Genomic DNA, 285,794 nt, shown 5'->3' with positions numbered 1-285,794 from the left:
CCCAACACCCCCAGACAGTTCCCTGAACACAGAGCCAGGAGGAAGCCCTGGGCTCTGAGCATTGGTGGATGTGGCCCAAAAATATCAATAAGAAAGGAGATTTTTTTGCCCCTGTGGAACTCATCCTCTTACAGGTGACTGTCAGTGGCTCCATCTATGGAGTCATTCTGACACTGTTCTGAGGTGAGAGCATCATCCCATCTAGAAGAAGAAAGACTCAGAAGTGACAGAAAGCCAAGGCCACCAGCTCATAAGGAGAAACATGGCTCAGCTTCAAGTCTGAGTTCTCTGTCTGCCTGACAGAGGGGTATGCCCCCATCCCCAATGTTGTTTGGAGGGGTTCTTGAGTCCCAGCTGCTCTGTCCTATCTTCCCTTTTTTTTTTTTTTTTTTTTGGCTTTTGGGTCACACCTAGTGATACTCAGGGGTTTACTCCTGGCTCTGGGCTCAGAAATTGCTCCTGAAAGGCTCTCGGGGAACCATATAGGATGCCAGGATTTAAACCACTATCCTGGGTCTGCTGTGTGCAACGCAAAAGGCCCTTTAGCTGTGCTATCTCTCTGGCCCCATTTGTCCTGTCTTTCCCTTCTAGCTTGCTTTCGATCCTTCTTGAAAATTTCTTCCTTGGAGTCAGAGATTTCTCTTGGGCTCTAGCCTTGCCTACAGCTGACCCTAGCTCCATCCCTGCCACTGAATATGGTCCCTTAAGTGACCTGTAAGCCAAAAATAAGCCCTGTAGGGTAAATAAAGGCAAAACAAAAACAAAAGGAAGAAAGACATTCCTACCCTTAGGCACTGATGTTTAAAGAAGCTAATAGCCTCTAAATACCCTTTGCCCATTAGACTTTCAGTCCCAGAAAGACACAGAATAAACTATGGGAGATGGTGAGTTGTCAAAGTCGGGGTTCTAAAGGGAAAAGACCAGAGGGATAGATAGAACTGCAGGTAGGGTGCTTGCCTTGCACTAGACCAACCTGGGTTCTCTTTTATCCCTGGCCTCCCATATGGCCCCTGAGCACTGCCAGGAGTGATTCCTGAGTGCAGAGCAAGGAGTAATTTCTGAGTGCTGCTGGGTATGTCCCTAAACCCAAACAAACACAAAAACTGTTTTAAGGCTAAGAGTATGGAGGTTTCCAAAATAACTGGGGAAGTGGCCAAACTCCCAAACCAGCCTATTTCTCTGAGCTGGGCTGGCAGGTGGAGAAGGCAAAGGAGGGCTGCTGTGTGGTCCCCACCTTAGCAGGCTGTGGAGCTCGTGTCCCCACTCAAAAGTCAAAGTGATTGTTTCTACCTAACACAGTTACTGGCCTCAGGCCCAGTCCTACCTGCCTGCTGAGGTATCTGAGCCCTACAGTTGGGAACCCTGGGCAGATTCAAATAAGGTGATTGGGGGGAACCACCTTTCTTCCCACTCCGTTGCAGCCTGACCAGGCTTTTTTTTTCCCAGTGAGAACTCGATCCTCCCATCCCCGTTTTCCATGGGCACTGGGCACCACAATCTATCTGCTTCTGGAATTCCAAACCTGCCCAGTCCATGCCCCACTCCCCTGTGCTGCTCTGCCTTCCCCAACACCCCCAGCTCCCTGCCCCTCCAATTACCCACATAGCACTGAGCACCACCCCTCATTTCCAGCTCCCCGCCACCTACTTTCTGAGGAGTGGGACTGAAAGGCTATTAGGGATCCTTAGTTACTGATTACCCTTAGGGAATGCCTTATTGGTGGGGTCCTGTATTAAGCTCTTTTACCTGTTCCCCCCTCTCCCACAAAAGACAATCCAGAGACTTGCTTTAGCTGCTCAGGCCCTTTTGATATGAAAAGGCCTAGCTAGGTTAGATGACCAAAGACAGGCAACTGTGTGTTAATGTTAACTCTTCTTCCAGTGTTTATAGGTTCTAAACAAAAAAAATTTTCGTGGAGGACAGTCAGGGCTCTCAGTCCTTGAGTTTCTCAGTCCATGAGGCTTTTCTCTCTGATCTGTCCTTTCTTTCTTTCTTTCTTTCTTTCTTTCTTTCTTCTTTCTTTCTTTCTTTCTTTCTTTCTTTCTTTCTTTCTTTCTTCTTTCTTTCTTTCTTCTTCTTTCTTTCTTTCTTTCTTTCTTTCTTTCTTTCTTTCTTTCTTTCTTTCTTTCTTTCTTTCTTTCTTTCTTTCTTTCTTTCTTTCTTTCTTTCTTTCTTTCTTTCTTTCTTTCTTTCTTTCTTTCTTTCTTTCTTTCTTTCTTTCTTTCTTTCTTTCTTCCTTCCTTCTTCCTTCCTTCCATTCTTTCCTTTCTCTCTCTTTCTTTATTTCATTTTTTTTGGGGGGGCACACCTGGTGACACTCAGGGGTTTAGTCCTAGCTTTGTACTCAGGAATCACGTGGGGGGGGGCATGGGTTGGCTACATGCAATACTGTACTATTGCTCTAGCCCTGTTTATACCCTTTAATCAAAGGTGGGCGAGCACTTCTGCATTAATCTCCAAAAATGTGATCATAAAACACGGGATGATTTACAGTTCTTGTCCAAAGTGATTAGCTCCAACTCTCATTTCCTAATGCTCCCTTCTCTGCTCTCACTGCACCTCCTGCTCTTTGTGACACACTTTCTCCAGTGGACTGGTCCTTCTTGGCCCTTGTCTCTATTGTCTCTGGATACTATTACCATACTATCTTTAGATCGAAGTCAGCCTTAGCAGCTACAGAACAAAACAGAATTGGGTTCAAACTCTTCTGCCATAGCTCAGGAATCAACTCACACAGCATTCACTGCCCTGAGCTGGACAGAGTGTAGTTCCTGGTCTGTAATGCTCTGGAATGAAAAGATTGTGCCTGAGTTCAGATCAGGGTCCACCGCCCAGAGGTGTGTGAGGTCAGTGGCAGCAACCAAACTGGAAGCAAATAACACTATAAAGCCTCCATCCCTCTCTCACACTCCCAGATCTGACGGTTCACCCCCCTTCCACTCCCTCCCACCTAGATGGCAAAGTCCTTAGTGCTCAGAGTCCCTTGTGCAGGACCACATTTCAAGCACATCAGAAGCAGTGGTGCTTTGTAGCTGCCTTGTCAGGGAACACAAGACCAACAGCAGAGGAGAGAGGACCTCAGGGTAAGTAGCCATCCACCTCCTTTCTCCCTGACACATGCCAGTTTCCCATTTTGGCATTAGCTTCCCTGCAGACACCTTTGGAGGACCTGAAGATAGGGGGCAGTAGAGAGCAAAGATCTGAGAGGGTTGGGACATCTGTGGGGCCTCTGTGATCTTGGTCATCTTGAATGCTCCTCTCTGTTTCTGCAGGTGTTGGGAAGACCAAAGGTTACCCTACCACTTAGGTTCATGGAACTAAGCACCTGGCGGGGCTGTTCCTTACATTTAAATAAACCCCACCTAGGCAAATCTGTCCAGGGATGAGAGTGTGCTTGCACATGTAAAAGGCAAGGAAAAGCAGCAGGGGAGAAAGGGAAGAGGCCTCACAGCACAGGGCATTCCTTCCATTCTTCTTTCCATTCCCCCAAAACTTCAGCTGGGAAGTAAAGGAAAGCTGGGCAAGTGGTCGCCTCTGAGGCTGGGTGACGACTGTCAGTGAGAGTTCGTGATTCCTTCCATTCTGTGTGTGTGTGCTGGAAATTGTCCATGATTTAAAACAAGCTTGAAGACAATGAGCTCCTTGATTACTTCATGCCCCAAGGAGGAGAGAAGGAGTAAGGGAAGGAGGAGAAGAGGATGAGAAGAATGAGGGAGATGAGAAAGAGGAGCAGAGAAAGCATAGCAGGCTTATTCTCTGGGCCCAGCTCTGGGGAGGGAGCGAGGAGGCCTCGCCCTTCCTGATGTCTGTTTATCTCACCGGCAACCCGAGCCTCTGGCCTCTCAGGTGTTCCTACTCATTCCCTGTGGCAGGTGGTGGCCCTGGGTGTTGGCCCTGGGCCAGGCTTTTGGTCGCCTCTTGGTTCTGGCTCAGAGTGTGGAGCCTGAGAGGACTGTGCCCAGAGACTAGGCTGGGAATAAGGCAGTAAAGAGTTCTCTCCTCTCTCCCTGCCCTGCTGCCCCCAGTCCCCCCAGCCCCCACTGCAGCCCCTTTCTGGCCACCCAAGTCTTCAGGGCTCCCTGGGCCCTTCTCACTAGGGCCTGCAGGTTGCTCCAAGCACTTGGGAAGGAGAAGAACTCACTCTGAGGAACCAACACCCTCCTGGGTGTTTCTTCTCCTCCTGGGTTGGGGGGGGGGGAGACACTGGTCTGGCTGCTACAAATGCCTTGAAGGGAAGGGGCTGAACTATCACCTCCTGACTGCCTTTATTCCCAACCCTGCAATAAACCTGAAGATACAGCCTTTCTACTCCCCACAATACAGAGCCAGGAGTAAGCCCTGAACACTGCCAGGTGTGGCCCCCAACAAAAAAGCTGGAGTCTGGGAGGGGTGCTGAAAGAAGAGTGTGCAGTAGAACCAGGGTCTGGGAAGGTGCTAGGGGAGGGGTTCGAGGGGGTGCACCTGGCTGTGTGGTCCACCATGCACTTACTCTTGCCTTAATAACATGGTTCTATAGCGGTTCAATCAGAGAGGTGTGAGGTAGGATCCAACCAGAAAGGTGTGAGGTAGGACTGAGAAAATGCAGGCGGGGATGAGTGGGGACTGCCAGGAAGGCACCAGGCTGTGGGCTGCCTGCTGGGCACAGAGCTTTGACCCTAGCAGACAAGGTTGCCAAGTTTTTGCCTCCCCCCCTTGGGGTTCACTGCCCCCCACTGCTGCTGACCCCCGACAAGATGCTCAGTCTTGAGCCCCTCCCAATGGCCCCACCATCTATCTGGCAGTTTCTTCCCAAGGGCTCCTCTCCCATCACACTTTTTTTAAAAAAATATTTTATGGAAACCACTATGATTCGCAAAGTCCTTCATGGTTGGGTTTCAGGCATACAATGCATCAGGGCCAATCCCACCACCAGTCTTCACCTTTCTCCACCAATATTCCCTAAGTACATCCAATACCACTCACCACCACCACAAACCCTCCCAAACCCCTGCTCCCAGCCTGCCAGTATAACAGGCCAGTTTTAAGTTTAGATTGTTAGTTTGGGTCTCTTGATTCTATTGTTGTTGCTTTTGGCTTAGATATTTAGCTCTGTCCTTTTTTTTGTTTGTTTGTTTGTTTTGTTTTGTTTTTGAGTCACACCCGAGGGTTACTCCTGGCTCTGTGCTCAGAAATCACTCCTGGCAGGCACTGGGGACCATGGGATGCTGGAATTCAAACCAATGTTGGTCCTGGGTCAGCAGCTTGCAAGGCAAACACCCTACCACTGTGCTATCTCTCTGGCCCCAGTTCTGTCCTTTTTTTAACGTCATCACTGCACCTGAGGCCACTTGGCCTCTGGCCCCCATCCTTTCATATTTACATTTCTCCTCCTCCACTCAGTTTCTTTTTTTCTCACTATACTCTGGGCCCAAGGGTGTCCCTCATTTTTGTTTCTTAAAATTCTGTCTCTGATTTCCCACTGGATCTGCACCGCTGTCCTTTGAGCACCCTGTCCTATTTCTCTGTTTGTCTGTCTCTTTCGGCCTCTGTCTCTCTGTCTCTCTCTTACTCCTGTCATCCTTGAGCCAGCTCTCCAGCCTGGGGCTCAGAGTGTATCAGGAACAAGGACACAGATCCACCTGGAAGGTTTTGTTTGTTGGTTAGTTTTTTGTTTTTTTTTTTTTTTTGTCACACCCGGCAGCACTCAGGGGTTCCTCCTGGCTCTGCACTCAGAAATCGCTCTTGGCAGGCTCGGGGGATATATGGGATGCCAGGATTTGAACCACCATCCTTCTGCATGAAAGGCAAATGCCCTACCTCCATGCTATCTCTCTGGCCCCCCACCTGGAAGGTTTTGTTTCTGGCATTGGAGTTGGGCCCACATGCGCCTGGCAGTGCTCAGGGCTTACTCCCAGCTCTGTGATCAGGGCCCATTGCTGGGCAGGGCTCAGGGAATGGTACCTGCTCTGGGCATTTGAACTGGGCCCAGCCTTCTGTGTTAAGTTTCATATTAGCGGGCCGGGCGGTGGCGCTGGAGGTAAGGTGCCTGCCTTGCCTGCGCTAGCCTAGGACGGACTGCGGTTCCATCCCCCGGTGTCCCATATGGTCCCCCAAGAAGCCAGGAGCAACTTCTGAGCGCATAGCCAGGAGTAACCCCTGAGCGTCACAGGGTGTGGCCCAAAAAAACAACAAAAAAAAAAGTTTCATATTAGCTTAAAGGCAGTAATTTTTCTACCAAAATCAAGATGTGGGCCTTCTTCAAGCAAGCCTCAAGATCAGGACTACTCATTCTGGGGTCCAAGGACATGATGCTTCAGATGCCCCTGAGAACCCCAAGTAATGCAGTGGTGTGCGCAATAATCTTTGTTCGAAGGGGCATTTCTCTGAAAAGAGGGGCTATAGCACTGCAGAGGACTCTCGGAGTTCTGATGATCTCAAGGAGATGGGCCACAGCTCCAGTCTCTAGGCATATCCTTAGAGATCTGAGCTGCTTCCACACAGCCCTTGCTCATCTCACAAAACCTCCTCTCTGCCCCTGGGTGTCTGCAGTCAACATTTATGTCAAAACATCTCAGAGTCAAAAATAGAACTTCCGCATGACCCAGTGACTCCACTCCTTGGTATCTAATCCCCAGAGCACAAAACCAGGAATTCTTCAAGCTCTCCACACACCTAGGTTCACCGCAGTGCTATTTACAATAGCCAAGATTTGAAAATGACCCAATGACAGATGAGTGGATAAAGGCCTAGTGATATAATTATACAATTTATACACACAACACACCAATAATACTAGTCTGCTTTTTGAAAAGGTGAAATCCTATCTTATGCTACCACTAAGAATGAGGGGTGTCTTGGTTAGTAAAACAAGTCAGTGAGAGGACAAATGCCCCCATGATCTCATGCCTCTGTGACACAGAGAGAAACAGAGAAAGGAGATAGACAATGGCCAGTGAAAGCAAACCCTGACACTATGACAACAGAACTGGGGTTACTAAGGAAGGAATATGTTTGAGGAGAGGAGGGTTGGTGGGAAATCATTAACTCCACGGGGAGAGAAAATAAAATGAAACCTGATGTCTCACTCACACACACTCCCCCCCCCCCCAAAAAAAAAGGATAGAAATAAAGAAGACAAAAATGGGCCCACCATTAATTTCAGACTTAAGTGAGAACAAAAACTCATGCTCTGAGTGTTGACATTGGGAAGAAGCTAATGGGGTTTCCACAGGAGGCTGAGCATGTGTTGGCAGGAAGAAGGGTTTCTAGAACATTCATTCTTTCCCAAGGAGGAAAGAGGAGGCAACATGTGCTAGTGCTTTGTAAGAGCAAGTTCTGGAAACTGTGACAGAAGAATCCTGTTAAGGCACTTGCCTTGCATGCGGTTGACTTAGGTTTGATCCTTGGCTCCCTGCAGGGCCTTCTGAGCATGGCCAGGAGCAATTCCTGAGTGCAGAGCCTGGAGTACAGCTAGATGAGCCCCCCCCCCCCCCAATTAAAGAAAGCTTGAGAGAGTGACAGAGTGGAGTTGTGGATGCAGTATTTTGGGGAGACATAGATTTGACTAATTCCTACCCACAGGATCCTGCTTTACCCCTATGTACATCAGCAATATAAATCTGATCTTTCTACTCAAGACCTCCTTCAAATGCTTTCCCTCTGAAAATTTTCAGAGACAAAGGAGAGGAGGGCTGGACGTTATAGCTGACCTCATGAATCTCACCACAAAAAAGGGATGAGTTTAGTTAGAGAAATAACCACATTGCGAACTATCCTAACAATAAAAATATATGAGGGAAGTGGAAAGCCTGTCTAGAGTACAGGTAGGGGCGGGGAGGGGAGGAAGGATATTTGGGTCGTTGGTGATGGGAATGTTGCACTGGTGATGGGGGGGTGTCATCTGATATGAGTGAAACCCAACCATAATCATGTTGGTAACCAAGGTGTTTAAAGAAAAATATTAAAAAAAACAATATTGCAAACCATGGTATCATAAAGGAAATTTTGCAAACCTCAGTGTCATAAAGGAAAAGAGAGATAGAGAGAAAAAAAATTCTTTCCCTCTGTGACAGGTTTTCTAGATAATTACAGCACAGAGTGAGCCTTTTAGAGTGGCCCAAGAGCCAAGTGTTCTAAAGGTGGACTGAACCAGACCCTGGTAGCCTTAGCTAACATCTTTTATCCCTCGATGGATGTCACATTCTGTGGGTATAGATCTAAAGATGATTTCTTCCTTTCTTGTTCAGTGGACAGGGATTGTATCCCACAGTCAGAAGTGGGTTGTGGCTGGCTTAAACCCCTTACAGAAATCCTAGTCTTGGATTTTAGCTCAGTCAACGAGGATGTAGGTCTGGAACCCAGTTCATGAGGGAAGAGATTCGGGGATGCTTCTGAGAAAGAGACCCTAGCTGGTTCCACATCTGCGGTAGCTGTGGGCATCCTGTCACCCAACCCAAGCATGAGACCAGCCCAGGAGGACTTGGGATCCACGTCTTAAAGACAGGCACCAATGCTCTGAGCCTGCCCTTCCTCTGAGCCCCTGGAAGGCCAGGCCAGGAATTTCCTCAAAACCGATGCCTGTTTGAGTTGAAGTTTTGTTTTGGAGGCTGTTTTCTCTTTTTTTGGGTACTTGCTGACAGAAACATCATGGCTGAGAGTCTCTGTCCCCTTAACACATGGTGTCTGGTTTGGCTGCCAGACAGGTATCACATCTTGCCTTGTCATTGTTGTTATGTTGTTTAGCCTTTCCTGAATTTATATCTCAAATGAGAAGTATTCTAGCCCTCAGAGATATGCTCTGAATTCTTTCTTATAGAGTTTCTGATATAGTCAAAGCTGTCATCTGTCTCATTCAATAATCTTTATTGAGCTTCTGTTATGTGCCAAGCTCTGGGCAAGGGCTGATACAGCAATAGGTAGGACAGCTATGGTCCCTACAGCTAGGCTTCTACTCAACTATGAGACAATGTTTGTGTCCCTGAAATTCATAGGTATAAAAAATTTTTTATTTGGTTTTGGGTTTGTTTTTTGGGACATGCCTGGCTGTGCTCAGGACTTACTCTTGGCTCTGTGCCTAAGCATCATTCTTGGCAAGCTCAGGAGATTGAATTCATGTCAGGTGCATGCAAGTGCTCTGCCTGTTGTACTATCTCTCCTGCCCTCTCATAGGGGAAATCTTAACCTCTAAGATCATCTTAGGAGTGGACAGGGAGATAGCACAACAGGTTTACCTTGTACATGGCCAACCCAGGATCTATTCTCAGCATCCCATATGGTCCCGGAGCACTGCCAGGAATGACCCCTGAAGTAGAGTCAGGAGTAATCCCTGAGCACTGTTGGGTGTGACACCAAAAAACAAAACAAAACAAAAAATTATATGAGGAGATGAAGTCTTGGGGAAGCAATTAGGTCATGAGGGCAGAGTTCTCCTGAATGGATTAGAGTCCTTATGAAGGGGTCCAGAGAGTTCCCGTCTGATTCTACCAAGTAAGGACACAGTAAACAAACAGTTGTCTGTATTCAGGATGCCAGTCTGGTTGTTTCTAACAAACAGCATGCTGGATCATGTGGCAGAATTATTATAAGTTGACATCTAAGTGCTCTTACTATAAGTAATATTTAAAATTTATGCTTTTAAATTTAAATATCTCTCCAGAGACTGGAGAGATAGCACAGTGATAGGGCATTTGCCTTGCATGTGGCCGACCCGGGAGGGACCTGATTTGATTCCTGTCATCCCATATGGTCCCCTAGCCTGCCAGGGGCGATTTATGAGTACAGAGCCAGGAGTAACCCCTGAGGGTGTGATCCAAAAACCAATCAATCAATAAATAAATAAAGTTTAAAAAAATAAAGTAAAATTCATGCTTTAGCAGTTTGAGATATCTCACCTGCTTTTATTATTCTGCAGGCTAAAAAAGAGGGAGAGGGAATAGACAGCTACAGATTGAAGCAAGTCAATTTACAGCATTTTTGTTAGAGCAGCCCTGAAGGCTCAGAAGCAGATCAAATGAGACAATTTCATTCAATAGTCCAGAAATACAGCTAGATCCTCACTGGAGATGGTCCAGAATGGCAACGCAAAAGAATGCCTTAGCCTGCAGGTAGAAAGGGGGCTCCTGAGCATCAGGAGGACCAGTACATGGTAGGAAGCTTGCCAAAAAAGAGTGGAGAGTGCCGGTAGAGTAGAGAAGGGTCTACTGTGTAAGGGACATCTGTGGTACTCCTTCATTTGCAATAGTACAAAGCACAATGTCATAAAAGAAAAGAGGGAGAGAAAGAGAGAGAAGTAAAATGTCTGCCCCAACGGCAGGCAGGAGAGGGTGGGTGGGAGGGAAGAGGGCATCAGAGAGGTTTAGAGGAAAATTGGGGACATTGGTGGTGGGAAATGTGACTGGTGAAGGTTGTTATACGCTGTATGACTGTAACTCAATCATGAACAAATTTATCTGAGGGAGAAATAAACTATTATGAACAACCTTGTAACTATGGTGTTTAAATAAAATTATACTAAAAAATAAAAAAGGGGGGTCTTGGGGACAAAAACAGGGAAATTAAGCTCATGTACTGCCCTTGTCTTCCAGCTAGGAACTAGGGTTCTCAACAGTGGGTCATCTGGCGCTGGACCCCTGAATATCAAGTGCCACCTCATATCCAGCCTGCCCTCTGGAAACATTCATTTTGTTTTCCTGAGTCCTTCTCATCTCACATCCTCTAATATCAATCCTGGTGCATGGCAACAAACAGGAATCTGTGCCGTCCAACATCCCACACCAGGTGGTTTTGAGCAAGCTCTCACGCCTCAGTCCCTGGGGGTCAGACCACGTCTTAGGTTCTCAGAGCCAAACCTTTGATGAGCACTCAGGGAGAGCATTCCTTTGTGAAGGAATAAAAGGACACATGGAGAAACAGTTGAGCACTTTCCTGCTGGGCCCTGGGGATCGATGCACAAGTCTGATCCCAACATGAGCTGGATCCCAGCAGCCCACATTTACTATGAGATCTCTGCTGTCTGGGACCTTAACTGTCCCCTGCCAGAGAGCGTGAGGGGCCTAGCCAAAGAATGTTAAGGCCCCCCAAACTGAGATGCAGCCGCTGCAGAACACTGCCAGTACTGGCATGTGAGCACCCTGGGCTGGAGTGGGACCCCCTGGTGATTACAAGTACTGGAGGAAAAGGCGGGCAAAGAAAACCACTCAGACATTTCCCTTCTACCTCCCTGCTTGGGAAATTGCTAATGAGTCCAGCTCCTGCTGAGGAACTCCATGCTTCAGGGCTGCCCCCCTGGAGGAAAGATTTCCCAGACAAGTGAAAATGGATGGGAAACCTCCCCATGTCTCTGCCTCCCTGACACCTTTATTGTCTAAGTGGGGTTTATCCTCCTGATGGAGGGGCTGAAGCAGGGAGCGGGTATTGAGGGCTCCCAAGGCATGGGAGGCCCTGGGGCTTTCTCAATCCGTTGGAGATTCTCCTCTGCAGAACACGCCTGCTAATGGCCTGAAGAGCTCTCTCTCTCCTGCAGGCCCTAACTCCCAGGACAACTCGGGAAAGGCCTAGGTCTGGAGACAAAGTGCAGATGATCCCTGGGGCTGGGCCCCCCACTTCTGGTTCCTGGATACCAAGCAAGTGTGGTATCTCTTAGCTCCTGAGAAGCCCTGAATGCTCATTGAAAGCCTGTAGTTGGAGAGGGAGAGTGGAGTCCCCTGCAGAATAGCCCTTAAAGATTATTCAGCCAGGCCCAGGGCAGGGGGCATGAGGCTTTGCACCTGTGGGAGGAGAGCTCCAAAGGACCTAGTCCCACAGCTGGCCTGGCCTGGCCCATCCACTGACCCTGCAGTTGGTGCAGTGGCTGCAGTTGGTCTTGGGCATCTTCTTTCTTTTTGTTTGTTTTGTTTTGTTTTGGTTTTGTTTTGGTTTTTGGGTCCACACCCAGCAGTGCTCAGGGGTTACTTATGGCTCTCTGCTCAGAAATCACTTCTGGCAGGCTCAGGGGGACCATATAGGATGCCGAGATTCGAACCACCGACCTTCTGCATGCAAGGCAAACGCCTTATCTCCAAGCTATCTCTCCAGCCCCGGGGCATTCTTCATTCTGAATGAGACCAAGCACTTCCTTTATGGGACATGCAAGCTGAAACTGTCCGAGTCTGGTCAATGGATCAGGGAGTATAAACCAACTGGGGGTCCAGTGAGTGACCCATAGTCCTCCAGGAAGCTCTGCAGAGGGCTGCAGGAGAAGAAGACAAGCTTGATCAACAACAGCTCTCTGGGATGAGCAGCATGTGACAGGAAGTTTGAGCTTCTGGCCTGGGAACACGCAGTTCTGGAGAAGCTACTAAGGTTGTGAGTTTAAATCCTGGGGCCTGCATGTGCTCATGTGATCAGGAAGTTCTGCTGTGGGAGCCCTGCACTCCAATGTGATCTTTTATGTACACACATGATACCTTCACACACATTAACACACACACACACACACACACACACACACACACACACACACACCACACAGCTTGTTGCTTTGTCTTTGGGAGGGGACTCGCACATTCTGAGCTGCCATTGTGTGCGTTGTCACAGGGGGTAGGGGGCGCTTCTCCCCACCACGGTACCTGACCTCAGGCTTTTCTCCCTGGGAGCTTTGATTTAAGGACTGGAAGGAGTTGGGGGCACTTTGCTCCTTCTCCAGTGCCCCTTCCTATGTGATTCCTCCAGAGCTGGGGAACCAGACATGTGGACAAATGGGCCTGGCATACAATGCCTGGGAATGCAAGTGTGCAGGGTTTGAGATACTCAGGGGTAGCTGTGCAGGACAACTTCAGGGCTCTCGGGAGTGTGGTGAGACTGTGCTGGGGGCCAGGCCAAAGCATGTGGTGTGTGTGTGGGGGGGGGACACTCAGGCCTAGCCCCAGGTGCTGTCTCCCCCACCCTGTGTGTAGATATCTGTTCTCTCTTCTAGTGTTCCTCAAACCCTTGGGCTCTGCCCACAAAGGCCTCTTTCTCCTTGAATTGGCTTTTGGGGGAGCTGACTGGGGAGTGGTGCTCCAAGCAGCTTCCCACGGCAGCAGCTTTCTCTCTCCTGGAACCCTACCCCTTGCTTCCCTCTTTCAGTCAAACCCTAGGATGCAGAGCCAGCAGCCACCTTTTAAAATCTGGGCTTGAGATGCCTGTCTAGCCTTCTCTCCCTGCTGGATAGAGTCACTGCAGGGCAGGTTAGGAAGAGGAAAAGCGGTCAGAACCCCCAGCAGAGGTCCCAGAGGTCTGTCTGGTGTGTCGACACTGGCTACTGATCCTGAGCTCAAGCCAACATTGTGATCAGATTCTGCGGCAGGAACCCAGAGATCACAAACTGCAGCTCCCAACTAGTGGAGCTGGGACTCAGGGGGACCCCACCTGGTTCTTGAGGGGTCCTCGGAACTGGCCTACAGAGACATTTCAGGAAAGCTGGCAGGGCTGGGGTCTGGGTCTAGCCCACACCCGTCCTTCCAGCCAGCCCCCTTGCCTGCTGCAATGCACCACTAATTTTCTGAAGGCATCAGCCTCAGCCCTTGCCGCCTCACTGCTGCAAGGAAGGGCTCCCCCCACCACCACCACAGATGGCTTTTTAAAGTGATAAATTGCATTAGCCAATTTCAGAGGCGCTGCTGTCAGGAGGGAGAGCCCGCCGCGTTAGCTTCTGGGGCTGCTGCTGCAGAACTTACCGGGCACTAATTGCCATGCCAAGGGCTAGAGGAGACGCAGAGGCAGAGACTAGAGAGGGGTGTTGGGCTGTGTGTGGGGGGGTGATCTACAACCCCCTCCTGTGGGAGGTAAGCCAAGGCTACGCTTTGGTGCTGAAGCCATCTCTGAGCTGGCACTGCGGGGGTTAAGGAGCAGGTGCCAAACTGCCATCTGGAGAGCATGGTTCAGGCTAGGCTTCCCCAACTCCCCCCCAACCCTCTCCCTGCACCCCCTGCAGTGCCTTGGGGATCTGGCAGCATGGAAGCAGCACCATATTCTTCCAGCATCTTCCAGAGCCTGTACTACCTCCAGAGAGCCGCCTTTGGTGCTCTCCCAAGGAGCTCACAGCTGAACCACAGCTCTGGCTTCCCCAGAGCTGACTCATGTCTCCTGTTCCACCTTCTCCTGGGGACTCTGGGACTCCCCCCCCCCCCAACCCCCCAGCCTGGATGGCCTCTAGTTTCCCTTTCTTTGACACCAGGAATTGCATCAAATTCAAAGTCTACTGAAGAGCAACACGAGGAGACTGTTTCCATTTCTCCTTTCCTTTTATTTATTAATTTAATTAATTTATTTTATTTTAGAATTTTTATTGGTGACTCTCCTTTTTAAAAAAATTTTGTTCTGATCGATTTTTGGAGCATACCCGGTGGTGCTCAGGGGTTAGTCAGGGCTCTGGGCTCAGGAATCACTGTTGGGCATTGGGAGCATCCTTGGTGCAGGGGACTAAACAAGAATCGAAGGGGTACAGGACAAATGCTTTATCATATACTATCTTCTCTGGTCCTATTTTCATTTCCATTTTACTGTTGCCCCAAAACCTGCCTGGGGTCCTGGATACAGGGGCACAGCATCATCCCAGGGCCCTGCATGAGACTGGCGGCATCATCTCTGGGACCTAGAACCATAGACTGGAATGGGGGTTCATGGCAGCAGAGTCCATGCAGACAGATCTGAGGGAGCTCTCTTGAGAAGCCAGTTCCTGGGACTAGGAGCAGCCTGTTGTAGTAACATTTCTCTGTCCTGGAGTACTCCTGGGGAGAGAGAGAGCGGGGAGGAGGAGGAGGAGAAGGTGGAGGAGAAGGAAGGAGGAAGAAAAGGAGGAGGAAGAGGAGGAGAAGCAGAGACTGCAGCAGAAGAAAAGAAAGTTCTGAAATGGGGTGTGGAGGAGGGTGTGTGTGTGTGTATGTGTGTATGTATGTGTGTGTGTGTGTGTGTGTGTGTGGAGAGGAGAGAGAGAGAGAGAGAGAGGAGAGAGAGAGAGAGAGAGAGAGGTGGGGGGGGCAGAAGAAGCTCAGGGGATGATGAAAGATGCTGAATTCCTCTTTATTCAGTCCAAAATGACACTGGGGGAAGGGGAAGGCTCTGTCCTTGCTCACACACGGTCTCCACTGCTGCATCAATCCTGAATATTGGCTGGGAATCATGTTCTGCTCTGCAAAGGGGAAAAAGAAAAATCAACTCCCTGAGGGAGGAAAGGGTGGGGAAAGGGTGGAAGCTACTGGAAGACCAGAGAGACCAGACAGCACAAACATCAGGGAGGGTGTTGGCCTTGCATGTAACCAACCTAGATTCAATCCCCAGCATGCCAGAGGGTCCCCAAATCCCTCGAGACCCTAGGAGTGATTCCTGAGCTCAGAGCCAGGAGTAACCCCTGAGAATCACGATGTGATGCTCATATCCTTTTGGGGGTGCTTTGGGGAAGGAAGTGCCTTCTCTGAGTGTGGGAGACCCTGGATACCACCCCAGCAGGTCTAGGCCCCCTCACATCTCTCCCTGCCCCCTCACCACTTGGTTCTTCACGGCTCCTTTCAGAAACAGCTGCAGCGCTGCTTGGGGGCCCTGCTCATTGGGGTTCTCATGGGTTTGGTTCATCTCTGAGGCCTCTCTCCTGGGCTTTCAAGGTCTACCTCACAGCCTTGTCTGCAGCATCAACTCCATGGTCCAGAAATGGGGACACTGCAAGCCACCTGGTCAGCACCTCCACTTTCTCCTCACTCCCCATTTGGATTGACCATTGTCCAGCCCCAGACAACACAGAACTTCCACAGATGTCTGTGACCAAGGAAGAGGTAGGTGAGTGGTGCAGATTCTCAGAGAACCACTGGGCCCCGGGTTCTTCTCCTGCCATAAGGACTGTCAGAGGAGCCAGTTAGAGGACTCTGCACCCAGGAGACTTAGTGTCTTGAAAGCAGGTCAGACTTTGGCTAAAGGCAGGGACCTTTGCTTGGATCTGGGAGGAGCTTCTGGTTAACTCAAGAGAGTTAGAAACATGGAACAAGATTCTCTAATTTTCTTTCTTGGAGGGGTGTGTGTAGAGAGGGAGTGTTTAGGCTGTACCTGACTGGTGTTCAAGGCTTAGTCCAGGCTCCTGTGCTCAGGGACCACTCTCAACAGTGCTCAGGGAAACCATTATAGGTGCCAGGGATCAAACTGGGGGTCAGCCTTATGCAAGACCAGTGTTTTCCCACTGTACTGGCTACCTCAGCCTAGAATTCTGTCAGCTTTGCACCTGCCTCAGTGACTTTGCTAATGCCACTCCCCATTCTGAAAGGTCTTCTCTTGTCTTCTCAGGGTTAGCTCCTCCTGCATCAGCTCAAATGTTATCTCTTCAGAGAGGCCTTTTTCATTGCTCTGGATTTGGGATTGGGTGTCAGGATCATGGGCTACTCCTGGCTCTAGGTTCATGCATCATTTTCTGTCTGTGAAAGGAGGAGCATTTGGTGATGGGGATCAAAAGAGGGCTGGCTGTATGCAAGGCAAGTGCCTACCCAAGGGTGCTAGCTCTCCAGTCTCTTTTCTGTTTTGTTTTGCCACATCCAGCAGTGCTCAGGGAGTTACTGCTTTTGGCTCTTCATTCAGAAATCACTCCTGGCAAGCTAGGGGGACCATCTGGGGTGTTGGATATTGAATTTGGGACAGCCTTGTGCCAGACAAACACCCTCCTGCTATGCTGTTGCTCTGCCCTCTGTTAGTGTTAGTTAAAGGAGCTTCCTGCCCTGCCCACCCAATCTCTCTGTGTCCCATTTCTGTGCTCCTGCTCCAGTTATTACTCTTGTTGAGGCTCTAATCAAGATATTCTGTTTAGGGGCCAGAGAGATAGCATGGAGGGTAAAGCATTTGCCTTGCATGCAGAAGGTCGGTGGTTCAAATCCTGACATCCAATATGGTCCCCTGAACCTCCCAGGAGCAATTTCTGAGCATAAAGTCAGGAGTAACCCCTGAGCACTGCCAGGTGTGACCCAAAAACCAAAAAAAAAATTAAAAGATATTCTGTTTATTGGTGCATCTGTCTCTAGAACCATTCATTTCCTGCTCTCACTCCCATTCATGCTACTTCATTGGAGGGGCTCTTATTGAACTCATGTTCCCAGCACCCCAGTACATTGCCGGGCTGACAAATACCATGTATGTGACCATTTGTGGCATCATAAGAAATGGAAAGAGCAGAGAAGCTATCAGGTAGATGGCAGAGAATGGACACTCATCACTGTCCTGTTCTTGGCTGATGAGACTTTCCAAGACCAGGTTGGTTGTCTTGATGTCTGCAGGTCAAATTCTCCTTTCTCTGCTTATTTCCTGCCAGTGCCATTTTTGCCTCCAAGGTTTTAGCTTCTCCAGATTGTCAAATGGTGCCCACATTTTGGTTATGTTTCTCATGGGAACACCTTTTTAAAAAAATGCATTTAAGAGTTAAAATAACCGCTTTCTCTGGTGACCCTGAGGATTAGAGGGTGTGAGGTAAATACAGGGAAAGTTCTTTGCACAGATCTTAGTTCGATGGAAACCTTCAGTATGTGTTAGTGAACCAGCACCTTTCCGCTTTCTCTCATTTTGGGACAATCATCATACAGCCCCTCACAATCCCTGTATACCCTAGGGCTTGGGTCAGTTGGTCATCCCAGAAACTGACAGTGCTTTGTCCTTTACATACGAGACATACGAGGGGGTCTGTTTTTCTAAGCCATTTCCCAGGGCAGAAGCATCTATATATATCCTTTGGGGTTACCATGCAGTGGGCTACTGAATGTGGGTCCACTGAAGAACTAGAACTGGAGTGTTGGTGAGAGCTTTAACAAGCCATCTTTGGTCTGCTCATCTTTCTGGGAGCCAGAGCACAGATCCCTCATGACACCACTGGGAAGCAGGTCAATATCTGAGTCAGATTAGGCTGGGAAACCTGGGAGAAGTAGGAGGGAGAGTACCCCAATGCCCACCCCTCCCCCTCAGACTAATCAGCCATCTGGTCTACCAGACCTTGAAATCAGACTCCACATCCCAGGCACATTATCCCATCCAACTTTCCATCAGTGGAATCTTCCCACTGCTTTGCCAGCTCAGCTCTGGGGCTGGAGGAAAGTGATTCCTAGCTCCTCAATGCCCAGCTCACAACACCCTGTCTGCCATCAGGGCCAGGCCTTTATTATCCTTCCTCAGCACCTTTATACATGCTCTGTGAGCCCAGTCTTTCAAATCAGGGCAATGTTTTCTTCTCCTCCCTGATGAGCCAACTCCACCCCTCATATCCCCAAGGACCAGCACCCTTGCCAGTTCTTGTTTAGACACAGCAGGGGGTCTCTGGGGCCCACGAAGCATCTGGACACTGACTTTCCTCAGCTCCTCTCAGAGGTCACAAAGATGGGATTACTTCTGATGCAGAACTGAGGCTTTGGCTCAGAGTAGCAGCTTTTTCCCTACCACTTTGGGGGTCCTTGTGAGCTTGGGTGCTTAGTAGAAAGTAGGAATGGAAGTTTCCAATGACAATGATTAGGTGTTTCTTTTTTGGGGGCCAAACCTGGTGGCTCACGGGTTACTCCCTGGCTCTCTGCTCAGAAATCGCTCCAGGCAGGTTTAGAGGATCATATGGGATGCTGGGGGTTGAACCCAGGTAGGTCCTGGGTTGGCCATATGCACGGCAAACACTCTACCACTGTGTTTTCACTCTGGCCTAGTGACTAGGTGTTTCTAGGGATCCCATCCAGACCCCTTCTTCAGTCCTTATTCCTCCTCTAGAACACTGCAGGGAAGACTGGGGCTAAATAGGCAGTCGTTGTGCCTGTGCTAACTCCAACTGTATGAGTTTAGCTGGAGACATTCTGAGATTGCCATGGGGCACAGCCATGAGCTAAAGGCAATATAAGGGCAGAGTTCTGATTGATTCCTGAATAAAGCAGGCAGGGAGCTCTTTCCTGAAGCAGCTCCAAGAGAGGGTATGATGGAGATGCTCAAAATCAAGCTAGTGTTTATACACAATGATTTCTTATTGAATATGACCTCAAGAAGGTGAGGCTCGTGCCCTCTGCAATAAGAGATTGAGGAATGGAGAGAGAAAGGGGTTTGTGTTCAGAATCAAGCAAATGGGCTTGAATGCAGACTCTGGTTTATATTCAGTGGAGCACCACAGCTTGATTTTTACTTCCCCTGAACATATATGTCCATAGGCATATCATGTGTCTGTGCGCATGTGTTATACTCCACCCATATATCACCATTTGAGCCACTCTTTGTGTACTAAGCACCCTGTGAAGCATTTCCTTTTCAAAACCCTTATTTCATGTTCAAAACAACACTAGCAGGAAGATATTATTCCCCACCCAACAGTTGAATAAACAGAGGCCCAATCAACCCTAATACACATTTGCTGCAGAACAGACCTCAGGTTCAATGCCTGGATTCCTAAACACTATAAGACTTTGTCTGCCTGAAAAACTGAACAAAAATATTTTTCTTTGGAATGTCTGAGATGTGAGATTTAGAAGGGCGAGTCTTGTGCCCCAAAGGGGAAGATGCTGGGGGTCAAACCCATGGCCTGATGCCCTTTAGGCAAGCACTTTTACTATTGAATCACACACCCTTACCCTGATCATCCAGGGCTTTATAATATGACTGGGGCTTATCTCTTAGCTAATGTCACCTACTGTCCAAGCGTACAGCACACCTTTGCCAAATGATGCAACTGAGCTTGATGACCAACAGGGTCCATAGACATGATGCACCACACCAAGATGCCAAGCGAAGGGCACTGCATCAACTACTACTATTACTATGACCACTACTAGTCGAAGTAGTACTAGCAGCAGCAACAGCAGCAGCAGTAGTAGTAGTATTGCATAGCATAGCATAGCATAGTACAGTCATGGTATTGTAGATCTATTGTTATGATAATGTAGTAGATGGTTGCAGTAGCGGTGGTAGTGGCATAGTAGCAGTAGTGGTGGTAGTAGTGTAGCTGTGGTGGTAGTAGTTGTGTAGAAGTAGTGTGGTGGTGGTGGCAGTTGTTTAGTCAGCAGTACAGTAGCAGTTCTGATTAGTAGTATTAGAAGCAGTAGTATAGTACTAGTAGTGAAGTAGTAATGGTGGCATTAGGAGTGAGTAGTAATGTAGTTAGTAGTAGCAGTGGTATATTAGCACACTCAGTGCTGCACACAGGCTACTCCCAGGATGCTCTATGTTCAGGGTCCACACAGGCAGTGCTTCACAGTAGAGCCTAATGCAAAACACTCACCCTTCGTAGTCTATTCTCACCCCCAAATATTTAGTTTTGAATCAAGTCAGAATAATCCACAATGTGTGGGACATTGTACAAAACAACTTGCCTGGGCTCTTCAAAAATGCAGATAATATCATAAATAACAAAACCAAACCACCCACAACTAAGACAGGGAGACTGTTCAAGACGAAAGTAAATCCAGAGAGACATGACAACAAAAAGTGTGGCAAATTATGATTCCTGAACTGCTTTAGAAATCTGTTAAAGCAGAATTTTAAAAAAAAGTCAGTACTGTCAGCTAATAGTCACTGTGTCAATGGACCAGTTCCTCAGATGAGGTAATAATATGGTCAGAGGAGCTTTATTCTACTCCTAAGCATTTGGGGGGTGAAGTATCGTGATTTTCTAATGCCTTTCAAGAAGAAAGTGAATGTATGTACATAGAAATATGTATTATGTATGTATGTATTTATATAAGAAGAGAAAAAGATGCAAATGAGAAAATGTTAACTCTAGGCAGATTTTGATTAAAGGCTTATAGAGTTTGGAGGTGCGCCTGGGTTCTCCCAAGCCAGGCTTGGGAAGCCCAGAGCCCCATGGACAATTCTCAGCCAACTGGTCCGAATGTTCATGGCCTTACGGATACTTCTCAGGTCTTGTCATGCCCAGCAATAATAACAGGGCCACCTCTGCAGTGCTTGGGCATCTCCAGGGCTGCACCCAGTGATGCCAAGTACTTAGGGGACAATGAAGTGCTGGAAAGTGAGCCCCAGGTTAAGCTTTGTAGATGATTCCTCACACCCCAATCCCAAAGGGAAAGGGAAGCAGGTCTGGAACAGGGTTGAGCACAAGTTGGAGAGAGATGAAATGGGTCTGGGATTCCTTCTGTCACAGAGAGCAAGAGTAAGATCCACTGGAGCTGCAGTCTTTATTGGGAAGAGTAGGGACCACCCCATGGGTGGAGAACAGGTTGGGATAGAGAGTCTATCCAGAGGTTCTTCCACACAGGTGGGATTTAGGTATGTTAAAGAAGAAGGCATCTTTGATTAGGGAGAAGATCGGTTACTCCAACAGAGTTTATGCTAGACATACATCCCGATTGCTGTACTATCTCCTGGCCCCTATAGGGTTAGGGTTCATGTTTTGTTTTGTTCTTTGCTGGTTTCGTGAGGCTGGGGACCTACTGCAAGGCAAGCCCTCTCTCTACCAATGGCCAACATCCCTGGCCTGAGCGGTTCCTAAGTGATTTTGCAACTTTCCTCTGAGCTCAAGAAGTTCCCAGTAAAAAGAGAAGTTAAGCAAACAGAGGTTTTAATAGAGAGGGCTAATAACCAGCCATAAAACACAATTTATTAAAGGGCATGTTTGCCATTCAGTGTTACAGTGCTCTAGGGAGTGAGAGCTATTTAAAGGCTCCTAAAGCAGAGCACTTCTGGAATATCAAAATCTTTCCACCAAACTTATTCCTTTGTTGGCTTCACTTTTTAATCAGTGGGGAAGCTCCAGGGAGGGCGGTCCCAAGTCCGAGGCAGAGATGATCTTGTCTCCTTTGACTCTGGCAGAGTCACAGCAATCCAGCATTCAATTCCTAGGAGACCAGGTTGAAAGATTTCAGGGGAGCCAGGAGCCCACAGTGGCCCCTGGTTTCCATGGTGCAAACAGCCCAGCTTTACCCATGGGAAATGTGCATGGGCCACTTTACTATCACCTAAGTGGCTAACTTAAAAAGCCCCCTACCAAAAAAAATCAATAAAAAGCCCCCCTACAGGGGCCAGAGAGATAGCATGGAGGTAAGGCATTTACCTTGCATGCAGAAGGTCGGTGGTTTCAAATCCCGGCATCCCATATGGTCCCTTGAGCATGCCAGGAGCGATTTCTGAGCAAAGAGCCAGGAGTAACCCTCTGAGCACTGCTGGGTGTGACCCAAAAACCAAATCTGACAGCAGTTGTGAGGACCCTGAGTGTGATCACTGGTACCATATTGAAGAAGTTATTTAAAATCCCACACTGACTGGGGCCTAGCCAGTTTCATTTGAACGACCATATGGAATGCCAGAGATCAAACCTGGGTTGGCTGTGTGCAAGGCAAATGCCTTCCCCACTGCTATCTCTCCTGGTTTGGTTTTTATTTGCTTGTATTTTGGTGGCACTAAGGGATTACTACTACTCTGGCACTCAGGAAATTATACCTGGCAGGTTGGGGGACCAAATGGGAAGCCGGGGAATCAAACCCTGGGCATCTGTGTATAAGGCAAATGTCCTAATTGCTATGCTTTTGCTCTGGCCTTCCAATTTAGGCTTTTGGGCAGCCCCCCAGGCCTTCCCTGGAATCTTCCACTCCTGTCCATGGGATGCTTCAAAACCTGGATAAGTCTCAACTACCCTCCGGCACTTCAGCTGCCCCAGTCCACACTTCAAGGGTGCTTCCATTGTCCGATTTCCCTCAGTACTCAACTGGCAGCACGAGATGGATTTTTTTTTTGTCGGGGTTCACACCCGGCAGCGCTCAGGGGTTACTCCTGGCTCTACACTCAGAAATTGCTCCTGGCAGGCTTGGGGGATTATACGGATGCCGGGATTCAAAACCACCGTCCTTCTGCTTGCAAGGCAAACACCTTACCTCCATGCTATCTCTCTGGCCCCGAGATGGATATTTCTAACTACACATTCCACTATATTTTTTTCTTTCTGAAGGCCTCATTCCTGACCACATTCGACACTGTCCTCTTGCCAGTCTATGAAGTTGCTCCAGACAGGGACCATACCTTCATTTAAAAATTAAGATTGGGGGGGCCGGAGAGATAGCATGGAGGTAACACATTTGCCTTTCATGCAGAAGAATGGTGGTTCGAATCCAGGCATCCCATATGGTCCCCTGTGCCTGCCAGGGGCAATTTCTGAGTATAGAGCCAGGAGTAAGCCCTGTGCACTGCTGGGTGTGACCCAAAAAAAACAAACAAACAAGCAAACAAAAATTTAAAAAAAATTAAGATTGGGGCCGGAACAATAGCACAGCAGGTAGGGCATTTGCTTTGCATACAGCCAACCAAATGGATTCCAGGCATCCCATATGGTCCCCTGAGCCTGCCAGGAGTGACTTCTGAGAGCAGAGCCAGGAGGAACCCCCTGAGCACGAACAGGTGTGACCTAAATCCAAAAGATAAAAAAAGATTTTTCTTTTTTGCCTCAAACCCACATCCTACTGCTGCCACTATATAAAAAATGGCATAGTTTTACAACTGATCTCAGATGAGATGTCAAGGCAAAACTTAGGGAAACTTAGGAACTCTGGTCTTTGGGCTGAAAGCTCTGGGGACCCCTTTGGTGGTGGGGCAGAACAAGAATTGTACCAGTTCTACAGATCCTGAGCTCCTGGAACATGTGGTTCTGACAACTCCAAATTCCATTGAGGTGACAGCTCTATAGGGCAAATTAAATGAGAAAGTAGCATAGAAGCCAACTAAGCTCAATAAACAAAAACAGGTACTGTGGGGTCCTAGGTTCTCAACAACAAGGGCTGCCATTTTGTAAGGACCATATGTTGCAAGAGCAAATGTTAGGCTTTCTCAAGTCTCTGGAAACACTGCCCAAGTACCTGGCCATACTAGGTATGGCCAATACCAGGTAGCCTGTCTGGAAAGGACAAGAGAGAGAAGTAGGAAGGGACTCTAGACAACCACCAATCATTTTAAAGATCATGAGAAGCTAGAACCTCCCAATTTTCCCCTCCCTCTATAATCTGATTTGTGACCTAGGGCACTCTTCTGGGAAAGGCCCTGAGTTGTCAGTATGGGGCTTATGGCTGAAGGAATAAAGTTTTGTTTGCTTTTGTCCTTTCATCCTTCAACTCTCAGTTTTTTAACTCTTAACAGTTCAGCTAGCAATAAGTAACTCAGTAAAACATCCATGACTTTAACAACCTACCACTAACTTTCTTTTCCTAAACTATTTTTTGATAACTCCTTTTGTCATTCTGTTGCAGTGGTCCTCAAACTATGGCCCGCGGGCCATATATTGTATTTGTATCTGTTTTGTTTCTTCATTCAAAATAAGATATATGCAGTGTGCATAAGAAATTCGTTCATAAGTTTTGTTTTTACTATAGTCAGGACCCTCCAATGGTCTGAGGGACAGTGAACTGGTCCCCTGTTTAAAAGTTTGAGGCCCCCTGTTGTTGTAACAAGCAAATATGAAATGATCGTGCTGTGCCTGCCAAGGGGGCAAGCTTGGGGGTGGGTGGAGGGAAAATCACACTGGAACATTGAATGCTCAAAACAACTTCATTGTGAACAGCTTTTTAAACCAGTGTTTAAATAAAATTTAAAAAAAAAGTTTATCCCTTTTGGGGAGATTGAACCCAGGAAGGACCTCCTCACACTTGCCAGGCAAGAGCTCTACCTCTGGGCCTCTAGAGAGAGAACTTACTTATCTTGCATGCAGCCAGGTTTGCACCCACATGATCCCTGAGCCCATCCTAGGTGAGTGTTCCATGAGTGTAGAGCCAGGAGTGAGACCACTGCACAAAACCCCATAAAAACAAAGAGCACTGTGGGCCTTAACTGCCAGAGTTGTGTGCAGTGATCCAATCTTTTCCTCTGGCTGCCAGTCCCCTCTCTCTGGACCATCTTTTGAATACCTCTGCCAAGGCCAGGGATGTGGCTCAGTGGTAGAGCATCAGTCCTATAGGGGTGCCCATCAACAGATGCAACCAAATAAGTGTAGCATAATCAGCGTGCAGGGAAAAGCGGGGATTGTGAGTATGGGGGTGGGGAGGGTTGAGGCAAGAGGAGGTGGGAGAGGAGAGTGAAGGAGAGGATGGAAGAGAACTCTCTTTTTTCTTTCTCTTTTCTTTTTAACTCTCTTCTTTTTCTTCCTTCTTCATTTCTTTCTCTTTTCCTTCCTCCCTTCTTTCTTTTCTTTCTTTTCTTTCTTTCTTTCTTTCTTTCTTTCTTTCTTTCTTTTCTTTCTTTCTTTCTTTCTTTCTTTCTTTCTTTCTTTCTTTCTTCTTTCTTTCTTTCTTTCTTTTCTTTCTTCTTTCATTCCTTCTTCTTCTTCCTTCCTTTCCTTCCTTCCTTCCTTCCTTCCTTCCCTTCCTTCCTTCCTTTCCTTCCTTCCTTCCTTCTACCTTCTTTTCTTTCTTTCTTCTTTCTTTCTTTCTTTCTTTCTTTCTTTCTTTCTTTCTTTCTTTCTTCTCTTTCTTTCTTTCTTTCTTTCTTTCTTTCTTTCTTTCTTTCTTTCTTTCTTTCTTTTGGTTTTTGGGCCACCACCCGTTTTACGCTCAGGGGTTACTCCTGGCTATGCGCTCAGAAATCTCCCCCTCGGACATGGGGGGACCATATGGGACGCGGGGGGATTCGAACCGCGGTCCATCCTAAGCTAGCGCTTGCAAGGCAGACACCTTACCTCTTGCACACCCTTCCCGGCCCCTCTTTCTTTCTTTCTATCTTTCTTTCTTTCTTTCTTTCTTTCTTTCTTTCTTTCTTTCTTTTCTTTCTTTCTTTCTTTCTTTCTCTTCTTTCTTTCTTTCTTTCTTTTTCTTTCTTTCTTTCTTTCTTTCTTTCTTTCTTTCTTTTTCTTTCTTTCTTTTCTTTTTCTTTCTTACTTTCTTTCCTTTCTCTTTCTTTCTTTTCTTTCTTTCTTTCTCTCTTTCTTTCTCTCTCTTTCTATCTTTCTTTCTTTCTTTCTTTCTTTCTTTCTTTCTTTCTTTCTTCTTTCTTTCTTTCTTTCTTTCTTTCTTTCTTTCTTTCTTTCTTTCTTTCTTTCTTTCTTTCTTTCTTTCTTTCTTTCTTTCTTTCTTTTCTTTCTTTCTTTCTTTTCTTTCTTTCATTTCTTTCTTTCTTTCTACTTCTTTCTTTCTTTCTTTCTTTCTTTCTTTCCTTTCTTTCTTTCTTTCTTTCTTTCTTTCTTTTTTTCTTTCTTTCTTTTTCTTTCTTTCTTTTTCCTTTTCTTTCTTGTCACACCTGGCAGTGCTCAGGGGTTACTCCTGGCTCTATGCTCAGAAATTGCCCCGGCAGGCTCGGGAAACCTTATGGGATGCCATCCTTGTGCATGAAAGGCAAACGCCTTACCTTCATGCTATCTCTCTGTCCCCCCTTTCTTTCTCTCCCTCCCTTCTCCCCCCTCTCCCCTTCTTCCCCCCTCTCCCCTTTCTCCCCTCCCTTCCCTCCACCTCCCTCCCCTCCCTTCCCTCCCTCTCCTTCCTTCCTTTCTTCTTTCTTTCTCTCTCTTTCTTCCTTCCTTCTTTCTTTCTCTCTCTCTTTCCTTCCTTCCTTCCTTCTTCCTTCCTTCCTTCCTTCTTCCTTCCTTCCTTCCTCCTTCCTTCCTTCCTTTCTTCCTTCTTCCTTCCTTCCTTCCTTCCTTCCTTCCTTCCTTCCTTCCTTCCTTCCTTCCTTCCTTCCTTCCTTCCTTCCTTCCTTCCTTCCTTCCTTCCTTCCTTCTTCCTTCCTTCCTTCCTTCCTTTCATGTAGAGCCCTTAGGGTTGCCTTTCCTAGCCTTCCCCTGTTCCTGTCACCATACCTGTTTGCATTCCAGCTGGGCTGTTCTGAGATTCCCTGCCCACCCTGCATTTGCACCTACAGTTTACATAGACTTGAAGAGCTGGAGAAGAGAGGAGGGAAAAAGGCTTGAATGGAGCCTTCTAGGGAGAAACTCGCTGGTCCCCAGCTCATTCAGAACCCTTGAGAGCAGGAAGTCTCAGCAGTGGGGAGTGGAGCAAGGGACAGCAGACCTCAGTGTGACCCGCATCTCTCCCATCTGGCCAGCAACTGAGGGTGGTGGGGGCTGTGCTCAAGGTTTCCAGAGGCAGAGGCAGATTCTGAACTACAGTGGGGAGGACACATCCCTTTTTTCGTGGCTGACTGAGGTTTTATTCCCGGCCTCATAGGGTTGTGAACCCCACCTGAGTGAAGAGCCAAAAGTGAGCCCTGAGTACCACTAAGTGTGGCCCTAAAATAAAAAAAAACACACCAAATAAAACAACAAAAACAAAAACCCTGGATCCTCGCAGGGGTGTGGGATGTGCGAGGACAGTCAGTCTTCTACAGGTCAAACAGGCTGCAAATTATTGGTTGTCAGAGGGCTGGAGGCCTTGAACCTCCTAACTAGATGCCCTTCGGCCTGATGGTCCCTGCTTGCGTGCTGAGATGTTGCAGTGAGGCTGAGGACCCCCTGAAACTGCGCCTGCAGAGAGTCCGATCGGGTCAGTCACTGGGCATCAGGCTAAGTTCAAGAACTCAGGCGGAAACATCAGCCCTGTTTGGACGGGGACAGGCAGGAGCCATCGGGGCAGCTCTTAATGCAGGAAAAATGGAAAAAGCAATCAATGATGCAGGAAGCTTCTAGGGGTGCGTTCCAGAGATGCGATCATTGAGACTGCAGCCCGTATCCCTGACTTCAAGGTCCCCTCATCTGTCCCTGAGCTAGTTTCTTGCAAGACAAAGGGTGCTGGGGAGGCAGCCACGGCATGCTTTGTGAGGGACCTCCTGTAGCCTGTGGAAAGTCCCAAGCGTTCTAGACCTGCACCAAAGTGGCAATCTGACCACCATACCCAGGGCCCTTTGCCACTTTAGTTGTTACTTATTTAAAAAACAAGCTGCATGCTCCTGGAATCCGTAAGGCTGAGCTTGGCAGTCTGTGCTCATCATGTCTCTAGCTTCCATTAAAAATATCTCTGCTTTTCTTTGGCTCAGGGAGGGTGGGTTGGGATAGAATATTAATGTGCGGCTTTTAGATGAGGTTCTTCTTCCTTTGAGAAGAACGTAAGAATTCATGCCTGACTCTAATCGGAGCCCCAATCACCGCGGCTAGGATTTTCCCCCTCTTCTCCTTCATCAATTTCCCCCTAATTAATTCTTCTGTGACTGAGTCTTGTTACATTCGATCGTCTGCTGATTATTTCCACAATCAGGCAACTGTATATTCATGCATTTTTAATAAGGAGCGGCGGCATCCTTTTTCATAAGGTGATCCTGCCGTTTGGCAGTGGCAGCCGCTGAAATAATTATAGAGCAGATTACTTACTTTTGAAACAGTTTGCTGTCATATTCACTCAAGGTGACAAGTTGGAAGGGCTGGGGAGGCTACTTGCTGTTCTAGGGCCAACGAGCAGGGGACTTCATGGGGGCAATTTTCAGTATCAAGCGCTGTTTCTTCATAGGTCAGCACCTTAAAAAACTCAAATAAACACAAAGGTAATTTGGTCTTGTGAGCTGATGAAAGGTCATTGTAATGCCATACTTTGTGTGGAGTCTTTACTCCTGGAAAGAACAGACTTCTACCCAATACACTCTTTTATTCCTCTCTGGTGCGGGGTGCGGTCAATGCTCATGGCTGACCATCACTCAGTGATGCTCTTGTCTTGACAACCATGCCTCCAGACGGCTTGCCACAGACAGCACAGAAGGAGCAAAGTCTTGGTTGTTTTCAGCTAAGCAAGAGGAAAAGGGCAAATCCACCTCATAGAGGTGGCAAAAATAAATTTGCTTTTTGTTTTGTTTTGAGAAAAACACTGGGCTTTTTGTTCTGTGCTGGCTGACTCTGGAGTAGATTGGCGATGGGTGGTATCTGGAGGCATCACTGGCCAGGCATGCCAATGGGGGTGCTGCCTGCTGGGGCCAGACCCAACTCCTCGCTGAGAAGGTCTCCCTGTGCCACTGAGCAGAAGAGAGATGTTTCTTTTCTCTCTAGGGGAAAACTGAGAGCTGGGAACTGGGGCTCCCAAGTCCCTCCTGTCTGGAGGGGGGGGAGTAAGTTCACCCTGAGGGCTCATCCTGTAGATGAGTTGGGAAGCCAGAATGCTGGAAAAAAGAAGAGGCTATTCCAGGCCAGAGAGTGTAGGGCATGGGGTGGTGGTGGTGGTGTGAGTTTCCACGGGCCTCTGTGCACAACTTCAGATAGTTTTAGGGATTTTGTTTTCTGAACTTGCAACTCTCCTGGCCCATCTCACACCTTCCAGTCTGAGGGAAATACAGAGAAGAGCCTGTATTTCCACACAGAAATGGATGGGGGGTGGTTGACTAGGGACAGCATGTGCTTCCTTCCTTAAAGCCTATTCAAGCGCGATATTGGGTTCCTGGAGGACCTTTGTTGGTGAGAGGCCACTGGGAAGGAGAAGATTAGGATCCTGCAAAGAAAATGGCCTCAGGCCCGAGGCTTTGGGGGTGGGTGGGTGAGTAAGGCGGAAGTAAAATAAGATAAATGTACTTTGTCCTTCTCTATAGATGAGAGAGAGAGAGAGAGAGAGAGAGAGAGAGAGAGAGAGAGAGAGACAGACAGACAGACAGAGAGACAGAGAGAAAGAGACAGAGACAGAGAGATGGAGAGAGACAGAGAAAGAGACAGAGACACACATGGAGAGACAGACAGACAGAGAGATGGAGAGAGACATAGAGAGAGAGAGCTTCAGAAGGGGAAGTCACAGCTTACAGGTGACTTGGACCTTGGTGTTTGCGAACAGGCCAGGGCTGCCCTTAAATACACATGACAGTTCGCTAGAGTAGGCGGTTGTTCTGCCCTCTCACTGCCCCGCCATCCCAGCTGTTCAAGGCCAGTGCCAAACTGCAGCCAAGCCTCCAGTTTCCTCTGCCAGGAAGGTCACCCCAGCTGCTCTGCAGAGTGCAGATAGCTAGAGATACCATGGAACCTTCTAGGTCATCTCTCCCCCCTACTGAGGTGAGAAAACAGACTGAGTCTGCCTACAGAGAAAAAAATAAAACATGATAGCCAAGGTTACTGCCCTGCCCAGGGACCGAGGGGCAAGTCCTGAGCAAGGTCTGTAAGAAGGGAACTAAGCAGCAAGCTGGCTGTCCCCAAACCCCCCACTTCTTCGGTGGGGAACCCAGATTCAGAGAAGTCCTGTGACTTGTCTAAAGCCAATCAGAAATGGGCCCAGGACTTAGATCCCATGTGTACTCTTTTGGTTATGAGTAAGGTAATTGAGCCCAACCAGGCGATGTGGACCATGCTTAGCAGGTCAGAAGCACAGACATTGCTTGGACTTGCCCTTGGCCTCCCAAGGGAAGGCACATCTTGTGGGACTGAATTCTTTTTTTTTTTTTGTTTGTTTTTTGGGCCACACCCGGTAACGCCAGGGGTTACTCGTGGCTATGTGCTCAGAAGTTGCTCCTGGCTTGGGGGACCATATGGGACACCGGGGGGATCGAACCGTGGTCCGTCCAAGGCTAGCGCAGGCAAGGCAGGCACCTTACCTTTAGCGCCACCGCCCGGCCCCCGGGACTGAATCTTACCCTGAAGGGGTCAGGGCAGTCTCTAGGTAGAGTGTTGGAACGAAGCCCCCGATTTGTAGGATGCGCAGAATTGTCTAGTGGTGGAAAACACACACATGTGTGTCAGATGCTGAGACATTTGGGGAATGTACATGTTTCCTTCACACCCATGAGGTAGAGTTTCTCTGCATAAAGCTCTTTTGGGGATGGGGGTGGGGATCAGGTCACACCTAACAGTGCTCAAGGATTACACACAGTTCTGTGCTCAGGGGTCACTCTTGGCAGTCTTTTGGGGACTCTTTGCAGTGCTAGGGATCGAACAGAGGTTGACTATATGCAAGGTTAATGTGCATATAGGTTAATGACCACCTGCATTCTCTTCCGTCTTGCTGGAAACACTTATCTACTAGCTCAGACCATATTTTTGCTCTTTTACAGCTCTCTCTGATCACAAATGGTTATTTCTCACTCATTTTACATGACTCTCTCTTACTCTGGTCTGTGTGTTTTTCATTGTCAGCCTAGTTAAGGTGGCAGGACCTCTCTGGGAAAGCCTAGCTAGCAGCAGAGACTCAAAACAATGCTATCTACTTGGTGACTCTCAGATGGTCCCATCCTCTGGGAGATGAAGTCATTTGGCTGGTGCTGATGGGAGGAACCCCAGGGATGATATGTACAGGAGGGAACAAACATTTCTCAATAATAATACAATCTACTCCAGAGCAGTTTCAGAGAATAAACATACCATGGCTTTTCAATATCATACCATCGTAACGGAATGATATATTTTATCTTGCAGATTTGGCTACACATTAAATTGAGGTGACTCTTGTCTGACCTGACTTGACATTTGCCTCTTTCCTTGTGTGCAGGAAAAAAATGCCAGCCCCTCCCAGCAATCTTCTTTACTGGTCACACCATTATATAGATATTTTTTGAGTTTAACTTTCAGTTAGTTATATAACTACTTTATTTAAGCACTATGGTTACAAAATTGTTCAAGGTTAATTTTCAGAAGATGTGGAAAGGTTGAAAACCACTGGTCTGTCACCTGGATTATAACTGGATTATAACATCCTAGGTGTCCTAGTTCACAGGTGTGGTGTGAAAGGGTGGATTCCTGCTCAGGGATCACTTCTGACAGTGCTCAAGGGACTATCTGCAGTGCTGGGGCTGAATCAGGGTTGACCACATGCAGTGCAAACGCCTCACCCCTATTCTCTCTCTCGAGCCCCCTGAACTTTGGAATACCATATAGTCATTCTTTCTCTACTCTACTTGCACTCACCACTCTTTGTGGCAAGCTTCCTCTCCTGGACTGGTCCTCCTTCATCAGCCTTTATCTGGCAGTTGATCTAAATATGTCTGATCTCTTCTAGTAGATTAGAAGTCTTGGGGTACAGGGTCTGCATTCTGCTCTCCACTGGGGCCTTCAGTTCCTGAAAGTGAGTGAGATGGACTACTCAGAGGGTGGGAGATCCCTGAACATCATTGGAAGCCCCTGGGCATTGTTTGGCTGGTCCAGGTACACCCTGACCCCATGCAGTGCTAATCACTCTGCATTCTTTATTTTTCTTGTTTATTTTTGGGGGGGTCACTCGGGTATCGCTCAGGGGGTTACTCCTGGCTCTTGCCCTCAGAAATCGCTCTGACAGGCTTGGGGGGAACCATATGGGATGCTGGGATTTGAACCACTGCCCTTCCTGAATTGGCTGCTTGCAAGGCAAATGCCCTACCACTGTGCTATCTCTCTGGCCCCTCACTCTGCATTCTTGAGCCCTACCAATTGAATACCCCTGTCCATTGACTGAGATCACAGGTTTCCAGAGCACTGTACTGCGAGCCATTTCTCCTAAATGAATACTTAGGAATAAAATTATAGTTTTAGGGAGCAGTTGCCCCTCCACTAACGTGACATTATCTTTTATTTGACAGGTGGGAAATTAAGGGACTGGGTCTCACACAGTCAGGATGGTCCCCCCAGATCTGTGTCTGAGTCACAACTCTCATGGTCCAAGCTCTTGAGAGGGAAGCGAGTCAAGAACACAGTTAATGCCAAGGATCTTTGCTAGGACCATTTCGGGTATGTCTGTGGAGTGTATCTTTGAGGGAAGAGAAATGACAGGCACTGGAAGGTCAGCTGCTGGAGATACTGGGTTTAAAGCAGAGAAGGAAAGTAAATCACCCCATCAGAGAACTTAGAAATGCCACGAGCTAAACTCCAAGCCAACCAGGATTTCATTTATTTGTTACCAAGGTCACAGCTGTTTTTACTGCATACTAATAAAAGCCCGAGCTCTGTGGCCAAGTTTCAAGGGAAATCCTCTTTGTCATTTCTCTCTGCTGGTAAGAAAATGGAGCCAGTTGAATCAGGAAGGCAGGAGGCAAGAGGGAGGAGGGAAGAAATGGGTTCCCCACCCTCTCTCTGTGACTCTGCACCTCTGTCCAGGACAGGTAACATTCCTCTGCCTTCCTGAGCAGTCTCGAGGCAGCCGGAGGAACACAGATCTCTTGGTTTGGTTATTCTTTTTGGGCCACACCTGGCAGTGCTCAGAGATTACTCCTGGCTCTGCCCTCAGGGATCACTGTTGGTGGGCATGGGGGACCTTATAGAAGTTGGGGATGAAACCCAGGTTGGGGTTACATGCAAGGGCAAGTACGATGCTAGAACAGAGATCTCTTTCCAATATTTCCTCTTAGTGGAACCAGAGCAATAGCAGAATGGGGAGGGTGTTTGCCTTGCATGGAGTTCAAACTGGATTTTGATCCTCTGCATCCCATACGGTCCCCTGAGTTTGCCAGGAGTGATTTCTGAACACAGAGTCAGGAAGAAACTGCTGAGTGCCACCAAGTGTGGTCCCCAAACTAAAAACAAACAAACCCAATATTCTCCTTTTTGAGTGACCAAAAGCTTCGGGCCAGATGACCAACTCAAGAATTTGGTCAGATATAAAGCTTTAGGGGGACTTCTATGTTGTAGACCCTGGGTTTCCCCATTCTCACTGCCCAAGATGTCTGCCCATTTTCTTTAGCTAGCAAAGTCACTTTTGATGCAACATATGTCCAGCTTTCTTCATTTTCAGCTTTCTTTGATTCTTGGGGTGAGGGGCACAGCCTACTGTGCTCAGAATTTATTCCTAGTTCTGTATTCAGGGATCATTCCTGGGCATTGTTTGCAAAACTAAATGCATGTGGGTATTGAACCCTGATTAGCCGCAGGTGAGGAAAATCTCTTAGCCACTGCCCTATCTTTCTACCCCCCCATCAACTAGGGCCTACTGGCTCAGAGTTTCTCATGTAACTATCAGCCAAAAAATGGTTCAGGTAGAACTAAAGCTGTCTCAGAGTCTTCCTTACCTTGTGTGATTGTTAATGCTATTTGAATCCCAGTTGGACCAGCTTGGGGCCCCAGGCCTCCTCACAACCTTGTAGCTAATTCTCTAATATAAGTCTCTCCAGAAAGGCATCATGACATTTTGATGCCTTAGTCTTGGAAATGCAAGTAGCTTCACTTCTCACCTTTACCTTCTAAAGAAGGCAGTCAGAGACCTACACTGGCTCAAGAGAATCTCACCCCTTACATGTCAACTGGAAAGTAATGACTATATGGTGTTCTAAAAAAGATCAGGGGGCTGGGGAGACAGAAGAGGAGTAAGGCACTTGCATGTGGCCAACCCTAGTTCATCCTCAGCATTGTATATAGTCCATTGAGCACTGTCAGAAGTGGTACTTAAAAAAAAGAGAAGTGATCCTTTAACATAGTCAACCCCTTTCACACCTGTGAACTGGGGCACCTATAAATGTTATAATTATAATCCAGTTAATACGAGGTAGAGACCTAGTGGTTTTCAACCTATATAAATCTGCTAACCACACTGGCCTCCTAGGCTATTTCTGGTTCCAATGCTTGAAGCCCATTGGTCTGTTAGTGTTCTCCATGTTTCAAGGATTTTGAGCGTTCTAAAAGGTACTTGGCCCAAATCCTTGTTGTTTTTGTTTGTTTTGTTTTTTTCTGGTTTTGTTCTCTGGGAGTCACACCCATTGATGCTCAGTGGTTACTCCTGGCTATGTGCCTCAGAAATCGCTCCTGGCTTGGGGGGACCAAATGGGATGCTGGAGGATCAAACTGAGGTTTGTCCTAGGCTAGCGCTTGCAAGGCAGACACCCTTACCACTAGCACCACCGCTCTAGCCCCAAATTCTTGTTGTTTTAATTTGCATTCCCTTAAAGCCACCTATTGTTGGGCATTTTGGGGGGTTCATACCCAACTGTGCTTAGGGCTTACTCCTGGTTCTGTGCTCAGGGATGACTCCTGGTGGAGCTTGGGGACCATAGGCAGTGAGGATTCAACGAGGCTGGCTGTGTTCAAGTGTGCAAGTGTGTTGCGCATCTTTTTATACTTGTTTTCATTTGTATACTCTGTGATGAGGTTGCTATCTCCTCAGCTCTTTTGTCCAATTTATGAGTTGTTTGCTTTCTTACTGTTGGTTTTTTTAAGAACTCTCTGTATATTTTGTTTTACATTTCAGATACAACCTTTGTAAATATTTTCTCCCCAGTGTGTGCCCTCTTTTCTAGTTCCTGGATGGGTATTTATTATCTCTCAAAGCAGAAGGTATGTTCTGTGAATTTAGAGTCTATGCCTTATTTATAGCTGCCTGCCACATTAATTAGGAAGGAAGGAAGGAAGGAAGGAAGGAAGGAAGGAAGAAAGGAAGGGAGGGAGGGAGGAAGAAAGGGAGGAAGAAAGGGAGGAAGGGAGGAAGGAAGGGAGGGAGGGAGGCAGGGAGGGAAGGAGGGAGGAAGAAAGGAGGGAAGAAGGAAGGAAGGAAGGGAGGAGGAGAGAAAGGGAGGAAGAAAGGGAGGAAGGGAGGAAGGTAGGGAGGGAGGGAGGCAGGGAGGGAAGGAGGGAGGAAGGAAGGAGGGAAGGAGGGAGGAAGGAAGGAAGGAAGGAAGGAAGGAAGGAAGGAAGGAAGGGAGGAAGGGAGGCAGGAAGAAAGGGAGGTAGGGAGGTAGGAAGGGAGGAGGGAGGAAGGAGGAAGGGAGGAAGGAGAGGAAGAAAGGAAAGGAGGGAGGAAGGAAGGAAGGAAGGAAGGAGAGGGAGGGAGGAAAGGAGGAAGGAAGGAAGAAGAAAGGGAGGTAGAGAGGGAGGAAGGGAGGAAGGAAGGGAGGGAGGGAGGAAGGAGAAGGGAGAAAGGAAGGAGGGAGGGAGGAGAGGAAGGAAGGAAGAGGAAGGAAGGAAAGGAAGGAAGGAAGCAAGGAAGGAAGGAAGGAAGGAGAGACAGAGAGAATTAGCATTTGTCTATCACATTCAGTCTTTGTTTTTTCCCCTTCCCCCTTTTTTTGTTATGTTTTTGGCTTGGGGCCACATCTAGCTATACTTAGGGGCTAGCCCTGGCTCGCACTTAGGGGACCATATGGATGCCAGGCCTTCAAACCCTGGTCAAGTGCAGGCAGAGCAAATATCTTCACCACTGTACTATTGTTCCAGCTACCCTCTTTCCCTCTTTGACTGTGAAGACCAGGACTAGCGTGCCTGGTGCTGCTACTCATTGAAGTTCTCTCCATTCAGACACAGTACCTGAGCATGTATGCTATGGTCCCCACTGAGCCTGCTGAAGTGCTCACATCGTGTGCTCACCAGGGTTTGTCCACCTGGTTAAACTCTCCCACAGAGTTTATTTGCTACACTTTGGGTTATGACTTTCTGCCCGTATAATAAGTTCTCATGATGTGAGACTGCAGCTCCAACCCCAGGTGGACAGGTCTGAAGAAGCAGGGTAGCGGCAAAGGATTAATAAAGCAAGCCAGTTAGGAGAGAGCCCATGGAGTCAATTGCTTCTCCCTAGTGGTATCTCTGAGTGAGTCAAACCAAAACTGCTCTGTCTTTATTAAACCATTCTGATGAAAGCAAATGATTTTTTTTGGCCATACCCGTTTGATGCTCAGGGGTTACTCCTGGCTAAGGGCTCAGAAATTGCCCCTGGCTTGGGGGCGGGGACCATATGGGAACGCCGGGAGATTGAACCGTGGTCCTTCCTTGGCTAGCGCTTTGCAAGGCAGACACCTTACCTCTAGTGCCACCTCGCCGGCCCTCTTTATTAAACCATTCTAAATTTACTAGGAGGGAGAAAGTTGAGAGAGAGACAAAAGTCTGTATATAGGTGGGCTTTTACTTATCAAAGAATAGGTTTTAAGGAATGAGGAAGATGAGGAATGCTTTGTTTTGGGTTAATAGCTGGGTGTTATCTTACAATTCTAATCCTTTCTGTTCAAAACAAAAAAAAGAAAAAATGAGGGGCCCCGGGCGGTGGCGCTAAAGGTAAGGTGCCTGCCTTGCCTGCGCTAGCCTTGGACGGACCGCGGTTCGATCCCCCGGTGTCCCCATATGGTCCCCCAAGCCAGAAGCAACTTCTGAGCACATAGCCAGGAGTAACCCCTAGAGCGTTACCGGGTGTGGCCCAAAAATCAAAAAAAAAAAAAATGAGAAAAGCTACAAAAGTTTTGTTCTACAGTTTACTGCCAGAGGTGGGAACCCCAGATGAGAACCTTATTAAAGTGATAGTTATTTTTGCTCAGACACAGTAAAAAGTTGGTTGTAAAAGCATCAAAAGTCAGATTGTGAATACCAATCAATCTCAAAACAACCAGGCTTTTCCATATCTTTGTATTATATACATATCATAAAAACATTTTTTCATGGACTTCTCTGAACATAAAATACCTGCCCATTTTTCCATCACCAGATGCCCATTCCCCACTGACTGCTCATCTGCTTGGTTTCCTCAGCTGTTACCAAGGATGTTGATGCATATTGCTAATGTTTGCTATTCCTCAGCTGCTGGTACAAGCCCTTTACAATACCAGGTGGCAACAGCACCACACTATCGCTATCTGTACTTGGATGGACAAGCGGTTTGATCCCCTGGCATCCCATACGGTCCCAAAGCCAGGAGCGATTTCTGAGCACATAGCCAGGAGTAACCCCTGAGCGTCACTGGGTGTGGCCCAAAAAACAAACAAACAAAAAATCTCAAGGTGAGGCAAAGGTGGGCAGCTACTAAGTCATCCAAAGATCTTCAATTCCAACCTCAGACCTCCAGAGCCCAACACCCTAAGCTACCATCATGGAAAAGCCATGCTTTTTTTTTTTTTTTTCAAATATTTTCTTGCATTATCATTAACATGCTATTAACATTATAAATTGAAATAATTATTTGATGGGTTTTTGCCCTGTTTATCATACAATCATTGCTGCAATTTAGATAGTGACTGTCCCCATCACTCCCAAAGCTTTCCTATTGCCCTTTGTACTCCACCCTGGTCCCTGCCCTGTTCCTAGGCCACCAATTATCTGATTTGTTCCTGTAGATTATGTTGCCTTTTGTGTTGGATTTGATCTATGGGAACAGTAAAGGCTGGTGGAGGCTGCCTTCTTTCAGCAGAATTATTCTGAATTATACCTGTTACTACTTGTAATATCAATAGTTTGTTCCATTTTCCTGCTGAGTAATATTCTATGATATGAGTATATTAAAACATATTTATCAGATAATTTGTTTTTCTTGAGGATGGAGAGCCATATAACTGGTGGCACCTAAGGGTTACTTCTGGATCTGCACTTAGGGATCACTCCTGCAGGGGATTTCCTACTATATGAGGTGCCAGGGATCAAACCCAGGTCACTGTACTCTGTTTTTCAGCCCCCAGAATTGTTTTCAGTTTCTGGTGGGCACAGATAAAGTTACTATGCATATTCAGTTATAGGTCTTTTGTGGTTTTGTGCCTTCATTTTCCTCAGGTAAATATCTCAACATGGTACATAGAAGAGGGGACAGGCTTATTCATATCATAGGGGTCAACTATTTTTGTGGGTGTACCATTTCCCCTCTCTCCTCATACCCCCTCAGCTCAATCTGCTCCAGTTCATTCCTCTACCTTGTAAAAACCTCACTGGAAAGTTGTGATTTAGTCAATCTAGAAGGCATATAGAGTTCTCACTGTGACAAAAAACAAACAAAAAAACAAGGGGCTAGAGATATAGCATGGAGGTAGGGCATTTGCCTTGTATGCAGAAGGACAGTAGTTCGTATCCTGGCATTCCTATGATCACCCTGAGCCTAGCCAGGAGCCAATTTCTGAGCATTAGAGCCAGGAGTAACCCCTGAGCACTGCTGGGTTGTGACCCAAAAACCAAGAACAAAAAAACAAAAAACAAAAGAAAACGTTCTCATTGTGGTTCCAATTAAGTTTAATTATGTTGGGTATATTTTAAAAGTAAATTAACTGCCATCTATCTATATATTTTGGGGGGAGCCCATGTTTATTATCATGTGTAAGATTTTTTTAGTGTCTAGAATCTTCTCTATCAGGCATACTTTTGGGTAACTTTTCATGTTTCGTTTACATGTTTATATTAGTGTCTTTTTTAGTTTCTTTTTGGGTCACATTGACTGTATTTGACTCTAAAACTCAGGGATCACTCGTGGTGGGTTCAAGAAACCATAAGGGGTGTGGGAGATTGATTCCAATTCAGCTGTCTTCAAGGGAAGAACTTACTCACTGTACTATCTCTTGGACCCCTTTTCAGTGTCTTTTTTTTCTTTTCTTTTAAAAGGAAAAAAGGAAGGGAATGAGAGTGAGGAGAGAAAGAGAGAGAGAAGAACAGAGTTCCTCCACCCAAGGGGAATGTGGGAGGAAAATTTTGGGACATCTTTCAGGTCTTTTAGAGAAACAGAAATTCAAAATTGGGGCCGGAGAGATAGCATGTGAGGTAAGGCATTTGCCTTTCATGCAGAAAGATCATCAGTTTCGAATCCTGGGCACCCATATGGTCCCCCGAGCCTGCCAGGAGTGATTTCTGAGCATAGACGCCAGGACTAACCAAACCCCTGAGCACTGTCAGGTGTGACCCCCCAAAAAAGAATTTCAAAATTTTGATGTAGTCTAAAGTATTTATTTTATTTCTTTTTCTTCCTCTTGAATTATTTGCAGGCCCTTTTTCTCTTAGAAACTTTCTGAAGAAAAAACATTAGTTTTATAATTTGTCTTCTTTTTATAGTATTATTTTTGTGATTAAACTATACATAAAGAAATTTATCATTTTAACTATTTTGAAGGTGTTCAATTGAATAATAAAATGGTATACTATACGAGCTGGAGTGGTGGCAACAGAGGTAGGGCATTTGCCTTGCACGCCACTGTCCTAGGATGGACCGTGATTCAATCCCCGGCATCCCATATGGTACCCCCAAGCCCAGGAGCGATTCCTGAGCACACAACCAGGAGGTAAACCCTGAGTGTCACTGGATGTGGCCCCAAAACAAACAAACAAAAAACAACCAACCCCCCCCAAAAAAACTGTTATACTATATACTATTTAATAAGAATATTCATACCTGGGATGGAATGATAGCACTTGCTTTGCATGTAGACAATACTGACTTAATCCTGGCATTTCATATGATTCCCCCAGTAATAAAGCAGTGATCCCTGAGCACTTGGAGTCGGGAGTAAGCCCAGAGCACTGGTCGGGGATGATCCTCCCCACACACCATTTTTCCCCTACTATTTTTTATTTTGTTTTAAATTCTCCTTCCCCCAACTCTAACACTTGACTGGCTGCTTCTGTTTTCCATGTGTGCTGTTTTAAGACACACCCTCTCCAGCCTTGGTGCAGGTCTGGCCCCTGATCTCATCTCCTTGCTGTTGAGTAGATTCCTACCAGTCTTTGCTAGGCCCAACCAAATCCCTTGCCTCTCCCTCATCTGCATTCAGCCTTGCTCTTGCTCTCCTGCTCCAGGCTCTGTGCCCAGCACCTGGGTCCTGCTGCTGTTCAACAGTGATGGACCAGCATCACAGAGGACAAGAGCTACACATATGCTCTGCTACCACCCCAAAGATTTTGAACACATTTCCCAGTCAAGATGCCAGAAACACTTCTCCCAAGACCAGAATGGCAGCTTGGCCACTGGGCCTTAGGATGTCGCTGACCATCGGCATAGCCTCATTCTGAACCCTCAGACTCATGTCTGAGTTTTGGCAGAAAAAATACCCAAAGAGGGGCTGGAGCGATAGTTGAGGTGGGGAGTGCATTTGCCTTGGATATGGTCAACCTGCGTTTGATCCTTAGCATCCCACATAATCTTTCTGAGCACCTTAAGGCTTGGACCCCCTGAGTGCAGAGCTAGAAATAACCTCTGACCTCTGCCAGGTGTCAGCCCAATTTGATCCTGCAAGGGTTCTGTGAGCATCACTGGACAGCCTAGAGGCCCCCACACCACCCTGTGACCCAGGTAACCCCTGAGAATGGCCGCCTAGAGTTAGTACCATAACTTATACTTTCACACTAATGTCTGATGGCCAAGAATCAGTAAGAGGGTCCCTCTTGACCTTGAGAGACAACCCCCCATACAGCCTTAATCTACCCCCCCCAAAGTGGGGACAGTGCAGAACCTTGTAGTTCAGAGATATGGGTTCTCTGACAAAGAAAGCAATCTTTAAAAACCAGATTTCTGGGGCTGGAGAGATAGCGACAGCAGGAGGGGTTTGCCACTGCATGCAGCCGATTCAGACAGACAGTGGTTCGAATCCTGGCATTTCATATGGTCCCCTGTGCCTGCCAGAGCGATTTCTGAATGCAGAGCCAGGAGTAACTCCTGAGTGCCACCAGGTGTTACTCCCCCCCCCCCCGAAAAAACCCACGGACTTCCTCATGGATACATGGAGACCATAATGTGGTCTAATGACTTAGAGGCTGGACTTCAGAGAGGTAATCTTCTGCTCCATGAGCCATCACATCTGCCCAAGGTGAGGACTAGGACTCCTCTGAAGACTCAGAGTGTTGGAAGAATTACTGGGTCTGCAGCAGAGGGGCCTGGGATATCAATAAGAATTGTACATTCAGCTCCCAGCCTGATTCAAGCTAAAAACTCAAGCTACCTCAGAAGAGAATATCTTCTAGGAGGCTTTCATCAGACTCTTGCTCAATTGGGGCAGAAGGCTAGGATATTCAAGTCGAGGGTGGTACAAATATCTCTCCCAAGGGGACTCGGAAATCTCTAGTGGCAGCACCTGTTCAGGGAGAGCACTTGAAGAGGATGTGCCGTCCTATAGGGGTTCAAGATTACTACCTGGTCTTGCCATCCCCCTTGGCCCACACTGGGTTTTTGTCTCTGGGGAACCAATGGCTCGAGTGTGGGAGATGTTCAGACCTGAGGATAGAGAATTTTGTCAGTGTTTTTTCCTACCAGAATCATTGAAGGAATGAGCCCATCAGCAGCACATCGTGATCAAATCCCCTCTCAAACACACACACACCCCATGACACAGTCACAAACCTACATTGCTGGAACTACCTAGAGCTGCCTCTTGAGGGGGCTGTGCCAACAGACAGAACTGGGGAGACATATACATGAAAGGAGGGAGGGACTCATACCCCATGTGCTTATGTCCTGTGCTCCTGGGTCTTGTGCTAGAAGGCAGTGGGACTTGGCTCCGCTTTCTCCCAGACCAAAGTGTGAACTGGGGGGAAATAAGAGATGAAGGGGCTGGAGAGCCATAGCACAGTGGTAGGGTGTTTGCCTTGCATGCAGCCACCTGGGGACAGGACCCGGGTTCGATTCCTGGTATCCCATATTGTCCCTGGCACCTGCAGGAGCAATTTTAGAGCACAGAGCCAGGAGTAACCCCTAAGCATCTCTGGGTGTGGACCCACCCTTCCAACTCTTCCCCCCAAAAAGATGAATACTGAAGCTGGTTTCTCCCAGATGAGGACTTTAAGGATTTTCCCTGACTTCCTAAGCAAACATTGACTCAATAGTCAGGTGCATGGTTAGGTGGGAAAAAACATGCTTCAGTTCTCTAGAAAGAATATGGTAAGAAAGTAGATTGCATCTTAAAATATCTTATTAGAAATCAATGAATTTGAGGCTAGAGAGATGGCACAGTGGGAAGCATGTTTGCCTTGCAAACATGGCCCAAGTTCCAATCCTTGGCATTCCATATGGTCCCCTCAAGCACCTCCAGGAGTGATTTCTGAGTGCAGAGCCAGGAGTAAGTAACCTCTGAGCACAGGTAGGTGTTATCAAATTATAATATAAACAAATAAGCAAAAAACCCACAGAAAACAAAAGAGAAACAAGTATTTTAGGGTACTTTTCCCAGGGAACCAAGTGCCTGGCCAGACTCACTGGTAGGCGGATTATGTGGAGGCTTCTGTGACTTGGAATAGAAACTGGGAGGAGCACAGCTGGAGAGCTGGTGTCTGATCCAATCCAAGCATGGAGCTTCTGAGGGTGGGAAATCAGCTGCGCCTGTTTTCTCGGCTATAAAAGCGAGTTCTAGGGACCAAAGAGATAGCATGAAAGTAGGGTGTTTGCCTTGCATGCAGAAGGATGGTGGTTCGAATCCCAACATCCCATATGGTCCCCCGAGCCTGCCAGGAGCGATTTCTGAGCAAAGAGCCAGGAGTAACCCTTGACCACTGCCGGGTGTGACCCCCCCAAAAATAAATAATAAATAAATAAATAAATAAATAAATAAATAAATAAATAAATGAAAGCAACTTCTACTCATCTCTGTGGAGTTTTATATTTTTATTTATTTGGGGGGGGTCACACCCAGCAGCGCTCAGGAGTTACACTCCCGGCTCTGTGCTCAGAAATTGCTCCTGGCAGGCCCAGGGATGATATGGGATGCTGAGATTCGAACCACCATCCTTCTGCATGCAAGGCAAACGCCCTACCTCCATGCTAGCTCTCTGGCCCATATTTTTTTTTTTAGGATTATTTTTGTTTTTTGTTTTTTTGGGGGCCACGCCCATTTGATGCTCAGGCGTTACTCCTGGCTAAGCGCTCAGAAATTGCCCCTGGCTTGGAGGAGACCATATGGGATGCTGGGGGATCGAACCGCGGTCCTTCCTTGGCTAGAGCTTGCAAGGCAGACACCTTACCTCTAGCGTCACCTCACTGGCCCCTCATATTTTTATTTTTAATAATTGATTTTGTTTTGTTTTTTTGTTTTGTTTTGGGGCCACACCTGGTAGCACTCAGTGGTTACTCCTGGCTCTGTGCTCAGAAATCACTCCTGGTGAGTTCGGGTACCATATGGGATACCGAGGATTGAATCCCTGATCAGCCGTGTGCAAGGCAAACATCCTCTCCCTCTGCTATTGCTCCAGGCCCAAGTTATATATTTTTAAATAATTGTTGCAGAGGATGGGGTGCTTCCGAGCTGTGTTTAAGGGAACCTGGGGTTTCTCTTAATGATTTTTAGTAAAAAGGGCAGGACAGCTCAGACTCAGTGAACTGGGGGCCAGGGCTACTGCAGTGGTGGTAGTGAGATGGTGGGAGATGGAGTGCTTGGAACTGAACTTAGGTTCAAAGCCCTGAGCTATCTCCAGGGCCTGATTAAAACTACATTTTTTTTGTGGTTTTTGGGTCACACCCAGCAGTGCTCAGGGGATACTCCTGGCTCCATGCTCAGAAATTGCTCCTGGCAGGCACGGGGGACCATATGGGACTCCGGGATTCGAACTGATGACCTTCTGCATGAAAGGCAAACACCTTACCTCCATGCTATCTCTCCAGCCCCAAAACTACATTTTTTTAAAGCATGGTGGATATGCAATTGTTCATGATTGAGTTTCAATTATAGAAAGTATACCACCCTTCACCTGTGCACATTTTTTACCATCAATGTCTCCAGTTTTCCTCCCACAACCCCACACCCTACTGCCTGTCTCTGGGTCACACATTTTACTTCTCTTGCTTTCCTTTTTGACACTGTGATTTGCACAATTGTTAATGAAGGGATACCATGCATATCACTTTATCCCCTTTCTTGTCCAGAGTTATCAGTTCCAACTGTCCTTTTCACAGTGGACCCTTCTCTGCCCTAACTCTATTCACCACTTGTTGTGGCAAGTTTCCTCCTATGGACTGGTCCTCTTGGCCCTCATCTCCATTGTCTTTAGATATTACCATACTGTTTTTTTTATTTTTCTTATATCTCACAAATGAGTGAGATCATTCTATGTCTACCCCCCTCTCCGACTCATTTTAATGAGCACAATAATCTCCATGTTCATCTAGATAAGCAAATTTCATAATTTCATTTTTCCTAATAGCTGCATAGTATTTCATTGTATAGATGCACCACAGTTTCTTTAGCCACTCATCTGTTTAGCACTTGGGTTGTTTCCAGATTCTGGCTATGATATATAGTGCTGTGATGAACATAGGAATGAGGAAGGAATAAAATCTATTTTTAATAGACTACTTACTATGAGCTAAGCACTGTAATCAATCACTCATCTGGATTCATTATTTCTGGCTGTACTCAGGGATGACTCCTGACATTATAACCCTGAATCTAGGTCCTGAAGCTATGAGTTCTAGGAATAGGATCTATCCTGGGATGGACACCTCAGACATACCAAGAGTCCTGTCCTCTCAGAGCCTGTTCTGAAGTGTTTCCTTCCGATCTGTGTACATTCCAGAAAAATATTCCCCTTGGCACTCTGCAACCTTGCATAAGCAGGAGTTGATGTTCTCTGTCCTCAAACCAGGAGAAAGAATATTTGTCATAAAAACAGTTCCTGCAGGTCAGAGCCTGGAAGATGGGGCCCCTTCTATGAGCTCCTCTCACCAGCCGAGCCTGTAGAGTCCACCCAAACTGGATCGAGGCCTCTGCCCAGTACTGCCAGTCTGGTCCAGCCACCACCACTTTCCCTGAGGCTCAGACCATCATATCTTTACTGGAGGCCCTCTCCCAGGGGTTCCAGGCAGGTTTTGTACACAGTTAGAGGAACATTCTGTTTCTCTTAGGGCCATGGTGTCACACCTCTGTAACCCAGCTGCCAGGATCTCCCAACCTCACTCGGCCAGGACTGTGTGACCTGTGTGTTCCTCTAACTCTTTGACCTCTGCTGCTGTGCCTCCTTTTCCCAAAAACACGAGCCCCACTCCATGCCTAGCACCCTGCACCTGCCCCACTAGCAACTGCCACAAGGCGGGACTCCGTCTGATGATAAGTGAGTGAACAGGTAGAAAAAGGAGAGCTGGGCATGTCACCCTCCTTTCTTCCCAGGCCTCCCTAATGTGCAGATCTACCGACAGCTGGAGAACCTCGAACCAATGGTTTGAATGCTCTTTGAGTCTCCCTGGAGCTGGCGGTTGCATTATTGTTGGTGTCATGAGACTTGAAATCACTTTACTTTTATTTAGTCATTTCTTGGATATAACATATTTTTGGGCCACACCCATTTGATGCTCAGGGGTTACTCCTGGCTAAGTGCTCAGAAATTGCCCCTGGCTTGGGGGGACCATATGGGACGCCAGAGGATCGAACTGAGGTCCTTCCTTGGCTAGCGCTTGCAAGGCGAAACCTTACCTCTAGCGCCACCTCCCCGGCCCCTATTTAGTCATTTCTTAAGTTATTTATTTTGTGGGAGACCATACCAGGCTGTACTCAGAGTTATTTCATGCTCTGTGCTCAGGGATTACTCCTGCCAGGGCCCAGGGGAACATATAGGGTACTTGAGATAGACAGAACCTGGGCCTGCCATGTATAAGGTAATTGCCTTGACTACTAACTCTACTACTGCTTTGATCTCCCCAGGAATCACTTTTTTTTTTAGAAAAGATTTTTTTTTGACAGAAATTTTAGATTTATAACACAATTGAGAAAGATACAGAGAAATCTCATATACTCCTACCACACCCATGCCCAGTTCTCCATTAGCAGCAGCCCTCCAACCTAGAACATGTGTCGCAGCCTGTTACCCTTCCCCAATGCCATATGCTAATCTTATCTGGATGGTCAGACCCACCCACAGCTGAGAGGGGCCTGCTGTTGCCTGTGGGGAGGGGAGAGGGCAGCCACAGCAGGAATCATGGAGGGCGGCTAGGAGAAGCTACATGAAAATCTTAGCATAGAAGCCATGTGAGAAATGCACATGGTGATGAGGGCTGTGGAATAAAGCTGGATTTCTCCTGAAACTTCAACTGACTGTTTTGTGAATTTCTCCATTGGACAGAAAGGCAGGAACGAGCTGAGAAAGGCACCATCCGCCCCCCCTCTAAATCTAGGACTCTATATTTTATTTTTAATCAACAGCAGCCAATGAACCTACACAGTCTTTTCATCCAAAATCCATCTTTCACATCAAGACTCACTCCTGATGTTGTATGGATTCAAACAAACATAATGATATCACCTACAACCATGGTCTCAGGCAGACTAATATCACCATTCTGGAAAGTCTCCCAACTCCAAATATTTGTCCTCTCTTCCCCAGTTTTTCCAGTTTTGCTTTTCCGGAGCATCATCTTGAGTCATGCTGTGTGAGGCCTTTTCACATGTGCTCCTTTCACTAGTAATTGGCATTTACGTTTCCTCTGTGTCATTTCATGCTTGAGAGCTCATTAATCTCATCCCTGAACAGTGTTCCATTATCTGACTCTACCAGTTTATTTATCTGTGCACCTGCCCACGGTTGCTTCCAAGCTTAGACAATCAGGAACAGAGCAAATAAATTTCTAGAAAGGTCTGTGTGTCTTTTGTGTGGACATAAGTTTTCAACTCAATTAGGAAACTATCAAAGGGCTTCCCTACTAAATAATACACAGTAAGAAATTGTTTTGTTTTGTTTATTTATTTTAGGGCCACACCCAGCCATTGCTCAGGGCTTATCATTTCTGTCAGGCAGAGGGGACCATATGGGCTGCCAGGCCCAACTTGGGTCCGCCATGTTCACGGCTTTTGCCTTTCCAGCTGTACTAGCTCTCTGATCCCAAATACGCTTCATTTTGTAAGATATCATCAAACTATCTTCCAAAGCGGCTATTTCATATTCCTGCCAATAAAGAGCAAGTATTATTTATTTTCTTGGTGAGAGATGGGGAGCACACCCGGCAGCGCTCGGGGGTTCCTTCTGGTTCTGCACTCAGAAATTGTTTCCTGGCAGGCTCGGAGGGGGGGAACATATGGGATGCCGGGAATTGAACCTGGTTTAACCTGGGTCTGTTTTGGATTGGCCACATACAAGACAAATGCCTTACCTGCTGTGCTATACTCTGGCCCAAGTAAGTAGTTCTTGGTTGCCTTACACCTCACCAGCTATTTAGTATTATCAGAGTTCTGGGTTTTAGTCATTTAATTAGTTTTTTTTTTAAATCTGTCTATTTACGCAATAGTTTTTTAATACATTTCCAGGTGTGAAAATTTAAAACCATAGAGATAAAATTCTATATAATTTGTACATATGTATATGCTAAATTTTAATCAAAGAAAGCAAAATAAAAAAACATTAAAAGGTGGTCAGGGGCCAGAGAGATAGCATGGAGGTAAGGGCATATGCCTTGCATGCAGAAGGATGGGTGATTCGAATCCCGGCATCCCATATATTCAGTTCCCCTGAGCCCTGTCAGAGCATTTCCTGAGCTTTAGAGCCAGGAGTAACCCCCTGAGTGTGGCCGGGTGTGACACCCCCCCCCAAAATAAAAGGTGGTCAGATAGCATAGCAATAGCTAGTGAATAAATTGTTGCCTTAGGTGCAGTCAACCTGGGTTCAATCCCTGGCATCCCAGATGATCTGGAAAACCACTAGGAGTAATCTCTGAGCACAAAGGACAGGTGTACCCACTGAGCACCACAGTATATGGTCCACAAAAAAAAAAAAAAAGAGAGAGAGAGAGAGAGAATAAAGTGATATTAACTAAGGTTAAGACATTTGCCTTACATATTACCAACCCTGGTTTGATCCCTGTCAGGGGTCTCCCTGTGCACCTTCAGGAATAACCCTGAGCACAGAGTTCTGAGCAGACCCTGAGCCCTGCTTGGTGTGGTCCAATGCCCCTGCCCAGGTGTGGCTGCAGTAGGAACAAACAAAAATAAAGGTCTTCAAGATATCCTTTGCTGGGTCAGGAGTCATAGTACAGCTGATAGGACATTTGTCTTGCACACAGTGGACCAATGTGACCCCAGCATCCTTGAGTACTACTAGGTGTGGCACAAAAACCAAAACCGAAAACCATAGACAAAAGATGAAAGATATCCCTTGCTCACTGTCACCTTGAATTTCCTGCTGGCAGGGAAGAAGTAGAGGAAGTTGGAGAGATAATAAGGTATAGGAGAGGGGGTGGCCCCGAAGGCTGAAAAGTCAATGCAGCAGATTGCACAGAGTCCCTCTTCATTCACATCCAGTGCACCCTGTGCTCCTGGGAGCATCCACTTCTGTCCTGTCCCCCATGAATTAGTCTCAAACTGTTCTCACGGTTCACTCTGTCCTTTCGCCTACCACTTGCACTTCCCAGGATGCTGGTTCTGACCCACTCACATCCCCCATAGCTGCTTTTTTTTTGGGGGGGGGGTCACACCCGCAGCTTTCTGCTCAGAAGTCACTCCTAGCAGGACTCGGGGTGGGGGGGGGGACCATATGGGATGCGCGGAATTCGACACCACCGTCCTTCTGCATGCAAGGCAAATGCCTTACTTCCATGCTACTTCTCCGGCCAAACTTTTTTTTTTAATACATTAGGTTCTACACCTGCTTTATGGCCCTCCCCATAATAGTACCACCCACCCCGAGCTCCTCGGCACTCCTCAACAGCAACCCGGCACCCATGTCCTGCTGCCCCAGAATGTCGGGCTCCTCTTCCACTCTGACATCTGGCCCCTGGCTTCCTGCTAGGACATCACCTCCCATGTGTACTGGTACTACTATCCAGCCACAGCAGCAGCGCCAGGCCAGTTGGCATCCGAAGCCCTTCTCAGCACCCACCCACCCAGGGATGCGTCCAAGCACATCTCGCTGTCTGCAAGAGTCCCTCACCTGAGCCCACTCACTGGTTCTCTACACCCCACACCTGCTATGCCATGGGATCTCTTGTCAAGGCCCAGAGCTCTTGAGAGCTCCCACCTCTTAGTACATCCTTGGCTTCATCAGTCCTTCTGGCACTTATGAACACATCTTGCACCTTCATGCTGGGATGCCACCTCCCAGCCTCAATTCTTCAAGGTCTTTGTCACATGAACAAGGTTTTCTGCATCAAGTCAAGGCCCCTGGTGACAGGCCCGATCCGGTTGGCCCTCTTCCTGCTTCTCTGCTTTGTCCTGCTGATCACACCTATCCACTCCCTTGGCCCCTGTTTCCCTATTCAGACACCAGCCTTCTTAGAAGCTGCTCCTCCCTTGGAGCATTGCCAGTTTTTAGGATGACAATGGGGGGCTCCTCAACACAGCAGACAAGGTTTCTCTGATGGTCACCTTTGACTCACTCTACCTTGCTCCATCATTGTAGCTCACCTGCCTCCCCCGGGCCATTGCTTTCTTTCTTCTCGCCATGTCTTGGTCTGGAGCATTTCTCACCCCGTCTGACCTCACCAGGAGACATTCTCTGTCATTGTTTGGGTCAACTCAAGGGTTTGGCCTATCCATCCTCAAGGCAGTCCTTTTTATGGTCAAACTTCATCTCAGTTTCTCAAATGCCCTCATCTAAGCACATTTAAGACTTGGCCCTTATCACATTCAATTAAAGGGATCTGTTGGTTGGAGGTCTGCTTCACTGTCTCTCAGCTCTCAGGAGGCTGGGACTAGACTTGTTTGTTTGTTTTGGTCTTTGGGCCACACCTAGCGGTGCTCAGGGGTTACTCTTGGCTCTGAGGCTCAGAAATCACACTGGCAGGCTTAGGGGACCATTGGGATGCCGAGAATTGAACCCAGGTCTGTCCTGGTCAGCCACGTGCAAGGCAAACTCCTTACCTCTGTGCTATCTCTCCGGTTCTGGGGGATTAGACTCAACTCCCAGATGTTGATATTCTGGCACAGATTAGCATGAAATAAGTGAGGACTTTGATTTAATTCCATGCTTGCGAATGAGGTGAATGTGTTTGTTATTGCTCCTAGCCTGGTTGTTGAGGATGGCAAATGTGATGCATCTTCGCAGACATTTTCACGTGATAGGGTATATCTTTATCTAATCTAGAGGGTTGTGGTAAGCACATATAATAAAAATATTTAAATATGCCACTTAGTAGCATTTGGTACCTTCACAATATGGTATAACTATCATTCCTTTCTAGGACCCAGGTTCTTTTTTTTTTTAAATCCCACCCCATTAAGGGGTCTATCATCATTTTCTTTTTTTTAACCCCCCCTTCATCATTTTCTACCACCACCATCACTCCCTTGTCTTCCAAAAACCCTTAATTTTCTGTCCTCTCCTAAGATTTATCTTGGTCTGGTAGTTCATACCAATCAAGTCATGTATCAAAAATGGTGGCTTTATGGGCTGGAATGGGTACCACAACAGTAGGGGCATTTGCCTTGTACATGGCTGAACCAGGACAAATGCGGGTTCAATCCCCAGCATTTCCATATGGTCCCCTCAGCTAGGAGTGATTTCTGAAAAATGGGGGGCTAGAGCAAATAACACTGTGGTGAGGGGTGCTTACCGTGCATGCAACTGACTGGGGTTTGATATCTGGGCATCCCACATGGTCCCTGGAGTCTGCCAGAATGACTCCTGAGCACAGAGCCAGGAGTAACCCCTGAGCACCATAGGGTGTAGCACTCAAGGAAGAAAGGAAGGAAGGAAGGAAGGAAGGAAGGAAGAGGGAAGGAAGGAAGGAGGAAGAGAAAGAAGAGAAGAAAGAAAGAAGAAGAAAGTAAAGGAAAGAAAGAAAGAAAAGAAAGAAAGAAAGAAAGAAAAGAAAGAAAGAAAGGAAAGGAAGGAAGGAAGGAAGGAAGGAAGGAAGGAAGAAGGAAGGAAGGAAGGAAGGAAGGAAGGAAGGAAGGAAGGAAGGAAGAAGAAAGAAAGAAAGATAGAAGAAAGAAAGAAAGAAAGAGAAGAAAGATAAGAAAGAGAAAGAAAGGAAAGAAAGAAAGAAAGAAAGAAGAGAAAGAAAGAAAGAAAGAAAGAAAATGTGTGCAAGAATCTATACTAAGAAATATTCTACTATCTGGCCTGTTAAGCTCCTTTGCTCATAAACTTATTTTTAGTAAATAAAAGTCTGGTAAAGAGACCTGGGGTTTCTGGGTTTAAATTCCTGCTTTTGATCGCCAGCACCACATATGGTTTCCTGAGCCCTACCAAGAGTGACTCCTGAGCTCACTCAGGAGTAAGCTCTGTGCATCATCAAAACAACAGCAACAATCGCAAAAACTTGGGCAAAGGCAACTAAGTTCTAGGTATTTTCACGACCTATAGGTCTTAAGAGGAGCCCCCAAACAGTAGGGCACAAACACAGGCTCTTGAAACCCAGTTTCTATTTTGGCTTGTCCTAAAAATTATATATTGGCTCTTTCCGTAACCTCACCCGTGCCCACCAATCCAGTGCAAATTTGAAGGCAAATCTAGCGCATTTCAGATCATCTAATATCTATGAGGCCTCTCAGGGCCAAGTCAAGCACTTTGCTACCAACCTTGATATGTACTCTTGGCCACTTCTTCAAGATTCCCCAGTCCCCCAATAGCAGAACCCTTTGGTTTTGCTCTTCCAGACTATGCTTCTTGTTTTAATTTATTATCACTCCTAACATTTCCCACTCAGAAGAGCTTTTCAAGGGCAGCAAGGTATAAGGTTTGGAGGAAAATCGATTCAGTGGGGAATTTTGAAGAACCAAATTCTGGTTTTATTCCTGCCTCTCGCTTGCTCTGTAATGCTGAGTAAATCAGTGGACTCTCTTGATCTGTTTTTCCCATCTGTGGAAGTGGGAGAGAAAAATAATACTTTCTCTGCCTACTTCCCAGAGTGGGGGGGGGGGGGGGGGGATGTGAGCTAAAATTAGGTCTTGAATGTGAACATTCTATGAGGCAAAAATATATAAATTGCTGTAGCCATAATGAAAAGATTCCCTTGATTTCTACCCCACTCCCAGACTCAAGTTCAAGGTCTTCACTCAATAATTACTTGACTATAACTCTACTTTTCTCCTTTTAAACAAAAATAATTTTTCCTTAGGGCCATACCAGCTGTGCTCAAGGCTTACTCCTGGCTCTGCATTTAGGGGGTCCCAGGGACCAAATTTAGGTCAATTTTGTACCAGGGAAAGCACTTTACCTTCGTATTTTATTCTCTCCAGGACTGGCTTGCTTTTCTTTTTTCTTTTATTTTTATTTTGTTTTTGTTTTTGGGTCACACTCGCAAGCTCAGGAGGTTACTCTTGGCTCTATGCTCAGAAATTGCTCCTGGCAGGCTCGGGGGGACCATATAGGATGCCAGGATTCGAACCACCATCCTTTTGCAATGCAAGGCAAATGCCCTACTCCATGCTATCTCTCTGCCCCAAGGCTTCTTTCTTTCTTTTCTTTTTTTTGTTTTTTGTTTTTTGTTTTTTTTTTGGGGGGGTCACACCTGGCTGTGCTCAGGGGTTACTCCTGGCTTTATGCTCAGAAATCGCTCCTGGCCAGGCTCAAGGGACCATAATGGGATGCCGGATTCGAACCAATGACCTTCTGCATGAAAGGGCAAACGCCTTAACTCCATACTATCTCTCCAGCCCCGGCTTCTTCTTTTCTAATGTGACTCTTTATTTCAGTTCTCTTGGGCATTGATAAATGCTTTTAAATATTATGAAGAAAAAGAAATGAGAATTCTGTACCCCTGTTCTAAGATACACAAATTTATGCCATTTTTATGGGCCAAAACCAAATTTATTTATTTATTTTCATTTTTATTGAGACCATTGTGAAGTACAAGTCCTTCAACAGTTGGAGTTCAAGCATAGTGACAGTGGATTAGGGACCATTCCCACCACTAGTGGTTGACCACCCTCCACCAAAGTTCCCAGTGTGTATCCCATACCTGCCAGTATAACAGGGTCTATTTTAAGTTTAGGATTGTTATAATTTGGGTCTCTTGATTCTATTATCAGTTTTTTTCTCCATCAATGCACCTGAGACCACTTAGTCCTTAGGCTCTCTATTCTCCCCCTTCTTTTCTCAATTTGTAGAAAGAAAAATGCAGAAGAATGAAGTAAAACAAAGTAATTCATGTCCCAAGGTTCTATTAAAAAGGAAAGAGGCCCCTATCTAGTAATATACAAATAGAATATTAAAAAGGGGGATTGGGGCCAGGAGAGATAGTACAGTGATGTGTTTGCCTTGCAAGCAGCCGACCCAGGACCTAAAGTGGTTGGTTCGAATCCCAGCATCCCATATGGTCCCCCGTGCCTGCCAGGAGCTATTTCTGAGCAGATAGCCAGGAGTAACACCTGAGCACCGCCGGGTGTGGCCCAAAAACCAAAACCAAAACCAAAAAATAAAATAAAATAAAAAGGGGGATTGGGCCGGAGAGATAGCACAGTGGTAGGGCGTTTGCCTGGCACACAGCTGATCCAGGACAAATGGTGGTTTGAATTCTAGCATCCCACATGGTCCTCAGAGCCTGTCAGGGACGATTTTGAGCCCAGAGCCAGAATTAACCTCTGAGCACTGCCGGGTGTGACCCAAAAGCCAAAAATATAAATAAATAAATAAATACATAAATAAATAAATAATAAATGGAGGATGGCCATTTTTCCATAAGTGCAGCAAATGTTGGGGAAATTAGAAAGGAAATACCCTTTTCCTAAAAAAAAAATAAAATAAAACAGGATGTATCTACCCATGAAGCATCTTGTCATAAAACCAGAGGCTCTAGGCATACTAATTGTCCAGCCCTGAGTTCTTTCTTTATGGATCCAGAAAAAAGTTCTACTCAATTGTGTTGATCACAGTCAAGCTTCTATTATTAGAGATCTTGGTTTTAGCACAGATCCTATGTCAAAAGCTGGGTTGTCACAAAGCATCTTCTGATTTTATCTCACCATTAGGTGATAAGGGAGGGAACCTACCCTGGAAAGCAAGTTGTTGCTGTTTCTTGGTCAAAGGGTATCATATGAGCCTACCTTGGAGCAAGTTGGTGCTAGAGTGTGGCATTAGGGCCTCCCCAGGTGGAAGTTTGATTTCTAGTTGTGCAGAAAAACCGTGCTGGTTCCAAGGATAGAATCTAAGATTCGGGGTTAGGTGGTTTGATGTTTAATGTAGCTGAGGTCTAAGTCAAGTCACTATGAAAAATGTTCAGGGTGAAAGATGCACCTATATTAATAAAATTTATGAGTTCCTATCCCTATTAGATAAGAACTTTCTATATATAATATTTTCCCATTTTAATGTGTCTATGGCAATAAGAACAATTGCCACATGATACTACTGGTGCATAATCTATACCATTTCTTAATAATGACTATATTTCTTTTCCTTTAATCTCCTTTGTCATTTATTAAAATGTCTCCACCAACTTGTATTTAGCCAGTAAACAATAGCTCTCAATCCTGTCTGCACATTGGAATTCAATGGGACAGCTTCCAAGAATTGCTAATGTTTAGCTTCTACCTCTAGAGGAGGATGATGTCATTGATCTGCAGTGTGGCCTGGACTTTGGAAAGTTTAAGAAGTAAATTCAAATGTGTAGCCAATTTGGGAGACTCCTGCCATTAGGGTTCTTCTTCAACAATCCAATGCTAAGTAGCTTGAGATTAATGCTCATCTAGGCTCTATCTCCTTATAAGTTGCTGAGGGAAGTAACAAGAGGTTTCAATCCTAATTCATCTCCTTTCCACCATTATTGTCCAGCTCTTCCTCAGGATAATTGAAATCCCTCCTGAAACAAGCAGGAGAAGTTCATTGAAAGAGGTTCCTCTTATCTGCATGAACATTTCCTGTTGGCTCGAATCATTTAGTTAAACTTTGCATTATGCCTCCTCCTCCTCTTCCTTTTATTCCCCCCCCCCATTCAAATGACCTTTTGGTGAACTTGAGAGCCTACCTGCTTTCTTCACTTGGGCATGGAACAAAGCTTTCTTCTCTCCACTTCTGAGATCTCCATCTTCCCAGAGAGGAAACCTTGCACAGTTAGGGGCCTGGCTTAGAAAAGCTATTCTAGGCATCAGGATCATAGAAATTATGAATGCAGGTGGGCGTAGGGAAAGATTCGCTATTGTTCCCTAAGACAAGACAAGCCAATGATAGTTACCATCCAACTTGGCTGTAGTCAGGGCCCTAGGGCAGGATTGAACACTAACAGCAAAAGCCCTTTAGTGGATCATCACATACCCAGGTACGTAGCTGAAACTTTCTCTCAAAGTGGTTCTGAATTCTAAAGTCTAAATTGGAATTGCTGGACTGGAACAAATAGAATAGGAGGCAGAACTCTTACCTTGCATGTGACTGACCTGGATTCAATCCCAGCATCCTCTGCGATCTCCTGAACACATCAGGAGATAATGTCTTAATGCAGTGCTAGAAGTAAACCCTGCGCACTACCCAGTGTGGCCCCCCAACCAAGAACAAACCAAACCAAATCAAAACAAAACAAAACAGCATACCTTGGGACTGCTGTTTTACAGGAACACACCCTGACTCTGATGACTCACTGTTCTTCTCAATCTGTCCTGGTTCTCTGGGTCTCTGCACCATCTGATTTCCAGGGGAGTGGGGAAGGCAGAGAAATAGAATAGAATAGAATAGCCAAGCAAGCATTACTAAGTACTGCTGGGCTGGTTTGGGCCATCTGGTGCCTCAGTCAGGGACGATCCTTCTTCCTTCCCTCCCTCCATTGCTTTGATCCTGGTCATCCATCCCAAACCAGAATGAGAGAGAGAGGAGAGAGAGAGAGATGAGAGAGAGAGAGAGAGAGAGAGAGAGAGAGAGAGAGAGAGAGGGAGAGAGAGAGAGAGAGAGATGAGGTCCACCACATCATTCTTTATCAGAAGTGTAAGAGCTTCCTAATTCAGTTAGCAATGTAATTTTTCTTCTCTGCGACCTCTGAAGACAGCAATTTTTATATTAAAATATAATTCGAGGGGCTGTAGCGATAGCACAGATGAGAGAGTGCTTTCCTTGCATGTGGCCAACCGGGTTCAAATCCTGAAATCCATATGGTTCTCCAAAAACTGCCATGAGCAATTTCTGGGTGCAGACAGAGTAATTTTTAAGCATCTTTGTGTGTGGCCCAAATAACAAATAATCAATCAATAAATATAATTGAGGGGCAAAATAGGGTTCAGTACACACCTCCTACATGTGAAGTCTGATATCCAACACTACAAAAAACCATTGCTATTTAGTTATTTTTAAAAATAAGGTTTAGGGGCCGGAGAGATAGCATGAAGGTAGAGCATTTGCCTTTTATGCAGAACATCATTGGTTTGAATCCCGGCATCCCATATGGTCCCCCGAGCCTGCCAGGAGCGATTTCTGAGCCTGAGCCAGGGAGTAACCCCTAAGTGTTGCCAGGTGTGACCCAAAAACAAAAACAAACAACAGCAACAACAACAACAAACCCCCCAAAAATAAAAATAAGATTTAGACGTAACATTAAAAAATAGAATCTAGGGACCAGAGTAATAGCATAGCAGGTAGGGCATTTGCCTTGCACACAGCCTACCTGGTTCGATCCTTGGCATCCCATAGTTGGTTCCAGAGTAACAGCAAAACCAGGAGTAACCCCTGAGCAATCGCTGGGTGTGTCCCCCAAAAACAAAAATATTTAAATATAATCTGTATGTTATATAACTCATGGTAATATGCAGTTTTGTGTGTAATAGCGTATTGAAGTACAAATAACTTGAGCTTTCCCTGGGTGCCAGCTCAGATGGCCGGCAGAAGTTGGGTTCAGGTGGACTCTTAGGGATCCTCAGGCTTCCCCCCATCCCTCCATACTCCAGAGGGGAGGTGCATGGGGAGGAGGGCGGGCAGATATCTGGCTTTCCTATTTCCTCTTTGATTCTGGAGACCAGCTCTTGCCAGGTATGGGGTTTGGGGAGGGCCCCATGCTGGAGGTCTTCTTCCTAGCCTGGGGAGTGCTAGGGAGGCTTGGCAGGCCCCCAGCCATCCCCCTCTTTCTCCCTGGATTCCAGGCCTTCCCTGGGCGCCAGTCCAGGTGGACTCTGTAGGGGTCATCAGACTTTCCCCCTACCTCTCCCTACATTAATAGGAATGCGCTTTATGAGGAGGGTGGGCCATTCTAGCACTGGGTTTATGTTGGGACAGTCACAGACATTTTTTTCTCCTTGGTCTCCTATTGATAGTATTGTATGCATATAGTTTATATATGCAGTAATATCCATCTTGTATTGTGACCTTAATACTGCCCTACGAAGCTCATTCTAATCTTTTTTTTTTTTTTTTTTTTTTTTTTTGGTTTTTGGGTCACAGCCCGGGCAGTGCTCAGGGTTACTCCTGGCTGTCTGCTCAGAAATAGCTCCTGGGCAGGCACGGGAGACCATATGGGACACAGCCGGGATTCGAACCAACCACCTTTGGTCCTGGGATCGCTGCTTGCAAGGCAAACACCGCTGTGCTATCTCTCCGGGCCCTCATTTCTAATCTTTTACTACCGTCAGGTCCCAACCCTTATTTCCCCCCGATCTTCCCATGGTAGGTGCAGCTCATGACATGGAAGGCTCACCACATAGAGTGATGAGTGCAGTTAGAGAAATAACTACACCGAAAACTATCATAACAATGTGAATGAATAAGGGGAATTAGAAAGCCTGTCTTGACTACAAGTGTGGGTGGGGTGGGGGAGGAGGGATGATCTGGGAAATTGGGTGGTGGGAAATCTTGCACTGGTGAAGGGGGGGTGGTTCTTTACATGACTGTAATTATACAACTACAATCATATTTGTAATCACTGTGTTTTAGAATAAAGATAATTTAAAAAAAAACAAATAACTTGAGCTATTTGTTGTTTGTTTTGGGATCACACTTGCATCACTCAGGGGTTACTACTGGCTCTGCACTCAGAATTCATTCCTGGCAGGCTCAGGGGACCATACCGGGATGCCAGGAATTAAACTGGGGTCTGTGCAAGGCGAACACCCCACCTCTGTCCTTTCGCGACATCTCCAACTTGAGCTATTTGAAAAGAAATAGAACTCTACTTTGAATGATTAAAACATAATGGCTTTTTATTTTTTTCATCTTGGTTTCAGGGATTCCAAAGAAGAAGCAAAATGCGTGTATTATCTATAAGGCTTCACTAGCTTCTATAGATAGGGCAACAAAGGCCATGTCCCTTATGCATTATTAATAGAGAATCACTAGTCATAATAATGCATCTATTGGGGCATCTTATTCCCATGCGAAGGGCTTTCCCTTACTTGTTTCAATTACTTCTGGGCCCAGCCCTATGAGCTCAACATTAGTTATTTCTCTATTTTTCATTGAGTGCCATAGAAAGGGGCCAAAACTTGCAGCTAACTCACACATCAATGTCGCATGGGAAGGGGAACCTGTTGGGATCCCTGCACAAAGCACCTCCTGCATCATATGTCTTCCTTCCACAGAAAGTTGATGCTGACTTCCCAGTCAGGACAGCTGTCTTTCATTTGGAAAGTATGGGCCAATATCATGATTGGGGCTGGAAATGGGAAAGATCAATAGTTTTCGTGCACGTAATAGACACTTGCAAAGTGCTTACTGTTATTTTTTTTTGGGGGGGGGGCACACCCAGCGGTGCTCAGGGTTACTCCTGGCTGTCTGCTCAGAAAATAGCTCCTGGCAGGCACGGGGGACCATATGGGACATCACAGATTCGAACTAACCACCTTTGTCAATGGATCGCTGCTTGCAAGGCAAAACGCTGCTGTGCTATCTCTCCGGGCCCGTTTATTTTTAATTTTTTTTGTGTGGTTTTTGGGGGTGCACAGCCCGGCAGTGCTCAGGGTTATTCCTGGCTCCAGGCTCAGAAATTGCTCCTGCAGGCACGGGGGACCATATGGAGACACCGGGATTCGAACCGATGACCTCCTGCATGAAAGGCAAACGCCTTACCTCCATGCTATCTCTCCAGCCCCTTACTGTTATTTTTTGAGGGGGGGTCACACCCACTGGTGCTCAGGGGATATTTCTTGGCCTCTGCACTTAGAAATTGCTCCTGACTGGCTCAGGGGACATATGGGATGCCGGGGTCTGGACTCGAGTCAGGCCACGTGCAAGGGCAAAAGCCCTACCCACTGTGTTATTTGTTCTGGCCCCTTACAGGGATTATTATGGGCTTGCTGGACAGAGAGCCCTGCGTCCACGTCAGAGGTTAAGTAGAGTGACTGCAGGGGGGGCCGGGCGGTGGGCGCTGGAGTTAAGGTGCCTGCCTTGCCTGCGCTAGGCCTAGGACGGACGGCGGTTCGATCCCCCGGTGTCCCATAGTGTCCCCCAAGAAGCCAGGAGCAACTCTGAGAGCGCATAGACAGGAGTAACCCCTGAGGCGCACAGGGTGTGGCCCAAAAAACAAAAAAAAAAAAAAAAAGAGATGACTGCAGGGCTAATTCAGTTTCCTGGGGGATGTGCCAATCATGCCTATACTTGTCACTGTTCAGTCTCCATTGACTCTAAAAGGTCCCCTAATTGCCCAGACCCCTAATATAAAAGCCATGAACTGGCTGACAAGGCTGAGGACTGCAGAGGCTTTTTGAATGGCAGGCAGTAATTTCCAGAAAATGAAACCAGAATTTCAGAAAACGATTTCAGAAAGAAATCAGTCAAACTTAGGCTCTTCAGCTTATTTTGTTCTATTCTATTTTTTTTAGAAGGAAGGAGGGAGAAAAATTGTTCTCATCACAAAGAAAACCCTTTCCTTAGACCAAGAAAATCATAGTCTATCCAGAAAACTTACAGTTCTTGGAGATACCCTAGATTTTTAGAGTTTAAGAGAAAGCCATTAAAGAAGAGCTGTCCCGTTCTTGGGAGCCGGGAGTCTAGCAGTGAGGGGGTTTGGCAGGCTCCCCGGCCATGCCGGAGGCCTCCCATAACCAGGCCTAGGGGGGGGTGCGGGACTTGGGGTAACCCCAGCACCCCTCTACCACCTTGCTCCAGATCTCCAGGGCTTCCCCGGGCCACATGGCCTGGGCAAGACGGTGAGTTGGGCCCCTTGGTGGGAGCTTGAAGGTACCCTAGGCTTTCCCCCATTAACCATTCAGCTCCTTAAGGGAGAGTTTGGGTTGGGGCCCCTGGGCTTCTGGCCTCCCAGCTTCTTGAGGGATCTCTCCCTCTTGGGAGACCGGGAGTCCTAGCAGGGGGAGGGGGTTTGGCAGAGCTCCCTCCATGCCGAGGCCTTCCTAACCAGGCCTAGTGGGGTGCGGGAACTTGGGTAACCCCAGCACCCCTCTACCACCTTGCTCCAGATCTCCAGGGTTTTCCCCGGGCCACATGCCTGGGCAAGCCGGTGAGTTGGGCCCCTTGGTGGAGCTTGAAAGGTACCCTAGGCTTTCCCCCTTTAAGCCATTCAGCTCCTTAGGGAGGGTTTGGGTGGGGCCCTGAACTTCTGGCCTCCCAGCTTCTGAAGTCACTGGTAATCTCGTCCAGTCTATATTTTAAAAATCGCGCGGGGGCAATAGGCCCCCTCGCGCACAAGAAACATAATAGTACCCACTATCATTAAGATTATGATTTTATATATGCAGAATGTCCATTTTGTACTCTGCCCTTTTTGCATACCCCTTCATAAGATCATATTTCTCTTTAACTTCCTTAACTCCTACCATCATTTCTCCTCATTTACTCTTTTCTATCTTAGAGTACTGTAGAGTCCTAAGTCACAGATCAAAGTGGTGCCCTGGAGTTAACACCCACCCAACTAGTTTTAAAAGGCATAAAAAGGACACATATCTCTTCATAATTTTATGGGTGTTTTTTCTTTGATCGCTATAACTTTTGCTGAATATATTCTTATACAGTGATGATCCCCCCCATGTTTTTTATCTTCTCTTTGTGAACTGCTCAATATGAAATTTGATGTGGATAGAATCCCTCAGTTTAATGCTTATGTTTTGAGCCAAGTCATGGGTATTGTTGGAAAAGTTCTGACGCCCCCATATAGTCTGATAGCACCACGTGCTTTATTACTTTTTGCTTAGGCACACTAAAATGGAGAAATACTATACATACCAATAAGGTTCTTATCTAATAGAGATGGGGAACACACAAATCTTGTAGTGCAATGAGACCTTACACCCTGAACATTGACAGAAAGACCTGGTACAGGCCTCAGAAAAATGGGCATTCCTCCATTCACCCCTGATCTAGAGAAGACATCTACAAAACATCCAAGGTTGTATATAACATCACCTGGAGGCAGTTCCTCTACCAGGGAAGACCCTACAGCTGCTCTGACATCGATCTACTCAAAAAAAGACTTCCCTTAACACTAAGAAGACTTAACAAAAAGCAATGACCTGCTTACTGGACAGGGCTTGCTGTATTGCCCCTTAATTGTGAGGTTGTCCTATAACATCTCCTGGAAGCAATCCTCTACCACGGAAGACCCTACCAATGCTCAGACATCGTCCTGACTGAAAGAGACTTCCCTTAACAATGAGAAGACTTAACAACACCTGCTTACAGGACAGGGCTTCCTGCATTGCCCTTTCATGGTGAGGTGAAACGAGAAGACACTCCAGCATCATGACTTCAACTTAGGATATGCAGATTCCAGAATCTTTAATACAGAAACTGATACCAACACAGAGACTGTGTGAAAAGAGTGTTGGCACTACAATGTCTTGGATCGGACGATAACTTGCCTGAAGCCTAGAGTTGGTCTATGCCAGGAAACTTCAGGGGTAGGATCTCTTTGTAGTTTAGGCCCTAGGTTATTCCTTTCCATGCCTCTCATATTTTGGTGGGGCCTAGTGCAAACAACAATGTGCCACTCTAACACCGTTTTTATACTGTGCTCCTTTGACTCTAATCCTTAAAATGCACCCACTTAAAATTTGAAGTTAAAAGCATAACACTTAAAATTGAGGTTAACTTAAGCTAAATGCATGTACATGGGAAATGTAAAAAATACTATCCTCTAATGTTTAAGGAGTTACTTAAGTTTTATGGCTTTATATGGCCTTGTGTGCTGTTAAGAAATATAATAATGTACTACAATCTGGGGACTTGAGGACAAAGTAATTGTACATGGATTCTGTTTTTATTTATCTTAATGTTCTTTGGCTGAAAGTTCAAAGTTAAGATATCAGCAAGGGACTTCTTCTGAGAAGTAGTGATATGGTGATTGTCCTTCCACTGTAACTTTACCTTGTCCTCCTTTTTTGCATCTTTGTTCTCATATTTCAAAATAAAAAAAATTAATTAAAAAAAAAAAAAGAGCTTGTCCCACCGCCACTCTGAGTTTTGAATTTTTTTTTGTTTTGTTTTGTTTTTTTGGGGCCACAGCCGGCGGTGCTCAGGGGTTACTCCTGCTGTCTGCTCAGAAATAGCTTCCTGGCAGGCACGGGGGACCATATGGGACACCGGCATTTGAACCAACCACCTTGGGTCCTGGATCAGCTGCCTTGCAAGGCAAACGCTGCTGTGCTATCTCTCCGGGCCCGAGTCTTGAATTTTTTGTTTTGTTTTGTTTTTTTTTTTTGTTTTTTTTGGGGGGGGGGGGGTTCACACAAACCCGAGCACTGCTCTTGTTTACTCCCTGGCTCTATGCTCAGAAATCGCCCCTGCAGGCACAGGGGATCATATGGGATGCCGGGATTCGAACCACCGTCCTTCTGCATGAAAGGGCAAAGTGCCTACCTCCATGCTATCTCTCCAGCCCTGAGTCTTGAATTTTATAGAAAGGAAACTGAGGCCCTGGAGAGAATTTGGGGGACCACAGCTAAAGTCTTTTCTATCGCCTTTTTAATTTTTGCATTTTTAAATGACAATATCTTCACCAGACCAAGGGGGAAGAAAAACAAGGACAGTTTCTGCTTCTTCAAGAAAGGTCAGCGAGCGCTCAAAACTCCTAGTAAGGATAGAATAAGATTATTTAATCTAATTTTCAGAATAGTCTTGATCTGGTTAGCTGAGGGACTGAATAAGGAGGCAGAGGCCCAACAAAGCAAGATTTATTATAGTTTTCCATGAAAGCAGAGGGGAAAGGGGGATATGTGGCTTAATGCGATTGGGGCCTATAATTTTAATTCTTTGTCTCGGCTTAGAGAAACAGCCTCCAGACAAAAGGTCAATGGATGCTAGAAACAATCTTCTGAGCGACTGAGGGAAGGGGTCACCTGACATTTATTAATCCAGGGGATCTCTCAAGATAAGAAATTCAGGGCTAGAGGAGATAGCACAGTGGGGCAAGGTACTTGCTTGCACACAACTGGCCTCGGGTTGATTTCGACACCCTGAGCACCATCAGGAGTGATCCCAAAACCTAACAAACAAGAAGTCAACTCTGTAGTATAGGATGGCAACCTCTCAGGGCCTGGAATGTGGTGTTCCCACCAGGGAAGATAAGAGTTTCTTAGTGACAAAAGCATCTGCAGAAGATGTGGGTCAAAGATATTCATACTAATTCCTGGGGGCTAGAGATTTAGGTGAAAAGAGAAGAAAGCTGGGCCTGTATCAGATTCTATAAACATTTGTTGGGGGGTTCTATCTCTAGATCAGATGGTGCACAGGGGTAATCTTGTCCTTTGGGTTTCCCAGAAATGTTTTGGTGGTTCTTTCGAACAGATGACCACTACAGATTGGGTTTCGAACGGTCATACACAACCAATAGACAAAAGGTCCCTGGCAAACCAGTAGCTCATTTCCATTTAGAAATGAATGAAATGACTGGGTGTACAGCTTACTCCCTTGGACTTATCCTGGACTATGATGTTCCCCAACTACTTAGGCTGCTCACACACAGATGCCTGGTCTCTGTGGTGCTGTAAAGATGGCCAACATTCACCCAAAGTCGGGACAATGTTTAAGGAGAAGAGAAGAGAAGCTGATTGATTGATTGATTGATGATTGATTGAGTGGAGACATACCTGGCTGTGCTCAGGAGTTACTCTTGGGCTCTGTAACTCAGAAATTACTCTGGCAGGGCTCGGGAAATTCTCGTGGAAGTGTCGGATTCTATCCTGAACAGCTGCATGCAAGGTGAACACCCTCCCTGCTGTAGCTATCTCTCTACAGCTCAGAAGGAGAAATTTTGAATTAACTAAAGGCACTTCAGTTCTCTCATATTCCACCCCTACCCACAGATGTCATTGGTGCCAACAGACATCAAGCCCCAACCCCAGCAGCTCAGAGACACTGGTCTTAAAGATGTAACAATGCTCACTAACCAGACCTGTCACTGAGAAAAAGATCACCTACTTGCCCTGTGTTACAAAAAGCATATCCATCATGGGAATCCATCCTGGCCACAGCCAGCTGAAGTCAAGTCAAAACTTGTTCAAAGTGCTCTTTAGGATAAAATATTCAGCTACAGTCATGAATAAAGATGTGAGGAGAGAAAAAATAGTACCCTGTTTACAGCGGATAGCAGGGGTCTAAAATCAAAGTGCGATGTTGTGTTAATCTTCATGAACCCCAATAGGAACGGAGGGAGATTTGTCTTAAGTGATTCTGTTCAGATAAATGAAAGAGATATTTTCCCTTCCCTAGCTTTGTTGTTTGTAGTTGTGGAGTGTGTGTGTGTGTGTGTGTGTGTGTGTGTGTTGTGTGTAGGGGGTCACAAGTGTTTGGTTACAGCATCAAAGATCACACTCAGCAAGGACGGGGCAGTGCACGGGACAACCCCCTCTCCATTCCACCCAAGTATCCAATCACTGGGTCCTATCTTCATAACCCCTGTCTAAAGTAAAGTAATCATTTACTTTGTGAAGGTAAGAAAGGAATTAACATCTTCATTCCCTGCTGGCGAGGAATGTCAAATGCTCCAGCCTTTTGGGAAAATGTGGGCACTTCTCAAAAAACTAGAAATGAGCTGCCATTGGACATATCAATTCCATTTCTTGGCGTCCACTCCAAGGGCCCAAAATTTTATTCAGAAAAAGACATTCACACTTCTATGTTCATCATAGCACTGTTCACAATAGCTAAAATCTGGAAAAAGACCATGTTCAAGAATATTTGGCAAGAAAAAAATAAAATCCTGGGCTGGAGAGATAGCATGGAGGTAGGGGCATTTGCCTTGCATGAAGAAGGGATGGTAGTTCGAATCTCGGCATCCCATATGGTCCCCCGAGCCTGCCAGGAGCGATTTCTGAGTGTAGAGCCAGGAGTAACTCCTGAGCACTGCTGAGTATAACCCAAAAAAAAGCCAAAAAAAAAAAAAAAAAGAGAGAGAAAGAAATCCTGCAATTTGCTGCTGCCTGGATGGATCTGAAGAGTATTTTACTGAGTGAGGAGTTGGATGAGGGGTTGATGTTTTATATAAAGCTCTATCAGTGCCTTATATATCTTAGATGTTAACTTCTTATCAGATGGGTAATTGGGTGAATACTTTTTCGCATTTCATAGGCAGTTTTTATATCTTGGCCACACCTTCCTTTGAAATGCAGAGCTTCTTAATTTAATGTAGTCCTATTTGTTTATCTTTGCTTCCACTTGAAGCTTAGTTCTTAATCTAGTTTCCTTTTTTTTTTTTTTTTTTTTGGTTTTTTGGGCCACACCCATTTGATGCTCAAGGGTTACTCCTGGGTATGCGCTCAGAAATCGCCCCTGGCTTGGGGGACCATATGGGACGCCGGGGGATAGAACCTCGGTCCGTTCCTTGGCTAGCGCTTGCAAGGCAGATACCTTACTTCTAGCGCCACCTCACCGACCCCATTAATCTAGTTTTCATTTGGCACCTACCATGGCATGAAACTGGGTGGTAATATATTAGAATAAGAAAACAATGGGGGGGGGGTCCCGGAGTGGTGGCACTAACCTAGGACTGACTGCAGTTCAATTCCCCCTGCATCCCATATGGTCCCCCAAACCAGGAGCAATTTCTGAGCACATAGCTAGGAGTAACCCCTGAGTGCCAACAGGTGTGCCACCCAAAAAACAAAAAACAAACAAACAAAAAGAAAACAATAGGGGCCAGAGAGATAGCACAGCAGTAGGGTGTTTGCCTTAGATACAGAAGGATGATGGTTTGAATCCTGGCAAGCCATATGGTCCCCCGACCCTGTCAAGAGTGATTTCTGAGTGTAGAGCCAGGAGTAACCTCTGAGCACTGCCAGTGTGACCCAAAAAGAAAAGAAAAAAAGAAAACAAATAAATTGGGGAAGGAGTGATAAAGCTGCAATAGACATGCATGTGGCTGACCCAGGGACTGACCGTGGGTCAATCCCCCCTCCATGTCCGTTAGGGTCCCTCCAGCCAGGAGTGATTTCTGAGCACAGAGCCAGGAGTAACCCCTGAGCTTCACCAGGTGTGCCCCCCAAAAAAAGAAAAAGAAAAAAGAAAAAATAAGTTTTTGGTGCTGAAGAGATGGTATAGCAGTTTGGGTACTTGCCTTGCACATGGCTGACCTGGGTTTGATTCTAGCATCCCAATAGGGTCCCCTTGGTGCACCACCAGAAGTGATCCCTGAGTACAGAGTCCCTGAGCAACATGGGGAGAAGAAAATGAAGAAAGAGAAAGGAAAGAAAGAAAGAAAGAAAGAAAGAAAGAAAGAAAGAAAGAAAGAAGGAGAGGAAGGAAGGAAGGAAGGAAGGAAGAAGGAAGGAAGGATGGAAGGAAGGAAGGAAGGAAGGAAGGAAGGAAGGAGGGAAGGAAGGAAGGAAGGAAGGATAGGAAGGGAAGGAAGGAAGGAAGGAAGGAAGGAAGGAAGAAAGAAAGGAAGGAAAAAGAAAGAAGGAAGGAAAGAAAAAGAAAGAAGGAAGGAAAGAAAAAGAAAGAAGGAAGGAAAGAAAAAGAAAGAAGGAAAGAAAGAAAAAAGAAAGAAGGAAGAAAGGAAGGAAGGAAGGAAGGAACAAAAAAGAAACAAAGAAGGAAGTAAAGAAAAAAGTCCCACATAAAGTGTGTGAACTGACGGAGTTGTCTTGAAGGTGTGTTTTTCTCCTGGGGTCAAGGAGGCACAGACCTGGGGCGTGCTGGGCAGAGGCCTGAGGGCGTCAGGGGAGGTTGGCTGGGGTTTGCTCATGCTTTTGGTCCAAAACCACTCACTCAAAGCAAGCTACTGGATAGGAATTCTGAATGGGAACAGGCCTGGCTGAGGCCCAACTTCAATCCTGAGTGTTGAGCCCTGATGAAACAGCCATGAGGCTTGCAGAAGCTGCAGGGGGAGAAATGGGAGCAGGTCCTCCTGCTGTGTCCACTGAGGGCCTAGTCCCTCTGTCGTCTCCACTGCTGGAAGAGAGAACAAAGGCTCTGGCCTTGCTCTTCAGCAACTGTGGAGCCAAGTCAAGTTCTCAGTGAGCTCCACGAGGAGGGGGAAGCAAATATTCTCTGGTGCAGGGTGACTTAATTAGCCATTTCAATAATTCATGAGTCTTTAAAACGTTTGCCAGAAGATTCTGAGCTCCTGGTGTTTAGCATTGGGTTCTTTCTCTTGGTCACACATTGTGCTGCAACACGGAGCAGAAGCTGGAGCCAGGCTGAGAATGTGATGCGAGTTAATCCCAGAGTGGGTGGTCTTGGGATTCTGGGGTGTGTGTGAGCAGGGGTCTGGTGAAAGGTGCAAACTGACTGAGGAAAATATGTCTCTGCACACTGCACCCCTGGGGGGCCTCATTCATGGATTCCAGCTCCGGAAGCCCCGATTTAGATGGTTTGGAATCACTCCAATATTCCTCTCCCTACAGACCCCCGAGCTGGTCCAGCCAGCCGGGAGCCCCTGAGAATCAGAGCCTTTGGGGAATGTTTGGAAAGTGAGAAACTCAGTATTGGTTCATCTCATAGGGCTGAAGCCAGACCAAAGCAGGAAGGACAGTGAATGAATCAAAAGCAGTGAGTCAGCTCCCCACTGTCACCTGCCCCAGAACTGAGGGGGTGCGTTCTGGAGTCTCCTGGCAGGTTTGGGGGTGGCAGGCTTCATCCCAGCCCTGTCACTCACTCTCTGACTGGAAATGGAGAGAGCTGCAGAGCCTCTCAGTCGCCTGGCTGGTGAGGAGGGATCTGCCCTCCCTCTCCCTCTTCTGCCATGAACAAATCATTTTGCAATGTCTGGGCTCCCTGAAACAAGTCTTGTTACCCTAATCCCCCATGAGGCGAGCTGGGGGTGCTAGGAAGTGAGGGACTCCGTGAATTTAGGGGTCCTCCGTGGGGAGGGGACAGGTAGTCAGTCCTGCACCTGTGGTGTGATCTCCTCTCCTTCATCCCTAGAGCTCCCCCGAGGGTGTGGGGGTGTGGGGGTGAGTCTGGGCTGCCATCCAGCTCAGCTCACGAGGCTGCAGAGCTGCCTTGGGGACTGGGGGAGTCTGGAGCCGCTCTCCATTTCTTCTCCATCTCCTCTGCTGCTCTGTAGTGGGGAGGCTGCAGGGAGGCTGGGGGTGGGGTGGCAATCTAGGCTTTTTTCTCAGCTTGCTGCTCTGACTTCAGTAAAAGCAGAGGCAGGAAGGGAGGGAGGGAGAGTGGGGGAGAGAAAGAAGAAGAGAGGAGAGAGGGGAGAGAGAGAACGAGAGAGAAAGAGAGAGAGAGAGAGATGCAGAGGAGGATCTGTCTGCTTCTCTGGCTCTGACCTGGCATCTTCGTGATCAAGTTGGGGTTGGCTCCCCCAGGGACAAGCAGAGCCCGGCCAGATGACACACCTGCTTCCAAGGACCCTTCGACTTGGCCTTGGCCATGGCCACAGCCCTGGGAAGGAGGAGGCCAGCTGGGAGCCAGGCCTGCATTGCCCTATGTAAGGAGGGACTGAATGTCCTAGGCATAGGCTGAATGTCCTAAGCCGCAGAGTCCCTGGGAGGAAGGGAGGAAAGAAGGAAGGGAGGGGAAAGAAACCTTCACCAGGTGCCCCGCTCTCTCTGGGCACAAACTCTCATGCTGGCGGCCTCACCCAGGAGAGAGGCTGCGATTATCTTTCACTCTCCAACAAGGAACCAGGCATGGCTCTGAGGATTAGTGACTCACTCAGAAGCAACAGCTGCTTCATAGTGTGGCCGCATTAAGCAGGCTGCCAGGCTCCCAGGGCTCTTCTCTCTGCTCCCATCCTGCAGGCTTCTCACCTGGAGGCCTGCTGGGCTAAACTGTGCCCTGAGCCCAAGAGAGACACCCATAATTTACTGGGTGGGTTGAAAGGAGGCCTGTTGGTGCTGGTGGGCAGCTCTAACCACTTCCCCCACTCTGTTTACCTTATTCCCTCTGCTAACCTCTAAAAACCAGGCAGACAGGCAGGGTGCAGTGACTGGTCTCTGGGGATCCCCTCTCAGGCTCTTTCAGGAGCAACCCCAGTGGGAAAATTCCAGCTGCAAGGTTGTTCCCAAGGCAGCTCCAAGCTGCCTCCCAGGTCTGAGTCCTTCACAGCCTAACTCCAGTTTAGACTGCAACGGGGCAGGCTGGGTTCTCTGCGGGGTGGTGGTGGTGGGAAAGCAGGCAGTCCATACTGACTGTGTGGCCCCAAAAAGCCCACCGAGAACTGGCAAGGCAGGAACAGGCCCTCCTGGAGGTTTTGGGCCTCTGCCAAGGCATGTGTCCTCTCCTGGGGCTACCTCCTGGCCTGATTTATAGCTGGGATGTGAATGCATCAGAGCAAGATCATCTCTTTGCTCCCTTCAGCCACTTCTGTAAAGATGTGGGGGACTCTGGTAGATGGAAAGGGCATTGTTCTGGTGGTGGTTCACCAAAATGGCAGTGCCACTCTTTATGCCCTGACCAAAGGCTTTGGGATCCTTTTCAACATGCTGGGCAAGATCTAGTGACAGGGTCAGCCTTTTGCTTCCTGGCCATTGTGAGAGTATCAGATCATGAGGCTAGAACTGACATCTAAATAATAGATTGTGGGAAGTAAAAGGCTGCCTTGTTACTTACACTTAGCAAGAACCAGAGTAATGTTCATTTTTTTTTTCTGGCTGTCACTTGACAATCTGAATTGGTTTTGTGTAAGAACCAGAAGCTCATTGGATTAAATTTTGGGAAATGGGTAAAATAAATTTTGCTTCAGCAGGTTTGAATGATTACAATGTAATAAGCATAGAAGATCCACAGAGGCTCATTTATCTTTGCTTTCACTTTTATTTATTAAAAACACTAGATAACCAGGCTTTATGAAGATTATGAATTCAATTTCCAAATGAACTATAAATGACTTTCTGCAGAGTTTCCTTGATTTGTTGTTTTCCTGAATAAAACTTGTTTTTGTCCAGTGGCGCTATGCACCCTTTATATTAATATCAAATTATACTGTTGCAGCTATGATGTGCAACGTCTGGATTGTTCTCGGATCTATTTTTCTCCACTCTCTTTCATAAATACTGACGCTCAGTGCAGAAACTCTAAAGGAAAGGCCTGGACTTCGGTGAACCATCAAAGAGTGTCTTGTGCGGGTGGTCGATCAGTTGAATGATAATTCCGATTTCCTTTTATAATGTTAACACTTCTTGCTCTTCAAATTAGACAGTGGTGAGAGACATGGGGTCACTGATGGGGAGTCTGAACTGCCCTTAGCTTTTGTCAATGGCTGAGGGACTCTCTGGGGATTAATAGGTCATCGCACACCACCTCTCAAGCTGCCTCTCAAGCTGCTCTCATAGCCAGGGGAGAGGGCCCGGAGAGATAGCACAGCGGCGTTTGCCTTGCAAGCAGCCGATCAGGACCAAAGGTGGTTGGTTCGAATCCCGGTGTCCCAATATGGTCCCCCGTGCCTGCCAGGAGCTATTTCTGAGCAGACAGCCAGGAGTAACCCCTGAACACCGCCGGGTATGGCCCCAAAACCAAAAAAAAAAAAAAAAGCCTGGGAAGAGACAGAGAGCAAGAGGTTTAGAGAACTGGACAGAGCAACAGATCCTGAACAGGCCAACAGCCTTCAGTCTGTAAGAGACTCTCTGGGAAGGTGGCCTACTGTGGAAAACCTACTCAGATTTTATCCTTTCATAAGGATTTCGCTGTCACAAGTTGTACTGCTGCAATCATGCACCCACATAAATGACAGCATCGAAGGGGAATTAGTATTTCCAAGAAGTCTCTCAGAACCAGAGACAGAGCTGGCTGAGGCTGGTGATGGGAGAACCATGCGGAACCTTTTGACTCTCTCCAGCCCAGTTAACATAGCGTAGTATCTCTAAGTTATTGTCTGAAAGGCTCCGAAAGGTAAATGCCTGCAGAAACAGGATCCAGCACTCTCCTGGCAAACTAAACTGTATGCTGCTGTCTTTGTCGATGATGTACATCATATAAGACCAAGTGTAGAATGCAGAGGTCTAGTGCACAGGAAGGTATGAGCCAGCATCAGTCTGGGAGGAAATGATCCCACTTTTAAAGGTGATCAGTGCACTCATCGCTGTCAATCTCCAAAGAAGAGACATGGGAAATCTCAGACCAAACAAAACAGGGCCATTGGGATCAGAATAATAATACAGCAGGTGGGCATTTGCCTTGCATTCGGCCAACCTGACCTGACCCAAGTTCAATCTCTGGCATCCCATGGTCCCCTGAGCACCACCAGCAGGATTGATTTCTGAGCACAGAGCCAGGAGTAACCCCTGAGCACTGCTGGATGTGGCCCAAAAACCAAAAACAAAGACACAAACACATAGACAAGCTAACATGGCCATAGACCAAGCTAACTTCAAATGTATTGACTTCACTCAACTTTATGATTCCAAAAGACTTGAGTCCATATGCAGTGGCTGGGATGGAACACAGGTCAATGGCATGCAGGGAAACTGTATAACCTGCTGGATTATTACTCAGGCCCTGTGTAGACTTCCTCTTTCTCAAGAAGTTCTCACTCCTCTTTCTGAGCATTGCTATGAATTGGTTTATTTTATTAAAAGTTGACGTACTACCAAAAAACACACTCATTTAATGTATGTGCTCAAATCACTTTACGTTCGGTGAAGGTATGCACCTTAGGCCCGTTTGTGAGTTCTTTCTTGTTTCTCCAACAGCTTTTGAGTAGCCTCTTGCTTCCTGGTACAAAATGTTTTCAACTCATCTTGTACTTTCTTTGCCAAAAATCGGCCAATTTACTAAAAGATCCTTGAAGACTGTAAGTGCACCCTTTTGTACTATTTTTTAAAATTCCAAGCATTAAAAAGTGATTGTCCTGTACTTACTGTGCTCAGCCCAGACAGAAACTCCTTAGGGACCTTTATTCTCAGTGTTTAATCCTTTGTGCTCTCAGGGAACACTGAGCATCTCCTGAAGTCCTGTCACCAGGTGTCATTTGTTGGTGTCAAAAGTGAGCAGTGGGTAACAATATAACATGGATAATATCCTGGAGCCTGCTGGGAAGCAAGCAGGGCCTCCACTAACAACGGCTGAATATACATGTTGGGGTTCTAAATGTCCTTTGGCAGTGAGGCAGAGAGGCAGCGAGGCAGAGAAGCAGAGCGCCCCTCTCATCTTCACCCTTGCTTGCTTCCTCAAAGACCCAGAGGATTGTGAGATGAACAGGCAGAGGTTTAATGTAGAAAAAAACAAATTAGGGGGGCCTCACTTGACAATGCTCCAGGCTTACTCCTGGCTCTGTGCTCAGGAATTACTCCTGGCAGTACTGGGGGACCAGATGAGATGTTGGGAAATGAATCTGGATCAGCTTCGTGCAAGGCAAGCACGCTCCCTTCTGTACTATGGTTATGGCCCCAGTTTAGAAATATTTTGAGGCCAGAGCGATGGCCCAAGGGGTAAGACGTTTGCCTTGCCTGCTCCGGTTTGATCCCCTGGCCTACCATATGATTGGTCTCCCAAGCCAGAAGCGATTTCTGAGCACAGAGCCAGGAGTAACCCCTGAGCGTCACCAGGTGTGCCCCTCAAATTATATATATATACACACACACATATATATACATACATACATATACATACATACATATATATCTTTAAATTTTTTTCTTTCAAAGCAATGACTTACTTCATGTTCCATGAACATATGGTTGGTCTCCCAAGCCAGAAGCGATTTCTGAGCACAGAGCCAGGAGTAACCCCTGAGCGTCACCAGGTGTGCCCCTCAAATTATTTATATATATATATATATATATATATATATATATATATATATATATATATATATACACACATATATATATATATACACATACATATACATACATATATATATATATATCTTTAAATTTTTTTCTTTCAAAGCAATGACTTACTTCATGTTCCATGAACAGAACCTAGAAATATTGGCTAGGTAGATAGATGGGGAATGAAGACAATGAAAAGCAGGGAAAAGAGAGAGACTTTACAATGCTGACTTCTCACTCATGAAAATGGGAATCTTGATTTTTTTCCTGGAAAATCAGCCAAGTGAGAATAAAAGGAACAAGCCAAGGTGCAAAAACAAAAGAGAAAAATTTGTGGTATTGTTTCAAGACATTACAGTTCTATGTAACTCCTGTTAGTGCCAATAAAACCACAAATCACAGTATCATTTCTTTTTGTGAAACCATTCAGAATTGAAAGTACTATTTTCAATTTAATTTTGCAAAAATTAATGTTATAATTTTTAATTTCTTCAAGCTAATATGGTCATAACCATGCTTTCTGAATAAAATGCAAAAACCAGGGTGGAGTGATAGTGCAGCGGTAGGCATTTGCCTTACAAGTGGTTGATCCAGGACAAGCCTCAGTTCGATCCCCCATGCCCCGTATAGTCCCCTAAGCCAGGAGCAATTTCTGAGTGCATAGCTAGGAATAACTCCTGAGCATCGCTGAGTATGGCCTAAAAACCAGAAAAAAATGCAAAAATCTAATTAAAGATTGTATAAACATTTATTGTAGAATGACAAAATGTTCCAAGAAGAGAATTATCTTTGATTAAGTACATATTTAGCAGCTTCAAATTGATTTAAGTAATAACACAAGATCAGAATTATTTTGCTGACAATTTAATAAAATATTTATTATTACTATTTATGTATGTTTGGGGCTATACCTGGTAGTGCTCAGGGATTTACTGCTGGCCCTACACTCAGGAATTACTCCTGGCAGTGGTGCTCAGGGGACCAAATGGGATGCTAGGGGTCAAACCTGGCTCATGAGCATCGCATGCAAGGCAAGCACTCTACCCATTTGTACTATCTCTGGAGTTCCAGCTCAAGATTTTTATTGATGGCAACTCACAATTCATAATAATCTTCTGTGGGTTTATTAAAACCCACGTGATAAAGCATGTATTCAACAATACTATTTCTGTTCATTTATTCATCTTTTCAATCATCAATCAACAAAACATATTTTTTTATTATGTTCCAGCACCAACCAAGGTTGTGAGAGTACAAATATGATTAGGGAGTCTCAGGTTGAGACAACTGATCTGTGAAGAAATAGTGCGATAAAGCATTGTAATGCTATGTGATAGAGAGGTGGGGGGTGGGGGGAGAGACAGAGAGAGACAGAGACAAAGACAGAGCGACTGAGACAGATAGAGCCATTTTTCTTTAAGTCAAAGGAAGATGGCTAATGGGATTAGGAAGAACTAGGGGAGATGATATTTGGAGACAATAAGCCAGGAAGTGGGAAAGGCGGGAAGAATATTTCAGATGGGAGGGGGGTATCTAGGTAGAAGGAGCAATTGAGCAAAGATGAGGCCTTAGGAACCAGCATAGCACACTCCCTATGCTTGTTTCACCTCCTTCATAGCCTAGAACTGCTACTTATTGAACGAGTGGGTGTTCAGAATTTCTCAGGTAACCAAAGACCCTGGCTTGTGAGGGACTTCATGGCTCTAGCACTGAAAGGCCTACTCTCAGGAAAATTCTCAGGAAACCTAGATTTTGCAAACCTAAAACATCGGTGACACTTCAATTTTTTTTTCTTTTTTGAGTGAGCAAATGAATGTGACAGCATATCTGTATCAAAGCAGACAAGTAGCCATCCATTTACACTGTCAAGACTTTGGCTTCTTCTCTACATGCTTCAGCCCTCCACTGAGCTGAGGATGCTTCAGGCAAGACACTCTAACGAGCTGGGCAGATGCCAGCTCAGGAAGGTTTGGTTCTATCATTTTAGGTGAGAACATTGTATCCCCTTTTCAACCAGGGCTCCTGATCCAACAGAACGAGAACACCCATTTGACTACCATTTCCTCAGTTCTCAAGGTAGGCACACACAAGTACCATTCTAGGGGCATAGAGAAAGTTGATCTGAACAGTGCCTTAAGGCACTGTTACCAACCACAGAAACCCTCCCATTATGACTGACTGCCTTCGAGATCAACTGTGTCTCTGCGAGTGTCTTCTGCCCTTATTCTCAACACAACTGGTAGGCCAAGAGAAGCTACGGGAAGGAAGTGTCAAAGGATGGGCTTGTTGTTATCCTTGCTCTGCAGAATGAGGAACTGGGCTCTTATTTTCCCAAGATGAGCGATGGTAGAAAAACTAAAGCTTTCTCTGGTTAGAAAGGGGAAATAGACTTTACTTCTTGGCTGGCAATTGCGAAAGTTGGGCTGCTCTCTATGTCATCTTGTGGAAGACAACTGCTCTATAAATAAATTAAGTTGGAAGAGTCTCAAATACACAAAAACCACAATGGTTTTAAATGTAAGCATTGACTTTTTTTTTTTCTCCCTTTTTGGTTTTGGAGAGTTCAGCAAGGAAGTTTCTGTAAGACGCCTTACTGAGGTGCAGCCTAGGAAACAAGATTCTCTTGAACAGAAGCATTTCATTAGTTAATATTTGTTTTAAAACGCCTGACTAGAAAACAGAAATGAAAAAAAGAACCCTCCTGGATTCAATGCATGTATCGCCATGGAAGCACCTGATCATTCATCTTAAGATGGACTCAGTAAATGTGATGCATCAACCTTTAAAAAATAAAGTTTCTAGAGGAGGTAATTATTCATTTTGTCATGCAATTCCCCAGTATTAAAAATTTCATATGTAAATTCACTGCATACTGATGGGCTACGGTGTAAAGAGGAACTATTTTTAGTGACTTTGCTGAAAGAAAGGTTTGTTGATAGGGTTTTTCCAGTAAGTAAGATAAGTTTCTGAGGAGAAACTTGCAATTCACCTTGCTATGAGTTGGGAACTGCTTGACTGAGGGAGAATGGAATGGGGCCTTCGGCCTCTGTTTTCAGCTCAGCTTCTGAAGCAGCTGTATCTACTTAGAAGTAAAAACCCTGAAGATTTTTCAGCTGAGGAATAAAGTCAGTTAGATCCCCTCAATTCCCCCATGTCTCCCCATGTCAGCCTGATAGAACCATATTAGCAATGATAATTAGAAGCACGGGGTTGTGCATTTTTAAAGAAGAGTCATCATCTTTGGAAGGTTGTGGGCTTGCCAATACTAATTTAAAGTTCACTCAATTTCTGTTGGTTTGCAAGATTGAAAGAAAGAAGCCCATCTCTGGCCTAGTCTAGAAAGTACTTTGGATGGCAGATGAAGATGTCTAAGTTGGCTAAAGGAGGGGACATTCCGCTGAAGCCTTCCAGGTTGATGCTCATTGCCAAGAAAGAAAGGCTTGGTCCTGTTGGGCAGGGAGCTATTTTGAAGCATAGCTTCCCCCTCAGTAGTCAGTGATTACATTCTGACTTGCTAAAACTGACAGTTTTAGCTAAGAGCTAAAACTAACATTTTTCTTGGGGGAAATGTTAAAGCCTTGACACAGCCTAAAATGATCCTTTCAGTATCCTGGTTCTAGCAGAAACCTTTTTGAGGAAGAGCAGTTTAGTAAGCGCCTGCTAACCAGAGGTAGTTGCTTCATGCTGCCAGACAACTGCTGGCTCTGGGCCTCTGTGGTTTCTTCCATTTAGAACTCGCGTCTCTCTTCTTTCTTGCCTTTTCCGAATCCCCCTACGTGTAGTTACTGCTTTCAACTAGAGAAGGATCCTGAAATGTCCCATTGCTGTTTGGGGACACTGAAGGAGAGCAGCAAGATTACCTGTAATACTCTTGGCCTTTGTGATGCCTGAGGCGGGTCTCTGCCAAGTGCTGAGGGTTTTCTGGTGTCCACTGGTTTGAACACGCAGGGTCTTGAGGCCTTTTCTGAGGCCTACACGTTCCACTATGCTTTTTCATAGTCCAGGAAGTATATCACATCAATGTAGGCATCATCAACTTTTGGAACTCTTTTTGGAATCTCTGTAGAGAGCTAAGGTCATCCACTTCCTTGGTGCCCTGTAAGTTCAATCTATGATTAACAATGACATGAATCAAACCAAGTTCACAGTAAGTAGTTAATTATTTTATGTTTGTTTAATAGTCAAGATTATGTATATCCTTGCTTATTTTCAGTGGGGCCAAGGCCTCAAATTTTAACAATGTGATAAAATACATATAAAGTCAACCTATTTATCCCCTTTATGTTTTTCAGCCACACCAAAGAGTGCTTAGGGATCACTCCAGTCAGGGCTCAGGGGACCCCATGGGGTGCCATGAATCGAACCCTAATTGGCTTTGATGCTGTGTACAAAGCAAGCAGCATACCTACTGTACTGTCTTTCTGGTCCCCAATTTTTTTCATTTTTAAGCATACAGTCAGTGCTATTAAAAACATTTATTAACATTTATCAATCCCCCTTTGTATTGTTGGACTAAAACTACATATCATTCAACATAATCTCCCAGACCCTCTACCCACAATCTCATCTCGTTCACATTCCACTTTCTAGAACTGTGATTTCTGCCTATTCTAAGACCCTCCTATATTTGGAATCATATCTTTCTGTGGCGAATGTGTTTCACCTAGCAAAATGTCTAGATTGTATATGTTGCCATATTACAGGACTATCCTTTTTTAAGGTAATATTACATCGCTGCATATCCATTTATTCATGGACTACTTCCACATTTTAGTTCTGTATAATTCTGTAAACTTGGGAATACAAATATCTCGAGATTCTTCAGGTTTTTTTGGTTTTGGTTTTTGGGTCACACCCCATAGTGCTCAGGGGTTACTCCTGGCTCTATGTTCAGAAATCACTCCTGGTAGACTCAGGGGACCATATGAGATGCCGGAATTCAAACCACCGTCCTTCTGCATTCAGGGCAAACACCCTACCTCCATGCTATCTGTCCAGCCCCTTCAGGGTTTTTTCGGGGGAGGGGGTTGAGCATCCTATGATGCTCAGGAGTTACTCCTAGCTCTGCACTCAGGCATCACTCCTGCCAGTGCTCAGAGGACCATATGGAATGCTGGGGATCAAACCTGGGTCAGCTGCATGCAAAGCATGCACCCTACCAGCAGTACTTGTAGTACCTTAGCTCCAGCCTTACTTTTAGTTCTTCTGAGCATATACCCAGCATTGCTTGATAGTGTGGTGATTCTTTTTTTTTTTTTTTTTTTTACATTTGGGGGGAGCAGTCATACTGTTTTGTTTTGTTTTGTTTTGTTTTACCAGTAATCATATTATTTTATATTCCCACTGTTTTGAATGGTGATGTTTGTACACCTTTGGATTGTGGTACTCACCATGGACTGCATTCTAGCTGTGGGCACTCACATTAGGATGGCAGGATGCGGGAATTAGGGCCAGGAATCAAATCAACCTGTCTAAAAGGCAGGCAGCTATTATGGAGCCAGGGCCCGGCCTAAGGAAGTCTTAAGTGGCTTCTAAAATAGTCATTTAAATCTAAGATGTACAGAGACCATAAGGACAAATGAATTCATCACAAAGGTACACGAGTACTTCCTTCCTCACTGGATGCCCATTCTATAACCAGGTATCACAATCTCTCAACCACTGTTACCTGCCTCGGACACAACAAGATTCAAGGCCCCCCCCCCCAAGGTCAGATGGCCAGCTAAGCAAGTGGCCCAGAGAACGGGATATAGCGAGCTGAGCAAAGCTGCTTTACAGTAAGCGGCCCTGGTTTGAGTGCCGGCATGGGTAGGGAGGTAGGGAAGGTGGAGCAAGGGGTCTTTAAGACTCACCCCCAAATAACTACACTGACAGCTATCATAGCACTGTGAATGAATGAGGGAAGCAGAAAGCCTGTCTTGAGTACAAGTGGGGTGGGGAGGAGGGAGATTTGGGACACTGGTGAAGGGGGGGTGGTTTTGTGTTTTTTTTTTTTTTGTTTTGTTTTTTGGTTTTTGGGTCACACCCAGCAGCACTCAGTGGTTTTACTCCTGGCTCTACACTCAGAAATCGCTTCTGGCAGGCTCGGGGGACCATGTGGGATGCCAGGATTTGAACCACCAGCCTTCTGCATGCAAGGCAAACACAGTACCTCCATGCTATCTCTCCGGCCCCAAGGGGGGTGTTCTTTACATGACTGAAACCCAACTACAATCATATTTGTAATCAAGGTGTTTAAGTAAAGATATTAAAATCATGATGATGATGATGATGATGATAAAAAGACTCACACCGGGTCTAAGCCAAGCCAGATTAACCAATAATAATAATAATAATAATGATAATAATAATAAAAAGACTCCCACCCAGATCTAAGCCAAGCCAGAATCCTATTAACTAGTCCACACTATTAGTCAGGAGTATTCAAACAAGCCAGAATCCTGTCATCATTTCACAATATTAGGGGGATAATGGTGTGGGCCCCGAAGCTTCCCCTTGACCTCAGCCCCATTGCCCTGAGCCTAGTCAGAGTGCAATGGGGAAAGTGAATGAAAAAAGACATGGTCCCACAAACCAACCAACCAACCAACCAACCAACGGCCGGGCTAGGCCACCCGGAGCCCGGAAGCTCCAGGCAGAGCGCGGAGCACGCGCCGCCCGCGCAGTTGCCAAGACGGCAGCGCGGCAGGCCCAGCCCGCGAGCCCCGGCCCGCGAGCGCGAATGACGCATTGCAGCACGAACCGGCCAATCAGCGTACGCTCTGGGGCCTCCACGCCGCCGCCGTGTGCCTCCGCGCCGCGCCGTCAAGTAGTGCCGTTCAGGGGCGGGGCGTGCGGAGGGGGGGGGGAGCGGCCAGCCGCGCTCCTTCCCGCCCGCCGCCAGTCAGTCAAACCAGCCAGCCAGCCGGAACTCGTTCGCGGCCCCGCGGCGGCGGAGGGATCCGGCGGAGGGAGCGATCCGGCCTTTAAGAGGAGCCGGGGGCGGCGGCAGCGGCTCAGTGCGGGCGCAGGAGCGGCGGCAGCGGTTGTGGACGTGGCTCCGGCTCCGACCCCGACCCCGACCCCAACCCCGTCCGTCCGTCCGTCCGTCCGTAGCGCGGCAGCATGGTGAGAGCCGCGACGCGCGGTGGGAGAAAGGGCGGAGGGTGGGCAGGAGGGACCGCTTGCTCGCTCTCTCGCCCGCCCGGAGGGGCCGGAGCCGCTGCGAAGCGAATGGAAGCGAAGGTCACTCGGGCTCGGCGCCCGGAAGCGCCTTTGTCCGCGGCGCCGCCGCCGTTAGCCCGACGGGCCGGGCCGGGCCGGGCCGGGCCGCGCGGGGAGGGGGCGGGGCGGGGCGCGGCGTACGCGGCGCGCGGGCCCGGGGCCGCCCCGGCTCTGCTGCTGCGCCGGCCGTGCGGCACCTGCGGCGGGGCTGCGGTCGGTCGCACCTGCGAGGCTGCGGTTGCAGCTGCGGTCGCACCTGCGGCTGCAGCTGCGGCGGGCGGCCCCCTCCCCCACCCCAGCTGGCGGCTGCCCCTCCGGCTGCAGCTGGACGCTGGGGCGCGGGAGGGGGAGCGTTTCCAAACAACAACAACAACCATCCTCATCTAGAAAATGGGTCAGGGCTCGGGGCGTTTGCTTCGCCTCGCATGCAGCAGGAGGTCCCGCGGTCCGAATCCCATATGGCAGGCATCTCCGAGGGTCCTCCCTTCCCCCCTGAGCCTGCCTGCCTGCCTGCCTGCCGGGAGCGATTTCTCTGAGCGTAGACCCCCCCCACCCGCCCCCTGAGCGCTGCCGGGTGTGACCCAAAAACCAAGATCAATGAAATGAAATCTTTAACACACACTCCTGGCTGAGGGGCCAGGGAGAGAGCATGGAGGTAAGGCATTTGCCTTGCATGCCTTGCTTGCAGAAGGATGTCCAATGGTTCCAGTCCCATATGGCATCCCCTCTGGTCCCCCCCGAATCTGCCAGGAGTGATTTCTCTGCGCATAGAGCCAGGAGGAGGAAACCACCACCCCCCCGAGTGCTGCCGGGTGTGACCCCCCCAAAAAAAAAAGAAAAAAAAAATCAGGGATTCATTATTTTACAAGTGGGAAATGAGAAACGCGTTTCCTTCCCACCTTCTCCCTCCCTCCCTCCCATTTGCAAAAATGAGCTCCAGAGATGTGGCTTCTGGGGAGGGGTGTTGAGGTGCGGGGGAGGGGGTTGGTCCCTGCTGCAGGGCCTCTGGGCCAGGGGGAAATCGGGACCTAGGGTGGGGAGGGGAGTCCATGGGGCGGGGACCTTGCCTCCGGGAGGAGGCCTAGACCGTTGGGTGTGCCCCGCAGACCGGTGACAGCACCACCTCGGGGTGTGGGCAGGTTCCCCCCCCCTTTGAGGGCCCGCACCCCATCCTCATCTTGGGGTGATGTTGCACGCGAACGTATGCCCCGGGTGGAAGGAAGGAAGGAAGGAAGGAAGGAAGGAAGGAAGGGTGGGTGTATTTGGGAGGGGCAGTTTAGATGCGAAATATCTTCCGTATCTAAGAGCTTCCTCTCCAAGAAAGAAAAAAAAAAGGCAGTCCACGGTCAGTTCCAAAAAATATGTATAAATAGATTGAAAGAAATAGGAAAGGATGGTTCATGTCTTTGCCCAGCCGTTCTTCTGATCGTTCAGTTCAAGAACAGAAACCGCGGTTGCCTTTGTATTTTGTTTTTTTTGTTTGCTTGCTTTCTGCCCACGAGGAATAAACTTTTGGACTCGTTATTTGCATCAGGTTTCGGGTGTTTATTACAAAGGAGAGTCATCCCCGACTTCTAGATTACTAGTGGGAATGGCCTTCGGTTGGCTTCAAATTCCGGAGATGTAAAATTGGGGCGCCGTCGGGTTGCAGAATAAAAATTCCTCGAGGGATGGGATGGCATTGTTCCTCGTCTTTGGGGTTTGCGCGCAGCAGTCAGTCGTGTCGTTTCCAGCGGGGATGAGGTCGGGAAAAGAGGTGAGGCTCTGCACCCTAGGTCAGCACTTCAGGGAGTGGCCCTGGGACCCCAGGACTGCTAGCCAGGGACCTCACCCCGGCAAACACCAGTAGAGCACTTGGCTGCTGCTTTTGAGTACCAAGAAAGGGGGAGACATCATCAAACTGCGAGAGACCTGTTTTCTCCAGCTGAGGGCTCACCTGATGGATGTTCTAGACTGAGCTGGGGATGGAGCCTACAGTTGGAATGTCAGTTAGACTTTCAAACGGTCGGTTTATATGAAGTGATTTGTCCCAGTGGTTTGGGTTAGACATCAAATGTATTGCCGCCTATTTTAGAGGCCACCTGTTTTAGGGATAAAACCAGATACCTTCGTTTGTAGAATACACATCACTTAAGAGGCCCTTGAGCACCGAAATAGCACTTGGTAGGAGTGGTCGGATGAGGGATGCGGCTTGTTCCAGTTCAGGGCCGCAGAGACACTGCATGCTCACTGGCCCAGGCATCCCAGATGACCCCTAGAGCCTGCCAAAAACAGACCAAAAGTTCCAGTTCAAAACCGAAGGCTTGCGCACTTATGCAAGTTAAGAAATCCAGGGATTTTTTTTCCGCCGAAATTCAACTCAGAACAGCCATACCCTACTTAGGAACTGTTTTTAAGGAATGTTGAGTAGGCACCCGGGGTCACGGCGCTGCGGGGGTTGCTGAGGTTCTGCTTCTCGTTGTTGACACATCACCACTGGTTCTTGAAGATTTGGGACGCAAGTTGAGATGCATTAATGTCTGGAACTTTCTCTGGGGTGACAAGCAATAGAAAGAATAATAGAAATTGTAAAAATCGAGGAGTAAAAGCCATCTGTGAATTATTCACTTGACTGAGATAAACCCATGAACAAGTTTGTGTTACCCCCAAAGTGTCATTCTTTTAAGAAAAAGGCATTACTCACAGATGGAAACAAGAACGGGATTTGTTTATGGTTGGAAAGGCTTTCGGATTAGACTGCTGTAAGGGTACCCTACCCTATTCCCCTCTTCTGAGTGCTTGGATTGAAACTAGGTCTTTCAAGCAAGGCTGGTGCTTACCTTGAGCTAAGTCCCCAGTCTGGCCTATCTAGCCTTAACCTTGTTCTGTTGGGAGATGCTGGGGGGAGGGGGCGGGCTTTGGGCTTTGCGGTGCCTGGGACCAGCCAACCAAGGATTCCTCCAGGCAGCCAGCCCTCGCAATCAGCTCCCTCCCCACTTCTCTGGCATTCTCTTGTTTGGCTTCTCTCTGGATGTTGTTAAGCGTAAATTTTGAACTCTGGACATAAATAGCAAATAAAGAACTTTGGTACATGAAAAAGAGTCCACGCAGAACTGAAATCTCTCAAGGCGTGGCTGGCTAGTAGTAGTTTTTGTGTGTTTTTATGCTCATTTGTGGTCCAGGATTGTATCTGTTTGAAGGTAGGGCCCTGATTAAGAGCATTTAAATGCTTGACTTTCTAAGCAAAATGGGGAAATGTTGCTCTCTTACAGCCAGCAGCATTCTCGTTTCTTCCTTAAAGCTGCAGTGCTCTCCACATGTTTTCTTTTGCTCCTAAGTTAATATCCTCTGCCACATCTGTCCCTAGGTTGCACCTCTTGGTTTCAGTTTGCGGAAGGAATTATTTCCTTAGCTTAAATCAGAGTTCACGTGGAACACCAGATTTGCTGGTTAGAACTTGCCAATGCAGGGGCCCTAGAGATAGCATGGAGGCAGGGCTTTTGCCTCGCATGCAGAAGGACGGTGGTTCGAATCTCGGCATCCCATATGGTCCCCCGAGCCTGCCAGGAGCGACTTCTGAGCACAGAGCCAGGAGTAACCCCCGAGCACTGCCGAGTATGACCCAAAAACAAAAAGAACGAACTTGCCAATGCCATGCATGCTTCCCTTGTGGGAATTAAACTAGGTTGTCATTTAATAGTGTAGGCTTTTTGATTAGTTCGTATTATTATAGCTGAACTCTGACCTAACGCTTTTACATAGTTTTATAATTTTATGTAACAGGAGTACAGTGGTGGGGCATTTGCCTTACATGCTGCCGACCCAGGACGGACCCAGGTTCAATTCCTGGCATTCCATCTAGTCCCCTGAGCCTGCCAGGAGTGATTTCTGAGTGCAGAGCCTGGAGTAACCCCTGAGCACTGCTGGGTGTGGCCCAAAAACAACAACAAAAGAATAACCTTGCAGAGTTTAATATTGTATTACAGGTGAAGTTGAATGGCAGGTGCCCAGGTCACACTTAGCGTATCAAGAGACGAAACCGTGTTTTGCCCTTTTCAGCAGTGATGGTTCTAGAAGGAAATCCTCTACAAAGGAAGCACGAATTGAGGGAACGGGATGGGGTTCAGGTATAATTCCTTGGGCGTATGGGATGAGATCATACCAAATAGTGGAGAGTTGGGATTTGTAGGGATAAAGGTGATTTTTTTTTTTTATTCCTCCTTTCAGTAGTGGCGATGAGCTTACACTTCTGGTCTGGTGCTTGCTCACTGGGGTGCTTGTTGGGGTGGCCGGTGCTCACATGCAGCTGGGAAATACTAGCAGTGCTGAGAATGAAAGCTAGTGGGACTGACCGTGTGTAGGGTTCCAGGGATTATACTGGCAACATGTGCTAGGGAGGCAGGCGTCTAAGCCCTAGCACCAAGTCAGAAGGCAGGTCATTTTATTTGCCTGTTTGGGAATACTGGAGGTACTGGGGGGAGGGGAATCCTTGTACCAAAGATGGGAAAATATGTGCATTTGGGCTGGAGTGATAGATAGTATTAAGGCGCTTTACTTGGACATGGCTGACCTGGGTTCAGTCCCCTGCATCCCATATGTTCCCAAACCCACTGGGAGAGCCAGGAGTAGCCCCTGAGCATCGCTGCAGGTAGTCCAAAACAAAACCAAAAGTTTGCACTTGAGCTTTTCAGGCTCTTTAATGTTAATTTACCAGGCCGTGGGTCTTGCCTCACTTTTGGGTAGTAGTGGATCCAAACCTAAGTCCCTGCTAGAGGCAGGCAATCATCACTGAACCACACCTCTAAGGGACGGCCTGGGGATACTACAGCAGGTACTACCAGACCCAGTGCTATGTTCCCCAAACTGAGCACCACCAGGTGTAGTCCAAAATTTTTTTGAAAATTAAAAAACAAGAAAGAAAAGGAAAAGGATAAAAACCCAAATGGGTTTGCCTTGTGATTAAAATAAAATTGTTGAGTGGGGCTGAGTTTCTTGACAGTTTCTAGCAAAGAACTGCTTTCCAAGTTTCTTGGGAAATTTCTACGCTGTGTCCACCTGCAGCTCTGCCATAACTTGTTGCAGACAAATAGATGTGAAATTGAAACTCTGTTTCATACAGTTGATGGATGTGTTCATCAGCGCCTGCTACTCTACTTACACAGGAATATTAAGAGGTGGTTCTGGGCAGGGCTTTGACTGTATGGATAGCTTTTACAGCAACCATGGAGCTTGGAGTCTGCGAACATCCTACTGTGATTCTTGGATTTTAAATCTTGGGAATTGGGGGCAGGAGTCATGTTCTACAGATGGGATCCCTGCGTCGGGTTCCTAGCATTGTGATATGTGTACCAAGCCACCTTTGGATGTGACCCCAAGCCCAAGGAAAACTTCGAAGCTTTGGACCTATTATTGATTTTGTGCCAGCCTTAATCTGAAGCCCCAGCTCTTAGCTATAAGATAGGGAATTCCTGCTATAGAGTTACTGTGAAGTTATTTTATTGGCTTTAGGAAGTGCCTGAACATGGGCTTTTTGGATGCACCCTATTACTGCTTGGTGGGGGAATGGCAGGACCAACCCTCTGATGCTGGGGGTGCAGGAACCTGGGCCACTCCTGCATGCTGGCATGTGTGTGCCGTCTCCAGCCTAGCACGTCCACGTCCACACAACCACAGACAGACCTCTTTTCCATGTGCTTAAAAGGAAAAAAGTTGGTGTGCCTCCCCAAAGTTGAGATTTGGTTTGGGATTTGAAAACCAGAGAAAGCATTGAGCACTTCGGTTTCCCTTAGGTTTGATTATTTTACTTTTTTTTGTTTGTTTGTTTGTTTTGGATTTTGGTTCACACCCTGTAGCGCGCAGGGGTTAATCCTGGCTCTACACTCAGAAATTGCTCCATGCAGGCTCGTGGGACCATATGGGATGCCAGGATTTGAACCACCAACCAGCTGCATGCAAGGCAAACACCTTACCTCCATGCTATCTCTCTGGCCCCTATTTTATTTTTTTTAATAATAGGAGTTTCGCTTACATTTTTTGAGGTTTAGAAAATACTTTCATGCCCTAGTTATTTCTGGTATAACGTTTGAATCCAGTTTTTAGAACTGGAGGTTTTTGGTAATGTTTGTGTATTAAGTCCTTGGTCCTTGCTTACTGATCCCATTATGCTTTCTATATGGCAGACTAGACATCTTCAATTTGCATAAAATTGGACTTTAAGTAATGGATTCTAAAATAGTTCCATTTCCAAAACGTAGGTTCAGGATAGTTAAGCTTTGAAGGTAAAGAAAATATGTGCATTTTCTATCCTCCTGTTTATTGTAAGTAGCAGTAAAATATTGTTAATTATAAAGTGAACATTGAACACTGAAAGTTGTTTTGTGACTGCTAATCAACATAATTCCAAGCCACTTACCTATCTGCATTTTTTGTTCTATTTTGTAGGCTGACCAACTGACTGAAGAGCAGATTGCAGGTGAGAAATACTTGCCTCGTGGTTATACAGTTTGAATAACCAATGTCAGAGCAAGGTACTTGATAGGCCTGACTGGTGCATGTTTCAGAAGACAGTGTGAGTTGGTATGATGGTCATTGATTCATAAGAAGGTAGACTTGCCTAGGAACAATGGGGAAACCTATTGTAATTACAGTTTCTTTCTTTCTTTCTTTCTTTCTTTTTTTTTACATTTTACAGTCTTTTAATGATGCATATAAAATCATGCTATTTCTGCGTAAACTTTGGATGAAATTCATACCACAGTCTAAGCTATACTTTGGTGATCTTTATTTTTTTTTTTTTCGGGCCACACCTGTTTGATGCTCAGGGGTTACTCCTGGCTAAGCGCTCAGAAATTGCCCCTGGCTTAGGGGGACCATATGGGACGCCGGGGGATGGAACCATGGTCCTTCCTTGGCTAGCGCTTGCAAGGCAGACACCTTACCTCTAGTGCCACCTCACCGGCCCCGTGATCTTTATTTTGAAGACCCTAAAACATGTATTCTAGGCAGGAGTGACCCTGCAAATCCCAAGTTCCCACAAGAAAAAGCCAAATAGTAACTAGAATGTAACTGAAAAGGTAGAATTGTACATGTATTTCAGATTAAAGTAGCTATTATTTAGACTTTTTTATTTTTGAAGCAAGGAAATTTGTGCTGAAGATTCTTTAAAAAGATATATATAGAGAAAAAGAAATACACATACACATTTAAGAGAACATGGGCTTGTCCAGAGTGGAAAAGACAGGAACAAATAAACGAGCAAAGACGTGAGTTGAGGGAGAACACAGTAAAGTAGCTGTTACTTTCTCCTTAGGATACATACAGACTAGTGAGAGAGTTTCCATTTTAAAGTTAGTGTTCCTTGGTGCCCAAAAGACAAGGCAAGCATCCTACCTGGATTCCATCCCGACACCCCATACAATCTAACAGCCCTGCCAAGTCAGGAGTCAGCCCTGAGCACTGCTGGGTCTAGGAATTTTTGAATTTTGCCTTCAAAAAGTGACAGCTTGGGCCAGACCGGTAGGGCATTTGCCTTGCATGCAGCTGACCCGGTTTGATTCCAGCATCCCATATGGTCCCTGGAGGTTGCCGGAGTGATTTCTGAGCACAGAGCCTGGAGTAACCCTGAACACCCACAAGTTTGACACAGAAAAACAAAAATTTTAAAACTTGACAGCTATTGGGGCTGGAGAGATAGCACAGCAGTAGGGCATCTGCCTTACGCACAGCTGACCCTGGACAGACCCGGGTTTGATTTCCCAGCATCCCATGGGGTTCTCCAGCATGCCAGGAGTAACCCCTGAATGCTGCCAGGTGACCCAAAACAAACAAAAGTGACAGCTATTGAGATAATTTTTCTTCAGCTGTTCGTTTTGCCCTGGAAATGAGTGAAGTTGCTACAGAAAACCTGATGTCACCGTTTCATAATGATTTGAGATGGGTAGTTAATATCTAAGTGTTGAATAAACTGAATAAAATATTCCCCCCCCCCCAACTGCAGTGTTGAAATTAGTTTTTATTCATTGCTTTCATTAGAGACTTAACAGAAACCTTTGGCCATTTCCCTTATGTTTCCTGTTAAGAGTGGGGGGGGGGCTCTAAAACCATGTGCGCACCCTCATGCTTTTAAAACCACACAGAAACTCAGTGCTGAAGAAAACTGGAGTACTGTTGGACCTCAACCATATAGTCCTTTCAAAATAAGCGCTATTTGGGAGGCAGCGGGTATCTGATAGGTCTATATAGAGGAGAAAGCTATTTTGTTAAAAGACTACGTTTCAGCAGGGGTTTGGGGTATATATGAATTTGAGTAGGTATTTGGTAAACTGTATTATGTGTTGTTCAGAGATTTGGAAATAATCGATTTACGTCCAAGGTTCCCAGACTTTTGGTCTACTGCTCTCTGGGTAGAAAAAAATGGAGCTTGACCCTGAGCCCAGCAGGCAGACACTTCCGCTCATTCCTGCCCACCCTCGCTCCCCTCCCATTGCCACTTTGGGAGGCTCCACTGTACACTGTGTCGGAGGATTCAACTTTCTCTACAAGAGCTTTAATAGAATGTCTCCTGTTCACTGGCATGAACGTAAATGCTGACTTCACGGACGCACTTGTCTTCCCTGATCCTTTATTTCTCAGTATTTCTGTCATTCACTGTCCCTATTCCACACAGCCTGTTCACTCACTGCTGTCCTTCAGACTCCCTCACTTTATCTTCCACTGATGGGGGGGGGGGGGGAGTGTTCCTGGGGCTCGATGAGTGCAAGGAACACTTGAGACCCATTTTCAGCCACCTTCAGTTCTTTGTAAAAAGAATCGTCTGTATGTTAATACAAGCTCAATCACTGATGTCTTTATAAAGACAGCTTGTAGATCATTGGCACATTACCTTTAAAGTAAATGTGTCTTTTCATTGACTTCCAGTAGGAGAAAAATTGTGCTAGTTTTTCTTTCCTGTCTTTTTTTTTTTTTTTTTTAATGCTTGTAAGCAATTTCTTAGCTAACCTTTAAGGAAAATAAGCCAGCCAGAATTTTTATCTTACTAAAATAAAAATTCTTGATAAGGGACCTTATTTGGTTTTCTCTTCTGTGCTCATTGATTGACACACACATTAAGGGCCAGTTCTCAAAAAAATTTATTTGTTTTTGGTTTTGTGGGCCACACCCAGCTGTAGTCAAGGCTTATTACTCTTTGTTTTGGCTTCTGGGTCACACTCAGCAGCACTCAGGGGGTTACTCCTGGCTCAATGCTCAGAAATCACTCCTGGCAGGCTCAGGGGAACATATGGGATGCCGGGATTCGAACCACCGTCCTTCTGCATGCAAGGCAAACTCCTTACCTCCATGCTATCTCTCTGGCTTCCTGGCTTATTACTTTTGGCTCTGCACTCTGGAATCAACTCCTGGCAGACTTGGGGAAGCATATGGGATTCTGGGGATCAAACCCAGGTTGGCCATGTGCAAAACAAGCAGGGTCTTTCCCTGCTGTACTGTTGGTTGCTCCATCCCTCAAATAAGGTTCATTTTCAAATAGGTGTACAATACAAAAAATGTTTTTGGCTCTGCCTACCCTAAGAATTATTCTGCATTCTCCTAAAAATCCCTTCTAAGTTTCATATGTGGCAATGTCCATCTCGAGGTGAAAGCAAAATTGGGGGGGGCCCACACCTGGTGATGCTCAGGGGTTACTCCTTGCTCTGTGCCCAGAAATCGCTCCTGGCTTGGGGGACCATTCGGGGAACCACAATCAGTCCTAGGTTAGCATCTGCAAGGCAGACGCCCTACCGCTTATGCCACTGCTCTGGTGCTGGAAAGCAAATGTTTAAATCTCTTTGTGATAAATTATAGTTGTATATTAGCAACTTCTCAGAGCAAAGACTATGTTCTTGCTGGGAAACTTCCATGTTCCTGTGCAGGGATGAACATTTTACTTGAAAAAAATTATTAATCATTCTTAGTCTGTAAGAAAAATTACATAGTGCCAGTATTGATCTTTAATAGACGTGAGTTCAGAACTTGGTAAATTAATAGAATGTGATAAATACTTTTTTAGTCATGTTTTATGATAGCTTGCTAAAATCAATTAGAAAAAGGGTTTTAGAGTTGCTAGTAAATAGATGAAACTTGATTAATAGTATGATTTCTGAAATTTTTCATTTAGGCATATCTAAGATGAACTTGGAGCCAAAATCTTCTCTGTAATATTAAGGACCTGTTTTCCTTTTATGTATTTTTGGGGGATTTGTGGATGGAAATACCCTTTAAAGCAACATGCTTCTAGGGGCTGGAGCGATAGCTTGGAGGGTAGGGTGTGTTTGCCTTGCATGCAGAAGGACGGTGGTTCAAATCCCAGCATCTCATATGGTCCCCTGAGCGCTGCCAGGTGTGACCCAAAAACAAACAAACAAAAAAAACTATATATGAAGGATAAATGTAGGTGAATGTCAGTTGTACTTTTGAGATCGTTCCTGTTTATTTCAAAGATTTAATCTGGTTTTATTCTAAAAATGCAAAATTTGGAATAAGCCTTGAACTTTAAAATACTTAATTTTAAATAAGTAAATAAAATAAAATACTTAATTTTTTCTAGTATCAGTAAATCATAGAATATAGATACGATTATATTTTCTACACTTTCTATTTGAGCATTTTAAGTTACTAATTTTAAAATGTCTTGGAATTCGGAACACAATATAATCCTTTATATGTTACAAGTAATGCTGTATATTTAAATCCTAATAATTTATATATTTGTCTTTTTTTTTTTTTTTATTGTTTTTGGGCCGCAGCTGGCTGGCAGCACTTGTCAGAAATTACTCCTGGCAGAGTTGGGGGACCATATGGGATGCTGGGGATCAAACCCAGATCAACGGTGCACAAGGAAAATGCCCTACCCTCTGTAATACCACTCCAGCCCCTATGTTCTGAAGTCATGAGCTCTGAGAAATAGTAATCAAACAGAGGGAAGCTATACTTTTTATTACTATTCACTTAGAATAGCAGAGAGATAGTATGGGGGAGGGGGGACTAAGGAAGGTGCTTTCCTTTAATGTGATGACCCTGTTGGATCCCCTGCACTGCATGTGGTTGGTTCCCTTAGCAGATCTAGATGTGCTTCAAAACCACCTCATTACCCCACAAATTCAATGGACCTGACAGATCATGTGGAGCAGTTGAAATGACTTGAATTTTCTAAGTTGATTGAAAAGCATAAAATGCATTTAGAAGTCTGGCTTGAGATCTGCCAAGATGCGTCCCATAGGAAGTCAGAAATAAATGTCCTGTTAGAAAAATCAGCTGACTAGGAAGGCTTCACTATGAACTGGGCCAGAGAGCGTCAGGACACTGGGGAAGGCGAGCACTTGCACCACGCTGTCCCCTGAGCATTGCCAGTGGAAGCCTGAGCGCTGCTGGGTTTTGCCCCAAAATAAAAACTTTAAAATTGGAAGCTGGCATAGGGGAAGGAACCAAAAAGGAAAAAAGTTAAGGAAGCCGATCACATGTCAGAAAATGAGGAATTTTTGTCACTGTAAGGTAGGAGATAAGCTACAGTTCTGAAAGTTGGCGAAAGTTTGGGGTTTTCGTGCAGTTTGGGATTCTACAGGAGAAAGCATTGGCACTAACTACTTGACACATGTGTTCAATGCTTTATATGTTGTTATTAATGTCTGAGGGTACCTTCCCCCATGGTGCTCAGGGAACTGGGAGGCTGGATGTAGAGATCTGGTCACTGATGAAGTTCAGTGTTGGGGCCATCCAAGGCACCATCCAGTGGGGCTGGGTGGTGGAGGGAAGGACACAGTTGTGCTGAGGGGCAGAGCTTGGGTCCGGTGCTCTCTCTGATCTTGTCAGGATTACAGGTAGTAAATACAGCTACTTCAACAGATGAGGAGAAAGAAAAGGTGGTTTACCTTGTCAGGGTTTGCATTGCTTGGAAAGGTGAAAGGTTGCAGTGTTTAAAGCTCATGTAGGGCCGGCGGTGGCGCTAAAGGTAAGGTGCCTGCCTTGCCTGCGCTAGCCTAGGACGGACCGCGGTTCGATGTAGTCAAGTTCGAGTTTGCTTTTAATTTCTATGCTAAAGTCCTCACACATCGAAACATTGGATCAAATGGCAGATTAAGCATCTTCAGCTAATACCAGCTTGGTGACTTCCAGCATGGGTAAGAGAAAAACAGATTCACAGTGGTGCTCTGGTGTGGGGAGGGGCAAAACAAACATGTTGATTTATTTGTAGTCTAAGAGATAGAAGACTGTTAAAAGAATGGCTAAGAATAGAGAAGATGGTCTAGTGACATAGATGAACTAGGACAGTGGGGAGGGCACTTTCCTGTAACAGCCAACCAGGGTTTAATCCCTGACACTGTCAGGAGTAATTCTTGAGTGCAGAGCCAGGAGACACCCTAATTCAAAAACACAGGTGGTAGGAATGGCAGGTTTAGGAAGGGAGGGGATAAATGACACTTGAAGAGATGTGAAGCACCTCATTTCAGAGTCACTTTAAAGTCAAGTGACCCTTCTCAGGAAGGTAGGAATACTGGGGGGCGGGGGGGGGGGGCGGGGGGGGGGGCTTAATGGACTCAGGCACTTTGGGATTGCTTTGATACTGATTTGCTGACCAGTACTGCCTTGGTTCTAGTTCCTGGAAGTGACTTGACACTATCAAGTTAAATAGCTGGTTAGGTTTCTCACTTGTGAAATAAAGGCAAGGCATGGTACTGAAGACTGTTGCTCTGACAGTTTTCTCTGGAATCTAATGGTGACCTGAAAGCAAAACACATTTCAGAGTTACTGTCTTTTCACTAACGACATTGGTAGGAAGGTGTAAATTGTTGTTCTCAGTGATAACAGCGCTTTAACGCTTTGCTAAAAACTGATCATTTATAATTTTCTTTTTGGTTTTTGGGCACAGCCAGGGGGTTACTCCCGGCTCTGCACTCAGAAATCGCTCCTGCCTTGGGGGACCATGTGGGGACTTCAGGGGATCGAACCAGGGTCTGTCCTAGGCTAGCGCGCACAAGGCAAACACCTTACACCCTGAACCACTGCTCCAGCCCCTGATCATTTATAATCTTGATCAGAACTTTGTTACCACATCTTTACACATTATTTGGTGAGACTCCTATGACCTTCTTGTAAAGGAAACTGGCCTTTTGTATATTCTGAAATTTAAGAGTTTTGTTTTGAATTTAATGTGAATAACTTGTGAGAGTTAAAGTATTTCTGAGTATAAGGTAGGTCTATGATTTTAAGTTGTATATCACTGAAGTAGCCTCAGTAGAGAAATAAAAAACTCAAGTGTTGAGAGCTGGATATTTTTTGGGGGGGGACCACACCTGGTGGTGTTCAGGGGTTACTCCTAGCTATGCACTCAGAAATTGTTCTTGGCTTGGGGGGGACCATATGGGATGCCGGGGGATCGAACTGTGTTCCGTCCTAGGCTAGGCTAGCGCAGGCAAAGCAGACACCTGAACGCTTGCACCACCTCTCCGGCCCCTGGGCTGGATATTTTTTGTGTTTCGATCTCAAAAAGAATGTATGGGCTTGCGAGCGTATGTAGAGTTAAGATAGTTTCATGGCAAGAAATTAGAAATGGTGGGGCCAGGGTGGTAGCGCAAGCTGTAGGGCCTGTATTCCTGAGCCAATACGGGCTTCAAGTAAAATGAGTGATTTGACTGACCTGGTCTGTGCTATAAAATTTTAAGCAAAAACTTCTATAGTACAGTATACATTGATGTGACTTATAAAGGCTTTTTTTTTGTTTGTTTGTTTTTGGTTTTTGGGCCACACCCGGCGGTGCTCAGGGGTTACTCCTGGCTGTCTGCTCAGAAATAGCTCCTGCCAGGGACGGGGGACTATATGGGACACCGGGATTTGAACCAACCACCTTTGGTCCTGGATTGGCTGCTTGCAAGGCAAACGTCGCTGTGCTATGTCTCCGGGTCCCATAAAGGCATTTTAAAAGTTATACAATTGTTGACATTGATTGGCAATTGTTTTCAGTTATCTCTTTGTGTGTCTTTACTGAGATGATTGACTAGTTGACTCATTAGGGCCAGATCAATAGAACAGCAAGAAGGTTTTCTTGCCTTGCACATGGGCAATCTTTGGCATCCATATGGCTCCCAAGCATCACTGAGTGTGGCCTAAAACCAAGAAAAAAAGTTGGGGCCAGAGATAGCATGGAAGTAAGACATTTGCCTTGCATGCAGAAGGATGGTGGTTCGAATCCTGGCATCCCATATGGTCCCCCGAACCTGCCAGGAGCGATTGATTTCTTAGCGTAGAGCCGGGAGTAATCCTTGAGCACTGCCAGGTGTGGCCCTAAAAACAAAAAAAAGAAAAGAAAAAAAGTGTTGCTAGATTTAGGAGGGCTTTATAAATGACTAATCTGTCCATTTGGATTGTGTTCTCAAACAGAATTCAAAGAAGCCTTTTCACTATTTGATAAGGATGGTGATGGGACTATAACAACTAAGGAGTTGGGAACAGTAATGAGGTCTCTGGGTCAGAATCCCACGGAAGCCGAGTTACAGGACATGATTAATGAAGTAGATGCTGACGGTAGGTCTTTTGTGGCTTGGATTGGGGAGGGCGTTGGAGAAGTGGCATTGGCGGCTTCTTGTAATGCTTCAACTGAAACATTCTTTTAGGTAATGGCACAATTGACTTCCCAGAATTTCTGACTATGATGGCAAGAAAAATGAAAGATACAGATAGTGAAGAGGAAATTAGAGAAGCATTCCGTGTGTTTGATAAGGTAAGGCAACAGATTGGTTTTGTTCATTTTTATATGTTTTGTTTTGGTTTTGGGTGTTTTTTGTTTTTGTTTTTGTTTTTTGGTGTGTGGGTCACACCCAGCAGTGCTCAGGGGTTACTCCTATTACTCCTGGCTCTGTGCTCATAAATCGTTCCTGGCAGGCATGCGAGACCATATGGGATGCTGGGAATCGAACCAGGATCTGTCCTGTATTGGCTGCGTGCATGTACGGCAAACGCCCTACTGCTGTGCTATCACTCCGACCCCAGTTTGTTCATTTTAGTTTAGGACAGATGGGTCCTCAAACTGTGGTCACCTGAGGACTTTTATCTGGCCTGCCAGGTGTTTTTGCCCCTGCTGCCTTCCTGCTTAATAGCCAGCTCATCCAGGGCCCACGGTGCGCACATGCAGGATGTGCCCTCTCACTCTCCAACTCCCCTCTTTCTGTCTCTTGACTCCTCTTAGTCTTGGGCCACTATTGTTTAATTTTTTAAACTATAGTCTGGCTCTCCAACAGTCTGAGGGACAGTGAACTGGCCCCGGTTTAAAAAAATTGAGGATACGGGCCCGGAGAGATGGCACAGCGGTGTTTGCCTTGCAAGCAGCCGATCCACGACCAAAGATGATTGGTTCGAATCCCGGTGTCCCACATGGTCCCCCGTGCCTGGCAGGAGCTATTTCTGAGCAGACAGCCAGGAGTAACCCCTGAGCACCGCTGGGTGTGACCCAAAAACTAAAAAAAAAAAAAAAAAAAAAAAAATTGAGGATACTTACTGGCAGGGAAGATACCATGTTCACAAAGGTGGTTTTCCCAGGATGAGGCTTATCCATTGCTCTCTGGATGTGCTAACCCCTGTGATTTCCCCAAATGTGGGAAACTTGACTGCATAATTTGTGGTCGTAGGGGACTGTGTTCACGCTCTCTCCTGGGGGGAAATAAAAATTTGAGAATGGGGCCAGAGCAGTGGTGCAAGCGGTAGGGCCTTTGCCTTATGCTAACCTAGGACTGCCCGCGATTCGATCCCCCGGCGTCTTCATGTGGTCCCCCAAGCCAGAAGCGATTTCCGAGTGCAGAGCCAGGAATAGCCCCTGCGCGTCACCACCGGGTGTGGCCCAAAAACAAACAAAAAATTGAGGACCCCTGGTTTAGAATGAAGATATCAGGACCTGTTGTTCTTTGAAGACTTTTTTTTGGGGGGGGGGGGCCACACCCGGCGATGCTCAGGGGTTACTCCTGGCTGTCTGCTCAGAAATAGCTCCTGTCAGGCACGGGGGACCACATGGGACATCGAGATTCGAACCAACCACCTTCGGTTCTGAATCGGCTGCTTGCAAGGCAAATGCCGCTGTGCTATCTCTCCGGGCCCCTCTTTGAAGACTCTTAAGTTTGCATTGGTTTCTGAATTTTCTTTTACTTACTGATGTGTGAAGCTTACTATTTACTCGTTCTATTTCAATGATTTTAATTTGTTTTTCTAGGATGGCAATGGCTATATAAGTGCAGCTGAACTTCGCCATGTGATGACAAACCTGGGAGAGAAGTTAACAGATGAGGAGGTTGATGAAATGATCAGGGAAGCAGATATTGATGGTGATGGTCAAGTAAACTATGAAGGTCAGTTTTCACTCTCATCGCTTCATTCCATGTTTTGGCTTTAAATTGGGTACTGAGGAGATACCTGATTATGTCACAACTAGTGATATTTTGTCCCCATCTTAGCTGAAACTTGGCCATATTAGGAAAGATTTTACTGTTTATTTGCAGAGTAGACAACGTTATCTCATAAGAACTTTCTACAATTAGCCACTCGGAGGTCCTTCTGCCTGTGCCATAAAAAATGATTGGGTGGGGCTGGAGAGGTGGCGCTAGAAGTAAGGCATTTGCCTTGCAAGTGCTAGCCTAGGACAGACAGCGCTTCAATCCCCCAGTGTCCCATATGGTTCCAAGTCGGGCAATTTCTGAGTGCATAGCCAGGAGTAACCCCTAAGCGTCAAAACAGGTGTGGCCCCAAAAAACAAAAAAATGATTGGGGGAGTTCATGTACATATTCAAGTTTGAGAAGCACAGTACTTTGAACTATGCTTAAGTACTTGCTGCACAATAATTGCAGAACAGTTGGAAGAGCCTCAAAATGGAATTAAGTTGGCTTCCTCCACTGTACTCTTTTTCAGTCTTAACTGGCTTTGATCTGAAAAATCTCCTTCATTTCAGAGGTAGCATGTGAGGAGGCATCAAGGATGTAGCATACAAAGTGCACTGTATTAAGGTGTTTGCCTTGCACACAGTGGCCTGGATTCGAGTCTGGGCACCGTGTATGGTCCCTGAGCACAGAGCAAGGGCAAACTGAGCAGAGCTGAGTGAGGCCTCCAAAAATAAGCATCCTACATTCGGAATTCTCAAACTTTTTAAAAACCCTAGTTTTTGAGGAATGGAGGAATGAATAGGAGTGAATTTGGGATTGTCCAATAATGGTTTTATCAGTCTTATTAACTCAATTTTCTGTGGATTTCTTTTTCAGAGTTTGTACAGATGATGACAGCAAAGTGAAGACATTGTACAGAATGTGTTAAATTTCTTGTACAAAATTGTTTATTTGCCTTTTCTTTGTAACTTATCTGTAAAAGGTTACCCCCTACTGTCAAAAAGATATGCATGTATAGTAATTAGGACTTCATTCCTCCATGTTTTCTTCCCTTCTGTCATCGTCCTGAAACCATATTTTAGGAAATTGATCAAGTTAACATGTTGCATGTGGCTTTCTCTGGATATATCCAAGCCCTTCTGCACATCTACACTTAGACAAAGATGATGAAATGAGGGAACATCTGGTCAGGTCTTTAAAGTAGTTTTCGTTAGGAATTGTCAGCATGTTGTTGAAGTGTGGAATTTGATCTGCGTGATCTATGGACAGTCATACAATATGTTCTTAAAAGTTGCACTATTGCAAAACGGGTGTGTGTGTTATCCAGGTACTCTTACACTATTTTTTGTACTGCTGGTCCTGCACCAGAAACATTTTCTTTTATTGTTCCTTGCTTTTTAAACTTTGTTTTAGCCACTTAAAGTCCGCTTATGGCACAATTTGCCTCATCCATTCCAAGTTGTATATTTGTTTTCCAATAAAAAAAAACTACAACTTACCCAACTGTTGCTCTGAATCTGAGTCATTTAATTGAAGTGGAAGGAAATGTGGAGGTGGTTTATACTTGGTATAACTCAGGAAATATCATCAAGGTTGTATTTAGGGTTGAAATTGGGAGACTTCAAAAATCATTTATATTTACAATTATATACTTACAGGATTAGGGTTGGGGGGACTGAGCACTTGGGGTAGATTGCTGGGTAGAAGCCTTGTATGCCTGAGGCTAGTGACCCTTGTTCTCAGCAGTGGACACTCTCATGCTCATACTAAGCCCCTGGCCCAGCATTACCAGAGCAGGAAAAGAGAAGTAGAATTAGCTAAACGCCAAGTGTGAGATTCTAAACATGGTGTATGTAGCACAGAAACTGGCATATAAGGTAGGGTTGTTTCCTTTATTTTTTTTTTTCTTTGTTTTTGGGCCCAGTGGTGCTTGGTTTGCACACTGCTGGGACCTTGGGCTGGGACCCGTTCAGTGCTGTGCTGTTGCACAGCATCCTTCTCAGGTCAAGTTCTCAGCATTGATGGGCATGTATGCTCCTGTGACTTCAGTGTTGCCCAAGATTATTTGTGTGGAGCCAATAGGTTATTAGAAAGGATACTATGTATATTTTTTGCCTATTAATAAATATTTAAGCACCATGATTACAAGCATATTTGTAGTTGGGTTTCAGTTATAAACAGAATGCCCCCCTTCACCAATGCATTATTCCCACTACCAGTGCTCCCCATCTCCCTCGCCCCTGCCTGTATTGGAAGACAAGCATTCTACTTCTCTCATTCTTTAACATTGTCATGCTTGTTGTTAGTGTAGTTATTTCCCTAACAGCATTCACCACTCTGTGGTGAACTTCAAGTTGTGAGCCGTTCCTTCTGGCCCTTCCAGCCCTTAACTCTATTTAGTCTCTGCCTTATTATTGTAATGTCCTTAATTTTTCTTCAAACCCATAGATGAGTGAGACTATCCTGTGTCTATCTCCCTCTGACTTATTTCACTCAACATAATAGATTCCATATACATCCACATATAGCAAAATGTCATGACTTCATCTCTCCTGATGGCTGCATAATATTCCATTGTGCATATGTATCACAATTTCTTAAGCCATTCATCTGTTGAAGGGCATCTTGGTTGTTTTCAGAGTCTGGCTATTGATGGGGCTATGTTTTTTTCTTAATAAGTTCTGTCAGTACCTTGTATATTTTAGAAAGAATACTACTTTAATTTTTTTTTTTTTTTTTTGGTTTTTTAGGCCACACCCGGCATTGCTCAGGGGTTACTCCTGGCTGTCTGCTCAGAAATAGCTCCTGGCAGGCACGGGGGACCATATGGGACACCGGGATTCGAACCAACCACCTTTGGTCCTAGATCAGCTGCTTGCAAGGCAAACGCCACTGTGCTATCTCTCCGGGCCCACTACGTTAAATTCTAAGGAACAGTGAGCTTCTCAAGAAAAGGAAAAAAAGAAAATGGATGCCAAACAAACATGGGGAGTACTAAGAAGTAAGGAAGAGATTTCCCAGAGGCCCCAAGGCCAGGAGTCCCTCAGGCATTTCCAGTTAGCACAGTCCACCTCTGGGAAAGGCCTGTCCAAGATTTGAACTTTGAATGCTTTTTTAGTTGATGCACAAGGTTGTGATGCTCATTTGTCGTGCTTTCACCCCCAAAAAACACTTAAAGAGCAGATTAGCAGTAACTAAACCTATTTTCAGTTTTTGATTGCTTTCTCTATAATTTAAGCTACTCAACAGGCTGGTTATTAGAGTATTTTTAACTACCTTTAAATACTTAATGAAAGATTTTGTAGTAACCCAGAGCCAAGATTAAAACACGTAATTGTTGCCTGATTATTTTAGCCACAAAGCTTTTAATTTCCCAAGGGGAATTCTCTCTGCATGTTGCTACCCAGGTTGGACTATTTTAATACCACTGTGATCATCAGAAAATAAACTGCATGGGTCGTGAAGGAAGAGACTAATAGTACTTTAGAAGTCAAAGCCATTGATGCTGATAATATTTGATAATATTACTTGATATCAGGCAATTAGACCTTCATTAGATTTCATGGTACAGTCAACAAAATTGGAGAGTTTCACAGAAGTCAAAGCATTTTGATTACACAAGAAGTTGAAGTGTAGAAAAAAAAGAAAAAAATAGTTGAAGTGTAAAGCAATTAATGTAATTGGTTATATTGAACCTAGGTTCAAATCTTAGCTCTTCCTACATAATCTGGGGTTGGAATTGATTTGACAAACCCCCCCCCCCCCCAGCTCTTTTGGGGACCTTATATGGTGTCGTGTGTCCAACTGGCATTGGCTGCATGGAAGGCATGTGCCTTACCCCATGTACTCATTCAGCCATCCTACATGATTTAAATCAAGGGACTATATTTCTTCCCCTTTGGCCCACATCCAAGAGTGCTCAGGGCTTCCTCCTGACTGCCCTTGGGTCACTTCTGATGAGGATAGGGGGACCTTAGTTTGCCAGAGGTTGAACCTGAGTCAAGCCATATGCAAAGCTCTGTGCTATCTCTGACCCGGACACTTGTTTTCAACCTGAAAGAACACGGACATTAAGGCACGTGCACATGGCAGATCTAGTAGTGCTCAGGGGCTACTTGCAGCTCTGTTTTTGAGGTTTTCTTGGCAGTGCTCAGTGCTAGGGATTGAGCCTGAGCTTCCTGTGCAAAGCAAGCAACATTGAGTTATATCTTATGTGCCCATTTAAAAAAAATTTTAAGACTGTTAAATGTATTTAGAACCCTCGTTTTCCAAGAGAAACAGACTTATATTTTAAATATATTCAGATAATGTTCAAAATATTATTACTCAAAAAAAGTGGTGCCAGACCATAGTACAGCAGGGAGGGCACTTGCCTTGCATGCAGCTGGCCCAGTTCTGATCCTCAGCAACCCACATGGTCCTTGAGTTTACCAGAAGTTATTTCTGAATACAGAGTAAATCCTAAGCACACAGCTTGATGTACAAAAACAAATTTTATCCTCAGAACATCTGGTATGGCTTGTTAGAAATGACCTTAAGTCATGATCCCAAATCTGAATCTATTTTAGGGGGCTCCCCCAATATTTCGTATCATTGCTGCATTTTGAAAAGGAAAGTTGGTCAGTCATACTTCAATCTTCCCCGGGTTCAAAGGGATCCATATTAAAAACCTGTGACTTATGCTTAAAATAAGGGGAAATGCATTGTCTTGTGTCTCCAGTAAAAGTCCCCAAGACTTGAAGAGTTAACCAGAGTTGATGCCTTCAGATTGTCAGACTTGAAAACAAAGGCATCCCATTGTAAGAAGGATATTTGATATTCTGGTTATCTGTTTAATGGAAATATGAGGGTAGCTTGCTTGTGTAATCAGCATGAGGCGCTAAGGGAAGGGAAGACTGGAGGGTCAAAGTGTCATTTGTTCTAAAGTTACTGACTGCATTTATGCCAGATAGGATTCTGATCATTCCATCATTCCATAAGATCATTCCATCATAAGATCTTAGGGTAGGGACTTACCTATACTTGGGAAATACCTGTAAGAAGGTATGTTATATATTAACATATATTTGTATGTTACCTATTTCATTTTAATATATTTACCCATAAGAAGGTACTTATTACCTACCTATAAGATAGAACTCCCAACATTTCACTCCCTCGTAAAACGTTGGTGGAGAAGCAGGTATTTACAATCACCTTTATAAACAAGGATAATAAGTTACAGCAAAATGCAGCCAGTATTCAAAGTCTTAATTGTCAAGGAAGAGTGGATTTAAGAATGAAAGAATTTACCCAGGAGCATGCCCTTACATGTTAGAAACTGGCATTGTGGGCCCGCCACCCCCAGATACTATGGGTTTGATTCTTGGCAGAAGTTCCCTCAACATAAAGGGTATATCAGTAATCACTGGTGTCATTGACTCAGATTCTATGGGAGAAGTTATTACTGTACCAGTTACATGGACCTTTAAAAAAGGAGAAGCGATTGCCCAGATAGTAATAGTGCCTTATGTCAAATTTGGGACTTCAGATAAGACTAGAATTGGAGGTTTTGGAAGCACAGATCCAGGTGCTGCTCAAAACCCAATCGTGGCTCTGGTTACTAAATGTAAAGATGAACACCCGATGATCAAACTTCACTTGGAAGGGCAACCCTTTGACGGAATGATAGATACGGGTGCTTAGGTTACCATAATTTCTGATAAAGAATGGCCAGAAAATTGGCCTCTTCAGGAAATCCCGTATTCCCTAGTAGGAATAGGAGGCCTGAGCTCCTGTCTGTTGAGTACGAGGACTATGATATTTTACGGCCCAGAAAATCAAAAAGCAATAATCAGACCTCACGTGGGCCCATTTTCACCATCCCTGTGGGGCCGTGACCTACACAAACAGTGGAAAGCAGAATTCCACATCCCATTAGCTCCAGAAGAGCCCGAACCTTCTTTTCATTTAAAAGCCAAAAATTTTTAGTAGGGGCCACTACCATAAAAACACCAGCACCAATAAAAATAAAATGGAAATCTGATGAACCAATTTGGACAGGTCAGTGGCCCCTTAAAACTGATAAATTAAAGGTGCTGACAGAATTAGTGAAGGAACAGCTAAGTTTAGGACATATTGAACCATCTTTTTCTCAATGGAATTCACCTATATTCACTATAAAAAAGAAATCCGGTAAATGGAGACTTTTGATGGATCTTAGAGCTATAAATTTATTCATGATACCTATGGGCAAATTGCAGACTGGTTTACCATCACCTGTAGTTATTTCAAAGGAATGGCCACTAATTATAATTGATCTGAAAGACTGCTTCTACCATATTCCTATCCACCCAGATGATAAAAAACGTTTTGCATTCTCAGTTCCTTCTCTCAATACCCATCCCTGCAGATGTTTCCAATGGACTGTTCTCCCCCAAGGCATGCTGAATTCCCCAACCATGTGTCAGTTTTTTGTAGATAAGGTTTTGAGCCCTGCTCGTGAAAAATTTCCTCAAGCCATGATATTTCATTATACAGATGATATCTTGCTCACAATGAACAATGAAACAGATTTACAGGACTTATACTCTTATGTTACTGACTGTTTACAAACATCAGGACTGAAAATAGCTTTAGAAAAAATACAGATAATGCCACCATATCAATATTTGGGTTTTATTTTGGACAGGAAGTCTATACGTCCACAAAAAATTTCTATCAAAAAAGAAAACCTCAGAACGCTTAATGATTTTCAGAGACTTTTAGGTGACGTAAATTGGCTCCGCCCTGCACTAGGAATCCCAAATGCAGAGGTTATCTAATCTGTTTAAAACGTTGGAGGGTGACCCTGCTTTAGATAGCCCGAGAAATTTAACAACAGCTGCCAAAAATGAATTGGACATCTTCTTGAGCAGATTACAAAAATCGTTTCTCTCAAGATTCATCCCAGGAGAAAAGGTATTACTGTTAATCTTCCCTACTATAGAAACCCCCACAGGGGCCTTGATGCAACAGTCAGGACCTTTGGAATGGGTGTATTTACATAACAAACAACCTCGCTCAGTTGTCCCCTACTGATTTCAGAGATTATCTGCAACTGATTTCAGAGATTATTATCAAGGCAAGACTCAGATCTATATCTTTACTAGGTTTTGACCCAGATATAATAGTTTTGCCAGTACCAAAAAAGGAAATTGAGTCAATATTGCCAATTAATGAATCTCTACAAAGGGCCCTCTCAGATTTCACAGGAGAAATATCCTCCCATTATCCAGCAGGAAAAATTTGGGACTTTTTAAAGAAAACTCAGTTTGTTATTTCTTCAATTGTTCGGGATTCCCCTATTCCCAATGCCAAGGTTTTTTACATTGATGGATCCCAAAATGGAAAAGGAGGAATAACCGGAGACAACATTAATATGACCATAGATACCAAATATATCTGCACAGAAAGTTGAATTAGCAACGTTAATTTACCTATTAGAAAATGTATCTGGGGCCCGGAGAGATAGCACAGTGGTGTTTGCCTTGCAAGCAGCCAATCCAGGACCTAAGGTGGTTGGTTCGAATCCCAGTGTCCCATATGGTCCCCCGTGCCTGCCAGGAGCTATTTCTGAGCAGACAGTCAGGAGTAACCCCTGAGCACTGCCAGGTGTGGCCCAAAAACCAAAAAAAAAAAAAAGAAAGAAAATGTATCTGAAGCCATGAATATAGTTTCTGATTCTTTGTATGTGGTAAATTTATGTCATGTGATAGCCACTGCTTCCCTTAATGCTAATAACCCGATCATACAGAACTTACTTAAACAATTACAGCAGCTTCTTCAAAAACGAACTGAGCCCATCTTCATCACGCATATTAGAGCCCACTCAGGTCTTCCAGGACCAATGGCTCAAGGAAATAAAACTGCTGACTTGCTAACAATGCCTATATTTAAATCACCTGTAGAGGAACATTCAGCCCTACACACAAATGCTCGCCGTTTACATGTGAATTACCAAATTCCATGGAGGCAAGCTAGAGAAATTGTAGAAAACTGCAACGTATGTGCACCGTTAACAAAAAAGAATCACATAACAGGAGCAAACCCAAGAGGCTTACAGTCTAACGAACTTTGGCAAATGGATATAACTCAAACAGATTTATTTCCAAGGAAACCTTATCTTCATGTTGTGGTGGACACTTATTCTCGGTTTATGTGGGCAATTCCTATGTCTTCTCAAAAATCTAAGGCTGCTTGTAGTTTTCTTTTACAATGTTTTTCTGTGATGGGTATTCCATATTCTATAAAAACTGATAATGGGCCAGCCTATGTTAGCAAAACTTTTGAATTTTTTTTATAAGGAATGGCAGATAAGACATCTCAGAGGAATTCCTTACAATTGTAGGGGACAGACCATTGTAGAAAGGACTCACAGAACCTTAAAAACTAAATTGCAAAAAAATAGAAAAAAAGGTTTACCACCAATGGATTTGCTTATCACACTAAATTACTTAAACTTACCCCAAGGGGAAAGTTACACTGCAGCGGAAAGACATTTTAAAGAAGATATTCAGAGACAAGAAACAACCCATAAACCTATTTGGATCAAGGAGGATGAAAAATGGATAGCTGGGGCCGGGCGGTGGCGCTAAAGGTAAGGTGCCTGCTTTGCCTGCACTAGCCTTGGACGGACCGCGGTTCGATCCCCCGGTGTCCCATATGGTCCCCCAAGCAAGGAGCAACTTCTGAGCACATAGCCAGGAGTAACCCCTGAGCGTTACTGGGTGTGGCCCAAAAACCAAAAAAAAAAAAAAAAAGAAAAATGGATAGCTGGCTATCTTCTCCTAAGAGGAAGGGGTTATGCCTATGTTTCTATAAATGACAACCCTCCCAAGAAATTTTGGGTTCCATTACGCCTTGTTAGAAATCGGGCTAGCACAAATGATCAAGTTCAGACTATAAACTCCCCTTCAGAGCAAAAACAGAATACTTCAGACACTAACAGCAGTAATATTGCTGCGGTCTCTGGGGCAGGGAATAATGATTTAGCTGTCACACGCCATACAATGAGCGAGACTGATGGTAGTGATAAACCCTTACACTCCAAGATGCAAAAGGAAAGACAGGAACCTGTCTTAACTGGGCTCCAAAATATAGGAAACTTGCTACATGAACTCAATATTGCAATGCTTGTATAATATTTCAGACTTGACTCAGTATTTTCATAAAGATCATTATAAAAAGGATATTAAAAAAAATCCGATGGGGCATGAAGGTAAATTAGCCGAAGAATTTGGTCGGCTCATCAAAACCATGGGAAATAGATTTCATAGATATATTAACCCTGAAAGCTTCAAAGTAACAATTGGTTTACTTAATGACCAGTTTGCTGGACACAATCAGCAGGATCCTCACAAACTACTGATGTTCCTAATAGAGGGACTACATCAGGACTTGCTTACTGTAAATCTAATGACAGACAAAACTACACATCTTATGGAAAATGAAAATTATGAACAATTTAGTCCAGAACACCAAAAGGCTCACAAATCTATTGTTTATGATCTCTTTCAAGGACAATTCAAATCTATACTACAGTGTCTCACTTGCCACCAAAAGTCTGAGGTTTATGAGACATTTGTTCATTTGTCTCTGGCTGTTACATCTACAGATAAATGTACACATTACAGGAATGCCTCTCTGAATTTTTTAAAGAAGAAGAATTAAGAAATGACAACAAAGTTCTGTGCAACAGTTGCAAAACTAGAAGGGATTTTTCAAAGAAAACGTACTTATGGAAATTGCCACCAGTACTTATAATACACTTGAAACGTTTTGCTTTTGATGGCAAACAAATAAAAAAATTGCATACTTATGTAGATTTTCCTTTAGAAGACCTCAATTTAATGGAATTCACTTCAGAGAATAAAAGCAAGAATAAGAAATACAACTTATCATCGGTGTCAAACCATTATGGTAAAGTTCACTATGTACACTGTACTTCATACTGTAAAATTGCTGCAAAACAACACTGGATCAATTTTGATGACAAGAAGATCAAAAAAGTCCCTAATACATTGGTGAAATCCACAGCAGCATACATCCTGTTTTATACTTCTTAAAGATCTACAATGAACACCAGATAATCATTTCACTTCCTTATCGGTTGCTATTATTGTTCTAGGATTCTTTCCACAGGCATGATCAATGAATATGGATTGAAAATCATGAACCCCCAATGTGTTTCCTTGTAGGATGGATTTATGTCTTAATTTCATTATTGCTCTAGGTCTCAGTTAATCATGAAATTTTACAAATTAATTTAGTCAAGGTTCACCTGAAAGAGAAATTTCTCATCATATTAATGTTGTTTTTCTTTCTAGGTATACTCATTTAACGACTTCCACTCTTTTTATTTTAACATCATTGCTTTATTTCCCTCAATTTAGGTTTTAAGACGCTGACATAATGATAATTTTAGGTGGACTTTCTTCACAGTGCTTCTTGCCTATGATTGATTATCATAAAGTTACTGTTATACAATAACTTTTATATATACTGTTATACACTTATAGTAGAGTTTTCCATGTTTGTATTACACATGAAATTCTCTTTCAGATCTGCTCTGCCATAAAAAAATATTTTTTTGAATTTGAAATGATTTATCTAAACAGTTGCCGGCTATTACATTTTAAGGCGCTTTTAGTTGATTCAGCTGAATTCTCTTTTCTTTTGCTCTATTTTGGATCCTTTCCAACAAATATTTTTTAGTATGATTGAGTGTTATGGCCATATTTTTTGTGAAGTCTGTATGTGTATGTCTTGTTTAGTGTCTGTTCTGCATATTTTGTATATAGTTCCCTTTTTTCTAACTTTATCTTCCCCAATTTAGTCTTCCTTATCCTTCCTTCTCTCTTCCTAGTCCTTAACATTTAATTTTCAGGATTCTCTTCACATGTGCAACTCATCTCCTTCACCCACAACTACAAGCCTCCTGATCTCGGCCGGAAGAAGAAATCCGTGATTGTTGGAGTTTTACACCATATATGCTGCAAACTTGTTGGAAATGAAGCCACCTGGAATTTGTGTCACAATGTAACCGCAGAGAAAAGATCCATGGATAAGACCCATAGTCTCTGGATCCCAGTTAAACTGTGCTATCTGAATTTCTGGTTTTCCATCCACATACACAGTGCTATTGTTGACCGTTCCTACAATGGCTACCCCAAGATTGCACCGATCCCAAAGGAAATGCAGAAGCCCAACCAACTCATGATGTAATGATGTAACGCTTGGGGATGCCCCAACACATGGATGACTGTACTGGCCTTCCTTCTTCATTCAGCTTGATGTTATCTCCTGTACAAGGCTTCAACCCACTTTTCCAGACCCATCAAGTGTCTTTTGCCGGTCTTTTTGGAGTTCCAGACCCCTCATATTTACAGATTGGTATTGAACTCTGTAGAAATTTCACCTTTTGTGTTTTTCCTATAATTGTAATCCTTTGAAGTTATATTTGGTACTACACTTCTTTTGACTATTGTAATTAATGTTTTTCTATTTTAGTTTTTAGTCTTAGGAATTGATGTTGTATTACATTAGGGTTTTGCTTTCTTGACTTTAGGTTTGTGAGTTAGATATTGTTGTCTATAATTTCCTAAATGCTTTTTTTGTCTGTTCTCAGGGTTTTTTGCGTGGGTGCATCATAGGCAAAATACTAGGTTTATAGGAGGTTCCATCCATTTTGGATAGGCCCTCAGTTGTTTATTTACACAGGGAGGGTCTCTGCCTTAAACATTTTGTTTTGGTTTGTGACTTAAGCTCCCATCTATAAATAATCAACATCAATTTCAGACATCATATGGACTTCAGACTGGATTAAGAACTTGGACTAAGTTCAGATACCTATTGATCATCATTGCAGTGGCTCCCCACTGTGCAGGGGGTGTATGTGCCTCTTCTTCTGAAATAAAGGCCTAGTTCAATGCCCTCAAAGATGGGCTTTCTGGTCTACCTGAACTTGAATGAAAATGGGGCCGGAGAGATAGCATGGAGGTAAGGCGTTTGCCTTTCATGCAGAAGGTCATTAGTTCAAATGCTGGTATCTGCCAGGAACGATTTCTGAACGTGGAGCCAGGAGTAACTCCTGAGCACTGCCAGGTGTGACCCAAAAACCAACAACATCAACAACAACAAATAAAGAAAAGGTGCTTCTTCTTGCCTGCTACACAACCTTTCTGGTGTCTCTTCGAAAGATCTATGTACGTTTTAGATTTATCTTCTCAGGAGCTTGTAGTTGATTCCTTGATACATGTTTCTGGTTTTAGACACCCTGTGTTTAGGTTAGAAGTTTTTCTTTACATTTTCCTGTGATGCGCTTATGCAAACAGCCGCTCTTTTATTATTGACTAATTTTTCCTTTAATACTTGTAGACAATATTGTTTGTTTACTAAAAACAAACGGGGGGGGGGGGAATTGTTGTGTATGTAAATATTTTAGGGGATTAGTATGTTGCTGACCCTAACCTGATTGGTGATTGTGCCCTACCCTAGGGTGTGACCTGGCATTCTGTCCCCACCCTAGGGTAGTACCTGATTCTGCTTCCACCATTGGTTGATATCTGATCCCACCATTGGGTGGTACATGATTCTGGGGGATAAAAACAAGGGTCTGTGGAAGGCTCAAGGCTTTTTTGCTGGAACTGAGGCTGAGTCTTTGGACTTCAGTCTTGTCCACCGAATAAAGCTAATATTTCCACAAGCCTGACTGTCTGCAAGCTGTTTACCTGCCGTTTCACCTCAGAACCACCGGCTAGACAGGGTGGCAAACGCGTGCTCCGAGCTGGAAGAGAAAGGCCTCATCCTCCATCCCTCCATCAGTCAACCTCTTCAGGGGCTGACTTGCAACATAATGGCGCCCGAACAGGGACCCGGAGAGATAGCACGGCGGCGTTTGCCTTGCAAGCAGCCGATCCAGGACCAAAGGTGGTTGTTTCGATCCAGGACCAAAGGTGGTTGTTTCGAATCCCTGTGTCCCATATGGTCCCCCGTGCCTGCCAGAAGCTATTTCTGAGCAGACAGCCACGAGTAACCCCTGAGCACCACCGGGTGTGGCCCAAAAACCAAAAAAATAAAAAATAAAAAAAGAATGAAGGAGTGATTTATGCAGCAATGACAGAGTTTTTTATGAGCTAAAAGTGTCCATTGTGTTGGGCAAATTGATTTTAGCATGAAACAAATTCTTCCCTTATTGGAATGTGGAAGAGTTAGATTAGGATTAGATTAGTTTTAGGAAAGAGGTTAGTCACTGCTGGCAAGCTTGTGAAAGGAAGCAAAAACTTGATTTTTTTTTCATTGGGTAAAGGGAGTTGAGCCTGGATTTGAAGTTGAACTCTAGCTTTAGCACTTTTGTGCAATGTGGACTTAACTGTGTGTCTCTGTGAGAGCCTGTCTCCATAAAATGGATTTAATACCTACTTCACAATGTTCTAAGGAATAAGTGAGATTAATGCCCAACAAACACACACCCAGAACACAGCAGGAACAGCAGAACCCCACTGAATACAACGAAGATAGATCTCCTGGTGGTATATTTAGGACTGGGTTTTTTTTTGGGGGGGGAGGGGATGTGAAGAGACTGTTTAATGCGTAGGAATGTATGCTTGGCACTCAGAACCCCTGGGTTAAAACCCCTGCGACCGCAAGACCTGAGCACTGCCAGGAAGAGTCCCTCTCTCTGCAGCTCCACTGGGCATGGCCCCACGGCACCCCTGCCACCTGCCACCCATCCCCCCATAAAAGTAAAAGACATTTCTAGATGAGAAGCCAGAAGGGAGAGAGGGTAAAGTTGAGCAAAGGGTCTAGTTGGTAGTTTCTCCGCCTGTGGGCTTTGGGCCTCACCTCAGAGGTCAGAGAAGCAGCAGCCAGAATCAGAGAAGCTAGAATGAATCTCTGCTGATTTTTGCTGCAAAACTATGCACGGTAAGTATTCTGTTTCCTGGGGTAATTTGGGAAGGGCTGATGGAGTTTAGGGGTCACTCAATCATTTACAAATCTCCTTGAGAGACAGACAGAGACTGACAGACAGACAGCAAAGGAAAAAAAATGTTGGGCAGGAGCAATAGCACAGTGTTGAGGGCATTTGCTTGCCTTACACCTGGTTGACCCAGGTTTGGTCCCCAGCATCCAGTATGGTCCCCTGAGCCTTCCAAGAGCACATAACCAGGAGTAATCCCTGAGCACCACCAGGTGTAACCCCAAAACAAAACATAAAAGTTGGTTTTGGGGACCATAGGAATAGCATAGTCATGGAGGGAGGTTCGATCCTCGGCCTCCCATAGAGTCCCTGAACACCACCAGGAGGGATTCCTGAGCACAGAGCCAAGAGAAACCCCTGAGCACTGCTGGGTGTAAGCCCAAAACCAAAATAAATCATACAATATGTTTTAAAAAATGTTCTTTTTGGGGGGCCGGCGAGGTGGTGCTAGACGTAAGGTGTCTGCCTTGCAAGCGCTAGCCAAGGAAGGACGGCGGTTCGATCCCCCAGTGTCCCATATGGTCCCCCCCAAGCCAGGGACAATTTCTAAGCGCTTAGCCAGGAGTAACCCCTGAGCATCAAACGGGTGTGGCCCGGAAAACAAACAAAAAGTTCTTTTTTTTAATTTAATTTTATTTTTTTGGGGGGTCACACCCGGCAGCGCTCAGGAGTTACTCCTGGCTCTGTGCTCAGAAATCGCTCCTGTCAGGCCTGGGAACCATATGGGATGCTGGGATTCGAACCACCGTCCTTCTGCATGCAAGGCAAACGCCCTACTATGCATGCAAGGCACACCTCCATGCTATCTCTGCGGCCCCCAAAGTGTTCTTTTTTTCAATGTTCAGGCCACTCTTGGCAGTGCTCAGCGGCTACTCTTCTCTGCGTTCAAGAATCCCTCCTGGTGGTGCTCGGGGGACCCTATCAGGTGCCGGGGCTCCAACCGGGAGGGCTGCGTGCCAGCCGCTCAACGCCCAACGCCCCTGACCACACGCGCATCCTCGCGCCCTGCCCGGCTCTGCGTGAGCCGAAGCCGCCATGGATCGTCGGGACATCACTGCGACCCCCGTAAGGGAGACCAAGGGCCCTTGGTACTCGGGGCCCCCTGGACGCCGCTGCCTCTCTGCCCTCGCCTTCCCCGCACCGGCCACTGTCTCTCCTGGGGCCCTCCCTGGCCTCCCCGGAGGTGTCACTTGTCACCTGCGGCCCCTCCCCTTCACCCTGGGGCCCTGTCTCTGTCACCTGTCATCCCCAGGACCCTCTCTCTGCAGTGCTGGGGGTGCTAGCTCAGGTCTCCTGGGGCTCTCCCACTGGTCTTCCCACTGGTCTCCCTCTTCCTCCCCCAGTCATCCTCACCCTGCTATTTCTCCTCTTCCTAAGGGTTCTGGATCCTGTTTTATTTATTTCATGGGATTCGGTCCTTTTCCGTTGTCCTTTCCCCTCTCTCTGGCCAGAGGAAAATCTTCTTGTTCTTCCTTCCCCAAGTGGACTGACCACATTTGGGTTTAAACTTGGTTTGGTTTGGGCCCAATTTCCTATAAAGTCACCTCTCGAATACTTGAATCTCCTTTATTTAGATTTTAAAGTTAACTATTTTAATTTAATTTTAAAGACTTTAAAAATTTTATTTTAAATATTTTGAAATAAATTGGGGTGGAAAAAGGATCTATTATGGGGTTTCTTTTTATCTTTGGGGGAAATGATTTTCAAAGGCAGATCTCTGCTTTGGGCCAAACAAACTGCTGTGGAGGTTGTTTTCTTTCTCTTTAGCTCAGGGTTTCTCTCTCTCTCTCTCTCTCTCTCTCTCTCTCTCTCTCTCTCTCTCTCTCTCTCTCTCTCTCTCTCTCTCTCTCTCTCTCTCTCTCTCTCAGTTCTGTGATGCTAAGTGTGTGATGTGGAAGAACCATAAATCTCATATGATTTATGAGAGCTGGGGGAAATTCAGCCAATAAGAAACTTGTCCTTAGAGAAAAGCAATTTTTGTTGTTTTTTTTTCTTTGTTTCTTTGGGCCACACCCACTGGCACTCAGGGGTTACTCCTAGCTCTGCACTTCGAAATCATTCCTGGCAGACTCTGGGGGACCATATGGGATGCCAGGAATCAAGCCGAGTTCATCCCAGGTCAGCTGTGTGCAAGGCAAATGCCCTACTGATGCGCTATCTCTGTGGCCCCAGAAATGCAGTATTTTATAGGTAAAGTTTTAAAACCAGGGTGTAAAAAAGGTAGATGTCAGTTGCTAGACTGGAAGAAATTAATTTTATCAGTTTCACTGTTTAGATGGCTTTAATTTACTGTAGCTTGGAGATAGCCCAGTTTTCATAGCAAATGTAAAAAATTACTATGAGAGCCCAGTTTTCAGAATCATGATAAAAGTCCTATCATTAGTGGAAGCAGAAGTCAGTGTTTTAGTAATTTTATCTAGTAGAAATAGCACAATAGAAAAAAATATAAAACAACTGTGCTGTGTTGACAGCAAAGTCGGAGCAAATGTGGAATAATAATCATAATTATGATAATAAATAGAGATATAGTCTCTTTTTGTGAAGACAAAAGCTTCCTTGGAAATGGAGGAATATTAAAATAATCTGTTGTTTAATTTAGTAGTGGAGATGTTACAAGAAAAGCACTGGTTGGTGGGTCCAGCCTTTATAGGTAGAGGACTGTTTGGCCAGCCCCTACCTTTGTTTGGATTGGTTTGGTTTGGTTTGGTTTGTTCTTGGGCCACACCTGGCAGTGCTCAGAGCTTACTCCTACCTCTGTGCTCAGGGATCACTCTCTGCAGTGCTCGGGAAATCAAATGGGATGTGGGGGATGGACCTGGTCAGCTATGTGCAAGGCAAGAACCCTCTCTGCTGTGATATTGCTCTGGTCCAGTGGCACCTTCATTTTATTTATTTATTTTTATTTTATTTTTGGTTTTGGAGTCACACCTGATGGTGCTTGGGTCAGATGCTCATGGCATCTGATGATAATAAATATTAATAAATAAATAGATAATCAATAAAAAATCAGATGCTTGGGAGACCATATGGAATGCTGAGGATTGAACTTGGGTCTACCATGTGCAAGGCAAACACCCTACCTGCTGTGCTGTTGCTCAGGCCTCCTTCATTTTATATTCTTGTGAGGAAGCAGACACTTATGAGCTCTGTAATTTGCCTCGAACTTGCTCAACTATTCAAACTCAAATATCTTGGAGTCAACTTAACTAAAGAGGTGAAGGACCTATACAAAGAAAACTACAAAAGCCTGCTTCAAGAAATAAGAGAGGACACAAGGAAATAGAAACACATACCCTGCTCATGGTTTGGCAGGGTTAATATCATTAAAATGGCAATACTCCCCAAAGCATTGTAGAGATTTAATGCAATCCCTCTAAAGATACCCATGACATTCTTCAAATAAGTGGATCAAACACTCTTGAAATTCATTTGGAATAATAAACACCCACGAATAGCTAAAGCAATCCTTGGGAAAAGGAATAACTGGAGGCATTATTTTCCCCAATTTTCAATTGTATTACAAAGCAATAGTTATTAAAACAGCATGGTATTGGAATAAAGACAGATCCTCAGATCAGTGGAATATACTTGAGTATTCAGAGAATGTTCCTCAGGCATACAATCACTAATCTTTGATAAAGGGGCAAGAAATCCAAAACGGAGCAAGGAAAGTCTCTGCTCCAAGCTTTTCTAAGCAGGAGCTGAAATTAAGCCTGAGTCTCACTGCTCTTCCCTCACTCTGCTTCTTCACTGTCACTGGAAAAACCAAGATAACCAGCAGCTACATAATTACAGGACACAAGTGATAGTGTGTGTGGGTATATATATATTTAAATATATATATGTATATATGAAAGTGTGTAAATATATATGTATGTTTCATATATATATGAAATAGTCCTTTCAACCTTTTCCACATTGCCAGACATTTGTATGCCAATATCCCCAGCACCTCTTATGGTCTCCTCAGCCTTGCCAGGAGTGATCCCTGGATCCCTGATCATAAAGCCTGAGTGGCCCAAAACAAAAACAACCCAAAAAATGAAACAAAAATCCCAATATCACATTAATTTAATATATGTTTACATGTATTTGAATTTTTTTTTTTTTGGTTTTTGGTTTTTGGCTCACACCGGCAGTGCTCAGGGGTTACTCCTGGCTCTATGCTCAGAAATCGCTCCTGGCAGGCTCGGGGGGCGGGGGACCATATGGGATGCCGGGATTTGAACCACCGACCTTCTGTAGGCAAGGCAAATGCAAGGCCTTACCTCCATGCTATCTCTCCGGCCCCAATGTATCTGAATTTTTAACAACTCACTTAGGCCATAAATGATAAATTCTATGACATTTTTGATTTATACAACTCTTACCCCTCCCCAAGATTACCAAATATTGTCACACTTCAGTATTCTTTTTTCTTTTATTTTTTTTTTTATTTTATTTTTTTGATTTTTGGGCCACACCCGGCGGTGCTCAGGGGTTACTCCTGGCTGTCTGCTCAGAAATAGCTCCTGGCAGGCACGGGGGACCATATGGGACACCGGGATTCGAACCAACCACCTTTGGTCCTGGATCGGCTGCTTGCAAGGCAAACGCCACTGTGCTATCTCTCCGGGCCCACACTTCAGTATTCTTAAGACATCTTGATGACAGAGATTTATCACTCTAATTTTCACAGAGGATATATTTATTTAAAAAGCACCTAAGTTCATAGAATGGCAATTAAAAATTTTATTGGCAGAAATAATAATTTGTAGTATTTATATTATATGTTGAATTTGTTATACATACAAGCAAATATATATATATATATTTTTTTTTGGGTTTTTGGGCCACACCCAGCATTGCTCAGGGTTTACTCCTGGCTATCTGCTCAGAAATAGCTCCTGGCAGGCACGGGGGACCATATGGGACACCAGGATTCAAACCAACCACCTTTGGTCCTGGATCGGCTGCTTGCAAGGCAAACGCCACTGTGCTATCTCTCCGGGGCCCTACAAGCAAATATTTTACTGGCCAAATGGAATCCCTTCTCAAGTAAATAAGCTCATTTTATGTTTGTTGATAGGGGGCATCCCGGAGGGACTCAGCGACTAACAGAGAAGAATGGTGGAGAAGCACTTTAAGAGTACGTATATCTGGTCTTTTCTACTCAAGCAGCTCTTAGCCCCTTAACAATAGGTCTTGTCTTGGGAGAGAGTATAGAGGCAGGGCACTTACCTTGCTGGAGGCAACCAGGTTAGAGCCCAGCCTCCCACCCAGTCCTCTCCCCAGGAGTGTGGTCCAATATCTCCCGAAGTGAAGAGATAGTACAGAGGTAGGGTGTTTGCCTTTCAAGCAGCCAACCCAGGATGGATGGTGATTCGAATCCCGGCATCCCATATGGTCCCCTGTGCCTGCCAGGAGCAATTTCTGAGCACAGAGCCAGGAGTAACCTCTGAGTACCATCAGGTGTGACCCAAAATAAAAATTAAAAAAAAAATCAAGTACTCTTGCCTTGAAGTTAATAACAATTCTAAATTTTAAAAAAATGTGTTGCTAGGGGCCGAGAGATAGCATGGGTATGGCCCAAAAACCCAAAGGAAAAAAAATGTGTTTTTTCCAGTCAGATGGGCCTCGTTTCATACTTAAAATTTTAGCATCAGCATAACAATAAAAAACTAAATTTTCAATGCAGTAAAATCTTAGAGAAGTGAAATAAGCCTAGGAGTGCGAGCAATTTAAGAGCAAACAATTGGGGCCAGAGAGATAGCCCCTATATACATAGCAGAACCGAATTCCATCCCCAGCACCACTATGGACTCTGAGCACAGAGTAAAGAACAAGTCCTGAGTACAGCCATACATGGCACAAAACACCCCCCTCCCCCCAAAAAAGGGCAAATATACATAAGCTTTACAGAAATGTGGCTAAAACCCACCTTGCTTATTTACAGACGTGGTAAGATTACAAGATGAGGAAAAGCACAGTCTAGAAAGACTTAAGTGTCTATCTTTTTTTATTGTTTGCTTTTGTTTTTGGGGTCACACCCGGCACGCTCAGGGGTTACTCCTTGCTCTATGTTCAGAAATCGCCCCTGGCAGGCACAGGGGACCATATGGGATACCGGGATTCGAACCACTGTCCTTCTGCATGGAAGGTAAATGCCTTACCTCCATGCTGTCTCACCGGCCCCTTAAGTTTCTATCTTAAAGACATCAAGCTTCAGGGGCCAGAGCGACAACACAGTGGCTATGGCATTTGCTTGCATGCAGCTGACTTGGGTTCAGTCTCTAGCATCCCATATGGTCCCTCAAGCCTGCCAGGAATAATTTTTAAACTTAGAGTCAGAATAACCCATGGACGCCACCAGATGTGGCTCCGCAAAACACCCAACCCTTCAAAAAAGAAAAACCAAAAGAAAAACAACAACAAAAGGCATCAGCCTCAGATGACTTTTATTAAAATTATAAAAGCCAGGCAGATGTTATAGCAAAGAAAACTGGCACGATAATTCTCGTAGGAGATACCATTTCTAGATCCACGCAATGTTCTCTAGCAACACTTTTCAACTATGAAGGTGCTGTGGCTCCAGCGTGGCATTGCACTAACTTTGCTGGTGGAGCTGAGGTGAGTGCCAAGTGGAAAGAAGTGAAGAGCAGCAACTTAGCCTTCAGGTCGGTTCAGCAGCATGTTGGTTGTAGTTAGAAATGACCAAATCTCTTGTTGCAGCAGACCAGCTGCTCAGTTATTCCCCTTAGCTTCCCCCTAGATCAAACAAATGTATTTACCCAGCAGAACTAGAATAAAGTCTCTTGAGCTCAGCAGCCCTGAAGAGTTATGAGTCTTGACATTTTGACATTTTGAGCCAAATGGAGCCTCAAGCTTAAATATCTCTAAAGCTGCTTTTAGCTACTTCCCCCCTCTACCCTTGTTTTGGGGTTACACCCAGTGGTGCTCAAGACTTAGACCTATCTCTGTTCTCAGAAATCACTCCTGGTACACTTGGAGGCCATATGGGTAGCTGGGGATCCAACTAGGGTTGACTTTATGCAAGGCAAGTGGCCTCCCTGCTGTACAGTCCCTTGATTTACCTTTTTCTTTTTTGGTTTTTGGGTCACACCCGGCAGCGCTCGGGGTTCCTCCTGGCTCCTCGCTCAGAAACCGCTCCTGGCAGGCTCGGGGGACCATATGGGACGCCGGGATTCGAACCAATGACCTTCTGCATGAAAGGCAAACGCCTTACCTCCATGCGATCTCTCCAGCCCCCTCTCCTTTAAAAAAAAAAAAAAAAAGATAAAGCTGGGGGCTGGAGAGATAGCACAGTTGTAGGGCATTTGCCTTGCAAGCGGCCTACCCAGGACGGACATTGGTTCAAATCCTGGCATCCTATATGGTCCCCCATGCCTGCCAGGAGCGATTTCTGAGCACAGAGCCAAGAGTAATCCCTGAGCATCACCAGGTATGACCCCCCCCCCAAAAAAAAAGACAGAACTTCAACTGTACTCAAAACTTCTTGACTAACATTTGACAATTATCTTTAAAAGAATATAATCAAGGCCAGAGGGTTAGTATAGCAGGTGTTTGCCTTGCATGCCATATTGTTACCCTGCCCCCCACCCCCACAAAGCCTGCCAGGAATGATACCTGAGTGCAGAGGCAGAAGTAAGCTCTGAGCATCATCAGGTATGGCCCTTAAAACAAACAAACAAAAGAGGAAAAACAAAGAAAGAACATCATTACATTTTATTTGAAATATTATAAATTAGTTGGCCACAGAAACAAAAGGAGGGGGTGATAACACATGGATAGGGTGTTTGCCTTGCACGCTACTGATCTAGGTTTAATCTCTGGCATCCCCTGGTCCTCCCAGCCTGCCAGGAGTGGTTTCTGAGCTCAGAGGCAGGAGTAACCCCTGAGTGCTGCTGAGCATGACCCCCACCCCCCCCCAAAAAAAAAAGAAAGAAAAAGAAAAAAGAAATAAAGAAAAATATTAGTTGGCCATAGTGCTTATTCTACTTGAGAGGATTTTTATCAAGGCAAACAAAGAGAACTGCTACTTGGGTATCACAAGATTATATTTTAGGATAGGTCACCAGTTTGATTTGCTATCAAAATCCCATATTGATTTGCTATCAATATCCCACAGAATACTCCAACCCCTGGCACCTATAACTTGAAAACATTCATTGAAGAAGGCCTATCAAATCCAGTGACAGCGACCTACAATTTTAAAAATGAGGGAAGGAAAAGGCCACCGCTGGTGCTAAGAAATGATCCCGTGTTCACTGACCTTCCCCAGTACATGCCCCCTGACTTTGTGGAGTTATTAAGCAAGCAATTGGCCACGTACAGCTTTAAAGACAAAGGCCGGGAAGACTTCGTCTCTCTGAATAACACAAATCAGGTAAAGTGTGGCCTGCTGGGTCATCCAGAGCATGCAAGGGAGGTGTCCCTAGCAGGCTGAAGCATTTTCCTGGAGGAAAGAAAAGCCTGTAGGTGCCTTATTTCCCACCAAACCCAAATCAGGCCACTGCATTTGCAGACATACCTGCCAAGTTTGCCCTGTGTGTTGGTGGGAGAGACATGGCTGGGTGTCTACAGGGAATATTCATAATCTAAAGGAAACTCATAGTCTATGGGGAATATTCATCATATATATGGAATATTCATAGTCTACAGAGAATATGCATCATCTATAGGGAACTCAGTCTACAGGGAAATATTTATCATATATAAGAAATATTTATCAACAACAGGGAATATTCATTATATATAAGAATATTTATAGTCTATAGGGAATATTTATCATATATAAGGAATATTTATAGTCTTACAGAATTCATAGTCTATAGGAAAGATTTTTTTGGTTTAAATCAAAATTGACTTTTAATGAGCACAATCAAATAAAAAACAATGCGAGTCATATATGTGATCTTCAACTTTCTAATTATCTGGTGAAATTATTCAATGATATATTCTACTTAACCTAATACATATATCCTTTCAAAGTCTAGAACAGAGTACAATTGAGATACTCAGCTTTTATCAGCAATCCACAGTACCATAGAATCTAAGTAGCAGTGTATCTTCAACTGATCCTGACATCCAAGTACTGAGAATCCCCAGGGAGGGACCCCTTACCTCTTCTTCTCAGCACCGCCTGAAAAACCACACCTGTTGGTGTACCTAGCTAAAACCCCGAAGTTGGGTGCAAAGACCCTAAGACCCACCCATATCTGGGAGGGGTCTTGGGAACCGGATAATAGGTGTAACTACCTGCAAGACCTCCCATTTCTGGGAGGGGTCTGGAAAAGGATAGATAAACCTCTGAGCCAGGGGATTCGGGCCTTTTGCCGTTTCTCTCTTGGCCCGGCTTGGCTTCCTGGCTTTTGGATCTTTGGGCCGCATGGAGCCCAAAGGGAAGATGGCTAACAGGAGATAAGATGCAGGGCTAGCAAAATATTGCTGAATGCTTGAAAGGTTGACATAGGCCACACACCTGTGGTGGCAAGGGCATGAATAAAGATGATTCTTCCTGATGGCTGCGTGTGAGTGAGTAATTTCACCTGGGCCTGGAACTCGCCGGCTGCATGGAGGTTGCAGAGCCATGTGGGCTGGATGGCATCATCCACCATCCAGCCCCATCGTTAATTATTTAATGCAACATCTGGCGCTCCGAACTTTGACCTGAATCCTGAACCCAACAAAACAGCGAAAATGGTGAGATTTCTGCTCTTCTGTTTCATTTTGGCTCTTTTCGGGTGCACTGAGCCCAAAACACTGGGCCACGTGCAGCCATGTTCAAACATGGCCGTGACCCCTTCTAGGGAAACAAGGGCAATTAAAACAAAAGAGGTGGAAGCTTGCATCACCTCCAGCCCAGGCCCAGGCCCAAAACTGAAACTTTGTTACAAGAAACAAAAACCTGGGCCTCTTCAAAGACTTATTAAAAGTCTAAATTGGAAACGGAGGAGAAAAAAGACTGTATTTAAAGTGGACTGATTTTCTGAAAATGACCTTTGGCTTGAATTTGGATTTCGACTTTGGAAATTTCGAACTGAACTTTTAGTTTAAATCACTTGGAACTCTGAACATCCAAAGTGCTCCCAGAGGGGAAAAAAGGCAGCGGTGAAGCCCCTGCGGCAAAAAGCTCCAAGCGGCAAGCTCCAAGCAGCTCGGCTCGGCTGGGATCTCGGCTGGAATCGGCTTGGCTGGGCTCAGTTTGGCCCGGAAAAGCGAAAAACCTGGAATCCACCCTCCAGCGAACCGGCAGCGGGCAGCAAAACCGGCAACCTCATGGTCTACAAAACCGTCTACGGGGCCTGAAACTATAAAAGAGAGCCACGTGGTGAGATCAGCGTGGAACAAACCAACATCTGAACTTTAAAAGTTTACAAAAGCCACATGGTGAGATCAGCGTGGGACAAATTAATCTAAACTATGGTTTTAGGTGTAGAAAATTAGTGGGTAGTAATATTTTACTCATAGTTGGTAATGGGATAAGTTTTAATTAGTTAGTGGTTAAAAAATAAAAATATAAGGGAGGTAGTACAAATTAGCCCATTTTAACATCTAATTTCTAACCACCTGCATCTTTGTCTTAGTCATTTTCTTTATGATTTAAATGTGTTTTGTTGTCTTTCAAAGTTAATATTTTCAATTGCAAAATGTTTTACTGTGTATTTTAATGTACTTAGCCTGTTTTTAAAATGTATGTTATGCATGTATGCTAAAGTACTTGTGTATAGAAAATATATAGGAACATTGAAGTTCCCCCAATATAGTTTAAAAATATAGGAACATGAAAGTTCCAAAATAGTGCTTGGTAAAAAAGCATTAATAGAATTTTAGGTTACAGGTGTAAAGTATATTTTGCAAATGATATGTTTTTGAAAAGGGCTGGTATATTAATTTTCACTCTATTACGTTGGTGCATAAAAATATTAAGAAAAGGAGGAAATGTTGGTGTACCTAGCTAAAACCCTGAAGTTGGGTGCAAAGACCCTAAGACCCACCCATATCTGGGAGGGGTCTTGGGAACCGGATAATAGGTGTAACTACCTGCAAGACCTCCCATTTCTGGGAGGGGTCTGGAAAAGGATAGATAAACCTCTGAGCCAGGGGATTCGGGCCTTTTGCCGTTTCTCTCTTGGCCCGGCTTGGCTTCCTGGCTTTTGGATCTTTGGGCCGCATGGAGCCCAAAGGGAAGATGGCTAACAGGAGATAAGATGCAGGGCTAGCAAAATATAGCTGAATGCTTAAAAGGTTGACATAGGCCACACACCTGTGGTGGCTAGGGCATAAATAAAGATGATTCTTCCTGAAGCCTGCGTGTGAGTGATTTCACCTGGGCCTGGAACTCGCCGGCTGCATGGAGGTTGCAGAGCCATGTGGGCTGGATGGCATCATCCACCATCCAGCCCCATCGTTAATTATTTAATGCAACACACACCCACACACAAAAATCATAAAATTATTCGTATCATGACTCTGACCAAATGTTAAAGCTCAGTACCTTTGTACCTCTCTATACATGCACACCACACAAATGCACACATGTACACTTGAAAAACATGTGTGATTTAGGGAAACATATTTTCTTACAAAATCCAGTAGAAGGTATGAATCATTTTCTGTATGCCATCAGAGTTTAGTACTAAGAAAGATTGCTTTTGCTATCAAACATTTTCCTTTCTTTATTTTCCCTGTTATTTTATTTTTATTTTTTTTTAATTTATTAAAAGAAGGGGCCAGAGGGGTGGCACAAGTGTTAGGGCATTTGCTTTGCATGCGCTAACTTAGGACGAGCTGCAGTTCCATCCCCCAACATCCCATATGGTCCCCCAAGCCAGGAGCGATTTCTGAACACATAGCCAGGAGTAACCTCTGAGCATCACTGGGTGTGGCTCCAAAACAAAAATAAACAAACAAAAAAACATATAAAAGAAAATGTATCACATAGTTGTCATAACTGATCATAATACATTTGTTTCAGGATAACAAAAAGTGAAGTTATTTTAGAAAATAGAAAGAAAATAAAGAATTAAAAAAAAGATGGAAAAATAAGGGAGAGTGTATTAGTTATATTTGTGAAAATTATTGTATCACCAATAAAGTCATTAATACAATAGCCGGAGGTTTAGTATGCTCCCCCCACTTTTTTTCTTCCTTTATTTTTCTTTAGAGATGGGGGATACACTAAAAAAAATATGTGCATGGAGCCAGAGCAGTGGCTCAAGTGGTAAGGCATCTGCCTTGCACACTCTAACCTAGGATGGACAGCAGTTTAATCCCCTGGCATCCCATATAGTCCCCCAAGCCAGGAGCAATTTCTGAGTGCATAGCCAGGAGTAATCCCTGAGCATCACCGGGTGTGGCCCAAAACAACAACAAGAACAAAAAAGATGTAAGTGTGTGTGTGTGTGTGTGTGTGTGTGTGTGTGTGTGTGTGGCAGATGTCGTTTGCATAGCACAGCAAAATATGGAAGGAATTGGAAAGAAAGTCTTTTGGTCTAAAAAAAAAAAAACAGAGAGATCTTACCCCTGAAGTATTTTGGCATAAGACCAACTCAAGGCTCCAGGCATACTAGGTTGTCCAATCCCATAGTCATTATCAGTGGTCAGCTCTTCACCATCACAGTTGTTGCTGTCAGGTAACTGTAGTTATAGATCCTGGTTTCTGTATAGGTCCTATGTTGAAGTCCAGGTGGTGTGTAGTGTCTTCTGGTTCTGTTTCACCGTCAGTTAGCATTGCAGAGAATCCTGTCTTAAAAGCAGACCGGTATTGTTGTACGGTTGTCGGGATAACATAAGAACTGTCTTTGGAGTAAGTTAGTGCCATGGCGGTAGTGAAGCCTTCATTGGTAGAATTTATGTTCCCTGTGCTGAGGAAGGAAACCATGTTTGTTTCCATAGGTGATATCCATGTTTCATGGGTCAATGTCCAATCAACTGGAGTCTAAGCCAAATCAAAATGCCAAGTGTTTAGGGTCCAAGTGTAAGGTCCCACTGCAGTATAAAAAATTTTGTGTTCCTATCTCTAGTAGATAAGAACTTGTTTGCATCTGTTAACTTTTCCCATTTTAATGTGCCTATGCAAAAAGGGACAATGCCACAGGGAATTACTAGTGCATATTGGGGTCTGAGGTATCCAGACCAACAGTTCCCAGATCCTTTTACTTACATGAACTCTGAACAGAGTTTTGTCTACTAGTATTCTGTAGTGAACAGATCCCAAGGATGGGGAAGATATTCGATAGTGGTTATGCCTCTTAAAGGAGTGCATCTAAAAGAAATATTCAAAGGAAATATATAACCTATATATAATTTGGTTTTGTGGCATCTAGGGAAAATGGCTCCCAACAGTCCCATATCAGGAAGTTTCCTCAAGCAGGGTGTTTCTTAGGAACAAAATCTGGTAGCAAGCAAAAGTCCATGGTAAAGGAAGAGGGGCCACCAAGAGCAAATCAATAGCAGCATATTGTCGGTTTCTTTTCATACTGAGAATCTATCTTTTCACTTTGGGAGCTGGTTGGCATCTGGCTGGGCTGGGGAGAATATTCTGCTTTGTGAGGAGTTAAGGACTGAGTGTAGAAAAAAAAGGATTAAATGTGGAGAAATAACACGAAGGACTTGAAAAGGGCTTGAAAAAGTGGTTAGCAAAAAAAAAAAAGGGAGGGAGGAAAAGTTATCTATAATAGAGGGGAGAATGCTATACTACATATTAGACTAACATTGGTATGGTTACACATATACTCATGCACTTACATCGGCAGCCAGAGGATAGATTCGTGGGTTTCATTTGAAAAGCTTTCCCAGATGATATGGGACAGAACACTTAATTAAAGAAAAGAAGGGAAAAAGGAAAAAAAAGAAGGAGGAGGGAGATCTGGGAAACTGGTGGTGGAAATCTTGCACTGGTGAAGGGGGGTGTTCTTTACATGACTGTAATCATACAACTATAATCATATTTGTAATCACAGTGTTTAAGTAAAGATAATTATAAAAAATAAACAAAAAACGTAAAGTAAAGCTGGCAAGTCTACTGTACAAGGTGTTTTTTTTTTATTAATCCCCCTTTTTTTATTCCTTTTAGGCCAATCATGTTTGATAAGGGTGAACTAGACTGAGGAAAGACTTCATAGCTTAAGTTGTGTGTGGAGCATTCTTTAGCACAGTCATAGTTTTCAAGTCTAAATAACCAAGGGACATGGTAATGAGCATTGTATGGGGAGACTATACCATGAAATTGATATTTTATCTATTACAGATGAACATTAGACAGTCATTGGTATGGTGAACATATATACTCATGCAATTCTAATGCAACTCATGGGTTACAGTTAAAAAAATAAAAACAGACCCAGTGAAATGAGACATAAAATTTAAAAAATGGGGAGGGAGGAAGAGAGAGAGGGGAGAGAGAGAGGGAGAGAGGGAGAGAGAAAGAGAAAGAGAGAGAGAGGGAGAGAGGGAGAGAGAAGAAATGATTATAGCCAGCAAAGGTTTTACTCCTGGCTATGCACTCAGAAATCACTCCTGGCTTGGGGGACCATATAGGACTTTGGGAGATCCAACCGAGGTTTGTCCTAGGCTAGCGCAGGCAAGGCAGACGACTTAACCTTTGCACCACCACTCTGGCCCCATGGTGAGGGTAATCTTGACTTCACTGGGGAAAGGCTACCTGGAATAGATTGTGTATAGAGCATTTGAGCAAATATGTGATATGGTAATGAGCATTGTATAGGGAGTATACACCATATATTATTATCCAGCGGGTTTTGCACATCCTGTTACCTGTAATTATGAGCATTATGGTATAATGGTAACTAAAAACAGGTAAAAAGGGACTGATGAGAAGGAGGGAAAAGTTCTTTGGTAAGGCTGCCTATGATATCCAGTCCTGCCTGGTGGGTAGGTCACTGACTAGTGTTCTATAGGGAAGATTTACAGTGGGGGGACTTGGCCCTCTCTGGGATCCCTTGGCAGAATTCCCATAACTTGTAAAGTCTTTGGACTTTCATCTCACTGGACTTGGTGTCTGGCCCTGCCCTGGTTTCTGAGATGCTGCCTTTGGGTGTGTCTGGATAGCATGAGGTGCCAAGGCTAATCTCTCGGGTGTTTCTGAAGGTCCTGGGAGGGTCAGACCTTGTGACCGTGGCGTTGTCTCAGGTGTTGTTTCAGGCTGTGTGTGGAAGGGAAGGTGCTTCTGACTTCGAAATATGGAATGAGACCAGAGATGCGATAACAAACATGGCAGGAAATGTCAGGGGAAATTCAGTGTGGCCTAGAGTGAGGCGGGGAAACTCCCTGGATCAAGTGGGACTCGAGCCTGACCTTAACTAGCACATGACTGTTACTTTCCCCTACACCATGTCTCTCCTCTGTGATTTCCTTCTTCAGCTTTCTTTCAGTTAATACCCACAAAAACTGAAGTGAATTAGTGTCCTTTGTTTTTTGTGAGGCATCGGAAGTGGAGAGCTACTATTCTTACTAAGGGCTCCTGAGCCCCAAATCAGGGTAACCTTGCTTCAGAATGAAGACTAGCAGGTATTGGGTTGGGGAGAATCCAACCTTGGATGGGCAGGACATTTTCCAAAGACCTAGTGGAAGCAGAGTGATGGCCTGACCTTTGTTACTTAGAACTTGGGCCTTCATATTACCCCTTTATAGAAAAGTGAGTCAGAAGGTGAAAACCCTGTTGCTACTTTGAGGCCCCAAGGAAACAGAGCAGTTGGCGGTTGGACCAAAGGCAGAGAGGTGTGGCAATGAAGGTGGGCAGGAAACATGCCAAGCAGGATGAGCATCTGGCCATGTTACTGTCACAGCTCTGAGCAGGATGAATGTCCCCTGGGCAAAGCTTATCTGGTGCGCTTCAATAAATGAGTACAAGTACCAGATTATACTCAGACTTTCCTGGCCTGTGATCAGTGGCCGTGTCGCATGTGAAGTTTGTTATTCTGGAAAAACCCTCTTCCTCTTTCTCCACCTCACAAACTCCCCTTCCCACCTCTCTCCTTTCTTTTAAGATGTCGAAGCTTAGGTCAGCCCACAATTGAACTGAAGGAGCATGGGAGATTGGCATCAGGCTTTGTTTAAGACTTTAAAAGCCAAAAGACAGGGCAGGAGAGAGAATAAAGTGAGTAAGGTGTTTCCTTGGCATGCAGCTGAGCCAGGTTCAATCCTGGGCATCCGATATGGTGCTCTGAGCATTGCCAGGGATAATCTTGAGTACAGAGCGAGGAGTAAGTTCTGAGCACTACCAGGGGTGTGTGTGTGTGTGTGTGTGTGTGTGTGTGTGTGTGTGTGTGTGTGTGTGTGTGTGTGAGAGAGAGAGAGAGGGATGGGGGAGGGAGGGAGAGAGTGAGAGGGAGGAAGGGAGGGAGGAGGAAGAGATGAGAGAGAAGGAAGGGAAAGAAGGAGAGAGAGCAAAAGAATTTGATTTGCTTAAAGGGCTATCCTTTTATCCCCTTCTCTTCTCTCTCCTCTATCCCTACCTCCCACAAAGAAGATTAAACTCTACATATTGGAATCATGATGTTTCCATGATATTCTGTTTTAAACATATATGACGAGATTAAAAGAGTAGAGACAAAATGAATACTTTGTATTCATTTATTTCCCTTAAATTCACTCTATTCTGGTGTGGTTTTTTTTTGTTTGTTTTTTTTGTTTTGGTTTTTTTTTTTTTTTTTTTGTGGTTTTTGGGTCACACCCGGCAGTGCTCAGGGGTTACTCCTGGCTTCATGCTCAGAAATTGCTCCTGGCAGGCACGGGGGACCATATGGGACGCCGGGATTCGAACCGATGACCTTCTGCATGAAAGGCAAACACCTTACCTCCATGCTATCTCTCCGGCCCCCTATTCTGGTGTTTTGATGGCAGCACTGTTCAACAAAAATTTGCATTTAAGTTAGATAGCATACATTACTCTTGCTTATTTGGGGGGGGGGTGGTCACACCCAGCAGCGCTCAGGGGTTCCTCCTGGCTCTACACTCAGAAATTGCTCCTGGCAGGCTCAGGGGACCATACGGGATGCTGGGATTCGAAGCACCGACCTTCTGCACGAAAGGCAAATGCCTTACCTCCATACTATCTCTCCGGCCCCTATTCTTGCTTATTAAGAAACAGCATTCTCGGTTTCAGAGGTAGGGCATTTGCCTTGCATGCAGAAGGACGGTGGTTCGAATCCCAGTATCCCATATGGTCCCCCGAGCCTGCCGGGAGTGATTTCTGAGCATAGAGCCAGTAGTAACCCCTGAGCTTGTAGGGTGTGACCCAAAAACCAAAACAAACAAACCAAAAAAGAAACAACATTTTCATGCTTCACACCTTTATATTTTTGTTTTGGGACCATCCTTAACTGTGCTCAAGGTTTACTTCTGACTCAGTGCTGGATAATCAAACCTGGCAGGAATCCAGGGACTGTGTGGATGCCAAGAACCAAATAAGGGTTGGTCACATACAAGATGAGTGCCCTCCGTGCTTTAGCTCTAGAATATTCACCTATTTATATTCACATTTTTTTTTTTTACTCAGTGCTGCTTTGATTTGTAATAAGGATTTTCCTTTCTTTGCTATGTTTCCTTTTCGTTTGGGGGCCACACTCAGTGATGCTTAGGACTTATACCTGGTTTAGTGCTCAGGGATCTTTCCTGGTGGGCTCAAAGGATGCAAGGGGATACCAGAGATCAAACCTGGGTCAACTGTGTGCAAGGTCAGCACACACCCCAGTCCCAAGATATGACTATTTTTGTTTTGTTTTTGGACCACACTTGGTGATGCTCAGGGGTTGTTCCTGGCTATGCATTCAGAAATCGCTTCTGGCTTGGAGGACCATATGGGACGCCAGGGGATCGAACTGCGATCCATCCAAGGTTAGCCAAGACAAATGCCCTACCACTGTGCCATTGCTCCAGCCCCAAAATTTGACTTTTTTGGGGGAGGGGGGTCACACCCGGCACCCAGCAGCGCTCAGGGGTCACTCCTGGCTCTATACAGAAATCATTCCTGGCAGGCTCAGGGGACCATATCTTTCTGCATGCAAGGCAAATCCCCCAGGATTTGACTATTTTTAACAACTTTATTCTGAAACATGTAACTAGGGAATCCAAATCAGAGAATCTGGGGATCTTGTAGATCTGGGCTTAGAGTTGAGTGTATGCACACATATCTTGCTCTTTCCAATGAGGGTTTTTTTTTTTTTCCTCATCAGAGAAATCATCCTTTTAATTTCAGCTTTTAGAGTGTATGTCCAAGCTTGGGGCATTTCTCTCCAAATCTGTGCTTTTATCTTCTTCTCCCACCCTCCATATCAGATCCTTCTACAAACAGGGTTTATTTCTATTATCAGTGGGTACTTTTAGCTCCTCTGTCCCTCTTGTTTTTGTTTCTGTTTTTGGCAGGCTTGGGGGACTATATGTGATGCCAGGATTCGAACCACCATCCTTCTGCATGCAAGGCAAATGCCTTACCTCCATGCTATCTCTCTGGCCCCAGGAATAATTTTTTTTTCTGGTAAACTGGCAGCGCTCAGGGGTTACTCCTGGCTCTATGCTCAGAAATCACTCCTGGCAGGCTCAGGGGACCATATGGAATGGCAGGATTCGAACCACCGATCTTCTGCATGAAAGGCAAATGCCTTACCTCCATGTTATCTCTTCTGGCCTGTTTTTTTTTAAACTCTTTGCCATAGACACTCACTTCCGAGTTGCTTTTTTGGGGGGGCCACACCCAGTGGTGCTCAGGGGTTACTCCTGGCTGTCTGCTCAGAAATAGCTCCTGGCAGGGACACCGGGATTTGAACCAACCACCTTTGGTCCTGGATCGGCTGCTTGCAAAGCAAACGCTGCTGTGCTATCTCTCTGGGCCCCTGAGTTGTTTTTTTTTTAGACCATCCCAATCCCCAATAAACCCAGTTGCATGCACCCCACCCCTTCCTTAATCTCACTGACTCATTCTAGTGGCTCTTTTTCTACTTTCCCTAATCTGTAACTCAACCACCCACTCACCTGGTCAACGCCCAACTTCCTGACATTCCTTCCTTTACACAGTTTAAATTCCACAGTTAGTGATGAGCATCAATCCTAGCACACACCCTCAATTCCCTCTCCACAGACGGCTCATCTCATTTGTTTGCCAAGGCCACAGCCTAGGTTAGATCCAACTCTCCTGAACTCTGGACCAGCACTCAAAGGGTGGGATGACTGATCACATGGTAGATTCTTTACGTCCCTCAGGCCTACCTGGATGTTCCACTTGATTCACTGTCTCCTCTGATGGGCACAGTTAGTTCCTCTCTCTTTCCCCTCCTTTTTGTTTTTTTCTTTTGATTTTTGGGTCACACCCAGTGGCACTCAGGGGTCACTTCTGGCTCTGTGCTCAGAAATCGCTCCTGCAAGCTTAGAGGACAGTATGGAATGCCGAGTATGCTGTCCCAGGTCAGCTATGTGCAAGGCAAATGCCCTACCCTGTGCTATAGCTCTAGTTCCTGGCCCCTCTTTTTAAAGCCTCTTTGTGGGCCAGAGCCGGAGTGATAGCACAGTGGTAGGGCATTTGCCTTGCACATGGCTGACCCGGGACAGACCCGGTTCCATCTCTAGCATTCTATATGGTCACCCAAGCTTGTAGGAGCGATTTCTGGTACAGAGCCAAGAATGACCCTTGAGCACCGCCAGGTGTGACCAAAAAGTCCCCCCCAAATCCTCTTTTGCACTTTGCACCCTTTTTCTCAGACCCCCTTCTTCTTGTGGGTGTCCCTGTCCCTATACTTACCCAATTGGTGAACACAGTCATCTCTGGAAGTTGCATGCCTCATATTCCAGAAGCCTAGGACTGTTGACATTGGGGGCAGGAGGTTTCCTTATGGTGCGGGCTGCCCCATGCTTCCTAGTCTGTCTATCAGCAGCATTCTGGGGTCACTGGATGGCATCACCTGGTTAGCTACTGGGTTCCGTTAGCACCTCCAACTGGGCTCAGAAGCTCTTCTGGCTGAGGACTGGCCATCTGACATGAGTGGGACCCCAGTGAATGCTCTCAGTGGGGCAGGTCTCAGGAGTGACCCCTTTCCTAACCCTATTGATTCTATTGTTGACTTTGGTTTGGGTATTTAGATCTGACCTTTTATTTTTCACTCATTGCTCCTGAGATCACTTGGCCCCTGGCTCCCATTCACGTTTTTTTTTCTTTTCTTTTCTTTTCTCAATCTGTAGAAAGACATAGAAATATGAGGCAGAACAAAATGATTCCAGTTCTACAGTTCTATGAAAAAGGCAGGAGTCCTTATCTAGAAGATATAAATAAAATTAAAAGAAAAAAAAGGGGGTCAAATGTGGCAAGGTTTTTGATTGTTTTATTTTGTTATGTTTTGTTTGTTTTTTTTCATAGACACAGTAAACGTTGGGGAAATTATAAAGGAAATTCCCTTGGCCTAAGAGATACAGGGTTTCTCCACCCATGAAGCATATTGTCATAAGACAGGAGGTATTATATTTTTAAAGCTGATTTGAATGTCCATGTGGGTGAGGGGGAGCTGTTGGCTTCAGGAAGTCTCTTCCAAGGGTTTTGTAATCCAATTTCTCCTGCGGCTTGGAAAGTTCTGGTTCTGGCTCTTCCAGTTCCTTCCTGCTCTCCATCTTGCCTGACTACGCTCACTTTCCCTGCTCACTTGGTTCCAGCACTGTCTGCCTGCCTGCACCTCTGGGCTCATCTCCAGAAAACTCTGTTCGCCTAGGTTGTCCGCAGAAAGTTCCAGAATGGGGAGAGAGGCTCTTTCTCCTCAGAGCCAACCTTCTTCTGTGCAGCTCTGAGATATCTCTCACTTCCTTTATTGGTTCTTTTTTTTTTTGGTTTTTGGTTTTTGTGTCTCACCTGGTGGCACTCAGGGGTTTCTCCTGGCTTTGAGCTCAAAAATTGCTCCTGGCAGGCACGGACCATCTGGGATGTTGGGATTCGAACCACGGTCTGTCCTAGCTAAAGTGCTTGCAAGATAAAAGCCCTGCCTCTGTGCTATCTCTCTCCCCCCCCTTTTATTGGTTCTAAAGACACTGTTTTTGTTTGTTTTGGGGCCACACCCTGCTTGCTCAAGGGCTGTTTCTGGCTCTGGTGGGTTCCGGGACAATATGGGATGGTGGGGATTGAACCCACTCAACAGCAAGGCTGCTATGCTATTGCTCCAACCCTGAAGTTTTGTGTTTTCTTTCTTTTTTTTTTTTTTCCGGTTTTTGGGCCACACCCAGTGATGCTCAAGGGTTTCTCCTGGCTATGCGCTCAGAAATGGCTCCTGGCCTGGGGGATGCTATAGGACACCAGGATTCAAACCACCATCTATCCTGGATCAGCTGCATCAAGGCAAACGCCCTACTGCTGTGCTATCGCTCCAGCCACAACTTTTGTGTTCTAAATGACATCTGGCCTCCATCACCATTGCTGACTGCATCTCCAATGACAGTCCCAGAAGCCTACCTGGAGCCTAGATTGCAGCCGAGCAGCTCATCCAGGTTTAAGCAGTTCCGCTCCGAGATGCTCATGAATGGGAAGCTGCCTGCATTTCTTCTCAAGGCTCAGTTAAGCAATGCATGATTGTATCAATCACATCTCCTTATTTTGCTTTGAGGTCACATCCAACTATGCTCAGGGTTTACTCCTAGCTCTGCACTCAGGAATTACTGTTGGCGGGGAGTGGGGGACTCTGTGGGGGTGTCAGGGATTGAACCTGGGACAGCCATGTGTAAGGCAAGACCCAAGGTCACATATCCTTTATCCAGAAACGTGATCTGTCAAGGAACACTCGAATTTTCCTTCATCTGTTAGTGATGCTGCAGTGAATTCTAAGGGGCACATACCTCTTCCAGACAGTATTTTGTTTCAGGTTATACCCCAAAATAAGATTATTGAGTCAAATGTTAGTTCTGTTGGAGTATAGTGCACTTATTGTTGGTCATAACTAGTGATACTTGGAGGACCATAGGTAGTGCAGGAATTTGAACAATTGTCAAGGCCATACCTTCATGCAAGACAAGTATCCTCCATCTGGTCTCAATATCCTCCATCCTCTGGTCCCTACCTTCTTGCACATCTGTAATCTGTAATAATATAACATAACGTAATTTAATAACATGTGTAACATAACAACATATAACACAATAATATAATATATAATATGATACAATATAATAATATAATATAAATAATTATAATATTCTGAATTCTAGCTTACATAATAGAACTGTTTAAAGGCTTTCCTGTTCTCTCTTGCTGGCCAGGATCAGGTCTGATCTATACCATATTCCCTGGCAGACACTGCACATTCTTACTTAGCAGTGTGGGATTGACTTATTGAATCCAGTGCCTTTTAAAATACACTCAGTTATACAGCATGTTTCTGTGCATCTTCTCAATGGGAACACACTCACACTCACATCAGTGTGAATTCACATGAGTTGAATTATTTTGTTTCTGGACCTTTGAAAATATATCTTTGCTATTATTATGTAGATGCTGCAGCATATATTGTTGTACTGTCATAATGCTATGACTGTTAATGAACAACAGTTAATGATGTCAAGTCAAATGAAGGTTACTCTGTGTTAATCTATTATCTATGTCCTTTATCTTCTCCTTAGTTGGAATATGAACCTCAAGTTCCAACTCCCAAGTATGAGACCAGGTATATACTTCACTTGCTTTAACCAACTTTACTCATGCTTTCCTTTTTTTGTTTTGTTTTGTTCTATTTTGGGATCACAGCTAGTAATGCTCAACATTTACGACTTGCCGAGTGCTTAGAAATTAATCCTGCTGGTGCTCAGGAAACCATCTGCAATGCCAGGGTTTGAACCTAGATTGGGGATGTGGAAGGGAAGCCTCTTACCTGCTCTATTATCTTGCCAGCTTTTCTGTTTGCATACTTAATGATCAGTACTAATGGCTTTAAAAAGTTATTGATGAGGGTCAGAGAGGTGCAGGGGTACAAGGGTCAAGTCATTGCCTTGAGTGCAACTGTCCTGGCTTGATTTCCAGAACCAGGTAAGCCCTCCCCTTCCAAAACCATATTTTATGCTCATAATATTCAGATTAGCATTTTACAATTCTTAATAAAAGGTAGACATTGTAAAATAGACTTATTTGAAAATCATATCTTTTTTTTTTATAGGGATTTTGTGTTTCGTTCTGCAGTGCAAAGATTCCCAACAGGTTACTTTATTCCTGTAAGTAAATCATAGACATTAACTCATGATGTATTTTATGTTTAAAATATACAATGAAGGGGCCAGAGAGATACCACGGTAATAGGGCATTTGCCTTGCACACAGATGACCCCAAGCCTGCCAGGAGCAATTTCTGAGCCAGGAGTAGCCCCTGAGCACCTCCAAGTGTGGCCCCAAAGTCAAGGATGGATAGATAGATAGATAGATAGATAGATAGATAGATAGATAGATAGATAGATATACACACATATATAAATACAATGATGCATCATATATTAACATTAACATTTTTCTCATCATAGTAGATAGAATGATGTTTTGCTTTACTTTTGTGCCACACCCAGCGACACTCAGAGCTTACTTGTTTCTGTACTCAGGGATCACTTCTGGAAGACTCAGTGGGCCCTATGAGAAGCTGGGGATCAAACCCAGGTTAGCCATGTGCAAGGCAGATGCCCTATCTGCTGTACTATTACTCTGGCCTCATTAAAAAATGATGAATGAAACTGATTAAGACATATATAAAAATGACAAATGGAACTGATTGAGACATATCTGAAGATTTACTTGAAATGTCAATGGAAGTAACCCATTTGAGGCAGTTTATTATAAGATAACAGGGACAAACTAAATCTTTACCTCTATTTTTGTCATTGAAGTCATCCTCTCTTTAGAACTCCCTGTCTCCTCATCTTCCTTGGATTATTATTGATTGTTTGATGGTGCTCACATACTATTCCTGAGTTGGTGATCAGAGGAACTTCTGGTGCCAGGAATAAAACCTGGATCAAAGAATAAGTTTCACTGAATATCTCTCTGGACCCTGATTTTCCCCCTCATGCTGCCCATCAGTGTCTAACAGTCCTGTGACTACTTCACCTGTTATATTTCTTTCTCCCTAACTAATAGAGATTCATGAAGGCAGGAACTTTTGTTGATTATTTGTATGTGTGCACCTGGGTGCAAAATCATAAGAGGAACCCAGGCATGTGTGGCAAATGCTTTAACTTTGTAATTATGAATTAACATTTTTCTGGCACTGTCTTGTTTGAAAATTCTATAATTTTAGGACGCCATATTGGATCATTTGTGATAGCGGCCCCAGGACCTGAATGTAGGTATCCTAATGTAAATCTAACCCTAAGCCTAGCCCTATTCCTAAAGTTAAGGTTAACCCTAAACCTAAACCTAACCCTAAACAATCCCAGGGGTCTCAAACTCGTGGCCCACGAGCCGCAAACGGACCTCCGTACAACATTTTGTGGCCCTGCCCTAGAGGAATCTTTTTTTGTTTTGTTTTGTTTTAGTTGTTTGGGTCACACCCTCCAATGTTCAAGGCTAACTACTGACTTTGTACTCAAGGATCACCCCGACTTTGCCTCCTGCGGCCCCAGGTAAATTGAGTTTGAGACCCCTGCTGAAGCCTCATCCCTCCATTTTTCCTAGGTAACTTGACCTTACCTGCAAGACCCCGCCCATTTCCTGGGAGGGGTCTTGGAAAAGGGAGATAAGGCTTTGACCAGAGGGGATTAGGCTTTTTGGTCTTTTGCCAGCATGGAGGTCAAAGGGAAGATGGCTGAAAGGAGTTAAGATGCAGGGCTAGCTAAGAATGGCTGAATGCTTAAAAGGTCATGATATAGGCCACACATGTGGTGGATAGGGCATGAATAAAGTTGATGCTTCCTGAAGCCTGCCTGTGAGTGAGTTCAATACCCGTCGCTTTCCTGGACCCCAGACCCACCGGTTGATGGGGGATGAAGCCACGTGGCCATGGCCTAAGAATAAAGGCCTCCATCCATCTCCATCCAGCACCATCATTAATTATTTAATTCTACACCCTGCCTTACACTAACCCTAACCCTAACACTAAACCTAACCATATTCCTAGACCCAAGCCTAACACTAACACTAACACATTCCTCCTGCATTCCCACCATGCTCCAGGGGCCTGGTTCCTGGTTAAGAGGGAAGCCCACAGAATTGCAGGAAGCCGTCCTGCTTCCAGCTGTCAGGCTCCTGCCAGGCTTCCGCTGGCTATGCCCAAAGGCTCAAGGTCTGTTAAAATCCAGACCCCCGAACAAAGGCTGCTCCATGGACAGACACTGAGGTCTGAAATACCGCTTTGTTGTTGCTTCTGATCCCTAATTCAGGGCTTTGAACAGCTGACTGTGTGCAGGGAGAGGTCTTCCCCAAGACCTGCATTTGGACTGTGTGAGAAGAGGCCTCCCCCAAGTGCGGTCTGACTGTGTGTGAGAAGGAGCCTCTCCCACCCTAAAACTAACACAATTCCTAACCCTAACCCTATGGCTAAATCTAACCCTAACCCCATATCTAACCTAACCTTAATCCTTAAACCTTAACTCTATCCCTAACACTAATCCTAACCTTAACCCTAAAGTAACCCTAACCATATATCTAACCCTAAACTTGTACTCATTCATTTCTGAGATAGTCCCACAGTGCTTCTGCTTCCAACTGCACTCACTGATGCTGAGAGTCCAAGAAACTGAAATTTTGGGGTGGGGTGCAAATCAACCTGCTTCTCATTAGAGACTTCTAGGCACTTGGAGTGCCATTCACCCCTCCTCAATCTTGGTGATATCAGTGTCTCCATATATATGTAAGAGAAACAGTGTTAGCCCTGGATGCCTTCATTAAATGGGAAGAAAGAAAGCTAAGTGTGTGTTTTCTCTGGACTTTGGTGACAGATGGTCTCATCATTCTTCCCTACCTTGTTATAATTCCCCCATCCCAGCATCATGGGGGACTTTGCCATTCTGTTGAAATGTACTTTTAGTGAATGCTAGTAAGTTCTTAACACTATCTACTCTGAGTAAACAGAATCAGTTCCAAGAAACTTCCTTTTGCAATTCCAGTGAGGTGTCCCACAGTAAAGGCAGCCCAGAACCCAGAACCCAGAACCAAGCACGAGGCAATCAATTCTGACTGGGTTTGGTTTTTGTTTGTTTGTTTGTTTGTTTGTTTGTTCTTGGGTCACACCCAGCAGTGCTCAGGGGTACTCCTGGCTCTATGCTCAGAAATCGCTCCTGGCAAGGCTCGGAGGACCATATGGGATGTCGGAATTCGAACCACTGTCCTTCTGCATGCAAAGCAAACACCTTACCTCCATGCTATCTCTCCGGCCCCAAGTCTGTTTTTTGCCTTTGTTATCCCACCTCTGTGGAGATAGAGATTTGAGAGGAGATCCTCATTTCATCCTTTTTATTTGTATCTCTTGGTCCATTTCATTTTCTAAATAAAAGTCACTCATTGAGTTTGAACATCCTGTCCTTCAAAGAAGTTCAAAGCATATTTTCATGGAAAATATTCCCAGCCAGAGAAAGAGCCATGGTCCCAAGTTCAGTCTTTCTGCATCATTTCAGAGCAGATGTGTGGGTTTGTTTTCAATGTATAAACTTGTCCTCTGCTCTTTTGATCCCAATAGTGGGATATGGTAGATAGATGATGTACAGGAAATATATAATAAGGAAATACAAAGTGCTAGAACATTGCCTCAAACTTTTTGTAAATGCTCAAATTCTTGGGCTGTTAAGCCTATAATAATTTTCTTCTGTCTTTATCTAAAAAAAAAAAAAAAAAAACCTCATGATTTTTACCCCATATTTTGGCTCTTTTCTACAGAGAAGAGCAGATGTCTTTTCTGCTTTGTGCTTTTGTTCCATTGGGGTATATTTCCAGGAGTGTATTTACTTGGTCATATGTAAGCTCAATTCCTAATTTTTTGAGAAATGTCTATATTTCTTTCAAAAAGTCTGCATCAGTTGACTTTTCTACCAGCAGCGAATGAGTCTCTTTTCTCCCCCACCTCCTCACTAACATTGTTTTATTTTGTTCTTTTTATGCCAGTACCAGTGTCTGTGGTGTGAAGGGATAGCTCATTGTTGTTTTGACTGGCATTTCCCCTATGATTTGAGATAAATGCATTTTTTATTTGCTTTTTGGCCATTTATATTTCCTCTTTGAGGAAGTTCCTATTCATCTCTTGTCATTTTTTGATAGGGTTGGATTTTTTTTTCTTTAGAAAATTTAGTGCTGAGACACTTGGGGGCCTCCCCAGGCATCCCCTGACGGCTTGCCTCGGCTGAGGCGTGTCTCGCTGGGGCTGTGAGTTTTCTGTTGGAGTTGTGGATTGTGCTGGTTTCTTTGCTTGGCAGACACTTGGGGGCCTCCCCAGGCATCCCCTGACGGCTTGCCTCGGCTGAGGCGTGTCTCGCTGGGGCTGTGAGTTTTCTGTTGGAGTTGTGGATTGTGCTGGTTTCTTTGCTTGGCAGACACTTGGGGGCCTCCCCAGGCATCCCCTGACGGCTTGCCTCGGCTGAGGCGTGTCTCGCTGGGGCTGTGAGTTTTCTGTTGGAGTTGTGGATTGTGCTGGTTTCTTTGCTTGGCAGACACTTGGGGGCCTCCCCAGGCATCCCCTGACGGCTTGCCTCGGCTGAGGCGTGTCTCGCTGGGGCTGTGAGTTTTCTGTTGGAGTTGTGGATTGTGCTGGTTTCTTTGCTTGGCAGACACTTGGGGGCCTCCCCAGGCATCCCCTGACGGCTTGCCTCGGCTGAGGCGTGTCTCGCTGGGGCTGTGAGTTTTCTGTTGGAGTTGTGGATTGTGCTGGTTTCTTTGCTTGGCAGACACTTGGGGGCCTCCCCAGGCATCCCCTGACGGCTTGCCTCGGCTGAGGCGTGTCTCGCTGGGGCTGTGAGTTTTCTGTTGGAGTTGTGGATTGTGCTGGTTTCTTTGCTTGGCAGACACTTGGGGGCCTCCCCAGGCATCCCCTGACGGCTTGCCTCGGCTGAGGCGTGTCTCGCTGGGGCTGTGAGTTTTCTGTTGGAGTTGTGGATTGTGCTGGTTTCTTTGCTTGGCAGACACTTGGGGGCCTCCCCAGGCATCCCCTGACGGCTTGCCTCGGCTGAGGCGTGTCTCGCTGGGGCTGTGAGTTTTCTGTTGGAGTTGTGGATTGTGCTGGTTTCTTTGCTTGGCAGACACTTGGGGGCCTCCCCAGGCATCCCCTGACGGCTTGCCTCGGCTGAGGCGTGTCTCGCTGGGGCTGTGAGTTTTCTGTTGGAGTTGTGGATTGTGCTGGTTTCTTTGCTTGGCAGACACTTGGGGGCCTCCCCAGGCATCCCCTGACGGCTTGCCTCGGCTGAGGCGTGTCTCGCTGGGGCTGTGAGTTTTCTGTTGGAGTTGTGGATTGTGCTGGTTTCTTTGCTTGGCAGACACTTGGGGGCCTCCCCAGGCATCCCCTGACGGCTTGCCTCGGCTGAGGCGTGTCTCGCTGGGGCTGTGAGTTTTCTGTTGGAGTTGTGGATTGTGCTGGTTTCTTTGCTTGGCAGACACTTGGGGGCCTCCCCAGGCATCCCCTGACGGCTTGCCTCGGCTGAGGCGTGTCTCGCTGGGGCTGTGAGTTTTCTGTTGGAGTTGTGGATTGTGCTGGTTTCTTTGCTTGGCAGACACTTGGGGGCCTCCCCAGGCATCCCCTGACGGCTTGCCTCGGCTGAGGTGAGTGTTTGGGGGCCGGAGTTGCAGATCAGGCTGACTGCTGGACCCCTAGGCCCGGCAGACATTTTGGGACCTCCCCCAGCCTGCATCAACCTGGGAACTTTGACCTGATTCAGCATTAATCTCTTCAAGGCGTGTCTCGCTGGGGCTGTGAGTTTTCTGTTGGAGTTGTGGATTGTGCTGGTTTCTTTGCTTGGCAGACACTTGGGGGCCTCCCCAGGCATCCCCTGACGGCTTGCCTCGGCTGAGGTGAGTGTTTGGGGGCCGGAGTTGCAGATCAGGCTGACTGCTGGACCCCTAGGCCCGGCAGACATTTTGGGACCTCCCCCAGCCTGCATCAACCTGGGAACTTTGACCTGATTCAGCATTAATCTCTTCAAGGCGTGTCTCGCTGGGGCTGTGAGTTTTCTGTTGGAGTTGTGGATTGTGCTGGTTTCTTTGCTTGGCAGACACTTGGGGGCCTCCCCAGGCATCCCCTGACGGCTTGCCTCGGCTGAGGTGAGTGTTTGGGGGCCGGAGTTGCAGATCAGGCTGACTGCTGGACCCCTAGGCCCGGCAGACATTTTGGGACCTCCCCCAGCCTGCATCAACCTGGGAACTTTGACCTGATTCAGCATTAATCTCTTCAAGGCGTGTCTCGCTGGGGCTGTGAGTTTTCTGTTGGAGTTGTGGATTGTGCTGGTTTCTTTGCTTGGCAGACACTTGGGGGCCTCCCCAGGCATCCCCTGACGGCTTGCCTCGGCTGAGGTGAGTGTTTGGGGGCCGGAGTTGCAGATCAGGCTGACTGCTGGACCCCTAGGCCCGGCAGACATTTTGGGACCTCCCCCAGCCTGCATCAACCTGGGAACTTTGACCTGATTCAGCATTAATCTCTTCAAGGCGTGTCTCGCTGGGGCTGTGAGTTTTCTGTTGGAGTTGTGGATTGTGCTGGTTTCTTTGCTTGGCAGACACTTGGGGGCCTCCCCAGGCATCCCCTGACGGCTTGCCTCGGCTGAGGTGAGTGTTTGGGGGCCGGAGTTGCAGATCAGGCTGACTGCTGGACCCCTAGGCCCGGCAGACATTTTGGGACCTCCCCCAGCCTGCATCAACCTGGGAACTTTGACCTGATTCAGCATTAATCTCTTCAAGGCGTGTCTCGCTGGGGCTGTGAGTTTTCTGTTGGAGTTGTGGATTGTGCTGGTTTCTTTGCTTGGCAGACACTTGGGGGCCTCCCCAGGCATCCCCTGACGGCTTGCCTCGGCTGAGGTGAGTGTTTGGGGGCCGGAGTTGCAGATCAGGCTGACTGCTGGACCCCTAGGCCCGGCAGACATTTTGGGACCTCCCCCAGCCTGCATCAACCTGGGAACTTTGACCTGATTCAGCATTAATCTCTTCAAGGCGTGTCTCGCTGGGGCTGTGAGTTTTCTGTTGGAGTTGTGGATTGTGCTGGTTTCTTTGCTTGGCAGACACTTGGGGGCCTCCCCAGGCATCCCCTGACGGCTTGCCTCGGCTGAGGTGAGTGTTTGGGGGCCGGAGTTGCAGATCAGGCTGACTGCTGGACCCCTAGGCCCGGCAGACATTTTGGGACCTCCCCCAGCCTGCATCAACCTGGGAACTTTGACCTGATTCAGCATTAATCTCTTCAAGGCGTGTCTCGCTGGGGCTGTGAGTTTTCTGTTGGAGTTGTGGATTGTGCTGGTTTCTTTGCTTGGCAGACACTTGGGGGCCTCCCCAGGCATCCCCTGACGGCTTGCCTCGGCTGAGGTGAGTGTTTGGGGGCCGGAGTTGCAGATCAGGCTGACTGCTGGACCCCTAGGCCCGGCAGACATTTTGGGACCTCCCCCAGCCTGCATCAACCTGGGAACTTTGACCTGATTCAGCATTAATCTCTTCAAGGCGTGTCTCGCTGGGGCTGTGAGTTTTCTGTTGGAGTTGTGGATTGTGCTGGTTTCTTTGCTTGGCAGACACTTGGGGGCCTCCCCAGGCATCCCCTGACGGCTTGCCTCGGCTGAGGTGAGTGTTTGGGGGCCGGAGTTGCAGATCAGGCTGACTGCTGGACCCCTAGGCCCGGCAGACATTTTGGGACCTCCCCCAGCCTGCATCAACCTGGGAACTTTGACCTGATTCAGCATTAATCTCTTCAAGGCGTGTCTCGCTGGGGCTGTGAGTTTTCTGTTGGAGTTGTGGATTGTGCTGGTTTCTTTGCTTGGCAGACACTTGGGGGCCTCCCCAGGCATCCCCTGACGGCTTGCCTCGGCTGAGGTGAGTGTTTGGGGGCCGGAGCGCGGCCGCTCCGCTGCGCTTCGCGGCCGCGCACTCCACCTCGCCAATGAGTACCACCACAACACGTAGAAAAACCCACAGCGTAAGCGAGACAATGGGGAGACTACGCAGACCAACTTCAACCATAGAGAATGAAGATGGAAACTCTGATGACCCAACAACGACCAACTACCTAAGCAGTCTTTCAGAAATGGAGTTTAGAGACGAAATATGGAGGTTGCTATCAGATATCAAAGAAAGTATAAATCAGAGCACTAATAAAAATCAAGAGAATATGAAGACAGAAATCAGAAAACTCCAAACTGAAATATCAGATCAGATAACAGGTCTGAAAAACTCAATAGACGAATTGAAGAACATAATGGATGAGTTTTCCAACAGGTTAACAGCAGCTGAGGATAGAATTAGTGCTTTAGAAGATGAGATGCATAACAACTTTACACAGCAGAAGAGATTAGAAAAAAACCTCAAATCAAATGATCAGACAATGGAAAATTTACTCAAAGAATATGAGAAGATGAAAATAGAAGTCTTTGATAAGCTCAACAGAAACAACTTCAGAATCATTGGAGTTCCAGAGACCCAAGAAGAAAATCTTCAGGAAGAATCAATGGTTAAGAACATCATCACAGAGAAACTACCAGAGCTAAAGAAAACATGTGACCAAATCCTGCATGCCCGAAGAGTACCAGCTAAAAAAGACCCCAGTAGAAACACCCCAAGACACATCCTAGTCACCATGATGAAACCCACCGATAGAGATAGAATACTGCAAGCAGCAAGATCGAAAAGGGAAATTACATTCCACGGAGCATCCTTGAAATTTACAGCAGACCTGTCACCAGAAACACTCAAGGCCAGAAGGCAGTGGTGGGACGTAGTGGCAAAACTCAATGAAATAAATGCTTCGCCAAGAATATTGCACCCAGCAAAACTAAGTTTCAGGTTTGACGGATGTATACACGGCTTCACAGATAAACAACAGCTCAAAATCTTTGCAGACTCAAAACCAGCCTTAAAAGAAAAACTGAAAGATCTACTCTAAAAACAAGACAGAACAAAAAACACACCAAACTTCTACACAAAGATGGCAATAAATCCCATGACAATTATTTCTCTCAATGTCAATGGACTAAATGCACCAGTTAAGAGGCACAGAGTGGCGAAATGGATCAAAAAACTGAAGCCAACCTTCTGCTGTCTACAAGAAACACACCTGAATAGTCAGAATAAACATAGACTCAAAATCAAAGGCTGGAGGAAAATCATTCAAGCAAACAACACCCTTAAAAAAGCGGGGGTGGCCATACTAATATCAGATGACACAAACTTTATACTCAGAAAAATTGTAAGGGACAAAGATGGATATTATGTACTAATCAAGGGATTTGTACAGCAAGAAGAAATCACTCTCCTAAACATATACGCACCGAATGAGGGTCCAGCAAAGTATTTAATACAATTGTTGACAAATCTGAAGAAGGATATCAATAATAACACAATAATTGTGGGAGACCTCAACACAGGCTTGTCAACACTTGATAGGTCAACCAAATGGAAACCCAACAAAAATATACTAGACCTGCAAAAAGAAATGGATGAAAGAGGCCTAGTAGATATATATAGGGCACTCTATCCTCAGAAACCTGGATACACATTCTTTTCCAATGTACATGGATCATTCTCCAGGATAGATCATGTGCTGGCACATAAAACATACCTCCATAAAATAAAAAAGATAGACATTTTGCAGGCTGCCTTTGCTGACCACAAGGCTCTGAAGTTAGATGTGAACTGCAAAGGGACACAGAAGAAAAAATTTAACACCTGGAAGTTAAACAGCCTCATACTCAATAACCAGTGGGTCCGAGATGAAATCAAGGAGGAAATCAAAAGGTTCCTGGAAACAAATGACAATAAAGACACAAACTATCAGAACTTATGGGACACAGCAAAAGCAGTACTGAGAGGAAAATTTATAGCTTTGCAAGCACACATCAGGAAGGAAGAAGGAGCTTACCTGAGTAGCTTAATGACACAGCTAATAGAACTAGAAAGTGCTCAACAAAAGGACCCAAAAATAGGGAGACAGAAGGAAATAACAAAGCTGAGAGCAGAAATCAACGAAGTGGAAACCCAAAAAACAATCCGAAAGATCAACGAAAGCAGAAGTTGGTTCTTTGAAAAAATAAACAAGATTGATAGACCATTGGCAAAACTCACAAAGCAAAAGAAAGAGAGAAACTTGATAACGCGTATTAGAAATGAGAAGGGGGAGATCACTACAGATACTGCAGAGATTCAAAGGGTATTCAGAGAATACTTTGAGAAACTCTATGCCACTAAATATGAGAACCTGGAAGAAATGGATAAATTTCTGAACTCATATAACCTTCCACGGTTGAATAAAGAAGAGGTAGCATATCTAAACACCCCCATCACTATTGAGGAAATTAAAACTGTAATCAAAAATTTACCCAAAAACAAAAGCCCAGGCCCTGATGGATTCACGAATGAATTCTTTCAAACCTTTCAAGAGGAACTACTACCAATTCTGGCCAGGCTCTTTTATGAAATCGAAAAAAACAGGAATACTTCCAAATAGCTTTTATGAAGCCAACATCACCTTAATACCAAAACCTGATAGAGATGCTGCCAAAAAAGAAAATTACAGACCAATATCCCTGATGAACACAGATGCAAAGATCCTCAACAAAATCCTGGCGAACAGGATCCAGTGCCTCATCAAGAAGATCATTCACTTTGATCAAGTAGGTTTCATCCCAGGAATGCAAGGATGGTTTAACATCCGTAAATCTATTAATATAATACACAACATAAACAACAACAAAAATAAAAATCACATGGTCATATCAATAGATGCAGAAAAAGCATTTGATAAGGTTCAACACCCATTCTTGATTAAAACTCTCAGCAAGATAGGAATAAAAGGAACCTTTCTCAATATAGTCAAAGCCATCTACCAGAAGCCAGTGGCAAATATTATCCTCAATGGAGAAAAACTAAAATCCTTTCCTCTAAATTCTGGTACAAGACAAGGCTGTCCTCTCTCACCACTCCTATTCAACATAGCACTGGAAGTACTTGCTATAGCGATTAGGCAAGAAAAAGATATCAAGGGAATTCAGATAGGAAAGGAAGAAGTCAAGCTCTCACTGTTTGCAGATGACATGATACTCTACTTAGAAAACCCTAAAGACTCTACCAAAAAGCTTCTAGAAATAATAGATTTGTATAGCAAAGTGGCAGGATACAAAATTAACACACAAAAATCAATGGCCTTTTTATACACGAATAATGATAGGGAAGAAATGGACATTAAGAGAACAATCCCATTCACATTAGTTCCACACAAACTCAAATATCTTGGAGTCAACCTGACTAAAGATGTGAAGGATCTATACAAAGAAAACTACAAAACACTGCTCCAAGAAATAAGAGAGGACACGCGGAAATGGAAACACATACCATGCTCATGGATTGGCAGGATCAACATCATTAAAATGGCAATACTTCCAAAAGCATTGTACAGATTTAACGCGATTCCTCTAAAGATACCCATGACATTTTTCAAAGAAGTGGATCAAATACTTCTGAAATTCATCTGGAACAACAAACAACCTCGAATAGCTAAAGCACTCCTTGGGAAAAGGAATATGGGAGGCATTACTTTCCCCAATTTTAAGTTGTATTACAAAGCAACAGTTATAAAAACAGCATGGTATTGGAATAAAAACAGACCCTCAGATCAGTGGAATAGGCTTGAGTACTCAGAGAAGGTTCCTCAGACATATAACCACCTTGTTTTTGATAAAGGAGCAAAAAATCCTAAATGGAGCAGGGAAAGCCTATTCAACAAGTGGTGTTGGCACAACTGGTTAACCACTTGCAAAAAAGCGAACTCAGACCCCCAGCTAACACCATATACAAAGGTAAAATCCAAATGGATTAAAGACCTTGATATCAGAACTGAAACTATAAGGTATATAGAACAACATGTAGGTGAAACACTCCAGGACATTGAGACTAAAGGCATCTTTAAGGAGGAGACAGCACTTTCCAAGCAAGTGGAAGCAGAGATAAACAGATGGGACTATATTAAGCTGAAAAGCTTCTGCATCTCAAAGGAAATAGCGCCCAGAATACAAAGGCCACCCACTGAGTGGGAGAAATTATTCACCCAATACACATCAGATAAAGGGCTAATATCCAAAATTTACAAGGTACTGACAGAACTATACAAGAAAAAAACAACTAACCCCATCAAAAAATGGGGAGAAGAAATGAACAGACACTTTGAAAAAGAAGAAAGGCAAATGGCCAAAAGGCACATGAAAAGATGTTCAACATCACTAATCGTCAGGGAGATGCAAATCAAAACTACTATGAGGTACCACCTCACGCCACTGAGATTGGCACACATCACAAGAAAGGAAAACAAGCAGTGCTGGCGGGGATGTGGAGAGAAAGGAACTCTTTTTCACTGCTGGTGGGAATGCCGTCTAGTACAACCTTTATGGAAAGCGATATGGAGATTCCTTCACAAACTGGAAATTGAGCTTCCATACGATCCAGCTATACCACTCCTAGGAATATACCCAAGAAACACAAAAATACAATACAAAAAACCCTTCCTTACTCCTATATTCATTGCAGCGCTATTTACAATAGCCAGACTCTGGAAACAACCAAGATGCCCTTCAACAGATGAGTGGCTGAAGAAACTGTGGTACATATACACAATGGAATACTATGCAGCCATCAGGAGAGATGAAGTCATGAAATTTTCCAATACATGGATGTACATGGAATCTATTATGCTGAGTGAAGTAAGTCAGAGGGAGAGAGAAAGACGCAGAATGGTTTCACTCATCTATGGGCTTTAAGAAAAATGAAGGACATTTTTAACAATATCTCAGAGACAAGAGAGATGAGGGCTGGTAGGTGCAGCTCAGGACATGCAGCTCATCACATAGAGTGATGAGTGCAGTTGCAGAGATGACTACACTGAAAACTATCATAAAATGTGAATGAATGAGGGAAGTAGAAAGCCTGTCTCGAGTACAGGTGTAGGGGGGTGGGGAGGAGGGAGATCTGGGAAATTGGTGGTGGGAATGTTACACCGGTGAAGGGGGGGTGCTCTTTACATGACTGTAATCATACAACTATAATCATGTTTGTAATCACGGTGTTTAAATAAAGATAAAAAATAAAAAAAAATAAAAACCCACTAAAAAAAAAAAAAAAAAAAAAAAAAAAAGAAAATTTAGTGCTTTATATATACCTTGGGATTACTTTTCAATCTCTCTTCTATTTGATTATTTGCATATTGAAAAGTCACAGATGTTTGCATGTCAACTTTGTAGTCTGCTACTCTACTATACTAATCTATTGTTTCTAGCAGCTTTTTTGTAGAGTCTTTCAGATTTTCTAGATGATAGTATGTCATCTGCAAATGGTGAGAGTTTCTGGATACTGCCAGAAACCATTTCTGAGCACAAAGCCAGTAGTAATTCCAGACAACTGCCCCCAAAAACAAATAAATAATTTTTTAAAAAAATCAACATTTATTCACATCTAGGATTCAGTTAGAGAATTACATTCTGTCTCCAAAGTGTAAGTAGCTCACAGAAAAAGTAATAGGTAATGGATTTGTCTAGTTAGAAAATAACTCTCAGGGAGCTGGGATGATGACACAGTGATAGGGCATTTGCCTTGCATGTTGCCAACTCGGGATGGACCCGGGTTCGATCCCCGGCATCCCATATGGTCTTCTGAGCCTACCAGTGGCGATTTCTGAGCACAAAGCCAGAAGAGCCACCGATCTGGTCCAAAAAAAAAATTTTTTTTTTTAAAAGAAAAAAAAAGGGTCGGAGTGGTGGCACAGTGGTAGGGTGTCTGCCTTGCAAGGGGCTCATCTAGGTTGGACAGTGGTTCGATCCCCCAATGTCCCATATGGTCCCCTAAGCCAGGACCAATTTCTGAGTGCATAGCCAGGAATAACCCCTGAGCATCACTGGGTGTGGCCTGAAAAGCAAAAAAAAAAAAAAGTTTCTCAGAAGCCAGAGCATAGGGTGATTATTGAACAGAGCCAATCTGGGCTCCTTCTCCAGCATTCCTATAGTTCACTTTGCACAATTGGGATTAATTCCTGAGTGCAGAGTCAGGAGTCCTTGAGCACTGCAGGGTGTGGCCCATCCCCCCCCCCCAAAAAAAAACCAAAAACAACCCTCCCAAAAATGCCCAAGAAAGAAAATGGTTCTCAGAAGGCCAGTGTAATAGCACAACAGGTAGGATGTTTGCCTTGCACATGGCTGACCCAGGTTCAATCCCCAGCCTCCCATATGGTCCTCCATGAATGCAGAGTCAGGAGTAACCCCTGAGTACCTCCAGGGTGTGTCTCCTCAAGAAAATAGTTTTCAACATTTACATCATCCAACCTAATTTATTTATTTATTTATTTATTTTTTTGGTTTTTGGGCCACACCCAGTAACGCTCAGGGGTTACTCCTGGCTATGTGCTCAGAAGTTGCTCCTGGCTTGGGGGACCATATGGGACACCGGGGGATCGAACCGCGGTCCGTCCAAGGTTAGCGCAAGCAAGGCAGGCACCTTACCTTTAGCGCCACCGCCCGGCCCCTAACCTAATTTATTTTTAATAGTGATTTAGTTGTTAAAATAATGTTTGATTACTTAATTGTTTAGTCACATGATAGTTTGGTCCCATAGAAGAAATCTGATGTGAGCATTGAGGGACACACACAGGGGACAAAAGGCCTTTTTATACCCACAGGGAAACCAATAATTCTGGACATTTTGACCAGACACTGTTTGCTCTCAGCACCTGAATAGTGAACAAGGACCAAGCATCCCTGGACTGGGGCCCAGCATCTCCAGAGTGGCATTTTCTCCAGGAAACCAACTTCTACAAAGCCTGATTGCTCTTATCTGAGAGCCTCAAATGAGTTAAAATTGGCATTTATGGCTTCTCCTTTCCTCATCCCTTTATTTAATTGCCTCTGATAGTGATTCCATTTTCACCTGATGCCTCAAACCACATCAATTTTGTTCCCTCCTTTTGTGGTTCTGTGATGTTGGTGGTTGAACCTCAGCCTCAGTATGATGGTCATAGAAGTTTCTATTGATTCTATGTGATTCTCAACTAGAATAGAGAGGAGTGAGAAAGACTCTAGGTTTTGTTTAACTTTTTCCACTTGCAGTTGCTACTTGGCATGAGAAGCACAGACTTGGTGACTTTCTGAGGCAGTACCTGGTAGGCTAATAACAGCGCCTCAAAAAGCAGTTTGTTCATATGGTCTGGTAGCCCCTTAATTTTATTTTGCTTAAGACATAATCTCGCATGCAGAAATCATCATCTATTCACAGGTTTCACTAGGGATTACTTTCAATAGTATAACATTGACAGTTAATACATGACAGTAGAGAAATAATGAGAGAAGAATATTATGTCTCTACTCAGAGGAGTGTTTTACCATCATTAAAATTGCAGTTAAAACGATAAGATAGCAAAAATGTTCAGTCTAATGTGTAGATCTAAAAATGCAGGGTACACATTGATATGTATTTTAGGATTTTAATATTGTAAGACTAATCATCTATGTTATAAAACACAGAAACTGTGCCAGCATGTTCTGAGGGGCTATAATTAAGGTTGGTCACTGGTTTTCTTTCAGTGTGTGTGTGTGTGTGTGTGTGTGTGTGTGTGTGTGTGTGTGTGTGTTTGGGCCACACCCAACAATACTTCAGGGTTATCCCTGGCTCTGTGCTCAGGAATTATTCCTGGCAGGACTCAGAGCATCATTTGGGAAGCCAAGGATATTACCCAGGTCAACTATGTGCAAGACAAGTGCCCTCTCCCTGCTATACTATCTCTCCAGTCCATTTATTTTTCATTACCTTTTATTTTGATATGGGGGCCACACCTGGGATGTTCAGGGGTTACTTCTAACTCTGCACTCAGGAACCACTTCTGGCTGTTTTTTTGGGGCCCATATGCGATGCCAGAGATCAAACCCTGGTGCTGCATGCAAAGTAAAAACCCTATCCACGGGGCCGGCGCGGTGGCGCTAGAGGTAAGGTGTCTGCCTTGCAAGTGCTAGCCTAGGACAGACCTCGGTTCAATCCCCCGGTGTCCCAAGCCAGGAGTGGCTTCTGAGCGCATAGCCAAGAGTAACTCCTGAGCGTTACTGGGTGTGGCCCAAAAAACAAAAAAACAAACCAAAAAACCTACCCACTACACTATTTCTCTAGCTCCTTTTTTCATTACTTTTTTAATTTTTCAAAACAAAATTTTAAAAATTTGACAGAAGGAGTCAACAAGATAACCACCAAATACAATATAGTCACTTAAATAAAAATGGTCCCATTGCTGCCACTTAATTACGGCTCAGTCATTCATGTGATCTGTGATTTGCTTTTCAGAAGCACAGTTATTATTTTTCACGGCTTTGAATAAAATGAAAAATGAGACTTGCTTATCTTTCTGACAGTAGAAACAAAATCTTACAATGCCAAACGAAAGGGCTTCTTTTATTTGATGTCAGAAATATTTCAAGATGATGTTTCTGGATTTCTTCTAACCTGACATGCCTATAAATAATGAGGAAAGGATGAGATAAACAGGATAAAGTCTGTTCAACTACCATGAGTGTTAACTGATTCGTCTGTCTTAGCTACATTTCACAGTAGGAGTTTGAAGCAGGAACTTCAGCAATCTGCATCAAGATTAAAAAAAAAATGCATCTTTCAGGCTGTAGAGATAGCACAGCAGTAGGGCGTTTGCTTTGTAAGCAGCTGACCCCAGGACCAACGATGGTTTGGTGGTTTGAATCCTGGCATCCCATATGGTCCCCTGTGCCTGCCAGGAGCGATTTCTGAGCAGAGAGCCGGGGGTAACCCCTGAGCGCCGCCGGGTGTGGTCCAAAAACAAACAAATAAACAAAAAAATGCATCTTTCCAGAGTTTTTGCATGTAAGCAATTGGTTAAATTAAAAATTCAGCTGACGGGGCCGAAGCGATAGTGCAGTAGTAGGGTATTTGCCTTGCCCGTGGCTGACCCAGGATGAACCTTGGTTCGATCCCTGGTGCCCCATATGGTCCCCCAAGCAAGGAGCGATTTCTGAGCACATAGCCAGGAGTAACCCTGAGCGTCCCCCTAAAACCAAAAAAAAAAAAAAAAAAAAGGAAAGAAAGGAAAAGAAAACAAGACAGAATAAGAGAGAAAATCATGGGGCCGGGCGGTGGCGCAAGAGGTAAGGTGCCTGCCTTGCCTGCGCTAGCCTTGGACGGACCACAGTTCGATCCCCCGGCGTCCCATATGGTCCCCCAAGCCAGGAGCAACTTCTGAGCGCATAGCCAGGAGTAACCCCTGAGCATTACCGGGTGTGGCCCAAAAACCAAAAAAAAAAAAAACAAGAGAGAAAATCATGGGGGTTAAGGGCTCCCTATCTGGTGGACTGAGAGGTGCCCTGACTGTCCTACAGATTTTATTGCTTAGAACCTGTAAACACAGAAAGGTAAATATTAGTAATCTCTGTTCATCTAACCTAGCTAGACCTTTACTTATCAAAGGGGTCTGGGGCAGCTACTGCAAAAGTTTAGATTGTCTTCTTCTGGGAGAGGGGGCAGATAAAGCAGTAAATACAGGATCCCGGCCCTTAGGTTGTCCCGAAAGGTGGTCAGTAATTAAGGGTCCCTAATCCACATTTTCAGCTCCTCCCCTTAGACTATCCTCTTCCTAGCTAAGTGTATGTATTCCCTGATGTCTGTAGGGGGAAGTTTGAGTGAGAAGCTGAGCCTGTGGAACCTCACCCTCATGTCAGTGGAGGAAGTGGGAACCCTTATCCTCTTTGCCATGAGCTGTGCTAATTAATGTTATTGATCTCATAACTAAGCTGTTATGAATTGTGCTAATGGACAGTGCCTCAGACCCTGATGGTGACCTTGGTGAGTGTCTGTGGACCACAGATATGTTCATGGGAGGCCACTGAGGCTGGCAGCCCTGGTGGCACACAATGACCTCTGTCATGTCATGGCTGAGCAGGACCATGAGCTCTGAAATCCCACCAGAGGTCTTTGATTCACAGCCTGTGTGCCCAGTGAGACTAGGTGACAGACCTTCCAGGAATGACTCATTTATCTGTACTCACCTTGCTAGACATTTGCTTTCATCTTCCTTCTTCTGCCCAATTGCTACCTTTATTCTCCCAACACATTAGGTCTGATTTTCTGCATATTTTAAAGGCCATTGTGGAATAATTACAAAAGGCCAACCAGCCTTTTATTGTCAAATAAGGAAGAGCCACCACCAAAGGACTTAAGGGCTTACTTGCCAGTGAACTTTTCTTTCTCGCTGTGTTAATTTGCCTTGTGCACAGCTGACCTGGGTTCGATTCCTGGTATACCAAATGATGCCCTGTACTCAGGAATCACTACTGGAGGGCTGAGCAGGCCCTCTCTGGTACCAGGAATTGAAATTGGGTCAGCTACATGCTAGTAACTATCTATGCCCAGAATCCCCACTTATTACATTATTCACATGGCCTTGTTGTTTTCCATTTTTCAGCTTTTAGAGACAACATCATAGCAACTCTTTGGGGTCAAGATGTAACATTCTTTCTTTGTGGTTTTCTTAGGATAAAGTCCTACAAATTTAGAGTGGTTCAAATCATCAATATATATATATTTTTAGGAGGGCCACACCCACTGATGCTCAGGGGTTACTCCTGGCTATGCACTCAGAAATTGCTCCTGGCTTGGGGGACCATATGGGATGCCAGGGGGTCGAACCGTGGTCCCTCCTAGGTTACAGCGTGCAAGGCAAATGCCTTACCTCTTGTGACACTGCTCTGACCCATACATCATTTTGTGTGATAAAATTTGGGTAAATAGATGCCACATGGGAAGCAGTTTTATACTGTTGGTGGGATAAGGGTTGAACTGGTTGGTAGCAACAAATGTATCAGGAGCAACTATGTAAACAGTGGTGCTAAATAAAGTAATAAGAATTTTACAAAGAATATAAAAATATGTGTGCCACATCTATTTTCAAGTATATCCTGATATTTACATATCCATACTTATTGTGGACAGTGAAGCAACTATTAAGATGTATGAAAGAGGGGGCCAGAGAGATAGCATAGAGGTAATACATTTGCCTTGCATGCAGAAGGTCGGTGGTTCGAATCCCGGCATCCCATATGGTCCCCCGAGCCTGCCAGGAGCAATTTCTGAGCTTAGAGCCAAAAGTAACCCCTGATCGTGACCCAAACAACAACAATAACAACAACAACAACAACAACAACAACAACAACAAAAAGATGTATGAAAGAGTGCTTGCTTTGGCAGCACATATACTAAAATTGGAACAATACAGAGAAGATTAGCATGGCCCTTACGCAAGGATGACACGCAAATTCGTGAAGCGTTCCATAGTTTAAATAAAAGATTAAAAAAATAAATGTATGAAAGAGGGTCTAAGAGATAGCATAGCGGTAGGGAGTTTGCATGCTGCCAACCCGGGGCTGACCTGAGTTCAATCCCCAGCATCCCATATGTTTCCTGAGCCTGCCAGGAGTGATTTCTATGAGCACATAGCCAGGAGTAACCCCCGAGTGTCGCTAGGTGTGGCTCAAAAACAAACCAATGAAAAGGATGTCTGAAAGATCAGTAACTGAATCTTCTCTTCCCGCTAACCCCACTCTAGCATGAAGGTCCAGGACCCGGCGATTATGACTTAAAGATACCACCAATAGCATCTATTACTTCTTGTTTTCAATCTAAAGTACCTCGATTCTTGCCTCTCTGTTCAGTGAGTATCCTGGAAGACAGATGTGAGTTTTCATGGTTTTATGATTCAGGGGGTAGGAGGCTGGTCTATAAGGATGGCACGGGGCAGAGTCAGCAATAACTTTAGTGTGATGTATGTTATGTGTGTGTATTTTTTGGGGGGGGGGTCACACCCGGCAGTGCTCCATGCTCAGAAATTGCTCCTGGCAGGCTTGGGGGAGAATATGGGATGCCGGGATTCGAACCAATGACCTTCTGAGCACTGCTGGGTGTGACCCCAAAACCACAAAAAAAAAAAAAAAAAAAAAAAAGAAGATAGCAGAGTGTAAAGCTCAGGGGGACTTCAGGCCTGAAACCAGACTGAATTAGGGGCCCAGTTGAGCTTGGTCAGTGCTGGGAATAACTGGCACTGGTGTCCAATCCTAGCCATGTGTGGGCAGACACCTGTTGTGGCCAAGACCAGGTGCGCGTGGTACTTCCACCATTCCAAGCTGTGTGTTCTCTTGTGTGTGGCTTCTGAGGGTAAAAGAGTGACACATGGCAACTAGAACAAAGGGGACCCTTAGGGCATCGGCACTCCTGAGGCTGGAGAGATAATACCGCATAAAGTAACCCAGGTTCCATCTCCAGCATATGATTTCCTGAGCACTGCAAGGAGTGACTCCTGAGTACAGGGTAGAGACCCAGGAGTGAGCCCTGAGCACCACAGAGGGGTGTGTGTGTGTGTGTGTGTGTGTGTGTGTGTGTGTGTGTGTGTGTGTGTGTGTGTGTGTGAGAGAGAGAGAGAGAGAGAGAGAGAGAGAGAGAGAGAATACGAGAAAAAATTTTGAAAAAGAAGGAATTGCATGGCTTAGGTGTGAGCAGTGAACTTTGTATCCTTTTGAGCCTGAGAGACATTTTCTTTTCTTTTCTTTTTTTTTTTTTTTTTTTGGTTTTTGGTTTTTGGGTCACACCCAGAGGCGCTCAGGGGTTACTCCTGGCTCTGCACTCAGAAATCATTCCTGACAGGCTCAGGGGACCATATGGGATGCTGGGAATCAAACCTAGATATGCCCTGTGTTGCCTGCATGCAAGGCATGTGCAAATGCTGTGCTATTGTTCTGGCCCCCTGAGAGACATTTTCTTCCTTTCTTCTTTCTGTCTTCCTCCGTGTTTGCCCTGGGTCCTGGTGAGCCTTTCTTTCTTTTTTTTTTTTTTTTTGGTTTTTGGGCCACACCCGGTAATGCTCAGGGGTTACTCCTGGCTATGTGCTCAGAAGTTGCTCCTGGCTTGGGGAACCATATGGGACACCGGGGGATCGAACTGTGGTCCGTCCAAGGCTAGCGCAGGCAAGGCAGGCACCTTACCTTTAGCGCCACCGCCCGGCCCCAAAAGACTAGTGTTGTGAATGTTTTTTTTTTGTTTTTTGTTTTTTGTTTTTTTTGGGCCACACCCTGTGACGCTCAGGGGTTACTCCTGGCTATGCGCTCAGAAGTTGCTCCTGGCTTCTTGGGGGACCATATGGGACACCGGGGGATCGAACCACGGTCCGTCCTAGGCTAGCGCAGGCAAGGCAGGCACCTTACCTCCAGCGCCACCGCCCGGCAGAGCCTTTCTTGAAATAGACAGACAGAACACAACTTCTGCCCATGAGAAATGGGCCCACTGGGGTCACAGCTCTGACCCCAGGTTCTGTTGGGTGGACGGGAGCAAGGGCTAAATAGGTAGTTGGGTCTTCGTGGGATGTAAGCCATGCAGTGGAGTGCAAGCACCAGGACAATAGCTGCCCAGGGCTATGCCCTTTGGGGACTTTGTTCCCTGAGGTGCAGCTGAGAGACCCCCTGCCCTATTTACCCCCTTTTCCCTGCAACCTCTGGGAGCCCAGAACAGGAAGAGTGCTATCACCCAGGAGGGCCTGTGTGAGGCAGCCCCTCTACAGGCACTGATGAGCCCTTTGTCCCAACCAAGCACCTCTCTTCATATCCCGTCTGTCTTGGTTCCAGAAAACACCAGGCCCAGGTGCTTACACATCTTCAAAACAGTTCCCCAAACAGCCTCGGACCATAGCTAGGATGGGCCGAGAACACAGCCTCTTCTTCAACAACACCGTTGGTCTCTAATAAAGATGTCTTGGCCCTGAGCTTACTGTGTCCCAGTGTTTTTGGGTTTTGTTTGTTGTTGTTGTTGTTGTTGTTGTTTTTGGTTTTTGGTTTTTGGATCACACCCGGCGATGCTCTGGGTTTACTCCTGGCTCTGCATTCCTGCCCCCACCTTGGCTGTGAGCCCATGGGCCCCTGGCACTCCACCACCACCACCCCCCACCCCCGCCAGAGCTTCCTGAAGCTGCAAACTCACTTGAAGGCGCTTAGGGCATGGGCAGGTGGGCAGCAATCTGTGGCCAATCTTCTAGCTGCATATCAACCCTCAGACCAAGCCCACAGCCAACCCTGTAGTTGAACTCTGTAGTTGCCGGTGCCTGGCCCCTTCTGGGCTGACTTAGCTGGGTGCCGGCCCCCCCCCATACTTGTTTGGGGCTACCAGGACTCAGGGGGAGTACTCAGGTGACAAAGAGCATTTGGTGCTAGAAGGCGTGGCTGAAATTCATGCATACTTGCTGAGAAATAGTGAATAGTATGGGCTGTGTCCTCGGGGGAGGGCTTCCGAGTGACCACATCTCTGTTCTCTTGTCCTGCACAATAGGCGGGAGTGGGGCAGGACCCTGCCCCCTTCAGCTTGTTTCTGACTGAGGTTCCCTCCACAGAGCCAGTGAGTGCAGAGGTCGTAGGACAGTGGCCACAGAGCAGAGTCCCCAAGGATGCAAGGCAGAGAATCCAAGGCTTCAGGCAAAACCCAGAGCCCCCCAGAATGGGGCCTGGGAAGGGGTCCTGGCAGCTCTGCTCAGACCGGCTAAGTTCTACTTCTAGGGCATATGCCTTTGACTGGGTGCCTGCACCCTTGAGACATTCTGCATCAACTGGCCACTTGGGTGAGGAGGACACTTGCGAGCAGCAGACTATTTCCATCCCCACACTATTTCCATTCCACCGAACCCCATCCTTGGAGGCTGAGAAGGCCCAGAGTGCCCCTGAGCCCTGCTGGGGCAGCCCGATACAGACAAAAATCTATTATTTATTTATTTATTTATTTTTTGGGTCACATCCGGCAGCGTTCAGGAGTTCCTCCTGACTCTACACTCAGAAATCGCTTCTGGCAGGCTTGGGGAACCATATGGGATGCCGGGATTCGAACCACTGACCTTCTGCATGCAGAGCAAACGCCTTACCTCCATGCTACCTCTCTGGCCCTGAAAAACTATTCTTGACACACTTATTTCATCTAAATGGGAGAGGGTGCCCAAGGGCTGGTGGGCAGAGGTGGGAGGTGGCCATGAGGCCATATGGCAGGCCAGAATCTTGGCTCTGTGCCCAGGGACCAAACCAGGTCCTCATGCCAGGAATGCAGACCACTAGCTCCAGGACACTCATTTGGGAACAAGTCGGATATGGATGCATTAGGGATAATGTCTACACATTTGAGAGTTGGAGTGGGGTCTACACAGCAGGGTTCATAGGCTACTCTAGGTTTGGGGTGCTCTGCAGTATTCCTGAAGGCCATTGTCAGGACCATGAGGTGCTGGGATAATACCAGGCCCTGAAGGACTCACTGGCGCCATGAACAGAAGGGGTGAGGCTGGACCTTAACCTCTATCCCTCACTTGGGGAGACCCACCCTGGCCTCAGCCCACTGTTCCCAGTACCAGCAGGGCACAGATGGAGACTAGGCTGGGCTGCCTCCCACCTCTCCTCACTTCAGTCTGGTCTTCCCTGGGGGGGGAGGGGGCTCCCTGCCTCTCCTATTCAGTCCAGGGCAATCCATCCCCAGTAAATGACAACCAGACTAGTCTATGTCCTTTAGGGTCTCTTTATTCAACCTAGACTGGCCACCTCTTAGACACCTCCAGGAAAACCAACAGCATTTGTGAATTTTTCTTTCTTTATTATCTTTTTTTTTCTAGTAAGAGTTTCAAGGGAAAAAATAGAAGTCTCATTAATATATCCGTTTATATCTATCTATCTATCTATCTATCTATCTATCTATCTATATCTTTATACACACAGATGGGGAGAAGACCTCTCACTGAGAAGGGTAGGTATTCCAAAACTCCATGAACTGCCCATCCACTGCTCCTGGGGTCCCCAACTACCACTCTTCCTGGGAAGGGGGACAGCAGAGCCAGGGACACTGCAAAGCAACCCCACAGTGCAGAGGAAAGTCTGGCCTCTATTCAAGAACCCAGGAGCACAAGTAAGGGCCCTCTGGAACCAAGGGGGACAGGTATATGCCCCCATCTTTAGTCTCCAACCATAGTACCTGTCTGCCCTGGGCAGAGGACCTCCAAGGGCCAGACTGGAGGTGGGGCCACCCCAGAAGCCTGACGTGGCTGTGGGTGGGTGAGTCCCTGCCCATGGCTTGAGAAATGTTCTAGTAAAGGATGGTGAGCAGTTGCACTTGTGTCCCAAGCTCCTCATAGGGAGCTCCTCTCAGGCCTGAGGAGCAGCTTGAAATGGTGTGGGCAATTAGACTTGAAGTTTGGGGTTCTGGGGCCTCAGAGACACATGACAGGAGGGGTGGAACTGGGCTGTCTGGTAGGCAAAGGGACCTGCTAAGGGCACAGGAGTACAACATGAGCTCAGCTCTGCCCAGCTGCCTGCAGAGCCCTCCAGCAGGGAGGAACCTGTGATGGGTGCCCGCAGCTCAAAGTTACCATCTCTGGGGATAATGAAAAAGAATCAGGGCTGTCCAGCTCAGGAGGCCCATATCGGGGAATTGGAAGTTGAGGTTTTGAGACCTGAGCTGTGGAAAAGTAGGGGGTGGGGGGAGAGCCTCATTTGGGTGTCTCAGTGGTGGACCCCACTGCATGGCTTTGCGGAGGTGCCTCCCGGTGCAAATCTGGTCTCTGAGTTCTTGAAAGAATTTCCTGAGTGGTGGGTAGGCAGGAAGTAAGAACCAGGGCCACAATCTGCAGCATGTACCCTAGAGATATATTTTCCCCCAGACTCTCTGCCAACCAGGGGAAGCATCAGAGTTCCCTGGGATAATGAAGAAGGGTAGCACTCCGCTCCCCAGTATGAAGGAGAAGGGCAGAGCCTGTGTTCCCTGGGATGATGGAGAAGGGCAGCGTCCATGTTCCCCAGGATGATGGAGAAGAGCAGTCCAAGCTCCCTGGGATGATGGAGAAGGGCAATCAGAGCTCCCTGGGGATGATGGAGAAAGGCACCACGGGACTGCTGGCCTCCAGCTCCAGTGCAGTGAGGAAGCAATCCACGGCCGCCTCGCTCTGGCCCTGGGCCTGCAGCACTTCGCCCAGGCCCTGCCACGCTTCATGGCATGTGCTCTGTCTCTCCACAGCATCCCGCAACACCTTCTGGGCCAGGTTCCGGTGGCCCCGGCGGTTCAAAATCAGGCCCTGGGAGCAAAGCAGATGTATGGTCAGTGGGAATCTGAGCTGGGCAGGGTGAGAGGACAGTACTAGGGGATAGGCAGGGGGGGAAGGCAGGCTGTTTCTTGCCAGTGAAAGAGAGAGGAGTGCTGGAAGTGGGTTGAAGAGAACCTCCATCTTCTCCACGCCCTCTTCCACCCACATTGAAGAACACACGGAGCAGGGATGTCAGGCCCTTCCATCCTCCAGGCCCACAAAGGCTGCCTGGCACCATTCTACTAATCTATATCCCAGACCCTCACAGGTATGAGATGGACCCCAACAGCATCTCTGTGTCCCCCCAACTCATTATGGCCAAATCATACTTCCCTCCTTTTCACACACCCCAGAGCAGAGACCTGTGTTGTCATGGAGATAGCTGGGGAAGGGACACAGCTCCGTTTCTGGGCCTCTCCCCAGTGGGGGGAGGGGCGCTGCTGTGTGCGTGCCCTAAGTGCGCATGTGTCGTTCCCAGCTGTCTTGGCGCTGAGATCTGGGCTGTGCCCTAGGTCCCAGGGCAGCACAGAAGCAACTCCAGTCCATATGGTGCATCGCTGACTTGAGCACCAAGACGGGAGGACATGGCCCAGTTGGGCCGGCAGGGCATGAGGCCAGTGGCACTAGAAAGGGCACAAGAAGGGGGCACTAGGAATGATGACAGGTCACCAGACATCAGACATGGGAGGCTGGAGAGCCAGGTGTTGAGCGCTCAGAGTCCTGCAAAGTGGAGTCCCCGGGGGTCCCTCGCAGCCAATTGTGGAACCCAGGAGCCCTGCTGTCTCCTCCCTATAAACTGAGGCACAGACCCAACAAGTGCTGCTGTGATGAGCTGGGCCCGGGTTCTGATAGCACCAGGAGAATCCATTGATAAACAGATCTCCATGAGGAGAGGCCCAGCTGATGGGGGTGAGGTGGTACTGAGGGACATGAGGATCCACCCTAAGTACTCCCCGAGCCCTGCCTGAGAGAGGTGCCCAAACCCTCCCCTAGGCACTGCATGTGGATTCAATAAGCTTTTCCCATGCACTGCACTGGAGGGGAATATGATGGATGGGGCAGCTCAGGAGTTTGGGGTAGGGCCCGGAGGGCTATAGCCTCCCCAAGTTGGTTTCATTCTTCCTGCCCTTCCTAGATCTCAGGGCACTTCTCACTCCTCATCAAAGCATGCACATCAGGGGGCTGGATACATAGCACAGAAGGAAAGGACCTTTCAAATGGCAACCCAAGTTTGATCCCTGGCATTCCATATGGTCCCCAAGCCAGCTCAGGAGTGCTCCCTGAGAACAGAACCAGAAGCCTAGAGCACTTCTGGGTGTGGCCACCCCCCCCAAAGATCTATAAACAAACCAAAGTGTACAAAATGACTGCTTCAAGACACCCAAGCCTGAGAAGGAGGAAATCTCACAGGAAGAAATTCCAGAACTTTCCATCTTTGCTTCTCATTTGCTCCCCCATCACTCCTCCCACCTTTGATACAGTTCCCCAGAGAGGCTGGCCAGGAGGTGGAGTCATGCACGCCTGGGGGGGGGCAGCCCACCCCTTCCGCTAGTATTTCTAGTGGTTATTCTGGGAATTTTCTTGCTGCTCCAGGCACATTCCTGGGATTCTAGCAGAGCTTCTCACCAGCTTCTTGGGAATAGCTGGAGGTTGGTGGAGTCATGGGCCTCCCTTAGTGGCGCTGGGGCCTGCCCTGGGCCCCAGCTCCCGTGGGAGGGGATGTCCTGGGAAGGAACTGGGATCCAGGGCACCGAATGTAGGTGTGGAGACGGGCAAGGGCCACCTCTCCAGCAGCCAGTGGATGGACAAATTAGCAGACCAGCAGATGGATAGATAGGACAAACAGACCAGCAGACAGTCTGACCATGGGACCAGTGTGAAAGTCGCACTCAAGACCTGATCTTGAATGCGGCCTTGCTTCCCTTCTCGAACTCTGCTGGGAAGCTGAACTAAGTTCTGGCTCTGATCTGGCTCTGTGCTGGGCTCTGGGCTTCCCTGTGTTCCTTCATAAACCAGGGGGTGTCCGAAGCAGGAGGATTAGAACTGCTCATGGAGCAACCAAAAGCCCAGCGCACACAGAACAGGTTCTGCCAACACTGAATCACAAGGGTGTTGGGCCTCGCACCCAGACATGATCACAGAAGAGTTCAGGTTCTCATCCTGCCCATCGCCCAAGGGAGGGCGGGATCACCCCACAACACTGTGGTCATACAGAGGCCAGAGAGACAAATGACCCCCAATGTTGGGGGCTGTTTGGAATAATTAAAAAGCCCTCTCACTAATCAAAATGGAGTCTCTGAAAGTCTGAGCCAAAGTGCTTAAGTGACAAGCTGCATGCAAGTAGATGTGGCCTTTTTGCCCTTGGACCCAAAGAAATAGAAATAGCCTAGAGCTAGGGAGTCACTAGGCTCCAAGATGTCCTTGTAAAGATGGGTCAAAAGGCCTAAGCTGAGATTAGATTTTGTATTTTGTTGCTCAAAGATAATGTGGATCTCTTGACTGATGATAATCTTATTAACCTTGGAAAATCAAGATGTTCCCTTGGAAAGTTACAGCCATTCCTATTGCGCCTCGCCCCTACTCTCTTTATTTTGCATTGTCTATATAAGGTCTATTTTTCCCTTTATTAAATGGACTCCTGATCGGAACCCTTTGTCTCGAGTCTCTTTATTTCCCAGTCCCTCTTCTATTTCAGGCCGGATTCCTCTTCGAGCACTGCGAATTACTGATGTGGTCCCCAGCTTTACCCGCTGGTCGGGGTCCCTGGTGGGCCACAAGTGGCACCCAACGTGGGGCTCGAAGAACGGAACACCCGGCCGAACGGCAAAGGCGCGAGTCCCAGGAGCCTGTCCACAAGTCACCGGTAAGCCCCTATTAAGGGCAGGGTGCAGGAAGGTTAGACTAAGTGATCACTAACATCGCCGTTCAATCGCCCCAGAAATTGGGGACTATCGCCCTGGGAAAATGGGGGCTACTTTATCTAAAGAAGAGGTTTTTATTAAAGATCTCAAGAAAGAGCTGGGTGAAAGAAACGTTAAGGTGAAGAAAAAGGACTTAATTAAGTTTTTTATATGTGTCCATGATATTTGCCCATGGTTTGTAGTCACTAGACCCCGAATAGTTACCAGTACTTGGAAACAAATTGGTGATGAGATTTTGCAATACTATACCAAATATGGTAAAGAGAAAGATAGAAAGGTTATGCAGTTCTATTGGACTATTCTTGGAAAAATTATTACGGGAGCAGAATTAGACTCTTTTAGGGAAAGCCCCGTTAACAAGGACATTGTTGAGAAGGCTGAAGCCGTTGTAGAAATAGCTTCCCGCAGTCAATCTCGGGCCAGCAGCACCCCTCCCAAAACAGAAAGCCTTATAGATTTAGACTTGGGGGATCGAACCGCGGTCCATCCTAGGCTAGCGCAGGCAAGGCAGGCACCTTACCTCTAGCGCCACCACCAGGCTGTCAATTTTTCTAATGCAAGTTTTGGATGAATCCTTTTGTCTGTTCATGTGTGTGTTGTGATGAATGAAAGTGGCCATAATGTTGTGTTTAGTGCTGTTTTGTTTTGTCTGTTTATTTGTTATTTCTACATTTCATGACAAATACAATTTTTAAAGCCTTATCCATTTTTAAAATTTCAATTAATTTTTTTTTAACCTGGCTCAGTCTGGTTATCTAACAAACTGTGACATCCTGCTAAAAATCATGTGTTAAGCTAGCTTTGTCCTGACAGCATGGCAGAAAGTGTAGGGGATGGTAAACCCCAGATTTTTCAATGGCCATCGGGGATAACTTTTCCCTGGAGAATTTCTGGACTTTGCAATCACCCAGCTTTCCTGCTATGTGTAAGTTAAGGCCTAAAGAATATGGATTTGTGGCTAGCGAATAGCATCTAGCTTTTAGATAATAATTAAGAAGTTTAAGAAAAATCATTTAGGTTCACTTTAAAAGTTTTTTGAAAAATTGGCAATTGTTAATTATAAATTTTTTTTTATGCTGAAGTCTGACAGAGGTCAGATAACATTCCCGTGGTATTCTAAAATAATTTGTGTAATGTAAATTGCTAGTGTCTTCTGCCTGTAAACCCAGGCCAGAAGACTAAGTAAATTCCTATTTTTTATATAAAGAATTAAATTTATGGAATATTTTATTGTAAAAAAGGGCCCCCAAGTAACCATTTGCCTCCTGCCAAGCTGTTTCCTTATAGACCTCCTGCAGCCTCCCGCAGTCCTGTCTTCATCCACTTCAGAAAAGCCTGTCACCCCTCCTGCTAGCCCGTCATTCCTGCCTGACCTGTTTCTGACTGACTCTGCCTAAGGACAATGCTGAATTTGATACTCTGCCTGGTTGCCCTTGATGCCCACCACTGCCACCAACAACCTCCGTCGCACCAAGGCTTAATTTTGAAACAGATGGTCAACGCCTCCACCATCACCGACCCCGCCTACCAACAGTGCTAGATCTGCTATTCATCTCAACCACCCTTCTGCTTTGGCGATCCTCTGCCTGTCTCTGACCCCTTTGCTCTGCGCTGCAGCCCCCAGCCTCACGTCGGCATCACCTTGGGACAGGTGGTGGGACTTGAACTTTGCCTTTTGGTACCCAATATGCTTCTCCCTATTTCCCTTATTGAAAATTGTAATCAAATTCTTGTCGTTGATTCCTCCTTTCAGTTCATGATTGCCCCCAATTTAACGTTTTTTGCCTGTTTCACTGGTTTATCTCCCCCCATTGTTTTACATTTGTTTCTTTAGTCCTAGAACTACTGTGTTTTGGTTGTTTTAATGCCTAAATTAACTGTTAGGCCAAAAATTGCCTTATTACCTCTTAAAAAAAAAAGAGAGAAGAATGTTGCTTTTTTTTTTTTTTTTTTTTTTTTTTTTGGTTTTTGGGCCATACCCGGTGACGCTCAGGGGTTACTCCTGGCTATGCGCTCAGAAGTCGCTCCTGGCTTGGGGGACCATATGGGACGCCGGGGGATCGAACCGCGGTCCGTCTCCTAGGCTAGCGCAGGTAAGGCAGGCACCTTACCTCGAGCGCCACCGCCCGCTTTTTTAAAGATAAGTTAGGCCTTGTCAAGGACAGCATAAAAAACGTTGAAGAAAGTCTAGCTGAAACCAAGAAAACCTTGGACAGGGAGGAAAGCTGGTATAAAAATTGGTTCTCCACATCTCCCTGGTTATCCACCCTTCTACCCACGCTGCTCGGCCCATTCATTGGGTTCATGCTGCTCATTTCTTTTGGTCCATGGGCATTTCGCCGCCTAACTGGCTTTATAAAAACCCAGATTGACGAGGCTACCAAAAAATCTGTGGGCATTCACTACCAGCAGCTCCAGCCTCATGAGCCCCCCCCCCCCCCCCCGTTGCTGATACTGCTGAGGGCGAGGATAGCGCCCCTGAATAACTGGATTTTGAGGAACTGGAACGGCTCGCTAAGCGTAAGAAATCCTTCCTCACACGGCTGTGGAAATGCCTTTGACAGGATTAGCCTGGTGCCAGTATTCAGGAACACACCTCATTCTTTAACTTTGTGCAGGTTCTTAGGGGTAGGGCACTCCAGCCTACATGCACTGATGCAAGAACCTTCTTGCGTGCTCCCCGAGCCGCTACTTTTGGGGTTCTGACACTGGGGGCCCACCAGACAGCCTAAGACAGGGTTTCCACCCATCTTTGAATTAATAAAAAAGGGGGAATTTGTTGGGGACTGTTTGGAATAATTAAAAAGCCCTCTCACTAATCAAAATGGAGTCTCTGAAAGTCTGAGCCAAAGTGCTTAATTAAGTGACAAGCTGCATGCAAGTAGATGTGGCCTTTTTGCCCTTGGACCAAAGAAATAGAAATAGCCTAGAGCTAGGGAGTCACTAGGCTCCAAGATGTCCTTGTAAAGACAGGGGTCAAAAGGCCTAAGCTGAGATTAGATTTTGTATTTTGTTGCTCAAAGATAATATGGATCTCTTGACTGATGATAATCTTATTAACCTTGGAAAATCAAGATGTTCCCGTGGAAAGTTACAGCCATTCCTATTGCGCCTCACCCCTACTTTCTTTGTTTTGCATTGTCTATAAAAGGTCTATTTTTCCCTTTATTAAATGGACTCCTGATCGGAACCCTTCGTCTCGAGTCTCTTCTATTTCAGGCCGGATTCCTCTTCGAGAACTGCGAATTACTGACGTGGTCCCCAGCTTTACCCGCTGGTCGGGGTCCCTGATGGGCCACACCCCAAGCAGCCCCCAAGATCTAAGCATAAACCCTTCGAAAACCAAGGTAGGGGCAGGGCTCAGCTGCCAGCTCAGAGCCCAGCCTAAACCCCCACAGCGCCAGCTCCTGCCTTGAATTGAAAGCACAGGGCTGGGTCATGGCTGGAGGGGTTGAAGTCAAGGACCCTGGGCCTAGCATTTGGCCCCTACAGTCTCGAGACCCGGGGGGGGCAAGAGGCAGAAGCCTGGTGAGACCCAGTTCAGACTTGGACCTGAGACCAAATGCTAGATCCCATGCAGTTTTTGTGTGATAGTTGCCATGAGGGTGAGGGGTGGGTGTCCGGCTGTCCCCCATAGCTGTGCCTGTGACCCCCCAGGAAGGAGCAAGCAGTTGATTCTAGGGAACAAAGAGGGTGCAGCCACATTGGAATAGCAGATGACAGAGCATGGGGAGAAGAAGGGGCTTGGGACTGGATGTAGAGCAATCCGGGGCAAGGGAAGATGGGATGCCAGGGTGAGACCAGTGAGCAGGGGAGAGTGAGAAGTTAGGGGGCTTGGCCTCACAGAACCCCTCCCCAGGCACAACCACACCTGTCCACATATGTGGGGTCTTCTGGGGTCTCCTGAAGTGAGCTAGGTTGTGTTCCACCAACCCCACCCCACAGCCTAGCAAGAAAAAGCAGGGTTCCGCCAGGGGCAGGTGGACTCAAGGGGTTCCCCCCACTCTTCGTGGGACTCCCATCTTTATCTGGGCCCTCAAATATGTGGTGTTGCCACTATATCCAAACTCCCCACTCTACTTTGGACTCCCCAATCTATCTAGGGCTCCTTGGGCTCTTCCCTGCATGATTAGAAAAAATTGGGCAGGGGCCAGCGAGATAGCATGGAGGTAAGGTATTTGGATTTCATACAGAAGGACTGTGGTTTGAATCCCGGCATTCTACATGGTCCCCTGAGCCTGCCAGGAGTGATTTCTGACCATAGAGCCAGGAGTAACCCCTAAGTACTGCCGAGTGTGGCAAAAAAAAAAAAAAAAAAAATTGGGCAGCACCCAAGAAAGGTAGATTCACAAAGGCACAAATTCAGTTCTCTCCTGTTTTTGGACTATTCCCCTTGGTCCATGTCAAGCTGGGTGTAACCGGTCTGCCCAGTCCCCCGCCCCCTCCCTGCACACTGGACACTCTGTGTCTGATGGAGAATGTTGAGAGAGATTAGCAATGTCTGCCACTGGCAGGCAGAGAGGCTTTCTCACACCTTCTCACATCTTTGACTAGAGACCCTCATGTGCCCCTCCAGAGAAAAGGGCAACGGGGACACGAAGTTCTTACTGACTGACAAAAGGGCATGTGAGGGGGGAGTGCCAAGGGCTGGGGGCAGAATCAGAGGCAGGAGTGGTACAGAGAAGATGTGGGGGCCAGTGAGCCATGGTTGATATCCATGCCCACATATGGTGTCTTTGGGAAAAGCTTCCCCGGTCTTGGAATCTGATTTTTAGGCGCATGTGGGCTGCCGACAGGAACAGAGCGGGGGAGCTGGGTTGGGCGGCCCACTTGGGGTTCACGGGTCCTCTGCTTGCCAGTGGCTTTGCAGAGAGCAGGCCTGGCACTGGCTGGCTCCAAGCATATCAATGCAGCCAGAGGGAGAATCTCGGAAGCATATCAAGGGAGCCGGGGTTACCATGGAAACCCACCCTTGGAAACAGCTTCGATGTCAGGAAGATAGTTCCTGACAATAATACGCATAAGTGGAGAATGGTGTGATCTCAATTCCCAAATTGTCCTCATGATTGGATTCTGCAGGGCTCACGGACAAAACAGCAGCACACGAGGCCTCAGGCTTCAGGATAGATAGGGCCCATGGCCAGGACTAGATTCTGGACTGACTTGGGTGAGGCAATTTTAGAGAAGCTGAGGTCTGAGCAGGGGAGGGAGGAGGCTGTAGCCACATCTCCTGGGGGCTAGGACAAGGCGTCCCTTTGGGTTTCTCCTGACACTGGGCATGCCCCCTTGAGATCTCTGTTAGGAACCCTTCAAGAAACCAAGCAAGAACCAGAGAACCCTTGGGGTTGAAAAGGACCTTCTTTCTTTTTTTGTTTGTTTTTGGGTCACACCCAGCGCTGCTCAGGAGTTATTCCTGGCTCTGTGCTCAGAAATCGCTCCTGGCAGGCATGGGACCATATGGGATGCCAGGATTTGAACCACTGTCTGTTCAGGATCGGGGATCAGCAAGGCAAACACCCTACCTCTCTGGCCCAGAAAGGACCTTCTCAACATGGCCACCCTGGCTTCCCAAGCCCTCCAGGCCACACTTTTTCTCCAGGACAGTCCTTAGGCTAGTCTAGTCCGAGTAGTTGCCTTTCCCCTAGAAACAGTACAAATCAGACTCATCTTGGTGGTGGTTGGGGTGTCCTGCAGCCATCTGAGGCTATATAGATCCTTTTGGGGTGCAGGGTGAGAGATGCCAGTACATCCCTGCACCCTACTGTCCTGGTCAGGGAATTCTCAGATGGTAACCTTCAAGTGCCACCGAGAACCCCATGGAGTGGTACCATGAAGTGCCATGATGGGGTACCTGCCTCCAGCCCCTCTGGGCATGCCATAGTTCCAGCCAAGAGGCCCCTGGTTTCAGTCACCTCTGGTGACCCTCTGCCCATTCAGACAAGCCTCACTGGAGGGCTGTGGCATCCTGCCAGTGGGAATGGGGGGGTGAAAGGACTGGAGCATGGGCCACTCACCAGGCTGCACATGATGTGCACACTGTCGGGGTTCACCGTGAGTGCCTCCTTGTACAGCTGCTCGGCCTCTTCCAGGTTGCCCTTGGCCTCGGCCAGGCGGCCCCGCATGTACAGTACCGAGTGTGAGGTGGGGAACAGACTGGCAGCCTCCTGCGTGCAGAATCCCGCTTCCTTGGGGTGCTGCTGCTCCAGGAATAGTTCGGCTGTGGTAAGAGGGTGGCAAGGGTGAGGCGACAGGGCAGCGGGTTGCTGGAAAGTGGGGTGCTGTGCTGTGGGGTGCAGGGTTCTCTGGGGCATTGGCACCAACCCTGTGCTGGGGCAAGAGCAAAGAGGGGACCCTCTGTCGCCCCTTGGTCTAGCTCCATCACGGGATGGAGTGAGGCCAAGTACGAGGCACAAGGAAGATCTGCGGGGATGAGGTGAGACAGAATGGGCACCCTGAGGAGTGCAGAGCCATCCACAACCACATTCACTTCTGGTATAGAGGGGCTGGGTGCTGGACACATCTGGAGACAAGTTTTTGTTTTGTTTTGGGGCCACACCCAGTGGCACTCAGGGGGTTACTCTTGCTGGACTCACAGAACCCTATGGGATTCCGGGAATCAAACCCGGGTCAACTGTGTGCAAGGTAAGCATCCTCTCCACTGTGCTCTCACTCTGGAGATGCTTATTCCTTCCTCCCACCAGCCAGCTATGTCCAGGCACCCCAGGCTGGCAGGTGAGGCCGAGGGGAGCTCCCACTAAGAAGGGCCAATCTAAGGCTTGATCTCCGCAGCTACCAGACATCCGCCACTGCCTGAGTCTTCCCAAGGCAAGGCCACCAGAGAGGGCAGACATCCTCCATGGCAGGCAGAAGCAGTGCCTATACCAGCATGGTACTGTAGCCCTCTGTGGGAGCTGGCATCTCTCCCATCAGGGTGACCCACAGGGTCAGCACAGCCACAGACGACTCTGCCACCCTGTCTTAGTTGGTGTCCAGCGGGCAGCACAGCAGGGCCTACTCCTTCCCATGGAGTGGGGGGTACAGGGAAATGGACTGACGGGGCTCCAGAGCAGCAGGAAGATGTCTGAGCTTCTATTGTGTCTCGGAGATGAATGGTGGGCACAGGGGAGCCCAAGCATGAAGGGTGTCCACTGACCCATAAAACCAGGGGTCAGCATGGCATCCACACAGAGGTGAAGAGAGAGCAACTTGGGCTGGAAACACCGGAGCAGACGAGCAAAGCTGAGAGTATGTGTGCATGAGCAGGGATACACGTCTGAGTATGATAAACATAGCATGTGTTGTGTGCATGTGTGTGAAAGAATGCATATGAGGGACTGTGTGTGCGTGTGGCATCTTGGGTCACCAGGGTAGCCTGAAGTTGGATTCCCGCCTGCGGCTGCTACGAAGTCCTTGTCCTGAGAAGACGGAGGGGAGGTCAGAGGGTGAGGCAGTCATGTCACCCACTGTGCCAAGTGCCAACTTCTGCATGGTGGAGGTACTTAGGGGAGTCTTTCTGGAGGCAGCATCTAGCCCAGGTCAGAGGTGCGAGGAATTTGAACCAGCAAAGGGGAAAGGGGGCTGTGTAGCCCTAAGGTCGGAGCTTCCCAGGGTAGGCAAAAGTAGTGTCTGAGGTGTGCTGGGGGCTGGGAGGTTGGTAGTAACCAGCTTTGGGTCTCTTCCTCAGTGCCAACAGCTAAACCAAGGGCCCAGGGCCACCAGTTCTGCCACCCCTAGCCTTGCCCAAGGCTGCCTTAGGCTGGCCTCATTAAGCTGTTTACAACCTGCCCATCTCCAGAGGCTGCCTCTAGGCCCTCCCTTGGGGTGCACATGGTGCCTTCTTGTCAACTAATTTAAATTATGGGCCCCTCCTCAGGCTGGCCAAACCGTCCAGCAGAGAGGTCACAGGCCGCAGGAGGAGCAGACTGGGGCCACACCCCCTTGGGGGCCTTCCCTTGATGTCTGGAGGGCGGCTGCTACCAAAAGGTGCTCCTGGCAGAAGCAGGAGCCCTGGGCACTTCAGTCGCTCTGCCTGGCTTGTCTGTGGGACCCAAGCTGTCCACATCCAGGCCCCTGCCCTGGCTGGTGGACAGCTGACCAGACCTCACTGGCCCGGCATCTCTGGACCATCCATCTCCCCCTTCATGACCCCCTGCTCAGTGGCTCCAGCAGCCTTTGGTTCTGGGGTCCTGTTCCCCAGCCTGCGACTCTCCCTAACCCAGCATGGGGGGAGGGGGCACTCCCACACCCCACCTGGAGCTGGAGAGCCCGCAGTCCTCAGGCCTTCCCCCAGGAGGGCAGGGTATTCCTTGGGACCTCCCAATGCCACCCAGGCTCAGGGGCAGGGAGAAGCAAAGGTTCGGCTCCAGCAAAGAACCTGGAGGGAGCAAAAATGACACACAGGCCCTGAAAGGACATGATTACTAGGACAACCTCTCAGGATGAATAGATGGGCAGACAGGCAGACACAGAGAGGAGGGACGGGCAGGCAGACAGGCTGGGAAGGAATCAGAGGTGATGACTCCCTGGATAATTCTTTTTTTTTTCCCTTGATTTTGAGTCACAACCAGCAGCGCTCAAGGGTTACTCCTGGCTCTATGCTCAAAAATTACCCCGGCAGGCTCGGGGGACCATATGGGATGCCGGGATTCGAACCACCATCCTTCTGCATACAAGGCAAACTCCTTACCTCTGTGCTATCTCTCCAGCCCAGAGTAATAGCACAACAGTAGGACATTTGCTTTGCAAGTGGCCAGCCCAGGACTGACCCAGGTTCAATTCCCGGCATCCCATGTGGTCTCCCGAGCCTGCCAGGAGCAATTTCTGAGCACTGTACCAGGAACAACCCCTGAGTGCCACCAGGTGTGGTCCCAAAACAAAATAAAGACCAGGAGTGGGTGTGTCTCCTGGCTGAGGGAAAATCACCTCAGCTTTCAGCCAAAAAAAAACGCCCAGATGGGGCCCCAGAATGCAGAAGGTTCACAGAGGATGCAGATTGTCCTAGAATCCTCTTAAAATCAGGACAAAAACCCTAGAACCTTCCTTCTTCTTTTCTTTCTGGCTGTAGCAGCTGTTGACCAGAATTTTCTAGAATCCTCTTGCCACTGCACAATGTTCTATAATGACAGGTCCCTGAATGTTTGATGGGGCAGAGGGAGAGCTTTGAGGAGGACATGAGCAGAGGCAAAGCCATGGTCGGAGCTGTGGCCATTAGCCAGCAAGAGAAAGTGAGACAGAGAGTCTGGGAAACTTTCTTATCAAGAGGATACGGCCCCTTCTCCTTCACAGTGAAGCCTCAACCCTGATCACAGGGAAGCGCAGTTCCCTCTAGAGAATGGAGCCGACTCAGAGATGGAACCTGGGTTCCCACCCAGCAGAATCCCCGCCAAGGCCAGACCTGGTCTCTGAAGAGTAGCAGAAAAAAGACGAAGAAAACACAAACACTGCCCTGAAAGAAGATGCAACTGAAAGGCTGGTCCCCACTGCTCAGTCTGCACCTCTGTGCCACTGTGTCTCCTGCAAAGTCCCTCAGATCATCCCCACCCTATAGGCTCAAGATCCCCATGTCAGATGAATGATGCCATGAAGGGCCGTAAAAGCACAAGCCTTCAAGGTGTGAGCGCTTTCTGAGAGTTCAGAAACATCTCATTGTGGGGAGCCAGCGGGGCACTACAGGATGCCAGCCAGGCACTGCAGGGGTACTATCTGGGCACTGTAGGACTAATAGCCAGCACACAGGGGTACCAACTGGGCACATGCAAAGCTACAGACATGTGAGCACTGAGAGTGACCCCCCAAGGCCCTGGGTCTTTGGTATCAGCGTAGTGGGGTTGGCCAAGAGCTGTTCCAGATTTGGCCTCAGAAAGGGACCTTGAATATTTGCTTAAGGGGGTCTTAGTGACTAGTTCTAAGGGGCTGTCAAGTTCTCTCCTCCTGATGCACCCCCATCTCGAGCTCCTCAGGAGCCCCACGATGTGCTACTAGAGCAATAGCCACAGGAGGAAAACGCTTCCTCCTCATCTACCTAGCTGTGGTTCCTGGTCCAGTTCTTAGGTTCAGAATCCAGGCAGAGTGTGAAGATGTTCTGAGTGTCCCTGAGGAATCCGAGACCTTGGATCACAGGGAACCAGCTCTCTGGAATTCGCAAAAACTCTTCTGCCTCTCCTTGGGGATGGGCTGCAGGTCTGGGTGGCAAATCCTTGGCCCTTTGTGCAAGGGTGGGCCTGGTGCTTGTCTTCAGAGCTCCACAAATCCAAGCATTGTCCCCCTTCTTGGCTTGTACTACTGTTGAATCTATCTGCTCGATTCTCTCTTCCCTGTCCCAATCTGACATTTTTCTTCTTTCTCTTTCTCTTTTTCGTGGGGGAGGGCACACCCAGAGATGCTCAAGCTCTGTGCTCAGGAATCAATCCTGGCAGGCTCGGGGGGGCCATAAGAGATACTTTGGATCAAACCTGGTTGGCTGTCCTGCCCCACCATCTCTAAACCCCGAGGTTTGGACCCCAAGGGTATATCCTTCCTCCCTGCACACAGCTATGGTCAATCTTGGAAGGACCAGGCCAGTAGCGAGGAGAAGAGATCACACACTCCAGCCAGGCTCCGACTCCCACCTTCATACTCCACAGTGACAATGACGATGAACCACCCCAAGCGTGCGTCACCAGAGAAGCCTCAGTGCCATCCACTTGCTGCCTTTCAACCCCTCTGCCAAGCGGAGCCCGTGTTGGCATCTGAGCCAGGCAGGACACACCTTGCCCCAATCCTTGCACATTTGTCTGCAGCTGCAGGAGCCCCAGGCAGCAAGAACATAGGGCAGAGCCCTGGAGAGAAGAAGCAGCGGGAAGCAAACTCTGGGTCCAGGGCACTGTGCTTCCCCACCAGCCCTGTGTCTCACACAAGCTCCCACACTCCTAAGCTCCCTTCCTCATGCATACTCACCAGCCTGCAGCCAGATCTGCTCCAGTGTGGTCCACAGGCGCATGGGGCCCTGCTTCAGCACCGAGCTGGGCACAGTCAGTTCCGACATTGCCTCCTCCAGCCGGGACGCTGCGATGGACGAGGCCCGCTGGGAGCCTGAAGCAAGAGGGCGGTGGGGACGGCCGTGTGTGTGTGTGTGTGTGTGTGTGTGTGTGTGTGTGTGTGTGTGTGTGTATGTGTGTGTATGTGTGTGTCTGTGTGTGTGTGTGTGTGTATGTGTGTGTGTCTGGGAGCCTGAAGCAAGAGGGCGGTGGGGACGGCCATGTGTGTGTGTGTGTGTGTGTGTGTGTGTGTGTGTGTGTGTGTATGGGGGGGGACTCGTGGCCCAGCCCAGGGTCAGAGGGCCCTGGGGTAGGGTTTCATGGCCCACACCCCAGGTTTTCAGCAGTGTGAGGGGGCCCCAACTCTGTTGGGAAGCTGGTAACAGGATTGAGGGCCATCTACGGTGGGAGGAGGTAAGGCCAGGCCCTCCCATCCATGCCCTGCTGAGGGCTGTCAGCCTGGAGCTGTATGGGTTCCCCCCATATCTGCACATGCATCAACCCTGTCTCGGCGGCAGGTGCCCCTTCCTACTGGGATGGTCTGCCCTGGACCATATCCGTGAGCAGCAGCAGGCAGGGGCAGGCAGAGGGCACAGGTGGGGAATGGGACAGGCAGGGGTGTGGGCAGCAGGCTGAGCCATCTTACTAGAGTCCGCGTCATGTGCATCGGGCAGTGTGAGGTACAGGCCACTCTGCTTCTTGGCCGGGGCGGTCTCACCGATGCTGCCATCCTTCTCCAGGCCCCTGGAAGGCAGCGACAGGCCTGTGAGGGCTGTGGGCCGGGGAGGGGTGGGAGGCAATGGGGCCAGGAGGAGGAGACAAAGCAAAGAGGGGACAGTAGGGCTCAGGCTGTGAGGGTGACCAGGGTCATGGGAGTCCACACAGCACATGCCAACAGGCCCCATCGCCCTCAAACACACCCACATACATACAGACACACAACCCAGCACTCACCCGAGCTGGGAGAAGTTGTAAAGCGATTGCCATAGGCGCAGCATCTGCCGGCAGGTGACCAGCGCCTCCTCGGGGCCCTTCAGGACCTGCTGCAGCTTGACCTTGGTGAACATCAGGCTGGGAAGCGAAGGACAGTCAGTCGGGCTGCGTGTGTCCCCAAGCTGAGATTCCATCCCTCCACCTCCACCCACAGAAGTCCCCAGACGTGTCCCTCATGCCATGACTCAGTTTCTCCATCTGCTCTGCCAAGGTACGCAGCTGACAACTGCCCTGGCTACGGCCTGCTCTCTCGTCACTGACCCTCACAGGCTATCGGGCTGCAATTCCTTCAGCAGCACCATGGTATGTGTGAATGCACCGTCCTTTCATGCAGTCGAGCTGGATTTGATCCTTGGCACTGCATGTGGCATCCTGAACCCTGCTAGGAACCACCTCTGAGAGCAGAGCCAGGAGCAACCCCTGAGCACTGCTGAGTGAGGCTACAAACACTTCTGCAAGTCCACTCTAGGCTGAGAGTAGACACAGGAAACGCTCTACAGAGGAGGTGATTTTGGTTTGGGGGGCACAACTGGCTGTGCTCAGGGGCCCTCTGGGATGCTGGAGATAGAACCTAGGTTGGCTGCCTGCAAGGCGAAACCCCTACCCACTGTGGCCGCCCAAAATATTTGAGGAACACAGCAAAGTGATAACTGACTGCACTGACTGCTCACTCTGGCCAGCCAACCAGCCACAGAGCTGCCATGTCAAACCTCCTTTTGATCCCCAAGTTCCTCCTAAGGAGGAGTGAACAAGAGGAGAACCCCAAGCCAGCTCTGATGACTTCTGGGGAAAGGGGAGCTGCACCCAGGCAGGGAGGCCAGCCAGACCCCAAGGAACAGGTGCTGCAGAGGGGCCCCTGTCCAGTGAGTCGAACTGGTTCCGCCTGAGGTCTGGCCCAGCTCACATCTAGTTATCTGCTCAGTTTCCAAAACAGCCATTTCCTGGGGGAGATGCAGCTCCGTGTTTACCCGCCACAAGTTCTGGCTTGTCCAGAGGGCCCCACTGGGCATCCTCCAGGGAGCAGCCGCCTGGCTCCTGGGCCCCGCAGGACTTGGAGCTCCCCGGGACTGGGCAAAGTGGGCAAAAATCCTAAGGGACCAGGATGCACAAGACTGCCTGCCTACCCAGCAGCGTCCAAGCACTCTGGCTTTTCCAAGGGGGCTGGCTGGTGGCCAGGAGGGTTATTGGAAAATCCAGGAATGTTGTTTGGTTACCAGGGAGACCTGCTCCACAAGCACCCTGACTCAAGCCGTAGGAATCTCTTACCTCAAACCAGACCCTTATCAGCACTGTCCCCCCCATCCTGCCACTCCCTGGCCGGCCTCCCAACTGCTTCATGCTGGGATGGGCTGAAGGGCTGGCACAGGGCTGTGAGCATTCCGTAGCCGGGTCTCACTTAACATGCGCCTTAAGAGCAGCCCGGGGCCCCGCCAGCTGGGCCTCCTGCCCAACCACCAGGCCCCAGGGGCAGCACCTGTGTCCCTGGGCTTAGTGGAAAGCCCACAGGATTGCAGGCAGCAGCTATGCTTCCAGCTGCCAGGCTCCCCCTAGCAGTGGCCAGGGGCTTGATGGGTCACATCCCAATGTTAAAATCCAAATCGGTGAACGAAGGCAGCCCCCATGGATAGACACTGAGATCCGAGATCCCACTTTGTTGTTGTTTCTGATCCCCAAATTCAGGGCTGGGGGCAGCTGACTGTATACAGAGAGGGATCTCCCCCCAGTCCTGAGATTTGTGTGTATGAGAAATGGCCTCCCCAGTCCTGCAGTCTGACTGTGTGCGAAGGGGCCTCTCATATTGGGACAGGCAGCATTTCTCTGGTTTTCTGTTTTGTTTTTGGTTTTTGGGCTACACCCGGTAATACTCAGGGGTTACTCCTGGCTATGCACTCAGAAACCGCTCCTGGCTGTGGGACCATTTGGGACGCCGGGGATTGAGCCGTGGTCTGTCCTAGGCTAGCACAGGCAAGGCAGATGCCATACCCCTTGCGTCACCACTCCCGCCTCAGCATTTCTGTGTTTTATTCTGTCTTTGTTTTTTGGCAATCTCAAAAATCACTCCTGGCTGTGCTTGAGGGGACCTTCTGGGGTGCTGGGGTCTAACCCACATCAGCTGTGTGCAAGGCAGCACCTCGCCACTGTGTGAAACTCTGGCATCAACTCTTATCTTCACCCTATTTTTCACTAGGGACCACTCTGGGGGCTGCAGGACTCTACCTGGCAGTGCCTAGGGACTGCACTTGGGGCCTCACGTGTGCTCTGCTGTTTCAGGGGCCAGAAACCCCATCCTAAACTTGGCAACTGCTCAGCACTTACTGTGAAATGGGGGCGCGGAGGAGAGATGACCACAGGGGTGACCCTGGCTGACCTGTCTTAACTCGGGAAACCCAAGAATCAGCCGGAAATGTCACCAGGCCTGTTACCAGACAGGGATCACTGACAAGTGTCCCCTCCTCCCTTGGCACTGGGCCTGCCTTCCAGCTGCTCCCAAGGGGGAGAGGCCGGGGACAGGCTGCGCTTGCTCCCAGCAGTCAGCTGGCAGGACGACTCAGTCGGCACCACCCCTGCACCCCCAGCAGAGCCTGGCAGGACAGGACCATCCGGTCCACTTTGCCCCCTGCACCCTGGCACAGCGGCCCAATAGAATTTGCATTCCTGGGCTCAGAGCCCTAAGCTGGGGGGGGGGGGTCCAGGTATGCCTTCCCATGCTCCACGACTTCAGGGGTTTGGACTAAGTGGACTCCAAAACTCCTCCTATGTCGAGCCCACTCAGCTACTCAGGGCTGCATTTTCACAGGGGTTTGTTTCACTCGCAAAAAGACTTGCTCGTCAAACACTATACCCCAGGCACCTGGTCTTTCTGGCTTACTTTTGCGCCACACCTCGGGGTGCAGCTCTATTGCAGGAGGATTGCTACACACAGATGGACGGGCAGACAGATGGTGGGGGTCACTGTTCCCCAAGCTCAGTCCCTTCTCTCCAGGCCTAGCCCCTTCCTTATGGCAGTGCTCAGGGCTGACGTTGGCTGTGTGCTCTGGGGACTGACTGTGCGGGGTGCCAGGAGGAAACCCAGGTCGGCCATGTGCGAGGCAAATGCCTTCCCTGCTGTCCTACTGCTTTGGCCCATCTCATAAATAATGCTTTGTGACTTCCTGTTCCTGACACTAGGGTAACATACACACCCACAAATGTGCACATTGCCCACCGTTTGTTTTTGGATCACACTCGGCAGAGCGTAAGAGGTTACTCTTGGCTCTACGCTTAGAAATCGCTCCTGGCAGGCTCAGGGGACCCTATGGGAAGCCGGGATTCGAACCACTGTCCTTCTGCATGCAAGGCAAATGCCTTACCTCCATTCTATCTTTCTGGCCCTACACAATGCACTCACACACCCCACACATGGACATGGGCAAGCTGGGTACCAACCTGAAACTCTCGGGGTGCTGGCTGATGGCCATATCGACTACGTCCAGCGCGTGCTGGTAGTGCTTCTGGGCTGAGAAGAGCAGGCCCAGCAGGTGTAGCGCGTGGACATCGTCCCCGCCCAGCTTCAGTGCCTCCTGCAGCTGCTCCAGGGCGCTGGGGATCTGTGGAGACAGTCTCAGCTCAGGGGTTGCCAGGCACCAGCGGGGGGGGGGGGCACCCAGCCCGGGGAGTGGGGGACCCTGACAGTGCAGGAAAAGAGAGAGACAGTAGACACCTCTATGACACAGGGCTCCCAGGCTGCTTATCAAGGCCAGCGTTCTCCTGGGGCCTGGCACACAGGGAAGGGGTGTCTGCCCTCTAAGGGGAAGCAGAGAAGGTGTGACCCCAGGTGGGGGCCACAGTGCCCAGTGGAGGGGGAGACTGGCCTCAAATGTGGGCACCAGTGCGTCTGCACAGATCCTGGCTGGGACTGATTTTCTAGCCAACCAATATTTATTTATCGGCTGGATCTTTGCTTGTCTTTGGTGGTGGGGAAGGGGGTGTTTGGGCCACACCCGGGGGTGTTCAGGTCTTCTCCTGGCTGTGCTCAGGGGTTACTTGCTCCTGGTGGGGCTTGAGAGATACTCTGCAGAGCCAGAGACTGACCCTGGGGGTCCGTGTGCAAGGCAAGCACCCTAATCGTTGTCATACTATCATTCAGGCCCCTGTGTAGGCCCTAGAACTGCCCTGGAGAGACATCCATGGGAGGATGGGCACCTCTCCTCTTACCCGGGACACACTCACTTTCCCCATGTACCATGAGGCGCGGGGCTCCCTGCTTGGGGAGGGTGGAAAAGCCTACTCAGGGCGCCCTCTAGGGCCTGAGAGGGGGGAAACGTTTCCACAGGGATGAAGAGAAATGCCAGATCATGTCTGGTCGGGCGGAGAATTTGGAGCTCATTTTCTGGCTGCTGACTAGGGGCTGTTGGGGGGGTTGCTGGCCATGCCTGTGGGGGCTACAGAAGCTGGGAGTGTGGGGGAAGGAGGAAGAGCAGAGAGGGAGGAGCAGCAGAAAGAGAAGCAGAAGAGGAAGGAAGAGGAAGAAAAGGAGGAAGGGCAGGAGGAGGAGCAGCAGGAGGAAGTGGAGGAGCAAAAAGGTGGGGCAGAAGAGGGCTGCACCTCCGGGTGCCCTCTCCTTCTGGGACCGCCCCGTCCTATGGCTCCATGCCTGGTCTTGCTGCCAATGGGTGCTTTATCCCGTGGGTGCCAAGGGTGACAGTGGTGTAGTGACCATGCAAAGCCAGAACAGGCCTCAGGGACACACCAGCTGCTGTAAGGTTCAAGGCCAGGCCTGGGTGGGACCCAGCTAACCATCGTCTCCCAGGGCCGTGCCCAAGGCTGAGAGCCACCAGATCCCTCCCACAATCCTGCACTGGGCCGCAGAGACGCCATATCAGGCCAAGACTACCTGTGTCCAGGGCCCCTACCCAGGGAGGAGTCTCCTCACCCCTCTGTGTGGAGGCAGAACCTGGAATGGTAGACCCGGTTCTGGAGGGACCTGTATGGGCTGTGAAAACAGGACCCTGGCTCCGGCCTGTGCTTCTGAGGGCCAGCAAGCAGCACCCCTCCCCTGAGATGTGACCCCTCACTCGTCCAGTCCAGAGCGAGCGTCCAGTGGACAGACACACAAGAAGGCCCAGAGAGGGGTCACCTGCCCGGAGGAGATTGACCAGGCTGGACGTGGGACTTACCTGGCGGACAAGAGCCAGCTGCAGGGACATGTAGAGGATGATCTGGGGGTCACCAGGGGCCAGCTGCTGGGCTCTGGGCAGAGGAGCACAAGCCAGTCACCAAGGGCCAGATGAGGGTCATGCTTGAGGGTGTGGCTGGGATGAGGGGCACGGGGAGACGGTGGGATAGGCTGGCTCGGGGCTGCTTCCTGTTGAGGGGCCCAAAGGGGCAGACCTCTGGGCAGGAGGCTAAGGGGATTAAAGCTGCAGAGGAAGTGGGGGCCGCCCAATGCTGGATGCTCAGTGCTGCCTACTGGTGGTGCTCTGCACTAGTGCTCCTGAGGAGACTCCTGGGACTGCCAAGGAGAAAAGGAGCTGGGCATCCAGAGGAAGGAGGGACTGGCCTAGCCTGGAGTGTCCCTGCCTCCTCCTCTGAGAGAGCCAGAGCCCTGTGGGGTGCCAGAGAGACCCAGTCAGGCAGCCCCACAGTGTGGGAACCAAGGCAGGGCCTTCCACGACAGTGACACCTTTTATTCTCACTGTATGTTGTTGGCCCCACTCAGCGGTGTTCAGGATTCAAGCAGTGCTAGGGGATCAAACAGAAGTCTGCCATGCTGCAAGGCAAATACCTCACTCACTGCTTTATCCTTGTTTGGGAGGGGGGTTTCACCCTCAGCAATGCTCAAGGGTTCCTCCTGGCTCCGCACTCAGGAATCATTCTCAGCAGTGCTCATATGGGATTGAACCCAGTCAGCCATGTGCAAGAAAGCCCCTCCCAGCTGTATTTCACTCCACCCTGTACTATCTTTGGCCCCGTCTATCCCCAGTTCAGGGTTCCTAGCTCCACGTTTTCCCAGTGTGGAAGAGCAGAGTAGGGGCTCGACTTAGGGTTAGGGTTGACTCAAAGCCTGTCCCTGCTTCCAGGGGAAGCTGAGAGCCTCAGGTAAGGGTAGCAGTCGTGGGGCCATGACAGCCGGCATCACCTCTCCAGCATCCGCAGGGCTTTTCGGTGTAACTCGTCCTGATTGGACCTCAGTGTCGCTGGGGAGACAGGATGGAGATGGCTGAGATGCCTCCCTCTCCCAGCAACCCCTCAGTGCCCAGCTATCAGCTACGGGGAGGCGAATGCTCACCCAGCTTTGCTTGGCTGCTGGGCCAGAGCAACCCTCTGAAAGGGCTGAGTTTTGAAAGAAAAGTCCCCACTTCACTCGAGGCAGGTCTTACACAAGATTGCTGTTTGGGGGTCACACCAGAGCTGACTCCTGGCTCTGTGCTCAGAGAACAGTCTTGGCTGGGTTTGGGGATCATATGGGGTGTCAGGGATTAAACCTGGGTCAACTGGTGCAAGGCAAATGCCCTCACCCAGTGGTACTCAAGGTTTATTCCTGGTTCTGTGTACTGGCAGGCTCGAGGGACTCTATGGAATGCTGGGGATGGAACCTGGGTCTGCTATGTGCAAGGCAAACGCCCTCCCCACTGTGCTATTGCTCAGGCCCCTCGACTCTTTATTTTATTTTATTTTACTTTTGGTCACACCGGCAGCACTCAGGAGTTACTCCTGGCTCTATGCTCAGAAATTGCTCCTGGCAGGCTCAGGGAACCATATGGGATACTGGGATTCAAACCATTGTTCTTCTGTACCCAAGGCAAATGCCCTGCTTCCATGCTATCTCTCCAGCCCCTCACTCTTATTTTAAAACTTTAAGAGCCAGGGACAGTCCCCAGGGGGTAGGTGGGGCTCAGGCCTTGCAGGCATCCAACCATAATTCAAACCCTGACACCACCTGGTCCTGACCATGGTTGAAAGTGACTCCCTACCCTTTTACTTTGTTTTGGAATCACTTAGGTGGTTTTCACTTGCTTTGCACTCAGGGATCACTTCTGGAGGTTCTCAAGGGACCATATATAATGTCGGGATCAAACCCTGGTCAGCTGTGAATCCCTGCAGTCCCTTCCTCTTTGTGCTGGTCTCTGATGACTGCGGGATACACACTTGATTGTGGCTTATCTTACTCGTGTGCCTCTATTTGTCTTATTTACTCGCACACAGCTGAGAGGCCTGAGGTCCTGAGAGTGTGGCCCCAGAATGCTGAAGTACAGGGCCACACTCAGCACCCTGAGGCACCATAGACCCTCCCTACGATCCCTAGCTACAGAACTACATAGCCATCCCTAAAGCTAAAACTCTTCTCCTTCCAGGAGCCCCTCTGGGCCTCTCCAAAGATCTCTTGTGCACTGGTAATGGGTGTCTTGCTTTATCTAAACCAAGCTCCTTCCTGAGGGGGGACTACCTCTCAGAATGACTTGGAGTCTTTGCTGAAGGTTAAACCACTTCACCACTCTCTTTTTTCCCCCTTGGAAGCTCTACATTGGCCAAGCCCCAGATCAGACCAGGATAAGCTGCTATTTGAGGTCTGGGTGAGGGACGGCCTACATCTCACTGCAAGGATGTGAAGGTGGGGCAGCCTGATGGACCCCCCCCCCCCCGAGGTGGAAGGGCTCCCCGCAGGGGAAGGGCTTTGTGAGAGAGCCTGGAGCTGGGCAGGGGTGTGTGGGACTCACCAAACATGTACCAATGTGAGTGAAAAGCACCTACTGCGTGCCCATGTCTGCCTGCAGGTGTAACCCCCAAGCTGCCTATGTTGTGCTCCTCACAGCTCTGGTTCAGCTGTAAGAGACCCAAGATCCCTGGGGATCGAGTGTCTGGGAAATGCCTTAGCGATCTAGGGAAAGCCTGGGACAAGTGGGAGGCTCTAAGCTGGGTGCTGGGTGCTGGATGCCAATGCTGCTGTTAGCACTGCCTGGCATCTCCTGAGAGGGAAAATCCAATCAAACATGCGTAAGATACCACTTTCAAGATGCAGCATCCTGAACCAGAGGTGTGAGAAGGCAGAACGTGCTGACTTAAATGATCAGAGAGTGGAGCAGGAGTGAGAGCACAATGGGAAGGGCGCTGGCCTTGCGCGCAGCCAACCTGAGTTCCATCTCCAGTATCCCACAGGGTTGCCCGGCACCACACTTGTAGTGATTCCTGAGTCAGAGTCAGAAGCATACATGGGTGTGGCCCCCAAATAGATATAAGTAAAAGAGCAGAAGGGTACAAAGGCCAAAAGGGAAGCTGGGTGGGGGCACCTAAACCCAGAGCCAGGTGTGTCTGTGTCTGTACTGCATGTGTGTCTGTCCATTGGTATAAACAAATGGTAAGTCTCCGGGTGTGTGTATACATGTGTGGATATCTACTCACATATGGTATGCTCCAGGGTGTGTGTCTACATGTATGGCTCTGTTCATGTGTGCAAGTGAGACAGCACATCTACAGGGTGGGTGCATTACATGGGTGGGTGTCTGTCATCTCCCTGGAGAGGAGGCTCCTATGACCCTTGGGCTGAACACTCACCATCACTGGCCTGCAGGCTATAGGTGAGGCCAAGTGCCAGGTAGGCCTTGGGGAGGAACTCGCCGGCCTCCTCGCCAAGGTCGATTACCAATGAGGCAAAGTGCTCTGCATCCTCCAGCTGTAGGGGGCAAAGGTCAAGGGGACACAGGTTAGGAGTCAAAGGTCAGGGAGGGACACAGGTTAGGAGTCAAAGGTCAGGGAGGGACACAGGGGTATGGGGTGCAGCTCTCAAGGCCAGCCTGTACCACTTGGAACTTTGCATCCTCACCTGCGACCAGTGGGCCAGGGATCACAGTCTGAGTGGGTTAAGTGGGGTTAAGTATTTCAGGCCCACAGTGTAGGGGCCTATTCATTCCGAGTGAGAAGGTTTAGAGGGGCTCCCCAACTGGGGACCCCCTTGTTCTGAACCAACCCAGGATCTCACCTGCCCGCACACCTGGCCCAGTGGCTTCTGTCACAGAGAACCAGACACGCTTGCACAGATCCAAATCACCTGCCCAGCCCACTAGGGAAGTCACAAGAGGCAAAACTACATAGGTACCTGGGCACATGTCACATCACCCCAGCCCAGTCCAGGTCACTGTGGAGGCACAGTGAGGATGGTGGACTGTCCCCACCACGAGCTCAAAGCTACCAGAGGGGGCCCAAGGCCACTGGGTGAATCAACTCCCCATCTGGAGTTGGTGATGAGCTGGAGTCCCTCCCCAGCCCATCCTCCCATAAAAACCTCCATAGTTGGGCCCGGAGAGATAGCACAGCGGTGTTTGCCTTGCAAGCAGCCGATCCAGGACCAAAGTTGGTTGGTTCGAATCCCGGTGTCCATATGGTCCCCCGTGCCTGCCAGAAGCTATTTCTGAGCAGACAGCCAGGAGTCACCCCTGAGCACTGCCGGGTGTGACCCAAAAACCAAAAAAAAAAAAAAAAAAACCCTCCATAGTTTCAACTTCAGATCATGGAATGGATTTTAAATTACAATACTAATTTGTTTGGGACCACATCTGGTAGTGCTTAGGGGTTAATCCTAGCTAGACGTGTATGTGGCTGACCTTAGTTGATCCCTAGTACCCCAATAGTCCCCAAGCACTGCCAAGAGCACAGAGTCAGGAGTAAACCCTGAGCATCACTGGGTGTGGCCCCCAAAAGAAAACAAAATGGAGAGGCCAGCAGATGAAACTCCAGTTGGGGCCACCAGGGATCCCCTAGACCAGTGGTCGGCAATCTTTATTTTCAACTGAGCCAAATCTCGCCAAACCCATGATTGAAATTTATTTTGAGAGCCATACAGGGCACGCACTGACAGAGGCTAGGAGCAGAGTCCTGACTCCTGGAGCGGCTGCCTGGCACACAGAAGAGCCAAATTCAAAGTGTAAAGAGCCACAGGTTGCCGACCACTGCCCTAGACCCATCTGCTTACCAGACTGCTCCTACTTGGACTTGACCAGCACTTGACCCAACCTGCCCCCAACCCTTCCCAGAAGAAGTCAAAACAGCTCCCTGGGGGCCGGAGAGATAGCATGGAGGTAAGGCATTTGCCTTTCATGCAGGAGGTCATCGGTTCGAATCCCGGCGTCCCATATGGTCCCCCGTGCCTGCCAGGCTCAATTTCTGAGCATGGAGCCAGGAATAACCCCTGAGCACTGCCGGGTGTGACCCAAAAACCACAAAAAAACAAACAAACAAACAAACAAACAAACAAAAAAAAAAAAAAAAAAAAAAAAAACAGCTCCCTGACCTCATGTAAAGCTGCTTCCATGTAAGGCCTTTGCATGTAAGGGCCCCCTCCAGGCTTTCCTATTTTTGTTGCCATTGATTACTTTGCTCCAAACTCATCTGATTTCTATTTGGACTGATCTGATCGTAATGTTATTACCATGTAATCTGAATGCACATGATTACTGTAATTATGCTGCTCAGAAAGCGACTCCTCCATCCAGGGCGGGGGACCTCAGTTTAGGGGGCCCCACAGCACAGATACTCTCACCCTTAGTGAGGAGGTGGGCAGGGCCCAGGGTGCCCTCCCCACCCCTGCCCCACATCCCTGCAGCTCACACCTCACACCTCCTTCACTGCCCACACCCTTCTCAGATCACAGCAGCACCCTGACACTATCCTGCCCTCGGACTACCTCTGCTGAGGGGCTGAGGGTCAGTGCCCACCTTTACCCCACACCTCACAGGACACAAATCAAGTGTGGGGCCACAGGACCGGCCTCCACCTGGACTTCAACACTTCCCAGCTGCCCCCTAGACCCTTGGCCCATGGTATCCCAAGCTGCCAGGCATGAGATTCTGGCTACTTCTGCTTCGGGGTATAGTAAAGTCACCCCCCTTTCTTCAGCCTCCCGGAAGGCGGCAGTGAAACTCTGACCCTCTCTTCACCCCACCGAGGGCCCCACAGTGGGCTGGGCTGAGCAGCCCTTCCTGTGTGATGGAACAGGGTGTCAGGTCATGTTCTGTGGGTGCCACTGCCCTTTCTTGGGATGAGACAAGAACAGAGCTAAGACAGGAGGGGCCACTGCTTTGAGGATGGGGGCAGATGAAGGCCTGAGAGGATGTGGGGGGTTGGCTGAGACAGAGGTTCTTCTGTGAGTTGAGCCGTGGCCCACCTGAAATGGCCAGGAGTCTCCTCACTGTGCCGGTTGCCATCCTGAGGAAAAGCCCAGTACTTGGAAACAGGGCTGGACATGATGAACAGTGGTGGGGGTGGGTGAGGTAGAGTTCCCTCCCCAGAGTTCAGATGTGGGGACCTTGGTGGTCTCCAAGCCATTGGAGCTCTGAGCACTGCATACCAGGTCACACCACTGTGCCCAACACTCACCCAGTGCAGGGAGCAGATGCAGACCTTGGCGGCCATCAGCGGCACAGTGGGGTCCGAGGGCTGCAGTTTCATGCACTCACGCAGCAGTGACACAGCATAGGCCGACTGTGGGAGGAAGGGAAAGTCACACTTGGCCACAGGGGACAGTCTGGGGGGTGCAGTTCCCACCACGCTGTCTCAGGGTCTGCAGGATAAAGCCCTGACCAAGCCCAGAGATGCTGCAATGAGACCACAGGGACAAGGTCCAGAAGCCTTCAAAAGTGATGTAATCACACCTTACACGTCTTTATAAGTGTGAGAGTTGGGCCATATCCAGTGGTGCAGAGGGATGCCCTGCTTCATACCCATAGGCAGCTCCTGATGGTGCTTGAGGGACCTTGTGTTGTGCCAGGGACCAAACCAGAGCAAGTGACATGCAAGACAGAGCCAGCTCTCCAGCCTCCTGGGAGGAGATTCTCAAAGGCCTGAATTCAGCACCTTTAGTTTCAGGTAGAGGGCAAGGCCAGGCCACAGTTGGGGCGGGGTGAGTGGGACATAAAGGATGGCACAAGAGGGGGCAGCAGCCAAGCTAGCCCAGCAAGATTGAGCCCAGGCTCTGCACATGGGAAACTTAGGTGTGATCCATGGCAGCACCTACGAGCACTGAATACCAGGATTGGCCCCCTGGACACTGCCCTGAAGTTTAAAAACGAAAAGCAGCTGGCAGAGCTAGAAAGATTCTAAAGACAGGAACCTGGGTGCCTCCACACCCCAGGGACCTGGATCTGCAGAGTTATCAGCACATAGAGAGGATCCAGCCAGGAGACCCGGCAGTGTAGAAGGTGGCTCCAGGAATAAGAATGGGAGTAGGGCCTTGCATGCCGCTGCCCAGGACAGAACTGTGTTTGGTCCTCGGAGTCCCGTATGGTCACCGAGCCAGGAGCAATTTCTGAGCACAGAGTCAGGAGTGTCACTAGTCCTGAGTGTCACTAGGTGTGGCCCCAAAACCAAAATAAATAAATAAATAAATAAATAAAACTCGGCTAATGCAAGTCTGGAGCCTCAGTCAGGGGCCAGGACAGCAACTCCAATGGAAAGGTGCATAGGGAGGCCATCACGCTGCAGGGGACATGTGGTGTGTGTGTATGTATGAATGGAGGAAGCAGGGACAGGGCAGTGGCTGCCTTTAGATGGGTCACTCTGGCATCCCCACATCCACATGTCTGATCAGTGGGGCTGAGCAGCAGCTGAAGGAAGGCTCTGACCATTAAGGGACACAGGACACCTGAAGGCTGGCTCAGCCCTTGAAGAGCTCATATGTCTGACCCCACACATGCACACACATAATGCACAAGCCAATGTACACCAAATCCTTGTGTGCAAACTTGCATGGCAAGGCTGGGGAAGGAGATGCTATCCCAGCTTTTACGTCCCTGAGGTTCAGGAGGGGCTCCGTGAGGGACCGCAGGTGGGAGGAGCCTAGAGGCATGGGGAACAAGGAAAGCTGTGGGAGCCACAGCTCCTGGGACATAAAAGGCCCCACATTCTTCCTCCCAGCAGACCATATCCCTCCTCCTAGAAGAGCCCACATCCCTCCCGCAGCCCTGCCACTCCAGTCCCCCTGACTTGTCCGCCCAACAGTGCTAACTCCTGGCTTCTCCAGCCCTGCCCTCTGCTCCACAGCCTCCAGCACAGCTACTCATGCAGCATCCAAGGACCTGCAGGAGCATGGCTGCCTCCCTTTTCTACTGGTCTCTTAGCAATGCAGTCAGAGAGCGCCAAAGAGATCCAGAGAGAAATGACCTCTAGCAAGCTCAGGAGCATGTCCATCCATTTGTCTGTTGTTCCCGCAGGCAGAGGGCATGTATTTGTGCCCACCTACTCCAGCTCTCATGAACGCTGGATCCTGCCCCTCTCGAGGGCAACCGGATCACCAGGCAGGCCGAGCTGGGGTACAGGGCTCCCAGTATGTGTATGCAATGTGTGTGCATGATGGACTGAGCCTCCCTCTCTGCAGCACCCCCAGAAGTTGAAACCTGATATGGTACATTGCAACCTTCACAGGCAGAAGGGTTCCAATCCCCAGCCCCCTTCATAAATGTGGGTGGGTGGGAGAGTTCCACTGGTTGCCCCTCGCATCCTAACCCATGGCTGCTCGGGCCGGTGGCACTTCCTGTCTCCTAAGGGGTAGAAAGACAATCCACTGCCCATAAGGCCTGGTCCCAGGGATGGCACACCAGGGAGAGCATTTGCCTTGCATGTTGCTGACTTGGGTATCCCATAGGGTCACCTGAGCACTGCCAGGAATAATCCCTAAGCACTGCTGGGTATAGCCCAATCCCCTCCCCTCCCAATAAAACAAAAGAGTGGGTCCCTCAGTCCCTATGGGGATGCCACCCCACTTGCCCAGGCTGGCTGAGGCCCCAAACCCTACCTGGCCAATGAGCACCTTACCCTTGGTCCTGGGTCTTTTCCCCTTCCGCCATATACCGGAACCCCAAACCACTGTTCCTTCCCACCTACTGGGTCTCACTTTCTGTTTTCCCCACACTCCATCCTTTTCGAGACCCACACTGCCAGGGCACATTGGGGGCACCCTCAGGAGGCTTTGAGAGAAGGGCAGGAGGGTGGACTGGGTAGACAGAACAGGGCAGAGAGGCTCCCTGATTTTGCAACCGACCAGCAGGGAGTAGCAGGAGGTGCTGGCAGCAGGCAGGGTCCTTGGCGAAGCTAGGTAGGGCCGCAAGCGGCACAGATGGGCACAGCAGGTGTGGAATTCCCTCCCCCCCCCACCACCACTCCAGGCCAGGAATTTCCAGCCCTGGCACCATCTGCCGGCTCAGGCCACCTTGTTTCCTAGATTTGAAGCCTCCCGGCCTCCCCCGTGGCCCCAGCTCAGGTACTTAAAATAGTCACTTATATAAGTGAGATTCGCCTGGGCACCAGGCAGGAAGGGCTGGGGAGCCCATGCCCACCCACTGCAAGCCCACGACACTCCCGCACCTAGACAAGGCCTAGACTGACCATCCAGACTGGAAGATGCTGCTCTAGGTTGGAGGGTTATGGGACAGACCCCACTGCAAGGGCACCCCATTTCCTGCCAGTCACAGGCAGAAATGCCATGGCCCCTTGGGTGTTCGTGAACTCAGGGTGCAGCCCAGAGGACTCTGCATTCACTCAGGGACTCAGGATGTGCACCCCACTCTGCCCCGTGTCCCCAAGAGTCCACTCCTAAATACCTCCCCCCCCCCATAGTCTGCTCATCCCCAGGAAAGCAGAGATGAGAGCCAGGCCCCCACCCCACCCCGCATAGCCTGGGTCTTACCTTCCCACATGCCACCATGGACAGAGCCACTTGGTACCAAAGGTGAAATTCTCCAAATGCAAACTTCATGGCTCTCTCAAGACACTGCAAGGGGGCAGAGGAGAGGTCAGGCTCTCCCACCAGGCCACCCAGCCCAGTCCAGCTCCAAGTCTCTTCCTACAGGAGGCAGCGGTGGAGGAGAGGGGGGTTTGTCCTCAGTCCTACCCCTGTCATGGACACACCACTGTGTGACTCCCTTTGAATTCTCTCACTCTCTACACTCAGTTCTTTTTTTATTTTTTATTTTTTATTTTTTTGATTTTTGGGTCACACACGGCAGCGCTCAGGGGTTACTCCTGGCTCCATGCTCAGAAATCGCTCCTGGCAGGCTCAGGGGACCATATGGGATGCTGGGATTCGAACCAATAACCTTCTGCATGAAAGGCAAACGCCCTATCTCCATGCTATCTCTCTGGCCCCTCTACTCCCAGTTCTTACCACCTCATAGAAAGGGGTGACGGGAAAATGGGGCTTGCAAAGGTGCCAATGAAGGAACAGTGGACAGTTCTTACTGTCCATGGCTGTCGGCTCTTTCCAGGCCTAGACTCACGTTGCCCAGCAGCCTGCGACCAGGCCAGGCCTTTGATGTGCCATTCATGGGTGAGGGGGAGGATAGGAAGGACCTGCCGGGGTCACAGGGCTTAGCTGACCTTACTATGACTTTGGACTTGCCCCAAAATCTCCCTTCCTCTTGTTTTCTCCATACCTGACAACAAAGTCCCCAGTCCCAGAGTGTGGAACACATCTGAGGGTCTGCCTGCAGAAGGGGTTCCGGGTCAGGCAGGGGTGAAGACTGGAGTTCACATGAGAGAGGCCAGCCCTGAGCCGTGAGGAGCTACTGCGAGCTTGAGCTGTACCTCACCACTCCTGCCTTCCCTTCCTTTCCCTTCCCTTTCTGGAGGTGTTCTCTCAGGGCTGCTGTTGGGGTCCAAGGCCACCCTGGTCAGACTCTCAGGGTTTGCAGTCAGCCCTCTGGGCACTGCCAAAGCAGTGGTGTCAGGTGCCAGTGAATTATGCAGCAGAGGGCTAGTCGCCTTCCCTGCCACCCCTGCCTGTGTCTTGCAGCCTCTATTGCCCCAAGGACAACATCGAGGAAGCCCTGCTTCTGCTCTTACTCAGCGAATCCATGGTGAGTTCCCAGTGAGGGAGGGCCCCAAGGTAGTTGTCTTCCCTGATGGTGCCTGAGACTGTAGAGTCAGAATAGTGGGGCTGAATCTTATGGACCAAAAGCCTTCCTAAGAGCCCTTGGCTCTTCCTAAAGAACTGGAGGATGATGAAGATACCAAACAGGCAGGGCTCGGCCTGGCAGGCCTGAGATTTGAGGTCACACATGAAGGAATGGGCTGGGCCCGGAAGAGAATGTCAGTCCTGGGCGCAGGAGGATAGGTTTCTGAGCAGCTCCCTGCAGGCCATCTGAGGAACAGTCAGACAAGGTCCCTCCTGCAGGTCTCCAGGCAGGAGGACACAAAGCCACACAAGGAGGGTGAGCAGATGCCAGAAGCACGCTGCCAGGAAGGGCCAGGCCCAGCTCTCACATAGACTTCCCCGTGCCCAACTTGCCCTCTTGGGCCAAGCTGCCTTGCAACAGTGCAGCGGGCAGTGCCTACCTCAGACAGCATGACGTACTGGCCACGCCTGCCCAGCGTGATGCTCAGAAGGTCGTAGATGGCCGAGGCATTCTGCAGACTCATGGTCCGGTCCTCTGCCTGCTCCGGTGCCCGGCTCAGCACCACGTCCCGGGTGGCCTGGGAGGGGACCGAGGAAGTCAGGACAGAAACAAAGAGATTCTGTGACATGCATTGAGCCAGGCCGGACAGGGAAGGGTCCCAGACATGCACCACTCACCCCACCAGACCCTCTCCAAAAAACTGAGCCTGACCTCCAACCCCCCATCACACCCCAAAGGCCCCCACACCCCTAGCCCAGGTTGGGCAAAGGAAGCCGTTTTATAGGTCTTTTTTTTTTGTTTTGTTTTTTTGTTTTTTGGGCCACACTCGGCAGTGCTCAGGGGTTACTCCTGGCTATCTGCTCAGAAATAGCTCCTGGCAGGCACGGGGGACCATATGGGACACCGGGATTCGAACCAACCACCTTTGGTCTGGATCGGCTGCTTGCAAGGTAAACGCCACTGTGCTATCTCTCCAGGCCCCGTTTTATAGGTCTTAACCTTTATTTATTTTTTGTTATTTCTGTTGTTGTTTTGGGGCCACACCTGGCAGCGCTCAGGGGTTACTCCTGGCAGGCTCAGGGGGATTACATGGGATGCCAAGGATTAAACCCAGGTTAGCCAAATGCAAGGCAAGTGTCCATTGTGGTGCTATTGTTCTGGCCCCAATTCTGTTTTTATACTGACCTTCTCAGTCTTCCTTTCTCTCCTCCCTCCCTCCTATGCCTGACCAACACCCACTTCCCTGCCAGAATCAAGTGGTCCATAAGCCTCAACCCCACTATTCTGACCCTACAGTCTCAGGCCCCATCAGGGAAGACAACTGTCTTGGGGCCCTCCCTCACTGGGCCCTGCACTCACCATGGACTCGCTGAGTAAGAGCAGAAGCAGGGCTTCCTCGATGTTGTCCTTGGGGCAGTAGAGGCTGCAAGACACAGGCAGGGGTGGCAGGGAAGGCGACTAGCCCTCTGCTGCATAATTCACAGGCACCTGACACCACTGCTCTGGCAGTGCCCAGAGGGCCGACCGCAAACCCTGAGAGTCTGACCAGGGTGGCCTTGGACCCCAACAGCAGCCCTGAGAGAACACCCCCAGAAGGGAAGGGAAAGGAAGGGAAGGCAGGAGTGGTGAGGCACAGCTCTGTGTTCGCAGTAGCTCCTCACACTGAGTGATCCAGGTCTCCCTCTGGATACAAAGCAGAACCCCAGAAAACTGCCTTCTCCAAGCACAGGGCTGTCTCCTTCCTCCCTGCAGTACAGGAACTCCCCACTCGGTCGCCTGCTCAGGTCCCTCCCGCACCCCATGCTGCGCCCATAAGGCAGACCAATGGGCAGAGAGCGAGCGAGGCTGCTTGGGCACTGGTGGGGCCTTACTTGTCTCCTTCGTAGATGTGTGGCTTGCGCAGGGCATGCGTGGCGAAGGCACTGTCCTCCCTGCCTGGGAACTCGGGCAGAGGCTGAGACAGGGGTCCCCAGTAACACTCCTCACTCAGCGAGTGCAGCAAGACCCCTGCTAGGTGCTTGGCGGCCACCTGCGAGGAGAGACAGACCCTATGGCACTGCTGCCCGCCACGCTGGGTGCTGCCTCTGCCCGCCACCCCACCCCCCTTCCAGGTCCACTCACATCACCTTTTATGAAAAAATCTAATGATTTACTTTGGGAGGGAGGGACACACCTGGCGATGCTCAGAGGTTCCTCCTGGATCTACACTCAGTAATTGCGCCTAGCAATGGTCAGGGGAACAAACTCAGGCTAACTGCATGGGAGGCAGGCACCCTCCCTATTGTACTAGCTCTCTAGCCCTTCGTGAATGTTTTTTTTTTTTTTTTGGAGTATGTTTTTGGAGGGACATGCCAGCTGTGCGTGTCTGTGCTCAGTATCATATGGGGAGAGAACCAGGCAAGGTAAGTGCCCTCCCAGGTACTCTTGCTCTGGCCCCTCACTCATCTTCTCCTTTGGTTGTTGTGAGTCTTTCCGGCTGGAGGCCACCCAAGGGGATGGAACCTGGGGCCTTCCACATCACAGGCCACATATGGGAGCCATATGCCCATCCTCCAGCACAGTCTTTTTTTTTTTGTTTTTGTTTTTGTTTTTGGGCCACACCCAGCAATGCTCAGGGGTTACTCCTGGCTGTCTGCTCAGAAATAGCTCCTGGCAGGCACGGGGGACCCTATGGGACACCAGGATTCGAACCAACCACCTTTGGTCCTGAGCGGCTGCTTGCAAGGCAAACGCCACTGTGCTATCTCTCCGGGCCCTCCAGCACAGTCTTATCCCTCCCCTTCCTCATCCTCCCTATGACAAGAGGAAGGTCTCCTCCTCCTCCTCCTCCATGCCAGTGGCGCCCAGCAATGCTCTTAGTACCCTGCAGACACTCCCCAAATCTGGGCACAGAAGTCCCTTGGAAACCCTTCTGCTATGTACCAGAAAATTCTAAAGCAGGAAGCAGCCTTGGGCCTGATTTGGGGTGAATCCAAGTGAAAGAGGGAGGCGTGAGTGGGGAAGGCAGGAGACCGAGTCCACGTTCTCCCTAACTCCAAAACTCAGTGCTGGGTGGGTGCTCTACAACCTTGGCAGGAAAGAGTCTGAATGCAACTGACAGGACACTGTGAGACAAGATGCTGAGGGCTGGAGGATGGTTACAGGGGTGAGGGACTCATTCTGCACTTGGCAGGTTCCAGTCCGATCCCCGGCACAGGCAACAGGAGCTATCCTGAGCACAAAGCCAGGAAAGGGTAAGCCCTGAGCACTGCTGGGGATGGCCCAACCCTTTGTCCCTCTTGCAAAAAGGGAAGGTGCATGGCGGTAGGGGCGGGGGGAGATGTGCTGAGATGGATTAGTCATATCTGCTATAGGCTGGGGGTGGTGGGAAGTGGGCCACACATGCCACCTGCTACCCTGGGCAGGGGGAGCTGCCACCATAACTGACCCTGAAGGGAGTAGCTGGGCCTCCCACTCACCACTTTGAAGTTCTGTGTGGCTTTGGTCTCCACAGTCCGGAGCACCTCCCGGAGCTCTCGGACGCCTTTCACGATGTTCCTGGTAGGAGAACAGCAGCAGTGGTTGACAACATTAGCAGCCGGGCTGCTCAGGACAGCGCATCAGCCCTGTACCCCTGTCGAGCCTCCTGACTCAGAGGCCACGTGAAGACCTTCTGTGACAAAAAGGTCATAGTTGTGACAGCAGCATCAGAGCTATTTTCATGGTCCCCAAACATGCAGGTTCCAGCCAGCACGCCAGGAGGCCAAGACCGAGGGTTACCAACAGGTTCCAAGAGTTCAGGATGGGGCTGAGTCAGTCTCAGAATTTCCAACTTCATCTCAATCTTCATCTGCATCCATTCTACCCTGCATGGTTGCCCCCCCCCCAGCCAGTCTCACCCCATCAGTCAGTCCTGCTGTGCCTTGAATTGATGTTCCTGCTTTAAGAAAGTGTTGCCCACAGGGTTTGATCCTGCTGTCCCACAGGGTCCCCCAAGCTTACCAAGAATGGTTCCACAGTGTGGAATCCAGGAGTGACCCTGGAGAACTATGGGATGTGACCCTCAAAATAAAAGGTACCATTTATGGGGCTGGAGCAATAGTACAGTGGGTAAGGCACTTGCCTTGCACAGAGCCAACCTGGATTCAATCCTCGGCATCTCATATGGTCCCCTGAACACCACCAGGAACAATTCCTGAGTACAGACCCAGGAGTAACCCTCGAGCATCGCAGGCTTCCAAACCAACCAAACAAAAAACATATTGCCCACAGGAAAAAATGCTGGACTACATGCTGCCATCCTATGTAAACTTCACATCTTTTCCTCTTGCACACTCAAAGCAAGTTCCTATTTTTTTTCTTTTAAGTTTTCTCTTGGGCCACAAAAAAGTGGTGCTCAGGGTTTACTCCTGGAGGAGTTCAGGGGAACACAGGTGGTGCTGGAAATCGAACCTAGGTTGGCTGTGTGCAAGACAAGTGCCCTCCATGCTGTACTGTCTCTCTGGTCCCAGAAGCACTTGTCCCAAGATAGTCTGTACAGGACAGAAATGCTCTGTTCCTTCAGGAAGCTGCTGCAGCCTTTGATCCCAGGTTCTCTTAGATGGGACCCCAGTGGGTCAACCTCCCGAGAAAGTCACAGGAATGCTACTCAGAGGTCCTATCCCAGACTTGCAGACCAGACACTCAGGTCCCAGCAGTCTGGGTCTGATCACTTTGGAATCAGTGGGATAGGCACACCCACTGCTGGCTGCTTCTCCCAGGCTAACAAGTCAGGCTTGAGAGGGGACAGCTTGGCCAGGCAATCTCTCCTTTGCTACTAGATCCTAATGTAAATCTGGGAGTGCAAGGCCCATTTTGAGCCCTGATCTCCCTCCTGCTGAGGCGTGCTCAAGTTCTCAGGGCTGGAGACCATGTGCCCCAGCAGGCTGATGGGCTCACTGTCCCTCCTTCCTCCAGACCTGGGGCTTAGAGACTTAGGACAGAGGCTTTCATCTGCTCTTAAGTCCAGGAGACATGTCCAAACTCAAGGATTACTTCTGGCTCTGAGATCTGGAGCATCACTCCTGGCAGGGCTCGGGGCCTTATGTGGCACCAGAGATCATGTTGCAGCTGGTGGTGGGCAAGATGAGTACGGCACATTATCTCTGGCCTGTTCCATTTATTCCAGCCCCTGATCCATTACTTTGCTCCGGCCCCTTTTCCCGTGACACAACAGCTTGGGCAATTGAACAAGGAGTGGAGAGAGTCACTGATGTTCTTGGCTCCTTCCAACAGCACCTACCTCATTCAGGGATGCAGATACAGGATGCCCTAGTGACAGATGTGCAGGGATGCTAGAGGCCCATGAGCCTCCCAAGTCCCCAGGATTGGGGTTGCAGCAGAAGCAACTTCTGCCGCTTAGACCCCTACTTAGATAGCAGGTCAGAGGTCAGAGGCTGACATGAGCCAGCACAGGAGAAAAAGAAAAACAAGAGATACCTTGAGTGCCAGAAAATGGGTTGATGGTTGGGTCCTGGGGACTCTGCCCTGGCAGTGGGGCAGAAAAGATCACAGGCAGACAGGGGCTGGATGTGGGGGAGAGCCCAGGTTCCTGGCTCAGAGGCAGCCGGTGGCTCCCAGATCTGTGGGTGATTTTTCACTCTGTGGGCGACCTGCCAATCACTTCCCTGGCCTGGGCTAGCCCAGAAGCAGGAGGGACAGCAGGCCTGTCCCCTCCTGTGCCAGACCCCACCTGGCTCTGCTCTGGGATCTACAACAATGCCAGGTGACAGCACAAGCCCACAGCCAGTGCCAGGGGCTCTTACAGGCCCTCAAGGACCTCTGCACACAACGAAGGCTGTGTCCAGGCAGGGCCCTGCAGTCTGCACCCTTGTCAGCACCAGACCTGAATCTAGAGAGGACTCTGGTACCTCAATGAACTCAGGAAGTCCTTCAACAAAGCAAATGATCCCACACAGCCATCTCACACAAGCTTTGACTTTGGTCTGGTTTGGGGGCACAAGCAGCAGTGCTCTGGGCCAGCTCAGGAATCACAGTGGGGCTACAGGGGCCATGCAGGGTACAGAGCAATAGCTCTCCCTTCCTACTGTACCACCTTGGCAGCTCCAACTCTCAGTTTTTCTAAGGCCCGTGTAAAGAAAAAGGCACTCAGGGCTGAGGGCTCTATGTGTGGAGAGCCTTGGACTCCCAGCTGGTCTGAGCCTAGTCAGAGCTACCAGAAAGGCCCCTGTGTTTCAGTTTACCACTCTCGGGAACGGGAGCAAGCAGAGTTACTTCAGGGCTCCCGGATGGCCCCTGCCCTGGGTGTCAGACTTCCCTGCCAGGTGGAGTTGGGGCTGTCTGACCCTTTGAGCCTGGTCAAAGGTCCCTTTGTTCGTTCAGGACGCCAGGCTAACCTTGCTGGGCAGAACTGATATGTCCAACAGATCCTACTGGGGCCTCAGATGAACCCCGGTTCCAAACAAGTCACGTGGGCCAAACCCTAGAAGACACCAATGGTGACTCCAGGTCCACCTGGAGAAGCACTGGATGGTAAGTCTCCTGTTCCTTGGGGCCGGCCCAGCCTACATAAACCCATCTTTCCAAGCTGTTTGCCCTCACTCTGCTGCTGGGGAGTAGAGGTGGGGCCTTGGTGCCGGGGTCCTGGCATAGGTGAGCAGTGCAGGCAATGCTCCCAGCACCATGGAAGCTAGCCAGGTCCCTTTCTGGGTCAGGGAGCCAGTGGGGACCATCGACCCCTGCAGGGGAGGCAGCCCAAGGTCAGGCCCCAGGACCTTGAAGACAGCACCTGATTTCCCCATGACCAGCCCCTCCTGCCCTGGAGTTTGAGTTCTAGAATCTAGGGAGGCAGTGACTGAGTGTCTCCAAGGTGCACAACGTCCAGAGAGAGCAAAGGCCTAAGCTCAACCCCATGTACCTGGATTGAGCCAGAGCCAAGAGACATTACAGGTGACCTTTCCATGGTGGCACCTCTCCAGACTCAGGGGCCTTGCCCTCTGCCTGTGCCCAGCGCTGGCACACACTTGCTGTAGCATAGCCAAGGTTCCCGTCTGGACCCAGGGAGCACAGCCAGCTGGCAGAGCCCAAGCAAGGTAGTTCAGGGTCAAGGAGTGAGGGGTCCTGGCTAGGGAAAGTGGGCATCCCTCTCCCTACTCAGAGAGGCTGTGCTGTGTCCAAAAGCCCCCAAAACACACATGCACACGTATGACACTACATAGCACATCACATGTGGGGCAGCCACACTACAGATAGATACACACGCTCCATACAATATACCACATATGGGACAATCACACGAGGCAGACCACACACACAACACACATCTAAACACACCACACATCCTACATAACACACTCCAGACCATAGATCAACCACACCATACATCCACATGGCATGTCACACATGGAATAATTATACCATAGAGGCCACATGGGACAGGGACATATTACAGACTTTACACACAACGTCTCACATGCCGTGACACCCATGGAACAACCACACTATAGGCCACATGTTACACATGACAGTCATACCCCCATGACACATATAAACAAACCACAATGCCACATACAACACACCACAATGACATACACACACCACACATGCATGGTCCATATCACACACCATGCCACATTACACAATCATACTACATATGACTGATGTTCATGCTACAAGTAACACACTCTAGCATGGATCATGCAACACATGGCTGCTACATATCACACATGTAATACATACAAAGCTTCTGTAAGGCTGAACCAGTGAGCTCAGGGTACCCCCCTTCAAACCACTCACCCCCTTCTCCAGTGTTTGCGTTTGGCACACTGACAGGCTGCTATAGCGATTCACCATTTCAACAAGAAGAAGAATAAGCATTGAACGAGCCTGGCTCGGCACATAGGGCCCAAACTCTGAGCCCAGATGGTTCTGAGCAGATACCTACCAAGAAGTCCCCCTTTCCCTCCAGCTGCCCAGGCTGGGCCCCGGACAAGGAGGTGAGCTCGCCTGGCACCTGCCGGAGAACCAGGCCACTCCCCCTCACCGCACCTCTCCAGCAGGGCCCACAGCAGGCAAGTGCGAAGAACCAGCCGAAGAGCATGGCTGCCCCCTGCTGGCCACCGGAGCCGGTGCCAAGGGACCTGCTCCAGTTCGGGACCATGAAGGGTGGGGTGCTGGGACTCACTGGGGGAAAAGGGGCCCCTCAGGCAAGTGAGGGACTGGGCAGGGTGCAGAGGATGGAGAGCAGGGAGTCCCCACTCCTTCACATCAGGAGCCAGGCCCTGAACAGGATGAGAGTTCCAGCCTGAGCCGGGCCTGGACTCATCCTTCACATGAGCCTCTCCCCAGAAGCAATGGGGCCTTCATGGCGCTGCACCGGCCTGCAGCGTTCTGCTACCCACATGCCGCCCTCACTATGGCCTGCCTGCTCCTGACCACACGTGAACCCGCTGCCCCTTCTGGTTCCAACCTGGGAGGGCGGCCTGGCGTAAGAGGGCACGACGACACCAGGCTGTTTTTTTTTTTTTTTGTTTGTTTTTGTTTTTGTTTTTGTTTTTGGGCCACACCCGGTAACGCTCAGGGGTTACTCCTGGCTATGTGCTCAGAAGTTGCTCCTGGCTTGGGGGACCATATGGGACACCGGGGGATCGAACCGTGGTCCGTCCAAGGCTAGCGCAGGTAAGGCAGGCACCTTACCTCCAGCGCCACCGCCCGGCCCCTGTTTTTTTACTTTCACCCGATTCGGGCAACCAGGCTGAGCTGCTGTATGCACGGAGAAGGGCCCTGATCTCCCAATCTCCCTAAATTCTGTGATCACCCCAATCTTTCCAATCTCCTTGGGGCTATTCTGACCAGCCAGGACTGGCTCCTGTGCCCATGAAAAACTCCCCAAGCTGCCCTGTAGGGACTAACCCTGCCCGTTTTCTGGGTTTCATTTGCCCCCACTGCCTTCTCCTCAGCTTCAAACTATGATCGCGGCCCTCGGCTGGGGTGGGGGAGATTTCTGCCTCCCCGCCTGCTTCCTAGAAGGGTCTGGAGACAGGTTTGGGCATCACACTCACAAGAGGACAGACAGGATGTGACCCACAGCGAAGGGCTCAGGGTTGGGCAGAGCCACAGTAGGGCAGTAGGTGCTTGCCTTGTTATGTCCCCAAGGGCACACAGGCTACCTTCCCTGGGAACCTGGCATGAGGGGAGTGTCCCTTGCCCCTCTCAGAAGCACACATGAGCTGGCCAGGAATAAGGTCACACTCTGAGCCCCACCTCTGACCTCCGCTGCCCCCGCCACCTACCCCTTCTTCAGGTTGGTGACATAGCTGCTTTGGAGAGCTGCCTCTAGGAAGTAGGAGAGCTCGTAGTCCACGGGGTGGGCGCCCTTCAGATGCCGAGGGGTTGCACTGCTTGTGACCTGTGGAAATCACACACACTGTCCCTGCACCCAGGCACCGGCCTGCATGACACAACACCCACAGCCTTAGGCCCTGTGGGGCCTCAGGGGCCATCTCTGGACCAAACACAGCCTGACCCACTCCCATGTGAAATCTGCCCACGAAAGGAAGGGAGGGAGGGAGGGAGGAAGGAGGGAAGGGAGGAAGGAAGGGAGGGAGGGAGGGAGAAAGGAGGGAAGGGAAGGAAGAGAGGAAGGTAAGGGAGGGAAGGAGAAAGAAAGGTAGGTAGGTATAAAGGAAGGAAGGAGGGAAGGAGGGAAGGAAGGAAGGAAGGAAGGAAGGAAGGAAGGACGGAAGGAGGGAGGGAGGGAGGGAGGGAGGCAGGGAGGGGAGGGGAGGGAGGGAGGGAAGGAAGGGAGGGAGGGAGGGAGGGAGGGAGGGAGGGAGGGGAGGAGGGAGGGAGGGAGGAAGGAAAAGAGAAAGGGAGGGAAGAGAGAGGGAGGGGAGGGAGGGGAAGAAGGAAGGAAAGAAGGGAGAGAGGGAGGGAGGGAAGAAGGAAGGAAGGAAGGAGGGAAGGGAGGAAGGAGAGGGAGGGAGGGAGGGAGGAAGGAGGGGAAGGGAGGAAGGAAGGGGAGGGAGGGAGGAGAAAGGAGGGAAGGGAAGGAAGAGAGGAAGGTAAGGAGGGAAGGAGAAGAAAGGTAGGTAGGTATAAAGGAAGGAAGGAGGGATGGAGGGAAGGAAGGAAGGAAGGAAGGAAGGAAGGAAGGAAGGAAGGAAGGAAGGAGGGAGGGAGGGAGGGAGGCAGGGAGGGAGGGAGGGAGGGAGGAGGGAAGGAAGGGAGGGAGGGAGGGAGGGAGGGAGGGAGGGAGGGAGGGAGGAAGGAAAGAAGAAAGGGAGGGAAGGAGAGAGGGAGGGAGGGAGGGAAGAAGGAAGGAAAGAAGGGAGAGAGGGAGGGAGGGAAGAAGGAAGGAAGGAAGGAGGGAAGGAAAGAAGGAAGGGAGGGAAGGAGAGAGGGAGGGAGGGAGGGAAGAAGGAAGGAAAGAAGGGAGAGAGGGAGGGAGGGAAGAAGGAAGGAAGGAAGGGAGGGAGAAAGAGAGGAAGGGAAGGAGCACTAGCACAGCTGGTAGGGCATTTGCCTTGCACACTGTCAACACAGGTTCAATCCCCAACCCAAAAGAGTTCCTGAGCACTCCAGGAGTGATTCCTGAGCACAGAGCCAGGAATAAGCCATGAGTACTGCTAGGTATAGCCCCCAAACCAAGAAACAGAGAACAACAAAAAAGCATAGTTTCTGTCCATGGTCTCTGTGCATGCCGTGCATGCAGGCACCCAGGTTAGCTCCCTGTCACGGCCTGGTACCCCATGGACCACCAGGCATGACACTTGGCTGTCGTGAATGGGACAAAGCCTGGCTCAGCAAAATCCGTGGCCCTGAGTTCTCCACGCGCAGGGGTGGCTACGTGTTCCTCTTTAGCATGCCCGGACTGGGGGTTTGGTGGTGCTTGCCTGGGGGCTTTTCACTCACCTTCTCTAGCTCCTGTAGAAACACCTGCGCAATCCAGGAGGCCTTCTCGAAGCAGACGCTCACCTCTTCCTCCCTCTCCGTCTGGCGGTAGCGGGAAGTAACAGTGCTGGGCAGGCGTTCCAGGGAGAGGCCTGTGGGGAGACGGGCACCTCAGCATAGCCTGCACTGCCAGGTGGGCTCCACGGGGGAAAGGGTGGGGGAAAGGAAGAAGCTAAAGCCGGACAACATCGGTCGCATGGGTCAAGCAGCACGCGGGCAGCGGGCACTCATGTTCAGTGGGAGGGGGTCACTGTAGCACCTCAAGTCCAGCTCCTGTCTACCCTGCCCTTCCAAACCAGGCCCTAGGCCCCTGCTGTCAGCAGTGGGAGCCAATCTCTTCTTCACACGAAGCCATCAACAGTACAAAGCAGTGTGTGTGTGTGTGTGTGTGTGTGTGTGTGTGTGTGTGTGTGTGTGTGTGTGTGTGTGTGTGTGTTTGCATGCTTGAGCCATGCAGGGTCCGGTGAGAACCCATTTGGCCTCCCAAGCCCTGCCAGGAGTGTGATCCCTGAGTACTGAGCCAAAAGTCAGCCCTGAGAACTGCTGGTGTGACCCTCAAACCAAAAGCTAAATAGATAAAATTGAAGCTCCATGTCATTGAAGCTCCATGTCTGGCTCCGTGGTGCATCCACGGGTGGTTAAGATGGTACCTTTTCTGTTACGCTGCCACCAACGGTGAAGGCAGAGAGTGAGGCTTTCCTGAGAGGTGCCAAGTTTGCATGTAGGAGGCCTGGGTTGAGTCTTCCCGAGCACAGAGTTAGAGTACCCCACCTTGTCTGAAGCAAACACTTCAGAGATATAAGCACAGCTCTAAAGCAAAGCAAGGCGGCCATGCCACAGACCATGGAGTGCCAAGGAAGACATGCTCAGGCTTTCCTTAGAAGCAACTGCCCCAGAGAAAAACAAATCAGATTTGAGTCTTTGGGAAATAAAGGGTAAAAGAGTGAATAAATTCTCAGTCATTAGAAGCAACTGCTACAGAGAAAAACAAATTACATTCAAGTCTTTAGGAAAAATGGAAAAGAGTAAATAAATTCTTAGTCACTGAAGATAAAAAGTCCCTTGGTGGCTGAAGTGATAACACAGTAGGGAGGGAGTTTGCTTTGCACATGGCCCACCAAGGTTCAATCCCCGGCTTCCCATATGGTCCCTGAGCACCTCCAGGACTGATCCCTGCCAGGATCAGGAGATGCCAGGAGGGATCCCAGAGCCCAGCCAGGAATGATCCCTGAGTGAGAGCCAAGAGTGAGCCTCAAGTGCCCCCCTCAGCCTGTCCCCCTAAGAAGACAAACAAGAGAATCTTCAACTTTCTCTGCCCTGTGCAGCCCCTCCCAAGCAACGGTGATGGAGCCTGGACACTGAGACATTCAAATTCCTTCTGAGTTTTTGTAGTGTGTGGGGGAGGCAGAGGTATTGGACAGCAGTCAGTGATGTTCAGAGACCCCTCTCCCATCTTCTTCTCAGGGGTCTCCATGTCCCAGAGGATGGTCTCCAGACCTCCACATTACAGCTGACACTTCTGGCCCAAAGTGCCCACACTGTGGGTGGTCTGTGGGCAGCAGCTGGCTCACTGTTGTCCTGGGTCTCAGCCAGACCTGCACCAAGGGCCCCTTGGCCCTGCCACACAGGTCTGGCCCTTCTGCAGCCCCCAAAACATGCTTACACCTGCTGCCTTCATCTCCGATACTTTGTTTTAATAAATTAAAAAAAATTTATTTTGGTGTTTGGCCACACATGGTGGTGCTCTGGGATTCCTCCTGGTTCTGCGCTCAGAAATCACTCTCCTGGCAAGCTGGGGGACCATATGAGATGCCAGAAATTGGCCACATAAAAGGCAAACACCCACCCCATTGGGCTTATCACTCCGGTCCCTAAATAAATTCTTTCATTGAATCACCCTGACATACACAGTTCCAAAGCTGTTGACTATTGAGTGTTAGTCATAAAATGTCCAACTCCCTTCACCAGTCATTACCCACCACCACTGTCCCATTTCCCTCACACCCTCCCCTTGCCCTGAGGCACTCACATCTCCCTCTCCTCTCTCTTCTCTCTCTCTCTCTTCTCTCTCTCTCTCTCTCTTTCCTCTCCCTCTCATTGTTGCTGCTGAAGGGGTACTGTGTCTCTGTCTCACTGTTGTCTTATTGTTGTTACTGAAAGGGCACCATGCATGTCACTTTATCTTCTTTTAACCCAGAGTGATCATTCTCGACTTTCATTGGTCCTAGTGCTCCCTTTTTTGCTCTAACTATGTTTCGCACTAGATAGCCTGACACTTCTCTGTTCCAAGTTTGTGGCAGGCTCTTGAAAGATGGCCTGCTTCTAGAAGATTCCCCATCCACAAAGCCCTCAGACTACTGGCCCACGTAGGTCCGTTCCATCCACACAGCCCAGGAAGCTCTGTGGACACAGCCCAGGAACAGGCCGAGGTGTGGGCCTGGGCCAAGTTCCAGCTCACAGGGACACAGCAACCTTGCCCTCTGCCAGGCAGGGAGGTATCCAAAGTCCAAGGGTTGGCCTGAGGGCGGGCAGGCTGCCAAGGCCTTGCTCAACCCAGAATATCCGTTCCTGGGTCACAGAGAGGCAGAGACGCCTGCCCATGACTCATGAGGGGAGGAGCTCTTCGGGTAAGGACTTCAGGAAGGGAATTAGGGGGACCACATTAAGGGGAGCACTGGAAGTGGAGGTGGGGCCAGAGAGTACAGTGGGGAGGGTATTTGCCTTGCACACAGCCAACCAGGGTTTGATCCCGGCATCCCATTTGGTCTTTCGAGTTTACCAGGAGCGACTCAGTTGCACAGAGCCAGAAGTAACCCACTGGGCACTGCTGGGTGTGACCCAAAAACCAAAATAAGTACATTAAATAGAGTAACAGCTTGAAAAGTCATGAAGCAGAGGCACTCCAATCACTGAGCCGGCTAGGCTCCCCTTGGAAGCAAGCCCAGGAGGTTTCTCCTTGAACCATGTTCCAGCCACTCCCCTGTACCTGACAGCTCCCAGCTCGAGCCACGTCATCCCACCCAGCGCCTGATCTGAGAGGGAATCACCCTTCAGAGCCGAACCCAGACAAGAGCCCTGCAGCCAGACACCACTAGGCACTGCTCTGTGAGCCCCAATGGCACCCCCGCTTTGTGTGGAAACATCCAGATGTTTGGGGGCGTGGGAGCCGGGCATGGCCCTGCTGGCACCCAGACTAGCAGTCCCCGACTGTCCAACAGCCCCAAACAGCCCTGTAGCCTGACCAGCCTGCTTCCCGGGCAGGGAAAGGTTCTAGATCCTTCTGCCTCTACCTGCTACCCTGCTGACCCAAGAGTAGAGAATATTCATGGTGGGCAAAGACCAGAACTGGGGTCCCTGAAGAGTGGGAGCAGAGAAGTGCAAGTATTTTATTGGCACTCGGGCATGCTTCCAGTGGGCACTTGTGGGAAATGCATGGGCAAGGGCCAAAGCCACAGCACAATGGTTTGCCTTGCATGTGGCCAATCTGGGTTCTAGTCCTAACATCCCATAGGGTCCCCTTGAGCACCTCCAAGAGTGACTCCTGAGCATAAAGCCAGGAGTAAGCCCTGAGTGCTGCTGGTTGTAGTCAAAAAGTAAAAAACAAAACAAAACAAAACAAAATAAATGTCTTAGCAGTGATGAAACTGAAAACAATCATTCTGTGGTACAGCAACTCTACTTCGGGTGGGACATACCCCAAAGAACTGAAAGGGTCTCAGAAATATGCAGACATTCACGGAGCCAAAAGTTTCCCAAGTGTGCACAGGAAGGTGGAAGGATGGAGAGAAGGTAGGCGTGTACAGAATCAGAACACAAAGCCTTGAGAAAAGCTCAGAGCAGATGTTGGTCCTGAGACTGCCAGATCCCGCTGGCCCTTGGCATCTACAGGTGTAGCCCCTGTGATAAACTAGAAAAGGAAGTCCTGAAATTCTGGCCTGGAATCAGCCAGGACACCGTGTTATGGCACTGAAGAAAGCCAGGCCACAGTGTATGGATTCCCTTCCCGCAGAAAAACACAGTAAAGCCATCCGAAGTCTCCAAGGCCAGCAGGCCAAGATGTTAATTCAAATTTACAAAACTTGAGGGCCGGAGAGATTGCATGAAGGTAGGATGTTTGCTTTCCATGCAGAAGGATGGTGGTTCGAATCCCCTCAGCTCCTAAACCCCAGGTTGCTGGCTGTGTCAGAAATTCCAGGTCTGGGGCCAGGAAGGTGGCGCTAGAGGAAAGGTGTCTGCCTTGCAAGCACTAGCCAAGGAAGGACCCCGGTTCAAACCCCTGGCGTCTCATATGGTCCCCCCAAGCCAGGGGCGATTTCTGAGCGCATAGCCAGGAGTAACCCCTGAGCGTCAAACGGGTGTGGCCCAAAAACAAAACAAAACAAAACAAAAAATTCCAGTCTGAGTTGTCTGGGAAATAGCCCTTAAGTGAGTGGTTCTGCAAACACCCGCCCATCCTACCATGACTCTCATTTCTAGGGCTATCCCAGGATGAGGGAGAAAAGAGAGAATAGGAAAACCCCCCAGCCCAGCCCCAGGTGGCCCCCATGAGTTAGCCCCTGCCCTGTTTCATACACACAACCTGGAGAGCACTTCACATCCACCTCAGCTGCCCCCAACACAGCCAGGGTGTAGCGGGGGATCCCTACTCCCAGGCTCCCAACAGGACCTACAGCCATCCCGCCCACCCCGCAAGGCAACAGCCTTAGGAGAAAGAAGCCAAGATCAAGAGCTCATTCTTGCCATAGCAGAGCTAAAACTACTCCAACCAAACTTGCCCATGGCACCGCCTGCAGCCCTGGCAGGGACCTGGCCTCCCAATCAAGAAACTCTTCTGGTCAAGTCTGGTCTGGTCCAGTCTGGTCCAGTCCAGTCCAGTCCACAGAGCAAGTGTAGACAAGCCAGGACCTGGGGGAAAATGTTCCCTCTCCAAAGTCTCAGGAGGGCCCAGACCACCCTTGGGGCAGCCCCACAGGCCCCTGTATCCAGCCAGACCAGTTGGCCTGAAACCCTTGAAATGTTGGGATAAGGATTGCTGGGTGGAAAACATGACACTCATACAAGAACGTGGCAGGTTCTCCCACCAGGCGGCTTGAACTTTTCTACCCTCTGGAAAAGTCTGTGCATCTTTCTAGAACCATGCTCCCAACCAGAGGAGCAGGGCAAGAGCTGGGCTGTGCCTGTTGGTGTAGTCTGTGTGTAAATCCCGGCATCAGAGGGGAGAGGGTGCCAGGAAGTGCATGTCCTGCTGAGGAAAGGTGAGAAAGCTCCTGGGAGCACTTCAGCCAGGCAGGTGTGCCGGTCCCCATCATCTTGGAACCAGAACGACCACAAGAGGGAGAGGGAATAAACATGTACAGAGGTGCAGAAGCATGGCCGGCCCAGAGCACTGGCCTGAGTGAGTCCAGACTCCGCCCCTGGGGATCTCTGGATACCCCCGCGCCTGCTGCCTAGCCTCGACCCTGGCCTGAGGGGCCACCTGCCATGTCCTTCTGCTCTCAAGGACTGAGATGCTAGGCTGTGTCTCTGGGGTGTGTGTGTGGAAAAACCAGAATCCATTCCTGATTCAATCAAAACCAAAAACAAAATCAGTAGCTACTCAGTGGGACCCCTGTCCCTCTAGCCAGAGACCTGACACCCTCCCAGGGGAGGAAGAACCTGAGCCAGACTGGTACCCTGGGTCACTAGCTACTGCAAGTTGTCCACATGAGGGTGGGAACTCAGAAATTCTTTCTTCTTTTGGGCCACACTGGTGGTGCTCAGGGCTGACTCTTGGCTCTAAGATCAGGAATCACTCCCGAGGGTGCCTAGGGGACCCTCTGGGATGCCGGAGAGCCAACCTAGGTCAGCTGTGTGCAAAGCAATCTCCCTTTCTGCCAGTGTCCTATGACTCCAGCTGCAGGATCTGTGTGATTTTTGTTTTTGTTTTTGTTTTTGTTTGGGGGCCACATCTAGCAGTGCTCATGGGTTACTCCTGGCTCTGTGCTCAGCAATTACTCCTGGCAGACTCAGGCACCATATGGGATGCTGGGGATCTAACCAGGTCGCCCATGTTCAAGGCAAACATCCTCCCTGCTGTGCTATCCACTACATGACTTTTGAAGGAAAGAACCAAGGAGCTTTCTCCAGCACACAAGGAACCAGGGTACCATGAGGAGGGGGAGAAGGCACAGGGTGACCTGCCAGGCACTGAGAGCACCTCACCAGGCACAACTCACTGGTACCTGGACTCCAAAGTTGCAGTTAATCGCTGGGCTTGAGGCTCTGGTATTCCATACTCTGGTGCTTTGCTATTATTGAACGCTCTGTGACGTCCCTTCACACAACCACCTCCATGCGCATGAATGCACCCAGGGACCCTGCTTCTGCATAGCGAGACACCCCCCCCCAGGTCACCCCATGCAAGAAAAGCACGTGTCATGCATCTACTGGTGGCTATTGCAGGACCTTGGCATGTGGAACAGCAGCTGCCGTGAAAGCCAAACAGCAGGGGATGGGGGCAGGCAGGAAGGAGGCTGCATGCGGTGAGTGCGGGAGCCCGACTCCTTACCTCCCCTGCAGGGCCTCTGACCACCAGGTCTGTGTTCCCCCCAGAAGTTGGAGGCAAGCTGGAGAGGAGAGAGTGGGAGACAGAGAGAAGGTCCACAGGAAAAAGGGCCCGAGAGGGTCCCAGAGAGAGCTGAGAGGGTCCCAGGTCTGCAGCAAATGGCGTCCAAGAGGCTAAAAGGACCCAAGTGGCAAATGAAGATGAAGCCCTAGTCAGGGCCAGAGCAGAGAGGTCAGGAGAGTGAGAGGGACCACCCAAAGTTCTTTCTAGGATGCCTGTTTGCAAATGGGGGCCAAGGACACTTGGTTCTCAGGTAGCCCCAGTAGCTGGACAACTACTCTTGGGGACCCCAGAGACAGCAAATGTCTTGTGTTCAATGACGCAAGAGAGTGACAGTCTCAGTTCTGGTCCCACCCCACCCCCCAGGTCTCTCGGGGACTCCGGGAAAGAGCTGGACCCTCGCTGGGCCTCCATTTCCCCACGAGTGAGATGGGAGAAAGTTATAGTATCTATGCTTGGTCCACGCCAGGGTCCCAAACTCTAGATCCACATACCATTCTAGAGTGTTCCAGGGCTTGATTTAAGTCTGAACACGACTGAGTATCCAGGCTTCCAGCTCCTGGCCACCAAGACTTGCCTCTCCGAGAAGCCAGCCTGGAGCCAGGGCTGATGGGTGGGACTTTCTGGGGTGATTGCTTGGCCCTATTGGCCCCTCATCCTGCTTTAAACTCCGTCCTCACTGACTCTGGTGCTCGGGAACCCCTGTACCCTCCTCACAGGGGTGGCTCACCACCTAGGGCTGGCCAGCACGTTCCTAGGCCTCTTCCACCTGCTCTGAAACTGGTTCCTCTGGAGCAACGTCAACCCATGACGTTGCACAGGCCTGTCTCACAGATGAGCTGGCGAGGCCAGGTTAGCTCCTTGCCAAGGCAGGCTGGCGATGCCACCAGAGACAGAATAGCCTGGTGCCCAGTAGGTGTTAGCCCCTAGATGGGCACTGCTGCTGTCACTACATGCTCCCTACCTAGACAATGGTCTGCAGGCCTGCCCTCCACTGTGCCCAGAGCGGCCCCAGTCACCCCTGCTCCAACGCAGGCCCCCTACCTTTGATGACGAAGGCCTCTGCCAGCAGCCGCATCTGGTAGAGAGGCTTGTTCTCCAGGGTCAGGTCATCGATCCCCGCACGGACATACATGCTGACAGCGTCACGGTACGCCCCCTCCACGTAGTGCACCTTGCCCAGGATCAACAAGGCCTCATTCATGTACTGTGGCTGTGAAGACATGGCTGGTTAGCTGCCACCTGCTGTGTCTCTGTCCACCAGGCTTCCTGCAGGAAGCCAAGCACAGGTCTTGGCTGGGTGACCCCAAGAGATGCCTCCACTGCCCACCCCATCAGCTGCCTTCTGGGCAGACCAGTGAAGATGCAGGCGGCCAAGCCCAGCTCAGTAGCACCCTCCTTTGCTTCTGCTTCCCAGGGCTCTACTCTAAAAAAACCTTCTCTCCTTCATTCTTTCCTCCTGGGGGTCCAGCTCTGCCTGCATTCCCAGGGCATGGCTAGGGATCTCTCCTGAAATCCCTGGGCCCACATGCTTCTCCCAAGGGTGCAATTTGGGGGGGGGGAGTGTTTGTTTTTTGTTTTGGGGGCCATACTCAGGGATACTCAAGGGTTACTCCTGGCTGGCTCAGGGAACTATATGGGATGCCCGGGATCAAACCTCACCTCAGCCGTGTGCAAGAAAAATATCCTACCCGCTGTGCTATCATTCAGGACTCACAAATGCATATTTTTCAAGGATGCCCCTACACCCAGGTCAGAGACCTAATCACACACTCAGCACAAGGCCTGTGGTTCCTTCTTATGATGGGCAAACAGCTCTCACACTGCCCTGTCACAAGCATGTCCCAAACTTGGCACCAATTCCCACCCCCCACCTCATTCATCCAATAGCATAACATGAGCACAGGTGGGCCAAAGCTCAGAAAAGACCTCTAAACCTTTCTTTTCCTTTAAAAAGATTTTCCTCTTTTGGGGGATGGGGGAGAAGAGGAAATTGGGGCTACATTTGGCAATGCTCATTAGATTTCTCCTGGCTCTGCACTCAGGAATCATGCCTAGCAGACTTGGGAGACCATCTGGGGTACCAGAGATTGAACCTGGGTCAGCTATGTGGAAGGCAAGTGCCCTGTCTGCTGTGCTATCGCTCTGGCCCAGAATAATTCTTAAAAAGCACCTCTGGATTGTCCACACTGTGGCCTGGCTTGCAGTGCCCAGCCTGGCTCTGACTGCCTGCACACACTTCTAGGGATCCAAAGTCCAGCCCCAGGAGGTCCTAATACAGCCATCATCGCCCTGAGTTCCCTCCCTACCTCACCCTACAAGTATTGTGAATCCACATATACACTCCCACTTACACACGCCTCTAGCACACATCATAGTCGGCCCTAGACCACTTTCCAATAGGACTTATCTTTCTGCAGCCTGAGGGCAGGGTCCAATGTGGGGTTCATCTTTATTGGCCTCAGGAAAGAACCCTAAGCCTTAGTCAGTCAGTGGCTTATTTCATATATATATGAATATATAAATATATATAATATAGATTTCATATATATTATATATATAAATAAATTTATATATATATATTTGGCCCATACCTGGCAGTACTCAGGGATCACTTCTGGCTCTGCATTCAGGGATCACTACAGGCGGGGCTCAGGGGACCAAATGGGGTGCTAGGGGTCAAACTCAGCACCATAAGCCCATGCCAGGCAAACACCCTCCCTGCTGTACTACGGCTCCCCGCCGCCAGACTCCTCAGTCAGTTGTTTAATGTTTTCTTTTTTGGGTCACACCAGGAGAGGCTCAGGGATTCCTCCTGGCTTTGCACTCAGGAGTCACTCTTAGTGATGGCTTTGGGAACCATATGGAATGCTGGGGATAGAACCCAGGTCAGCCACATGCAAGGCAGACGCTCTCCCCAGTGTCTAATCCCCTCAGTCAATTGGTAAAAAGTCCTAAAGTGCATGACTTTGGGGTGCCTCTGGGGTCTTCGATGGCACACCCACACCTCTAGGAAAGCTCTGGCGCCCCGGAAGCCAGATAGTCTCAGCCATACCATGTGCACGAATTGCTGGTGAGCTGTTGAGACTGTGTCTCTAGCCCAGGTTTAACAACACTCATTGTTCCTACATGTGCCCTGGTGGGAGGGAGCAGCCACAGTCAAAAAGCAAAAGTCTAGACTGGTGTCTGGATGCAGCGGGCACTCAGCAAATGCACTGGCCTTGTCTGATCTCTGCCATGGCTGGCTAACTTGGCCATCATCCCATTTCCAAGCAGAACAGTTCACTCAGGAGGTACATCTCCACTCCTCAAAGAGCCCCCATCACAAAGCACATAGTAGGTGTAACCAGAACAGCACGTAAGAGGCCCAAGAGACAGAGGAGGGATAAAGATGTTCACCTTGCAAGTGGCAGCCCAGGTTTGACTCCCAAGCACCACATAAGGTCCCCATGCAAAGCCAGGGGTCACTCCTGAGCACAGAGCCAGCAGAGGTCCCTGAGCACCACCTGGAATGCCTCCCAAGACACCCCCTCAAAGTAAACAAACATAAAATGTCCAATATCGGTCATTTAAAATACAAGTGTAGGGGCCGGAGAGATAGCATGGAGGTAAGGTGTTTGCCTTTCATGCAGAAGGTCATTGGTTCGAATCCTAGCATCCCATATGGTCCCCCGAGCCTGCCAGGAGCGATTTCTGAGTCTGGAGCCAGGAGTAACCCCTGAGCACTGCCAGGTGTGACCCCAAAACAAACAAACAAACAAAAACATAAATATAGGGGCCACAGTGGTAACACAATGGTAGAGCGTTTGCCTTGTACAAGGCTGACCCAGGATGGACGCAGTTTGATTACTGGCATTCCATATGGTCCCACGAGCCAGGAGTGGTTTCTGAGCACAGAGCCAGAAGTAACCCAAGTGTCACTGGGTTTGGCCCCCCTAAAAAAAAACAAAAAATAAAATACAGGGGGCCAGAACAGTGGTGCAAGTGGTAAGGCATTTGCCTTGCATGCACTAACCTAGGATGGACCGCAGTTTGATCCCCCACGTCCCATATGGTCCCCTAAGCCAGGAGCAATTTCTGAACACATTGCCAGGAGTAGCCCCTGAGCGTCACCAGTTGTGGCCCAAAAACAAACAAACAAACAAACGAACAAAAACTACAAGTATAACTCTCACATATATTTAAATTTTCCAAGACAATTTTCTTCCTTTTTTTTTTTTTTTTTTTGTGGTTTTTGGGTCACACCCGGCAGTACTCAGGGGTTATTCCTGGCTCCATGCTCAGAAATTGCTCCTGGCAGGCACGGGGGACCATATGGGACGCCGGGATTTGAACTGATGACCTCCTGCATGAAAGGCAAACGCCTTACCTCCATGCTATCTCTCCAGCCCCATCAAGACAATTTTCTAGTCCCATTAATGATTCCCAAAATAGGGTGGTGGTGTGGCTCAGAGTCAAGCACACACTTTCCATGTTAGAATCCAAGTTCAAGCCCTGGTATCAGGAACCAATATAGTAAAAGAAGGGGAAGATAGAAAAGGATCATGCTGTCATACTCTAGTCAACCCTATGTCCCAACTCTCACTGGATATGCACTGAGCATTGAGAAATTCATCTCATTACCATTCTCGGTTTTGCATGATTGTTTGAGATTCAATGTGTGCTGGGGACTTACAACATGCCACTTTGGACTAGTGACGCTTCAGTCCACAAGACAGGTCAATCCTGGGACACTTGCTGCTCAGGTAATCAAGTGACTCAGAACCTAGGAAAGGCTCAAGAGCAGGAAGGAGCAAAGGCCCCACACTGGGATGGTGGGCATGGTCATCGTGTCACTTACCGACAATCTCCCCTGGCTAAGGACACTGTTCAGATAGTTCCGGGCTTCGAGCATCTTCGGCTCATTCTTGTCCAGTAGAGGGATGGAGTCTTTGATGCTAGTGTGATTCTCCTTCAAACACTGCTCCAGGAGGGCCTCAGCCAGAAGCAATTTCCCCAAGTCATCTGAAAAAGAGAGGGCGAATCAGGATGGGAATCATACATGGGCCTCCTGGAGGCTGGCATATGGGTCTCTGCACCCACCACCCACACTACCCATGGATGACACAGGTATAAAAGAATAAATACAAACATGGCTCTCAAGCCAGAGCAATAGCACAGCAGGGAGAGCGTTTGCTTTGCACGCGACTGAACAGAATTTGATCTCCAGCATCCCATATGGTCCTCTAAGCATCACCAGGAGTGATCCCTGAGTGCAGAGCTAGGAGTAAGTCCTGAGTATCATAACCAGATGTGTGGCCCCAAAATCAATACAAATAAACAAGTAAAACAAACTTTAAGGAAATAAACAATGGGGCCAGAGCTATAGCACAGCAGCCAGGTGTTTGTCTTGCAATCAGCCAACTTAGGTGGATCCATAGCATCTCATATGGTCCCCCAAGCCTGCAAAGAATATTTTCTGAGTGCAGAGTCAGGAGTTAACTCCTGAGCACAGCCAGGTGTAGCCCCAAAACAAATACAAAATGAACAGAAATAAGTACACAAGCATGGTTTCCATAAAGTTAAGCAGTCTCGAGCTGGAGCAATAGGACAGCAGTTAGGGCACTTGCCTTGCTTGTGGCAGACTCAGATTCAATCCCCAGCATCTCATATGATTACCCGAGTACCATCAGGAGTGCACTCTGGTATAACCCCCAAGTACCTCTGAGTGTGGCCCCAAAACAAAAATAAAAGCACTCAGGGCATTCTCTCTCTCAGGATCATGGTACAAGTCACCTCCATGGACTTATTTTCTGTAGTTGAGTGGTTGAGATTCCCAGGGCCTGGGACAAATGCCCAGAATTAAGTAAGGGCCAAAATCACACCGAATTATTATTACACACTGTGTAATAAGTTCTTAAAACAAGAAGGGGTTCACCATCCCCTCCTTCCCCAAAACAATTTGAAGAGGGAAATTATATGAAATGACTTAGAAATGCATTTTTACGTGCCTCTACTTTTCTGGGTAACTAAAACTGGCATTCAATGCAGGGATGTTTTGCTGTTGTCCATTTGTTTTGCATTACTTTTACAGAACTCAGAGATTACCTAGCAGCCAAAGGGAAAGAATTCATGTGGAAAGCAGGTTTACTGTGTATCAAGGAAAATCTTTGAACATTTTGTTCTGGAACATTCTAGAGTTCTCTGTCCTTGTGAGCCTGCATAGCACAGACTCCCCCTGGCATGCGAGTTTATACTGTGTGGCTTCAGCTGCTGCATTTTGCCCATGACACTGAGATCTCCAGTCCTGTTCCCACACAGAGGCAGCCAGATTGGGAACAGTAGTTGGGGGTTGGGGGGGGGGGGCATCTAGGTACAAAATAGGGTAAACTGTTTGTTTTGTTTTGGGGCCAAAACCAAGTGGCACTCAGGTCAGTCCTGGCTCTGAGCTCAGAAATCACTCTTGGCAGACTCGGGGGACCTTCTGGGATGCTGGGAATCAAAACCAAGTTAGCTATATGCAAGGCAATACCCTCCCCACTGTGCTCTGGTCCCTGCAAAATGTTTTGGGTTTTTTGTTTGTTTGTTTTTTGGGTCACACCCAGCAGCGCTCAGGGGTTACTCCTGGCTCTACACTCAGAAATTGCTCCTGGCAGGCTCAGGGGACCATATGGGATGCTGAGATTCGAACCACCATTCTTCTGCATGCAAGGCAAACGCTCTACCTCCATGCTATCTCTCCGGCCTGTTGTTCTTTATTTTTTGTTTATTCAAGTCACCCCTTACTGTACTCAGGGCTTAATTCTGGCTCTGGACTCAGGAATCACTCCTGGTTCAGAGAAATATATGGGATGTTGAGGACAGAGCCCAGGTTGGCCACATGCAAGGCAAGTGTCCTCCTCACAGTAGTAGCACACCAACCCCCCTACCCCCCTTTCTCAGGTACAAGATAGGAGACTGTGGATCTGTAAGTCTTCAGGAGCTGAGCTGGGACTGGCACATTGTCCCTCCCCAGGTTCAACACACACAGCAAAAAAAAAATAGCTGCTAAGTGCTTGAGCTCTCTGCGTCTGAGAGGGTGAACCAGGAGGCTTGGGAGGAGACATGTGTGTCCCAGCTGCCCTCTGTACTCTGTGAAGGTACCAGCTCCCCACAGAGTTCCTGCTCTCTGTACAACATACTCAGACCTGGGGCCAGATCAGGTACGGTGTTTGTCTTGCACGTGGCTGACCCGGGTCCGATTCCAGGCATCTCATAGGAGCCTGCCAGGAGTAATTTCTGAGAACTACTGGGTGTGGCCCAAACAACAAAACAAAACAAAACAAAAAAACAGAATTCAGATACTCTCAGGAACTCAGATAATAATGTGACACTCTGTGGTGGTTGTTTTTTTTTTTGTTTGTTTGTTTGTTTTTTTTGTAAATGAGTCCAACTGAGTAACAAAAAATGGGGGCAAAGGACCAACTTATTGGAGGAAAACCTATGATCACTCCCCATGAGAATCAGGAGTGTGTTTACTGTGAACTGGGGTGGGGGTCCAGCAGGCAGCTGACTCTTACTGAGGGGCGCAAAAGTGTCTAGTACAGTACAGCGAAACACACAGTATTTCATGGGCACGGTCCTAAAAGGGAGGGCTTATTCCCACTTTCTGGTTGGCACTGAAGATTAAGCCAGAGATTGATTTCTGGCTTATACAAAGAGCCCAACACAAAGAATGTGTCTTCTTTGCATGTGCCACAGAAGACCAAGCCTCTGCTGGCTCAGAAATGAAGACCAGCTCGAGACACTACTGGCCAAACACATTCTGCAAACTGAAAGCTACAGTTCCTGTGCCACACTGTCCACTGGGCACCGACAGAGCGAGTCCTGAGTACAGAGCTAGAAGTGAGCCCTGGGGCTGGAGAGATAGCACGGAGGTAGTGTGTTTGCCTTGCATGCAGAAGGCTGGTGGTTCAAATCCTGGCATCCCACATGGTCCCCTGAGCCTGCCAGGAGTGATTTCTGAGTGTAGAGCCAGGAGTAACCCCTGAGCACTGCCGGGTATAACCCAAAAAACAAACAAAAAAAAAAAAAGAAGTGAGCCCTGAGTGTGGCCCCCAAACCAATCAGCTTGTTGTAACTCCAAGGGGGTGGGCAGGTGACAGGAGGGAACCCAGTTCACAGCTACCTGCCCCCACTCAGAACCCACATGTACAGGGCAGCAGCCTGCCAAGTCAGCTGGAAACCTGGGCCAGCGGCCGGGTTCAAGACCAGCCTATCCCCAGCAGGTCAAATGGGGACAGACTGGTGGCTAGGACACTCAACCATCGAGAGCAGAGGGAAAAAGCCCAAAGGAGGGAAATGTCACCCAGTGCAACAGAAACCAAGGAAGCACCCCAAAGAAGCATCAGGTCAAATTTCAGAACCTTAGCTAAAAACAGAACGCAGCAAGAGGGGAGGTTCCCCAACTCGCTCAGAAGAGCCAGCATGCCCAGTGAGGGCCTATGTGGCCTCCAGCTATTCTGTCTGCAGACTCCGCACAACAAGGGGGTACAGGCAAAGGGAGGCTTGGCCATTCAACCGGACAGTGTCTTACAGGATCCTAATTCTAACAGATGACTGGAAAATCAATCATGAGACCAGAGAAGAGGGTCAGGATACAGCAGTTCTATTTCTTCAAACATTTAATAAATGCTGGGATACTTCAGTGTGGTGGGGAAAAGGAGTGCCCTCCTATGGCTCCAATAGTGTGTTCCCAAGTTTTCTCTAAACTGAAGTTGTTGGGTGGAAATGTTTCTTCCTCTTCCTCTTCTTTCTTCTTCTTCCTCATTCTCCTCTTCCTCTTTCTCCTTCATGTTCTGGAAACTTTTCATAATAAGGTTTTCCTTTCTGGGGCCAGAGTGATAGCACAGTGGGCAGGGTGTTTTGCCTTGCCCGCAGCAGACCAGGTTCAACCCCCAGCATCCCATATGGTCAATCCTCTGTGCCTGCCAAGAGTAATTTCTGAATGCAGAACAAGGAGTAACTGAGGTGCTTTCTGCTTTTTTGTCTTAAAACCATAGTAGACCATAGGGACCATAGTAGAGTGTAGAGGGTACTTGCCTTGCACATGGCCAACTCGGGTTCGATCCGTAGCATACCACGTGATCCCCATGCACTGCCAGGAGTGATTCCTGAATGCAGAAGACTCACACTCTTTGGGTGTGACCCAAAAAAACTAAACAAAAAAATTTATTTTTGGTTTGGGGGCCACACTTGGCAGTGAACAGGGGTTCTTTCTGACTCTGGTCTCAGAAATCACTCCTGGCAGACTTGGGGGACCCTATGGGATGCCGGAGATCAAACCTGAGTTGAGTTGGCCACATGCAAGGCAAATGCCCTGTCCATTGTTCTATCACTCTGCCTCCAAAAAAACTTTTTAATGGGCTCTTAGTTTCTGTTATTTTTTTCAGGGGCTACACCCAGAGGGACTTACTCCTGGCTCAGCACTCATGAATCACTCCTGGTGGGCTAGGGGGACCAGATGGGGTGCCAAGGATAGAACCCACAACAACCATATGCAAGGCAAGAGCCCTTCTTCGCTCTGTACTCTCACTCTGGCTCTGGCTCCATGTTCTTGTTTTTTGTGAGCAAATCCCATCATAGTTAGAGGTACTCTGGAATTCCCCCAGTCCCATCCAGGCCAAATCTAAACCAGATGTGAGCTGAGAAGAAAATGAAAGAAAATGTACAAATGGGCCCGGAGAGATAGCACAATGGCGTTTGCCTTGCAAGCAGCTGATCCAGGACCAAAGGTGGTTGGTTCGAATCCCAGTGTCCCATATGGTCCCCCGTGCCTGCCAGGAGCTATTTCTGAGCAGACAGCCAGGAGTAACCCCTGAGCACTGCTGGGTGTGGCCCAAAAACCAAAAAAAAAAAAAAAAAGTACAAATAGCAACACCCCCCCCCCCAATACAAAGTGGATGATGGCAAGTGCAGAGAATGATCAGTACTACCACCCTACACTCTGGTTCCCAAAAAACTAACTGAAGAGAAAACCAAAGTGAGGAGCCGGAGAGATAGCATGGAGGTAAGACATTTGCCTTACATGCAGAAGGATGGCAGTTCGAATCCCAGCATCCCATATGGTCCCCCGAGCCTGCCAGGAGTGATTTCTGAGCATAGAGCCAGGAATAACCCCTGAGCGCTGCCGAGTGTGAGCCAAAAACCCAAAAAAACAAAACAAAACCAAAAAAAAAAGTGAAATTTTAAAAAAGAAAAAAGGAAAAGAGGGCTGGGGCCAGAGAGACAGTTCAGTGGTGATAGCACTTGCCCTGTATGTGGCTGACCCTAGCTGGATCCCCAGCACTGCATCTGGGTCCCCCAATGCATCACTAGGCATCCCTAAACACATCCCTAAAGAGCCAGGAGTAAGCCCTGAGCATCACAGGGGATGGCCAACTTTTATTCCCTGCCCCCCCCCCCAAAAAAAGCTTTCGGGTCATTTGTTTTCCTTCTTTGATGCAAAGATTGACAGGAGAGATCTCACTGCTGTCTCCCTCCTGTCACGACCAGTTCCCACAGTGAGCCTAGCCAGGCTGCAAGCCAGCCACGCTATCATTCGTGGACTTAACCACAGGTCCCCTAGGCCTGTATACACGGGTACAATCTCTGTAACACACACATCATGTGATCTTTCCGGACCCTGGGGTACCTGTTTCAACCATGGGAGCAGTCATTTCCTGTCGAACCCACAAGCTTAGAGAAAAAAAAATTCCTGGGGCTGGATAGCACAGATGTCCTGGGGAGTATTTTTACCTTGCATGAGGCCAATCCTGGTTTGACACCCAGAATCCCATAGTTCCCTGAGCACCACCAGGAATGACCCCTGAGCACCAAGCAAGAATAACCCAAACACCACCAGATATGGCTCAAAAAACAAAAACAAAAAATCGAGCAAACCCAGGTGCTTAGGAATGGCTCAGTGACTGGAAGCACCAGGCTTCCAAACCCAAGGCTGTGAGTTCAGCCCTGGTGAGCTCACATCTGCCAAGTGTGGTCCTGGGGCTCAGATCTCTGTGTTGGCAGGTGACACAGCAGCGTGTGGTCTCAGATCAGGTGTGTGTGCCCCTTTCCCCCATGAACATCCCAACCATCTGCCACCCCTGATCTCTGTGGCAATAGCAACACAAGGCAGCAGAAGGAAGAGAAACTGAGGCTGTAATGCAGCCTTAGTTTACACATACCCACACCTGAGTCCTCCCATCAGGTCTCAGAAGGCTGACAAGGCACCCTGAGCTAGATGGCGCCTGCTTGCATATCGCTTGACTATTAAAGGCGTGGAGGAAGTGTGGAGGGAAGCACTTGGGCTCCTTAGTTTAGCAGAAGCACTGATTACAAGGGAGGCCTTGGGTTAGCTCCCTCAAAACTTGCAGTGTTAGGGGAGGCCTGGAGAAGTCCTGACACATAGAAGCGTCTGTGTGGGCCCCAGTTCAATCCCTGGCTCCTCCTCCTAGAGCACCCACAGGAATGAACCCTAAGGTTGGTAGTCCCCAAATCAAACCTGAATAAATAGAAGTTAATTTAGGGTCAGAGAGATAGAACAGGGGTTAAGGCACTCTCCTTACAGCAGGGGTCTCAAACTCAATTTACCTGGGGGCCAAAGGAGGCAAAGTCGGGGTGATCCCTGAGTGCAAAGTCAGTAGTAAGCCTTGAACATTGGAGGTGTGTGACCCAAACAACTAAAACAAAACAAAAAAGATTCCTCTAGGGCAGGGCCACAAAATGTTGTACGGAGGGCAGCAAACGGTTCGTGGGCCGAGAGTTCGAGACCCCTGCATTACAGGAAGCAGCCAAGGGTTCAATCTTGGCCATGGAAATGGACCCTGATCACTGGGCGTGGCCACAAAATAAATAAACAAATACATTTTAGAATTACTGGAAAGGGGCCCCGAGCGACAGTACAGCTGGGAGAGCACTGCGCCTTGTATACGGCCAGCCAGGTTCCATCCTTGGCACCCCATATGGTCCTCAGAACCCAAGAGAAGTGATCCCTTAGCACAATCAGGAGTAACAACTGACCATCACCAGGGGTGGTCCAAACACACAACCCCCAAAAGAGTTACTTAAAAAAATCTATAGGGGAGGCCGGAGAGATAGCATGGAGGTAAGGCGTCTGCCTTTCATACAGAAGGTCATCGGTTTGAATCCCGGCATCCCATATGGTCTCTGAGCCTGCCAGAAGTGATTTCTGAGCGTGAAGCTAGGAGTAACCCCTGAGCGCTGCTGGGTGTGACCCAAAAAAACAAAAAACAAAACAGAAAAAAAAGAAAAAGAAAAAAGAAAAAAATTCTATTGGGGCCAGAGCGATAGCACAGCAGGGTGGGTGTTTGCCTTGCATGTAGGCGGCCCAGGTTCAATTGCTGGCATCCCATATGGTCTCTTGAGGCTGCCAGTAGCGATTTCTGAGTGCAGAGCCAAGAGTAACCCCTGAGCACCGTCAGGTATATTCCAAAAACTAAAAAAAAAAAAAAAGAAACATCTGTTCAACAATAATGTTTTCATCAATTCCTTAACTCTTTGGCTCCTTAAACTTTTTCTCTCCGTGACAACAATTAACTATTACCGTATTTTCCGGCGTATAAGACGACTTTTGAAACAAAAAAAGTCAACCGAAAGTCGGGGATCCTCTTATACGCAGAGTGTATCCCAAAAAATGTTTCAATATGCCGCTAAACGAAAATTATCTCAATGTTGCCACAAAACGAATTTTCCAACTTGATCCTGTACCAATCACAGCAAGGCTGCTCGGACCGCCTCTCTGACTCAGCCAATCCAAGCAGGCTTTTTAGGCATGCAAATTAGACAACGTTCTGGACCGGAATCTACACTGTCAAAAGCCTGCTCAGATTGACCAGAGTCAGAGAGGAAGTCTATGACAGTAGAACCTTTGAACCTTTGCTGTTGTGAGTGGCTCACTGTGGTACATACAGTTGCAGCACAGGAAAGAACGTTCTGTCTTATACAGTGAATATAGGCCTAAACCTACGTTTTAACAGTAAAATTAGGGGATCGTCTTATACGCCAGAAAATACGGTAATTTCCTAAAAATGAATAAAGAACAGCTTACGAAATAGAGCCCTGAGGCCAGAGCAACAGTATAGCCAGGAGGGCACTCGCTTTGCATGAAGGTCTTCATGACCAGGGCATTTCATATGATCTCCCCAAGCACCACTGAGGACCACCAGGCATCCCTGAGTACAGAGCCAGGAGTAAGGCCTGAGCATCGCTGGGTGTGGCCCCAAAATAAACAAGACAGCCCTCCAGAGCTAGTTGAGTAGGTGGGGTGCTTGCTTGTACTGACATGGTTTGATCCTTGGTATTCCATTCGGTTCCCTGAGCGCCGGAATAATTCCTGAGCACCTCAAGATGTGGTCACTCCCCCTTCCCCAAAACAAAAAAGGACACGCTGAAGTGATAGTACAGAAGGTAAGTCGTTTACCTTGCACGCAGCAAGATCAAACCCCGTTTGATCCCCCGGAATTCCACATGGGCTCCCCAAACGCCACCATCAGGAGCGATTCCTGAGCACAGAACCCAGGGCCCACAATACGCCTCGAACAAAACAGACACTGAGTTCAAAAGCTGTTTGCATCAGGCTAGGTCGGATGGTCAATTTACTTCTCCGTGCCTCCCTCCTTGTGCCGTTTCGTTATCAGTCCATCATCAGGTTGTAGGGGTTGCTGGGGGGCAGAAGGCCGGTGAGGGCAGCGCTTGCTCCGGGCAATCCTGGTTTGGCGAGACCTGGGTAAGGTGGGCGGGCGGGCGGTCCCTCTGGTCACACCTTCTTCTCCCCAAGTCCTCTCTCTCCTCCTGGCCAGAGGGGGCCCGGGCAGGGTGTCCAGGCTGCGCTGAAGGAAGGCGCTGGGGTGGAGACTGGGGTCCGTCCCGCGTGCGTCTGTCTGTCTGTCTGTCCGTCTGTCCGTCCGGACAAACCAGCCGGGCCGGGCCGGCCCAGTGGGACCACGTCGAGTGGAGCGCGGAGGAGGAAACTGGCTCCCCGGGTCGGTCCCCTTCGGGCCTCGCCACCCCACCCGCCTGCCTGCCTGCCTGCTCGTGGCTGGGCCCGGCTCCGCCTCCCCAGGAAGCCCGGGTGCCGGGGTGCCGGAGCGGGAGCAGCCCGGTCGGCCGGGGCCCCACCCGAGGGCGCGGGGGCGCGGGGCGCAGGGCGCGCACGGACGCCCCGGGCCCTCCCGTCCCAGATCGCGGCTCCCCCGACCCCCGGGCGTGCAGGGCAGGCTCCCGGGCCCGTCCGTCCCGACTCACCGGCGTCTCCGGAGCAGAGGCGCGCGTGTCCGGACGCGGCGGCGGCTCTGCGGGGGGCCCCGGCGGGCAGGGCGAGCGCCTGCAGCTGGCGCACGAGCGCGGGGACGCGGTGCCACCGGCCCTCGGCGCGGCAGCGCTCCAGCTCGGCCTCGAGCTTCAGGTGGGCGCCGTGCGCGCCCTTCGCAGCCATCTTCGCGCGGGCGCTGTCATGGGCGGCGTGGCCGGCGAGCGCAGCCCGGGCCTCGGCCGGCGGCCCGGGGCCGGGGAGGCCGGCGGCGTCGGGGACGTCGGGGGCGTCGGCGGCGGCGGCAGGAGCGGCGGCGGCGGCAGCGGGGGGCGGCGCGGGGTGGACAGCCGCCAGCAGCACCCCGGGCACCGCGCCGCGCGTCCGGGGCTGGGGCTCCGACCTCGGGGCGCCGCCCCCGGCCGACAGCCGCCGCCTCCGCCGCAGCAGCTCCCAGCGCTCGCGCCGCCTCCTGCGCCGCTGCAGCTGCTGCCAGAGCGCGCGGCCCGGACCCGCGCCCGAGCGCCGCGCGCCGCGCACCCGGCCCCGCCGCCCGCGGCTCCACCCCCGCGCGGGGCGTGCCTCGGCCGCGGCAGGCCCGGAGCCGGGGCGCCCAGCGCGGCCCCCGCGGCCAGGCGCGCGCCCGCCGCGCCCCGCTGCCCCGCGCCGCGCCGCTCTCGGCGCTCCGGCTAATGGTGCGCGGACCCGCGGCGCCCCCCGGGGCGCCTGGCTGCGCGCCCCGCGCCCCCCGCGCCTCCGCGCCCGGCCGGCTTTATGCGCTGGCCGCGTCCCCGCTCCGTCGTCACAAGCCCCCCGGGGCGCCTGGGAGGTCTCCCACTCGCTCGCTCGCTCGCTCACTCACTCACTCACTCTCACTCACTCTCTCGCCCACTCGCCTTCTGTTCCTTTTCTTTCCCTAGATTTCATTTGGGGAAAAGCGCAGCTGGGATCCATCCCCGACATCCCTTAAAGTCTCCCTAGCCGGCCAGGAGTGATCCCTGAATGCAGAAGCGACCCCAGGAATGATCCCTGAGTGCCCTAGTGATCCCAGGCGTGACCCCTGAGTGATGCCTGGATGCAGCAGTGATCCCAAACGTGATTACTGAGTGCAGGAGTGATCCCCGAATACAGAAGTGACCCAAGAATGATCCCTGAGTGCCCCCAGTGATCCCTGAGCGATCCCTGGATGCAGCAGTGATCCCAAGCATGATCCCCGAGTGCAGGAGTGATCCCTGAATGCAGAAGTGACCCCAGGAATGATTCCCAAGTGATCCCTGAATGTCTGAGTGATCCCTGGATGCAGTAATGATCCCTGCGTGATTGATCCCTGAATGCCCAAGTGATCCCAGGTGTGACCCCTGAGTGATCCCTGAGTGCAAGGGTGATCCCCAAATACAGAAGTGACCCCAGGAATGATCCCTGAGTGATTCCTGAATGCAGGATGATCCCTGAGCGATCCCAAGCATGATTCTTGAATGCAGGAGTGATCCCAGAGCACAGAACCAGGAGTAACCTCTAAGCACCGCACTAAGCACTGTGGTCTAAAAACAAAAAAAGAAAGCGGGGGGAGGGGGGTTTACATCCAGGGCTCACTCCTGAGCTCAGAGATCAGTGCTCAGATATCACTCCTGGCAGTGCTCAGGGGCCCATATGGGATGGAGATCGAGCCCAAAGATTGAACCCAGGTTAGCAGCATAGAAGATGAGCTTGCACCTCGCACTTCAGCTCCTGCACTCCTCTTTTCACAGAATTTTCCCTTTTCCCCTTTCCCCACTGCAAATCTCTGTTGCTCAGATGCTTCAAGCAGGCCTTGAGGTGATTCTGGCTTTGGTGATTAGGGCATAGACAGTCCTGAGCCTCATTAATTCCGAGGAGTCCTTCTGGCCAATCTTCATTAGAGTAAGGGAGGCAGTTATGAGGAACAAATTCCTGCCCCTTTCATCCCCCCAGTTTCTTGTGGGCACCTCTCTTCTGCACCTTCATTTATGCCCTGAAGAGTTAGGGTTTGTTTTTTTTTAATTTTTTGGGGGTGCGGTCACACTGGCAGCACTCAGAGGTTACTCCTGGCTCTATGCTCAGAAATTGCTCCTGGCAGGCTCGGAGGACCATATGGGATGCCAAGATTTGAACCACCATCCTTCTAGTCTAAGGCAAATGCTGTGCTGTGCTATCTCTCCAACCCCAGTTTATATTTTTTAAATTTGGGGGCTACACCTAGCGATACTCAGGGGTTACTCCTTAAAATCAGGACTCTTATTTTTTGCTTGTTTTATGTTGGGGTCACACCCAGAGGTACTTGGGTTATTCCTGGCTCTATGCCCAGAAATTACTCCTGGCAGGCTCAGGGGACATATGGGATGCTGGGGATTGAACCCAAGTGGTTTGTATGCAAGGTAAATGCCCTCTGCTGTGTATGGCTCTGGTGTCTGGCTCTGGTTTCTGTTTTTGTTTTGTTTTGTTTTGTTTTGTTTTAATTTAAAGAGAACAAATATGTAGGAATTAGAACAAAGGACAGTCTTGCTTATATCACTGAACTTTGCCACAATAAAAGTCAGCTGATAGCACAGCAGGTAGGACGTTTTGCCCTGCACATGACCAACCAGGGTTCAAATCCCAAAACTCCATATATCCTCAAGCCCTGCCAGTAGAGATTTTGGAACAGAGCCAGGAGTAAGAGCTTGAGCACTGCTGATGTGGCCCAAATCCTAAAATAAATAAGTAAATGAAGGCATCTAGGAAGAGGCTTTATTTTTTAATAATCTACCTTGAAGGGCTTAGGAGAAATTTGGTAGACTTTGTCAGTCCCAGCTCCAAACACGCTGTGAATAAGGTGACGCTAAGTACTCTTCTTCCTAGAGGGAAAAAAAAAGGCCTGGGATGGTCTTAGCAGTTTCAGAAAAAGTTTGAAGTTCTTGAACCCAGAGTCAAAGTACAACAGGTAAGGCACTTGCCTTGCAAGTGATCTGGCAACCCTTATGGTCCCCCAGCACCACCAGAAGTGATTCCTAAGTGCAGAGCCAGGAGGAACCCCTGAACACTGCAGGGTCTCTCTCTCTCTCTCTCTCTCTCTCTCTCTCTACTCTCTCTCTCTCTCTCTCTCTCTGTCTCTCTCTCTCTCTTTCTCTCTCCTTCTCTCTCTCCTTCTCTCTCTCCCTCTCTCTCCTCCCTCCCTCTCTCTCCCCTCTCTCTCTCTCTCTCTCTCTCTCCTCTCTCTCCCTCTCTCTCTCTCTCTCTCTCTCTCTCTCTCTCCTCTCTCTCTCTCTCTCCCTCTCTCTCTCTCACACACACACACACACACACACAAAATGGAAGTTCCTAGGAAGTCAATCAACTTGCTGAGAAAAAGCATGTTTTCTGGAACTGCTTGGGATTAGATGACATTAAAGGCCCATCAGGTTTTAAAGAAGGTCCCAAACAAGTCAGCAGAAGCTTCTCAGTTTAGCTACTGCTCCAGCACCAGTGAGAAGGAGGATCAGTCCATCCCACAGTGACTAGCTGGGATCTTGGTCTCCTGAGGGCGAAGGCTTGCTGAAGCCTCTGCCAGACACAAGGGCAAAGGTCTAGGATGTTTGTTAGGCCCTGAACAGGAGATTTGAAGAGATCACTCAAACTTAAAGGAACATTCTGCTCAAGTTTGGGTTCCCAGGGAAAAGACTTAGTGATATCCAGGGCTTGTAAAAGTCAAAGACCAATGGAAATTTCAGAACTTTAGTCCTACAGGAAGGGGCTCTTAAAGCCCAAGAAGCTCAGAATTATGCATATTGGCCAGGAAGTATCTGTGTGGCCAATTGTCTAGAGAAGCATCATTTTCCAAACAGGGCCACCTTACTCTCTGTAGACCTCAGGATGTTCTTGGGGAGCACATGGGTGTGGAACACAATCTGAGATAAGGGTGCCACATTACAAGGAAGGAAGCAAGGTCAGAAGGTGGCCATGGTGGGAGAAAGGTTGAGAAACACTGGCCTGGAGCTCGCAGTTTGATTGTGAGATAGTTTTTGTGTGTGTAAGATAAATCTTGTAAAAAAAAAAAAAAGATAAATCTTGTTTCAGCCAATGTGGTCTCTCTTGGCAAATTGTTGGTTCTCTTCTCTTTGGAGCACAACAGAAATCCACTCATTAGCTAGACATAGAATCACAGGGGTGGGGGGGTGGGCCGAAGAGATAGCACAGCGGTAGGGCCTTTGCCTTGCTTGAGACTGACCTGGGTTTGATCCGAAGAATCCTATATGGTCCCCCAAGCCTGCCAGGAGCAATTTATGAGTGCAAAGCTAGGAGTAACCCCTGCGCACTGGAAAACAAATAAACAAAAGCAGCTCAATAAACCAAGGACTAGTTGTAATTTTTTTTTTTCTTTTTTGGTTTTTGGGCCACACCCAGTGACGCTCAGAGGTTACTCCTGGCTTTACACTCAGAAATTTCTCCTGGCTTGAGACCATATGGGACTCCAGGGTATGAACCCAGGTCCATCCTGGGCAGCCACGTGCATGGCAAACGCCTTACTACTATGCTATTGCTCTGGCCCCAAGTATTGACTTTTTTGTTTGTTTGTTTGTTTTTGGGTCACACCCAGCAGCGCTCAGGGGTTACTTCTGGCTCTATGCTCAGAAATCCCTCCTGGCAGGCTCAGGGGACCATATGGGATGCCGGGACTCAAACCAATGACCTGCATGAAAGGCAAACCCCTTACCTCCATGTTATCTCTCCGGCCCCAAGTATTGACTTTTTGATGCATGTGATTTTACAAAAAACATTACAAAAATCTCTGATTATAGAGCAGGTGTCTTTGAAGATAAACAGTATTTGAGTGTTCCCATCCCCCCAAAGCATGGGCAGGGTCTGTGGTTGGTAATTAGGGGTTACCTTGGGGGAGGAGAGAAGCTGATGCAGCAAGGGAAGAGATCAGATATAGGAAGGGTCCTTGCAGGGCAGCTGATGGAGGCTGCTTAATAAAGCTTAGCTTAGAGGCCATGTGAGAAATATGAATATGGTGACTAGGGCCTTGTAATAAAGCTGGATATCTCCTGAAACTTCCCTCGACTGCGTGGATCATTTCTTCGCCATCACTCTGCCACCTACAGAATCGGGGGCCTCACTACCATCCACGCCACTAGGTCTTTATCATTAATAATTAATACAACATTTGAGTTTGGTTCAAAGGGAAGGATTCATAGCTCTGGGGTCCTGAGTAAGTTCAAATTCTTGCCCACTGAGTTTTTGGACTAAAATCAAGGACTGAGACAATGTACAAGGGTTCCTTTCTCATCAGCACTTTTGTTGATTAGGTCCTGGAGAGATAGTACAGCTGATAGGGCATTTTGCCTTTCACACAGCCAAGCTAGGTTCAATCTTCAGCATCCCATGTGGTCCCCTAAGCCTGCAAGGAGTGATTCCTGAGTGTAGAGCCACACACCACGAGGTGTGGCACCAGAATAAAAAAATATATATAATTTGCTGATTAGGAGCTGCAGAGATAGTACAACAGTTGACCTGGGTTCCATCCCCATCATTTCATATCACCACCAGAAGTGATTCCTGAGTGCAGAGTCAGGGGTTACCCCTGAGCATCTCCAGATGTTGCCTCAAAACATAACAAAACAAAAGACTTTTGCTTATGAGTTTTATTCCTTCTTTAGCACCCTAGTGGTACACATTTGTTTGTTTGTTTGTTTTTGGATTTTTGGGTCACACCCGGCAGCACTCAGGGGTTACTCCTGGCTCTGCACTCAGAAATTGCTCCTGGCAGGCTAGGGGTACCCTATAGGATGCCAGGATTCGAACCAATGACCTTCTGCATGGAAGGCAAATGCCTTACCTCCATGCTATCTCTCCGGCCCCATCTCATGGTACACATTTCATATAGCTCTAGATAGATGATCGGTGGAATTGTTTGCCCACAAGAGATCTTCAACTGTTGCTTGATTCACACATTAAAGTGCTGGGAAATCAATATCCAGATGTACCTCACAAATAAGGAGGCCCTTGGGGATGGGTCTCTTGAAGAGACCCTTGGGAGGACATTTTTTTTTTTTTTTTTGTGGTTTTTGGGTCACACCCGGCAGTGCTCAGGGGTTATTCCTGGCTCCAGGCTCAGAAATTGCTCCTGGCAGGCACGGGAGGACCATATATGGGACGCCGGGATTCGAACCGATGACCTCCTGCATGAGAGGCAAACGCCTTACCTCCATGCTATCTCTCCGGCCCCCGAGAGGACATTTAATGTGGTAATTCTGTCCCCACAGTAATTCCCCTGCTGTTAATGAGTAGAGCATAAAGTTGGAGGAAAAGAGCAGTGTGGTTCAAGTTTGAAGCTGGTAGTCACAACAGTAGGGCCGGAAGCTGGGGAGGTGTGGTGAGGAGGGCAGAATTCACCCAGTTTGTGGTATAACAGTCATATGTAGCTAAACGCACAGAACTCACACTCTGCTTTCCCCTAACCCCCTAAGCACACAGAGCTCATGCCTGTTTTCCCCTAAACACACAGAGTTCACATCCTAGTTAATTTGTTTTTTGCTTTGGGTTTTGTGTTTGTTTGGTAGGTTGGTTTTTGAGCCATACCTGGCAGTGCTCAAGGCTTATTCCTGACTCTGCACTCAGCAATCACTCGTGGCAGTGCTCAGGGAACATTTGGGATGCCAAAGGTTGAACTGGTGCGACTGCATACAAGGCAATGCTTTACCCATGTTACTATCACACCAGCCCCAACCTTCAGTGTTATTTTTTTTGTTTGTTTTGTTTTTGATATGAGCTATATCGGAAGCTGCGAGAAGCTTCTATTGTGGTGTGGTTAGAGTGAGCAGTTTATACCTTGACAATGCACCTTAATAGGACTCCTAATAGAGTTTCATTGTTTAAAGGGATTGGACCTGACTGGGCCATTCTAGTGAAAGATATGGTGGGGGAAAGGAAGTGGCATATTGTTTAAACAAATTCTGAACAGACATTAGCAAGTGGTGTATTTAAAAGCAGAGCACTTGGAAAGATAATCTCTAAGATGACACATGGCTAGCACCCCTGAGATTTTCTTCCACACTATTGTCTTGTGTGAGCAATGATGATTCTTTATGATAGGAAAGGAGAATGGAATGGCTAGTTCTAGTGATTTTTCTTTTCTGTTTTGTTTGTTTGTTTTTGGGTCACACCCGGCACACTCAGGGGTTACTCCTGGCTCTATGCTCAGAAATTGCTCCTGGCAGTCTCGGGGAACCATATGGAATGCCGGGATTTGAATCACCATCCTTGTGCATGCAAGGCAAACGCCCTACCTCTACGCTATCTCTCCAGCCCCTTTTCTTTTCTTTATTTTGATGGGGTGCACAAGGGTTACTCCTGTCTCTTCTATCTGGGGTCATTCTTGGTGGTGCTCAGAGACCATATGGGATACCAGGGATCAAACCCAGGTTGGATGTATTCAAGGCAAACACCCTACCAGCCATACTATAGTTCTGGCCCCAGTTATGGTGACTTTACATACTAGAGCTCTGTGGCCAGAGATAGGACAACAGAAAGGGCAATTGCCTTGAATGGGGTTGACTTGGTTCCTTCCCTGGCATCCTACATGGTCCACTAAGCCCTACCAGGTGTGAAGACACCCAAATATAACAGCCAAATATAATCACCCCCTCCCCCCAAAAAAAGAGCACTTCTTAAAAAATATGTAAGTTAGGGGCTGGAGCGATAGCACAGCTGATAGACTTGAATTTGATCCCCGGCATCCCACCTGATTCCTCAAGTCTGACAGGAGTAATTTCTGAGCACAGAGCCAGGAATGACCCTTGAGTCTCATCAGGTGTGGCCCCCAAACAAACAAAGAATTAAGTTAAAGAAAAAAAATAACAAGCACTCGTACCCAGAATTCTTGGTTCATGCCCTAGTCAGAGCTTCTAAAAGTCTAAAATACTTTTCCCTCCTTCACTTAGAGATACTGAATCTGAGCATTTATAATCCAAATGTAATATCTGATATTGGGGACCTCTATTACATGAGAAGATAAAGCTCCAAATAAAATCATGTCTCATGAATAATTTGTTGCACAGACGTAGGAACAATCCTTGGGAATTAGAATGGAGGGAAGCCAGTTGGACTGAAGGATTTTGAGCCCCAGAATTCCTACCCGCCCTTAGTTCCCCAGATTACCTCAGAAACAGCTTCTTTTTTCCACCTTTTGGTGCCCGGCTGCTGCCCTCTATTCCCTGAGCCAAGCCAGGGACAGGGCAGACTAAGAAATGCAACCCCTTGGCATCAAGCCTTTGGATATCACAAAGCCAGGTGAGGAAAAGTGCTGAAGGCAAATAGCTCTACCGATTTTTCCTTCCCTGCTTTCTCACTGTCACATGATTGGATCTTGAATAATCCTCATCCCAGTAGAACTTCTTCTGCCCTGACCCACTCTTGGGTCTGCCTACATGCACTGCCGCCTGGGTCATACCAGCAGCTGGCACTCAGGGTAACCGTTGGTGAGTAAGAGGAACTTGGTTCTGTATTATGCAACTTTCTGTTCTGCTTTGTTTTTTAGTCACATCAGTGTATTTCTTAGATTTTATTTTTTGGTTTTTGGGTCACATCCGGCGGCGCTCATGGGTTACTCCTGGCTCTGCTCAGAAATCACTCCGTGTCTCCATGCTATCTCTCTGGCCCAGATTCTAAACTCTTAAACCAAAATGTAAGGAAAATATACACTAACCATCATATACAATCGATTACTGTCTTGTGACCCCTAAGTTATTCCCAGATTCATTGGATTGACAACTCGGGCTCCAAATCCTTCCATTTCCCCATAGGTGGGAGTCTTCCTAATAACACGGGTTGGTTTTTTGTTTTTGTTTTTTTTGCTTTGAGGTCACACCAGGCACACTCAGGGGTTACTCCAGGCTCTCCGCTCAGAAATTGCTCCTGGCAGGCTCAGAGGACCATATGGGATGCCGGGATTCGAAACACCATCCTTCTGCATGCAAGGCAAATGCCCTACCTCCATGTTATCCTCTCCAGCCCCTATTACGTTTTTATTGTTGTTGTTGTTTGTTTTTGGGTCATACCCAGCACGCTTAGGGGCTACTCCTGGCTCTGTGCTCAGAAATTGCGCTTGGCAGGCTCCAGGGACCATATGGGATGCTGGGAATCAAACCCAGGTTCATCCTGGGTGGGCTGCTTGCAAGGCAAATGCCCTATACCTGTGCTATCTCTCTGGCCCATAACACAAGATTTTATTTATTATTATTATTATTATTATTATTATTATTATTATTATTATTATTATTATTGAGTCACACCTGGTGACGCTCAGGTGTTACTCCTGGCTCTGAGCTCAGAAGTCCTCCAGGCAGGCTCCGGGGACCATATAAGATGCCAGGATTCAAACTGGGGTTCATCCTTTGTTGGCCGCATGCAAGGCAAACATCTTACCGCTGTGCTATGGCTCCGGCCCTCAACACAAGATTTTAAACTTTGCTCCATTCAGTCACCTACCCCTTACCCCTCTCAGGGCTTATTAAGAAAACAGCCTGGATCCCAAATCATAGGCTTTCCCTTACCGGACTTTGTATCCTGCTTAAATACCTTCATCTTTCAAGGGTCGTCTGGCACAGCTTGAATCCTATCTCTGTGGGTTCTTTCCCCACAGGATTTAAACACTCAAAGACCTGTATCTTCAAGACGATCCCTCAGGACTTTTGTGACCCCTCACTCTACAACCCTTTCCCTTCTCAGTTCATGTTTGAAAACCTCCCTCTGTCCTTACATGCTATTCCAGTGTGGACCAGCCAGCTGCACACTCCCTGCCACCTGGCTCCAGCCCAGGTTAATGCTCTGGGATATAATCCCAGTAAAAATGGTCGTTTTCAACCCAGCAGTGCTCCAAAGTGTGGGGTCTGATTAAGGTTATAAGGTACTGACAAACAGCTCATCTCTGTCAAGGTTTTTTATTTGGGGGTGGTTGCACAAATGGTGGTGCTCAGGGGTTACTCCTGGCTTGGAGTTTAGGAATCACTCATGGCTGGGTGTGGAGGACCATATGGAATGCTGAGGGTCGAACTCAGGGTCAGCCCCTCCCCACCTGCAAGGCATATAATTGCCTTCCCCACTATACTATTATTCCAGCCACTCAAGGTATTTAACAGTATTTTTATTTCCATGGTCTGTAACCTAGATTAGTCACTGGGGGTTGTTTGTTTGTTTTTGAGCCACGCCTGACAATGCTCAGGGGTTACTTCTGGCTCCGCACTCAAGAATCACTCTAGGGGCCGGGCGGTGGCGCTAAAAGTAAGGTGCCTGCCTTGCCTGCGCTAGCCTTGGACAGACCGAGGTTCGATCCCCCGGTGTCCCATATGGTCCCCCCAAGCAGGAGCAACTTCTGAGCACATAGCCAGGAGTAACCCCTGAGCGTTACCGGGTGTGGCCCAAACACCAAAAAAAAAAAAAAAAAAAAAAAGAAAAAAGAATCACTCTAGATGCAGAGGCAGTGGCACAGCGGTAGGGCTTTGCTTTGCACGTGACTGACCTAGGACAGATGGCTGTTTGATCCCCTGGTGTCCCATATGGTACCCCAAGCCAGGAGTGACTTCTGTTTTTGTTTTTGTTCTTGGGTCACACCGGCAGTGCTCAGGGGTTACTCCTGGCTCTATGCTCAGAAATTGCTCCTGGCAGGCTTGGGGGACCATATGGGATGCTGGGGTTTGAATTACCGTCCTTCTGCATGCAAAGCAAACACGCTACCTCCATGCTATCTCTCTGGCCCCAGGAGTGATTTCTGAGCGCATAGCCAGGAGTAACTCCTGAGCATCACAGGGTGTGCCCCCCCCCCCAAAAAAAAAGAATCACTCTAGGTGGTGCTCAGAGGATTTTAGGGGATGTCAAAGTGTGACCTGGGGCTGTTGTTGCAAGACAAGCACTTCGCTGGCTACAGTATCTCTCTAGACCTAGAATATACTACTTAACCAGAAGCTGAGTTTCTTTAGCTTTTGGTTTGTTTTGGAGAAACAGGACTGACTCCTGGCTTTGTGCTCTGGAGGAACCACTGATTGTGTTTAGGATTGTGCAGACTTTAATCCAGGTTGTTCCATGCAAAGCAAGTACCTTATCACCTAGATTATCCCTCTGGACTGACATTGAGGGTTTTGTTTTGTTTTGTTTTTGGCCATACCCGGTGGTGCTCAGGGGTTACTCCTAGCTCTGCACTCAAAAATCGCTTCTGGCAGGCTCTGGGGACTATATTAGATCTGGGAATTGAACACAGGTTGGCTGCATATAAAGCAAATGCCCTACATACACACTGTGCTATCTCTCCAGCCCCAACATTGAGTTTCTTAAAGAAGAAAAAAATCATATTTGCATGTCTAGTAGTTTGCAGGAAATCACTCAGAAATGTTACAAGATTTAATAAATAAATAAGCCAATCGAAGAATGGGTGAATGGCTGATAAAGAACTGGAAGATGGGGGCCGGAGAGATAGCATGGAGGTAGAGCGTTTGCCTTGCATGTAGAAGGACCGTGGTTCGAATCCCAGCATCCCATATGGTCCCCAAGCCTGCCAGGAGCAATTTCTTTTTTTTTTCTTTTCTTTTTTTTTTTTTGTTTTTGGGCCACACCCGGTTATGCTCAGGGGTTACTCCTGGCTATCCGCTTAGAAATCACTCCTGGCTTGGGGGACCATATGGAACACCTGGGGATCGAACCGAGGTCCATCCTAGGCTAGCGCAGGCAAGGCAGATGCCTTACCTCTAGTGCCACCACGCCGGCCCCCAGGAGCAATTTCTGATGAGCGTAGAGCCAGGAGTAACTCCTGAGCGATGTAGGGTGTGACCCAAAAACAAAACAAAAAAAGAACTGGAAGATGAAATAGATCAAACTAGCCCAAACTTCAGAGTAAGGAGGAAAGTATCTTAAGTTAAAGCAGTGCTTCTCAATTATTTTCTGTCATGCCCCCTAGGAAGAAAAAAATATTTTTGCACCCCGCCGTGCACGACTGTAAATAGTATTTTTATTAAAAAAAACTTTAACCTGCAAAACAAAAATATATAAAAATAATTTGAGCTGATTTTTTTTTTTTTTTTTTTGGTTTTTGGGCCACACCTGGCATTGCTCAGGGGTTACTCCTGGCTGTCTGCTCAGAAATAGCTCCTGGCAGGCATGGAGGACCATATGGGACACTGGGATTCGAACCAACCACCTTTAGTCCTGGATCGTCTGCTTGCAAGGCAAGCACCGCTGTGCTATCTCTCTGGGCCCTTGAGCTGATTTTTTTTTTTTTTTTTTTTTTTTGGTTTTTGGGCCACACCCGTTTGACGCTCAGGGGTTACTCCTGGCTATGTGCTCAGAAATCGCCCCTGGCTTGGGGGGACCATATGGGACGCCGGGGGATCGAACCGCGGTCCGTTCCTTGGTAGCACTTACAAGGCAGACACCTTATCTCTAGCGCCACCTTCCCGGCCCGAGCTGATTTTTTAATTAGAGGTGATATCTGGATGAATGGCTCTAATGAGCATGTTTTGCAATGCATAGCTTTTCGAAGCGGGGTTTGAAGTAGGACACAGCAACTCTCAGTTCCAGAGACACAGAGACATAAACACGGGCTTGGTTTGTTATGACAGAGTTTGCTGAGATCAAACACACCCCTCTTTACTGATTCTCTGGGCCCTCCCCTGGGGGGGGCACGCCCCACTATTTGAAAAGCACTGAGTTAAAGGATCTCTTCAGGGGCTTTGGAATTCTGAGAATTTTCTTGAAGATAGTGTTGACAGATTTCAAATTCATATGAAACTTGGTGAGGGACGAGGTACTTCTATGGCTGGCCTTGGCCAGCTTTCAAGACACAGATCTCTTTAAATTTTAGCTAGAATTCTTGGGACATCTTAACACCCTTTTGCTGTCTCTTTTTATTTTTATTTTTTTATTTTATTTATTTATTTATTTTTGGTTTTTGGGCCACACCCTGCAGTGCTCAGGGGTTCCTCCTGGCTGTCTGCTCAGAAATAGCTCCTGGCAGGCACGGAGGACCGTATGGGACACCGGGATTCGAACCAACCACCTTAGGTCCTGGATTGGCTGCTTGCAAGGCAAACGCCGCTGTGCTATCTCTCCGGGCCCTGCTGTCTCTTTTTATATCCAGGCATATGTAGAAATGATGATGTATCTTTATAGAAAAAAATGGAAGAAGGGTGGCCAGAGAGATGGAGGTAGGCCATTTGCCTTGCATGAAGGACAGCAGGTTCGAATCCTGGCATCCCATAGGGTCCCCTGAGCCTGCCAGGAATGATTTCTGAGTGTAGAGCCAGGAGTAACCCCTGAGCGCTGCTAAGTTTGACCGCAAAACCAAAACAAACAAACAAAAAAACAACCCAACCCCCCCCCCCCCCCCCCCCCCCCCCCCCCCCCCCCCAATACCCCAAACCCAACCCCCCCCCCCCCCCCCCCGCAAAATGGAAGGAACTTTTCCTTAGAAAATGAGGCCTGGAGCTGAGAAGGTGGCGCTAGCTAGAGGTAAGGTGTCTGCCTTGCAAGCGCTAGCGTAGGACCGACCACGGTTCAATCCCCCCGGCGTCTCATATGGTCCCCCCAAGCCAGGGGCGATTTCTGAGCGCATAGCCAGGAGTAACCCCTGAGCGTCAAACGGGTGTGGCCCAACAACCAAAAAAAGAAAAAAGAAAATGAGGCCTATGCTTATTTGTCCAGAGATATTAAGAATAAAAATTTAATAAAAACAAAGAATTAATAATGATAATGTAGGAAAGGTCAAGTGCCATGATCATGCAGGATTTAACTGTTTCTTTTTGTGATATTTTAAAAATGGTCTTCTCTTTGACAGCCATCAACTTCACTTCAAATCTGACATTTGAACTGGGCACTCAGAAACTACACACACGTCAACAGGTCTTGCAGAGGATATGTGAACCCCGCCAGCAGATGCTGAAATAGGCTGGTCTCAGAAATGCAAGACTCAATACTAGACAGAACTAGACAGTTGTGCGGTTAAAAAAAAAAAAAAAAAAAAAAAAAAAAAAAAAAAAAAAGACCCATTCCTATACCTATTCCTTTCCTTTCCGAGGCCTGTTACAGGTTGAGCTCACCTGTCACAAGTGCGGAGACCAGGCTGGGAACCAGGATCGAGGGATTAGTAGTGGAAGTCCTGTGTCCCCAAGTCAGACAATGTTCCTGGAGTCCTCTCCTAGAACAATCTAGAAGACTGTAAAGTTTGAATGGAGTGGAGGTGGGAGGCAGCTGTCAGACCAGCTGTCAGCTGGGTCAGCTGTCCAGGTGAGTAACCTGGACAGGGAGGTAGAGGTCAGGCTGGGAACCAGGCAGGGGTGCTTATCAAAAGGGTAGTGCAAGATTCCTGTGTCCCGAGTCCGCTTAGGTTCCAGGAGGCTCCCGGATCCCGGCCCTGCATCACACTTCACAACGTGGACTCACTCATAGGCCCAGACCAAGCCACATAGCCCAAAGCCAGGAGTGGTGCGGGACCTCCGGGGCAAATGGGCGTGGCCAATCAACGCGCCTGCGCACTGCGGGAGGTGGGCGTGACCTAGCGGGTCCTGGGTGGACGGGGGCCGGCGAGGCCCAAGTTGCGAGGCTTCGCGTCTGGGAGTCGGGGGCTAGAGGTGAGTGCAGCGGCGGTGCCCGAGCCCCGGGCGCTGGGGGTGCTGGGGGTGCGGGGTGGGGGGGTCCTCGGGTCCCTTGGCCGAGGGGAGACGCAGAGAGAGACCCGGCTGTTGCGCGCAGGATCCTGGACCCTCCGTGGCCCCCGGCTCTGCGTGGCTTGCAGGGCCCCTCGCTCTGCTCCCCAGGGTCCTTGCCATCTGGGTGCCAAGCAAGCGCCTCTCCTCCTTTGCTCCCTTCCATCCTCTTTCCCTGGGGCTCTGAGCTGCTCAGCTGCACCCTGGGAGGGCTCGGGGTCCGAGCCTACTTGCAGTATCCTGGGCTGCCTGCTCCAGGGTCCAGGGATGGTGGCAAAGGGTGGCAGGTAGGTAGAGTGGTGGACCCCCCAAATGGACAGACAGACTCTTACTTGTTCTATAGAAATAAGGGCCAGACATAGTACTGGGAGAAGGCTCTTTCCTTGCACGTGTGCGCGTGCGCACACACACACACACACACACACACACACACACACACACACACACACACACACACACACACTCTTGCCAGACATAGTACTGGGAGAAGGCTCTTTCCTTGCACGTGTGCGCGTGCGCACACACACACACACACACACACACACACACACACACACACACACACACTTGCCAGACATAGTACTGGGAGAAGGCTCTTTCCTTGCACGTGTGCGCGTGCGCACACACACACACACACACACACACACACACACACTCTTTCCTTGCACACACACATAAGTGGCCCACCTGGGTTTGATCTCTCTCTCTCTCTCTCTCTCTCACACACACACACACACACACACACACACACACACACACACACACACACACACACACACACACACACACGACCCACCTGAATTTGATCTCCCATATCCCATATGGTCTCAAAGAGTGATCTCTTTTTATTTATTTTATTTTTGGGGCCACAAATTTTTTTGGCCGGCAGCACCAAGAGGTTCCTTCTGGCTCGGGGTACCATATGGGATGTTGGGGGTTGCACCCATATCAGCTGTGTGTGTGAGAGGAAAACATGCCCTCTCCTCCGCTGTGCTATTGCTCAGGCCCCAATAGTGATTTCTGAGTGCAGAGCCAAGCGTAAGCCCTGAGCCCCAGCCGGCTGTGATCTCTCTCCTACACCCAGACAGTCTGCTTTTTCAAAACGATTCTTAACTCCTTGTCCAGGGATTTTTTTTTTTTTTTCCCCTAGAAACTTGGTTTTTGGCCGTCAGTTTTGAAGCAGGGAAGTAGGCAAAATACCAGCTTTTCTTTGCCATGGCTTTGAGGACATTAGGCCGTATCTGGGCGTTGGTGAGAATGATGCACTGAGTTTGGGTTTTTGATGAAGAACTAACTCCCTTGACAAAGGAGAAAAGCTGTTGACAGCTATTTGGGGAAGGCTGGCTCCAATCCTTCTGTGCTGACAGGACAGCACTGAGGGAAACAGTGGGCCATGCCCAGACCGTGTGAGAGGGTCCAAGGAAAGTTTTGTTTTTTTTTTTTTTTCCATTTGCTTCCTTCTGTGATAGGAGACTGCCCTGATTCCAGCCAGACTGACATGGGCCCACTCAGAACTTGGTGATACATTCAGAAGTGCAAATTCAGGAGCGGTCTGGTAGAGGAGGAAGTCTCTGACCCTCCTGGAGGCAGGTTAAAGGGAAAGTGGATGGGGGCGTGGGGAGAAGGATGATGTGACCACATTAGGGCCAGTGAGTGCAAGAGGCTGCACATGAGTCCAGGAAGGAACCCATATTTCAGCTGGATCCTGAGATATCATCTGAACTGACTGGACAGGACATGTGCAGAGGCCAGAGGCCAGATATGGAAATGGAGGCACAAAGTTTCTGGACCCTTTAAGGCTGCTGAGCCTGAAGAGGAGCAATTCTGTCAGCCCAGGTGCGGTGCCAGCACTGTCTATGCTCCAGCACTGTCTGTGCTCCCTGGGAAGAGAGTTTGAGAAGTCTGGGGGGCAGGGAAGCTTTGCCTAGCTGGCCCTTCCCTCCAGTTCTAGAGCCGATCTGCTGGGGAGTGGATGATGCAACTTAGCCTCTGGGCTGAGTGAAGTTTACTCTGTTGGATGTTTTGGTGCTGCCTTAATTCTCTCTGAGACAGCACCTAGAGGGAGGCTAGTGTCTCTTCCTTGGGTGTAGACTTGGATTTTGTGGAGCTCTCATAAAGTTGGAAACCAGCAGAGAAACCAAAATGGGGTTGTTGGAAATGATGAAGAGGGCCCATAATGATTGTTTTACTAATCCCTTGGCTGCTTTGTGGTGGTTTTTATTTTCTTTGATTTTTTTATTTTTTTGGTTTTTGGGCTACACCTGGTGGTGCTCAGGGGTTACTCCTGGCTATTTGCTCAGAAATAGCTCCTGGCAGGCATGGGGGACCATATGGGACACCGGGATTCAAACCAACCACCTTAGGTCCTGGATCGGCTGCAAGGCAAACGCTGCTGTGCTATCTCTCTGGCCCTCTTTTTTTTTTTTTTTTTTGGTGCGTCATGCACCCAGTGCTCAGGGGTACTCCTGGCAATGTGCTCAGAAATTGCTCCTGACTTGGGGAACCATATGGGATGCCAGCGGATCTAATGTGGTCCTTTCTAGGTTAGCTTGTGCAAGGCAAATGCCCTACTGCTTGCGCCACGGCTCCAGCTCCTGCTTTGTGGTGTTGTTTGAGTTAGAATTTTCCCTTATCTTCCCCCTACACCCACTCACTCACTCATTCAGTTTGAAAAATCCTAGAATGATGCTAAAGGTCTACTTAGCTCAAGTATCTAAGTGATCTATATATATTTTTTGGAGGGGGGGGGGCTACATCTGGTGATGCTCAGGGCTTACTCCAGTCCCTGTATTCAGAGATCATTTCTAGCAGTGCTTAGGGACCATATGGGGTGCTAGGAGTAAAAGCAGCTTGGCTGTGTGCAAGACAAGCACCTTACCCTAGACCAACTTTTCAGACCCCTCTAAATGATATCTCTCTTAGAATAATTGAGGGAAGGGGGCCAGGGCCATAGCCTAGTGGTAGGGCGTTTGCCTTGTATGGGGATAATCCAGGACGGATCCTGCGGTTTTATTCCAGCATTCCATATGTTTCCCTGAGCCTGCCAGGAGTGATTTCTGAGCTCAGAGCCAGGAGTAGTCCTTGAGCGGTGCTGGGTGTGGCCAAAAAACAAACAAACAAACAAACAAAAAAATGAATTGAGGGCTGAGGAGAGATAGCATGAAGGTAGGGTGTTTGCCTTGCATGCAGAAGGACAGTGGTTCGAATCCTAGCATCCCATATGGTTCCTGAGCCTGCCAGGAGTGATTTCTGAGTGTCAAGCCATGAGTAATCCCTGAGCGCTGCCGGATGTGACCCTAAAACCAAAAAAAAAATAAAAGAAAATTGAGGGCTGGGGTGATAGCAAAGTGGGTAGGGCTTTTACACGCCTTACACATAGCCTACCTGGTGGGTTCCATCCTCGGCATCCCATAGGGTCTCTCAAACCTGCCAGGGGTGATTTCTGAGCATAGACCAGGAGTAACCCTTGAGCACTGCTGAGTGTGGCCCCCAAACCAAAAAACAAACAGAAAAGAATTGAGTTTTCTGGTTTTGGTTTTTTTTTTTTTTTTTTTTTTGGTTTGGTTTTTGGGTCACACCCTGGGGTGCTCAGGGGTTACTCCTGGCTGTCTGCTCATCTGCTCGGAAATAGCTCCTGGCAGCATGGGGGACCATAAGGGACACTGGGATTCGAACCAACCATCATAGGTCCTGGATCGATTGCTTGCAAGGCAAACACCACTGTGCTATCTCTCCGGGCCCATCTGTTTTGGTTTTTTTTTTTTTGGGGGGGGGTCACACCCAGTGCTGCCGGGGGGTTATTTCTGGCACTACACTCAGAAATTGCTCCTGGAAGGCTCAAGGGACCATATGGATGCCTGGAATTGAACTAGCGTCCATCCTGGATTGGCCGTGTGTAAAGCAAACAACCCACTGCTGTGCTGCTACTCTGGCCCCTAAGAATTGAGTTCTCTCTCTCTGTGTCTCTTTCTCTCTTTTTTTTCTGTTTTTCTTGGGCCACACCAGGTGACGCTCAGGGGTTACTCCTGGCTATAGGCTCAGAAATCACTCCTGGCTTGGGGGACCATATGGAATGCCAGAGCAGTGGTAGGGCGCTGGCCTTGCACACGGGTCCATCCTGGGTCAACCACGTGCAAGGCAAATGCCCTTCCACTGCGCTATTGCTCTGGCCCCTAGAATTGAGTTTTCTGAGGTCATAGGTAGTGTGGGTGTGTGTGTGGGAGATTAAGGCATTTGCCTTGCATGTGGCTGACCCTACTTCCTCCCCATGCCGGTCACCATATATGGTCCTCTGAGCCCCATCAAGCATGACCAGTGACACAGAGCCAGGAATTAGCCCTGTGCACCACCATGGGGGCACATGCGGCCTTGGGAACCCCTTCTTCAGTTGTGGGGTGCACATTCAGTTGTTCCTGCTGGAAATGGCCCTGACCATAGTGCTTCCCATTAGTCCCCATTCTTTTTTATGTTTGACGCTCAGGGGTTACTCCTGGCTATGCACTCAGAAATTGCTACTGGCTTGGGGGGACATATGGGACGCTGGGGGATCGAACTGTGGTCCGTCCTACGCTAGTGCTTGCAAGATAGACACCTTACCTCTAGCACCACCGTGCCAGCCCAGTCCCCATTCTTTTTTTTGTTTGTTTGTTTTTGGGCCACACCCGTTTGATGCTCAGGGGTTACTCCTGGCTAAGTGCTCAGAAATCGCTCCTGGCTTGGGGGGACCATATGGGACGCCAGGGGATCGAACTGCAGTCCATCCTACACTAGTGCTTGCAAGGTAGACACCTTACCTCTAGCGCCACCTTCCCGGCCCCAAAGTCCCCATTCTTAATATTGGGCAGAGGCTGTAGATCCTGAGCCCTTTCCGGGGCCCTGGACGCTGCTTTTTAGCATCCCTGATTGTCCCCCAAGTTACACTTCCAAGGGGCCATGGGAAGGACTTGGGAAATGGCCTAAGCACCCCATGCCACCTCCTTGGTGCCACCCTGCCAAGCACTTATGCTGGGTGAGGCACATCAGGACTCAGCACAGAGGCAGCTTGAGAACTAACTCTGGAGGCCGGGCCGGAACTTGATCACCTAAAAGTCCAGGCTTACAACAGTAGCCTCACGGTTCAGCTCCATTGTGTGGAACACTTTGTTTTCTGGGCTCCTTTTGGTTTTATAAGACTTGATCCAGGTGCTGGAGAGATAGCATGGAGGTAAGGCATTTGCCTTGCATGCAGAAGGTCGATAGTTCAAATCCCGCCATCCCATATGGTTCCCTGAGCCTGCCAGGAATGATTTCTGAGTGTAGAGCCAAGAGTAACCCCTGAGTGCTGCCTGGTGTGACCCAAAAACCAAAAAAAAAAAAAAAAAAAAAAGATGATCCAAATGTGGCTTTTCTCTTTGCCTTTGGGGGCCCTTGTGCCTTAGGATCTTTTAGAAGACACCTCAGGCTTCTCACCCTGAGACTTGGCTTTGGGTGGGTCTTTACTCTTTGTCTCCCAGGGCTGTCTCCTTTTTGGCTGTCTCCCCCTTCTCTGAGCCAGTGCTAGGCCCAGCAAGGCCCAATACTTGGCAGTCCTCAGACCTCCCAGGCAGCCTGAATCCCAGTGATGGTGGATGCTGAGGGCAGAACACTGCAGTGCTCCCCAAGTTTTCCTGCTCATAGCTTTTGGCCTGCTAGGTTGGGCTAGGCACTTTGGCGCTGCCAACCTCTTTCCAGTCCCTCACACGACCGTGAAGTTACCAGCCTTGGCCTGGCCCCTTGCTTTGTCCTGCCCACCCCCCTGCCTTGCCCATCCACTGCAACCCTCTCCCCTGGGCTGCCACACCGATCCTCAAGCCATCCTCAAACTGGGGACCAACCATGGGGCCTGCTTTATGCTTGTGCTGACCCCGACACCTGCAGCCCAGCTCTGACCTCCAAGGTCTGGTCTTCAGGGGCTCTCTACATGTCCTGGTGAGCACACAGGCCCGGCTCTGCCCAGCACTCAACAAATAGCGGGTGGTTGGACAGTTCTGACGGTGCTTCAGGAAGTGGCTGTGGGCCACCGCCCTCAGAGTGGGGGGTGATGGGGCCTGATATCCGGCCAGAGCTGGCCTTGAACCTGGGTTCACGTGCCTGTGTTTGCAACTTCACTCCTTGGCCCTGCACCCCACAAATGCATGGTGCCAAAGCTCCAAAGGCCCAGGCTGGCTCTGACAACTTCCTGCCTGTCTTCTCTCTCCCTACCAGGAAGGAGCTGGTGATGATGACATTTCGGCAGTTGCTCAAAACTCCTTTCCTGTGCAGCCTGCTCTGCACCATCTGCATCCTGGGTGCTAGGGCCCAACAGCCCGGAGCCAGCAATGCCCATCCTGGCAGTGTGGGTTTGGACAAGCATGTGGTGCATGATCAAGAGTACGTATTCGGGGCCTGGACAGCAGTGCCGTGCCCTCTGGCTGCTGCACCCGCATCTTGTGGGACGCCTGGATATATTCCCAGGGACACTTATTGTGTCCTGACAGCCCCCTGCACATGGCATGCTCTTTTCATGGCTCTGCCACTGGTGTGCCCATGACAGCCAGAGGCACCCACAGCCCAGCTAGTGTGGTGGAGACTGAGCCCCTAACAAAGAATTCAGGCTTTGTGTCTGTGTCAAGGCCTTCTCTCTCTCTCTCTCTCTCTCTCTCTCTCTCTCTCTCTCTCTCTCTCTCTCTCTCTCTCTCTCTTTCTCTCTCTCTGGGTCATACGTGGCGGCGCTCAGGGGTTACTCCTAGCAGGTTCAGGAGACCATATGGGATGCTGGGAATCGAATCACCATCTGTCCTGGATTGGCTCTGTGCAAGGCAGATGCCATACTGCTGTGCTATCTCTGGCACAAAGACCTCACAATGTGTCTGTTCAAGCGCTGACTTTTCTCTCACAACTTTTGTGGGGGAAACCATTGGTTTCACCGTATGATATTTGAGTTACCCTTGAGTGGGTTTACAAAAAGCCATTAATTTTTTTTGTTTGTTTTTTTTTGGTGATACCCAGTGACGCTCAGAAGTTACTACTGGCTATGCGCTTAGAAATCACGTCTGGTTGGGGCTGGAGAGATAGCATGGCAGTAGGGCGTTTGCCTTGCATGCAGCTGATTCGAGTAGAGTGGTTCGAATCCTGGCATCTCATATGGTCCCCTGTGCCTGTCAGGAGCAACTTGTGAGCACAGAGCCAGGAGTAACCCCTGAGTGCCGACGGATGTGACTCAAAAACAAACAAACAAGCAAAAATGAAACCGCTCCTGGCTTGTGGGATCATATGAGGTGCTGGGGAATCAACCCATGGTCCATCCTCGGCTAGTACGCACAAGGCAGATGCCTTACCGATTGCACCACCGCTACGGAATTAAATGCATTTAAATGCATTGCCCTACCGAGTTTTTTTAAAGAGAGTGAGAGTATGTTGGGGTTTTTAAGGGGCACCCACACTCTCACTAGCATAACAGACAAATCCTTGGAGGTTTTTGTGCCACACCGATCAGCACTCAGAGGGTACTCTTGGCTCTGTGCTCAGAAATGGCTCCTGGCGGCCAGAGAGATAGCATGGAGGTAAGGCATTTGCCTTTCATGCAGAAGGTCATTGGTTCGAATCCCGGCATTCCATATGGTCCCCTGAGCATGCCAGGAGTGATTTCTGAGCGTGGAGCCAGGAGTAACCCCTGATCACTGCTGGGTGTGACCCAAAAACCAAAAAAAAGAAATGGCTCCTGGCAAGCTCAGGAGATTCTATAGGATGCTGGGATCGAACTCAAGTTGGTTGCATGCAAGGCAAACACCCTCCCTGCTGTACTCTTGCTCTGGCCCCTCTTGGATTTTTTTTTTTTCAGCCACACCCAGTGACGCTCAGGGGTTACTCCCGGGTATGCGCTCCTGGTTTGGGGGACCATATGGGACGCTGGAGGATCAAACCGAGGTCTGTCCTAAGCTAGAGCATGCAAGACAGATGCCTTACCACTTGTGCAACAGCTCTGGCTGTGGAGTTTTGTCCTGGCTTCCCCATGGCCTTCCTATTCCTCTTGCCTGGGGACCCCTTTGAGTATGGCCTACCCCAATTTTTGTTTGCTTTTCTGCCCTTAGAAGACCCGGAAGTGAGTGACCTGGTGGGTGTCAGCTAATGATTTCTTTTTTTTTTTTTTCTTCGGTCACACCCGGCAGCGCTCAGGAGCCACTCCTGGCTCCATGCTCAGAAATCGCTCCTGGCAGGCTCGGGGGGGGGGGGGGGCAATATGGGTACTGGGATTCGAACCAATGACCTTCTGCATGAAAGGCAAATGCCTTACCTCCATGCTATCTCTCCGGCCCTTCAGCTCACGATTTCTGCATGGTCCATGTGTCCTGACCACGAAGTGCTGAGTTTTCTTTGTTGGCTTTTTGTTTTTGTTTTGGGGCCACACCTGGTAGTGCTCAGGGGTCTCTTGGTGGCTCTGCACTCAGAAATCACTCCTGGCAGGCTCGGGGACCCTATGCATGGGATACCAAGGGTTGAACCTGAGTGGGCAGTGTGCAAGGCAAACACCCTCCCTGCTGTGCTATCATTTTGGCCCTTTCCCATTGGTTTTCAGACACATCATGGAGCACCTAGAAGGCGTCATCAACAAGCCTGAGACCGAGATGTCACCGCAGGAGCTTCAGCTACATTACTTCAAGATGCATGACTATGACGGCAACAGCCTGCTGGATGGGCTGGAGCTCTCCATCGCCATCACGCATGTCCACAAGGAGGTGGGTCTGCTCACCTGGGCCCTGCTGGCCTCCTGCCGAGTCTGCCCTTACCATGGCCAGGCGCCTACGTAGGCCTTGAGCTCCAGCAAGCCCATGGCCATGACTGCTGTGCGCTGGAGTTTGAGATTTAGCACCTAAAAGTCAACCGTGTTCATGACACAGAGCAGGGGAGACCTTTCTGCTCCTTTGGGAGCATTGGGGAGTTAGGGACTGGGGGAATGCAGGAACCAGCAGCACAGTGCCTGCTCATTTCCAAAGCTCCTTCAAGTCAGGAATGTCGCCATTCCCATGAGTAAGGAGCTAGGCAAGTGTCATTTATCCCCACTTGATGGTGTGCAAACTTCAATCCGGAGCTTTGAGACATGGATTTTTTTGAGATTTTGTGGGTCAAGGTGATTCACTGGCAGCCAGAAGAGCAGGTTCCAGGCTTGTCCAGAGGCCCCATGCCTTGCAGAAAGCTTCGCACTGGTGAGGGGCATGGTTGCCACATCTTTCACCAGGAGTCTTCACCGCACAGAGGGTCGGAGTGGGGTTGGGGAGATGGGTACAGCCCTCCAGGCAGGAGAGGGTAGGATGAGGTGGGAGATGTGGCGGGGCTGGGGGACTGATTTGGGTAAGGCCTGTGTACCCGCTCCTGGAGCAGAGAACCCCTCATCGCACTCACTCCTGTGTGGCACTGTTCTCTCCCTCCTGAACTGACCCCAGGGCATTGTACAGCAGCACAATTTCTACACAAACAGGACCAAACCCGCCAGTGCTGACCTTCAGAAGGGTCTGAGCTCTGAGCTTTCCCCAGGAATGAATTAGGGAGCTTATGAGTTTCAAACGAACACTGTGGCTGACACACCAAGTTTTTGCAGTAAACAAGGGTGACTTTTTTTTTTTGTTTTTGTTTTTTTTGGGACACTCCCAGTGAAGCTCATGGTTTACTCCTGGCTATGCTTCAGAAATTGCTCCTGGCTTGGGGGGATCATATGGGACACTGCAGTCCATCCTAGGCTAGCGTGTGCAAGGCAGATGCCCGACTCTTTGCACCACCGCTCCAACCCCACAAGTGACTTTCGTGTTTAGAAAAGATAGAAACATTTTTGTTTGATTGGTTGGTTTGTTTTGTTTTGGGTCACACCCAGTGGTGTTTAGAGGTTACTCCTGGCTCTGCACTCAGAAGTTACTCCTGGCAGACTTGTGGGGGACCCTGTGGGATACCGGGGATTGAACTTGGGTCAGTTTCTTGCAAAGCAAAGGTCCTCCTCACCATGCTGTTGCTCCAGTTCCTCACATTGAAAGTTTTGAATAGCCAGGACATGTGTGGGCCTTTTGGGTCTGGGCTCAGCTCTGCCAGTCAGATGTATGACTTGCTCTGGTATGGTTCTGTTCTACAGGAAGGGAATGCCCAGGCACCACCCATGAGCGAGGATGAGCTCATCAACTTGATAGATGGTGTTTTGAAAGACGATGACCGAAACAATGACGGCTACATCGACTATGCGGAGTTTGCTCGTTTGCTGCAGTAGACACGCCCAGTCTTTTAGTTCCATGCAACTGTGACCCATTAGAATGTGATGGAACACTTTTCAGAAACTCCTTTTCCAACTACTGCGACAATGTCTTGGTGGGAACCTGTGGCAGTTGGTTACACTAGGATGTGTGTGTGAGAAAAAAAAACACAGGAATGAGGCATAAAGTTAATTCTCCCAAAGCCTGTTGAATCTTACAGGGTGAAAGTTTGATTCAAGAATCCTTTTCCAAACATGGGCCTCTTGGTGCAGTGCACTGAGGCGCTCTGTAGGATACCACTAGTCTCTTGATTTTAATTCGTGCTATGTGAAAAGATGAGCTTTGCCAAATGGACACACTTCTCAGTTATGGATGAGTGGGGTGAGCAAATGCCAAATGTCTCTTCCCTCTCTGTCAGGGTGACACGGTCAGTCTTTTATAAAGTTCCCCTGGGCTAAGGAATTGCATCTCTGGGCTGGCCAACAAGTATTTTTAAGGTGATTTTATAGCCCCATTGTCAGAAGAATGTTGAGTTTTGAGTTCAACTACCTACAAACCCGCTGTTTTCCTGGTACCTTGGGACTGGTATGATCCATGGCCCGGGCGATGGACCCTTTTCAGTTTTTCACTGAAAAGTTGTTTTTACAAAACTACTGCCATCTCCTGATGCTTTTCTTTTCTTTTTTCTTCATTCTGGGAGACTTTAAATGTCAAAATGTTCTCTATTCTAAATCCATTGGAAATATTTTAGCTTTCCTAATATTTGTATTTAACTTTTGTCTTTAGGGTGTCATTTTTGCAGCTTAGAAACTATCAGCAGTGTTAGGACTTGATCCCCCCATCCCACCCCCTGATGCGAGAGACAGGGAGGTTACAGCTACTAGTTAGTACAGTCAGGGAGAAAAGGGAAGATCTGTCACTCGCACAGCTAGGAACCCAAGACAAGTTGTGTGTAGAGGAATATTGTTTAAATCTTTTATTCTCAGTACATACAATTTTTGTTCCAGACCAGGGAAAATTAGAAAAAGAGGTCTATTCGATCCCCCGGTGTCCCATATGGTCCCCCCAAGCCAGGAGCGACTTCTGAGCGCATAGCCAGGAGTAACCCCTGAGCATCACCGGGTGTGGCCCAAAAACCAAAAAAAAAAAAAAAAAAAAAGAGGTCTAAAATCTTTTTCTTTTTTGGCATGTGTGGGGCATCACTGGTGGTGCTCAGGGGTTACTCCTGGCTCCGCACTCTGGAATCTCTCCTGGTGGTGCTCGGGGGACCCTATGGGGTGTAAGGAAATGAACTTGGGTCAGTTGCGTGCAAGGCAAGGGCCCTTCCTATTGTGCTATGGCTCTGGGTTTGAGGATGAGAAGCTGTAACATATTCATATTGTAGTGAGTACTGTGGAGGTTGGAGAGACAGTGAGGATGGAGGACCTGAGGGGGCGGGATGGAGGTTGATAACGGTGTGTGCACAGCCACAGTCAATTTGCTGAAGTCATTAGAGACCTATTTTCTTTATTGAAGTATTCTTCTAAGAAAGCTTGGATATTTGTAAACATGATTTCTTGTGTCGAGTATTTGTGCAATCAGAGCTGAATTATAAACTATTCTTGTAATATCTAATTATTTTGAAAGATTTATATAATGAATTCTGGATATATGACCAATAAAAGTGATTAAACAGTATAGAACAAAAGGAAGTTTTTCTCCATCCAAGCCGTATCTGTTGCAAAGAGCGGGGGTGGTTTTTCTATTTTCAGAACTTCATTTTATTTTACATGTATGGGGGCAGGGGATCGTTTTGGGTCACATCTGGCAGTGCTCAGGGGTAGCTCCTGGCTCTGCGATTGAATTTGGGTTGGCTCATGTAAGATAAGTGCTTCTCTAGCAGCTCTGTTTCTATAAGTATCAGGGTGGTTTCTTGAATGAAGAGGTTTATCTAAAAAAAAAAAAAAAAAAAAAGGAGGTTTATCTGGGTTTACCTACCACAAACCCCTTTTTGTCTGGATGGAATCTATCTTTGGCCCTTTCTTCCATGGCTGAATTCAATTGATGGCCACTGGCCTAGCTCAAGAATGCACAGGCGTTTCTCCTTGAGTTGAGGACCAGGTTTTCACTTTCTTTCTTTCTTTCTTTCTTTTTTTTTTTTTTTTGGTTTTTTGGGCCACACCCTTTTGATGCTCAGGAGTTACTCCTGGCTACGCGCTCAGAAATTGCCCCTGGCTTGGTGGGACCATAAGGGACGCCGGGGGATCGAACCGTGGTCCTTTCCTTGGCTAGCACTTGCAACGCAGACACCTTACCTCTAGCGCCACATCGCCGGCCCCGTGGGACCAGGTTTTCCCTTTCAAAGATTTAGAATACTCGAGGATAGCTGAAGTCCAAGCAAAAAGCATCATCTATGGCCTTTTGGAAGCAACACCCTTCGCTTTATCAGTGGAAAAGCCAGTTAGGATAAAAGGTCCCCTAAACTCTTTCTTTACCTGGAGAGGCCTCTGGGGTGGAGACAGGGAAGGGAGGCCCCGTTGAAGGAGGAAGAGATTGTTAAAGGCCTTGTTCCTCCATTAAACAGACAAAACACACCTTCCTGAGCAACCACCACTGGGAATAATCGTTCCATGTTCGGATCCCATTAGGCTGCCTCTGACCCTTCTTTTGCCAAGCCCCCGGAAGGACAGTCAGAATGGACACAGCAGCTCTGCATGGCTGCTTCATCTCGAAATATGAAAGTGATATTACTGAAATAGTTCCCTGTGATATCCCGCCCCCCCCCCCCAATCACCTTTCCATCACTGCAAGAGAAATCCTTTCAGTGCTGGAGAGATAGCATGGAGGTAAGGCATTTGCCTTTCATGCAGAAGGTCATTGGTTCGAATCACGGCATCCCGTATGGTCCCCTGAGCCTGCCAGGAGCGCTTTCTGAACGTAGAGTCAGGAGTAACCCCTGAGCGCTGCCACCGGGTGTGACCCCAAAACCAAGAGAAAAAAAAAAAGAGTAATCCTTTCTATCAAGGATTCAAATAATAGTTTATCAGGGGGATCAATTGAACGTTATGTCCAAACTGCTGAGATAATTTTTAAAAAGGAAACCTTAGGTATAATTCCCTCTTACTGCTCTAAGGAACACCAAACCCTGGGGTATTATGTAGCAAACAATATAAGACTTCAAAAGATGGAGAGGAATTGGTGGAAAGGGACCTTCAAACCAGTTATAGTGGTGAGGCCTTTGTCTTTTTTGTGTGGTGGGTTTTATCATCCTCGCTTTGTCCCTTCTCCCAGACCTAGAGCCAGGGAAGCTGACAACCCAGAACTGACAAAGGGAACAGCTATTTTTAAGAGGCCCCAAGAAAACCTACTTTCTGCAGCCAGACATGGGGGAAGGAAGGACTGTGTAACCAGCTGCCAACTCAAACAGTAACTGCCCTATGGCAGCCCCACAGCGCAGAGCCAACCAGGGCCTTGCCAGCCAGCATGGAGCTGACTTCCAGCCTTGCCAGGCTCAAAGTAGGCACCTTCCCCTTCCTGTGCTTAAGGTGATGCCAGAGCTGCCAAGTAGGGCTGGGTCACTCTGGGGCTCACCTCCACAGTACAGGGTCCCCAACCAGAGTTTGTGGGAACGGATAGGAATCTGGTTTGGGTCTCCTACCCTCAAAGCTTAAATAGGCTCCCTCCCTTTCCTGTGAGTGGGCTGAGGTTTGATGATGGTTCAAATCTTGGGATGCTGAGGATAGAACCCACTTTGGCTGTGTGCAAGGCAAGCACCCTTCCTGCTGTGCTATTGATTCAGCCCAGGTCTGCTCCTTTTCTCCAGAGCACTTTCATTTTGTTTTGGAGCCACCACACCTGACCATGCTCAGGGTTTTCTCCTGGTTCCGTGCTCTGGGATTCCCCCCACCCTACCTCACCCCTTTGGTATTTGGCGGGCCACACGGTGCTGGGAATTCAGCCTGGGGCTCTTTTGAGCCAAATATGAGCTTAGCCCATTAAGCTGGGGCTAGGCTTTGAGATTTTTTTTTAATACAGAGTTGAAGGGCTGGTCCACACCTGGCTGTGATCAGGGTTTCCTCAGGCTCTGGATTCAATGATCAGTTTTGGCAGTATTTGGGGGACCTTCTGTGCTGGCAGAAATTGACCTAGGGACAGCTTCGTACAAGGCAAGCTATTTTACTCCGAAGTCTAGAGCCCAGATTTGGGAATTCTTGTCCCTACCCCCTACTCTATCTGACCTCATCCTAGGCTCACCCTGATCTACCTACTCCCTAGAACTGAGTAGGAAATGTCAACAGGTGTCATTTTTGTGGAAACCGGGAGATGGCAGCAGAGACTCATGAATGCTCCTTCCTAACCAGACTCCAAGATTGATTTCTTGCTCCCAGTTGGGTTTCACTCCTGGAACCATCAAACCCCCTTCTCCCTCAGTTCTCCTCCCCTGCTCGGATTTTCCAGTCACCTGAACTCTGTAGTGGTTCAGGAGGGAGGGAGGCCTTGCAGAACTGGTCATTGCAGCCTGTTCTATACTGACTGCTCCACAGCACAGTGTCACTGTGAGGCTCTGTTTAGTGCAGCTGCCCAGAAGCATAAACACCTTCACTCTCTGGGATCTTCACTCCCCTAGACCTAAATTAAGATGAGGACAAATTCTGTGTTGGCAGCAAAACTCAATTACACATTTAGAAGGTCGGAGAGACAGCATGTGGGGAAAGTGCTTGTCTTGAATACATACAGCCATCCCTAGTTCCATCACTGGCACTTTATAGGCTCCCTTGGATGCAGAGCAGGGGTAAGGCCTGACACAGTGGATGTGTATCTCCCCACCAAAAAAAAATTTTTTTGTTTTTATTTTGTTTTTGGGTCACACCCGGCAGCACTCAGGGGTTATTCCTGGCTCTATGCTCAGAAATTGCCCCTGGCAGGCAGAGGGGACCACATGGGATGCCAGGATTTGAACCACTGTCCTTCTGCATGAAAGGCAAATGCTCTACCTCCATACTATCTCTCTGGCCCCTTGAAAAAAAATTCTTTTAATGAAATATGAGACAGTATAAGATAATAAAAGACGTCTGGGGCTGGGAAGGTGGCACTAGAGGTAAGGTGTCGTCTGCCTTGCAAGGGCTAGAGTAGGATGGACTGCGGTTCGATCCCCCAGCATCCCATATGGTTCCCCCAAGCCAGGGGCGATTTCTGAGCGCATAGCCAGGAGTAACCCCTGAGCGTCAAATGGGTGTGGCCCAAAAACAAAAAAAAAAAAAAAAAGATGTCTGAGATGATACTGGTTGTTAGGGTCTGGAGTAGAAGACTGAGACCACACAATTGAAATAAAGCAAAGTAGAGCTTTATTTCGTCTACCAACAAGCTACAAATTGATCCATCAGGGCCACTTTCCAGGAGGCAACCCCACCCAGGGGGTCACAAGCCAGGTTATATAGGGCTAGAAACAGAAAGTCTTAACCTTCAAGTTGATTGGCTGTTGTCTAGGGTGTTTCTAGGTATTTTATCATTCCTTTTATGGCTAGATATCTTGGGTGGTATATTGTGTTTTATAGGGCCTTAGGTCTGTGTCATTATTGTTGGGATAGAAACTTTTTGTCGCATGGAACTTAGCCTTATTAGCCTTGAATGGAAACTTACTTTAGGTTGACAAAAATGGAGTCACTTCTGCTCCACGCTTCACATTGATAAGGTGCTTGCCTTGCATGTGACTGACCCAGGTTTGATCCCCATCATCATGATGGTCCCTTTGAGCAACACTAGGTATGACTCCCCCACCAATTAAGTAAATATGAAAACAGATGAACCTGGAGTCAGAGTGATAGCACAGTGGGTAGGGTGTTTGCCTTGCATGAAGCCAACTGGGGTTTCATCCCAGGCATAGTCCCCCAAGTCTATCAGGAGAGATTTCTGAGCACAGAGCCAGGACTAGCCCCTGAGCGCTATTGGGTGTGGCCCAAAAACCAAAACCACCACAACAAAATGAACCCTTTCAGGCAATAAGCTAATATGAAATCAGGCTTTGAATCAGAGTCATGAGGATCAGAGTGAGGATCTATCCAAATGGCTCTGCCCTAGGGCTGGCATCAAATAAAGGAAATAGGGATATTATAGGACATAACACTAAAGATTCTAGAGGGTGGACAGGGTGCTGGCTCCCAAATCTTCAGAGAGCACTATGCAGTAGTCAGGTGGGGGAGAGACTTTCCTGGTTGTCTGGAACCTGCCAGAACTCAGCAACCAGAGTTCAATTTTTGGCACCCAGTTTAGTCACTAGAGCCTGCCAGGAGTGACTTCTGAGTGCAGAGCCAGGAGTAACCCCTGAGTGCAGTTGGGTGTGGCCCCAAAACCTAAAAAATAAAAAGAACGCTACTTTTTTTTTTTTTTTTTGCAAATAGCAAATGCCAGTAAGTCATGGTTTATCAGTGACCAACTTTTGAGCACAGATGGGTCCTGTGTTCTTATGGTTTCTTTCAACACACAATGGGGAACAGAGGAGAAAGGACCTCAAGGTGCAGATAGGCTGTGAGGGGTTCCAAGGCCCCAGCTCCCTCCCCGGTGAAGTAAGCATGATTCTAGTGTCTAGATTATTATGGAGAGTAAAGGGGAAAAAGGGCTTGGCACCGCGCCTGACACATTTCTAATAACCCATCAATACATTGCATTAGGTTCGGCTGCAACACTCGCCTTCATTCAACCACATTTGATGAATTGCCGAGGCCAGAAAGATGAATGAAAAATACACTATTTCAAGAAATATACTATTTCATGAACCTGAACATACATGGGCATCCAGATCCTACCAGTTTCACCAATTCTGAAAAGTGTTTTGAGAGAGAGCACAGGGGTAAAGTGCTCGCCCTGCACAGGGTCAACTTCGGTTCCATCTCCGTGGCACCACACAGCCCTCCAAACACTGCTGATTGTGATCCATGTTCATCACCAGATGTGGTCACCCCCAACTAAAAAAAATAAAAAATGGGGCCAAGCGATAGCACAGCAGGTAGGATGTTTGCCTTGCATGTGGCCGACCCAGTTTCTATCCCCAGCATCCTATAGGATCCCCCAAGCCTCCCAGGAGTAATTCCTGAGTGCAGAGCCACAAGTAACTTCTGAGCACTGCCAAGTGTGCCCCCAAACCAAACCAAACCAAAACCAAAACACAAAAAAAAAACCCTTAATTTTTATTTTATTGTTAATTTTTGCTTGTTTGGGGGCCACACAAGGTGGTACAGTAGGTGGTGCCGGAAATGGTAGCACATCAAGGGGGCCTTTTTCTTGCATGCGGCTGACTCAGATTTGATCCCCAGCATTCCCTATAGTCCTCTGAGCACCACCAGGAATGATTCCTGAGCGCAGAGCCAGGAGCACCTGAACACTGCTGGGTGTAACCAAAAATGAGAGAGAGAGAGAGAGAGAGAGAGAGAGAGAGAGAGAGAGAGAGAGAGAGAGAGAGAGAGAGAGAGAGAGAGAGAGAGAGAGAGAGGTGACCATTGGTTCTATGGGGGATGGACTCTTCACAACTCCAAGGGACCCCTCTGCTGTACCCACCATTCCCGGAGCCCAGAGCTAGATCTCTGACAGCTCTGCACTCCTGAACTGTGTGAATAGTTGCATCTGTGTTTCCAGCAAAAAACTGGGGCGGAAGGAGCCACACAGCTGGCCTTAGCTTTCTCGTTCTTGACAGGCGGACGTTGCATTCACTCCCAGGTGCTACCAGGTTTAACACCTCAAACTCCTGCACCTCTCGGCAGCCAAACCACTGCTGAATTCCAGCTTTATTCACACCCGGGAAGAGTCTGAATGCCTGTGTGTTTTCATCTGGGCTTCCCCTCTCCACCCCTGGCCTTTTCATCAGCCCCTAAGTCAACAACAGCTCAGGTCTTAAAGTTCATGCAACCAAAGATTGAATCGCCAGTCCAGTCCACACCCAGGGTGCCCTGTCTCCATCCTTGGGAATTTCGTGTTTGTCTTGGAGTCAATGGCAAATCTCGCTGCAGCTGGGGAAGAAGTTGTGGCCTGAACCCTGCTTCTTTGCAAACAAGGAGCTCAGGGTGTGTGGAGCACAGTCGGAAATATGGGAGACCCTGGTGGAAGGATTGCCAGGTCTGGTGTCAGTTTAGGGGCCCTGACAGTGGGCCAGAAAGACAGCATATTTGTTTGACTATAGCTATCCCAGTCTCTGTTCTCAGCACTGCAGAGGGTCCCCCAAGCCCTGGCAGGAGTTATCCCTGAGCACAAAGCCAAGAGTAAGCCCTGAGCAGAGCCAGAATGACCCAAACCCCCCAGAAAAAGGTGAACTAAAGGCCACACACCCATGTCTCCTCTTCGGATAAGGACTTTAGTGGTCTGGCCATGCTTGTATCAGTCTGAAGTGAACTTCCTCACTTTAGAGCATTTCCCTGCCTGGGATAAGTACTTGCTACTTCCACAGTGAAGAAGTCTCTGTGTATCTCTCTTGATCATGCATCTTTAGCGACCTCTCTCTGTCCCTCCCTTTATTTCTCAAGTAAATTTGTTTAAAAAAAATTGGGGCTGGAGCGGTGGCACTAACAGTAAGGCATCTGCCTTGCCCGTGCTGGCCTTGGACAGACCATGGTCTGATCCCCTGGCGTCCCATATGGTCCCCCAAGCCAAGAACAACTTCTGAGCGCATAGCCAGGAGTGACCCCTGAACACCACCAGTGTGACTCCCCCCAAAAAAATTTAAATAGGGCCAAAGGGATAGTACAGCATGTACAGCATTGGCCTTATATATGGCTGTCCTAGGTACAATACCCAAATCCATATGGCCCCTGAGTCAGCCAGGAGCCGCCCCTGAGCACAGAACCAGAAGTAAGTCCTGAGCATCACTGGGTGTGATCCCAAAACAAAGCAAAATAAAATTTACAAAGGGGACTGAAGTGATGGAACAGTGGGAACTTACCTTTCACGTCACCAAGTCAGGTTCTATCCCAGGCATCCATATACTCCCCTGAACACCACCAGAAATGAGCTGAGGAATTATTTATTTATTTGGTTTTTGGGTCACACCTGGCAGCACTCAGGGGTTACTCCTGGCTCTAGGCTCAGAAATGCTCCTGCAGGCTCGGGGGACCACATGGGATGCCAGGATTTGAACCACCGACCTTCTGCATGCAAGGCAAATGCCTTACCTCCATGCTATCTCTCTGGCCCCAAGCTGAGGAATTATTAAGCCCAGGCATAACCCCTGAGCATTGCCAGAAGTGGCCCCAAACTAAAACAAAACAAAGAATTAGGGGCTGTAGAGATAGCACAGTGGTAGGGCATTTGCCTTGCACACAGCCAATCCAGGAGAGATGGTGGTTCAAATCCCAAAATCCCATATGGGGGCCGGCGAGGTGGTGCTAGAGGTAAGGTGTCTGCCTTGCAAGTGCTAGCCAAGGAAGGACCACGGTTCGATCCCCTGGCGTCCCATATGGTCCCCCCAAGCCAGGGGTAATTTCTGAGCACATAGCCAGGAGTAACACCTGAGCATCAAACAGGTATGGCCCGAAAAACAACAAACAAACAAACAAACAAAAACAAAATCCCATATGGTCCCCCATGCCTGCCAGGAGCGATTTCTGAGTGCAGAACCAAGAGTAACTCCTGAGCGCCGCTGGGAGAGACCGATGATGATGATGATGATGATGATGATGATGATAAATAGAATTAAGGTCCTATGGCTGCCTGGCATTGCATGAGCTTGGCACTGGAGCTGTGCTGCAGGCATCATGAAGCCCCAGATGGTGGCATCTTTAGAGACGTTGTTTGCTGGGACAACATTCCCAAGAGCCTCCTTGTGCATGTCCAGGGTGTCCAGCTTTGGGAAAAAGCACGGTGTGCAAGTGTGGGATTTGTTGTTTTTTTTTTTTGTACACTCAGCACTGCAGAGCTGGTGACATGGACCCCACTGTGATGAACCATGAGGACAAAAGTTTGATGCAAGTGGTGGTTCTAGCCACAGGACCACCAAGGCCCGCACAGGTGTCCAGCCAGCAGCCAAGACCGGACCCAGAGACCAACCCTTTCCCTGCCTATTCCTGTCCCTCCTGCACCCTACACCCCACAGAAGGCTTGAGTCTGGTTTTGGGTTTTGTTTTGTTTTGAATCGATTTGGGGGTCATACCCAGTGGTGCTCAGGGGTTACTCCTGGCTCTGCACTCAGAAATTGCTCCTGGCAGGTTTGAGGGACCATATGAGCTGCTGTGAGATTGAACCTGGGTCCGTCCTGGGTCATTCATTCATTTGCAAGGCAAATGTCCTACTGTGCTATCACTCTGGCCCCCAGAAGGCATGAGTCTGGAGCAGAGGTCGCCCTGGTCGCCCTGCAGTTGAGGCCAATTGTTCACTCGTGCAGCCACCCAGGAGGCCAGAATGTCTCCTGCAGCCTCCCTGGGTCCTGTCACCAAGGGCAAATGGGGACTTGTACTTCTGTGTCACAGCCCTGCCGTTTCCTCCAGAGCCTGGCCTGGGGTGCCAGGAATGAAGTCAGGACCTGGTCATAGTGAGTAGCAGTGAAGTCAGGAATGGCCTTTCTGCCAGTTGACTCAGGGACAGCACCCAAGAGTGGACAGGCTCTAATGGGCTCCCTGGACCTGCCATGGGTTAGGGGTGGGAGAGTACAGCACTGACAAAAACGTCTGGAATTGCTTCCGTCATTAGCCAGTCAAAGGGAGGTGACTATGTGCATCTAGCGGCTGCTGTGGGCATCTGAGGAGGTGGGAAGTGGGGAAATGTGAGGGCTCCTTCATTGCCTTTGACCTCCAACAGAAGGAACCTTGGCACAGACACAAAAATAATAGGTTTTGTTTGTGTTTTGTTTTTCGGGGGCCACACCTGGTGATGCTCAGGGGTCGCTGCTGGCTATGCACTCAGAAATCATTCCTGGCTTAAGGGACCATATGGGACACCGGGGGATCGAACCGCAGTCCATCCTAGGCTAGTGCTGGCAAGACAGACACCTTACTGCTCCACGCCAACACTCCGGCCCCCAAAATGATAGTTTTTGTTTGTTTGGGGGCTCTACCCTCCAGTGCTCCAGGTTTACTCCTGGCTCTGTGCTCATGGATCATTCCTGGTGGTGCTCAGGGAAACCATTTGGAGTGCTGGGGATCAAACTTGGGTTGGTCTCATGAAAGGCAAGTGCCCTGTCCACTGTGTTATCGCTCCAGTCCCCGACAAATGCAATTTTATTCACCAGAGGAGCTCAGGACGTACATGTGAACTGACAGTGTGAGTGAGGCTAGCACAGCACTATGGGGGGTGAGGTTTAGGGCCTATCCCTTCACTGTTGAGAAGCCCTGTCACCGTCTCCAGTACAAGTGCCCCCAACCACAGCTCTCACCGGGATGGACAGGATGACTGGTCTTTGAAACACCCAAACCCACACTGCCTTCTCACCCCTTTTGCAGCCTTCTGGGCTGGCTAATTCTAAGGATAAAGTCATAAAGGCACGAGGAAATGGGACTCAGAAACACAAACATCTTTCCCATTGACCACCCCTCTTTGCCCTCAGGGACAAAATTTTGTGCACAGGCACAAAAATGATAGTTTGGGTTTGTTTTGGGACTATACCCTGCAGTGCTCAGGGCTTATTCCTGGCTCTATGCTCAGGAATCACTCCTGGTAGACTTGGGAGGACCATATGGGATGCCAGGGATTGAACCCAAGTTGGCCACGTGCAAGATAAACTTTCTACCTGCTGTGCTATCTCTGTGATGTTTTGTTTTGTTTTGAATCCATACCTCACAGAGCTCAGGGGCTACTTCAGGCTCTATGCTCAGAGATCCCTGGGCTTAGGGATGTTTATGGGGATGGAACTGGTTTGGCTATGTGCTCACAGTACCTATCCACTGTACTGCTGCTCCACTCCCCTCCCCTGATTTTTAAGAGTCTTTGTTTGTTTGTTTGTTTTTGGGCTACACCCGGTGGTGCTCAGGGGTTACTCCTGGCTGGCTGTCTGCTCAGAAATAGCTCCTGGCAGGCACAGGGGACCATATGGGACACTGGGATTCGAACCAACCACCTTTGGTCCTGGATCGGCTGCTTGCAAGGCAAACGCCGCTGTGCTATCTCTCCGGGCCCTTAAGAGTCTTTCATTCAGACTTACATGTTGTTGTTGTTTTTTTATGGTTTTTCGGGCCACACCCGTTTTATGCTCAGGGGTTACTCCTGGCTAACCACTCAGAAATTGCCCCTGGCTTGGGGAGACCATATGGGATGCCGAGGATCAAACCGCAGTCTTTGGCTAGCGCTTGCAAGGCAGACACCTTACCTCTAGCGCCACCTCAGCCCCCCAGCGTTACATGTTTTAACTTATTTCCTTATCACTAATATTTCAGAAATATGGTTCCCTTGTTTTTCGCTTATTCTGGTTATCATCTACATGACTGCATAACGTACAATACTTTATCCAGGAGCTTTTCATTGTTGCTCATTCAGGCCGATCCCAGGTACCAAAAGCAGGTACCAAAGCAGCTTCCTGCCTCTCATGATTTCTTTTTTATTTGTTTTGTTTTTGGGTCACACCCAGCAGCACTCAGAGGTTACTCCTGGCTCCACCCTCAAAAATCGCCCCCGGCAGGCTCAGGGGACCATATGGGATGCCGGGATTCGAACCACTATCCTGCTGCATGCAAGGCAAACGCTTTATTGCCGTGCTGTCTCTCCAGCCCCTCTACATGATTTCTTAAGCACAAGCTCACAAAGATGATTAAACCTCAGTGAATGCAAACATCACTGAGTCTTATATTAGCTTGGTATGTTCTACTAGTGAACCCATCCATCCATCCATCCATCCATCCATTCATTTATCCACCATCTATCCATTTGTTCATCTATCTGTCAGTCTTGTCAATCAAGTCCATCTTGGCAATATTTGATTTCAATATTAAAAAATGAAATGAGTACAAATTTTCTTAGCCAGGAAGTATAAAGAAGCAACATGATAAAATAATCTCTGGGACTGAGCGATAGTATAGCGGGGAGGGTGTTTGCTTTGCACATGTCCGACTCCAGTTTGATTCCTGGCACCCCATTTGTCCATCCAACTAGCTGTCCATCCATCCATTCTCCTATACATTCATATATTTGTCCGTTCATCAGTTCGTTTGCCCATCATTCCACCCACCCATCCATTCATCCATATATCCATCTGTCCATCTGTCCACTCAATACATTTCATATTTCCTCATAGTTTTATGGTCCAAGTCCTAGAAAAAGAAAGTATTGGAGGTCTCCCCTCCCCATCCAGCTCTCCATCCTTTCCTTGGATGAGCCCTGCTGCTGCCTTCCCCAAGCTCCTGTTCCCAGGCTCTCTCATCTCCCCACAATTCCTGTGACTTGGGCAGTCCTCAGCTCCTCTGCTTATCTTGGACAGTACAGCCATTCAGTTGCAATTGCTGAAGTGAATTGGCTCAGCGAGTTCCCCAGGGGCTGGCTGGTGTATCTGCACTGGAGACAGCTGGCCTGTTTTGGGGAGGTCAGTTTGTGGGGGTGGGGGGACTAAGAGGTCAGCAAGCAGCTCTGGGATTTTGCTAGGGCTGGTGCACTGCAATGGGAAAGTGACTGGTTGACTTTAGTCGCAGCCTTCCTTGTTGCCTTCCTATGATTCTCTGCTTCTCTTGTACGAGCCAGTAGCCTCCAAGTTCTAGGTCGTGGCTGTTGATGTTGTTGATTGTGTGTGTGTGTGTGTGTGTGTGTGTGTGTGTGTGAGAGAGAGAGAGAGAGAGAGAGAGAGAGAGAGAGAGAGAGAGAGAGAGACTTTGGGGACATGGGAAAGTCAGTCAGACTCTTCCCTTTTTCCAAGAAAATCTTGGCAATAATTCTATTTCAATTATAAAAAATGAAATAAGTACAAATTTTCCTTGCCAGAAATGATAAAGAAGCAACACAAGAAAACCATCTTTGGCTGAAGCAATAGTACAGGAGGGAGGGTATTTGCCTTGCACATGTCTGATTTCATTTTGATTCCTGGCACTTCATGTCCTTTCCTGAAGACTGTTGGGAATGATCCCTGAGTGCAGAATGAGGAATCAGCTATGAGCACATCCAGGTATGACCCCAAAACCAAAACTAAACAAAACAATCCAAAGGAAAATGATCTTAGGCTCTACCTAAGGGCTGTGCTAAAATGGGGGAAGGGGCTGCTTTGAAGAGGGTTTGTGAGGTTAGAGGCAGGGCCTGGCCAAGAGCAGGAGAGAGGGATCTGGCTGACATTGGGTTTTTGTTACTCTCTGAGGACTATTAACACTCCCAGTGCCCAGTGTCAGGCCCCTGGGAGGCGGGCTGGGACAGTGAGGATATTTCATGAATCTAATCATTTCTTGGAAAGCAGTTAGATGCTGGGTATCAAAAACCTTACAAACAGGGCTCAGGATAGCAGTTAAGGAGCTGGCCTTAGCAAAATACTTAAAACAATTGCTTGTAAACTTGAAGAAAGACATCAGTAGCAAAACAATAATAGTGGCAGATTTCAAAACCACTTTGTCACCCCCTGACAGGTCAACCAGGTTAAAACTTTCGAAGATATAATGGCTCTGAAGGAAGAAATAAAAGAGAATGGCTTCATATATATATAGGGCTCTTTATCCTCAGGAAACTGGATACACATTCTTCTCAAATGCACATGGGACACCCTCCAAGACAGATCATACACTGGGCCATAAAACATACTTCCATAAAAGCAAGGAAATAGAAACTGTTTCTGCTATCTTCTTCAGACCATAATGCATTGAAAATAGAGGTGAATCACAAGTAGACATAAAGCAATAATTTTAAAACCTGGAAATTAAACAGCTCATTACTAAACAACCAGTGTATCAGAGGTGAAGTCAAAAGATTCCTGGAAACAAAAGAGAATGGAGGTACAAATTATCAGAATTTGTGGAACACAGAAAAAGCAGTATTGAGAGGGGAATTTGTAGCTTTGCAAGCATTCATCAGGAAGGAAATAAAAGGTCTACATAATTAATTTAATGGAACAGCTAAAGAAATTGGAAAAAGAGCAACAAAATGAGCTGAAAGTTGGTAGGTAGAAAGAAATAATAAAACTTAGAGCAGAAATTAATGAACTAGGGACTGAAGAGATGGTACAGTGGTAGAGCCTTTGCCTTGCACACAGTCGACCCAGGATGGATGGTGATTGGAATCCTGCATTCATATGGTCCCCTGTGCCTGCCAGGAGCTATTTCTGAGTGCAGAGCCAGGAGTAACCTCGGGCACCACGGAGTGTAACCCAAAAACAAAAAAAGAAGAAATTAATGAACTGGACACCCCTCCAAAAATCGAAAAGATCAATGAAAGCAAGAGTTAGTTCTTTAAAAAAAAATAAACAAAATTGATAATCCATCAGCAAGATTCACACACACACACACACACACACACACACACACACACACAGAGAGAGAGAGAGAGAGAGAGAAGAGAGAGAGAGAGAGAGAGAGAGAGAGAGACTTAATAAGCATGGGGCTGGAGTGACAGCACAGTGGTAGGGTGTTTGCCTTGCACGCGGTTGACCCAGGACAGACCTTGGTTTAATTCCTGGCATCCTCCACATCAATAATCATCAGGGAGGGGCCGGTGAGGTGGCACTAGAGGTAAGGTATCTGCCTTGCAAGCGCTAGCCAAGGAAGGACCTTGGTTCGAACGCCCGGCATCCCATATGGTCCCCCCAAGCCAGGGGCAACTCCTGAGGGCTTAGACAGGAGTAACCCCTGAGCATCAAATGGGTGTGGCTCAAAAAAAACAAACAAAAAAGATAATCATCAGGGAAATGCAAATCAAAATAATAATGAGATATCATTTTACACCACAAAGATTGGCACACCGGAAGAACAGTGGTTGGAAACCTGGCATCCCATATGGTCCCCTGAGCCCGCCAGGAGCAATTTTTGAGTGTAGAGCCAGGAGTAACCCCTGAGCATTGCCGGGTGTGACCCAAAAACCAAAAAAAAAAAAAAGTTTTTCTTGGGGCTGGAGAGATAGCACAGTGGTAAGGCATTTGCCTTGCATGCAGAAGAACAGTGGTTTGAATCCCGGTGTCCCAGATGCTATTTCTGAGCATAGAGCCAGGAGTAGCCCCTGAGCACTGCCGGGTGTGACTCAAAAAAAAAAAAAAAAAAAAAAAGATTGGCACACATCACAAACAAACAAGCAAACAAAAAACAACCAAGAAAAAACAGTGCTAGTGTGGATACAAGGGGGAATGGGACTCTTTATTCATTGTTGGTCCAGCCTTTTTGGAAAACAATATGGACATTCCTCAAAAAACTAGAAATTGAATTTCTATATGATCCAGCAATACCACTCCTAGGGATATACCTTAGGAACACAAAACACAACACAAAAATGCCCTCTGCACTCTTATGTTCATTGCAACATTATTTACAATAGTCAGAATCTGGAAACAACCCAGGTGTCTGACAACAGATGAGTAGTTAAAGCATCTGTGGCACACCCATGCAATGGAATACTATGCAGCTGTTAGGAAAAATGAAGTCATGAAATTTGCTTATACATGGATGGGAATAGAGACAATTATGCTGAGTGAAATGAGCCAGAGGGAAAGTAACAGATATAGAATAATCTCACTCCTTTGTGGTATATAATAAAAACAATTGGTAGTATGGTAATAATATCCAGAGACAATAGAGACAAAGGTCAGGAGGTCTATCCCAGGGTAGAAAGCTCGCCACAAAGAGCAGTGAGTGTAGCCAGAGTAGAGAAGGTCTACTAGGACCATGATAAATGGAGCTGATTGCTCTGTGTTGAAAGTGGAGAAATTAACAGGCAAGGCACCCCTCCATTAACAATAGTGCAAACTACAGTATCAAAAAGAAAAGGGAGGGAGGGAGGGAGAAATGGGCGGGGGGAAGCAACTTGCCTGCCCTAGAGACAGATCAGAGTGGGGTGGGGACGGGAGGGAAATGGAAGACACCGGAGGCAGGAAGAGTGCACTGGTGAAGGATGGTGTACACTGTATAACTGAAACCAAGCAATGAACAATATTGTAACCAAGGTGCTTAAATAAAGCAATTAAAGAAAAAGGAGCTGGCCTTGTACACCATCATACCTGGTTGGATGCCGCCTGGCTAGTCCCTGAGCACCAACAGGCCTGATTCCTGAGCACACCCCTTCTGGTGTGACTCCCCAAATCTCAAAGAACAACTGAACTGAAAACAAGAGAAAGGACCTGGTGCCTGTCCTTTAGTCCAGCAATGGCAAATTCTGGTAAATTCTCTCTGATGGAAGGTTCCAGTCACTCTGCAGGTACCATGGTCTTCACATAGATGGCAAAGAGTCTAAGTACCCATTCACAGGCACCTTTAGGGCAGAAATATTACCAGTACTGAGATACTTTGTGAGAGCCAAAGCCCCCTGGGCCTAGGACCAAGGTGGTCCCAAGTCGCAAGTAAAGCCATTGTAAAGTATTTTTCTACTCTACAACTTCCCCATATGCAGAGGATATTAGTCCAAAGATAAAATCACAAAATATACTCTCTAAAGGGCAAGACCCCATTGTTCTACTGAAATAGAGGAACTAGGTGGGACTGAATGTTCCACAAGATAAGAACTCCCTGACATAAAGTGGAATCAACAGTGAGTTGGGACATCAACCCTAAGCATGATTTGATTTCTGTTCAAATGGAAAAAGGCCAATTATGTATGATGAGAAGGGTGATGCTTGCATTGTTGTATTAACCAATGAAATGCTTGAGTTGTTGAAGTCTGTAAAGCCCTTTATAAACTGCTTGAAGATTTGACTCGGGGTACTTGTCAATTCCACTAGTTGGATGAGACGTGGACCTTGGCTAGTTGAATAAATTCCCTTTTGCATCCTGCATTATTGGAAGTGGTCTTCAACTCAACATCAACATGGGTGCCAATTCAAACCCTAACATTTTATTAACCTGAAACATATATTTAATGTGTCTTATTTTGGTTTGGGGGTCACCCCTGGAATTTTTCCTGACACTATGCTCAAGGACTCTTTCTGGTGGTGCTCAGAGAACCATATGTGGTACAAGGGGATTCTTGCTAACTCAGTAAGCACTTTACCCCTATTCTCTCTCTCTCTCTCTCTCTCTCTCTCTCTCTCTCTTTCTCTCTCTCTCTCTCTCTCTCTTTCTCTCTCTCTCTCTCTCTCATTCTTGGGTCAGAATGATTCTGGTCAGAATGACCCTGTCAATGCTGTATGTGGTGCCAAGGACTCAAACTTGCATGCAAGGAGAGACTATCAATTTCTGTCCTATCTCTCTGCCCCCAACCCCTGCTAGTTACTTCTGGCTTGTGTTTTAGGAACAAAGAATTTTCCCTTTCCAGCATGTAGTTGGTGCCTGAGCATGTCACACACACACACACACACACACACACACACACACACACACACACACAGATGAGCTGATGGTCCTTGCTGTTAGCCCATCCAATATCATCCGCATGAACACCGCAGGGCTGACTCACATTGGTGGCTCAGGCTCTCAGGTCTGGCCATCCTGCCAGAAGGACAGACATCTCCTTAGTGCCCTTCGCTTCCTTGGGATGGGGCTCCCCCAGCCTTCTCGTGTGTGCAGGGCTGAAGAGGTGGGCTGGAGGGACTCCCCTGAGGCTTAGTTGGGTGGCTGAAGTGGGTGGTTGGGTGTGGACAGGCGTGACTCCATCAATCATTCCCAGAAGCAGATTTCAACACACATTTCCCCACTGGGCCTTCAGAAATACATACAGTTCCCAAAAATCCCACTTCCTGGCAGCTTTTCAGGACTCTGTGGGTTGTGTGAAGTGAGGACGAGGGTAAAGAACATCTGGGGGCTGTGGAATTTCTGGGTGAAAAGTCAGAGAAGCTCTTGGGCATGTGTCATGGCCCTGTCACTGGGGGCACAGTGACATCTATCATCCCTCAACATCCCCTTTCTCTCTCCCCTTCTTCCTCAGTCATAGGGGTGGATTCTCAGGTCTGAAGTGGGGGTGCTGCCCTGCAATCTTGGGAGGCAGCTTGATTTGTTCCAAGAACCTTCCTCCTGCGGCTGGAGCAGCCGGGTTCAATCCCTGCCATCCCCAAGTCTGCCTGAGCACCACCAGGTGTGACCTGCCCCCCCCCCCCCAAATCCTTCTTCGTGACTAGCACACATCCAAGTGCTCACACTGGATTCCAAAGCCCAGTGCCTAAGGGTGAAAGGGGCCCCAGAAGTTACAGAGGGTTGTGGGGTGTGGCTCTCCCTCTTCCTGGCTAGGATGTAAGGAAAGATCAGGCTCCGGGGGCCAAGCTTTGATCCAGGCGGACTGCTGCTCTGCGCTAGATCAGGGTGCATAGTTCCAGGTAGCCAGACAGCTCAGGTGAGACCAGGGGTGACTGGGAGGTGTCTTATGTGAGGTGGGCCTGTCCACAGACAGTGGCCCTCTCCTATGGATTTGAGCCACTACTGGGTGATGCTGCATTTGCGTCAGTTCCTGTGACCCTCTAGAGTGAGCACTTGTTCATGAGCCCTTTTCTCTGAAGACTGAGTCCAGGGTGGGGGTTTCATTAGCAATGAAAGATTAGCACTGACCTGGTCAGTGATCCAGCCTAGTGTGTGAGTAAAGAATGTGCTATTTGGGGCCAGAGCCATAGCACAGCTAGTTGGGAGTTTGCCTTGCATGTGACTGATCCAGGTTTGATCCCCGGCATCCCAGATGGTCCTCCGAACCTGCCAGAGCAATTTTTGAGCGCAGAGTCAGGAGTAACCCCTGAGTGCCACTGGGTGTGGCCCCCCAAAACAAAAAAAAAAAAACCCAAAAGAATTGTGTGTGGGGGGGGTCCAGGCCCCCAGGAGAGGTGCAGGATCTATGTGTCCAGGCCTTTGGGGAGGGAGGGACTTCACTCCCTGAGTCAAGGGTGGTCCCTGACCTGAGGTGCCTGGCTGCCCATTCTAGAACATATCAATTCTAGGTATGGGAGCCCATTCTAGAACATAGCAATAACTCAAGACTTGGCTCTGCTCTTAGGAATCACTCCTGGCGGGGGCTCAGTGGTGCTGGGGATGGAATCCGTGTCTGCACATTCTGTTCTCTTTGCCTGGAAGATGTGTGTACATGCGAGTATATGTGTGTTTGCATGTATGTGAGTATTTTCATGTATGCATGTGCACGAATATATGTGTGTATGTGTGTGAGTGTGTCTGCATGCGTGTGTATATAGGTGTGTGCTATATGTGTTTTGCTTTATTTTGTGTGTGTGTGGTTTTTGGGTCACACCCGGTAGTGCTCAGGGGATACTCCTGGCTCCATGCTCAGAAATTGCTCCTGGCAGTCATGGGGGACCATATGGGATGCCGGGATTCGAACTGATGACCTTCTGCATGAAAGGCAAATGCCTTACCTCCATGCTATCTCTCTGGTCCTACAGCCCTTGTGAGGAAGGCAGAGGAGCTTCCTGATTGAGCAGAGGGGAAAGGCTGTTCTTCTATCCTGGAGCTTGTGGGTATATAGAAGCCTTGTGGGGAGATTCAGATCACTGTATAGAGGCTCCAAAAGTGGAAACCTAGAAGCCAGAAGCAGAAAAAAGGCTCTGAGAGCCAGTGCTCTGGTTTACATGCCAGGAGGCTAAAACCCGATGTTGATCAGCCATTCCCTGTATTTCCCCTGAACGTCTGAAGGCCATTCTCTAGCTCTTTGCTGCTCGCCTTTGGGTGCCCATCCATCCCAGGGGAATGAGGAGTGCACCTCATGGGAAGTCAGGGCCCTCTGACAGGGAGACAGGAGGGTGCCCTCCTGCTGCTGTAGGGAAGGTGCCTTCACCCACAGAAGCAGGATGTGTGTGTGGTAGCGTGGAGGCAGCAAAGAACCCAGATGAACCACAGGAACTGCTGTTTCTTGAGAATGTCTTGATCTCTGATCAAGAGCCTCCTCAGCTCTCACTCTGGAGCCCGTGAGTCCTTCATCCCACTTAACTAGCTCAGGGTCAGGTAAGCCTACAAATCTGCCCTTAGCCCTGGAAGGCCCTGCTGTCTGTCCCCATTAGCTTGGCAGGCCTTGGTCTTGCTGTGGTGTCCTTCTCAGACTCTGAAACAAGGCTTGGTGTGAAGAGCTTGTTAGTGTTGCCTTGGGGGGCTGTAGAGCTTGACTAGAGGGGAAGTTCTGCACTCAGAGTAAGACTGGACTGTCCACTGGCGATGAGACAGTGTGAAACTGAGGCTTTTGGATTTCCCAACTTCCAAGCCCCCATTGGAAGAAAAGACAAAGCCTTTTTATGTGTCTTTATTTTTGGGGGAGGGGGGTAAAGTTGAACCACATCTAGCAGTGTGTCCAAGGCAGGTTCTTAGCCCTGTGCTATCTCCCCATCCCCATCTGGGGTGAGCCTTGCTTCTCTACTTCCTACTTTGTATCTTGGGATGGGCCAGTACTTGCAGATCTTGAATAAGCCCCAAAATTCTCGGGGCTGCATATGCTCAACTGCAGGACTTAGTTCTGGCTCGAAGTTCAGTGAAATGAGTTGGTGAGGGGCCTGGCCTCAGGACAGCCCTGAGGATTAGCCATGATTAGGTAGAATCCTTAGCTTACTATATAGTATAGTTAATGCTCATAACGTGTTAGGAGATTTTAAGGGGTCACTGGGGTTCCCAAGAGTTCTCTGGGCCTACTCGCAGTGACACTTGGCCAGCAGAGGGCTGAGGCACTTAGTGTGAGGACATAGTGCCACCAGGTCCTGGTTCTGGAGGCCATCAGCAGTACTAGGAGTTGGGGTGAGGGGGTGCAGTGCCAAGGGTCAACAGAGTTCTGAGTACAGAGTGTTCCCCTATGCCCTGAGCTCCACCTCCTACCCCCACGTTTCATAGTTCCTATTCTTTGTGTTCACTCATCTGTCACTGACCATTAAAGCCTCATGGTTCAACGCAAGCTGACTCCACATGGTACCACAGTCCCCTCCCAGTCACCTTGGCAGCCCCCTCACAGCCCTCCTCATAGTTACCTCACAGTCACTCTCATAAATCCCTCAAAATCTCCCTCAGAGAAAGCAAGGCCCTTATCCTGCAGATGAGCATATCCAGGCCCAAGAATTTAGGGGCTCATCCAAGATCTGCAAGAACTGGCCCACCCCAAGACATGAAATTTCTACTCAAGCCCAGCTGGACTCATGCCTAGAAAACTGGACCTCATGTGGCAGCACAGAAGGGCAGAAGTGACGTTGGGCTCTGGAGTCAAGGCTGGTATAAGCTGAGAGATAGGACCCCTTTGAGGCAGACAGGAGGGAGGGGGACCTCGTATGGGCTGAGCTTGCCCCTGACAGTCTCTGGGAGTCAATCAGGTGGGTCTGGGCAGGAGTCAGAGAGGCCCTGGGTCTTTCAGGACTTGTGTGGGATGGGAGTCGACCTCAGCTCCCCGTCAGCCAGACACAGGAGGGGGGAGGGAGAGAGAGAGAGAGAGAGAGAGAGAGAGAGAGAGAGAGAGAGAGAGAGAGAGAGAGAGAGAGAGAGAGAGAGAGAGAGAGAGAGCGAGCGAGCTAGAGCTAGTATCTGAGGGGGATGAGGGGAGGCTGCTTCGAAGATGTCTGGGAGACAGGTCAGGGAGGGATCAGCACTTCTGACTTGCATATGCTGTTCTAGGGAGAAGGAGGGTTGATAATTGTAGCCATAAGTCAAGAGCAGACGGGGAAGACTGTCAGTTTGGGAGTCACTGTACTCAGAAAAGGGGGCAATTCTCTGGGGGGAGGGGCAGCAGGAATTGACAGAGGGGAGGGTCTCAGGGTCATCTCAGGATGAAGGATGCTCCCACCCCAGAAACTATTGCTGTCACCTCATCTAATGTGAAGGAGTAGTCGCTGCCCAGAGGAGGAGCCTGGGCCGGGAGCTGCACACAGAGCCAGCTGCCAGCCAGGCCTAGTTCTCTTTCTCTTGGCAGGGGCCACACTCAGACCACACTCGGGCCATAGGAGGGCACATTTAGGTGGTCCTCAGGGGGTACCCCTGCGCTGTACTTAGGAGTGATCCTTTCGCATGATCCTTTCAGGGACCTGTGTGGTGGTCAAACTGGGCTGGGATCAAACTGGAGTCAGCCACTACAAGGCAAGTGCCTTAATGCCTTACCTATCTCTCCAGCCCCAGGCCTATTTCTATTTATTTATTTATTTATTTATTTATTTATTTATTTATTTATTTATTTATGTAATATATAAACATATATATTATTTTAAATTATTATCTTTTACTTTTTTTTGGAGGGGTCACACCCAGCAGTACTCAGGAGTTACTCCTGGCTCTATGCTCAAAATTCGCTCCTGGCAGGCTCGGGTGCTGGGATTCGAACCACCATCCTTCTGCATGCCAGGCAAATGCCCTACTTCCATGCCATCTCTCCAGCCCTATTTATTTATATTTTTTGGGGGGACACACCCACCCAGCGATAATGAGGAGTTATTCCTGGCTCTGTACTCAGGAATTACTCCCAGCAGGTTTTATCAAGCAATATCAGTAATTTGTGTGTGTGTGTGTGTGTGTGTGTGTGTGTGTGTGTGTGTGTGTGTGTGTGTGTGTGTGTGTAGGTTGCTAGCAATAGGACCCAGGACCTCTATTGCTGAGCCTTACCCCGAGGCCAATACTGATACATTTTTAAGCATCTGATGCTTAGCTTTGCCTCGGAACATCTTGTGCTCCCTGAATGGACCTGTGGTGAGGACTGAAACCCTACCAAAACTTGTTGGAAATCTCTAGCTTTCCAGTAAGAGACAAGACCAGAGAAAGCCCAGGGAGGAGTCAGCATCCGGTCAGATTCCCAGCTCTGTCTGTCCAGTTTTTGACATCTGCTTGTCTTCCAGTCAGACAGCCTCAGGGACAGTTTGGGAGCCTGGAAGTGGGCAGAGCTGATGCCGAACACAAGCCAGGCTCCATTTCTGTGGGGTTACTGTGGGCGAGGGCAGGGTTGCAGGAGATCTGGCCCCCACCACTGAGCCCCAATGAGGCCAGAATGGTGCACATTTGTGCTGGCAAGAGATTTTAGTGCCAGAACTTCTCTTCTCTCCCTCTCCTTCCTCACCACTCCCCTCCTCTCCTTTTCTTCTCTCTTCTCCCTTCCTCTCATCCCCCCAACTCTCTTCCCCACCCCTCTCCTCTCCTCTCCTCTGCCTTTTCCTCCCCTATCCTCTCCTCCCCACTTCCCTCCACTCCTTCTCTTCTCTCCTCTCTTCTGCTTCTCAAGGGAGGTGCCAGATGTGAGGACTGGCTTGGCTTGGGGGATCCAGACTTTCTTGGGAGCTGCTGGCTTGTCCTGAGCTACCCTCTCGTTTCAATTTTTATTTTAGTATGATTTTTTTTCTCCATGCAGCTTAATACTAAAGTTATTGTTTTAGTTTGAAAGCACTACACCTCCTTGTTCCCCAGTGGTTCCAGGTCCTCTCACTGCCACCCCAGGTCCCTCCCCTCAGCCCCGTAGTCCTCGAAGCAGCCTAGGTTTCATTCATGGTGTGTCAGGCTTGGTTTTCATCGGTTTGTCTAACACTTGGACTTTCTTTATACTGCTCAAGGGGGCATCATCTGCTATGTTTCTTTTTCTCTCTGACTCGCTTCCCTTCGCACGGAGCCCTCCAGCTCTGCAAGTCACTTCTCTCCTTGTTCAGAGGGAATCTTCCCTCACAGAGTTGCAGCCCGAGTTCTGACCCACTTCTCTGTGTGGCACTTGAGTGGGTTTTACGTCTCGGCTATGACTAACCTAAGCAGGCTCGTCTCTTTTCAGATAAAAAGTTCTTGTGTTCTTAAGAAAGATCCCAGGACTGCAGGGTCATAGAAGATCCCTTTGGGATCTTGCACACACATCCTTGGCACAGGCCCAGTGCTGCTTCTTCTTCTAGTCTTTACCTTTTTCCTTTCTTCCCTTCCCTTCTCCTTCCCTGCCCTTGCCCCTTTCTTCTCCTTGCCCTTCCCTCCCCTTCCTTAGTTTCCAACTCCTCAAAGACTCGCATCTGGTTATCTCTGGAATCCCAGGAGATGGCTTAATAGCCTCTTGAGAGACAGGGTAGGAGCCACAACTGGTACCAAGTACTTGGTTTCAAGCACTCTTGGATCCTCTAGTCTAGACTGCAATTCCCTGGCCAACCTATGACTATGCTTCCCTGGAATTCTTCAGAGGGGAAGTCTGGGCTGTGGCTTGTTTGGGGTTTTAGAAATTCCCAGAGGATTTCTGGATGGCTGGCGCTGGGGACCATTGTCCTGAGGTGTCCTGCAGTTTCACAGGCTGTGACCAGTGATGTAGGGATACTCCTCCCCATCACTCCTTTCAGTCCAGGAGGTGATCAGCTGCCACTTAGGAAGTGCTCTGAGTTCCAAGAGGGGACTTCTCCCTTCTCACCTCTCACCAGCGCCCTCCAAGCCCACTGTGCAGTCTACTCTGTCTACGCCAACATCCTTTTCTCTTCCGAGACATGCCTCACCCCATTCTGCCTCCCCAATCAAATGTTTGTGACAACCACTGAAGAAAAAAATCCTCCAAGAAGACACGTGTGAGCCGCTGGGAACTCAGAGCAGTGAGTCATGCATGGTCTCCCAGTGCTTCCAGTCCTTCCGTGAGGCTGAGTCATTCTCAGAGAGCTTCTAGCAGACAGCAATTGGATGGGAAGCAGCAGGATGTGGGGTGGGGGATGCGATGGGGGCCTTGCTGTCATGGTCACTGTCCCTGAGTCAAGGCCAAACTCAGAGAAATGGACAGGAACTCAGCTGACTTCAGCTTCCTGTGTTCGCCCTTTTCTAGCTCCTGCCCTCCTGCCCTCACACACACACATACACACACACACACACACACACACACACACACACACTTTTTTGGAGATCTCACACACACACTTTTTTAGTGCTCAAGGCTTACTCCTGGTCCTGTGTTCAGGGATCTCTCCTGGTGGGACTCATATGTAATGCTGGATATACAAGCAGGGTAGATGCCAGACAAGTCAGTACCTATTGCTCTATCTCTCCCTCCCGTATTTTTTGCTGGTTCTGCTGTCACTGGCTCCCAGGACAGCAGAATGGTGTGTGTGTGTGTGTGTGTGTGTGTGTGTGTGTGTGTGTGTGTGTGTGTGTGTGTATGTGTGTGTGTGTGTGTGTTCCTTCTCCCCAGAGAGCAACTCTTGGGTGGGGACGGTCCTGGAACTAGGCATTGGCTCCACTTTCCACCCTGGTCTTCCTGCTTGTTTTCTTTTTTCTTTTTTCTTTTTTTTTTTTTTTTTTTTTTTTGGTTTTTGGGCCATACCCGGCAGTGCACAGGGGTTACTCCTGGCTGTCTGCTCAGAAATAGCTGCTGGCAGGCATGGGGGACCATATGGGACACTGGGATTCGAACCAACCACCTTAGGTCCTGGATCAGCTGCTTGCAAGGCAAACGCCGCTGTGCTATCTCTCCGGGCCCTTCCTGCTTGTTTTTTTAATTTAGTTTTTGGGCCACACCTGGTAGTTCTCAGGGGTCATTCCTGGTGATTAAAACTCAGCCATCATGCCTGGTGGTTTCCGAGGACCATAAGGGATGCTGGGGATTGAACCTGGTCGACTGCATGCAAGGCATTGCTATCACTCAGGCCCCCTCCCCTACTTATTTTCAGCATTCCTGGGGGAAACCCTGATGCACTGAAGAAGGGTGCAAAGAATGGGGGATACTTCATGGAGTCCCTGCTACTCCCCAGCCTCCGAGGAGTGGTCCCAGGCAGAAGTGAAGTCCTGGGTTCACCTGAGATTGGGCCCTGGGTAGGGTCAAATGCTGGGCAGAGTGGGAGCAGATGATCCTTGTGAGGGACGAAGTAGGAGCCAGGGAGGGCTGTGCAGGGTTGACTGGGCAAAGGGAGTAGGGCTGCCCCACCCCAGGTGCCAAGGTGTTGGTGCCTCCCGTGGTTGCTGAGATGCTCTGTCTCTCACTGCCAAATCTGCTGAGGAACCTCAGAGCTGAATATGGGCTCCCCAGAGGCTACTGGGGAACTTGAAGAAACAAGGTTGTACCTACAGTCCTGGGAGCTGCTGAAACCCCTTGGGCACTGTCAGTACAGGTGACCCAAAGCCCTGAGGTGGGGGCTACCTGCACAGATACACTGTCTGTCCCTGGGCGGCCCCCACCTTGCCTGCCCCTGTCCTCAGCCTCTCCCCTGATTCCTGGATGCGTCCTCCCAGGAGAGAGCCCTGTCCCTCCCAAGACCATGTGTCTGGGCTTTGGCACACACACAGGGAAGATCAAACACAGGGGATGAGTTCTGGAAGAGGGCGTTCCGGGAGGGGTGACCCCGGACTTCCACACTGCTGGCCTTCTAGGGGTTCCCTGGCTGAGCTGCCCCAGGTATTCCTGAGTGTTTGGCACATGCTGCCCATCCTGTGTCCCCAGATCAGAGCTTCTGCCAAGATGGGAAATTGTGGGGTGCAGAGAGGGGAATCTTCCAGATTTTGCACACCCATCTGCTCAGGACTGAGGACAGCAACTCTTCTTCCCACTGAAGTTCTGAGAACCAAATCCAGGCCAGGCCCAGGGGCATGGGTGTGTGTGCGTAGATACTGGAGGGGTGCAGGGGTGGGTGAGTCTGGGGGAGACCAGCACCTAGGTTGGTGCAGGGATGAACTGTGAACAAGAGATGCCTCACATGCTCTCATCTCTGGCTGTTGTGTATGTTCCCTGTCTTCTTTTCCTCCCTCCTTCCTTCCTTCCCTTCATCCATTCCCCCTCTATTCCTCTCTCTGCTCAGTGCCTGGGGGGATCTCTCCTGACCATGTTTGGGGACCACATATCAGAGATTGAAACCAGGCAAGATACCAGCTACTCATGTGCTTCTTTCTGGGTCTCCTTCCTGCGTTTTAAGACTTTATGTTTTGTCAAGTCATTTCTGTTTACTGCAAGGCTTTGTGAACCTCCCTTATATATGCTACATTTTTTTTTTTTTTTTGGTTTTTGGGTCACACCCGGCAGCGCTCAGGGGTTACTCCTGACTCAACGCTCAGAAATCGCTCCTGGTAGGCTTAGGTGACCATATGGGATGCCTGGATTTGAACCACTCTCCTTCTACATGCAAGGCAAACATCTTATCTCCATGCTATCTCTCAGCCCCGTATGCTACATTCTTTTTATTTTCTTATTACTTTAGCTATTTGGGTCATTTTCCATTTTCAGCTTTGTTTTGTTTTTAACACTGTGATGAGTTACTTTGTGAGCCTAACTCTTTCCACATTGGAGATGCTTCCGCCTCAATCCCCAGTACTGAGGTGTCTCTGTCCAAGCAAATGAGGACTTTCTAGTTTTCAATATCTGTGGCCACATTCTTTTCCCGAGGAACTAGAAGTTGTGGTTGTTATCACAACTTGGTAAGCTCTGATGTCAATCAAAATAATTTTTCCATTAACTTCACAAAGTTTCCAGTTTGGATCAAGGCTGGATATTTTTCTGTAAACCCACTTACTAGGTATGCTTTGTTTTATGAAATTTGCTTCTCTGTGCCTTTGACCTATTTATGTCTACATCTCAACTTACTTTGTATAAGCTCTTTCTTAATTGCCTTCTATGAACTTTTTTTGGGGGGAAAGAAGCAGTATAAATAAATGAAAATATATAATGACTCTTGGTCTTCCATCTTTCCTGACAATACCACTCCTCACAACACTCCTTTTTATTTAAACACAAATGTTAACACTTTTCCTTCTTTGAGATTGCACGGACAATTTCCTAATCTAATAAAAGGTCTTGCCACCAGAAATGTGATGAATATTGATGCCTCTTCTAGTTTTCCTAAAATTAAAAAAAAATCCTAGAAAAAAGATTAAAGTCAATTTGCTTCCTATAGAATGACTTTATGAAAGTGATTTTTAAAAAGTAATATCTTTATTTAAGCACCATGGTTACAAACATGTTTGTAGTTGGGTTTCAGTCATAAAAAGTATATGTTTGGGGCCGGAGTGATAGCACAGCAGTAGGGCATTTGCCTTGCAGTGAGGACGGACCGGGGTTCCATCCTCCGCATCCCATATGGTTCCTTGAGCCTGCCAGGAGCGATTTTTGAGTGCAGAGCCAGAGTAATTCCTGAACATCACTGGGTGTGGGGCCCCCAAAATTTGTGTACGTGTGTGCATGTATTTGTATGTGCATATGTGAGTATGTGTGCTTGTGTGTTGTGTGTGTGTGTTTACTTGTGTAAATACTTTTCTTCAGCAACACAGGGCTGAGGTGGTCTTGTGAGAAAGACCGTTATGAGGCTCACCACAGATGAGGCACGGAAGGTTCTAGAACACCATCTGGTTTCCCAGGGCTTTGCCTATCCAGAGATCTGGCTCCTCTAATCTAGTCTCGTGTTTAAGTTGCCTTGAGCCTCCCATTCCCCAGAGCGGGGCCTTGCCTCAGCCTTTTTGGGTGGGAATTGGAGGCCCCAGAGGCTATTTGTGCCTGCTCCGACCTGCGTCTTTCTCCTCTCCCTGTACCTCAGCTTCCCTCTTAGGAGTGGAGCTCATTCTCCTTGTGGGTTCTCTACTGCCAAGGGGGCTTGAAAGAAGGCACAAAAAAAGGTCACGGAAAAACCCAGAGGCCATGCCGTCTGCTCCTCCGTCAGCCAGAACACAGAGGGGCCTGTGCTAGCCTGCTGAGCCCCGCATCCTGCCCTGCTCCCCAGGAAAACCACAGGCTGAGCCTGTGAGGACGCCCTTGTGCTGGGCTCAGTGGGCAGGAAGCCCAGGGCTTGGCTAGGCCCCAGGAAGCAGAGCAGGGAGGGAAACTGCTCCAGGCCCAGCTGTGTCCAGCTGGAAGCAGCTTGTGAAGCTCCAGGGCGACGCTGAGGACAGATTCTAGGGTCCCTGCTCATTTCACAGAAATGAAAACTCAGGTTTAGAGGGGGTTAACTGCAGGGTGGGCTGGGGACCCCATCTCCCAAGTCCCACACTTCCTCCTGGCCTCTACTGCTTGTTTGCACCTTTCTGGAATGTTCATTCTTTTTCTTTTTTCTTTTCTTTTCTTTCCTCTTTTCCTTTCCTTTCCCCTTCCCTTCCCTTCCCTTCCTTCCCTTCCCTTTCCCCTCCTTCCCTTTCCCCTTCCCTTCCTTCCCTTTCCCCTTCCCTTTCCCCTTCCCTTCCTTCCCTTTCCCCTTCCCCCTTCCCTTTCCCCTTCCCTTTCCCCTTCCCCTTCCATTCCCTTTCCCCTTCCCTTCCCCTCCCCTTTCCCCTCCCCTCCCCCCTCCCCTCCCCTCCCCTCCCCTCCCCTCCCCTCCCCTTCCCTTCCCTTCCCTTCCCTTCCCTTCCCTTCCCTTTCTCCAGCCCTCCTTTCTGGAACATTCTTTGCAAGCTGGGCAAAACTGCATGGCACTGGAGTACTGTGACAAGCATATTAGCTTCCACAGATGAGGCGCCCCCAGTGAGGAGGAATTTCCTGGGAAGACCCCTTTCCAGGCAGAAAAAGGAGTATTTGTAGCAGGAGCTGGGAGAATGCGGGGGCAGAGGCAGGCAGCAGCTTAAGGGAGGCTGTCTCCCACCCTACCCGGGCACTTGGCACTTGGAAGTGAATTCAAGTTGCTTTTGCTCTCAGCACCTCAAAGCCCCAACCCAAGCAAACCAGAAGCAGCAATGTTCTCGCTGAGGTCTGGGGGCTTGGCAAGGGTTCTCACTCCGAGCGGCACCATAGACTTCTCAAGGACATTTGTAAAATCCCAATGCCAGTTCAGAGCCTGAAAGGATGCCCGGGATGTGTTCAGGGAAGGAAGCCCAGTATCACTACTTCCGGTTGGGAGAGGTTGAGGGCCAAAGGGGGCTTCTGTGCAGCAAGCTGGGCCTCTGTGGAAGGAATCGAGGGCTCTGAGGCACCAGCAGAATGCAGCGGGGGAGAAGGGAAGGGAGAGAGAGAGAGAGAGAGAGAGAGAGAGAGAGAGAGAGAGAGAGAGAGAGAGAGAGACAGACAGACAGACAGACAGACAGACAGACAGAGACAGAGAGACAGAGACAGAGACAGAGACAGAGCGACAGCACAGAAACAGACGGGGCCGGAGAGATAACACAGCAGTAGGGCATTTGCCTTGCATTCGGCTGACCCAGGAGGGACCCAGTTCAATTCCCAGCATCCCATATGGTCCCCCAGCCTGCCAGGGGTGATTTCTGAGTGCAGAGCCAGGAGTAACCCCTGAGTGCTGCTGGGTATGGCCTCAAAACGAATCAATCAATCAATCAAGTTAAAAAAAAAAAAGAAACGGGCCGGCGAGTGGCACTAGAGGTAAGGTGTCTGCCTTGCAAGTGCTAGCCAAGGAAGGACCGCAGTTTGATCCCCCGGGGTCCCATATGGTCCCCCCAAGCCAGGGGCAATTTCTGAGCGCTTAGCCAGGAGTAACCCCTGAGCATCAAACGGGTGTGGTCCGAAAAACCAAAAAAAAAAAAAAGAAAAAAAGAAAAAAGAAAAAAGTAAAAAAGAAACAGAGACAGAAATAGAGAGAGTAGGCATCTTCTCTACCATTTGCAGAGGGATCCAGGGGTGGAGGGCAAGGTCTCGGTGGTGACCTGGGCGCACATGACGCAGAGAACCAGGAGGAAGAGATGGGTCAGAAAGGTGTGAAGGAGCACCAAGCTGGCAGAGTCTGGGCGGCTCTCCGTCTGCTCTGTGAGAGTGTCTGATGCGATGCCTGGCTTGGCAAACCTTGCTGTCACTTTTGTTATCATTGCTGCTGATCATATGGAACTGGGTTTTCACACACATAGGGTATGTGTGCTGACAGTCACCTTCCATGCATGTGGCAGACTCACTGCTCTTAGCATTGCGTCAATAAGCCATAAAGCTTCTATTATGACTATCAACAGAGGGTGGTGGGAATGAAGGCCTCTGTCCTGTTCCAAAGCCAAGCGTGTTACCAGTGTGACGCTGCGGGTCAGGAAGGTCCTCCAGAGATAGCATTGGCTGGGGCCAGACCTTGGAGGGGACAGTGTGGGGCAGGTGGGGGCCCACTGCAGGGCCTGCTCTTCCTTCTCTCTCAGACCCTGTGTACAGGCCCCTCTTTGCCTAAGTAAGATGTGCTCCCCTGCACGTCTGGAAAGGAGTCAGTTCTTCCCCAGGTAATCCCAGGGCACATCAGGACTGCTGGGACAATGACACCTCCTAAAGTGCCCCAAATCTCCAATTTCCGAACAGTCTCTTGGGTGTTTCCTCCAGAACTTGCTCTGGAGCGGGAAAGAGGTGTCTTTTTTTTTTTTTAATATCTTTATTTAAACACCTTGATTACCAACATGATTGTGGTTGAGTTTCAGTCATGTAAAGAACACCGTCCTTCACCAGTGCAACATTCCCATCACCAAATCTCCCTCCTCCCCACCCCACCCCAACCCCACCTGCACTCTACACAGGCTTTCTACTTCCCTCATTCATTCACATGGTTATAATAGTTCTCAATGTAGTTATTTCTCTAACTGCACTCATCACTGGAAGAGGTGTCCTTGAACATATGCTCTCTCTTGCCTCAGTCTCCTCTGCCCAATTCCGTGGGGATGAGGGGGCTCTGTTCTAGGTGGGACTGGGTCTACTCAGACCCCAAGGGCTCCCACAGGCAGGGCTGCCTGGACACTGGGCGGACAGTCATTCAAACTTGCTCTCCTAGCGGGCCAGTTTGGGGTGGGGGGTAAAATAGGAAAAGCCTAGAACACACAATGCCCACTCCTGGGGGCCTGTTGAGTTGGGATCTCCCCTTGCCCCCTTCTTTGCATCTCTTCCAGTCTTCAAAGCATTCCACCTCTTTGAAGATCTCCCTGATGCATCAGCCTAGTGTGAGGATCCGCACTCACTGAGTGTTCCTGGGGACACAAGGTCTCCCAGTGAGGCTGTGTGTCTGCTGCTCCAAGACAAGCTCAGGTGGAAGACTGAGATAGGCTCATGAGGTTTTGCCCGTGAGGCAGAGGCCTGTATGCCGACCTAGTCTGCCAGCAAGATCTGCTTCCCTCCTCCTGGTGCATCTGGAACTGAGGAAATTCCTTCCAGCTGATGATTAGGAAAGAATGGGCCCAGAGACACTTTATTATATTCCAGCAATGCTTGTACAGGACCAGAGGAAGGAACTGGGATCTGTGCATGGACCTCAGAGCTAGGCAGTCAGAGCAGTGAAGTTTCGGAGGACTTAACCATGAACATCGGTGATGGGCATGTTTGAGAGAGCAGCACAATAGGTCATATAATAACCTTCTCTTTCTGGCATCCCATATGGTCTCCGAGCCTGTGAGGAGCGATTTCTGAGCTTAGAGGTAGGAGTAAACCCTGAGTGCTGCCGGGTGTGACCCAAAAACCAAAATAAATAAATAAATAAATACAATACAATACAGAAATGGCCTCTGGGGGCCGGAGAATTAGCACAGCGATAGGGCGTTTGCCTTGCTTGTAGAAGGACGGCGGTTTGAATCCCGCCATCCCATGTGGTCCTCTAAGCCTGCCAGGGGCAATTTGTAGAGCCAGGAGTAGCCCCTGAGCGCTGCCGGGTGTGACCCAAAAACCAAAAATAAATAAAATAAAATAAAATAAAATAAAATAAAAATAACCTTCTCTTTCTCTGAGCTCTGTGAGGGAGGAGGCTAGCCCAGAGTCAGGCCTGTGAGTGGGCTCTGATTATGGGGGTGGGGTGGAGTGATGCCCCTCTTTGTACTATCCTTCCTCTGGAGCAGGGTATCTCTGGAACTTCTGCCTCAAAAAGCATCCCTCTACAGGGGAGACCCCTAGAACACTCATTCTACAGGGAGGGGAGAGGGCCCACCTGCCAGTTGGAGAACAGCATTACCAGGGGGTCCAGCAGTCTTGGTATTTCTCCGCCTCCAGCTTCTTGGAAGGCCACACTGGGTGGCTCGGTAGTAGCCCTGAGAGATGGAACATCTATTCCCACTGTCTGTACGAGGAGGAAATGAGGCTGTAGGAGCCGGGAGACCAAGCACAGGCCCCAGGACTGGGCCGTGGGCTGCAGTCCTGACTCTCAGAACCTTGTTCTGCTGCTCTCCTGAGACTGGGCCTGGGTGGGTTCCTCAGACATGGGAAGTGTGTGCACAGGGCTTGCTGCAGCGCCCACGAACTGTTTAACAATGGTTTTTGCTTTCTTGGCTTCCTTCTCTGCAGCCCCTCTCAAGAAGCCCGCGGCCCAGTCCGGGAGCAGGCCAGAACATGGGTTGGTGTGGGGGACTCAGGCCAAGAGGACGGTGCATGTCCAGGGCCTGGGGTGCGGCACTCAGGCTGTGCTCTTGGCAGGACAAACAGTCCTGGTTTCAAAGGGCCCGGGAGGCCAGGAATGGGTTTTAAATAGCCAGCGACAGGCCAGTTGTGGGCCGGTTTAAATTAGCCTGATTGAATCTGGTTTGATTGTTGGTTGGTGCTGAGATGGTGAGTGAGGCCAGGCTTTAAATAGGAGTGTCCAATATTTTCACGATATTGCTACTGTACTTTTTCCTTGTTTTCTATTCTTTCTTTCTTCTTTCTTTCTTTCTTTCTTTCTTTCTTTCTTTCTTTCTTTCTTTCTTTCTTTCTTTCTTTCTTTCTTTCTTTCTTTCTTTCTTTCTTTCTTCTTTCTTCCTTCCTTCCTTCCTTCCTTCCTTTCCTTCCTTCCTTCCTTCCTTCCTTCCTTCCTTCTTTCTTTCTTTCTTTCTTTCTTTCTTTCTTTCTTTCTTTCTTTCTTTCTTTCTTTCTTTCTCTTTTTCTTCTTTCTTTCCTTTTTTTCCTTTTGCTTCCATTTTATGTTTTTCTTTCCACTTTTCCCCTCAATAGCTTTGCTTTCACTTATCTGGAAACAAATGTATTAGATCAACTATGCCAACTATGTGACGCATTTTCTTTAAATAAATAAAAACAAAAATTAAAATAAATAAATTGCAGCATCCAGTTTTCCCCTGCCTGGGTGAAGACTGCAGGGAGTCCAGCCTCCTGACCCAAGGATCCAGAGTCAAGGAGACAGAGAGAGTGGCCAGGAGGCTCCCCTCGAACTCTGGTTGCTTCTTTTTCGAAAGCCAAAGCCAGTAGAACCCAGTGGGGCTCCCGAGAGTAGATGCCGAGTCCACACTCCCCCCCCCCTCCAGCTGACCTGGTGCTGTCCTTGCCTCTGTGGGTGCTAGCCTGAGTCATGGCTGTGTCCTTGCTACTGCTTCTATCCAAGCCTCTGCTGGACAGGTAAAGTGTTATGGGTCTGAGCAGGCCCACTTGCCCCTATGAAGCTTATGTTTTGCTCTCTGGGCCTCGATTCCATCTTTTATTGTTTGCTTGCTTGTTTGTTTTTGGTCCACACTCAGCACTGCATGTGTAATCCAAGTGTCACTCCTGACTCTGTGCTCAAAGTTCACTCCTGATGGTACTGGAGGACCAAATGGGACGTCAGAGATCAAACCTGGGTCAGCTGATGGCAAGGCAAGGACCCTTCTTGTGCTCTTGCTCCGGGTTCTCATTCCCACCTTAAATTAAGGTGAAGCTTGTTCTACCCCTGTCTTCAAAGAGCTTTGGAGGGAGAGATTAGTGGGGGGCTGACTTGCAGAAGGAACCCTGAAAATGCTCACCCGCCGGCACTCCCTGGGCTGTGTGGGGTGAGAGGGGCTCCGAGGTTTGTGATGTTTTGCTGCCTCTGCCAAAGGGCCCTGCACATCTTTCCTCTGTCTGCTGGGAATCCCATCACACACCCCCAGCCCTGACTCCCACCCAGACATAGCAGAGCAAGTGGGCAAAGGAGGCTAGAGGCCCTACATAGGCTGGTCTCCTGGCCAGACCCTGGATTTTCATCTCGAAGCTGGGAGACCGGATGGTGGGCAGAACAGCCAGTAGGAGGGAAAGTGGGGGCCTTAGCAGAAGGGGTTTTGGGGCCCCAGAGGGCCAGCTTCACTTGCCCTGACTAGATGAGCCTGCCCCATCCTGACAGGTCAGGGTCCATCTGCCTTGGTGCCCACTCAGATTCTGCCATGTTCCCCTCCTCCCTGGGTGGGGGAAGCCAGGAAAGGACACAGGTTTCCCAGGGGTACTCAGGGTGTATGTCCTGGCTTAGTGCTGACTCCTTGACCAGCAATGCTTGGAAGGCAGCAGGGTCAGAAGTTGCCCTTCCTGGGTGCAGAAACTGAGCCAATGAGATTTGGCCTGGAGCCAGGAGGACTCAGAGGAGGCTGAAGGCCCCAGGATGAAGCTCTCCAGGAACGAAAGAGGGTACTGCCAGAGACAGCACTGGCCTTGAGCAGGGCTGACCTGGATTCAGCCTGGCACCCCTTAGGGTTTCCCAAGCACTCTGAATTCAGAGCCAAGCATAAACCCTGAGCACAGCAAGGTGTGGACCATGTATCCCCCAAATTAAAAGTACATGGAGACGAAATGTTCCAAGCTCTTCCCCTTGACCAAGCCCTGGCAGGACTTAGCCATGCTGTTGCAAATGGGAGCATCTGAGGTGGGTTTTCTTTCTTTTACTGGAGGCCCCCACAAGCATTCTGCCTTCTCTCAAGGTTGGATTCCTCGCCCTTTCTTCCACATCATTTCTGAGGAACTGACTTTGCATCACTGTTCATCTCCTCCCGAAATTCTCTTCAGCAAGGGAATGGTACTGAGTCTCTTCTGCAGGGACTGGCTCTAGTCGGGTTCAGGCTCCCCAACTCCCATGCTGCCAGAACAAGAGCACCTCACTCAGAGACTGCCACAAGGGCATGAAAATGCAGCTACTAAAAGAACTCCTTGTCCAGGTTCTCTGTGGCTTAGGACTGGTTCATTGGTCCTGGGGCCTCGGTTCTCGTCTGCATCTTGGGCATAACAGAATCCGTCCCTGGGGGTGTCCTTGGGGGGAGGTCTGCACTACTGGGGCTTGAGACAGGAGCTCCTGGGAACAGGGGTGTTTGGGGTCCATGCATGGAGCAAGGCACACTGCGTCCTGACTTGCCACTTAGTTCTGAACTCTGCAGGCCACATCCATCAGGAAAAGTGAATGAAACATGTTCCTTCACCAGGTCTGCAGTCCTCGCAAAATGTGGGTGTAGGCTGATGTTCTAAAGAGTCAACTGAACCATGTCGTGTGTTCCTCATAAATCATAAAATCATTTGCGTTGCTGCCAAGACTGTCCAATATTCTTGGCCTGGAGTCAGCCAAGGGGTGAGGGCATAGATACCACCAGCTTCACCAGACTGGACCCAAGCAAGTGACTTCCTGGCTCAAGGCCTCATGTACTGTGGGATGGTTCCTCCTCCACTTTGAACTTCTATGTGACCCTCCGAGCTGCCAGTCTCTGCCCTCTTCCCCCCTAACTTCTATCTGCTGTCTATCTGGCCAGATCTACCCAGAGCGAAGACAAAACAACTCTGTGTCTGGCAAACCACTACCTTCTAATGCCCCTGATTGCAAAAGCAGGCCTTGGTGGGGGTGAAAAGCAGGGCAGCCAAAATCCCTGTTTCTATTATGGGGTCCAGAAAGGGAGGTGATGGGGTGAGGAGGGATCCACTTAGAAATGAAGGCGGTGCCTTCCAAGGCTGCTGCTTTGGGAAGGGTGGGCCCAGTCTGGCCCAGAGCCCTGTGTGAAATCCAAGCTACCCAGAGGGGTCACTAGAATGTGTGTGTGTGGGGGGGGGTGGTGGTTCATGGGGTGAAAGGTCACAGGGAACCAGCCTCCCCCAAGGCAATTTTCTTGGGAAGGGAAACAAAGACCCCTCAGATATTGATGCTTCTTTACTCCTGGTTTATCTGAATGATGGTAAAAATAGGAATGGGAAAAATTACAAAGTGGGGAAGTTGGGAAGGAGAATGGCGGTTAAAGGACAAGAATGGAGAGGGGGGGGAGAGAGAAGAGAGTGACAAGAAAGAGGAGAGAGAAAGAGAAGGGCAAGAGTAAGGGGAGAAAGGAAGAAAGGAAGAGGGAGACAAACAGGTCAGAAGAGGGAAGGAGGGCACATGGGGACCCCTGACAACCCCTTCTTGGGCCAGCACTGTATCTCCACAGATAAATTTTGGGAACATGGTTTGCCTGGCACACAGGTGAAAGGGGATGCTGGAACACATCAGGAAACAGAAGGCACAGAGCAAGATGGGCCAGGGCTAGCATTGGTAGTGCTGCCTGCTATCCCCTCTGATGTGAGACCAGCGGGGCTTCATCTTATTCAAAAGGCAGCAATTCAGAATAGACAGCCAGCAAGGCCTCCGTCAATAAGTCCCTCATTCCCTCGAAGATTATTTAGGAACATTACTCAGCCTCCGACAGACTGTTCAAATGGAAGCCCTTCCATTGGATTTCTTTGCATTATCAATAAACGATAGTTGGGGCCGGAGAGATAGAGTGGTAAGGCGTTTGCCTTGCAGGAGGGTGACATGGGAGAGACCCGGTTCAAATCCTGGCATCCATATAGGATGGTCCCCCAGCCTGCCAGGTGCGATTTCTGAGTGCAGAGCCAGGAGTAACCCCTGAACGCAGCTGGGTGTGGCCCAAAAACCAACCAACTAACCAACCAATCAATCAATCAATCAATAGTTAAAAAAAATAAACAGCTTATCTTTCTGAAGAATGAAAAATCGATTCTAGTATTATATTATTATCATCCTTAGAAAGAAAATGCTAAAAGAAAGCTTATTTTGTTGTTTTATTTGTGGGCTATACCCGGCAGCACTTGGGTTACTCCTGGCTCTGCACTCAGAAATCAGGTTGGGGGACTCTATGGGATGCTGGGGATTGAATCCAGGTTAGCTGTGTGCAAGGCAAATGTCCTACCCTGGTGATAGCTGTACTATCACACCACCCTAAAAGAAAGTATTTTAAAGATACTATTTTCAAATGAACATCAGTGTTGTAGTACAAAAATATGTAATGACATTAAATTCAATACTGTCTATTTCTTTTAAAAGCACCTAATATATTAAAAAAATTAGTTGTCGAGGCTGGAGGAATAGTGGGCAGGGTGCTTGCCTTGCACGAGGCTGACCTGGGTTTGATCTCCAGCATCCATGAGATTACCCAAGCACTGCCAGGAATGATTCCCGAGTGCAGAGTCAGGAATAAACCCTTGAGCATTGCCAGGTGTGTCCAAACATGAGGGGTGGGGGTGGATGAAATGATAGCATAATGCGAAGGGCACTTGCTTCATCCCAGGTTTGATCCCCAGCATCCCATATGGTTCTCTGAACTTGCCAAGAGTGATTCCTGAGTGCAAAGCCAGGACTAACCCCCTGAGATGGCCAGGTGTGACCCAAAAAAAAAACCAAACAAAAATTAGGTGGTTGGAGTGATAGCACTGTAGTTAGGGCATTTGCCTTGTATACAGCTGACTGGGGTTCAATCCCCAGCACCCCATATGGTCCCCGGAAACTGTCAGGAGTAACCCCTGATCGCTGCT

The 285,794-nt window shown here is 48.3% G+C and overlaps 4 protein-coding genes and 2 non-coding genes across 7 annotated transcripts; 5 read left to right on the top strand and 1 right to left on the bottom strand.

The window, feature by feature from the left end:
• Nucleotides 1-80,346: 80,346 nt before the first annotated feature.
• On the top strand, nucleotides 80,347-98,365 carry CALM2 (calmodulin 2). Its single transcript, XM_049784380.1, has 6 exons — nucleotides 80,347-80,382; nucleotides 86,899-86,929; nucleotides 94,867-95,010; nucleotides 95,100-95,206; nucleotides 96,686-96,821; nucleotides 97,726-98,365. The coding sequence occupies exons 1-6, from the start codon at nucleotides 80,380-80,382 to the stop codon at nucleotides 97,752-97,754; spliced, it is 450 nt and encodes a 149-aa protein (XP_049640337.1). The 5' UTR covers nucleotides 80,347-80,379; the 3' UTR covers nucleotides 97,755-98,365.
• LOC126024854 (U1 spliceosomal RNA) lies at nucleotides 95,973-96,135 on the top strand. Its single transcript, XR_007500953.1, has one exon. It is a non-coding gene; the product is annotated as a U1 spliceosomal RNA (small nuclear RNA).
• A 13,518-nt stretch (nucleotides 98,366-111,883) lies between the features above and the next one.
• STPG4 (sperm-tail PG-rich repeat containing 4) lies at nucleotides 111,884-158,074 on the top strand. The gene is made up of 11 exons (XM_049785034.1): nucleotides 111,884-111,997; nucleotides 118,977-119,210; nucleotides 121,787-121,823; nucleotides 125,960-125,970; nucleotides 130,287-130,302; nucleotides 133,473-133,497; nucleotides 133,984-134,038; nucleotides 153,558-153,662; nucleotides 155,623-155,727; nucleotides 156,320-156,385; nucleotides 157,988-158,074. Exons 1-11 carry the CDS (start codon nucleotides 111,884-111,886, stop codon nucleotides 158,072-158,074), a joined length of 855 nt encoding a protein of 284 aa, XP_049640991.1.
• On the top strand, nucleotides 153,184-153,290 carry LOC126025107 (U6 spliceosomal RNA). The gene has a single exon (XR_007501154.1). It is a non-coding gene; the product is annotated as a U6 spliceosomal RNA (small nuclear RNA).
• A 764-nt stretch (nucleotides 158,075-158,838) lies between the features above and the next one.
• Nucleotides 158,839-221,904, bottom strand: TTC7A (tetratricopeptide repeat domain 7A). Its single transcript, XM_049784342.1, has 20 exons — nucleotides 221,680-221,904; nucleotides 212,258-212,421; nucleotides 208,462-208,630; nucleotides 200,775-200,905; nucleotides 199,154-199,269; nucleotides 193,343-193,421; nucleotides 191,756-191,913; nucleotides 191,244-191,307; nucleotides 190,324-190,461; nucleotides 188,678-188,761; nucleotides 185,374-185,478; nucleotides 182,557-182,674; nucleotides 180,143-180,200; nucleotides 179,181-179,253; nucleotides 177,451-177,611; nucleotides 173,986-174,102; nucleotides 173,678-173,775; nucleotides 172,952-173,086; nucleotides 168,031-168,233; nucleotides 158,839-159,086 (listed from the first exon to the last, which is right to left on the bottom strand). The coding sequence occupies exons 1-20, from the start codon at nucleotides 221,867-221,869 to the stop codon at nucleotides 158,865-158,867; spliced, it is 2,583 nt and encodes an 860-aa protein (XP_049640299.1). The 5' UTR covers nucleotides 221,870-221,904; the 3' UTR covers nucleotides 158,839-158,864.
• An 8,216-nt stretch (nucleotides 221,905-230,120) lies between these two features.
• MCFD2 (multiple coagulation factor deficiency 2, ER cargo receptor complex subunit) lies at nucleotides 230,121-246,890 on the top strand. Of its 2 annotated transcripts, none has more exons than XM_049784382.1 (4): nucleotides 230,121-230,136; nucleotides 242,569-242,733; nucleotides 244,919-245,078; nucleotides 246,461-246,890. In XM_049784382.1, the coding sequence occupies exons 2-4, from the start codon at nucleotides 242,582-242,584 to the stop codon at nucleotides 246,590-246,592; spliced, it is 444 nt and encodes a 147-aa protein (XP_049640339.1). In that variant the 5' UTR covers nucleotides 230,121-230,136; nucleotides 242,569-242,581; the 3' UTR covers nucleotides 246,593-246,890. The 2 variants fall into 2 exon arrangements, with proteins under 2 accessions (XP_049640339.1, XP_049640338.1); XM_049784381.1 differs by lacking the exon at nucleotides 230,121-230,136 and adding an exon at nucleotides 236,201-236,271.
• Nucleotides 246,891-285,794: the final 38,904 nt, after the last annotated feature.

Source organism: Suncus etruscus, chromosome 12 (genome assembly GCF_024139225.1).
Source record: "Suncus etruscus isolate mSunEtr1 chromosome 12, mSunEtr1.pri.cur, whole genome shotgun sequence".
Classification (NCBI taxonomy): domain Eukaryota; kingdom Metazoa; phylum Chordata; class Mammalia; order Eulipotyphla; family Soricidae; genus Suncus; species Suncus etruscus.
The sequence above is the reverse complement of the archived record's forward strand: the minus strand, read 5'-3'. Positions and strand labels throughout refer to the sequence as shown.

Coding starts and splice junctions, on each gene's coding strand:
- TTC7A (XM_049784342.1), bottom strand. CDS start 221,869: ATGGCTGCGAAGGGCGCGCACGGCGCCCACCTGAAGCTCGAGGCCGAG. Junction 190,462..191,243: donor TCTTACTCAGCGAGTCCATG/GTGAGTGCAGGG, acceptor GTCCCCTCCCAG/GCCACCCGGGACGTGGTGCT. Junction 180,201..182,556: donor TAGCCTGCAGGCCAGTGATG/GTGAGTGTTCAG, acceptor CTGTCTCCCCAG/CGACACTGAGGTCCAATCAG.
- MCFD2 (XM_049784382.1), top strand. CDS start 242,582: ATGATGACATTTCGGCAGTTGCTCAAAACTCCTTTCCTGTGCAGCCTG. Junction 242,734..244,918: donor CATGTGGTGCATGATCAAGA/GTACGTATTCGG, acceptor ATTGGTTTTCAG/ACACATCATGGAGCACCTAG. Junction 245,079..246,460: donor TCACGCATGTCCACAAGGAG/GTGGGTCTGCTC, acceptor TCTGTTCTACAG/GAAGGGAATGCCCAGGCACC.
- STPG4 (XM_049785034.1), top strand. CDS start 111,884: ATGGATCGTCGGGACATCACTGCGACCCCCGTAAGGGAGACCAAGGGC. Junction 119,211..121,786: donor ACAAAGGCCGGGAAGACTTC/GTCTCTCTGAAT, acceptor TAAGAAAAGGAG/GAAATGTTGGTGTACCTAGC. Junction 155,728..156,319: donor GCCTCTTCTTCAACAACACC/GTTGGTCTCTAA, acceptor CCTGCACAATAG/GCGGGAGTGGGGCAGGACCC.
- CALM2 (XM_049784380.1), top strand. Junction 95,011..95,099: donor TAATGAAGTAGATGCTGACG/GTAGGTCTTTTG, acceptor ACATTCTTTTAG/GTAATGGCACAATTGACTTC. Junction 96,822..97,725: donor TGGTCAAGTAAACTATGAAG/GTCAGTTTTCAC, acceptor TTTCTTTTTCAG/AGTTTGTACAGATGATGACA.